Source organism: Stegodyphus dumicola, chromosome 5, assembly GCF_044657685.1.
Source record: "Stegodyphus dumicola isolate Sdum_Otavi_A_Nest chromosome 5, ASM4465768v1".
Classification (NCBI taxonomy): Eukaryota; Metazoa; Arthropoda; class Arachnida; order Araneae; family Eresidae; genus Stegodyphus; species Stegodyphus dumicola.
In genome coordinates this window covers 12,036,600-12,324,957 of record NC_140772.1, presented here as the reverse complement: position 1 = coordinate 12,324,957, position 288,358 = coordinate 12,036,600, and the positions used below count along the sequence as shown (strand labels likewise).

Below are 288,358 nucleotides of genomic sequence, written 5' to 3'. Positions count from 1 at the left end.
ACTAATTCAAAAGCTAATATAATTTTTGGTATCTGTGTTAACAATATATGGTGAAATATATGTTAATAGTAATATGAGAAAGGTATTCATGATTGTGTTCACTAATGATAATGTTTGCTAAATGAATAATGGTAGTATTCAGTAGTAGTGAAATATGTATGTTTGCCTGTAAAATTAAGTGTTATTTATGTGTTGTATGGGTAAAGCTGTAAAAAGAACTACCAGAAGTTAATATGGGTCCTAAAAGGAGAAATAGGGTGTCAGAAGAATCTGATGAAATTATTAAGAACATGCAGGCTCAAATTAAGTTAAAGGAAATGGAGCTGCAGCTAGAAAGGTGTAAGTTAGAGGCAGATGCGGCTAAAGACCGATTAAAAGAGATGGAATTTCGGGAAAGACAATTAGAGAGAGAACACGAGATAAAAATTAAAGAATTAGAAATTCAGAGTAGGAAAATAGATAAAAGAGGAAATAAATCGGGGTCAGAGGATGAAGGGGTTTCAGATGCTGAGAGCAAGGGAAATTTCTTGAAACATTTAAAAATAATGAAAGGAGTTATGATTGACCCGCCATCTAAAGCTGAGGAATGGCCGTTCTTTTTCCATCATGCGGAAATGATGTTTAATCTCTATAAAATTCCTGAAGAACATAAGGGGAAAATTATTTTGCAGAGTTTAAAAACTAAAGTTAAAAGTTTGATTTCAACTCTGGGTGAAAGGGATTTGGATAATTATATTAAGATTAAAGATACAGTATTAAAAGAATTCCAGATTACCCCCATTGCAACATAAAAAGAATTTAGAAAAATGTGTAAAAAGATATGAGGAAACGTATACTCAGCACATAGCGAGGGTTGAGGCAGCACTTGATTTCTACTTAGAATCCAGAAAAGTTAAGACTTTTGATAAATTAAGAGAATTATTGATTGTCGATCAAGTAAAAGATCAATTACCCGCAAGTGTTAAGGCGCATATACTGTTAAAAGAGGTAGAAAACTGGTTATCTCCGTCAGAGCTTGCAAATGATTTGGATAATTACGTTGCAGCAATGCCTAGAAATTACAATACGAGTGCTCAGGAAGTAAATAAAGCGGGACCAAAACAGGAACCGATAAGACAAGGGGAAAAATTAGGACGACCAAATAAGAGTAAGGGGAATTTCAGTTCTGATTACAGGGTTGATAAGGAGAAGTACAAAGGGGTAAAAACTTTAGAACCTCAAGGAATGATGCAGGCAAATAAGAAAGTTCTAAAATGTTTTCAGTGTCAGGGTGAAGGACACATAAAGCGTTTTTGTCCAGCGATAAACCTGATAGCGAAACCCAAGAGAGGAAGCGAAAAAGAGGATACGGATGAGATGGAAGCAAAGGGATTAAATAAAATATGCGTAGGATTGAAGTTAGCTAACTATGCAGAAGAAATTCCGTTAACTAGGGCAAGTGGGGAATTACCTAGGATAGAACTGCAGATAGGCAACGCTAGATTCAAAGGAGTGATTGATAGCGGAGCAGAAGTTACTGTAATCCGGAAATCGGTAGTTCCACAGAAATATTTGGAGTCTGGAGGGAAGATATGGTTACAACCCGCCGTGGGACCCCAGGTAGAAGCCCAATTAGTTACAGTACCTATCAGTATCTGGTCAGGAGAAGAGGAGGTACAGCCTTATGTAAACGTTCATGCAGCAGTAGTGCATAATTTGAACGAGGAGGCGCTGGTGACACCTCGAGATTTTAGACTTCTCAGGGAACAAGGAGATATTTATTGGGGAGAAAATAAGGAAGAAAAACCAGTATTGGGAGTTGGTCAGGTATCGAGTAACTTGGACGGAAAGGAATCGACAGAAAAAGCCAGTCACGAGGTCGAAGGTGAAACGGAAATAGCTCGTACTACACCGTTGGTAAGGAGTAAAGATGAGGGGGAAGTAGAAGTGGGAGGCAGTGAGCAAATGTCAGCTGATAACCCACCCTTATCGCAAACTCAACGTTTTAGACAGGAGCAAGCGGAATGTATTTCGCTGAAAAGCGCGTTCATGGATGCACGTAAGAACAAGAATGGGTATTGGCTGGAGTCAGGAATTTTGTACCATACGGGAAGTGTCAATGGGCAGCGATGTAGTCAGTTAGTTGTTCCTCAAAGCCGCAGGAAAGAAATTGTGAAGTTGGCTCACGAAAGCTTACAAGGGGGGCACTTTGCAGCAAAGAAGACGGCGGAAAGGATTAAAATGTCGTTTTGGTGGGAAGGATTGTCAAAGGAGGTGCGGAAGTGGTGCGAAGCTTGCAAGGAATGCCAGCTACGAAGGAAAGTTAAAGTGAAGGATAGGGCTCCAATTACAGCAGTAGGGAGGCCAGAACTTCCATTTCAAGTGGTTAATGCGGACGTTTTAGGGCCGATTGAGCCGAAATCTTCAAGAGGGCACCAGTATGTGTTATGTGTTGTTGATCAACATAGCAGATGGCCGGAGGCAATTCCACTAAAGGCGATAACAGCGAAAGCTACATGTGACGCTTTCATTGATATTTTCATGCGAACAGGAGTTCCGAGAATGATAGCCATGGATAACGGAACGAACTTTAAGTCTAAGCTAACACAAGAATTTTTAACTAGGTTAGGGGCCTCGCCAAAATTTTCTACGCCAGGGTATCCGCAGTCAAACGGGCTAGTGGAAAGGTGGATAGGAACAATGAAGTCAATGTTGCATCACGCGATAAATACTCAAGGAAGAAACTGGGATAAGCAGTTACCATATTTGTTATGGGCTTATAGGGAGATACCGAATTCAACTACTGGAGTCTCACTATTTTTGCTGATGTATGGTCGGGTGCCAGTGGGGCCACTGGCGATACTTAAATCAAGTTGGGTAGATGAGACAGTATTACCACAAGGAGTTGGGGAATCAGTTACTGAATATTTAATTTCTCTTCGAAATAGGTTACAGGAGGCAGAGAAATTCGCTAAAGAAAATTCGGAAGCTAAACAGCAGAAATATGTTCATCATCATAATTTGAGGTCTAAGGAAAATGAATTCGAGATAGGAGATGAGGTAGTAGTACTGATACCAACGTCAACAAATAAACTTTGCTCGAAATGGACAGGACCTGGAGAAATAGTTGCGAAAAAGTCTCCACATTCATATTTGGTAAAATTGCCAGATGAATCGGTTAGACATTTGCATCAAAATAAGTTACGGAAATATATACAGCCTATAAATGCAGTAGGGATAATCTATGAGGCTGACACAGAATTTGGGGAGGTGCAGCACGCGCCTATTCAAAGAAACCCTAAAGTAGACAAACTTTTAGATAAGATCTGTGTTTCAGAGGAATGGAAACATTTAGATAGGTCACAAAGGTTGAGCAGATTAATCAAATCTTTCCATGTAGTGTTTGACGGGGAGATTAAATGTGCGAAGGTAGGATCCCACAGTATCAGGTTAAAAACGGGAGTTGAAAGAAAGCAACCTCATGTTTATAAGGTACCTGAGGCGTTGAAGCCACAGGTGGAAAAGCAAATTGCTGATTTGTTAGAAAGAGGTTTAATTGAACCTTCCACAGCAGAGATTGCTTACCCTATTGTGTGTGTAGCGAAACGGGACGGAAGCGTACGTTTATGTTGTGATTATCGAGGGCTTAATGCGGAAAGTCAGATTGTCCCATTTCCTATGCAAAACGCAGAAGAGCTTCGATATAAGGCAGGGGCAGCACGTTATTTGTCTACGCTAGATATTCTTAAGGGGTATTGGGAAATCCCTATGGAGAAGGAAAGTAGACATCTGACGAGTTTTGTTTCTCCGAAGGGTCAGTATCAGTGGAAAGTGATGCCGTTCGGTTTGTCAGGTGCTGCCGCAACTTTCCAAAGAGTTATGAATCAAGCTCTTAGACCACATAGTGATTATGCTGAAAGTTTCATCGATGATATAATTGTCTATTCGTCAACGTGGGAAGAACATCTTAAATATTTAAGAGCCGTACTCAGTACTTTACAGACATTGAACTTTACGGCTAATTTAGAGAAATGCTCTTTTGGCATGTCGGAGGTAAAGTATTTAGGTCACATAGTAGGCTCAGGCAGACATGGCCCAGATCCAGAGAAATTGCAGGTCATTAAAAATTTGAAGCCACCTAGAACCAAAAAGGCATTAAGATCAGTTTTGGGGTTATATAATTACTATCGAGAGTATGTTCCGAATTATGCAAAAATAACTAGGCCGTTAACTGATCTCACGAGAAAATCTATACCTAATGATATACCTTGGGGGTCTGAAACCGAGAAGGCATTCAAAGAATTAAAGGATGCTTTGTGCACGGCATCGTCTTTATATACGCCGGATATACGAAAACCTTTTGAAATTAACACAGACGCCTCACTAATAGGTATTGGAGCGTGTTTACTTCAACGAGATGAGTATGGGAAAGCTAGACCGATAACATTTGCTAGCCAGAAATTAACTAGCGCTCAGTCTAAATGGAGCACTATAGAAAGAGAGGCGTATGCAATTATTTGGGCTCTCGACAAGTTCGAAACTTGGACATACGGAAATAAAATTTTGTTGCATACAGACCATAACCCATTAAAGTACTTAACCGAAGGGATACCCCGAAATGCTAGATTACAGAGATGGGCATTAGCTCTATCCCGCTTCCAAGTCACTGTAATGCATAAACCAGGAGCTAAAAACTCCGATGCAGACGCATTGTCGAGGATCCCTCACGAATGTATAAGTGACCAATAATCTGAACTAAATTGAAAAAAAAAACAAAGAAACTAATGTTGGTATCATATATTTTTTTTTCTGTGTGTGTGTTTGTTTATTATTGTAACACTAGAAAGGATAATGTTCAATGCTAGTATGGCAAAAAGTATATAGATATTGTAATTTTCATTTATTATTTTTTTTTTGTATTATTGTGGTTACTCTAGAAAAGATTGTGTTATTAGGATATATTAGTAAACGAATTATTCCTTACAGAAGTGTCAGTGAGTTGATATTGCAATGTTTTGTTTGAATAGCTATAGAAATTTGGACATGTGCAGTTTTTATGTTTATGTGTTTTAAGTGGTTTTTTTTTTTTTTTTTTTTTTTTTTTTTTTGTTTTGTTTTGTTTTGTTTTAGTGTTTATAACTGTAGCATGACGCTTTTTTTTTTGCTCTCTGATTTTACTGTGATTCCTGGTGCTGTGTCCCGGAAAAGAGGGACTACCTGGTAAGTGCCAAAATAATATGGGTTTCAAATTTTTCGACTCAGTCGTAAATATTTACAAACCAGAGGGTAGGTGTGAAGTTCCTTCCCCTGATGAAAGACGAAGAACGGAAGTGACTTACCCCGGAAAAACCGGTCGAGGCAGGCTGGTGGGGGGAAGAAAGACTGGACGGAGAGGGTACTTGGAGTTGGACCGGCGAGCATGCCGTGTGAGAACGTAGAAAAAAGAAATATGTTTTAATTTCTTTTGCGCGCCTTGTATATATATATTGTATGTAGTTTATGTTACAGTGTACTCGTTGTATGGTGTATCCATAGGGCAGTTTGTGTAATAAATTAGTGAAGAAAATGTCAAAGCGGACAACGGTTATTTTCCCACTATGGTAAGTTTACACAGAAGAACCACCTCGTGTTTGAACGAGCGCGAGGTATGACAACACCCAAAACAAATATTAAACTGAAAGCTTTCAGACTTTGTATTGCGCCCAAAGGGATCATTTTTTCATTTGCAGACATGAACGTTTATACAGAATTCGAGCTAATGTCCCTCTGGGTTAAAATTATTTAAAAACAGCGTATTTTATAAATTAGAAAATGAACCTTTCATATACTTTCATATATTTGAATAAATATTTATGAGGCATTATTAATAAAAATGAGAATAAAGGGAACCCTATGAATAATCCTGAAACGTTTAGTCTGAAATTTAAAATTCAACGTAACTATCGCAAATAACTGAGTGCAGGGGGTGTTCATGTACCCTTTTAAGGATTTTGCAAAGAATTATATATATAAACAAACGTTATAATTTCATTTTCTAATATATTCCGGCTGAGAGCCCTTTTGTTGAACTATCATATTACATCTTGATTTGTAAGAGAAAAGCCTTTTCCTGAAAACATCAAGGTTGATTTTATGCCACTTCTCCTTCACAATGTTCCACAGTCCGTCCAATGTTTGGGGATGCCACGTATAAAGAGCTTGTTTTAAAAGTACAAATGCACATTAATCGATAGGAGACACATCAGGAGATTTGGTGGATATGCATCTAGAGGGAATAGCTTCAATTGCGGTTTCATATATCACTTTCTGCAAAACATAAAGCAGTAGATTTAGAGGTATGGTTTGTAGCCTTATCCTGATGGAACTTAATACGGTCAAGATTGTTTGGATAAAGAGATGGAATTTCGTCTTTTAATATAGGTGTTTAAAGTTATTTTTCTGATTGTAATCCGAATTGATTTTGATATTTTTTTCTACTTTCCTTATTTTAAGTTTCCCTTATAAAAGAATCCAGTAAGAACAATAAAACCTTTAGAAAAAAAATTTTTTTTTTTTTGAACCAATATATTAAGTCTTTTGCTCCTCTTTTTCGGCAGTAAATTCTTGTTTATCTCTTGCAAGCGTTACACGTATGCCCAAGCTTCATGAGTTGTAACTACACTGAAGTTCTACTAAATTAGGGATAGATATGGCTATGCAAATTGAATAGCGCTGCGCCGCATCTGGGCTTACGAGAGGGAGTTGTGGTAAATGCACTTACAGCTAGCACTATGCTTGTCGATAATCAGTTGTTTCATATACCAGTATAGGTAAAATTTCAATATCGGGCAGATAGCAATCTCTCGTCGCTTGGACCATACAATTTCTAAAATCCTCAGCGAGATAGGATTTTAACGGTCGACAGTGTCAAGAGCATACCGAGAATACACGGATGGTGGGAAAAAGAAGTAGCAACTCTGCAAAGTGCAAAGCACATTTAACTTAGAACAATCGTGCTGTGAGACATCTCAGCTGTATTGTACATGGTCAACGAAGCCAAATATTAGCTCAAATTACGACCTAGCTAAAGCAGGCGACAGTCGTACAGTCAGTAAAAAGATCGTGTATTGCTCCCTTCACCATATGGGCTTCGGATGCCGTAGACACACTAGGGTACCTTTCCTAAATGCATGCCATCGAGTTGCCATTCTAACCTGGGCAAGAGAATATAGACAATAGACACTAGTGGACATGAAATGTGTAGGAGTGATGAGTCTCGATCCATCTAATTAATACCGATGGAAGGCTCAGAATATGGCGAGGGAATCATGAATGTATGAATCCGGTGTGACAGATTGCACCTGTACAAGGCCGTGGAGGCTTAATCATGTTCTGGGATGCTTTCTTCTGGTTGTGTTTGCGATCTTTAGTACTTGTTCTTACCTCCCTTAATATGATTCTGTACGTGGAGTTGATGAGCTATCATCTCCATCCATTTATGTCCCTGTCATTCACACGGAAAGGCAATATCTCAGAAAGATAACTGCGCCTCTCACAGGTTACGGTTGGCTACTGGTTGGTTGGATGGATGAGCATTCCTCTGACTTCTCTGTCACAAATTGGTCACTTGAAAGCCCTGACTTGAATTCTACTGAGCATCTTTCCAAATTAGTATATCTTATTATTTAGAAATGTAGAGAATTGAAGTGTTATGTTCTATTCACTCGTTTTCCATGTTCAGAATGTCTGTTATGATGGTCGTATGAAATGTCGTCGCCTGTTATGATGTCAAAATGTCGACTGTTGTGATGGTTTCGTATGTAAGCATATGATTGAACTTATTATTTATTAGCCTTCCTAGCGATAAATACATTCCCTCTAATAACATATAGGTCATAGTTCATAGGTGTTCGCTTATTTAAGAGGTACAATACCCTGAAATCGTTACCTATCGATATATGTCTTTAGTTGGTATAATATAAAAGAGAAAAATATATCCCAATGTTGGAACAAACCTTTTCACTTGAAGTTCGGAATCACATCCAATGTGGCAATATGTAACAGTGGGATAACTTGTGTAAAATAGCGATTTAAAATATCTGAAGCGTAACTTTCACATCGTAAAAGCAAATTAGCACATCTGTAGCATAAACACGTTGGCTTAACTTTATCTTCGTTAGTGCTACGGCTGTAGCGTCCTCCTTGCTCCGTGTCTTGAAGCTAACGGAATATCGTGGCCGTAGTTGTTCAGGCATGTAACATAAGTGAGCGGAGCATAGTTGCACAGACCAGTTGTTGAAATTTTTAACGCATAATACACATCAATGTGCTGCCCCAAGGTTTCGCAAAGTCCATATCGATTTATCAGCAATAATTAAGTAAATGTAATAAAGGGTAAATAATGAAAAGTAGAAAAAACACTATGTACACTCAGTACATCGATCACCAAAACTCATTTTGGTGTATCGTTCTCGCTAATTATATAACGTAAGTTCATGTTACGCTAACCAGTTGATTTTATCTTAAAGAGGTGACTATTAAAGAATTAAAAATAGTTTTATATATTTTTGTATTGTGTATATATTTAGCTTCATTTTTACCCAGTCAAAGGTAGATGAAACCCTTTCCATCAGAGTGGCAGGTAAACATGATTCTCTGTGCTTTGCACTAATAAATCCAAGACAAATTCATGTTTTGAAAGTACTTTTTGTATAAAAAGTATTTTCCCAGAGTATTCAAGTATTTTCGTTTTAATAATAATAATCTCTGGTTATATATATATATATATATATGTACATATAAGTATTACGTTTATGCTTTGTATTACAAGAAACTCCCAAAAAAGGAACTTTTATTTGAATATGTATGGCAGCGGCAGTTTAGCGTTGGTTCCTTTTTCCACTTTTCCGCTTCCACTTTTATCCCAAAAAATAGCAAAAATCAGAGATATTAATTAAAAGTTCTTAAAACGCTAAATTTCGCCCTCATTTTTCCGAATGGCAACAGTATTGATATCATCAACAATGGCGACAGGGATACGACAGCAAGAATAGTTGCGTGCCATTATTGCTGATGTAATGAGAGAGAATTACCGATTTTATCAAAAAAATGAATAAAACAAAAATTTAAAAAGTCATTCGAATTTTGGAAACCTCGTTTCGAGGTGCACTGGCACTTGTCTGTATGCACCTATGTAGCAAATTCGTAGGCCTGGGTCTATCAGCTTACACGCAGACCGAACGAAAGACCATAGAATCTTCCCTCTATTGTGAGTAGAGTTATATATCAGAATACCTTTCATTGTTACATATTCAAAGAATCCTTTTAATAACGTTCGGAACAATGAATTTACCAATAATTGTTTTTGGCTTTGTTGAATTAAAACAAAGTTAATGTATACATTTTTAACAATGCTTATAAACCATAATCATTAGAGATATCAAGTCTAGTGGTGCTAAAATCTTACGTGTGGAGCTTATTTGCTTGTTATTTTTAATGCTGAAATCGCATTCGAACCATTTTTAGAAATGGAGTTCTTTTTTTTGACAGTATTGTGTTACGTTTTTATACCAACACCCTTTACCAACAGCCTATTGGGCATACTTATTTGTTTTGCGACTGCCTTCCTTTTGTTTTCTCGAAGAGAAGAGAGAATTCGGGAAAATAATGAGGAAAACTCTATTAACCGTAATGAACACAAGTTTAATGCCGGAAACAAGGTACGTAATTTAGATTTCCTTGATTCGTATGCTGATATTAATGAATTTAATGATGATTCCTTTGATGTGGACATAGACAGTGACACCGATCTCCTCGAAGTTAATAACGAAGCTTTTGATAATAACCTTCTTAAGTTGCATATTGATAGTGATACTGACCACATCGGCCATTTTGCCAAAGATTTCGATAATAATTCTTATGATGTGCACAATATCAGCGATCAAAAGCAATTTAATTACCTCCAAAAGGAAACAGAAAAGGATTTTGATTTTTCAAAACCTGATAACTCAGGTAATCAAATAGGCACGAATAGCAGTATAACCATCTTGAACCAGGAAGAATTTAGTTTGAATGCCTCTATTGAATCGTTGGATGCTGAATGCATTGTATCGCATAACGATCTTGGAGCACAAAGAGACATCGATTCTGGTAATCTCCTTAACACAAATAATGAACCAAAAATGAATGGCAAACTGGATCAAGAAGACAGAACAGAACTGAAACGAACTGAAGATTCTGAAGAACAGCTCGTTGATCTCGTCGTTGGTACCGTCCCTGTTATCTGCTTTGATGACGAGTACACTGAACATCCTTCTTCGAATCTCAGCAAGCGTTTCAAAATTTCAAACATAAGAAAAACATTACTGAAATATTTCTGCTTTAAAAATTTAAAAAAACAAAGGACTTAAAACATATTATATAGATCTGAGATAAATTCACAAAATTTCAGTTTGTATTCGTGATAAATTTGTTTGCCATGACACCAATCTCGACTGACCAGAACTCCCCTAAAAATTGGACATTGACTGACCACTGACTGACTAAATGACAATCTCATTGACTAAAAGTAGGACGTTGTCTGACCAGTGACTGACTAAAAATTAGACATTTTCTGACCAGTCACTAACTGACGATCACATTGACTGACCAGGGCCTGCGTAAAAATTGGACATTGACTGACTATGTGACGGTCTCCTTGATTGCCCGTTGACTGACTAAAAATTGGACATTGTCTGACCAGTGACTGACTAACTGGCTATCTCTTTTACAGGCCGGAGACTGACTAAATTTGGACATTGACTGAGTGACGATCTCATTGACTGAGCACTGACAGACTAAAATTTGGACATTCACTGAACAGGAACTGAGAAAGTGAAGATCTCCTTCCCTGACCATTGAATGAATAAAAATTGGACATTGACTGACTAAGTGACGATCTCATTGACGGCCTAGTGACTGAGTGACGATCTGATTAACTGACCAGTGACAGAATAAAAATTGGACATTCACTGAAAATCGACTGAGAAAGTGAAGATCTCTTTGCCTGACCAGTGACTGAATAAAAATTGAACATTGACTGACCAATGACTGACTAAGTGACGTCCTTATTGACTAAGCATTGGATTTGGACGGAAGAAATTGCCTTTTTCGATAAGAGAGAGGAAAGAAGTTTTCAGTCCAATCGATTGCGCTACAGCTGAAATGGAAAGAGAAAATCATTTTAAAATTCTTTTCTAGAGCTACATTTCAGAACTGCAAAATTTAAATGAAATTATATGGTAACCTGAAATTAAAATATTATTTGCAGTTAAATGCTGTTGCTAAATTTGTTTTTCTTGTCCTCTTAAATTAATTTACTAATTTACACACCATATTCAGTTATGATTTACCAATATGCTCTATTTTAACTATAACTTCTCATTGAATTAAGTTAAGCTGTAGCTATTATTGAAATTTTTCTTAGGCATATTTTGCCTTGTTGTCTGTGCTCCCAATTCGAAGTGACCGTCAGCTACTTCCTTTTTGTTTTTCCTATGTGATTTGTCGGCATTTCGTACAAAAAACCTCCAGATTATCATTAAAACACGAATAAGGATGTTATTTTGTATTTTAGATTTTTTCTCTCTGTGGCCTTTATGTCAAAACTTACTAGAAATAATAAATGAGAATATATTGCTTTCTTTTGAAACGAAGTATTTTCAATATGTGTCCCATAGCAGTATGCCCTGTGTTTAAGAATGCTAAGAGTTTTACCCTGTTTGATTCTCCGCCAACGTGCTGGCTGCATGGTTCGCTTCTGCAGTTTTCCTTATCTCGATGTACATAAGAAGATTTCCCATAGAACGTTCTCCGCTAAGCCATCCCTCGCGCCAGGCAGGTAACCATCCTTTTCTTTGCCCTTTTCAAATAACCTAACTTTTACTCAAAGAAATCAGTCATGACATGAAATTTGGAAGAAATTAATTTAAATAACTTTTATAAAAATGTCTCGATTGGATATATACTGGCAGTTAAAGAATTTACACCCCACAGATACACCCAAAACAAATATTAAACTGAAAGCTTTCAGACTTTGTATTGCGCCCAAAGGGATCATTTTTTCATTTGCAGAAATAAACGTTTATACAGAATTCGAGCTAATGTCCCTCTGGGTTAAAAATATTTAAAAACAGCGTATTTTATAAATTAGAAAATGAACCTTTCATATACTTTCATATATTTGAATAAATATTTATGAGGCATTATTAATAAAAATGAGAATAAAGGAAACCCTATGAATAATCCTGAAACGTTTAGTCTGAAATTTAAAATTCAACGTAACTATCGCAAATAACTGAGTGCAGGGGGTGTTCATGTACCCTTTTAAGGATTTTGCAAAGAATTATATATATAAACAAACGTTATAATTTCATTTTCTAATATATTCCGGCTGAGAGCCCTTTTGTTGAACTATCATATTACATCTTGATTTGTAAGGGAAAAGTATTTAAGGAATAAAACTTTAGTTTATGTAAATAATGAGAATAATATAAATACGAAGAAATGAAAAAATATAAGTGCTTTACAAGTAAATGAAATTGGTATAATGCTTTTAAAAGTACTGTGGTTTTTTTCCAGTTCCGCTTTCCGAAATGTTTCATTAATTCCCCTTTGCTTCTGATCGCTCAACAAACGCACACACGACTGTCTTTCTTTATGTCTCGTGATCACAACGTCTGTTCCTGTATGATTAAATCCTGTATTGATTCCTGTATGATTAAATCTACATAATAACAGGACCGAGTAATTCTAAATTAAAATGTAATCTTAATTATCTAATTAATCTTAATTCTAAATCAAAATGTAATCTTTAAAAAAATTTATACAAAATGAAATTTAGAATTGTACACAGCCCCTTAAAGAATAAAATATCATATATTTCACATCTACGGCCTAGAAACAGCATCTACAGCTTTACTGACTGGGAATATCATTTTACGGATTATTATTAACTAGGAGTATGATATACGACTTTAAGAATTGGGAATATGATTTGGCCTTTACGACAAACTGTTAAAAAAATAATCGACGTAACCTCTACATTGATAAGCATAATGGACAATGTTCCAAAGACCTAGTTTAAATTTATATGTGATTATCCACATAACACAATCGTATGATTAATTCTATTCACTTTAAGTATCTTTTATAGAATATTTCACATTTAGTACATTTGTATAACATATTTCATTGCCTTACGTTTAGTAAGGCAATTTTCTTATGTAAAAGCTAAGTAATGTTCATTAATTTTAAAAGTTATATAAACTTGTGGTGATATTTATGATATGACACTAAATAGTTTGCTATAAGATTTGGAAAAATAAGAAAATAGCCATACATTTTCTAGAAACATTTAATTTTTTCTGGAAACATGTTTACTGGAACATTTTTTCCAGGAAAAATTTTCAGGGACATTTTTTTAACACCGTGCGTAATAACAGTACCGTGTGCAATAAATTTTCGTAATGATAATTTTTATGAAATAATACAGTTGTCCATTTATCCGCACTTCCTGTTATGTTCACTTCAAGTATACATTATTTCTAAAAAACAAAACAAAAAAAAAAAAAAAAAAAAAAAAAGCTGCATGAAGATTTTCGTGATTTTCCTAAAGTATAATGTGCATATGAACCAGTTCCTGAGAATGTACTCCCCAAAGGAATCCCACCCCCTTAAGCAGATAGCCGTAGTGTGCTTTGGTGGTGTGTGTTGGTGTATTTAATTATGGCAAAGCACACTAGGGCTATCTGCCTAAGGGAACAGATAGCCTTTGTGGAGGACTTTCTAATAGTGTGCTTTGGTATAATCTAATAAATCCAAATCCTACTGAAATATTATGCATAGCTGACTTTCTTCATAACTAACAAATCGTCATTCAAGTAACTGACTGCACACTGTGCATGGAAATTTTAATGACATTTTAAGAATAAACTGAAACAAAACAAGAAATAATTTTCGCTATAAGAGTATAGGACTACCAAAAGTGAAGAAAATAATCTCAAAATTAACATAGATTTTTTTTTTTTTTATAAATAAGGTCATGCAGTTACTTACCTTCCTTTTTCTAATCTTTTTTTAGATAATACTTTTCATAAAAAGTTACTAGTAAAAACTTTATAAAAATGATTTATTAATGACCATTGTTAGTTAGATATGTCGGTTTAAAATTCTATTAAGTGCTATAAGTTGCGTTAATTTTCTATGCTTAAGTCTCCTTCTTACTTTTTCAGCTAAAATTTATTAGTTAATAAAAAATATGAAAGAAAAAATTATCCTTCTTTCTATCTTGCGCTCATAAATCATTACGGGAATATCCATTTATAGTTATTAAAGCCTGAAAAAAGCATATCTGCGAAGTTATCGTCATGCGATGATTTGTATATACTTTATTTTTTACCACGATATTTTCGACGACGATGTTTTTAAACTGCGAATTTTTTGAACCGCTTTATTTTCGACGACGATATTTTGTACCACGATGTTTTAGGACTGCGATGTTTTCTCTTTGCGATGTTTTCTTCCACGATGTTTTGTAGCACGACGTTTTCGCCTTGCGTTGTTTTCTCCGCGACGTTTTCGTCCGCGATGTTTTTGCCGCGATGTGTTCGTCTGTAACCATATTAGATTTAAAAAATATTCAATTGCTCGATACATAAAACATACGAAACAGATTGTATAACCAGATGCTTGTGTGCTACATTATATTAATTTAAAAATATCTTAATTTAATTTAAAGACAAACATATTTCGTCAGTATAGTGGTTAGGCATTCTGATTGCCGTAACGATGCGCTCGAGTTTGAATCCCGGAGAAGGTATGATTGTAACCCTTCAAAGGACACAACAGTTCCGTCCCTTGTAGTGGCTCAAGAAATAAAGCTTTCGGCCATTAAAAAAATACTCGTGTAAAATTTAAATGTTTAGTACCGGTTGGTTTAGATTTTGAATAACCTGTACGGAATTCTAAGCCATTTAGTAATCCGCCCCATTTCTTCCGGAGCAAAATGTATTTCTAAAGGTGGAAGGAAAAATATAAAGATCTAAAATGTGAAGTATTTATTGGATCGCTAGAAATTTCAGACTCCCTATTGTTCACCCTGTTAAATGTCTGAAAGGTAAGAAATTTAAATGTATTTTTATTGCATTAAATTGTACTTTTATTTCGATTTTAATCCGACTTCCGACTTTTGTCAATCAACCTCCATCCTCCCAAGCAATAATCACATGTATGAAAGAAGTGGCTAAACATAGAAGTACTCCTTCGCTCCATAACGTAACTGATAGGACTTTTGCTTGCACAGCACGGTAAGAGCCTGTTAGCTGCATTTATAATTATCTGAGACTTTCATTTTTTGGCTACAGAAATATACGATTTTTTAAATACAGTTTTGTTCTAAGAATGATTTGGCTATCTACGTATTCCTCCTGTGTAAACGAGAATTTTATTTTACTTCTTTTTTTTTTTTTTTTTTTTTTTTTTTTGACTGCAGGTTTTGGTCTTGCCATATGAGCTGATAATTTGACCGTGCAATTTAAAGTCTTCCGTTTAACCTAAAATTCATATTTAATTTTAAGGCTAAACTTCGCTTTTCGATAAATTAACCACTTTAACACGCGGATTTATGATTCCTTTAAAGCCCGTTTCTGCGACCTTTGCAAAATACGCTCTGTGCAAAAGCAACTGCGGTCGTCTTTTCATCTCCTAGAATTAGCTTGCTTTAATTCTCTTCAAATTTAAACGTTCAGGCGATGCGTTCGTTCTGCGAAGAGATTAGTCCTTTATTGGGATAGTAAAAACTATTCAAACGATTTAGTACTTTATCTCCTTTATGATATAGCTTATGAACGTGTTATGCCGCTACTGAAGAACTGCAGACGACTTCGAGGTGAGGCACGTGGAATCCAGGTTATAACTACTTTCCCATTTCCCGTAATACGTACCATTATGAACATAAGGAACAGTTTGGACGGTAAAAATGAAACGAAAGCGACAAATAATTCGTTATCTCCACTGAACGTGTGCAGGTGCGAGAAATATTTTCTCAAATGGTAAAGGTCTCTTCGAAATGACCGCTGTTAGGCCTATTGGAGGTGCATAAAATTTAGTTGCATCAAAACTTAAGTTTCTCACGTCTTCGTCTGCCTATGAGTCGATCCTTAGTCATTGTCTTTCGGTAACAGTGATATGAACTTTCCACCAAGCTGTAAAATAATGTAATTGTTTCTCTTGTTTTGTGAATATGTTAATCAAATTCTGCTTGTAGTGCTGAAAAGTGAATTTTCACTAAAGAATCTTATATTCTTCCTTTGGTGTTAGATGTTGTAATGCGTAAATCTATCCTCAGATTTAAGGTACAAGTAATATACAGCATATCTGTTAGTATGCAAATTATAAAGTAGCCAAATAGGAGATGTGACGAAGATAGCATAAGGAGAAAACTAATTTTACTTGTTAAATTCAACGGAAGGGAAAATGAGCCTAATTATATCTACATGGTAAGGGGGGCTCGCTCCAACGCCAATGATTTCAAATTACGGAGTGCCCATGGTTTAAAACCATTTACCTCCTAATCAGAATTAAATAAAGTGAGCAGAAATAAGAAATTTGCATAAGTTAGTTTACTTGATGCAAGCTAGAGGGAGCCACATATGCTCGACAAAGGTTAGGGATAGAGATAAATATAAACAATTGATAAAATAAAATATTAGCTTTTATAATCCTTTTACAAAATTTTTAACATTTTGCGACAGACCTGGTGAGTACACACGATTATTTTTTATGCCGTTTCCTAAAAAAGCCGAACCGTTCAGGGGGTTAATCTGGTTACTGAGATAATTATAACGTGATAATTTATTCCTGCTATATTTATGCCAATCATAAGCACTGAAACGTTTTAGAACGTCATCTTGCTCTTAAATCGTAATAACATTCTTTAACCCTGCATTATCCGATATTAATTATTAAATCAAATATAAAACTGGAATTTAAAAAATATTATTAAATACCATTTCTAGCATTAAAAAAATTTGCATGAAATGGTAGCACATGTATCATCTCCGAATTATCGGAGATACAAAACAAGATTAAAAAAAGTCAACAATGATATGTACTTAGATAGAACCCTGTAGCTAATTCCTATAAATGTTTAGATGTTTACATAGATAAGTCCTTCAACTTCAAAGATCATATTTCTTACATCTTAAACAAAGCAAATTCAGCCTACATGGCAATTTATCCTATTATCGGCAAAAAATCAAAGCACAGTCTAAAAATAAAGAAAATGCTTTACATATCTCTAATTCGACCAATCATGCTATATGCAGCGCCGACCTTGGCAATCTCCAACAAAACTGAGCGCAAAAAACTGGATATACTTCAAAATAAAATTTTACGTAGCATTGTGAATGCACCTTGGTACGTGAGAAAATCTGTAATTCATAACGACCTGGATATTGCATCTGTGCATAACTTTATACTGATGACAGCTCACAACATCTTCGAGAAGATGAAAGATAGTCAGTATAACGCAATTAAACAAATGTTGGATTATGATCCAACCATTGAATACACTGTCAAACGCCCAAGGACAATTCATCACAATTCGTCATGGTTTAATTTTAAAATTTACTTGAACTCTGAATGTTTTTCGCACTGACCACAGGTCATTAACTTTGCTTAATTTTCTCCGATCGAGAAATTGGACTCTATCCCATTATTTGTGTTACATCTTATACTTATGTTAATTAAAAACTTTTTTTATTCAAGATTTTTATGTTTCATTACGGCCTATCTAGCTACTGCATACTTCTGAAGGACTTTGAACTCTTATGCCATTAACAGCTTCGAACTGTCTTCGGTTCTTTTGTTGAGTTGAGATGAGAAAGGCATGTCTTTTGAGATTATAAAAATTATGTTGTCATTCACTTCTTTCTATCAATTAGCTATAAAGTTGCACGTATTTTGCAGAAATTTAACTTTCGGGTCGTTTATTCTCCCATCAATAAAATTCCGAGTTCCATACTCAAGGACCCCATTCCGAATATGAATTCCTGGGGTATTTGCAGGATTCCTTGCCAGTGTGGCTTAATTTACATTGGCCAAACTAAGAGAGCCTTAAACTTTCGCGTTAAGGAACATGAGGCATATGTTAGAAAAAAGGAAACACAGAAGTCTTCTGTTGCACAACATTGTTGGTCCGAAAATCACACTTTCAATTTTTCTGCTGCCAAAATTATTCAAAAAACATCTTCAATTGTTGAACTGGATTTTCTAGAGGCATTTTACATTCAAAAAAATCTTTCTGTTCTAGTTAACTACCCTAATTCCAATTCATTTTTGCCTACAGCCTTTAAAGAAATTATATGTTAGTTCTGTTTTCATAAACAGATGGCGCCAGTGGCTTATCTCCTGTCCAGGCTTTCTTATCTTATCCTATCATTATATCTTATCTCGTTCATTTGCGCTTTTGCAGCTGAGAATGATGGTTCGGTAAAACCATCGAAACTAGTTCTATGAAAATTTGAAAATATAACGCTGATTTTTGTTGTTGGACTTCTAAATTTATAAATACAGCATGCTAAAATTTGTTGTCAATACGGAAGATCTATTTCTGCAAATATTATGCGAAAAGGGGTTGGATTTAGAATTTTTCAAAAGTCAAATATGAAAAAAACGCGTTTGTCCGATCGTTTTTGAATTGCCCAGATGTCACATGTGGCCATGTCTGGGCGCTTTGGCGTTAAGTCCTGTTCACCAAAATACGGCAGACGATATTGGTAGGTAGCATTATTCAGGATTAGTCAAATACTTGTAGCGTGGATGATTCCTGCCTTTGTTCTCCCTGAAAACTGGTAGTGTTGAGCCCACGCACGCTCTCGGTGGTAGTAGTGGTTATAGAGAACATTTTTAAGTCTCCTGTCTCGGATGAGCTTAAATTTACCTCTCACAGATGCTCGAGTGGTCACCTACCATCTGCCTAATATAAGGACTTCTCACCTGTGACCGCTCCGCGTAGGGCCAAATAGGCGAAGCATGTATGACAATTATTATCGCCATCATTATTATGTAATACGTTAAAACCGTTTTTGCTTCGTAACTTAAAAAGCTAACAATTTTTTGCACAACAATTTTCTTCCCTTTGCATACCCGAATCTGAATAGTCTGAATTGTAGGAGAAGTAGTGAATTGGATAATATCTTTGTTTTCAGAATGGTCAGTATTCGCGTATAGTAAGTTTAAAGAAATGAAATTGTTTTACCAATTTGGTGTAATATCATTCTGATATTATAAATGCTGTAATGAAAAGTTCGAGTGTTTCCTTTAAAATAACGTCCTCAGTATAAACACAGAGAGTTCAACACTTATTGCTACAATTTTCTGGTGAAAATGTAACTATAACGCTAAATATGTTTTTTTATTCATAAACGGTAACATCAGATATAGCTATACGTATAAATACGAACTGGTGCCAAATAACGTTTAGATACTGCGTATCTGTCAGTTACCGAGCGCTTAAAACACCTTCAAATGCTGGTAACTGGACATGATTTCAAATCCAGGCTTACTTGTTGGTTGTATAGCATTAACACGCCCTGGATGGTGTTAGAAGCCCCCTCACTCAGGGCAGATTTTCCTGCAGACTGAGAGCTCTTCTGTGCTTTTTCTTGTTAAAAGAATGTAATTTAACTTTGAAAACTATGCGTCACACGCTTTAAAATAGCAGGAGTAACGGTGCAATATATTCTGAGTGCATATTTTAACATGATAATAAACTCAGCCACTAATTTGTGATCGCGTTTCTCGTGACGTAAGAACAAGAAGTAAACAGAACTGATTCAGACATAATGCGTCTCAAAGTTTTCTTAGGCCCACCAGCGGCCGAGCGGTAAAATCGCTGAACATTGGTTGTTCGATCCGAGGTTCGAATGCCGCAAACAGACTGGCTGCATGGGCGTTTTCGTGGTTTTCTCCATGTGTAAACGTGTATACGAGCCAGTTTCGCTTAGAACGTCCTCCACGAAGGCATCCCTCCCCTTAGGCAGATAGCCTTCGAGGCTTTGCCATAATCACACACACACACAAAGTTTTTTACTTTTTCTGTATTTTATCTTAAAGTACACACCTTTATGGTGGACTAATTTGATGAGCCTTTATGTGAGAGGCCCTTCGTGGGATTCCGTGATAAGCTGTAGTAAAAGCGGAATTAATTCCAGCTGTAAACCAGAATATGCAACCAAAGCATCAGAACTGAGTTTTCTCTCTCCAACTTTCGCTGGTCGGCGCGATTATCGTGCGTTCCGCAAGACTCATTCCGGCTGTCGAATGCAGTTGCTCTACGCGGTAGTTAGACAGAATTACGAAAATTTTCTGAAAGAACAACCAAAAACATTTTCGCATTCTCACCAGCACTATTTCAACACGAGCCCAAAAATTGGCTTTACGAGAAAACTTTCCAATAGTGAACGAAAATTGTGAAAATTGAAATTGAAAATTTTAACTTAACGAATTTTATTCCTTTAGCGGTGATTGTTGATATATTACACGTGCATTTATTTTGAAAGATACATACTAAAACGTATTAAACTAGGAATGAAATTGTCTCGCAGTTAATAGTATTAATAAAAAAAGGAAAGAGCTAATTCACTACAATATGGTTTTATTAACTATTAGTTGCTTAGACAGGAAAAGTCACGTTCTCTATCAAAAATATTCTTGATTTGAACTCTAAAATCCAAGTCACTCGGAAATTTGAAACTGGTATATCACTACCAGTTTCAAATTTCAAACTAAACAATCAATTACCTTTTTTAGTTTTAGATTAGCCATCCATTACCTGCCAATTAAAATGCAGTGACTCTTAAAGCGAGCACTTCTGATAGCGACAAGCAAAAATTCAACCTTATACCTTCAATGACTGAAAGTTATTTTTTTTTATTTTTCATGTTTTATTTTTAATGCTTTTTAATTTTTAATGTTTTATTTTTAATGGTTAATGTGGTTACATTATATTTGTTTTTCATTTTAAGCACTTTTGCTGCGTCGTACTGGTAATTTTCCCTACGACAAAGAACTTCTCTAATATCAGTAGCTAAAGAGAAACAAAAGGTCTCAGTTCTGGAAATTTCGAGTTCCAGTTCCGAATCAGCTACGTCGTAAGCGCTACGATACCCATACGAGATGGATTCATTTACAAACGACGCAGCTTAAAAAAATTATTACGTATTTTAGATTAGAGAGCGAAAATTTAAAATTATTGCTAATTATAATTATGATTTTCACTTACATATTTTTATCTCATAATTTTTATTTACATATTTTTTATTCTTACACATAAAATTTCCTTACTACTGCATTAATGCTTTCGCTAAGAAGTATTTTCTATTGCCAAGTCTGTTTCATTTTGAAGGGTGGATATGTAAGAGTGAACTCTTAGTACTCAGATATCTCAGGGCTACCTTTTAAAGCTCATTCAACGTGCATGAGATGGATGCTTCGCATAGCTTTTAAGGAAACCGCTATGCTCAGTCAGTGACTGTCGATTTTAAGTTAAATACTCTTTGCATTACTTTGTGTTTAACAGTCTTAGTTTAAATACTGATTATACTCTGTGATATTGTGAAGAATTGTACAGCTATATTTTTTGGCAACTTCCAGAATACTGAGGTGTTTCTTTTGGTAAAATAACTTTTATCAATCTATCATCGTACTTGAATGTATTCAATCTATTACGAACCCGTACCCACACAATAATATATTATCAGAAGAAAACGATATGAAAAACATATCTTAATGCTTTTGAGCAATATTATGCTTTAAACAAATTATACGTGGATCGTGAGATCAATATGTTAATCAGCTGTTTATTATATTTGAATTGTGAGTTCACTATATCAATAATGTGTGAGTTATGCGTTAATTATGTTTGAAATGTGAGATTAAATACTGCTTCTTTGTTCTTGTAAAATATTGTATGAAATAACTGCGACTTCGAAATAAAAGTTAATTTTATCTTTTGGAATGTTCAAAATGTCTGCAAAAAATTTATTTAACGTTGCACGCGTTCATCTCTATTACATCAGTATCACGTCACTATTCTTTTACTATTAAAATACTTCAAAATTCCTTTCTCAGGATTTATGGGTACGTGTTGCTGCTCAAACAGAGGATATTTCTGTACATGCTAATCATTCCCCTCTCTCTACTCCTCTCTTGCTCTCTACATGTCTATATATAATATATTAATATATGACAACATATATATGTAATAAAAAAGGACTTTGCCATACTCATGGTATTGGTCGTCGAAGGTTGAACCCGTAAAAAAGAGCAAGAATTTTAATTGAGTACAGTGCTAATCTGTAATGAATAGAAAACTGGCAGCCGAGGCAAATTAAATCTTTATTTTATTTTCAGTAAATATATTACGTCCGCAAACAACTTGGAACATTTATATGTGCCTATTTAAAAATGTTTGAATTTTTGATAGATTCGCAATAAGAAGAAAGCCGCCGACAGCAAACCATCTATGTGGAAGAGTAAAAAGCGAGTGTCTTATGTTCAGGATTTTGGAATCTTAATTCAGGCTGAGTTGCACTCTTTCATTGCCACATTGCGAATGATTTTTTTTAGCTCAATCCAAAATGAATCCGCTTGAACTTTGCACAATGAAATACTTTAAATTATTTCTAAACATTTTCAACGAAGTTGCAGAAATAAAATATAAAAGCAATTTGTTGATAATTCTTTTGGAGGGAATTTATAAGAAAGGTTAGTCATTATACAGATTTTTGGAAAAGCATATAGAATCATTAAATTTACCTCCAGTCTCGAAACTCTATCATCAATTTACATCAGAGAAGTTACGAAACTGGTAAAACATTATGAGACGATTATGTTTTGTAGCTCATTTCAACGTGCATGAGATGGATGGTTCGCATAGGTTTTAAAGGAACCGCTATGTTCAATGACTGTCGATTTTAAGCGAATATTGCACTGTGTTTGAGTAAAAAGTGGTGATTCAGGTCTAATCGACGGAACTATTACACCTGTAAACAAATTAAAGGAAAACTCTTTCCAATATCTTCAAGAACAAATTTGAGATAAATTATAAGAAAAATATTAATGCATTTTCTTCTTAGAAGTGTTACACGTTTACCACACCCATTACATTTTTATAACAATGAAATTTCTTATATGAATTGATGAATTGATTTCCGTTTGTTGTTGTAATTCACTTATAAATTAAACGTGGCTAGAAAATTCAAGCGGCAGTGATGACTGATTCTCGTCTGTCTCTTTTTAATCTGATTTTCGTCTATTGATATATCATCTAAGAATAATTTTTTCAATAAAGATGTCGATTGAGTGAAATCAGAAGATTAAAGGAGCACATCTCAAGGTGAAATGCATGTAAGAAAAAAAAGGAAAGTTTAAAATTTAAATTTTATTTCGGTAGAAATTCTTGCTCTGGAACAGAACATGCAATGTTAACCTGGCTCTTAAATTTCAAGAATCCCGAATCTAATAGTCAGGTGGCCAAGTAGCCTTGTGGATGTGGAGAATCTAAGAGTATGACATAAATATCCGTCATCGGAAGGGATCATCACATGGAAAGCTCGATGCCTTGTCTAGAAGACCCTGCCCAGAAAACTGTCGATGTTTTTCGAGGATCGAAGCGAAATATGAGCTGCTTAATCCGGTTGTACGTCAAGTTACGGATTTAACATCGCGTGACCGAGACCATTGGATGGACGAAGAAGTCAAGAAAGACAAGCTGGAAGGAAGCAGCATTAAACTCCTAATCGATTTCATGGAAACTTTAAATATAATACCTACCCGCCAGCACATTTCTATCTAAAACCCCTTTCAGAAATGTGTGATTCAGAGTACCTATTTTTCATTTTTCAGTTTGTTTTTACCCTTTGAACAAATCAAAAAAACGGAAAGAAAGAAAAGAAATATGTGCAAAATAGAGGGTTTTTTTTAATGATTGTTAATGCCATATACTAATAATATATATATAATAAAAAGTATTGCGCTCTTTGGGACTCACTCCATATTCGAAATGGTGTTTTGTACCGGAAATGTGAGTTAGATGATGGGAAGGCATACCGATGCGGCTGGTGCTTCCAAGATCCTGGATCGCAGACTTGCTTAAAAAATTGCATAGCAGTCCAACAGGAGGTCACCTCGGAATAACGAAAACTTTGTACATAAAAGTTCGAAACGGTTCTACTGGAGTAATGCAAGAGCTGATGTGCAGAATTGGTGCCGATCCTGCGATGTTTGCGCAGGTCGGAGAGGACCAATGAAACTTGGCCGAGGAAAGCGGCAACGTTACAGTGTAGCAGCGCCTTTTGAATACATTGTCTCTGACATCCTGGGATCTCTGCCACGAATTGCTGATGACAACAAATGCATCATCTTTGTCATTAATTACCTCCTTAAGTGGCCTGAAGCGTATCGAATTCCTGATACAAAGGCTACCACCGTAGTTTCAAGTGACGGCTGACTGTACTCTGTGATGCTGGGGAAAGTGGTACGACTATTTTTGTGGAATGTTCCAGAAATCTGAAGTTTTTCTTTTGATGACGTAAACTTATATGTAGGACTATAAATGTATAGAGTGTAATTGTATGGACTATAAATGTCCGTTTCACTTTTCAAATTGTTGCCACCAAGTAATATTGCCATGAATTATATTTGAAGAAGTTAAATAAGGAAGGGCCTGCATGAATTTATGTATGTTCTCACACTGAAATAACAACGGTATCTAGAACCATCAAATTTTGAATAGCGTAGACTTTCCTCTAAATTTGGGCACGTGGAAGCCCGGATTTAGAAATTGTTTTATTGTCAGTTTCACATTTTGTAAAACTTTAACGAATGTTAATTCAACAATTTCAGAGTGCATAGCGTTGTAGGAAAAATAATATATTTAGCTGCTGCTCACGAGAGTGTCTATCCGAATTTCTAAAAATATGCCGTTTGCAAATATGTTTTTCCCAAAGGGACATTAGCCGAAATGCTCCCGAAACATATATGTGTGTGTAAATGAAGAAAACTTACGTTTAGCGTAATATAAAATCTGAAATCTTTCAAATTTTTTTAAAATTTAAACTTTATTTTTGTTTTAATTTGTTGATGCTCAAAATGTCAAGTGCAACAAATCATTAGGAAGTACTCATTATTTGTTTGAACTTTAATGTTTTAAGTTATATCACTTGAAGAGTCGATTTGAAGCATAAAACTATGAATAATTAATTTGCATTTTCATAGTTTTTAATTTCAAATGTTTTAAATACTTTCAGCATATTCTAAAATTTCAATTTACATTTTACTTCTTTCTAAAATTTAATTATCCTAATGCTTTATTTTCAAATTCTTTTTAAACACGTTTTCTAATATACCATATTCTTTTAGTTTCTGATTTTACGTTTTAACTTATAAGAACTGTTAATACTTAATGAGAAAAAGAAGCTTGTACTGTTTAGTGAACACAAAACTGAAAAAAATTTATTCGTTGAAATTTAAGTCGAGATATGCATTTTTAGTTGAAAAATTTGAAATCGAATTTTTGGAAACAAGCTTTGGTTCGAAGAAGTAATGAATTTAAATTCAAATATTATCCAATCTCGTACCTAATATGAATTAATTCAAAATTGATGACCACCAGTTTTTTCATCTTCTTCCATGGTATAAATTCTGAAAATTTTTAGGAAATTTCCAGAACTTGGCTCTACGGGCTCATTATTAAACGAAACCGCGTTGTCTCTTTGAGGCTAAGCGCTGGTTATTAACATACATTTAAGATCACTCTTTTCTTAGTAGTATGCGAAGGCATCCCTCCCATTAGGCAGACAGCCCTCGTGTGCTTTGCCATAATTAAACACACCACAACACCACTTCCTTAGAAGATGAGCTGCCACCGTTGTTTGCCATTTGCATTCCCGATGCGTTTCGGACCTTTGTAATGCGAGTGAATAGAATTCAGTTAAGTTTAGAACTCTTACTCAGTTTGATCGGTTTGTAGGAGATAAAGTTACTATAGTGGGCATTTTCAAATGGCATTGTTAAAAATGGAATTAAAGCCATGCACAGTTATAAAGAAGTTTTAGCACAGCACCCCGAAATAGTAGTAGTAAATGTGTCGTAGTTTAGTGACTGTTGTTGCATTTTTCTGTTTTAAAGACGAAGGTCTTTCAACGATGTTTTTAGCACAAATAAATTTAGGAACTTAATAATAAGTGGTTATTATTTTAAGGAGCTGGCTGCAGCGTATTGCCTATTACCTTTAGAGTAGTCAAGCTTTTATAAACTGTGGGATGAATATTGTAATCGTAAAAATGTGTGAATCAAATATTGCCTCTTCAGAATTTCTTTATCCAACAATAAAATTATGTTCAACCAGTCCAATCCCTGTTTGGAAATCCATCAATCCATCTACGCAATAAAGCCTTCGCAGTTATTACAATGGAAACGCATTGCAGCTATTCCTAAATTATTTCGGAATGGATATTTTCTCACATACCTATTCCCAAACAAATATTATATCCCATTGCCAAACGGGTATTTTATCTAATATCCATTTATTAAATTCAAGAACGAGTTCCGCTTCAAATTCAGAAAGAAAGTCGAAAATAATAAAATAGAGTTTTTTCGCTTTATATCTCAAGTGAAATCATTTCCATTATAGTGATGATTTCAGAGGATTTCAGCGAACTGGAATATTTTCGTATTTAAAATAAAGGGCTAAAGCGATGCACTGTAATTAAAATTTTTCCAATTAATAATCTTACTTCGTTCAGAATAAATATTTCCTAATTATGTAAAGCTACTATTAAAATCGATAACTAAGATATTTTCTGGTTATAGAAAATTATATTTATGATCACAGTTTTCAAAGAAAAGAAAATATACGTTGATCAAATATTTCAAATTTCCAATGCTTTTGAAGAGAAACATCCAGCAGAATTAAAATTTCCGTTATACTACCACAAAGAGATGCAGAATGGGATCATTTTACAAAGGTGCCAAACAAGAGAATTACTACTTAAGTAAAAAAATACTCCCTAAAGCACTAAAAGGAAATAAATTAGTACCTAATTAGGATTACTGCTTATAAGCAAATTTTAATGTTTTTAAAAATTACTTAATTATTTTTGAATTTTAAAGTGCTTTATTGCTTAAATAAACCTCTCACATGAATAAAAGTTTTGGAATTTTATTTATTTATTTTTTTGACACGAAATACACCATTCAAAATCAAGAATCCTTCAAATACAATCAAAATGATAATTTTGTATTTGAAGTTGAAAATAAATATCCGTATGAATATCGAATGCAGATAAATGTATCAACAATTTAATCGATGCATATAAGATTTTTAGATTTTTGCTTAAACGTAAAAATTAGTTCTCAGCTATCAGTTGAGAATAAAAAAAATACTTAATTGTTTTAATTTCACTCACTCTGTTACGAGTGAGGGAAAGCAGCGTTTGTGTAGGAGAGGCTTCGCAAACCGTATTCGAGTAAAACAGTATCGTGTTCAATTTATGCGCCGATAGATTCACAAAGATGTATTTACATATAGTCATGTTATCTATCGGGATCGATCGACATTTATTATGGAATTTTTAAAATTTTAAAGAAACAATTAAACATATTATTAGTACTTCGCATGAGTTGAATCTTGTTTTCACACTGTGTGCAACAAGTTAAAAAAATGACATACATTTTATTTTTTACTAGATAAGGTTATAACTGGTGTCTATTGTTTTGTTACTACATTTCGGAAAAGAAGTAAATATACACCGTATACATAAAATATATATATAACTCTTTCCTATGCCTCCAAGCGTTCCACAAATTCCACATGCACCATGATATGCATAGAAACTTCCTTGAAACGTTTTTTGGAATTCCCAATTATGCGATTCACTTATTTAGGAGTTCACGACTTGCCACTACTGATAGAAAATAGTTGTGTAGCCAAACATATCTCATCTTCATTAGTGTATGGCCCAGGGAAGGTAAAAGGTTGCACTAATTTTGATTAAAGCTTTAAAGAAAAACCAGCCTGCATGCTATAACTGCTGAACGCCTACATTCAAGCGAGTATCTGAGCGTTTCTGTTTCTTTTATTATTTGCCACGGTATATATGCAGCTTCCTGTATTATTTAAGCAGGTGAAAATTAAATGCTACTTCTTTTTTACTTATAGTGAGAGACCGATCAACAGCGGAGCGGTAAATTGCGGAACACCGGTAGTTTGCTGCAGGTCGAATCGCAGAAAGAAAAAGGACGGATATTCGGTAAGGTTAAAATTGTAAAAAATTATCTAGAAAAACTATATTGATAATTAAGACGTTAGGCTTAGAACACTAACTGCTAAACTTTCATATTTTTGAAAGTAGTTTACCAGCAATTATTTAAATACTTTAATTAGTAAAAACTTACTGTAAGGGCTTTACAAAGGAGCTCCTGAATGAAACATCAGTGAATGCGTCTCTAGGTAAGGAATTCAGAATTTCTTTATTCAGTCTATTTTATGTCAAGTGCACAGTCATCGAAGCACAAGCTTTCAATCAAATTTCCCAAATGTTTCCTAAAATATTTTGCGGTGAACAACAGCATGAAAAAAAAATAGAAGAAAACAGCAAAAACATCAGATTTTCAACGTATTTGAAACCCACCGCTCCGCCTAAAATAAGCAGAACAGTTTTATTTAATAACTCTTAACTATGCCTGTTCAACTCTATTGGTATTTGCAATTTTGAAATACATGAAGCGCAAAAGTATACGAAAAAAATAGTTAGTAACAAATTGCTTGTATTTCCTGTTCTAAATATTTCAATCTAAAACCCAATATAATTTTAATAATCCATGGCACAATCGTATCGAAGCCTGTTGTCATGTCAGACAACTGTTGTCAAAAGAAATCTGAAATGCTTTGGAATCTGATCATTACTTGGAAAAGTAAAAGTTATACAAGCAAAAAGGAAAAGTAATAATTTTTAGAAGATGTTAAAAGTTAGAGCGAAAAAGAAAGGGTCAACTGTTAAGTTTTCTGTTAACAAATTTTCGATGTTTCCAATTCCAAATTTATTAGTATCCTTACTACCCCCCAAGTTTAGACTCATAGGTGCTCTCACAATTTTGATCAACAAGTTTCAAGTTACAAAACCAATGAGACAGAACAAAGCATTTAAACTAAACAAAAAAAAGGTTTTTTTTTTTTTTGTTTTTTTTTTTTAAGAAATTCGAGAAAATCATAAATATTGTATTCAACAAAATAATGAACAAAATTTGTCACACTTCTCAAAAAGCTTCACCATCATTGTAGTAGATCATTGCTTTATTTTGTAGCTGGGTTGTCTTTTGAATTTTTTTAGTTGTCAAATGTGTGCTTCAGACAGTTGCAGGTCAGCTATCTAACGCCACACCATCCGTACGAATCCTTCTATTGTATCTTCTCGGGTTTTTACCTCCAGAGAGCTGCAGGTGCGGAGATGATCAATGTTCTGTTCTCCTGAGTTATGCAGAGGGCATGTAGGGGAGTTCACAATGCCGATTTATTGGAGATGGGTCAGAAGGACATCGTGGTCAGGCTGAAGATTTCCATAACTATATCTAGGCGCAGATTGCTGGGAAAGGATCTTTTTATTATCATTCCTCATCCTATACCACGCGTCATTCAAAGGTTCTTCTGATAGGATGTGATACACAGGAGCATCAAGAACAGCTTAAACATTTGATATCATCTTCTGCAGATGCCAATATTTCGGAACGTGTTCCCAAATCGATAGAATTATTTTATTTGGAGTTCCTATTAATGTAACTGAGGCTGCTATCGAAGATGCTTGTAAGGCGCTCTTGCCGAGAGATACTAATTTAAATTTAAATTTTGTCACAAGCTTTAAATGCACAGAGAATAGTAAAAATTTCATTCTACAAATAGACAAGCAGTCTTTGACATTACTGGGTCATAAGGGTTGCGTTTATGTCGGATTCCATTCTTGTCGTTTTCGTAAATATATTCGTATTGTAAGAGGCTATGGTTGCCAGGCTTTTGGCCACCATATTCGAAATTGTACAAATTTTTTATTTTGCTCTCATATGCATGCGTTCCGAACTGTAAAAAGGGTTCATCTTGTATTAACTGTTTAAGATCAAATTTAGAAACTTATATACAGTACAACATTTGTCCCACTTTTAATTGTTATGCTTGCTCTATTTTTAAGAAAGAGTTACGTTCTCAGTTAAAGGCTATGTCCTATGTCTTAAAATAGCAAACTAAATGTTATTGCTATATTTTTTGCTTGTTTTTCTTTTCTTAGGTTTTTGAGAATAATTGTATTTCAAATCGGAATATGTTAATTACTTGGGCATTTATTCTATAATTAAGGTAAGTTATTGCCTTTATAAGAATTGATTTAGATAGATAAGAATCATTATAAATAGATAATGTTCTTTGAATTAAATTTTACTGCTCTGTTTTTCGTATTAACTATGAATAATGAAATTTGATAACTTGTTAATCGTTTATTATTGTTTTGGATTTTAGGCTTACGAACTTATGAAAAATGAATTTAAATAGGGACCACATTTTTCATGTAATTATGATGTAATGGCCTTGACAGGGATTCAATTGTGTGGTCGTTCCCAACTAGCTAAGAACAAAATAAAATTTGGAACAAAATATGAGTTCAAGACTTCATGATTCTAAGATGTTTCTAATAACTTTCAAACTTGTATTTTTTTATAAATATGGTTGAAGGCAGCAGTTGTAACTGCTCAGCTCTCGTCTGCAAATTTTGATTATGTAATATATCATTTGTGCATATGTCGCACAAAGTGCAAAGATGTCATTGATAGATATTCTTTAATTTTTGTAACAATTTACTTTGGCTGATACAAAATAAGCGTCCCTGATCTGGCAATCCAGCTAGTTATGGTGGCTGCTGGTTGTACAAGTAGATTTGACCTCCGCTGATCAGATATTAATTCCGATTGGCTTCACCTTAGGACGGATGCTTGGTCGGAACGAACAAACGAACCACGCGTCGTCCATGGTCTTCTTGACTGTCAATGTAATTTTGTTGCATATGGTTCTCTAAGCTAGAGGGTGGGTTGGCCCTGAGGTATTGAGCATCCATCCTTGGAGATTCTACCCGCCTGTTCATTTTCTGTGATGTCGCAGTGCTCCGGGACTCATTGTACATGAATATCTGTTGTCTCGTGTAGTTTGAGGAACCTTTCGTAAATTTTTCCTCACTTCCAGATATGTTCGCAATAGGTTTCGGAGCACTGATTTGCAACGTGAGTGAAGAAAATTCAATTAATTTGAAATGGGCGAAAATCATAACCAAATTCAAAAATTTTAAACTCGACTTTTCTTTCAAAAATAATATACTTAAATCAGAACGGTTTTAGAACTGAGTTAAAATTAATTTCAGAGTTTTGGAAGCTTTTACGAAAAAGGAGATTAGGCTAGATATGGAATAGAGCTACGTTTCACTCAGGAATCTAGATGAAGCTAAACGCTAAAAGAAGTGATTTATCAAATACCTCTGTTAAATAGCAGTAGCAATTACTATTCATTTTTTTTTTCAAATATAAATTGGGATTCCTAATATAGTTTTCTGTGTTTACTTTGAAGGCTAATTTCGGTATTTCAATTAAGAACTGCCAATCATTACTGAAATGAGGAATGATAATTCTAGTAATCATCAGTAGGCTTTAAATTCTCTAGGCTAGTGATTTGCAATAAAATACATTTAAAGCTAGAAGCATACATAAGTAATTACGAAAAATTATATCTCAAGATCACTTTCAATGTCAAACGAACCTTAATCCAATGGAGATAATGTCGTACATGGAAAAAATTTTAATTTACCTTTCTGGAAGTATTTCACTTGCTGAAGAAAGCACAGCTTTACGTTTTGGAATAAATCAAACGCGTACTGACAATATTTACATAACTCTATTAATAATAGATGTGTATATAAAATGAATTAAACGAATAGGGTTCCATTTACATAATAGCGGCAAATTATATTACTAACTTGCTTTTTTAATAATGAGTTAAACATAAACATAATTGCAAAAGTAGTAGAACCAAATTTCTGTATTCTCCCGATCCCAATACTAATAAAAGTATTTCTGAGGTAACACTAATTTATTTCATCTAAGTGCTGATTTGCCTTCTTGATCATGAAAAATTAAATTCCTGAGTTTTCGGACGGTTTAAAAGTTTTTGACTTGCAAAATATTATGAACAGCAATACAACATGTTTGGAACTTTTAAAGGAAGTATTTACGAATTAAAACATACTGTTAGGACATAACTTTTTTTTTTAAATGCTTCATGGTACGGAAGTTTGCAAGATTAAGATATGTCTTCAAATGTTCAACAAAATTTAATATTTGAATTCGAATCTTCAGTACTCGTTCACGATAGAGAAATAATAATTTTTATATCGGGGTGCTAGACACTTCCTTACTGCTAAACTTTATGTAGGCAAAATATGTATTAACTTAGATTATAACTCCATGATATTGTGCGTTAGACTGATCATGGACGAAATCAGTGCCGTTCCCTTTATGATTGCATTGATAAAACGTTGATTAGTACTCCTAGACAAAATTCATCTCCTTATTTATACTCTGTGAACGAAAATTTTCCAAATAGAAAAGACAATATTTGATTCACGAATGCATTATCCGGGGCATGCACTTAACGATGGAAAGAGGGAAGAAATATACATTCACGATTTTTCCTCATATGTAAATAATTTAAGTCAAATTATATGTAAAACTGTGGTATATGTTCTATTATTTAACAAGAAATGCCTCAGGAGACGAAGCTCTGCAGAAAAATCTTAAAATAATCCCTATCATCTTAAAAAAAATTAAGATGATAGGGGCAAGTCTCTAAAACATAGAGGTTAACGCCTATCAGATCGTAATATACGTAATAACAACAACAAAATTAACGCCTATCAGATCTTCTAGCAGATTCAGTAACAGTTTCAACCGTTTGATTACAGTTTAATTTCATGCCTTTAATCGTTAATAATTATATCGAGTTCTTCTTTTAAAATTACCTGAAATGAAATAAGTACCGAATTAAATCAAAAACATTTAAATCAAAAAGCGAGATTAACAGGCTTTAAAGAAGTAAAACTGTGAAATTTAAGCGATATACATCAGAAACACTGCATCACAATTGTATGAATGTATAAATATAACCCATAATCTTAATGCAAAATTTCCTCTAATATTTCGCCAGATAAAAAATTTAAAAGGAACATAAAAGAAACTTAAAAGACTAAAACTTAAAAAGATTAAAAACTTAAAAGAAACATACTTTTAATTTCATGCTGAATAGAGCAGTCTGTTGAAATTTATTGATATTCTGAACTGCTTAATTAAAACAATTTAGAATGTTTTCACACATAAGTAAAGATTCATTTATAAAAATTCGACAATAAAAGTAAAATCTTCATATAATTTAGAATGCGTTTTAAGTCTTGTGCTTGTCATAAAATTTTATTTTTTTAATTTTGTGTTTACAAATCCTTTGTAGTGGGAGTTTTATATTAATTTGTTTTCCATTTGAACTGATATTTTCATAAATTCTTAGAAGAAATTCTGAAAATATCTTCAATTAAAAATCAAATTGACTAGAACTTTTAAACATACTTACTGTTCAATCCTCTTCGCATTTAGTCCTCCACGGAAGGCATCCCTCCTCTTAGGCAGATAGCCCTAGTGTGCTTTGCCATAATTAAATACACCAACACCAACACCAACACCTCTTCGCATTTACTCAATTAAAATTTTTAGTGTTTGATTTTATGTGTTCCCGCTACAATATTTTAATAATTTTGTCCGAAATATATGTATGAAAAATATACGTAATAACAACAACAAAATTACATTTACTGTTATTTGACCCTATTACATTTACTGTTATTTTACCCTAGATTTTGTGGCATCATGTCCGAAATCATACTAAATATCATTAGTTTTCTCATTGACTCTTTACTTGTTCATTAATTTTCGGGGCATATTTATCATTATTTATTACTATTTAAATTATATACATAGTTATCATTAATTAAAATTAATTCATTATTATTTAGAATTTATTTTTATATTTCCTTTTGACTACTCACACACGGACTTTTTGAGAAGTAAATTTTTGTGGATATGGACAAAAAAACTGTAAAAAGTATATACATTTTTAGTTGTTTATAATTTCTGAACTTTCCACAAATCGAAAATGTGAATTTAAAACTAGACTGTGAACGCAATACATTATCCGAATTTAGAAAGCTAAAGTATAATAAAAACGCGCTGTTTATAGATTCATCGCTGGACTATTGCTGAAGAAGCTTTCGCTCCGTTCCATCAAACCTCTGCTCGTGACGGCACTTACCAGTTAGCCGCTCGAGCTCAGGCCTTATTCTTCGAGACGATGTTGGCTATGCCCGTTATAAACATTTCGTCAATCGTCAGCATGCATAATCTTTTTACCATGAGGGATGGATAGAGTGATGTAGAAAGCGATGCCGTTTATTTCGTTTTGAAAATCTGATTCTTAAAACATTGATTTAGTGCATATGTCCAGGTTGAAAGCGGTTAATAAGGTTAGCGATAGAGTTAAATATTAATTCTGTTTTACAGTTTTAAATTTATGGACACGTGCGCTGTATGCCCTGAGGTGAAGGCCTTGAGAAAAGTATAAAGTGAGAAAGTGACGACCTAAGTAAAGTTTCCGTTTTGTGAATTCTAAATGTTCACACGATTTTATGTGATACTGAATTTATGCAAATATTAGCATATTCGCATATATATTTTTTTTAAGATGCTGATTTTACATATTATAATATTATTATTGCTGTATTATATCTATTATTGCTGTACCGAGCTTTCGACTGTTCCCTTTTCAAATTATGTCCGATATATAACTACAGACAATGCATATTTTAATAGTATGACTGTTGATGTTTAACACCCAATACATAATATCAAGCAAACGTGCCGCATTTGTTGGTTAAATAACAACACCACAGATTTCCGTAAATATAAAAAGAAACTGCTGGCAAGTTGTTATCTTACAGAGATAAGTAAAGGCCCTACGTTGTATCGCGCGTGTGATACAAAAAAAGGGAACGATATAAATGAGTATTTCATGATAAGCGATAAGCAACGGAGGACGTGGGAACTGTCCCTTTACCAAAAGGTTAATCGGTATAGCACCACGTCTACCTATATCTAGAGCCTAAAGAGGAATCACAATACGCCACGCACCGGGCGCCCAAACTCACAGCCAAATTCAACTCGAGGGCAGTCCAACAGACCAAATGCCCACGAAAGACAGTCCCAACAACCGCCCAGGCCCCACATTTATTAAATAAAATAACAAAAGCATGCGGGGCCGAACAAGGGCGAGTTTCGACAATAAGCAAAAATTTTACAAAGTTGTAATACACAAATATAGAATATACATAAGCTAAAGTACAGTCTGATGTTGGGCAGCCCAATAATATACAATGAGTAAAATATAGACAGTAGAATTAGACTTAATGACAATGTAATATAAAAACAGAGAACATAGTGACATAATGAATGTAAATGATTACAGCAATACACAGAGGATATACCAAAAGAAATAAAAATATAAGAATACAATAGCCATCAGTGTGTGACTGGAAGTACTGATGCATGGGAAATGCGTAAAGCATTCAGAATTCGACTGAATTCAAAAGACTAACAACTGGATCGGGATACATTGCATAGCCAAGTACATATATCTGACAAAGCAACATATTGAAAGTCAGTGTAATAAACTAGATATTCGCTATAACAAAGTCATGTTAGAATACCGCAGGTAATGATGTGATACAGAAGAAGTAGGTAGCGTACAATATAATTTGATCTCGATACGCATTCAATCCCTATAGTACAACAATAGTTAGGAAAAAGGAATATGTTATACAAAATATACTTAGCATGCAACTGTGTTTAAGATATACAAAGGTCGATACATTGGTTACTAGCAATTATGGTACAGGATTCGTACCACACTTAGTAATAGAATGCAATAGCGATACAATACAATTGATCACGTGGTATTGTGGGAAAAACATGCAATAAGGCTAATTATACGATTATGAGGATTAAAAATAACATATTTAACCTGCATAAAAGTTAACGAACATAGGATACCATACAATACTATACAATATTACAATACAATACAATACAAAAAAAATTAACATTTTTAACCTGTATTAAAAGCCAACTGATATAAGATACTATACAATACTATACAATACCACAATACAATACGATACAGTAGATAATATACCACAATACAATACGATACAGTAGATACTATACAATACTATACAAGGAAAATACAAAATACATTCAGTGTTGGTGACACAAAAATATATTTAAAATTGTCATGACACCAGTGATGAAAATACAAAATACATTCAGTGTTGGTGACACAAAAATACATTTAAAATTGTCATGACACCAGTGATCCTAATGCAGCAAATAAATTGATGCAGTTACCTGTTTAAAACTTAACTAATATAAGATACCATACAGTACTATACAATACTATAATACAATACAATACAAAAGCTAATTAAACGGTTATAATGAATAAAAATTAACATATTTAACCTGTATAAAGCCAACTGATATAAGATACTATACAATATTAAACAATACCACAATACGATACGATACAGTAGATACTATACAATACTATACCATGAAAATATAAAATACATTCAGTGTTGGAAACACAAATATACATTTAAAATTGTCATGACACCTGTGATCCTTATGCAGCAAATAAATTGATGCATACAGTTAAATTTGTTACTATACATTTGCAAAGAATGAAATATAGACTTAAGTATGCCACAAATTATGAATATATATTATACCGTGAAAAACACAAAATACATTCAATGTTGGTATAAATACAATGGATATATTTAAAACAATGGATAATGGTTGAATATGTTATACAATGAAAATCTCTAGCGACCCCAATACATTCAGTGTTATTATTACACAGAGAATTAAATGTATGATATTACATGGGCAATTGATGAAAAGAAGACAGTAACAGTATAATGTATAGCCAAATATGCACTTATATGGTATAGCGATGTTTAAAAACAACTGGCAAACAATGTATCATTAATACGCACAACTAGATATGCCAAGATATTATATACTATTATACAGTGAAAATCACAAAATACATTCAATGTAGATATTATCATAGTGCATTATGAGGGAATACAGACAGTTATATGTATGATAATACATGGGCAAAAGATAAAAATAAAGACAATAACATTTTTATTCATAGGTAAATATGCAGATTTAATATATTCAGATATTTAACAGCACCTGGTAATAAATGTACCATAAGTACACTGATAGCTGCTATGGACAGCAAAGGCATTATTAGGACGGGAGATATGCAACAGATAAATATGCGAATTCAATATATTCAGATATTTAACAGCACCTGGTAATAAATGTACCATAAGTACATTGACAGCTGCTATGGACAGCAAAGAGACTATTAGGACAATACATATGTAACACATAAATATGCAAATTCAATATATACAGATATTTAACAGCACTTGATAATAAATGTGCATATGCAAAATATAACATTATTATTCATCGGTAAATAGGCAAATGCAAGATATACAGATATTAAACAGCACCTGGTATTAAATGTACCATAGGGTATAGGGACAGCTGGTATAGACAATATTACCTGATTGCACTTAGATAATGATGCTGAGAGAGAATATACAAATATATGACTGATGCTATACACAGCGAACTGAACAGCCAGATGGATTACAATAGATTACAATGGTTACAATCACTTCAAAGCATAAAAGTAGATGCGTTACAATAGGTTATAATATATACAAGCTGTTGAAGAAGTTGAATCATATGTCGATATTACAAGGCACAAAGATCAAGTCCCAGATTCATCAGTTTGTCAATTAAACGGACTATCTTTTTGACTTGATGCCGTTGCTTAATCAAAAAACGACTAAAGGCAGTCCTATCCGTTGGTGGAAAAGGAATATGGAATTCAGTAGTAAGTGGACAATCGATTAGATAGTGTTCTGGATTGCCCAGTTGTCCACAACTACAGAGTGCTGAGAAAGAGAGTCCATGTCTCTCGAAATATAAGGGAAAAGGCCCGTGGCCCGTAATGTAGAACATCAGCTGTGGTGGCATGATTAATCGGTCTAAATCTACTTTAGTGACATCAAATCAAATGCTCGGCGACCAGTTTCCTCCGAACTTCATGCATTTTGCCACAAGGAGATGGCTGTGAGAAGTAAGTGACGCTTTAGATTAGATACTGGGCGTGAAAGCGTCAAGGTCTGTGTTATCTCGTGATTCTGTGCTGCTTCTTTAGCAAGCCTATCGACAGTTTCATTACCGTAGTTCCCCACATGAGCTTTTGTCCATTCTAAACAAATGCGTAGATTTTTATGTCGAGACAAGCTAGTTTGAATGTCCACAATAATGGGGGATGAATGCAGAGGATTTAAAATGGCATACAATGTGGAGAGACTATCGGTAAGAACATAGGAATGTGAATATCGATGATTAATGATTGTTTGTATGGCTTGTCGAATAGCAATAGCCTCACTCTGGAAGACGCTGTTAAAAGAAGACAGATGACATTTCCACTGGTGAAGAGTTGTCTGATCTTCCAGTATGGCTATATATGCACAGCCAACCTGATCTTCCAGTTTAGAGCCATCAGTACAAAAGACCAGATCAGCATGAGAAACTTGATGACTCGGTTTGAGATTAACTTTAACTCCCGTTCCATAGAGGGAGGGGTGTTGATCTTCTCTGTTTATTGCTGCTTCCTAATCATGGGAGGAGAAAGAGTGATCTCCAAACTGAACTGAACAGCCAAGTTGTCTAATCAACTGATAAGTTGCGTCCTTTTCAACCGCAATAGATAAAGGCAAGATTCCAGCTGCAACTGCAAGGGCGTTGGTGATGTGCGGAAGGCACGAGTGGTATTTAAGAGAAATGGTCTCTGTATACTATTTAAATGTCGAACTTTGCGTCCTTGCATTGGTGCTGCCCAAATTGCAGCACCATATGAAACAATCTTTTCAGTTACTGTTGCATATAAAACTTTAAAGAAGATGTGGATTTAAGCCCCAGTGGATTCCCTTCATAAGTTTAAGGCGTTGAGCAATCACAGCAGTACGCTTCTTGAGATCTAAGACATGGGGAATCCAATTGAGTTTGTCGTCGAAAATAATTCCAAGGTATTTAAGTTCACGTTTAATACGAAGACGCTTGCCATTTATGGTTATTCTCGGCTGACGAGTCATAGAACCACCCTTCTTAGAATGATCAGAATTTGCGATTTCTCTTCAGAGATTTGCAATTTAAAATCTTCACATCTAGTCTGAAACAAAGAACAGGTCTCCTGTGAGTTTGCTTGAAGTTGATCACGAGTCCTACCTCGCACTATGAACGCAGTATCATCGGCATAAGTAACCACAGTAGTATGTTCAGGCCATGGCTGCTTAAGGATAAGATTGTATGTCACATTCCAGAGAAAGGAGCCCGCACATGAACCCTGCGGGCACCCTCGAGTCTGACATCTATGTACCAGGCCTCCATTATAGGAAATGATCAAATGTCGATCGGACAGATAATGTGCAAGAGTATTATATAAATTGCGGGGCAATTGGCATCTTTTAATGCATATAGAACTGCCGGCCACCACAGCGTATCGAAGGCGCTCTTTAAATCCACGGAGATAAACGCTGTGTGGTGGCCGGAGAACTTATTGCGCAGAATGGTATCTTGAACTTCCTTTAAAGCATGCAGTGTTGATCTTTTGGTGCGAAAACCGTATTGAAAAGGACACAGATAATTTGTTGAGTGCAAATGAAATCTCAATCGTCCCATAAGAAGTTTTTCAAAAGTTTTGCCAAAAGCTGACAACAAACAAATAGGGCGATGAGAATCGGCTCGGGCTGGATCACGGTGTTTCTTTAAAAATAAGATCACCTGGCCAATTTTAAAACATTGAGGAAAAGTGCCACTATTGTAAAGCTTATTAAACAGGCTTTGGAAGAGACTGAGATTGGTGCTAATAATCAATTTGACAATACGATAGTCAACACCATCTGGACCCGGTGCGCACTTATTAGGGAGTTGGCATAAGACTTGCCGAATTTCTTGAGTAGTAAAAATAACATCGTCTGGTGTTTGAAGACTAGAAGTTTGATTTCGAATAGTCTGATGAAAGAAGGAATCAGTTGAATTATCATCTGTAGAAAAAACCGTGTCAAGGACTTCTGATAGTGTTGATTCAGTCAGGTGACTATTAGGACTAACCGTAGGTAAAAGATGGAAAGTTGCTGTCTTAAACAGCTTGTCGGTCGCAATCTTATGATGAATACCATAAACAGATGTTGTCTCAGAACCAAATTTGCGCCAGCTAGTTAATTTGGCACGTATAATCATTTGTTTGTAACATGCTCTTTCCTGTCGGTAAAGAGGCAGAGTATTGGAGCTGATATTATTTCGACGCTCTTGCTTTAGCCGACGTCGAAGAGCTCTACATTTTTGTTGTTGAGTACGAAGCTGAGCATTCCACCAATTTAATGTACATAACTTCTTAGTGGTACGAATAGGCAAAACACTATCACATACTGTTCGAATGGTAGCCATAAGATCACTAGTAAAATTTTGTAGATCTTCACGAGAATGCAGAGATTGAAGACGAGAATGATAAGAGGCCAAATTGGCCTGAATGGCTGCAGTAAACTGCCTGACCTTTCGGCCAGGTAAATTATAACGCCGTATGATGGAGGTGGCTGTAGTTCCTGCGAGTGAAAAACGTGTAGTCACATTCAACAATCCATTTAATGTATCCTTTCCGTCGCTCCCTGAGACGGAATCGCATCGTGAATGCTGTTTCTGGCAATCCCGTATTGCTTTATTGGTGAGCAGAATTGCTTTATTGCCCATGAGCAGAATTGCTTTATTGGTGCGCTTGCAACTGCTGAGCGGCTAAAACTGCTGAAAACTGGTAGTTCGGCCTTGGCGTGAACACAGGCGAAAGGATGGCCTCTTGGCTGATTTTCTCTTAAGCAGTGTGAATACCACAGACTTTTCAACCAATAGTGCACCAGGAGACCATTATTCCTCTCATTCAAATAATTTAATTTTTCTTTTAACAATATGTGAAGTAGCAATGGAAACGGGTGACAGTTTGCTTGTGCAAATAATGAAACGTAGTTTGAGATCGCCTTCTACGTGAAACGACACTTTCTCCATCACTAATAAAAAACTTCACCGGTAGTTATGAAAATTTCATACATAGATCTGATTTGAAAGCTAAGTAACAGAATGTCCATGAATGAAGCAGCACTGTTATAATATTAGAAAAAAATAATTTCAGTAAAATATGGTTTGATTCGGTTTTAGTTACTAAAGAATAGCAAAAATGTCCATTTAATTTCAAAATTAGTAAGCATGTTTTAAACTTTAATATTATGCTTTTTAAATATTTTGCCATTTGCATGTCCTTATGGTACGTAATCCCTTATTTTACAATCTTGGTTTTAAATTATTATACATTGGCAAAGATATGTTTTGTCGATGGTATCAATTTAGAACACGCATGACACGACATACCATATGCTAGCTTAAAAATTACATAGCAATGCTTTAGAAAATGAGATGGTTAAAAAGTCTTAAAATGTCTGTAATTTAAAAATATGGTTATACTGTAATTTAAAAATATGGTTATATTTGTTATTTTGTAAGCATGATTTTGAACTATGATTTAAAGAAGAAAGCCGCGCCAAGTAGATTACGATCGTTTAATAGGATCTTCTGGAAATCTTTAGAACCTATTCATTTCAACGATAGTTGGTAAAATATAATAGTCAGTTCATTTCATTTTTTCTTAAGGAAAGAAAGAAGTTAATTCTGCAGTTTGTGCATTGCAGAATTATCACTAAACTAAAGCACCAGTGTAAATCTAGTAAATCCTATGAAAATTAAAAGCCCTACATAAACGAAAAAACAGCGTGGAAATGTTATTTTAAATAAACGAGTAGCTAGACAAGTTTTTTTTTTTTTTTCTAACAAAAAGTAGTCTGAAATCGTAAAAGAGAACTCGAAGATTCTTGAAAGGCATTTTGACATCGTATTTGCTCAGATTTGTAGTTAGCGCTCGTTTTGCTTTAATCAGGAAATATTTTCCTTCTCTTGAACAAACAATTTAAAAAAGAACAATTTTTGCATAGGAAACATTGTCAATTTTTTAGATAACCGTAAAAATTCATTTTATAATTTAACTAACATAAGCTACTATTAGTTTGTTATAACTGAAATCTGCATTTTTCCACAAACGCCAGCGCTCAAAATTGTGAATGCATTACTCAAATATTTAAAGCACACTTTTATTACAAATATACGTTATTGGACAAACTCTGCAGAAAATGCAGAAATCACCAATTAATGTCTCTTTCTGTCTAACAATAATTATCTTAAAAGTGTTTGCAATGATATGACAAAAATTTGCTTCGTCATTTAGAAGCACTATTTTGTTTCCTGCAAGAATTTCTGATTAAATGAAACTGTAATCGTTTATTAGTATGCCTCAAATGCGGAAGTCTTAGTCTATAAAATGCTGCATTTCGAATATATGTTTTACAAAAATTTGTACGTAAAGCATCATTTGAAAATTATAAACAGCAGGTTAGTAATTTATTATTTTATTTTATTTGGCGTAAATCATGATACATGAACAAAGAGTAAATTATCTGTTATATGCCACAGTTGTAAATATGTTTCTTACAAAGATTTCGACACATTTGTTTTACTAAATGGAGATTAAGGAGTTGCCTTAGAGATTAGCGGGAAAGAATTTCGTCTGTGCGTTTAAATTATTCGAACGTGGAAAGATTTATTGTCGTTAGGGAAGATCTATTTGTGCAAATGTTATACAAAAAGATGCTTTGATTTAGATTTCACAAAAGCAAAATATGAAATAAAGTCTGAAAGCTAACAGATTTTATATCACGCCCAAAGGGGCATTTCTGTCATTTACTCATACAAGCAAGTTTAGAGAGTATTTGAGCTGACGCCTCTTAAGACTAAAAATATTTAAAAACATATCATATCTTTAGAATTTCGGATAGACAGACTCGCGCGCTGAAGATAAATGTATTTTATTTCGTACAGTGTGTTGCTCTATTTGCTTTTAAGTCGTTGAGTTTCTTAATAAAAAATTCGTTTCTTAATAAAATGTTTAAAAAGTATGAAATAAGCATTAAAACAAATTTGAAATTCAAGGTTTTGCCATCCGAGTGCCCATGTTCGGTTGGAGGAATATGCTATTCAAAATTAGATGGCTCTTGTTATCGTTATTTTTTCACAATTCGAGAAAAATATGTACATTCATGCAGATTCTTCATTATTTAATTTCTTTAAATATACAACAGGGCGATAATATTTGGTGGTAACAACTGGAAACGTCATAAAGCCGTTTATTGTGATTCGACGCAAAATGCCGTTTCGAGACTAATAGCCCTTGTTGGCCAACACCCGTTTGGGCCAATAACTTTTAAATTTAGCTGACTAACTATTCATCAAAGAAAACCAAACAATAATCATAATAATTGTATCATAAGCGAAGAATACTCTGACTTCTATATTTATTTTCCATCTGAAATGTATGGTTTGGTACCTGAAAGGCATTTTTCCTGATTGCACTCTGTAATTTAAGTATATTAATTATTATAATATAAATATTAAATCCTCACAATGACCTTTCTTTCAAATAATTCTAAAATGTTTACCTAGTTAAATAATTTAATTTAAACTAAAAACAAGCAAATTCTGAAAACTTTCAAAGTTTTCTGAGAAACGTTTCATGTGCGAACAAAATTTGAGATTAAAATAACGACAGCCAAGTCTCTTTCTCTTATTTGCTACAGTTTCCTTTGACGTTCGAACAAAAATAATTGTGCACATATTACTTCAGCGTTACGTTATATTTTGCACCCTTACTTCAGTGATGGCAGTTCAATTAAGGTAAAATTTGTAGCCTTGAAGAGAAATTGCTAGAAATTATTTTCATCAAGGATAGTAGATGCTCCTCTGTCAGTCGGATTATTTTCATATCAGCCTTCAACTATGGTGTTAGAAATGTCTTTACTAAATTAAATATGCTGCAGACATGAATAAGAATTATCGCTAAACTGCACGCATGAAAACTGTTCATATTTAAAGTTATAGTTATAGAGACAATAGGTTAATTAAAAGAGCTGGAGAGAGGAAAAATTAGCAATCGCCTTCGCCGAGAATCGAACCACGGAGCTCTAGAATACCGGCCCAGTGAGCAGAACCACTACACCACGAAGGCACGCTAGGAAGGCGGGAGAAATGCCTTATAGATTATTTATTTAATAAATCATAGAAAATGAGATAATTTTGTAAAAAACTATCACTCCTTTTGCCAATTAACAATACTAGATCTATAGTTGGAAAGCTCAGGAGTAGGAGCCCTGATGTGAAATAAAATAATTATATAAACTTCTGGAAGAAAGTAACAAATTACATTTAATGCTACACTCTGCATCATAATAGAAGAGAACACTATAAGACACTGAAGTAAGTGCTTCTCAAAAGTAATTCAACAAATTACATGACGATTTATAACATCACAATTAATTATCCCTACCATGTAATTGAGTCCATGTAAATTGATTCCAACTTACAAAGATTAACATGGTTAGGTTATTTAATTATGGCAAAGCCTCGAAGGCTATCTGCCTAAGGGAGAGATACTTTCGTGGAGGACTTTCTAACAGAAACTGGCTCGTATACATGTTACACATGGGGAAAACCCCGAAAACACCCATGCAGCCAGCCCGTTCGCGGGATTCGATCCTCGGACCGGACTTTACCGCTCGGCCGCTGGTGGGCTTCAAAGATTAGCATGAAAATATTAAAGCGGAATTTTTCCGCCTGCACAATAGAAAAATCTTTAAATACTTCGCTTTTCTATCTAAAGAAATATATAACATTCCGATGATTACCATTTATAACATAATCATTGATAGCTGATAGCTTTAAAATATCTAGTATCTGATAACCATGAGAAACTTTGAACAAATCAGAAGACAGCTTACAGGTCACAGTAAAAAACCGGGAACTTTTTAATTTTCAGTGTTACATCAACTTTTGCTCTTTCTTTTGGGACATAGGAATTTTGGTAACAGGCTTCGATTTGTAGAAGAATGCGTCTTAAAATAAAGTGATCCAATATGATTATTCTGAAAAAAATTTTATTGAGTTTTTATCTACCAGTTTCTTGATAAGCAAATGTATTATAAAAATATTTAAATACCCACAGTCACGGAAGAAAATCTTCACCACTTCACAACCATTTTAAAATAACTGCTTTATCTAAATCTTAGGCAAAGCGGTGGATATGTAGTATATTGTATATGATTGCTATCTGTACTTTAGATTCATAGCCGTAGTTTTGAGCGTGTTGTTCACCCCAAAAGTTTTCTGCGGTATACTCGTAGCTCGTAACAAGAATAGATAATAGTCGATAGATACGCGTGAAAATTAGATTTTCAATAAAAGTAAATTTTTCTATTATGTCTGAAATGTTAATGAATTAGTAAGTATTAGTATATCCTTCATTTACATTCTGCTACGGTTTTTATATTGAATTAGCTATTTTTAAATGGATTTAATTAATATTGTTTTGTATCCCCGTGCAATGCAGCACGAGACTTAATCGAAGAGAAAACTACGCCGAAAAATTAAAAATAGAGGAACACGCAGATTTAATAAATAGATATAACGTAATTATATGCTTTTGCTTTTCGGGAAAAATCGAGTAAATGCCAGAATATGCTCGTGAATATTTAAAAAGCTTATAAAAGCAGGATCAAAACATCTCAGTTCAGTTTCTTTAGAAAATTACTGTTGTTTACTGTAGCAAATTCGTGGTGAAATCTGATTAGCTTTCTCTGTTTTGAATTAAGGTCTACTGAACGTTTGAATAGTTTAAAACATAATTACTGTGAGAATTTGAAATATTGTACTAATATCTGAGGAAATTTCACCATTTTGTTTTGTTTGTTTTGATAATAATAAATTTTATTCACTTTTCATCGGACTTGCGCATTCAGTTTATTACGAAACCGCACGCACGCAACAACATTATTTTTAAAACAATGCAAATAATCGTTATATAGGTTATATCGTTAATTAGGTTATATCGATTCAGGAAGGTGAAAAATGTGAAAGGATCTCTCCCCGATTCAAACTCCGGACCTCCCAACTATACGTCCAGCGTGCTTCCAGTTACAGCCCAAGAGCATGCAGAAAGAACGGACAAAATATAAACGGCTTCGACTATTTCAGACATAGCCCTGTGAAGAGTGCAAAATGCTTATTGTTATGAGAAGGATTAAATGTAACTATTGGGAAATACTTCAATAAAGCAAGGCGAAAGCGTTTCATTCGAGGCTATAAAAGTAGTATTACTTCACTAGCGTAGAAAAAGCTTGACTATCCAAAATTCTCGCGAAATGGGGAATGCCAGAAAAATCAAAAATAGTTGATTATATTAAAAGTGCAACCCCGTTTATTAAGAAAATTTTCTGATTTAAAATTATAACAATTACTCTGATTTTCTATTAGCTTTAACATTAATAGCTTAAAATAAAATTTACAACGTACCGTATGAATTGACTTATTCTATTTCCCGTCGATAGCTATATATCGTAATAAAATAACACGACACACAATACACAGAAATAACACGCTCTAATTTTCAATGCATTTATTTTCCATAGCGACAATCTGGCGCTAGGTTTCACTTCACAGCGTAAAATATGAATCGCAACTTCGAATGTACCGCAAAAATCAAGTTTCTCACAGAATGTATTTCAGCACCAATTCTGGTAGCGCATGCGCTATTAGCCAAGATTCTGCTCTGTCGCCAAGTATTTCTCAGCTAATACAAAACACTCCCGACGATGAAATTAACAATTTCAAAACTTTTATTTCAATAAATGTAAATATAAAGGCACTACAATAAATTACTTCACAATAACAAATCACAATATTGAAGAATATACATTCAAATTATTACAACAAATACCAGTTTATAATAGAAATAAACCATCATTCTACAGGAAGTATACATATATCTCGAACATTTCGTTTCAGCAAATGCTGATTAGGCAGTCTTACAGTTACTACTCTTATTTTGTTATTCCTACCATGAAAAACCCCAGCTATTCTTCCCGCTAACCATTTGGTTGAAGGCAAATTTTCATCTTATATTAATACAAGAGTTCCCAACTGAACGTCTTCTTTTAAAAATTTCCACCTGTGACGTTCTTGTAAATTACTAAGATAATCACGTTTCCATAATTTCCAAATTTTTTGTTTATACTTAGTGATTCTTTGCCATTTAGAAAGTCAGTTTTCATTTATGTTGGATAAATCTGGCTCAGCTAGAGTTGTGATAGGTCTACCAACAAAAAAGTGACCTGGGGTCAAAGTTTCAAAATTATTGTAATCAGCTGAAATTGGAGTAAGAGATCTTGAGTTCAATACTCCTTCAATTTCAGTTAAAACAGTTAAAAATTCTTCTAAAATTAAACACTGATTACGAATAACTCTCTTTAAATGACTCTTAAGTGATTTAACCCCGGCCTACCAAATTCCGCGAAATTTGGCGACTTTGGACGAATAAACTTCCACTCTATACCTTCAGTGGTATAAAAACTCGCTAAATTCTCTTCTGGACACTCAACCAATTTTTGAAATTTTTTTAGTTCTACACTAGTACTTTTGAGGTTTACACACTTACCTCTTTTTAATTGATTTATTTCTTCTCCAAACTCACTTCTTTTGACCTCAAATAAAATATATACCTCAGCATCCTTTATAACTTCTAAAGTAAGTACTCCGTACCTTCTTATCTGAGGGTTCTTAAGATTATGGATAAACCTGAAAATAAAACTTACAATACGAATAAGTTTAGTATTATTAGAAGACAAATTAAGAATATCATTAAAGAGGTTTGGTTCATTACATGCAATTAAAACTAAGTTAGAATCGTTATGCAGTTCATTGTCCTTTTTAAGTTCATTTGGACAAACTTCTTCAACTACCTCAATTGATAAGTCCTAATGAGGAATCTCTGAGCATGTTAGAAAAACACAGCATGACCACCATTTGGAACAGTTCACAAGAAAGTCAATTTGAACACCACGCGTCATAACATCTGCTGGGTTCTCTTTTGTTGAACAACAGAACCACTCTGTCGACTGTGTTAACTTCCTAATCTCGTTAACACTGTTAACGATGAAAGATTTCCATTTGATACTAGTACCTTTAATCCAGCATAGCACTATTTTGGCTTCAGTCAATGCAATATTGTCTGGGATTTCTTTTGATCGAGCAATTTTTTCACTCCAGAACCTAAACGCGCTGCTAGTAATCCACCAAGTAATTCAAGACGAGGTAACGTAATTCTTTTCACGGGTGCAACACGACATTTTGATGCGACGAAACTCACAGAAATTTCTTCTTCTTTACGCAGTTTTACGTAGACAATATCAGAAGCCAAATTGAAAAGGTAAGAAGACAAAAATTTAAAGTAAACAAAATACAAGAATCAAGTATTTACACTATTCACAAGTAACTATATACACACTATACACAGAAATCATGTAGGCAAATTAATCTGTAAGAATTATGGCTACCTCTAAAAATAAGAAGCAATAGGTGGTGGTGTATTTAATTATGGCAAAGCACACTAGGGCTATCTGCCTAAGAGGAGGGATGCCTTCGTGGAGGACTTTCTAAGGGAAACTTGCTCGTATATACGTTACACATGGGGAAAACCACGAAAACACCCATGCAGCCAGCCCGTTCGCGGGATTCGAACCTCGGACCGAACTACCAGTGTTCAGCGATTTTACCGCTCGGCCGCTGGTGGGCCAAGAAGCAATAGGGATTATGGCCATAGTATGGGGTTATTTCTCATAATGAACGACATGAAGTTTGGAATTGGGGGACTTATGGATCCGTATCACGAAGTCGTTCAGTCTGTTGAGGACTGTATAGGACCCCTCCCAATGAGACTGCAATTTAGAAGAACCATCCTTAGGACAATTAGGATTACAGAGCCACACCTTGTCGTTTTCCTGGAACTGATGTTCGGTGGTCCTTGCATCGTATTTCTTCTCCATCCTATCCGTCGAGATGTTGATCCGCTCCAGGGCAAACCTGTACAGTGCAGTTTCCCTCCGGGCCTGGAGACCTTGCACGTACTTCTCAGGCGATAAATGTACATTTGGAGGGCGGCCAAAGAGCAGGCAAACCACATTAGGGCTATCTGCCTAAGAGAAAAGATATCTTCGTTGGAGGACGATTTAAGGCAAACTGATTCGAACACATGTTGCACATTGGGGAAATCTTGAAAATGCACATGCAGCAAGTACGTTCGCCTTGGAATCCAACACAACTCGGAACGACCAGTTTCCATTCAGAACCGCTCGTCCGTTGGTGGGCGCGAAACTGCTATCGATTTGAAAGTCTTCTACAGAGTGAAATAATAGCAGACAGGTTGGAGACCTTTAGATTTATCCGAGATTTTCTGCAGCAAATTTGGAGGAGAACTTTACCTTAATCGCAGGTTTAATTCGCTCTGTCTAGTACTCCTTTGACATTCATTACGGATGGATGATGGATGATATTGAGATTAATTGCATAAACTGTTTGATAGAGTTCCTTAAACTGTTTGATAGAGTTCCTTAAGGAACTCTATCAAACAGTTTATGCCTTATTTCTAATTCCCCCACAGCAGGATACACATTTCTTACAATTAATTTTTGTTTAGTTTAAAGCCTTTATTTCCAATATGTTTTTTATTCCGAAGCTTTGCATAAGCACTATTGTATAAAATTAAACGGCTCGAAAACGCAGCCGTCTCTACAAATATACAGATAATATTTCTCTCTAATCTGAGTGTTACAAGGTCTATTATATAATGCATAGTTTCAAAGGTTAACCTAATGTTGCAAACATTTTTCTTGAAAAGAATTTGTTAAAATAAATTTTTTGTTAGGAATGATTTGTTTTTTTTTTTTCCAAACGTGCTAACTATGACTACAGAATGAAGCGTTATGAAAACCCGGTAATAACTATTTAAAGTTATTTGGTGCCATCAGAAAAAATGCTGCCTGAAACTTTTTCGTAAGTACAGAATCCAATCGAAAAAAGTATAAAATACAATATTTACCGCTCCCATAAAACGCGCTTTCTCTAGGCTTCATTTGAAGGACTAGATTCTGAGATCCCAAAAATCACTAGTATATTCGCACATTATTTTACTGGGCGGATGCCGACCCATTCAGGCAATGGGCCTGCATAGAGCGGGTATCCGGCAAGGAAACGTTTTTGGTAGATTAAAAAAAAAATTCTTGTTTAATTTAGAAACGAAGTTATCATTACAGAAAAATAGACGCCATAAAAGTTACCACCACCTCAACGCAGAACTTCGGATTACTTTGCGACGTCTTTACTACGCCTGGGAAACATGCTTAACGAAGTCTCTTCTTTGCTTAAATATCCAAAGGGAGAAGAAGTTTTAAAATTCTAAAACTTTGCTGTTGTTTGAGGTAGTTAGCATTTTAGTTTAATGCCTGATATTCAGACTTAAATTCCTAAAATTGATAGTGTTTCCATGTCCATAATATTTTTCCTTGTAACTACGCTTGCATGTATTCCAGGTTGGTGCCTGCATTGTTGTCTACATATCTATCTATATGTATCTAGTTTTATTTTTACGACTTATTATCAATTTATTATTATTATTATATTTACTTTAAAAATTTTTGGTGCTCGAAAAATAAAGGAACGAATAGTGGGGCAATACACCTAGTTCGAATTTTAATGTTGTAAATTTTCGCCGAGTCGATTTGAAGCATTAAAATGAATAATTAATTTACATTTCACCTGTCTTATACTACTTATTTAGTTTCCATTAGTTTAAATTTATTCGTATTTTATTTAGTTTAAAGTATTTGTAAGAAATGTCAACATATTTGATTAACATTTCAATTTACACTTTACTTCGTTCTAAAATTTAATAGTTGCAAATGTTTTGTATTTATACTCTTTTAAAATTTTTCCTTAGGATTTTATATTTTTTTTTCTTCTAATTTAAAATTTTAGATTTTATATATATATATAAATGATGTAAGGTATATGTTTTAATTATTAATATTTAACGAAAGAGGAGCAAACTTACATTGTGTGATAAATGCAAAACTAGGCAAATTTATTCTTTGTGTTTTAGGTCAATTTATGCGCTTCCAGGCCCACCAGCGGCCGAGCAGTAAAGTCGCTGAACACTGGTAGTTCGGTCCGAGGTTCGAATCCCGCGAACGGGCTGGCTGCATGGGTGTTTTCGTGGTTTTCCCCATGTGTAACTTGTATATGAGCCAGTTTCCCTTAGAAAGTCCTCCACGAAGGCATCCCTCCCCTTAGGCAGATAGCCCTAGTGTGCGTTGCCATAATTAAATACACCACACCACACCTATGCGCTTCCAGTTTGGATGATTTCAGCCTGAAAACGAATTTGTAGATACAAGCTTTGATTGAAAGAAGTAATGAATTTTAAAATCAAAATAATCCGATCTAATACGTAATATAAATTATTGTTAAATTACTGACCACCAGTATTTTACTCCCTTCAATACGTATAAAGAGTTGGGAAATCTTTGAAATTTTGTATAAAGTCTCCAGACATTCTCTTTCTTTTAAATGAAACTGCATTGCATCTTATAGGTAAAGCGGTGGTTTTAGAACACACATTAAAGATTGTTGATACGGTTTTCAGCGTTTATTAAAACTTATGAAACATTTTATTCTTTTCCAAATGATTTTGAAAGTTTAAAAGTTCCGTTTGTTAAGCCTATGCTCTAATAACTATTTCGCCACCTGAAAAAGAATTGCACGCTAATTCTTATAGTATATATATAAGTCTTTAATGTTTTGGTTTGATGTATCTCATGTTAATTCAACAGGCAATTTAAAATCAATAATACTGAAACCATTTCGCATTTAAAAATTTATACGAACATGTTTCCGTTATTGGTTGAAATTCTCTTATGTGCAATGAATTTTGTAGTTCTTTCATTTTCTTTTCTTTTTTTTACCTTTAACGCAGTTCTACAAACAATTCTTTCCGATATGTTGAGTAAAATTTCCGACTTTCCTCTTAAGCACTTAAACATATATTTTTGATCGTGGAATTTCTTCTTAACAACTACTGAGTAATAATTTCTGTCTTTCCATTAATGTTCGAGTTCTTAAATGGACGAGGCGTAATATGGCCAACTTTTTCAAACAGTTTATTGCAGTGATCGGATTAACTTCATTTAGTCTTCTGTACATTGACTATCACACAGTTATATCAGAACATCCTCCACGAAAGCATCGCTCCTAAAGCAGATAGTGTGGCGAGCATCATTATAATAGATTAATCAATGAAATAACAGAATCTTTCAGATAAACTATCCACCACCGACGAAAAGTTATTTATTTGAGCTTGAGCAGAAATTTATATGCCATCTAATTTAAACATGCTAATAGTTTGGCTGTCAGACGCTTTTTTCCCTAACAATCTCATGATATCTCGACAATAAAAGCATAATTTTAAAATTAACAAGATTTAATGATACTTCATATTTTATCTTTAGTTTTATTACGCCACATCAATTAACTGAAGAAACTTCTATGTGTTAAATTTCGCGAATATGAATTGACTTTGACGTAATTATATAAGAATTAGCCAGAACAGTTTGTCTTAAATCATCCACAAAGCACTCAAATTTTAAACCTCCTTTTTTAGTCCCCTAAAACTGAAACATTTATTTTATTGTTTCAATATAAAAAAATAGAATTATTAAAAAGCATTTCTTCCTATCTTATATCTTTCATCCCAGTTGGCAAATAATGAACTATTTCTTTAATCCTTTAGCATCTGCTTCAGAAGTAATTTTAAATGAAACAATCCATACAGTTCCCCAGCAGCATGAGTGTGAATACAAGCCCAAAACTTCGATTCACGCGCCTCGTTTATTGGAAAATTTTATAGAAAAAAAAAGTTCAATAACTAATAATGTGGTACATTTCATTTTCAATCACCCTTGTTTATTCTTCAGATGCTATTCTAGAAGTCGTTTATGAAACTGCGAAATTCAGCAGTTATGTCGCCGTCTATGTTCAGTTAGTGGACTTTGGCAAGTTTGTGATGACTAGTATAAAGAGCTTAAGTCAAACTAATGAGAGATAGCGAAGAACAACTACTACTCGACAATACTACACTCCATGAAAGTTTAGTCTATACAATTCGTTACACAAAGTGTAATTAATTCCTTACAGTCTATAAAATTCGTTACAGAAAGTGTAATTAGTTCCTTAAAGCTACTTTCAATAACAAATTTTAATATTAGTAAACATTATATACACTACTGTGAAAGTTCATGTCTTTTGAGAATAAATTAATGCTATTAGTTTTCCTTTTTCTTTTTTTTTTTTTTTGAACTGGGTTATTAATAGCACAAAAGTCTTTTCATATTCACTGATATATTACGAAATTAAAAGTTAAAAATCCTAAGTGTTAAAAATAAATTTCTGAACTTTTGATCCAATAGCTAATTTGGCGCCTCTTCTGCTTGTTCACCTGAGGCAAGTGGCTCACCCTCATCCCGGCCTTGACATTTCAACCGTGTGGACGCCCTAAAATTTGAAAAAAATCGCAGACTTACTTTCTGGTTTGACCCAAGAATTTGAAAACACATTTTAATATTTTTGGCAAAGAAACAACATTTTTCGCATATTTTTGCGGCTCTATTTGCAGTCGATGTAGATATTACCAACAGATTTTCAAGACAATACGCAGAGTTGCTATGTGACATTCAACTCAGAGAAAAACTCCTGACGTCTCCTTGCTGGAATTTTATAAATCATGCCTAACGAGAAATAAATATGTCTCACTGAATAGTCATGCGTTGATTATTTGACAGGATATATATATATGTGAAAATATAGTTTCAATAGTGAAGCATACTAAGAGTGAAACTAGAAGCACAGCATGGAACAAATATCCTCAGAATTACAAACACTTCAATCAAACCAGATATTAATGCATTAGTTTGTCAGATTTAAGGGAAAAATTATATTAATTTTATTTCTTGGAACGACAACCCAAATTTTCAATTAAATTTCATGTTCAAAATGTCGAAATGATTCTATGTTTCTGTCATTACATTAAAAGAATCATAAATTAATAAGTCTTTTTAAATTAATTGAGTATATTATTAAGTTTTTTTTTTTCATCAGTCATCGTTAGTGTTAGGCAGGGATGGCTTTCAATATACGTCTAATAAATCTAGGATTCACTTAAATTTTCTACACATGAGCTTTTTTATACAAATCGGAAATAACGTAGTGAAACCTGTAACTTTATCTCTTTATTCTCCTTATTTGAATTTAAAAAGAATTGTTTCAGGAGTCAAACCTAAACAAATCCGAGAATTTTCAATTAAACCTATGCCAAAATGTGATTTGCAAATTTAAGGAGTCATGATTTGCCACCGATATCAGAAATTATTTGTGTAGTCCAAAATATCCCATCTTCTTTCATGTGGCCCAGGGAAGCTCAAAGTTTGGACTTCTCCTCTGAAAAGCATCAAAAGGATAATTACCCACACGGTACAAAAACATCCTTGGGATAACTTGAGGATGTTGTTCGCGGGATAAGCGCACATCCTCAGTATATCGCTGTATATCCCCGTAGCTCCTAAACACCTCCTCGTGTGCTCAATGTCACACTCCTGCATATCCTCAGGATATCCTTAGTCCCATCGACAGCGTACAAGATGTTATCAGGTTCTGAGGTCCTACTTTATACATCCCAGAATATCACATAAACCTCTTAAACACATCCCGTTATATCCTCAAAACATCCTATCTAGGTCCAACTGATAGCGTGCGGAATGTTATTAATATTTAAATTCCTATGTAGCACATCCTCAGGACATCTCGTAATATCCCAGTTTCCTCCTAAACGCATCCTGCCGAGAGCTAAATGTCACCAAGGACCAGTTCTAACCTCCTTGAATGTCACGTACCAGTATATCCTTAGGACATCCTGTCTATGTCCCATCGACTGCATATGGGATATTATCAGGATTTTAAATACTACGTACTATATCATGAAATATCCTTTTCACCTCCTAATCATATGCTGTCGACTGCTTAATGACACATCCCAGTATATCCCCGGTAAACTTCCTTACATTCCAGTGAAAGTCTCTGAAGGTGCTGTTGTAACATAAAACCTACTTATTCTCACCATATAGTCTCAGGTTCTCCTCCTATGGTTGCTATGAAAAAATAAGAAATGTTTAGAAGTTTAATATTACTTTTTTTAGTTTGAATTTCAATTTGTTTACTAATTTGTAAATATTGCCAAAAGTGTGCAAGGTATTAAAAAAGAATTATCCGAACAAAATATTTACAAGTGGAAATTTTGCTTTTATTTTTAGAATAGTAAAAATCTTTTGTTTATTTTTAGACATCTAATAGTTCAAAATTGAATTCTTCAATGTATTCGTTAAATTATTTCACAAAGTCTGTTTCAGATTTCAGTTAATTTGCATTCAAAATTCAATAATAAAATTAAGCATTTTCAGATTTCATGAGTCATTTTTCTTTAAAAGATGTAATTAATTGTTAGCCTTTTGGTGAAATTGTTGGGATATTGTTGAAAGGTAATTTTATTTTCAAAACTAAATAAATTCCTAGCCGCAGAATAAATGAATATGAGTAAGTACTTTTATTACATGAAAAAGCTTCAATCTTATTTATATATTTAATACTTAGTAGTAAAAAGTATGTTGTTGACACTGTTAATAATTCTCTGCATCATTAGACAGGTAATTCAAGAAGCTGTTTTAATTCTATATTTCTGCTGACACATTAAACAAAGAAACCTGAAAGTGCTCAGATTTTATGTCACAAAAATGGTCTCAAGTTTAAGATGATTTATCTGTAGATATTATCAATAGAAATGGTTCAGGGCAAGCAGCGAACGGTTTTATAGGATATTGGCACCGTAAAGTTGTACATCTTCTGTATGCTTAAAATCATTTCAAACAAGCTATAAAGCCATCTGAAGTAAGATCAAACACAAAATCTAAATGGATAGCTTTCGTGCTTTAAACATACAAATATGCACACGTACACTTTGTTCAGTTTTCCCTTTCGCTGATTTTTAAACTTTATGTATAATGAGTCACAAAAATCAGTCTCAACATTACTAAATGGGTAAGAACGTGTTATTCGTTCTTTGGCCAAACATCCGTTATCTGAATTAAATTTACGTCGAATATGATATTATAATGCATGTGAACCAACATGCAAATATTTTAAATGATAGTATCTCAAAATAATTAAAGTAAATGGATGCTTATCTGGTAGAACAATTGGAATTTTCTCGTATGTACTGAGGTCAGAATGTTTCAGTCTGCCCTCAACTCTTAGAAATTTGTCTTTAGCTAAAAAAAAACAATTTAAAGATTTACATCAGCGGTCAAGCGGTAATTTTGAAAAGCACTTTTAGTTCAACCTGGGTTTACTTTTAGGGGGACTGGCTAGTTTCATGGGCGTTTTCATAATATATCCTTTGTGCAAGAGGCATAGGACCTGGTTTCCCTTAAAAAGGCCCTCCACGAAGGCTTCCCATCCTTAGGCAGAAAACCATAGCCTGCTTTGTCCTGATAAAAAAACGGACATGTTATTTGATCACTATATCTGTTACGTTACATGACTGATCTTGACAGCGGGTATATATTTGTCTTAACGATTTAAGCTAAATATAATTAAGTGTACGAATAAATTTCCTGGGCTTCATCTGATTCAGACAAGCGGGGTTATTAACAACAGCAAATATTTTTACTACAAGACATTGCTTTAGATATGAGTTATATTTTCCGTTATGAACGACAAGAATGACTTAATCAACTTTTATTCGATTATAAGCAAACTTTCTTCGTGTTCACACTTAAATAGTTTTTAAGGGTACATTTTTTTCAAGAGCTGAAGATAATTTTGAATGTTAGACTTTAGGCTTACTGTTCACATAGAGTCATAGAGTTGAGCTTCAGAATAATGTCACCACAGTTCAAGCGGACATAGTTCGTATATGAGACTTCCGAGATAGTGATACAACATAGCAAAGTTCATGATTTCACAGACTCTGTTATGAATTAGCATTTCATAGAACGAAAAAACAATAATCCTGTAAACCAATGGTCTGAATCAAGAGACCATCGAAGCAATCTTTCGTGGTTTGCCAATACATTTTACTTTCATTTAGGTAGTATTATTGTCATATTAATTTTTATAGAAGGAATGTAGAGAAATTTGGGGATTTAATGGTTCTGAGCCCAGTTTTATGTTTTGATTTGATTACTCTTAAACAAACACGAGTAACGCTTCTGACAATCTACAGACTGTGATATAAATCTTATTCAAAGATTTGAGATTTGGTTATTTATCTGACTGGCATTACAATCGTTGATAGAATATTTTATATTCATAATAAGTTTTACCTTTATTGCAGTTTGTATAATAATTATTGAAGTGTCCGGAAAATTTCGGCATTAAATCAGTGCGCTCACTGATTACAAACATTTGATTAATAAAAAAGTAAATTTAAGAGGGAAAAAAATTAACAAAATGCAGATAATTTTTTTTTACAGTCAGAATCATTTTTCTGTACCTAGTTAAGTAACGTAAATTATTTTAGACTTGAAGAGATTAATATGGAAACATTAAAATTGAGACTTGTTCGTGCAGTATCTCACAAATACTTCGTTTCTGTTCTTAACAAATGCAGGTATTCTCCTTGTATGTCGTCCAATATTAGCGTTTATTTCTGATTATTTCAGAAAATCTGAGATAAGCATTTATTAACTTTTAAACAAAGGGATGCAGCTTATACAGGCTGTACTGTAAAATCCTTCGGAAATTTAGTTCTTCAAATTTCAAATTTCTTAATAAAATGCATTTGACATGGTAACAGGTAGGATTCGATGATGCCATGAATGTTTAAAATTATATGTACACTTTGAGATTATACAATGAAAAAAAGTTGTTACTTACTAGTTTTTGCGTGTATTCTTGTACTATATGTATTCTAAAATATTTATATACTATATGTATACAGTAAATATTTATATACTATAGTATATAATATATACTATATGTATTCTAAATAAAATTCTATATATGTATTCTAAAATTACAAAATGGAACGAAGTATTACTGCCGAATAAAAAGAATTTGCCTTAAATAAAATTGCGATGCCAATTTTAGTTAGAGGGGTGGCTTTAGAATAAATTGCAAATTTTTCTTGTTCCTTCCCTTCGATTTAGCGCTTTATTTATTTCTTTTTTCGTTTTCGCTTTCGAGAACGTAGTTCCGAAATTTGATTTAGAGGTGCTGTGATTCGATGATGCAACCATTGGTGTAAAACTGTAGGAACTCTAAGGAACTTACCTAGGATGTTACTTCAAACGTATTGAGTGCTTTTTTCTTCAAATTCTTTTGAACCTAGACGCTGTGCGAGCAATCGTACGCAGCCAGCGAATACTTTTTTCCGTTCAGTCAATTAAGCATTATTATGATACTAATTCTTATGGCAAGGATTTGTAACAATTTTAGGATTTTAACGGCTTTGAGTCCAAATTTAGATTATTTTCATCATCGTGAAAACCGAAAGTGATTACGCCTTTGAAAATCGGCAAACCGTGATATTAAACTGCTTCAGATATTCGAAGTTATGGATTTGATTATTTATATGACTTGGCGTTAAAATCACTGTAGAATACTTTATTTCCATAATTACGTTTTCTTTTTCCTGCTGCTTGTATACTGATGGTCTGAAGAATCAGCGAACTTTCGGAATTAAATCAATGCACACATTAACTACAGACATGTTACTGTAAAAAACTAAATTTAAGGAAAAAACATCTATTAATAAAATGCAGATCAATATTTTCAGACACAAGTTTTGGTACCCAGTTGAGACATGTAAATTATATCAGAATGTTTGAGAAGAATAATATAAAACTCTTAACATTCAAACTTGATTGTGCAGTAAATCTCATAAATACTTCGTTTCAGTTTCTAAACAAATGCATGGCATTATCGTTCAATACCATAGTTGAATATTAGGATTTATCTATGACAGATTTGTAAGTAAATCTCTGATAACCCTTTACTAACCTTTATATGAACGCATGCAGCTTGGACTATTAAATACTTAGTAAAATTAATTTTTCAGATTTCTTCAGGAAATACATGTGAAACGAAAACTTTCGATTCGATGATGCCATGGATTTTTAAAATTATATTTACAGTTTTAGATTAAAATTATTGCGAAAAATATTATAAAGAATTTGTCATTTAATAGTTTTTTCCTATAATGTTGCGGTAGGTAGATTTTTAATTTGCAAAAATATTTATTTTTGTCTCATCAGTAAATGAATATTTTTAAATTACACTGCGTTGCCGACTTTAGGCAGAGCGGTGGCTTTGGAATAAACTGTATAGTTTTTGTTTAAATTGGCCTGCTTGGTTGTGTGCTTAAATTGTTTCTTCAGTTTGCTGTTCACCGTATTTCTGCTTCTGATAGTTCTAATTCTGCTCCGGCGTATTCTTTCTTCTCCCCAATTTTTATTCTATCATGCATAAAGTGTTTTATCTAGGTTGTAATTCGATAAAATATTGACAATTCACTATATTTTTCTACATTGAGAAATGGTTCTACTACTGACGTGATATTAAATGAAAACTGTACGGCAATTTTCTTTTCAGTTTACAAGTCTTCTGAATTATCTTCACTTAAGGGCTTTAAGGGCCTTAATCACTTTAAGGGCATCAACAGTCTGGTAAAATGAGCCATGGGGTGCCTTGCAACCATTTAACAGCTTTTATTAATTTTGAAACATTTTTTTTTCCTTTCGTGAGTACATCTACTGGGTTGACCGTTTCCGTACAAAGATTGCAATTCTGAGGATCGGTTTAGTTCTTTAATAGAGTTATCCTGTTGTACACAAATGGTTTTGAAACTCTAGTCTTCCCTTTTATCCATGCAATATAATGGAAGAGCCTGATCAAAGAAAATATTGGTAACCTTGAATACATCTTCTAGGTAATCATGAATTCCGCTTGCAATCACTGCATTCATTAATTCTAATTTCTTTACAATTAATGAGTTTCTTCAGAGAAACTGGTTTTAGCCATCACAAAACTAGTGCAGATGTTGTTTCCTTCTAGAAATCTGAGATACGCTTCGTCAGCGTAAGCTTTAGACTTGGCACTGAAAATATGTATAAATGCAATGTATCTCCAATCATCTCTACATTCACCGAAAGCATTTCCTTGCAAATAAAAATTCTTTCAGGTGGTCTATTTCGGAGCAATAGCTGTTCCAGTTTTCCTTTAGGGCTTGAGGTAAATATTCATTACAATATATTACTCGTTCCAACAATTCTTGGAAAATTTCTGACAATGAAAGGAGAAAGAAACCCACTGGGTCCCATATTTTTCCCGTATTTCTTATTATTGTAAGTTTGCAGAATTTTAAACAAAGTTTAAGAATTTTTAAGTCAAATTTAAAACGCTCTTTTGAGTATCTCATAACATTCCCAATACATTTGAAGAACTATCTGTATGGCGTTATGTACCAGTTTCAAAGACAGAATAAGCCCACAGGTTTTCAGAATTTGTCCTCCGTTTTCGAAATTTCATTGCTTCTTTAGTTCTTCCGAAAGCTTCTTCTTCATTCGAAGTTCCTGACAAGAAAACGTCGAAGTACATCGATTCGTTAAACGTAAAACATAAGTATCCCGATACGTAGTGTAATAAAGGTTCAAGCGGAATTTAAATACAACAGCTGAAAGAAAAAGACTGCGAGTAATGCAAAACAGGAGTCTGGTCATTCACAGAATTTTGGATTCAGCATCAGAAACATTATCTCGTAATTCGTCTGCACCCAGAAAACGTACAACATAACGATCAGTCTGTACTATACTAATTTGAAGAGATGCATTTTGAATATCAACAGTAAATGCAATTCGATTAATTCGACATTTAAGTTTAAGAAATATGCGTTTAAGTTTTGTTCTAGAATGCACTATTCGTTTACACTTAGAGCATGCGAAGGATGCGAAGAAACATTGAAAATAATCCTTATTTTCGTTGTACCTTTTCAAATTAAACCCGATTCTGACGTGTATCATTTTGTTCAATTCCTGACTCCACGAAACGTAACTTGCAGTAGTCTATTACAGATTTATAGTCGGCATAAAAGGATGGATCATTATAAGATTTTTGAAGGAAGGGAACAAAAATTTTCTTAGCATTATAATAATTATTTTAGAAATTACCACAATAGTGTTTCCGAATAAGTTGTACTCCATAGCGGCTTTCCTTAAATGTCAAACTGATTCGAAATTTCGAAGGCTTCTTCATCAGAAGTGGATTCAGAAGAAGGAGTCCTGTTGTATACCTAGGCATGTTAATGCCCATATATCTTTTAAGTGAGACCAAGTTAACTGATTTTTATCAAAACGTTTCTTAAGAACAACGTTTAAAACTCCAATTAATGATGGTTTGAAGTTTAACGATAAATGTGTGACTCGACATTGAATTACTATCCCATCAGTGTACTTATTAACGTTTATCGACAAACCTAAGTGTTTGGTTTTACTAGAAACAATTTTCCAAAAGTAATCTGATCCAATTAGTATGTCAATATTACGATTATTACATTCATAATTTTCATAGTCAGATAAATTAATATTTAAAGTTTCTGTCTGTTTATTCAGTTCCGTGCTAGGAATTTTTGTTAAAGCATTCTGAATTTCTAGTGATTCTATGATGCTTCAAAAGACAAACATTTACTTTGATGGTAGATGTTACATAACTGGAATTTAACCCTACATCTTGTAATTTTCACTGCAGTATTGTTATCGAAAGTGTGTAAATTTATTTTTTCTTTACTATATTCAAATTTAATTTCTTCGATAAATTTATAAGAATATGTACTCTTTAACTTTCTCAATCAAGTAAACAACGAACTTTCATTTTGATTCCTGCGCCAAGAACAACGGCCAGAAATATTTGTAGAAAAATATTTGTTTACCATTTGTAACTTCTGTCTTTTCCGGCATTAGTGGTTATTTTTTATTCACTGAAATGGATTAAGAAGACTCTTAAAGGGAAATATGATATACGTATTTATGCTGACAGTCTGAAAGTTATTCAAGCTCTCTCACGACCTGATCAAGACAGCTCTATAATGGTAGATATCAGAGAAACATATAAAGACTTGAGAGAAGATCAAAATATTGTGTTTAATTGGGTGAAGGTCCACGTTGGACATTTTGGAAATGAGAGGGCGGACGCACTGGCCAAGGAGGCGATTGCCGATGTTAATTCTCGTGATATTGATGTAGGGGGATCAACAAGGAAAGATGTGACTATTATGAAGAATTATATTTATGATAAATGGAGAGAGGATTGGGAAAGGTCAGATCGAAATAAAGGTTATATGAAATTTGTTAAACTTAAAAAAAGTTTATGTTATTGAGACATTGACGTTAACCAAATCATTACAGGGCACGGCCGTTTTCCTTTCTATTTTAAAAGGTTTAAATTACAAGAGTCTGACCTCTGTGATATCTGTAAAGAAACGGGCACTGTGGAGCATTATGTGGAAACAAGTAAATATTTTACTGATATCAGGAACGAGTTTAAAAGAAAAATGATGTTTTTAATATATATGATATTTTAAATGATTTTAAAAGACTGAAAACATTTGCCAGGTGAATGAGGGAGAAGAGTAATCATGATAAGCTTGCAGTAGGGATTTTAATTTTAATTTTGTTTTTTAGTTATGTTCTTTATGTCTGTTTGTTGAAGGTGTTGTTTCTACCTTGCTCTGGCGCAGCCCGCATAAAAGCCATAGGGCCACGTAAATTCTGCCAGGAGGGTCGGGCTGCGTCCCTCATATCATATCATATTACTTATATATACTATATACGGTCTTCTAGATGGCCGATTGCATCGCCGGATTGTGACCGTATACGGAGCAGACTGTGTGTCCGACAAGTCAGTGAGAAAGTGGAGTGCCAACTCTGTTCCCACCACCATCCGGCGATGAATATCCGTCGGTTTAAAGCCTTTTACAGTGAGAAATCCGATATCTTGCTGCTCCTAAGTCGTCCAATTCTGCATTGTGAAAGCCAAGATGTCATCGCACGCACTGCCGCATTAATTGGACGGAATACTCAACTGCCTACTCCACTCCGGCGTCATGTGCGGGCGCTTGCGCATGCGCACGACCATATCAGATACTGCATTCACGTCCCTAGATGTCTTACTAATTCATGCCAATGAGCCATATTCAAATTTCTATCGGTTTGGTTGTTACGACGTTTCGTACCTTTTCATTTGAACACCCCTTATATATTTTTCACATTTGAAACATCACAAAATGCTGTGCTTTTGTTATTGCTTATAAATCCTTGCATTAGCTATGGTTGCCATTTATCAAAATTTCTGAAACTGTGTGTTATCCTTTTCATTTTCATCTATCACAAATGATTTTCCTAACCTAATCACAGCCTTTTTCTGAGTAACGTCAAAAAAGACTTTCGAGAAAGCTAAAGTATCAGAAGCATTTCATTTTCTTCGTCACCACATTTATAATTAATACACATAATTTTAATATTTGGCACATCAGAAAATAGTTTTCATTGATTTTACATGACTAGCTTGCAAAATGTGATTTGCCCGTATGAAATCGGTTCCTTGTACTCACATTTATAATTAACAAACATATTTTCCATATTTGACACATCAGAAAATACTGTCGTTAATTTTTCATTCATTTTAAGATTTAATGCAAATATGACGCTTCTAATACGACAGTTCTGTCCCACCAAATTACAAAAAGGCACTACTTTTAACTTTAATTAACCGTTTTTGAAGTTAATTACACTTTCTGAAGTACATACACATTTTGATATCGGGATAACATAGAAATAGGGGACATTTCATCTCTTCTCTCTCTAAAAATTAAGGATATCGAAATTACCAAAAAGGTTTCTCCTTCACAAGAACAACGTTTTCTCAACCTGCGGTTCAATCCTACCAGTTCCTTCACTATAAATTACACATTGAGAAAATTTGAAATAATACAGCCAAACCCGTCAATTTATCTCTTGGGGAGGTAATTAAAAACCTTTTTAAGCAGTCAAACCTAGGCAAGTCGGAGAAGTTTCAGTTAAACTTACGCAATAATGTAATTTGCTTATTTGGGCTATCATGAATTGCCACTGATATTTGAAATTAATTGTGTACTCCAAAATATCTCCTCTTCTTCCAGTGTGATATAGGGAAGCTTAAAGTTTGGACTTTTCTGCATTAAAGCACCAAACTGATAGACTCTCTGCTACACCTTCTGAATGACTGTATTCAAGCAAGTATCGAATTATGGGAAATTTCTCTTCGATTATTTGTCAGGATAAATATGAAGCTTCGTGAATTAGTGGAGCGCGTGGCAAATTAAATGTTATGTCCCTTTCGTTTATAGTGTGGGAACTACCCTCAGGCAAATGGTAAAATTGCTGAACATTGGTAGTTTGAACCAGGTCTAATAAAAAAAATGGAATACTACCCTCAGGCAAATGGTAAAATTGCTGAACATTGGTAGTTTGAACCAGGTCTAATAAAAAAAATGGAATAAAGTGGACATTCGTGAAATTAAAAAAACGTAGAAAATTTCCTGAGAAAACTTTCAGATGCTTTAACATCTGAAAGTTTAGCAGAAAGCTTGTACTGTTATTTAGAACTTCAACTGACAAACTCTTCCTGTGGGGGTTTTCAAAATCGCTTCTAAAGTAAACATAATTCAGCTTTTCAAAATCTGAGTAAATTGTTTTTGAAAAACATTAAAATCTTCAAACTGCAAATTTTGCTTCACGTGAAGAATGTGCATTCACACACTATGTTGAGATGCATCATTAGAAGATGGTTTTAGAATTTTCATTAAATTTCATTCAATTGTATATCCACAGTTCAATCATACTTCTGAATTACGTTCTTAAACGTTTGTGAACAGCAAACGGTAGAAACAACTTAAAAATAAAAACAAACAATAGAACAGATAAGTAAAATTTATTTCATAGCCACCGCTCTGCCTAAACAGTCAACGCGGTTTTATGAAAAAGAAAAAATAAAGGAACAAATGAAACCATCTGAAGTGTTTTCCAATTATAAAGTACATATAGCATACAAGTTTACGGAAAAACTTGTAAGTAAAGAATTGGTTATGGTTTCTTTCGTAATAAGTATAAATATTATTTTTAATAATATATAATGTAATTTAAACATTTCAATATAATTTTAAAAATCCATTGCGTCATGGAATCGAAACCCATTTTCATGTCTGACGCATTTAAAGAAGAAATTAAGAATTTTTTTTTAAATTTAAATTTCATTAACAACATATCTGTAGTCAATGTGCGAACTGATTTAATGCCAGAAGTTCCTCAAACTTATTTCCAGCGCGAAGAACTGTGTATCGGAAATTCTAAAGATATACTCATTTTAAAATTATTTTGTGACATTGCTCTTGAACTGAATTTTATGTTTTAAGTGCAAAGAACATGATATTTAATAAATAAAGGTAACACACAAAACGTTAGAAAAATGCTTCCTTGGATGTAATTTAAAATCTGAAAAATTTCAGATTTTTTTAAAAAAATATTTCTTTGTTCCCTTTTTTATGCTTTGATATAGCACATCCGAAAAGTTTGTAAAAAAAAATAATTTTAACTGTATTTCATAACGTTACTCATAAATGCAATAAGCTAAAAAAATCTATGAATTGAACAAAGTGCTTAAAGCGTGAGCTAACTTACTACTAATATAGAGGTTTTTAATATTGTTTCGCTAATTAACCCGAATGCTGTACGGAGTTGTGTATAATAAAATAAGGATAACCAAAACAATTTTATAAATATAAATTGATACATTACATGCCTGATAATATCTTTTTAAGGGGCTGTAACTGGTTAGCCATAAGTTAGAACTAAACAACTTTATTCTACATGTTATAAGAAACGCAATAAAGACAGAAACTAATTTCTAAATACTTAAACTGTATAATTTTGTGTATTAAGCGGAAAGCGTTAAATACAACTCTTACATGACAAAGAAAAAAAAACAGAATAAGCACGCGATAGAAATGTGAAATAAATTGCGAAATAAATACATTTGTCAAATGAAACAATAATATAACAGAAAATGTCACGAAAGTAAAAAAAAAAAATAAATAAACGTAAAAAAGCTGTTAGCTAAATAAGCAGATAAATAAAAATAAAAACTGAATTTTAATTTTAATATCATTAAACATTTTAATGTTTCTCTATAAAATAAAGAGTGCTTCTATACAATTTAAACACTAAACTGAACAACCATAGTCTAAAGTAAATGTCTAGATTTTTCATATGTAATAAAATAACGGAAAATGTCACAAAATAAGAGAACAAATTAGTGTATAAATCATGTCAGCAAAATAAAAATGTAAAGAAATAAAAATTAAAAATTGGAATGTAATAATTAAATCAAAATATGAAGATTTCGAAAGTACCGCAGACAGTTCTCAGTAACGTAAACTAATTATAAGATGTAAGTATAATTAGGGAAAAGAATTAAATCCATAAGTAAAATAAATATCATTATTGCAATGCTTGGAAGAAAAATAAAGATAAGATATAATTTCCGAAGTAGGTGCTCTACGTCAATGATTTCAAACTGGCGACCAGAGGGCGGCATTTGGACCCCAAAACAATGTTCTGCGGTTTGCGAACAGCATTTAAATCATTGCAAAAATTTCAAGATTTCATTTTTTGGAGTCCGGGTTTATATTATTTTCAGTTCCACTCAAATAAACGTGAACTCAAAACGGCATAAAAAACGCCCTAAAAATATATAAATGGAGCTAATTAACTTACAGTCTGACATAAATCTTATTCAAAGACTAGAGAATACATATTTTATTAAGGTTTGTACACATCTGCTAAAAAATAAATAAACTCAATTACGAAATTTTGCATTAAAATCATCGCTTGATTTGCAATGCATATATATGCAAACGGAAGTTTTCACTAATGAAAATCAAGCTAAACATTAACCCTCCAGAATTCGTGTCTTCAGGGAGCATATCATCAGAGTTATTGTAGAACGCACAACTAAGGAATGAAGAGATAAATGCTGCAGAATGTCTCTCAAGAATTTCAACTTCTGCTCATCTTCTGACATCTCCCAAACCAGTTTGACACAGCGTAGAATTGATACAGGAGATCATCCACCGACTCAAGAAACTCAAGATGTGTACCGATTGCTTAACACTGAAAGGTAAGAAAACATCTGAAGGATATGTAAAAGCAATGTTATGTGTGCCTTTAATAAAAAAAAGGTCCTTGGGCCTCTCCCATCATCCTGGTTCGAAAGAAAGATATGTTCGACTAGATTTTGAGTTCACTATCGCTGGTTGGACGAGGTCACGAAGAAAGACAGCTACACTTTTCTTAGATTTTAAGATATTCTTAACGCTCTTCTGGAAGCAAGTGGTTTTCGAAGCATGATTTAAAGAGTTGTTATTAGTAGGTAGCGATAATGAACGAGAAATGACAGCATTTACCACCGGATATGGACTTTCAACTTAAGGTGATGCCGTTTGCGGGGGGGGGGGATTATATAATATGGCGGCAACATTCGAAAGTCTCATGCAGATCGTCCTGACAGGATTTTCTTACGAAGCCTATCCGTTATACGTCGATTACGTGATCATCGTTGGGGAACGTTTTGAAGGGGGTTTAAAATATTAGGAAGGTGCACCAGAAATTGAAGGAAGACAATCTAAAATTAAGTCCCGCCAAATGTAAATTTTTCAGACAGGATGTGACTTACAATGGACAATGAACGTACCACCTCTATTATGCCACTAAGGGGCCTAAAAATGTGTGAAAAATCAGGGACACATCTTCGGAGTCAGGAACAATTCTGAAAAAAGTCTGAGCTACCTTTATGCATATTGGTTTAGTAATTTTCTGTATGAAAGATACTTTGTAAGAATCTGCTTCTTTACCTGCTCCTGTAAGCCGATACTTTACCTTGATGCTTTACTCTTTCGCAAACAAAATGGCATTTACTCCCGTTAGAATTCAGTTCAGTTATAGAATGTTTTTAAAACAATTTCTTAAATCTCATATATATCAATCAACAGTTTCTGAAAACATTATGATATCGTCGAGGTATGACAATGTAAAACGACTTTTAACCTTGATTTAAATTTATGAATATGTCGTAGAAAATTTGCGGTGGATTTGCAGAAACGAAATGAAAGTGACAAAAATTTGAAAGTACCAAATGAACAAACAAAAGCTGTCTTCTCTTTTTCTGCGTCATGAACTTGACGATAACCTATCCTTACTGCAGTCGCAGACATAAACTTCGTTGATTTGGGTTCAGTTAGTCAATCGCCCATTCTAAGTAGGTATCTAAATTGGCTTTGGAGTTTAACTTAATAATCTGTACACAGTCTGATGGAACCATTAGCTTTAGGGACCAACACGACAGAACTGGAATAAGGTGATTTACATTCCTCAATACATTAAGCTAGTAAAGAATCTAGCTCCTTTTATAACAAATCGTTCTTCGCAAGTGTCATTCTATATGGTTGTTCGGTAGCAGATAAAATATTTTTCATATTGATTTAATGCTCAATGTAAGGCGTGCGATCTGTTCCTGGCTGAAAGCTAGTTTCATACTCTTCTAACAGTGAGTTTAATTTATCCTATTTTTCTCAATTCAGATGTTTTCCTTCATCATCTCTCAACTTAATGGAATCACAGCAGGCTTTGGAACAAGAGTGTCAGGAGACTGTATTGTTTCTAGAGATATTGCTTTCTGACATGTTATTATGTTTGGGGTTTAGTTTCAGATAGACCTTTTGAAAGGAATACTGCTTCTCTGTGTTTCCACTAAAATACCAAACCACACTGTGAATGTTTAGCAGTATTCCCGATGGTTGTAGAAAATCAGTTCAAAGTAAGTCCTGTTAAATATTGTTTCTGGCAAAGCAATAAATTTCATACGGACCATTTTGCCTTCAACTTTAAGATTTATAGTCGTACTCAATGCCTGGAAATTTCTTTCCTTTCCATCTCTTAGTAGCATCGTAATATACTTTTAAAAATGTAAATCCTCTATCATTTAGTAATTTATAGAATTTTTCTGCTGCAATGAACTCGATGCTCCTGTATATGTAAAAACTACTCTTTCCCCACAGACAGTTAAACAATGGATCTGGGCAGTAGATCAGACGCTTCAACTGAATACACTTTTACCAGAGTTGACAACATTTATAGTTTCTTCTTTTAAATTATTACACTAAGGGCACTTTGATTGTATAAAACCAAGATATCACAACCATAGCAATGATTAGAAGTTTTCCTTTCTTATCTGGATCGAGCAGATTTATAATTGTGAAAGTTTGTACTTTTAAATCTGGTTAAAGCGTCTAGTATTAGGAGGTTTAAATTCTCTTTCTAATGTATGTCTGGGTTTCAATGGGTGATGCATTTTTATTCATGCCATATCTCACATTTTCGAAAAAGGTCAAACTTTTCGACAAGATCTAACGAATTATTCATTTCTGATAAAATGTACACAAGATGTTCTTTCACGTCGGAAGGTATTTTTAGATGTGTTAGCTGGTTAATGGTGTGTTAGCTGATCTGCAGTGATCAAGCTATGCGTATATCGCTTTAAAAGCATGTCCTTTGCTTTTGCATAAGCTTTAGAAACTTCTTCGATCTCTCGAACACTAATTGATTTATCTCAGATGCTGTTGATCTAATTAAGTATGGGATCAAATGAGTTTTGGGTATAAGTACGAACTTCATTTGACGTTCAAACATTGTCAAATGAAGTGTTATCGCGTCTTTCTTTGGGTTAAATTTTGAAAGAATGTGCTCAATTCAACTTTAGGCTGATCTACTTCTTGAGAAACAAATACCTTTCGCATACTATTGTTATCTTCGAAGTGAAGCTCTGCGTTTTCTAATTCATATTCGCGTTTATTCGTTAATCGGCTGATCTTTGGAATATGGTAACAGGTAGTTTGGCGTCATTTTGGAGGCGATAAAGATTACTACCTAGGACTTTGGGAATAATGTGAGAAGTACTGAGTTCCGATTACGCATTATATTGTGTGAGGGAAATGAGAGATAATAAGATATGTCATGTGACATTAATGGACGAATCACTGTTCTTTAATCGGAAAAGGGGGATATTTGTAAAAATATCTGCTGTACTTTTTAGCAGTAGTTTATTCTATGTTCTGTGAAACAGTGTTATTTAATATTTGGATCCCATGGCCGTATATAAAGTAAATCCGAAATTTTATTGCGTTTATGTGTAATTGAAAAGAATTGCTTAATTGCGGATAAGCATGAATGTCCAAATATGTGGGAATGAAATGAGATTGTGTGAAAGGGAGGATATTACAGATAGTTTAAATGGCGGTGCAAGAAACCTTGTGGAAATGGACGTTTTGTGATCCGCCATGCACTCAAGATTCTGTAGAAGATTAGGTAAGTTAGTATTTTTAATTATTTGAGGATATTATTTTTATGTATTCTAAATGCAAGGAGTAAATAAATTAATATGGTATTATTGGAAAATTGTTATTAGCAATGATTTAGTTTAAAGTAATTAGGATTGTATGCGAATTTTTATTAATTTAATGCATGTGCTTATTTATATTTTAAGTAGTGTTTTTAATTTAATTATATTTTAATTTAATGATCGTGATTATGAGAGTTATATGTTTGTAGTATTTTGGAATACGTTTGAGTAGAAGGAAATGTGCATGGAAAGAATTTAAGTATTTGACACTGAGTATTTGTAATCATTTTTAATGTTTTGTTATAAATTCGTTGGTGACGTTTATAATAGATAATTTAGAGGTAAAAGTTTTTGGATATTTTATTTATTTTATACGTGCAAATGCCCATCCTTGGAAAGGGTATATACGTTTTCGTGATCAGGTAATTTCATATATGTCCTTTTTACCGAATTTAAAGATTCACAAAATTTGCATGCATTTTCGTGAAATTTTTCTAATTTATGAGAAAAAAGCAGTATACATGGATATAGTGAAGAGTGTGCGCAATGCCATATTTGTGCAATTCTGGGATGTTTTTTTAAGTAAAAATAAGTCGACGTGTACATGGTTTAATTATATTTTAATTAAAAGATAGTTATTTTGTGAATTATATGTTTGTCGCAATTTGGTATACGTTTGAGTGGAAGTATACGTGCATGGAAATAATTTAAATATTTCACACTAAGTATCTGTAACCATTTTTAATGTTTTGTTATGAATTCGTTGGTGACGTTTATAATAGATAATTTAGAGATAAAGGTTTTTGGATATTTTATTTATATTATACGTGGAAATATTCATCCTTGGATAGGGTATATACTTTTTCGCGATCAGGTAATTTCATATATGTGCTTTTTACCGAGTTTAATTCACAAAATGTTCATGCATTTTCCTGAAATTTTTCTAATTTATGAGAAAAAAAGCAGTGTACATGGATATAGTGAAGAGTGTGCGCAATGCCATTTTTGTGCAATTCTGGGATGTTTTTTTTAAGTAAAAATAAGTCGACGTGTACATGGTTTAATTATATTTTAATTAAATCATAGTTATTTTGTGAATTATATGTTTTAGCAATTTGGTATACGTTTGAGTGGAAGTAAACGTACATGGAAATAATTTAAATATTTGACATTAAGTATTTGTAACCATTTTTAATGTTTTGTTATGAATTCGTTGGTGACGTTTATAATAGACAATTTAGAGGTAAAAGTTTTTGGATATTTTATTTATATTATACGTGGAAATGTTCATCCTTGGATAGGGTATATACGTTTTCGCGATTAGGTAATTTCATATATGTGCTTTTTACCGAGTTTAAAGATTCACAAAATTTTCCTGCATTTTCGTGCAAATTTTTGTAATTTATGAGAAAATAGCAGTGTAGATGGATAAAGTCAAGAGTGTGCGCAATGCCATTTTTGTGCAATTCTGGGATGTTTTTTTTAAGTAAAAATAAGTCGACGTGTACATGGTTACTGTGTATGTGCGATTTTGAAACACGTGGCAAGGATTTTGCGATTCTGCACTTTTTCCCAATTTTTCAGTTAATATTTGTCATGATTAAGCAGCTTTGTTCCATAAAATTTCTAGCATAAGTGTAATTCGGCTAGTAGATTGTTGGAAAAAGTGTTCAGTAAATAAAAAGAAAAGAAACATGTCTTTACTTCGTGAAGACAAAATGGCGGCGAAAAAAAAAAATAGAAAGTTGCTGTAGCAGAATTGGTCGCCAAATTTTCGCCATAAAATCGCCAAGTTACCATTATCCAAAGATCAACCCGTTAATCTTACTACTTCTGTGTCTTTTTTCATCTTTCTACCTTCAGCTGCTTTTTGTTCAACCAATTTGAGTTTTTCACTTCTTTTTTGGCCGCTACGCGTCCTTCGATAATGTTATTTAAGATATTTGTTGCATATTTTTCTTCACAGGTTTCTCGTTATCAGTTCTCGAAAATCTGCGACGTTATACTATAGGACGGATATGTATGACTGTAAATATTAAAAAAAATAAATAGACCTTTCAATCCATATTAAACTATCATAAATCAATTAAAGTTTACACAAAGTAAATATTTTACTTTCTGCGTATTTGCTTTACGATAAAACCAAGGACATTGGGTTAATCCTCCACATGCCAGGATGGCTATTTATTATTATCGGGGTGCCAGAAATCAAAATTTTTCATATCCCTAGGGGTGACTTTCTTTCAATAACGCAGGAAGAGCTGGAAGAAAAATTGAATTCGTATTTCGGTATTAATTTTAAATTATAGAGGTCCACGATTTTGGGAACATACTTCCTTTAGAATGTAGCATTGTTTTAGCAGCTATCTGAAAATTGTAAGTGACAGACCAAATTTAAATCTGAAAATAAGCTTTAAACATTTAACAATGCAAATTGAACTAAAACAGAATCACTACTTTAAAAGAATTACATAGCAAAATTAATAAAATCTAGCGTAAAGAAATTTACTCTTGAACCAGAGGAAAATTATGTCGACGCAGAAATCCATGGAATCTTGAACTAATGTTTGATCTGTTAATTGTTTTTTTTTTTTAAATCGTCTTCGTTAAAAACCTTTTTCTCACTGCTGCGATTTACTGTTATGTTACATAAGCATAATCTGCAGTATGAGTTAATTTTTTAAGTCAATACAATTAGGATTCAAAAAATGAATAACTTTTGATATTCTGAATGGAAAATTTTGTTTATACTACTTTTATATTTCGATCGGTCTCAGTGTGAAATAGAGGATGTTCTCAGAAATTCGGCCATGATAAGCCCTTGCGTGCTTGTGAAAATAAGTTAGTTCAACCTTGACTGCTAAGCGCCAAATAAAATATTGAAACAGGCGAGGAAAATTTCGCACGCCTTTATTCTAACACGAAAACGTTAAGCAATCAGCGTTAGGCGATTCCTTTTTCTGCGATAAGAACGGACAAATCTAAAATCAACTTTTCCGATCCGAGTTCGTTTTGCCGGATTATCGCGCGATGTTACCGGCTCGATGAAATTTACTCAGTGGGCACCTGACGTTCATAAGTCTGGACCGTAGCATTAGGAAAGTCGAAGGAGGAAGGTAGACGATGTGACCAATAAGTCACGAGACCCGAGAAGGAAGAAAAACCTGAGCGGGGGGAAACTAGGAGCAGTAAGGTACTATGTAAATGGTCAGTTTGTGCGCCGAGAAACAAAGACAAAATCCTGAAGTAATTTATACTAACATATGTAGAAATAAAGAAGGTAATCTGAAATAAAATACAACGTGAGGTAAAATTATACCCAGAACATCGGCTGAACATCTTCAGAACTCCCTGAGAGTTGTAACCTCTATAATTGATAACAGACATGAATGTATTAGTTTCGCAAATTTATGCTCGAATGCAATTACAATAAAAATGCACAATAAAATTTTATGTATAAAATGTGAAATAAAACCTTAAAGTAATTCTATGTTGCTTTCACTAGATTACAATAACATAAATTAGTAAAGTTTGTAAATTATTTACATATACTTTTAAGTTATTTTTTGTCATCAGTCACCTTTAGTGTTCAGCAGCGACGACTCACCATCTGAATCAAGTATATCACAGATTCACTTAAGATTTCTGTATATGCACTTTCTTATTTATAGTAACTTTGAGGAAATTTGAAATAACGTAGTCAAACCAAACACTTATCTCATATAGGTTAAATAAAAAAAACGTTCTTTCAGAAATCAAACCTCAGCTAATCCGAGAATTTTGAATGAAACGTACAGAATTATACGATTCGCTTATTTGGAAGCTCACGAGTTCCTACTAATGTTGGAAAATATATAAGTAGCCAAAAATATTTCGTTTTCTTGAGTGTATGGCACAAGGAAGCTAAAACGTTAGACACCTCTGGATTAAAGCTTCAACGAAAACGCAGCCTCCATGATATAACCGTTGGAAGCATACATTTAAGCGAGTATCTGAGTGTTTATGTTTCTTTGATTTTTTGCCACTGTAAATATGCACCTTCGTGTATTATTCGAGCAGGTGGAAAATTAAATATTACTCCTATTTTACTTATAGTGGAAGACCTATCAACAGCAGAGAGAAAAATTCCTGAACTCTGGTAGTTTTATCAACGTCGAATCACAAAATGAAAAAGAACGGATATTCGAGAAGGTAACAAAATGTAGAAAATTTGCTAGAACAAATATATTGATAATTAACACGTTAGGCTTAGAACACGTTTTTATATTTGAAAGTTTAGCACTGTAAATTTTACGTTAAGTGCGCAGTCGTCGAAACATACGTTTTGAAACTAATTTTCAAAATGAATCAAAAATCATTTCGCGGTGAACAGCAGCTTGTAAACAAATAAAGCAGAAAAGATACCAATACTTCAATTTATTCCAACACCACCGCTCTGCATAAAATACGCAGAACAGTTTGATTTAACAACTATCGACGATATCGAACAAGATGACGTATTTATCTTAGCAGTTTTAAAACACATAGAGCACAAGTGTATACAAGAAAACTCGTGGGTAACAAATTGGGTGCATTTGCTATCATAAATATTATAATCTGATATTCTAAACATAATTTTAAAAATTCATGGCACCATCGATTCGCACGTCAGAAGTATTTCAAAAGAAATGTTTATAAAAAATCGTTCTCTGTGTTGGTTACATCAGATGTATTCCATAGAACATAAAAACAACGGAAAATACGTTTCCGAGCAAACCAGGGGGATGGTACCATCGAATGACACGTCAGAAATATTTCTGCTTTGGAATTCGAAGAATTAGTTTTTCGAAATATTTGACAATCCAACCTGTATAAGTTGCATTCACTTTTTATAAATTTATATAAGTTGAATTCTCACCGATTTCAGTCGGATGAAGGCGTGGCTTCTTCAGCTGCTCAGCTGACACACGTGCTCAGCTGCACACACGTGCTGGGAATGAGAGTTTCGCTTTCACACATTTCGTTTCGGTTGTTATTTCGTTTGTTTTTACTGTTAATTTGATATTATAAAGTTTTCTTTTGCAACGTCGATGAAGAATATAGTTTAGTTTCTTCGGGATCAGATATCGATATCAAATATACGGAAAGTGATAGTGAATTTTTGATAAACATTTGTTGCATTTCATCATCACAGAAATAAACCCTAAAATTAAAAAGCAGAGAAATAAAAATGTCACCGATATAAGAATTTATCTTTGCCTTACATATTTTAGAGCGTTTTGTAAAGATATTTCTAAACAGTTGTAGAATTGTTTCGGTCGAAAATGAGGTGTGTTGAAACTGCATAATATTAAGACGTATAATAAGGTTTCAGATCATAAAAAATCTCTGCATTTTATGAACAGTGAAGATCTTGCTCTATTAACACGTCCTAATGCAAAATGATATTTCGCCGATTTTGTAACATCTGAAAGTTTTTTTTTTTTTTTTTTTTTTTTTTTTTTTTTACAATAAATTCCAAATTTAGATGTGATTGTAAATGAAAATGTGATGCTCTGTAAAGGTACAGTGGGGTGGGTTCAATATATGTTAAAAGAATGTCGATTTGGGATCAAGGCATTTACGTTATTGAGAGAGTAAGACTACTGGGTATTTTTTCCAGTATTATTTACACAAGAATAGACATAAAGCTTTATAGTGATTCTGGACATATTGGTATGTCTTCTCAAGCGATTATGTCTTTGATGACAACCACTGCTATGCAGAGGGTACTGTCTGATCAACGACAAACTATTATACTTCTCTACAGTTGCTCATGTACTGGTGCAAGAAATCTACTGTTACATACGGCACAGTACGTTCAGTTCGGAAGGAGTTGCCATCTGATTTCAAAAGCAAAATTAAGAAAGGTGATTTTTCACGCTTTGAACGTGTAAGAGTTAAAGAAATTAAAGCTAAAAGTAGTTCATGGCTACAAAAACCTTATGAGAGGTGTTGATAAAGTTGATGAATATGTAACAGACAAGCCGGTTGCAAGAAAACGGGGTAACAAGCGTTACCAAAAGTTATTTTTTAATCTCCTAGATCAGGCATTATGGAATTAATTCTTTGCGCATAATTCAGAAGGAAGTGCAAAAAATAATATGAACTACAGATTAGCAATTGCCAAAAAATGTAAGCCGAATGTTCAGTTCCCAGGGAGTCCTAGTGTAAGTTTGCTGCGGCTAACAGATAGACACTTTCAAACATTTCACCCACGGAAAAAAATCCGATGAAAGAGGGAAGAGGATACGATATAACACTCGAGGGTATTGCAAAGAATGCAATAAACGCTTGTCAGCAGTACCGTCTTTTGCCCTTTATCATTCTGTTAAATATTCTTGAAATTTGATTGTTCAAAAACATACTGCTAATTTATTTTTAGTTCTGCATAAGATTTTTTTTTTTATTTACTGTTAATTTAATTTATTAGCCCAAAGGGGCGGTAGCCTAGAAAGGCTTCGAAGCGGCATTTTGCGCGGTTTTATTATAAATGTCCATCTCTCCTTTCAAATTGTTGTTACCAAATGTTATTGCTCTGTATTATATGTAAAAAAATTAAATAATTAAGAATCTGCATGAATACATGTATGTTTCTCGCACTGTGACAAAAACGAAAGTATCTAGAGCCATCAAATTTTGAATAATGTAATCCTCCTCCCGGACATAGGCATCTGGACGGCCGAATTTCGAATTTGTTTTAATTTATTTCATATTTTGTAAAACTTTAACGTATTTTTGATTAACAAACTCAACGAGTTCAGAGTGAGCACTGTACGGAAAATAACAGTTTTATCTCCAGTGCGGAAATTCTAAAGATATGCTGTTTTCAAATGTATGTGGTTTACGGGCGAAGAACATGATATTCAATAAATATAGGTAACACACGAAACTTTAAAAAGGTTCCTTTTGAGGGTAATATAAAATTTGAGTGCTTCTAGATTTTATTTTATCTTCTTTTTTTCCCTTCATTACGCTCAGAAAATTACATGAATTATTAAATTAACTAATCCACTTTAATGTTAATAATTTAATGATTATATAATCAAATAAATATTTTCGTTTTTTAATGTTATTATAGTTTGGTAAATCACTGCCTGGATTAATTCATTAAATTAAAAAAAAATTATCAGATTTTGTTTAATTTTACCATATTTATTTCAAAGCATAGCGTACTATTAATCTTATTTAATTTTACTTTATTTTAACGCAAAATTAATTTCTTAAATTTTGTTCTTAGAGTTTTTACCGTTTTACCAAAGTAAAAATGTTTGTACAAGAATTACGCGTGAAAAAAATGCGCGAAATGCAGTAAAAAGTGCTTTAATGAGATATATTAAATCCTATTTGGAAAAACTGTGGCTTTCATAATCTCATCACTATACAACGTATCACATTTAATAATTAAAAAGAGTTATGTGATACAAACGCCATAGGTTTCAGTGTTAAAGTAAACCAGATCGACCCTACTCTTTCTTGCCGACATATCGGTGACGCGCACCCCGCCCACTGGGTTAGTCTATCTCTTATAAGGTCCATGCAGGAGAATCGATGGCGTAGTGTCGGCCCATGATGCATGTTCGTCGTTTTCGTGAATTTGGAATACCAGGATTGTAGGCAAAAGGGTGTTGTAGTTCAAGCGTAGATATTGTAAATTTTAAAATGAATTTAGTGCAAGTGAATACGAAGAAAACTATATGTATGTATAAGTATCAAATTAATTATACTTCTTTACAATAAGTATAATCTCAAATTGGCAGTTTTGTTTGACTCGAAAAATATGAATTTACGCAATATCCTGGAAAAGTTCCTTAGATAAGGGCTTTCAGAATTTCTTTAGAATTCCGCCAATTATACAGCAAATGTTCAATCATCATCACACACTAAATCAAACTTCGAGACAACGCTCCTAACGGTTTCCCGGTGGACATAAGGGTGGCGAAAGAATTCCAGGGCGCGGCTAAGCAGTAGCTATAAGAATTTATAATTTATTCTAGAACCACCGCTCTTCAGGTAATCTCATCAGATTAACGCGATTCGATAGGACAACTTGGGAAATGAAAATGCCCTTTTTTAATTCTAATTTTAAAACATATGGAACTCAAGGGCATACGAAAAAACTAGCAGCTAACAAATTGGTTAAAATATCTTTCATAATATTTTTAATTTCAAACTATAAATATAAAATTGAATATGCAGGGCATTGTAGAATCGAAACATGTTTCCACGTTAGGTTCTTTTAATGAAGAAATCCGAAATTCTTTGAAAAGCTAACTATCCTAAGTGTTTGAGAGTTCAACCTGTACAAACTGCATTCATTTGTTTAAACGTTAGTAAAGGGTTATCACAGATTTTATTAACAAGTTAATAGAGATAAATGTTAATATTGATCGAAAACAATGATCGAGTATATCACGCAATTGCTTACGTAAGTACAAAGTTTAATGAAAAGTGAAGCATCAGATAGGTCTATACTACAGTTAAACTCTTATGTAGATTTGGCAGTAGTACAGCCACCATCTAATATTGCCCCTCAAATGGATTTTTCAGGAACTAGCATTTAGGGAACCAGTGGCAAACAATTCACTAGCCGAGCTAAATCCCTACTTCTAACCACTGCCGCGTGGAGTTTCACTTTGTAAAACGTTTTGATGTGAGCAAAAGTTGTTGCATGAGCAAAGAAGGATAGAAAACCTCAAAATACAGGTATTAATGAAACTTATATTACATGAAGTAACTATTATTCTATACAAAATAATAATATAAACCTTATATTATATAACTGAACTGTATTATATAGTGAACCGTAGACGTACTAATTCTCAAGCCATAGGCAAAGGCTCCTGTAAAATCTAAATCATCAACAGTATTTACTAGAAAATTTTGTTCTTAGAGCTTCCTTCTCTATTCAAAGCCGTTTCAAGTAATTCTGATGTTAAATATGATCCCATATTTCTGCTTTCGTTAGTTATGCACAGTTTTAAATATGCGTTTGGTAGCTTATTAGCGAGGAATAATAAATTTAAGTGGCGTAGAATATCAGTACTGTCTATCTATGGTAAGAACAGCTCTCGCCAGTTTGTCTGCAGCTGTCTGTTGCCGTAGAAACGAGCCCTAACCCATTTTTCATAGGGGTGTCTTGAAGACTTACTTCTGAGTTTGCCACCTTGGCGCATTTAAAGATGATTTGGCGATATTCACATTTTGTTTTAGTTTCAAGTAAAATTATCATTGACCCTTTGCGTCGACCCCGACATCCAATTTCCGAAAATGAAAATTCGATGGCGTAGATAAAGCTTTTGCAGTCAAGAAACGGTCTTTGATTTTGCCGTGTGAGGTACAAGTCGCTGAATTTGCCATCCCTCTAGATGTACAATGAGTAAAAATAAACTTGTAGGGAAATAAATTTTAAAATCCGTGTTTATTTTTGAAGAAAAATTTTAATTTTGACATTTAAAAAAATCATGCTATTATTTTGCTTCTTTTTTGTTTATTTGTTTGCTTGCAAAATCATAGATGACATCTTAGAAATCTACTTGTTTGCACCATTCTCTGTAATATAGTACAGACGCACTTCATAAATATAAAATAAATTTAATTTTTATAGTTCTCCCCTCTAGCTGATCTACCGTGAACATTCAAAGCAATTTCTTCAGTCTTTAAATGACGTTCTGCTATGTTTTAATTTCAAAATTTTCTGTTAATTTATTCTTGTGCTTTAATAATGACTAAAAATTTCATCATTAAATGTATATGGAATCATCTTGAAAGTAAAATTGTTTTTTTACATACCCATGCTCTCAATAAATACTTTTTGCGAACATTTCTTTTTTTCCCATACCTTTAAACTAAACCAAAAGCTGGTTAATTTAATGGCGGAAGGAAGCGAAGGTGAATTAAAATCAAAACTGCTTTTTCCTTAATTACCAGTGGTTTGGGTTGATTTATATGATTACGGAAAGCCCCCAGGGCTAAATGCCTAAGAGGAGGGATGCCTTCATGGAGGGCTTGCTAAGGGAAACTGGCTGTGCGCCCAAAACCGTATCATGTTGCCAACATTTCTTAAAAGCTAAATTGCTGTCAATCCATGTTTCATCGATGTAAACGATGTGGCGTTCACTTGCTCTGAGTTTTCTCATTTCGCGTAAATAATTGTTCCTCCAAAATACAATGTGAGGTCTTTCGATAAGAATTTTTTTTTTTTTTCCTACGCATTCCAACGAAAATTCATTGAACACAAAACTTTGCACAAAGAGTCTTTTTGCCACGGGAAGTCTATTTTTTGCCTCAAGACAGGCAGTAATTTCCGCACAGATGGCACTTTCTTTTCTTTGATGTAAAAGTCTCGTATTGTCTGCCGTAGAACGCATTTGTCAAAATCGTCAATTTCACACTTATGATTAGCAGGGCTTTTACATTTCTTTCCAAGTGTATTCAGAAGTTTATTTTCACCCATTGTTGATACTTCGCTCTTCAAAACTTAAGGAAAAGGAACTACTAAAGAGTTCGCCGAAGCTTCAGAAGCGTAAAATTCTGCGACATTATACACGATTTGACGTGACTGAGACTTTAAAGTTTGACCTTTCTTAAACTGGAAGAGCATTTTAAAAAATTGGCGATTAACAAAGCACTACGAAAATCAAGCTAAATAGAAGCGAATTTGAGCAAATGCTAGCACAAAAGATATAACAACGAGAATAAAAATAGCTAATAGTAATAATATAAGGCTTAAGATGCGTGCAGCTGGAATGAAGCCGAGAAGACGAATGATAAACTTCCCTTAAGCCAACAGTCGTCAAAAACAAAATAACAATAAAGCAACCCTTGGTTCGTCCCTATTTGAAATATACTAGCCCTGTTGCTATAGTGACCGCCACTCGCCAGACACCGTGGCGGGGCTGTTCTTACCGTAGACAGACAGTAGGTTATGGATGGTCATTAAACCTATCAAGCCCTCGAATCTGACTAAAGAGACCTTCAAGTGCATCCTGAGTTAATCTACAGGTTAAAATATGTTTAATACCATAAGATGATTTCATATTCTGGTGTCAGCCAAGAAGAGATTTATTAGCCAGTAGTACCTAATAAGATAACCTTATCAGGTTATATTGAAGCAGCAGTCTAGTGGTCCTGGAGCTAAAATGTGATGGATGATTATTCTTCACCATCAGGATTAGGCGATTTAGTCTCTAATTTCCAAATCCCTTTAAAAGGAGGTATTTAAAATATTTTCTCCTTTCTTGCTGCATTCCTTCATGGTGTAACGGTAGCACGCTCGGCGCGTATTCGAGAGGTCGAAGTTCTAGTCTAGTCGAAGGCAGTACACATTTTTCGTATAACCTGCTTGAAATTGTTGAAGGTATTCGTGGTTCATTTCTGTTTACTGTTACAACTTCGCTAAATCGAGACGAGCAGATGAATAAAACAGAATTAAGGTTCTTACCTTAATAAAGTGTAATCCAAGCTGCAGAGGTAAGGAACACGATCATTGTATTAGCAAACACAAAATAACGTATTTATTAGGTATATGAAGGAAAAAATATGTAGAGATGATTACAAGCGTTGTTTACTGTCCATTGCATAACGCGAGAAGTGAGTCATGCAAGGAGAGAATGTTTCTCCTTGTTTTTTGGATCAAGTCCAATCACAGTTAGCGGGGGTGAGTGGGGAGTTGCACAGCCTCATCGCTGTCGTTATGAATTGCTCCACAATCTCCCACTCGATGAGCTGTTCTGTCCAAAGTAAGCCCGATTCCTTTCAATAGAAATTCCAGCTATTGTCTGGGCAAAGGTTTCGTGAACATGTCTGCATACATCATTTTACTGTTGCAGTGTATTAATTTAACAATCCCTTGATTTTGTAGATCACATACGTAGTGATATTTCACATCGATGTGTTTGGTGTAACTGCTTCCTTTCTCTTTTCGGGAAAGATTTATGCATGATATATTGTCCTCGAATACGATGTTAGCTTCCTGTTGAGCGAAACCTAAATCTCCCATCAGTTGTCTAATCCATTGTAGCTCCTGCAATGTTAAGGCTAGAGCGATGTATTCGGCTTCTGTCGAAGATAGGGCGACACAGTTTTCTTTCTTGCTTCCCCATGATACCGTACTGTTTCCTATTTGAAATATATATCCGGATGTGGATTTTCTGTCAGAGGTATCTCCTGCCCAATCAGCGTCACTGTAAGCTCTGATGACTGGTGCACCATTGGATTTTAGATGTAATTTGTAATTAATTGTAGCTCTCAAATATCGTATGATTTTAATGATACCGTTCCAGTCCGATGTTGATGGATTTTCTACTTTTCTGCTACGTATTCCAACAGAATTTGCTATGTCAGGTCTTGATACTGTTGCTAGATATAAAAGTGCTCCCACTGCTTCCCTATACTTCCGATTATCGGGAAAAATGTCGTCCTGGTTGTTTTGGTTCTTCGTAAAATTCGTAGTCATGGGTGTATAGCTTAGTTTTTTTGGTGACTCTCCGTCGAATTTTTCGATCATACTCTTAATCTTGTTCGCTTGATGAAGTTTAAAGCTTCCGTCTTTTTCTCTTTCGATTTCAGTTCCTAGATATGTAGACACTTCTCCAAGATTACGAATGTCGAAATATTCTTTGAGAATTTGTTTAACTTCTTGAATTGATTCACACTTGTCGCTCGCGACTAATATGTCATCAACGTAAACGATTATGTAAGTTCTTGCGTTTTTCTCGATTAGTGTGAAGGAACATGGATCAGCCTTTCCTTGAACGTATCCTTGTTTGCGCAGGATTTCAGCTATCTTGTGATTCCAGTTTCTGGCTGCTTGTTTTAGTCCGTAGATACTTTTATTCAGTTTACAGACTTTATTTGCTTCTGAAGCAGAGATGTAGCCTTCCGGTTGCTTCATATATATATCTTCTTTCAGATCTCCATATAGAAACGCTGTTTTTACATCGAAGTGATTTACGTGCATTTTCTTTTGAGCTGCTATTGCCAAAATAGTCCTTATTGTTGTATATTTTACGAATGGTGCGAATGTTTCGTCGTAGTCGTGCCCAAATTTTTGGCAATATCCTTTAGCTACTAAACGAGCTTTATATCTGATAACATTTCCTGAAGCGTCGGATTTTGTTTTAAATGTCCATTTGTTTCCAATTGCTTTCTTTCCTTTTGGAAGATCGACTAGTTCCCATGTTTTGTTCCTCTTCAGTGCTTCCATTTCTTCTTTCGTAGCTTTTAACCATAGTTCCTTTTCTTTGGTAGGAAAAGTTTGAAGTTCTTCCCAGTCTTTAGGAACTTTGATTTCTTCATTCTTAGCCATGTATGAGAATCTGTTTGGTGGGATTCCTTTAGTCGTTCTGTGGGATCTTCTCGGTAATGGGGGAATTTCTTCTGTTTCAATTACTTCCACTGTAGTATCATTTGGACGTGGTTCTGTCAATTTATTTTCTTTAAAAGGCCATTCTATATCCTCATGCTGATCATTTAATTGGCGAGGCATTTCTTCTTTTTTGTTTTCATCGAATATTACGCTTCTTCTGATCACGACATTGTTTGCATGTGGCATGTAAATTCTATATCCTTTAGTACGGTCACTATATCCAACAAGAATTCCTTTTTCTTCTCTTTCGTCTAGTTTGCTTCTTTTCTGCTTTGGAACTCGACAATAAGCTGTTCTGCCGAAAACTCTGATATGGCTTAGATTCGGCTTCTTATTATTCCATAGTTCACACGGTATTTTTTCAACTGATCTTAATGGTAGCGTGTTTTGTAGATAGGTGGCTGTCATTACGGCTTCTCCCCAAAATTCTCTTTTGAGTCCTGAATCGAGTAGCAGGCATCTTGTCATTTCCATCAAGTATCGATTTTTTCTTTCTGCTGTACCGTTCTGTTGCGGTGAATATGCTACGGAGGTTTGATGTTCGCTTCCCTCTTCCTTTAGATAGTCTTCAATCTCTTTGCTTGTATATTCTCCTCCATTGTCTGTTCTTAAGACTTTTGGCTTCTTTCCAAATTTTTTCTTCGTCATGGTTACAAATTGTTTTAACTTGGAGATAGCTTCATCTTTTGTAGCTAGCAGATAGATCGGTCTGTATTTCGAATGATCGTCGATGAATGTTATGAAGTATTTCTTTCCTCCTAGTGATGTTGTACAGATTGGCCCACAGATATCTGAGTGTATCAAGTCTAGAACTGATTTCGCTCTATAGTTGTTTAGCTTGGGATACGGCAATTCAGTCATTTTGCCTCTGATACAGCATTCGCATTCTTTTTCCTTTTTGGCTTCTCCGTCAATTCTTATTCCGGTTGCCAGGTCGTCGTTCTTTAGCCTGTTGATTGCTTCATAATTTCTATGTCCTAGCCTTCTATGCCAGAGATCTATACTATTTTCTCTTCTTTCTGCAGTTGCAATTTTGGCTTTTCTTCTTTGCGATTCAACTATGGTGTATAAATTTCCTTCTGCTTTAGCAATTCCTATGGTTTCATTTTTCTTCTTTATTCTGCAAATATCTTCTTCAAATTCAACTGTGAATCCTTTCTTTGTAATTTTTCTTACGGATATCAATCCTCCTTCTAGGTCAGGAACGTGCAGAACATCTACGAGTCTCACTTCTATTTCGTTATCTTCGTCGTCTGTACAGTATAAGTATCCTTCTCCTATACCTTCGGACTTCATCTGCGTGCCGTTAGCAATTGTTATCTGCTCAGTTTTGCTTCTATCCAATTTGGTGAAAAAGTTTATGTTATCGGTCATATAACAAGTAGCACCTGAGTCAACTGACCAGTTTGAGTTTTGAGATTTTCTTTCTCTGGTGACTTCGAACGTGTAATTCTCAGTCTTCTCATGATTCTTATTTTCGTTTTCATCTTCATGTGTATCCTCGTTTACAGCAATTTCGTTTTCTGTTTATTTCCATAATTTCCTTTATTTGTTTGCTTTTCATTCTTGAAAAATGAATTACTTTCGTTTTTATCTTTTTCTTTGTGGTTATTTAAGAATCTGCACTCTTTTTCTAAGTGTCCTATTTTTTTGCAATAATTGCACCTTCGTTGATTTAAATGCTTGAATTTTGTGTTAAAATTCGTTTTGAAGGCACTTGTTTCTTCTGTTCGCGTGCCTTCTTTTCTTCTCAGGCATTCGTCGATGAGATTCGTTTTTACGTATTCCAGCGTTAGTTCTTCTGGGCGTGCTTCTAAAGCTGTAATGAGATTTTCTTAGCTTTTTGGTAAGCCGCTTAGTAAGAGCGCTGCAATGTGACTGTCCTTTATTTCTTCACCGATTCCTCGCAGTTCGTCTACGATTTCGAGCATTTTGTTGACGTGTTCTTCGAGTTTGTATTCGTTTTCTGCTATACGTATACAGCTTTCTCAGAAGGTAAAGTTTGCTGGAAAGATTCTTTCTTTCATGTATTTTCTTTAATTCATTCCATATTTCTTTGGCTGTCGTTTTATTTCTTATGTTTACGATTTGGTTGTCTTCTACGAGTAAACTAATGGTAGCTTGTGCTTGTTCATCTCGTTTTCTCCATTCGACGTTTATTTCTTTTGGTGTATCATCTGCTATTAAATCCCATAAATTTTCCTTTTTCAGGATCATTTCAAGTTTGTATTTCCATACTTGATAGTTGTTATTGTTTAGTTTCATGATCGAATATTAATTTTCGCAGCTAGTAGCCATTTCTGCTTCTGTATTTCGAATGCGCAGTACGGAACTATGCAGTTTTGTTTCGCTTTTGAAGACAGGCTTGGCTTTTCCTTTTTCGGATTATCCAGCGATAATTTATGGTAAAGTATCTTTTCTGTTTTTTATTCTTAATGGCTTATCTCGATATATTTTATGCGTTTAGTTGAAGTAACATATTTTCAGTCTCATAATCTTTTGTTGAAGGTATTCGTGGTTCATTTCTGTTTACTGTTACAACTTCGCTAAATCGAGACGAGCAGATGAATAAAACAGAATTAAAGTTCTTACCTTACTAAAGTGTAATCCAAGCTGCGGAGGTAAGGAACACGATCATTGTATTAGCAAACGCAAAATAACATATTTATTTGGTATATGAAGAACAAAAATTTAGCGATGATTACAAGCGTTGTTTACTGTCCATTGCATAACGCGAGAAGTGAGTCATACAAGGAGAGAATGTTTCTCCTTGTTTTTTGGATCAAGTCCAGTCACAGTTAGCGGGGATGAGGTGGGGTGAATTAACGTCGGAGTGTACAGCTTCATCGCTGTCATTATGAATTGCTCCACAATTTTAATACTACTGATACTATACAAACAGTTATTTAAATCCACTATAGTTGAGTGAATAAGATTGCTGGATGTTGATAGTTTGTTGTTGGCAACCGAACAGTTTAGCTGCTTGTGGTCTTTATGATTTTCCCATGCATAACGTGAATTCAAACCAGTTTTATAAGAAATTACCCACGAAGGAGTTGTCTTAAAACAGATAACCCGTGACTTCTTAAAAACTGTAAAATATAATCTGTGCATATTTTCCGTTATACGATAACACGAACAAAATGATTTCCTATACAAAAACATATGATCAGCGCTGTTATTGGCCGCCGTTTAATTAAATGCATCCATCTTATTCCTTACAATTAATTTTCCGTCTTCATAGAAAGTTTTTTTTTTTTTTTTTTTTTTCAGTAAAATGTAGTATTTACAATGTGCCACTTTATTTTGCTCGTTTTTTATGCAAATATCCAAATTCAGATAGATAATGCGTAAGTTCAGAAAGCCAACTAGTCTCCAAGCGGTAAGATAGCTGAGCACCGGTAAATTCTAGCGGCTGCGTAGAAGGTTTAGTAGTTTTTCAGAAGTGCAATTGTGAATTAACAGTTTGTTTCCCTCAAAAAAATCTACCACGAAGACTTCCTTTCCCTTAGGACAAATAGGTCCTGTGTGCTTTACCATAACCCAAAATCTTAAGCGTAAAAACCTTTTATCATAGGCGATGATGACGATAAAATATTTTCTATCTGATGTGTTAAGTTAGCATAATTGTATGTTTCTAACGAAAACTGTTTGGCTCATGTTACCCTATAATGAGAAAAAGAATCAAATTGGTTTTTACCTTAAACAGTATTTTCATAATTAATTATATCACACATTTTATCAATAGTATTCTTAGTATTAATTGCAGTAATGTATCCATAAATATACACACAATAAAAGCAAAATCAAAAATTTACCACGGAGTAATATAAAAATGTAATGCAACACAAAAGAGGACAGTACTATTTCAAGTTGTGTAGTGTATATACAGAAGACATGTTTTCAGCATTCGTCACCAGAGAAAAACTTTTTATATGAAGCTAATTTTTTCAGATCTTTCACTATGCAAGTAATACAAAAGCAGTATAAGAATTTCTTTTCTTAATATCCAACCGAAGAGCAGAGGGGACATACAATGATTATCATACAATGCTTTATGTGTAGTGCCTGGAATTATTCTGCTTTACATGCAGTTTTTTTATATAGTATGTAAAACAAAATAAACTTTCACCCATTCGGGATTTTAACAAGGAAGTCAAAAATACTGACATACGCCACATACAACACATCTGCCAAGGAAATTTTCACAATTAATCCAGTCTCCTTCATTTAGATAATTTTCAGTTATATGTTCATTCCATCATCTGAAATCTATACAGTGTAATATTTTTGCATCAATAAACAAGGGAGAAAAAGCTCTTAGTCGAAATCGAGCCTTTTAAATTAATCAGCAGTTGTAGCAGTTAGTGTCCTTCGTTCTTTCATTTCGACATCGACAGAACCGTTGGTTCACTGGCATAGCTGTTCATTAGCCTATTAGATCCCCGTCAATGGAATTAATAAAAATTAGATTTTAGTGCAATGTCTTCAAGGCGAAAAAGACTTTGAGAAAAACTGTTAAAATGCTGACATTGACATTTTTTCTTAGTTGAAGAAAACGTTCTGGTTTACGCATACGTTTGTGAAACATTTCTCTAGATCAGGCTTATCGAATATCCTTATGAATTCGCACATTTTGCACTAAATGTAGAATTATCGGCACTAAAGTGTCCAATGTAAGGTCGTAAGTATGTTGCTGCAACATTTACAATTAATAAACATACAGAAAAATTTCCCAGCAGTCGCATCTTTCTTTGTAAAACCACCCCTTTACCTCTAACACTCAATGCGGTTTCCTTTAAAAATGCTAGTAGTTCTTACATGAATTTACGTTCTGTTCAAAAGTAGCTAAATTTTTATACCGTATAAGTTCAAGATAAAATTGGTATGCAATAATTTGTTTTTCTTTAAACAGTTATTTAATACTCTCGCCGTCTCAAATTAGTAGTTACATTTAGGAAAACATTTTGATGTCAGATATAGGCAAATTATACAAGATAACACATCTCTCTAAGTAAAACTTCGTCGTCAAACTCTTTTTCGCGAAACTTGGCACGTAATCGAGAAACTATATCATGAGCAAGAAACTCCTTAAATATCAATTAAAATAGTTTTATTTGCGATTAAAATTATTTTAACTTGGCATTTTCATTCTCAATTTTTTCTTTTCACACCTGTAACACCAATTTAGGACAAATCTTCCGACGCGAATTTACAGCTTTTACAGGCTGTTAAGGCACGCCCATTTCGTAAGGACTCTACCCCTAGCATCATGGACCTTATAAGACATAGACTATCCCAGTGGGCGGGGCGCGCGTCACCGACATGTCGGCAAGAAAGGGTAGGGACGATGTGGTTTATTTTAACACTGAAACCTATGGCGTTTGTATCACATAACTCTTTTTAATTATTAAACGTGATATGTTGTATAGTGATGAGATTATGAGACACAGTTTTTTCCAGATAGGATTTAATATATCTCATTAAAGCACATTTTACTGCATTTCGCGCATTTTTTTCACTCGTAATTCTTGTACAAACATCTTTACTTTGGTAAAACGATAAAAACTCTAAGCACAAAATTTATGAACTTAATTTTGCGTAAAAATAAAGTAAATTAAATAAGATTGATAGCACGCGATGCTTTGAAATAAATAAAGTAAAATTAAACAAGATCTGATTTTTTTTTTTTTTTTTTTTTTTTTTTTATGTAATGAACATTTTCAGGCAGTGATTTTCCAAACAATAATAACATAACAAAACGATCATATTTATTTGATTATATGATCATTAATTTATTAACATTAAAATGGATTAGTTATTTTAATAATTCATAAAATTTTCTGAGCGTAATGAAGGAAAAAACAAAAAGATAAAATAAAATCTAGAAGCACCCAGATTTTATATTACGCCCAAAAGGAACTTTTTTTTAAAGTTTTTATGCTACCTATATTTATTGAATATCATGTTCTTGGCCCGTAAACCACATGCATTTGAAAACAGCATATCTTTAGAATTTCCGCACTGGAGATAAAACTGTTATTTTCCATGCAGTGCTCGCTCTGAACTCTTTGAGTTTTTTAATCAAAAATTCGTTAAAGTTTCACAAAATATGAAATAGATTAAAACAAATTCGAAATTCGGCCATCCAGATGCCCATGTTCGGTTCGAGGATTACATTATACAAAATTTGATGGCTCTAGATACTGTCGTTTTTGTCACAGTGCAAGAAACATACATGTATTCATGCAGATTTCTTCATTATTTAATTTCTTTACATATAATACAGGGCGTTAATATTTGGTAACAACAATTTGCAAGGAGACACGGACATTTATAGTAAAACAGCGCAAAATGCCACTTCGAAACTAACAGCCTTTCTACGCTACCGCCCCTTCGGGCTAATAAATTAAATTAACAGTAAATAAAAAAATCTTATTGAGAACAAAAAATAAATTTTAAAAACTAATCACTATAAAATACAAGCAAAATTAATTATTACTGTTAAACACAATTTCAATATTAGAATTAAATGTATAAAAATTTTTAAGGAGTCAAAAGTGTTTATCACTATGATGTATTATTAAATATAATTGAAATAAAATTCCTTTATAGAAATTGTGCTATAATACTCATCTATAATTTTAAAAAAGCAGCACAATTTAGAATTTTAAACAAAACTTTCAAAAATTTGGTTTTAAATATTTTAGTATTTTTCACTTATTTACACCAGTAAAAAGCATAAAAATTGCATATTTCTTTTTCATGAGACGTATATTTTTTGTGTAAGTGTTGGAATCTAAGAAAGATAATGGCAGAAGTAGATAAATTAAAAAAGAAAAGAAATATCTTAAGAACTGCCATTACAAAACTATTTAAGAAAATCGAAAGTGAATTAAATAAATCTGAAGGTAGTATTAATGAGCTCGAAGAATTGTTAGAACAGCTTAATACTAAAGCCGAAACACTATCTAATGCCGATGTAGAACTTGAACCAATTCTGAGTGTAGATGAATTCGAAATTACAGAACAATATCTCGAGAAGATAACGTTATGGGAATTCGGGCTTAAGAAACGGATTAAGGAAATTAATCAGGACTTAAATGCACCGAACACTCAGCAAAATATAAAAGATACACCTAATGTTAACTCTTTCGCATCGAAGTCACCCGTAACGCCCGTTCATTCACGCAACGGCAAACCGCCCCAACGCCTTGTTTATTTTCTACCTAGTTCTTTCCCCTCCACGTTAGTGTATGGCTCATTGGTTTCGCGAGTTGTTAAAAGACATGTCAATCATTCTTTTGAAGCAAATAAAGGAGAAATACGGAAAGCTATTGACGTTCGCAGGTACAAACCGGCCCTAAGGTGAAACTGCAGACAATGGATGAAACCGCAGGGGGGGAAGGAAAACTATTTCAAGACAAATTCGTAAACACGAGCGTTTTCGATGTTTGTTGAAAACAGATTTGGTCGTCTCTCGATGCGAAAGAGTTAAATTACCAAAACTTTCGATTCCCGTATTTTATGGGAACAGTAGTCAATGGCATACTTTTTGGAATAGTTTTGAGTCCTCAATACATAATAACGAATCATTGAACAAAGTAACAAATTTAATTACCTGATAGCATATTTAGGAGGAACAGCTGTTAGTTGCGTTCAAGGACTTCCGTTATCGCCGAAACATTATGATTCAACAATTCAAATCTTACACGACCGTTTTGGAAGGAGAGACATTCTTATTAATGCGCACATGAATAATTTGCTGAATGTTGAATCATTAAAAAATGCGAATGACATAAAAACATTTCGTAACTTGTATGATAAAGTACAAACACAGATTAGATATCTCGAAGCGTTAGATGTTTATCGGAATCATACAGCGCTTTGCTGTGTCCGATGATTTTGAAGTTATTGCCTTCAGAATTAACGCTTGAATTTCATAGAACACAAAATGTTGACACCGATTATAACATAAAAGATTTAATGTCATTTTTACACGCAGAGCTTTCATCCCGCGAACGCACAGGGTCAACGGTTTCGCAACAGCAAAAAGTATCCGATCGGCGACAGTCTTCTTCCCCCCCCCCTGCAACGAAAAGCGCATACGGTCTCTCAAATAGACATAATAAACCAAAGATTCCGACCGCTACAGATTTGTTTACAAAATCCGAATATGCATTTGGATTTCTCCACTTCTCAACTATTAGGATCAAATGTAATTCTTAAATGGAATCTAAGTCAGCCTAGTGCTATGAATAGTAATGTTTTCTCTACTTCAGTTTCTCAGTCATTTTGTTACTCTGTAACCAAACATAAATTACCACCTTTTACTGAAAATATCATTAAGCTCACTGCTCGTTCTGAAAATTTTACTACCGATACTGTCTTAACTGAACCTTTAGTAGAACATGCTCAAAGTCAATTTTCCATAGCCAGGTCAGTTAATCAGACTTCTTCATCTAAGGAATTTTATGTCAAAATTGAAAATTTTTCACCGAATACACTACATCTCAATAAAGGAATGAAATTGGCCAGTGCCCAACCTGTGAATGTCATCACACATAACTCTGAACTTGTAAACAATACCACCATAGAAACAGGTGAGGATTTCGAGTCTTGGGGTGGTGAATTTGATCTTACACATTTACCTGAGCAGCAACAACAACATTTATCACACCTTCTCAATCAGTATAGTAACATCTTTGCTGCCTCAGTCACTGAGTTAACAGGGTGTGACACCATCTAGCACAACATCAACTTGCGTGATAATATTCCTGTTAGGCAAAAGCCTTACAAAGTATCTTACCATCTCAGGGATGAATTAGATAGACAGGTGGCAGAGCTGCTTGAAGCCAACATCATTCAAGAAAGTGACAGCCCTTACAGTGCTCCTGTTTTATTTGTTAAGAAAGCGGATAACACCTACCGTTTAGTCACTGACTTCCGCAAGTTGAATGAGAAAACGATAGAAGATAGTTTTCCTCTGCCTTCCATGATTGAGTTGATAGAACAGTTAGGAGATTCGAATTATTTTTCCACGCTTGATTTAACTTCAGGGTTTTTCCAGATGAAAATTCATCCTGATGACACCTTCAAAAGTGGTTTCTTGACTCCTTCTGGGCACTATGAGTGGTTACGAACACCTTTTGGCATGCGAAATGCTCCTAGTTCCTTTCAAAGGTTGATGTCTATAGTTTTGGCCAATCTTTCACCATTAAAAATAGGGATTTACATTGATGATATTGTCATTGCTTCTAAAACTTTTAATGAACATTTGGAAAAATTGAAGTTAGTTTCTGATAGACTAAAACAGCACAATTTAAAACTTAAACCTTCTAAATGTCATTTTCTGAAAGAACAAATTACGTATTTGGGATATAAAGTTACCAAGGGTATTGTACAGCCTGATGATAAAAATTTAAAGACTATTCAGAGTTTTATTGCATCTAAAAATAGGAAAGAAGTTAGGCGATTTTTAGGCCTTATTGGCTTTTACAGAAGGTTCATTCCAAATTTTGCCCAAAAGGCACTTCCTTTAACTCAGCTCACTAAAGATAAAGTTCCATTTTATTGGTCACATGAAGTTCAGCACGCCTTTGATATTCTAAAAGCTGAACTTCTGAATGAACCCATTTTGGCTTTACCTAATTTTCTTAAACCTATTTCCTTGTGTACAGATGCTTCTAATTATGCACTGGGTGCTGTCTTGTGTCAAGAAGATTCTAACGGTTTCCAACATCCAATTTGTTATGCTAGTAGAAAATTAAAAGGTCCTGAAACATATTATAGTACTGTAGAGAGGGAAATTTTGGCAGTTGTTTGGGCCACAGCACATTTTAGACAATATCTTCTTGGTAAACCATTTACAGTATATTCTGATCAAGCTTCATTATCTCATGTTTTAAAACTTAAAGATCCCACTTCTAGAATTGCACGTTGGATTATGGGTTTATCCCAGTTTGATTATAAGATTGTTCACAAACCAGGTAGATTAAATTTAACAGCAGACTATTTATCTAGAGCAGTAAATGTTACACAGTTAATTCAAACTTCCATTACTCCTGAATTGTTGGAATTATTCAAAAAAGAACAAGCTTCTGATCCTTTTTGCCAACAGATTGTAAATGATCTTAAGAATAATAAGTCTCCTACACCTAATTCTCAGATATTTTTTGTAAAGGAAGATATTTTGTATTGCAAATACAAGAAACCCAAGTCACGTTGGCAGAAACAAGATAGACTACTTGTTCCTAGAATTTTGCAGGAGCATCATGATTCTCCTACTGCTGCACACTCAGGCTATCACAGAACACTTCATAGGGTTCAAAAGTCTTTTTTCTGGAAGGGTATGCATAAACAGGTGCACGATTACATTAAGTCCTGTCACTCCTGTATCCAGAGGAGGGGTCATAGACCTGCTCATAAGGCTCCCCTTATGAGAATGCCTATGGCTACCCGTCCCATTGAGCGAATTGCGATGGATATAGTGGGTCCCCTTCCAGTTACTATGGCAGGCAACAGATATATTTTGGTCGTAACTGACTATTTTTCACGATGGCCTGAAGCTTATCCTTTGCAGGACACTACATCCATATCCATAATTGAGAAATTAGAACAATTTATTTCAACTCATGGTATACCTCAACACATTGTTACAGATAAAGGTACTAATTTTATTTCTCAAGCTATAATGGAAGTTTATAAGAAATTGGGGGTTACTAAACATAGTACTACGAGTTATCATACACAGTCTGATGGTGTAGTAGAAAGATTAAATGCCACTTTAATTAATTCACTTAGCCACTTAGTTTCTCAAACTCAGGAGGATTGGGATAGACATCTGCCTTTTACCTTATTGGCACACAGAACTGGTCATCATAGTGCACTTCAGGAATGTCCAGCTTTTATTTTATATGGCAGGGATTTGTGCTTACCAATTGATTTATTATTGCAAACCAATTTTAGAACTTATGATGACACAAACAATTATTCTAAAGATTTGGTTTTGAGATTACAAAAGGCTTTTTAAATTAGTCAATCAGAATTTAACGGAGGCTGCTGATAAGCAAGAAAATTTACGTGGAAAGATTTCTCATGATAAGGACATAAAAGTGGAAGATTTGGTGTATTTATACACTCCAGTAGTTCAGCCAGGTATGGCTAGAAATCTCTCTAAATTGAATCAGGGACCTTTCAGGGTTATTGAAAAAGTGACTAAAGTCAACTATAAAATCTCTTCAATTACAAATCCTGATCGGATTCAGACGATGCACGTGGACAGACTCACGAAGGTACCAGAGAGAATTACTTTTCCCACACTTCAAAAGGATGACTCAATTTTGACAGATAATGTAAAGAACTCGTCACACGTTTCACCTTACCATCTAAGGCCTAGAGATACACATGGTTTTGTGTCGAAAAAGTGAAATGAAATATTTTGAGAATATAGTGCGTTTTGTATACAATTTTGGTTAAATTATTATTTGTTTCTGGTAATTGTATTCTTGTAGCTAAATTTTATAATCAATTAGTATAGTTGTGTAGTCTTCTTGGCTTATCCTTGGTCGAGTGTTGCATTTGGATTTTACATGTTTTGGCATGTGAGGTTGTGATCAAGTTGTCTTGGCTTGGAACTTTCTAGTCTCAATAGCCTGGTTTTTTTTTTTTTTTTTTTTTTTTGGAGGTTTTGCTGGGCTGGTCTCCGCTTTTCTCCTCTTCTTAAGTTCAAATTTTTTTTTTTTCTCTCTCTTGAAATTCCTTAGCCATGGTAGTCGGGATTTGTTTCGGTTACAATTTTTGACTAGATAGTTCTCCAGCCAACACTTTGTGGTGATTGTCTTCTGTTCTTCTTAGTGCAACTCGCTGTAATTTTCTTATGCCAAGAATTTATTAGTAGTTTAGTTTGCGCTGTACAGTCGCGGTGTTTACTCGTATGCCCTCTCGTATTGGTGGGGTGTCAGTTCTTAGGGAAGTGAAATTCTGTGTGTTAGGGAAAATTATGATTTATACGGTACACTTTTCCTTAAGCGTACTTTTGAGTTGGTATTGTCACTTCAATTGGTGATTGCAAGAACTAGTTTGTTTACATTTTGTGTCAAGCACCGGTAGCTCTTGAATTGTTTTGTTTTGAACACTCGTATACTCAGTGGTGTTTGTTTATTTACATATATTTGTTTTTTACACACTTTTCACTTGATTTGCCTTTGGGGGGTTTCGTGATTTTACATTTTACTTTACACATTTTATTTTAGGGCGTGTCACGTGTTGTTTGACAACACTTTTATTTGTTTTGATGTATGCTTGTTGTGTGCCAGGGACACTTCTTGACCCTCTTACTCGGTTCACGAATGGATTTTTCCTAACCATACAGTTTGGTAGGATTTATATTTGCTAACCATGACTCATGGTAGGATTAATTGTAAATAGGTATAGGTATACTTCTTTGTGATTAACATGTGGTACATCATGTACTCTGATTTTTTGTCACTTCAATTCATCATCCCACATAGCACAAAAACATCCTTGGGATATCCCGAGGATGTTGCTCGCGGGATATGCGCACATCCTCAGGACATCCCGGAATATCCCGCAAACCTCCTCCCCAGTGCTTAATGTCACATCCCGGGATATCCTTAGGACATCCTAAGTCCCATCGACAGCGTGCGGGATGTTATTAGGATATGAATCAAAATACATGAGAAATCAGAGTGAGAAAAGCACTACTACCTTAATCTGTGATTATATATAACAAATGCAGTGAATTATAGTTAGCAAATAGTGAAAATATTTATATTTCTGAAATATTTCATATATAATATTTTAAGTTTCACATAGGTGGCAGTTTGAGAATTTTTTACGTATACCAATTTTTTTTTTAAATGTCTAAAAATTTTTGTATTTTTAAGGAAAGCTTATTCTTTCACCTTTAGTATATAAGTAATGATGTAACCAATCCTTTAACATAAACTGTTGGACTAACTGTGACAACAAGGCTGCCCTCTGGTGAGTAGCCAGAGAAGTACTTCAGTAAAAGCGAAGGCTCCCACTAGATAGGTTGTACCAGACTGTTGCTCTGTAATTTTTCTTAAAGTTAAATGTAATGTCCGTGTGTAACTTAAACCTGTTAATAAATATCTGTTACACTATACCGGTTTCTTCTATGACCCTATCTAAAATGACCCTTTTACAATGGTAATTTACCAGATAAAATTACTTAATAGGGAATACAGAAAAATAACCACTTACCTTTGTGACTTCATCTGCAGAGAGACTAAAAAAGTAGTTCAGCTAAATCTGTTATAATAAATATTTATAATAATGCTAAATCCTGCAATAAGTATTAATATGACAAATTTTGTAAACCTATTTATTTGGATGAAAAATAAACACTTTCAGAAATTTATGGCACTATATTGTGATTAACGGAGGAAAAACACTTTTCAAAATTCAAAATAGTTTTTATTAATCCAATTTATGACATTTTCTTTTAATTCCTGAAAAATAATCTTAGATCCATGTAAAAAAAAATATGTATTCTTATGTACGATATATATAAGAACTCTCATATATAAGAACTCTTGATAAACTGGATCTCTGCCATTGCCTTTCACAGCACCTAAAATAAAAAACACTCACAATTACTATATGTGAATATAATTTATAATTAAATTTAAACAAATGACTATTAGAATGCAAATTAAAGGAAGCATTTAGCCTGGACAAGAATAAGCAAGTGGCGCCATCTGTTGGCGAAACCAGAACTAAAACATAATTTCTCTAAAAGCCGAAGGCAAATTTGGATTGGAATTAGGATCGTTAACTAGAACAGAAAGATTTTTATGAATGTGAAATGCCTCTAGAAAATCCAGTTCTCCAATGGAAGATGTTTTTTGAATAATTTTGGCAGCAGAAAAATTGAAAGTGTGATTTTCGGACCAACAATGTTGAGCAACAGAAGACTTCTGTGTTTCCTTTTTTCTAACATATGCCTCATGTTCTTTGACGCGAAATTTTAAGGCTCTCTTAGTTTGGCCAATGTAAATTAAACCACACTGGCAAGGAATCCTATAAATACCCCAGGAATTCATATCCGGAATGGGGTCCTTGAGTATAGAAGTTGGCATTTTATTGATGGGAGAATAAACAACCCGAAAGTTAAATTTCTGCAAAATAGGTGCAACTTTATAGCTAATTGATGGAAAGAAGGGAATGACAACAGAACTTTTATAATCTCCTAAAATAAGAGTGTGGCTTTTAGTGTGTTCAGATGAGAATTTTTTAACTGCTTGATTAATAATGTTGGGTGAAAAGCCCCTGTCAATAGCTATTGCTTTTAAATAATTTAGTTCTTCATCAAGGGCTAGTTTGGAGGAGCAAACTTGAAGAGCACGGAAAACATAGGAATAAAATGAAGCTAACTTTTGTTTAGTCGGTTCAGTAAAGTTTCAGATTCACAGAAAGAAATGATTAGGCATCTTATCGCTCATAATGTGAAATTCAATAATAAACCTTTGAAACCAAATCTAACTGCGAGAGAAAGAGCTACAATGCGCGAAATTCATTCTAACCCGGATATTATCATTTCAAAGGCCGACAAAGGCGGCCAGATAGTCGTCATGGATAAGAACACTTACATCGATGGTGTCACTAAACTCTTAAACGAAGGACCATATAATCCGATCCCTAAAGATCCTTCACCTTCGGACTTATCCAAAATAAAAATTGCGATCAAATCTTCGCAAATCATTTCAAGCAACTTAAAACATTCGCTTATCCCATCTGTTGCGAATTGTGCCAGATTATATGCTCTTCCCAAAATTGATAAAAGTGGTATTCCTTTCCGCCCTATTGTATCAAATTTAGGTACTGCCTCGTATCCTTTAGCTAAATATTTGATTTCTAGATTTTCCACTCTATTAGACAATAAAATTTACACCATAAAAAATTCAATAGAGTTTGTAAAAAAGGTTAAAAACATTTCTCCTAGTAATTTACTCATGGTTTCTTTTGATGTAAAATCATTATTCACCAATGTCCCAGTGGAGGGTGCATTAAGATGTCTAGAAACCAGATTTCGCGAATTTCATTTCTCTTGCATCGAAATTGATGAGCTAATTTCTCTCACTCAACTCTGTTTGAAACAAACACATTTTGTTTTCCAAAATAAATATTACAAGCAAACTGAGGGATTAGCCATGGGAAGCCCCCTCAGTCCCATCCTGGCTGATATCTACATGCATTATTATGAATCAAAATTGTTTGAAACTTTAAACTTCCCGGCATGGTTCCGCTACGTAGACGATACTTTTACCCTGTTTGAAGGTAATAAAGATGATTTAAATAAAGTTCTTTCAACAATGAATTCTATTGATCCTGCTATTCAGTTCACTTTTGAACTTGAGACTTGCAATTCTCTTCCGTTTCTCGACATTCTGGTCACACGTAACACATCCAACTTCAGTACTACAGTTTACCGTAAACCTTCATCGGTTTGCCTTCCACCACACTTTAAATCATGTCATCCGACTAAACAAAAGTTAGCTTCATTTTATTCCTATGTTTTCCGTGCTCTTCAAGTTTGCTCCTCCAAACTAGCCCTTGATGAAGAACTAAATTATTTAAAAGCAATAGCTATTGACAGGGGCTTTTCACCCAACATTATTAATCAAGCAGTTAAAAAATTCTCATCTGAACACACTAAAAGCCACACTCTTATTTTAGGAGATTATAAAAGTTCTGTTGTCATTCCCTTCTTTCCATCAATTAGCTAAAAAGTTGCACATATTTTGCAGAAATTTAACTTTCGGGTTGTTTATTCTCCCATCAATAAAATGCCAACTTCTATACTCAAGGACCCCATTCCGGATATGAATTCCTGGGGTATTTATAGGATTCCTTGCCAGTGTGGTTTAATTTACATTGGCCAAACTAAGAGAGCCTTAAAATTTCGCGTCAAAGAACATGAGGCATATGTTAGAAAAAAGGAAACACAGAAGTCTTCTGTTGCTCAACATTGTTGGTCCGAAAATCACACTTTCAATTTTTCTGCTGCCAAAATTATTCAAAAAACATCTTCCATTGGAGAACTGGATTTTAGAGAGGCATTTCACATTCATAAAAATCTTTCTGTTCTAGTTAACGATCCTAATTCCAATCCAAATTTGCCTTCGGCTTTTAGAGAAATTATGTTTTAGTTCTGGTTTCGCCAACAGATGGCGCCACTTGCTTATTCTTGTCCAGGCTTTCTTATCTTACCTATCATTATTTCCTATCTTGTTCACTTGCGGTTTTGCAGCTGAAGATGATGGTTCGGTAAAACCATCGAAACTAGTCCTGTGAAAATTTTGTAGGTATAACGCTGATTTTTGTTGTTTGACTTCTGAATTAGTAATTATTTGATTATTCGATTATAGTAAAATAAATATTTGGATGCCTTTTAAAATTTTTTATGTCAGAAACTAAACTCAAACCACCAGCTGAACATATGAGCAGTTTTATCAATCAGCCACTGGTAGGTAACCTGGATACCGAATCAATATATAAAGTTGCCAAGATAAAGAGAGAAACAAAATTATGATAATCACATCTTACCTAATCATAAAACTATTTTAAATTTAAAGTGTAGGCAAGTCCAAAAAGAATGAGAATGAATTTATTTTGTTACACAAAGTAATCTTGCAGGAGCAAAAAAAAAAAAAAAAACTTGTCTCATGAGATTGGCAATAAAAAATAATTAACTGCATCTGGTAACATTTATCTGATAAGTGATTGTTAACTATGTCTGCACAGATTAGATTTTATTCATTTTAAACTTTTGAATTTAACTGCAGAAATCTACCAAAGAAGTATATATTTTATGTTGTAACAGTAGTAAATGAAGATGTGGCTAATCTTTGCTGTATCCCAGGCAGCACGTCTCCAAAAATATACGTATAATTTTGGTGAAATAAGGGTATGGTATTTTTTGCACGTTACTTTTACGAAATTTATACGAATGAAAAAGGCTGAAGTTACTGTTCACTCTTGATCGTTATTTTCCACACGTTATTTTTACGAAAATTATACAAATCCGAATGTACTGATAAAACTACCGCCATGATGGTATATTTTATTCGTCACTTTTACGCATATTATATGAATCCGAATGTTCTGAAAGAAACTACTGCCTTTATGGTATATTTCATTCGCCACTTTTACGGATATTATACGAAGTCTAAAAAGATTGAAAATGAAGTTTATTAATTCAAAATATTTAGTGTATTTCTGGCATTTCACTTTGTTTTCCTTGTCCACGAACATGAAAAAAGGGGCATTCATATATGAGGCTAAAATTTTTCTATAAATTTTAACATGTGAGCTAAATCTTTACGTGCATTTTTACAAAAAATTATATTTTCTTAATTCAAACATCTTCAAAATAACTTATTTATTTTCTTATATCAAATTTGTTATTTTTATTCATATCAACACTTACATTAATTTACACAATTTAATTTCTTTTATGAAAATCCTATTACCCATTTAACTGGAATAAGCTGTATATTAAATTTGTGTACTTACTGAGTTTGGTATAATACTCGCCTTATTTTATTTAGCAAATGTGGGCAATTAAATTGGAATAAGACTAGCAAATCTTTCATGTCGAGGAATAGAATAATAAATACAGCAGAAGATGCTCGAAAACGTTTAATTTCTTGAACAATAGTTTAATGTAGACCAAAGGATCATTAATTATAATCAAAGATATACTAATATTTTTATTTAATAATAATAACTCTACGAAATTGCAAGCTGAATCCTGATATTTTACATATATTTCAGTTCCTTTAATCTTTGTTATAAAAATCATATGAGGCTAATTTTTTTTTTTTTTATTTTGTTTAATGTACGGAAAAAATGATATAGCGATTTTAGTAATTTTTATATGAGGAAAAAATTAATAAATAATGTAAATAAATCATTATATTATATTTTATATTTTTCCTGAGACAGTTAAAGACATTCTTAATATGGAGATCTACAGAATAAGTACAAGGGTCCAGTTAAATGAATTCAAAATTTGCATAGTTAATTTTACGCTAACTTTTAAAAATTAACCGGATTTACGATTATACACTGAGCATGCCCATACACAGACATTTCTATTTTTCGTAGGAAAATTTAATTATTACCTTAATACAGAGATGCTGTGAATATAAATTTATATAATGCAAAAGTAGGTTTATTTCATATGCTAATTTAGAGGCTTTCTTAACATGTTTAACTATAAAGAAAAAAAAAAGCGTTTCAATTCTTGTTCACTGACCAATGGCAAAGCAGACACTTTCTACTTCCGGTTGTGGCGGGATATTTGTGAAGTCAGCACTCAGCAATGGCGGTCGAAAAGAATGGTAAAGTCGTAAAGAATACTGTTTGTTCGTGGATTGACGTTTGTGACTGAATCCATCGAAGTTACTAATTATTTAAAGAAAGTAAGTGAATATTTTATATTTTCAGTGTTTAATACTCGTACTTTCTTCACCTATATAAAATTTTATAAATAACGTCTGTGTAGGAAATGTGATTTTCCATGTGTTGTTCTTTTGTGTACGTGCCTAATGATTCATTTTCAGGATTTGGTACTGTTAAATTTTGCACTAGTCTGTTTCTTACTGTTTGTGTCACTCCTTTTTGTATGTGTCTCACCTTTTTATAGTTATATTATTTTTACTCAAACGTTTTGATATTTATCTTAAAGCATACTGTAATTAAGCAGGAAATAGCTTTTAATGGAAAAAGAAAGGCAATATTAACATGACTAATTGTTCAGAAATCTGTTATGGAAATGTTATCTACCTTATGCCAAAAAATAAAGCATGTAACTTTCATTTATTTATGAAATCCAAAATTTTTTATTTGCTTAGTGTTTTCCCTAAAAATAATTTAATTTCTTGTTTTTGAATTTAGGTTTATAAATTTGCTTTAATATATAATCTTTAACTCAAAGATATTGTGCTATTAAAAAAGGAAATTTTATGCCATAGAAACACAGGTACTTTGTTCCAAATCTGTGTTCATTTTTTTTTTATATACATACTGAATTTTTATGCACTTGTAATTACTGAAATATATCCTTTCATGAATAATAAATAAGTCCTAAGTCCTTTCATGAATGCATTTCTTTTTTGTTTGTTTGATTTTGTTGTTTTAAAAGATCTGCCATAGTTAAAGAAAGAAAATAAAGTAAGAATGCCTTACTTTCAGTTTTGAATAAGTTTATTACTATTTACTGCAGCTTCAAGTTTCTCTAAACATAATTTTCGAAGTCAAAACTTGATAGTTATGTTGATTATTAGACTTGCATGAAAAAATTAGTATTTGATCTAAAATACCTTAAATTATTTGAATTATATTTTACTAAATCAGGTATTTTGATATATCTAGATAGTTAAAAAAATTAAAATTGTAAATGTGCAGAAATGCTTATATAAAACCAAGGAATTGTTTATATTTTTGTTGCTTTTTCCCTTGTAAATTAATTATATATATATTACAGTCTGGGGAGTCAACACCCTGCTGAATTGTAATAAACGAGACGTCCAATCTACTAGACCATCAAAGATGCAGATTTGGATTTTCTATTTCATAGTTATTGAAATCATAATGGTATGTTTGTTTAAATTAGTACTGTTTATGAATGTGATAAAAATAAATTATGATAAGCTAAGAAATGATTTATTTTCTATTAATTATGAACTGTAAATAATGTAACCAATTTTCTTCATAGTATTTACTAAACATATTTTTTTAAAAAAGGGAGGTAGTCTTATTTATACAATTCTTGCAGAGATACCAAGAAATAAAACATTTCAGGAATTTTCACTCAGTATATCTTGATGTGTAAAATGGTGTTGTTCAATGCCATATTACTTTTTCACAGTAAAGTAATTTTATTGATCTAACATCTGCATAAATCTTTTTAACATCTTTTTTAAGAATGATTACAGTTTCTAAGCTAACTTAAAATTTTCAGATTTAGAAAATGTATGTTTTAATTTAGCATTAGTTTTCCGTGGAATAGAAAAGGTTTTCAAAATGTTCAGTTGTTAGAGGGAAATAATATAAATGAGATTGTCCTGATACAGTTTCAGCTGGAAATGAAACTGAATTTTCGGATAGTGAAGATTTCATTTAAGAATTCTAATAAAACTGATTAATGTAAATCCTCTGCATTTAAAAATTCTAATAAAACTGATTAATGTAAATCCTCTGCATTTAAAAATTCTAATAAAACTGATTAATGTAAATCCTCTGCATTTAAGAATTCTAATAAAACTGATTAATGTAAATCCTATGATTCATGTAGGTATTCTTCTGTTATCACGACCAGATTCAGAAATGTGTGTTTATATGCATGCATTTTTAAATGAAGGTGCTCGTGTGTGCATGTGTATATTCTTTATGTATGTATGTGTATATTTTACACATATATGCACATACATGCATATACACATGCTTACATATCTACAGTGGAACCCCAAGATACGAGTTTAATTCGTTCCAGCATTCAACTGGTATAGCGAATTTCTCGTATTTAGAAACAAGCTTCCCCATTGAAAATAATGGAAATTCAGTTAACCCGTTCCACACCCCAAAAAATATCAACATTTTAATATCAAGTCAATTTCCCTAATAAATAACACTGGTAAATAATATAACAATAGTTTAACTTTGTTACCAACATTTTAACTCCTTCTAATTAATCCACACCAACAACAGCTTCTCAACATCTAGGAGTACTTTTATGGTGCTTGGAAGAAACGATAATTCCTTTGGCTACATCAGGTTTCTTAATTTCTTCCTGCTTCTTCAGAATAGTATAGATTTTCAATGTTGAAAGGCCGCAAGTCTTCGCCAATTCCGTCACCATGCTTATGTTTATCTATGATTTCTTTCTTGATATCGACGGCCATGGCCTCCTTATTTTTCTTTGCAGCACTATCTGAGGCAACAATCTTCTTGTGAGGCATCTTGAAATAATTATTTTCACTTTAAATGTCAAAACAATTAACTTACAAGTGCACAAACACGTATATAAAAGAACACTGAGTGATCTGTCGAGGGGTAGTCATCATAATACGTACCTTATTTTTTATTATTTTTAAATTAAATTGAAAGTAATAAACTAGTTTTCAAGAATGGAGTTAAACTAGATTTGCATTCAACTCTGGTTTATTGTGTTAATGATGTTTTGCTGTAACAAATATGAATTTTTTGTTTAAGTATAATAATTTAAAATGGTTTTTCTAGAGAATGAAGTACTGCCACTAAGGTAAAGGTGCTAACTTGCAAGGTAATTTTCTATTCTACATTAACTCAACCTTTATGTCCTGTTACAGATATATTGGCAAAAATAATGAAAACCTGACATTCAAAAAGAAAAATAATAGCGTTGAATGTAGTATATTAGATGGTTAACTGCGGTTTGGCAGCTTATTAATAATCTCACACATATTGAGTACAAATAACTTTGACAATTACCGGTATTTTCAATAGTATAAAATTAGGCAAGAAAGCAGCTTTAGCTTAGCACCGATTTTAAATACAACTCTCTTACCAATATTGGTTTGACGAAGGTAAAATATAATTGAATTTAATAAGTTGGAAATACTGTCTGTCTTTCCATGAGTTAAAAAATAATTTCAAATAAAATTTCTTTTTTCAGTTTTTCATGTTATTTGTTTAATGTTATTGTAATCTGATTTATCATATTTAGTCACATATTCCATCCCTCTGCACTATAGTATATAATTCAAATGACTTATCAGTTTCAGCAATATTTTTTTTACCAGTATACATTTTTACCATAACTCTGTTTCTAAATCATATCCTGAAAAATTAAGGAGTAAAGTACACAAAGAAGGAAAATATGCAAGTAAATAATGGCATTTAGTGTTGTTTATGTGTCTAATATTTGTACTAGATTGTAAAAGTTATAAAATTTTATTAGCTTTTTTAAATTATTCTTTTTTTAAATTGAGATGCTTCTTTGCACCCAAATGGTTAAAGCCCTAGTGTGACTTTGGTACTTTGATCTAACTTCTATTCCTAATAAATAATCCAGCTGCATACAGTTTACTCAATTTCTGCCATGTGTAAGGTAAACAATATTAGCTTTTTTTAAGTATATCTTTTACAACTATTCCATCAGGTAGATTTCTTTCATATTTTGCCTTAATTGAGTCATCCTGCTAATTAAAAATTTATTAAAGTTAATATGTTAAGTTTTTGTGTGTATAATTCATTTTAAGTATGTGCAAGCAAATGCATACATTAACAGTTACGTAGAATTATGTTTTGGGTATCAAATTCAGAAATTTTGGGGCTGTTTTTAGAAGATTTATTAATGATTTATACTATATTAATATTGGTAAAAAAATTCTGTGGCTTTTATATGAGAGTATATATTTTAAAATAGCTGCAAGATATGGTAGAGGTATAAAGCTTCATGTGGATCATAAATTAATATTACGTGGGAATTTTTTATTTATTTAATAAAGAAAATATTCAAGCCACAATTAAAATTTTTTCACTGGATTATTTGCATTGCAGCAAATATTTCCTGCAACAGAAGTGACAATTTTTATTTTGCCAAGACAGGAAATTTAGTTAGTGTAAGCAGTAACTCTATTTTGAGATGTTAAACAGGAAAGCAAATTTTTGAATTTAAATTGATTTTTGAAGGAAGACTTCATTTAGTCTTGCTATCATTCTAAGTGGCTCTTAACTTTTTTATGGTATTTATAATTTTATTGTTATTCGGCTTTCTGTTTGCTTAGAATGCACATGAATGTAGACTTGAAATATTTTATATTGCAAACTGAGATGCCATTGTTATCATAATTAAAGATTTTTGCTCTGATTTTGGAGGAATTTACTGATAATACTTTTGATTGTGTATTGGTTTCTGGTTTATTGAAATGTGTAAAATAGCCTGTTAATGCATATATGTATGTTAATGACATGTATATGTTTATGAAGTATTCTGTTATATGTATATAGTGTTGTGATTAGTTTTCTGCTTACTCTTTATTTAAGAAAAAGTTATCTGTAAGAAAGCGAATATTCTTTACTATATGTAGGAGTAAAATTGAAAAGGCTAATGCAATATAATTAATACAAAATTAAGTTTTTTCTCATGTACTTAAATACTAAAGACTTTCTCAACCTTGCAGTTCTAAACAAATCTTAAGTATTTTTTACTTGAAATTATAGGCATTGTGTAAGGTATATAATGAAGCTTACTGTGTGATAGTATGAAATAAAATTTTTAATTACTGAAATGTAAATTTTTAAATATGAAATACTCAGTGCATTTTATATGCATCTTTTAATACTTCAACTATATTTAAAAACTGAAAACATCTGAAGTGTGAAATTATTACAAATTTTTCTTTTTCTTGTTTAGGAGCTGTTCTCCAAACATTGGGTGACAAAGAATTCACTTTTACAAAAATCGAGCAGGATATTAAAGACAGCGAACTATAAAACAAATATGGCGAAGCTGCATGAAGTCTATGTGGAATTTTATTATTGAAAAAAATATGCTCTTCAGATTTAATGTTAGTTTTTATTGTTTAACAGTAATTGCAGTTTTCGAATACCTGTAAAATAAACCTAATTCTTAAATTAATTTCATGTGTATTTCTTTTGCAAGTATTACAGTTCATACTTCAAACAACTTGAAATTTTATACTTGTTAATTTATGTGGGATACGTTCATAATAATTTTATAATTTAAATAACTCATTGTCATCATATGAGCATAATCTAAAATGCACAGCATTTGACAACAAATTAATAAAAAATTAGCCAACTTCTAATTGCTTTCTTTTGTCCAGTTGCCTCTTTTTAAATCATTTAATACCATAAAGCTATTTGATGAAAAAAAATAATTGGTATGTGCACATCAACATGTACATTTATAATGATGTTATAGAAAAAGTCAAATGAGATAAATATTTAAAAACTTAAATATTCCTAAACAAATTAACTTTTTAAAATTTTATCCGGTATATAAGATAAAATAAAGAACATATTTAGGTAATTTTGAATTTGCATAATTTTATGAACTTATTTATGAAATTAACAGTTACATTGTAAAAGGGAACTTTTTAAAAATACCTCAATAAAGCATTTCTTTTGTATAGGTGAACTTTTAGTACTGATCTAATATATTTATAAGATTTTAAACTGAAAAAGACAACAATAATAGATTACAATACAATGCAAGATTGACTGATAAATGTAAAATTTTTACATATCATAATTATGTGTGTAATTAAAACAGAAGTTACTCGATTAACTTGCATGCAAATTAATATTTTCTTTAACATGTTTGGGATAAACTGAATTTTAATAAATAAATATGTATAGATTTGTGTATTATCTGAAGATATGAATGAAATATTTGTGACATTAAACATTCATCTTCAAGGAAAATAACAAAGTCAACTTGGTAAACTATTGGAAAAGGTAAGTTTTCTACAATTTCCTGGTCTATATTTAACAATTTTAAAATTTAGCACACTCATTCAAATAATCTAAACGTATGATGTTTTCTTTTGTGCTACATTCGTTTACTGAATTTGTTAATTAACTATATTGTACTTTAGATAGAAATTAACGTAGATATTCCCTGTATTTTACGGTACAAAAACTTATATATTTGATAATAATTGACCTAAATCTTCCCTATGTTTTCTTTGCATATACGAATGACTTTGGTAAAAATTTAGTCCGATGTCTTCTCCTCTTTACTGTGTATAAGTGCACATTTTTGGTAAAAAATTTGCATAAATCTCCAATTACCTATTTACTGCATTTTTCGTAAAATGTGCTTATTTTAATCTCTTATTTTTTATATAAATCTATGCAAAAATGTTCTGCATATTATGATTAAAAGATAAAATTAATATCAAATTTTTACATATCCACCTTTTAGTTATGTACAGCAATATGGAATATATATAACTGGAAAATTTAAATGCAAAAAATTTAATTTCTATTCAAAAATTACATAACACAAAAGGCTGAAAATCACTTTTAATATTTCATTTCAAAGTGACTACAAAATATGCAATAAATTTTGTAAACCTGAGTTCTATGTTTTAAATCAATTAATGCTATCGTTCATTTACATGGCATAAGAAAATGTCCTTCAGAAAAGCAAATAATTTATTTAAAGTGTTATTTAGTAAACAACTGTTTGCTACAGTTTTTTACTAAATTTAAATTTATGAAATGAATTTAGTAAACAAAATGCAAATGAACGATGGCATTAATTGATTTAAAACACAGAATTGATGTTTACTAAGTTTATTGCATATTTTGTAGTCACTTTGAAATGAAATATTAAAAGTCATTTTCAGCCTTTAAGTGTTACGTAACTTTTAATAGAAATTTATTTATTTATTTTTATTTTTTTTTATTTTATTTTTTTATTTTTTTTTTTTTTTTTTTTTTTGCATTTACTAGTGCATTTAAATTTTCCAGTTATATATATTCCATATTGCTGTACATAACTAAAAGGCAGATATGTAAGAATTTGATATAAAAATTATTTTACCTTTTAATCATAGCATAAAGAAAGTTTTTGCATAGATTTATATAAAAATATGAGATTAAAATAAGTACATTTTATGAAAAATGCAGTGAAAAGGTAATTGGAGATTTATGCAAATTTTTTACCAAAAAATGTGCATTTATACACAGTAAAGTGGAGAATACATCGGATTAAATTTTTGCCAGTCATTCGCATATGCAAAGAAAACATAGGGAAGATTTAGGTCAATTACTATCAAATATATACATTTTTGTACCGTAAATTACAGGAAATATGTACGTTAATTTCTATCAAATATATACGTTTTTGTACCGTAAAATACGGGGAATATCTACCTTAATTTTTACCTAATATATACGTTTATATACAGTACAAAATCGGGGAAATTTACGTAAATTTTTACTAAATATATACGCATACGTGAAGCAAAAATTTGAGATTTACGTATATGCGATAAATATACGTAAATTTTTACTAAAAATATACGTAAATCCCTGAAATTTACGTATATTATACGTAAAAGTTGCGAATGAACAGTAGTCTCTCGCATAAATATACCTAAATTTTACGTAAAAGTTACGTATAGTATAACGTAAAAATATACGTAAATATTTAGTAATTGCCACTGGACACTTTTTATGATATTTTTACGTTCAACTTGAACGTTTTTTATACGAAAGGCCATTCGTAAATTGCACGTATTTTTCTCGTGCAATTTACGAATGCATGCTGCCCGGGATGGTACACCTTGGTTTCTGTCTGAAAAAAATCACAAACTGGTATTGGTTGTTCATGAAACCTGGAAGCCCATTGTGTCAAATAAGTTTTTTGGTAACCCTAATGTTGATAATGTTAGTGAAAGTATCTTTGGGAGGGAAATTAAGTTTTTGTAAATAAAAAAGGGTTATTTCCGCAAATATTGTCAATGTGTTGTGATAAATTTAGTTTAGGGCTCTTTTCTTGTAATAGTAACTCTTTTGTATAAACCCGGGTTTTTGGTTATTACCATTCTTTTCAATTGCAGTGTTTGGTTTCATGTAAGTGGTATGGTCTTGTATTTTGAACTTGCTATTATTTTGGTGTGGGTACCATCATTTGAGTATGTCTGAGGTGACTAAGAGACGAAAACTTTAATTGAATTGCTTATCTGGAGGATGGAAGAGATGGTGGTGGGAAGCCTAAACGTATGCATTTGAAAAAAAGGTATGTTAAAAAATGATGTTTCATTTATTTATTCGTCTCTGTGTGTTAATTTTTGTTAAAAGATTTGTTGTTTAATGTTTTTATGTTAGGAAATATGTATTTTTTGTAACTTATTCCGCTCTGTTTGTGCATTTTTGGTTGTCTCTGTGTTTCAAGACAGCGGCGAATTTTTTCTGGTTAACATGATAGTTTTAACTTTCTGATTTTCTTAAAGTGAAAATAGATCGATGTGTACATGGACAAAGTTAAGGCAGTGCACAATGCTTAGTTTGTGCAGTTCTCTGTTTTTTTTTTTTTTTTTTTTTTTTTTTAAGCTAAAATAGGTCGATCTGTACATGGACACCCAGTTTGTGTACGTCTTTGACTTCTTATTTTGGTTTTGTGTAGCGCCCATCTTGAAATTGGTGCCGATCTTCCCAGGTGACGATCTTGGTATCAAAAAAGAAACAATTCGCCAAGGGTTACCGTAGAGTAAATTTTTACCAAAGATGTTCTACCATAATCACCATTTCAGTGGTTTAAACACTAGTGGAGCAGTATGAAGATTTGAGTTTTGTTTACACAGCATGATGGTTTAGGCACTCCAGCTATTACGGTGAACAAGATTATAATAAACATAGCCACAACAACTGTCTATAATTATTGATGTATAACACTGCATGAACTAATAGATTTCTTATGTTAGTATATAGAGAATCCTTAATCAAAGTAAAAATGAGAAGACTGTGCATGCATTTCCTTTAATTGAAACATGGGTTTGACGATACAAATCTCAGTCTTACGGGACATGCCACACTATGCAGATAGACAGTAAATAGTGCTCATGCTGTGTTTGTTTCTTAGAGCTATGAAATAAATATACTTCTACATTTTAATTTTTTCTTTTCTTGTTTCACATTTGGATTACCTATCAAAAAGTAAGGAATTTTGATATTATTACAATATCTGAGTTAAAATAACATTCCAAATAACAATTACTGGACATGTTAAGGTAATGAAAATTATAAATTAGGTTAAAAAGTAACCCTTAATGTGGCATATTTTTGAATTAAACTCTATCGACTTTAAAAACAACAAAACATCCCTCTTTATTAGGGAACTTAATAAATTAATTTTAAATACAGAGCTATGTATAAATTCTTCCCTTTCAATGTTATAATAACTGAAACAAAATTACACTGATACAGTCAAAATTCCTAAATGCAAGTACATAAAATTTACTTCAGCAATTTAAAGAGATGAGACACACTGAACACATGAATAAATTTCTATCAAAGAATAATTTATTAAATTTGGCCCGTTCCATAGTAAACTTTAACCATTAGATTACATTATTACACCATGTCATCAATTTGAAAAGCAAGTCATATGCCAGATCTTGATTGTAAAAGAAATACACAGAATAATATATAGATTATTGAAAAATGATCTATACCAGTGTTTATAGATATGATTAAATGTAACAGAAAATTTACTGTCACAACCACATTTTTAAGTGAAATGTATAATTTTAACATTTTATAATATTTTAAGATATGGCATTAAATGCAAAACTATGTGCATGGACATAAGTTAGTAAATTAAAAAAAATAATAATAATTAAAGAATGAATGTCATGAAAAATTTCAAAACAAGCAGAATTTAATTTAGAAGGCTTTTAGACACTTATGATAAATAAATTTGAGACTTCTTCACTCAAAATTAAATTATAATTAACTAAAACCAGTGTGACTGACCTTCCACAAAATCCTTCAGCTGCGATTTTTTCAAGCTTGAAAACCAAATTCTTCTGGTAATAACAGCTTAACCAGTTGAAATCCCTACAGAGAGTTTGATAACACAATAATAGAATTAATAGAATAGAAAAATTAACACAAAATTATTAGAAAAATTAACACAAAATTATAGAACATCATTTAAACTTAACATTATTACAAATTTTGGTGCTTTCTGACTATCTGCAAAGCTGTGAAAATTGGCAAAATGTTTGGTTAGTTTCTGGTTCATATCTACTGCTCTGTTCACAAGTAGTAATTCAAATAAGCACTTTAATTATAGAATGCACACACACAAAAATATATACATTGGGTCAATATTCACATATTTCTCATCCAACGGAATACTATTCGGAAATAAAGATTAAATATAAAGCATGTAAATACATGTGGGTGGTATGCATATTCATAATTTGCTGTTATCGTGTACATACTCTTGCAGTTTTAGAATAAGTTGAAGCTGTGACGGCAGATGATCAGAAAGTATCAGAATTTTTCATGTATAAGAAAAAATTGCCCTGACAATAAACAATGACAATAGTATCTCAATTGTTTAGCACTGACATTTACATAGTGCATTAGAAATATATAGTAATATATGTATAATAAAAGATAATTGCATACTATTAAATCATTTTTTTAAATGACAAACTTATAACAATTCTTTCACATATAATTAAACAGAATTCTTTCACATGAACATCCAAAATCCATTCTTAACTAAAAAATGAATAATAAAAAAAAAATGTAAATTTCTTATGAAGCCCATCATTTCCAAAATGTCCATTTCTGAAAGTTCCCAGCCTTTCTCAGTATATTATTAAATTACTAAACTAAGCATCAATGATTGTCATGTTCGCTAATGTGACAATATCTTTCACACTTCTTTGTTACCACAAGTAACAAGAAAGCTTTGATAAATCTTTAACTGATACATGCTACACTTGTCTAAAATTTGTACAAATAATAAAATTAAATGAGCTTTATAATATACTCAAAGAAATAATTTTGCATGAAAATTTGTATGTTATGTAGCAGAATATTGGCCTGATTAATGATTCAGGAAATAATTCAAATTTCAGCTTGTGTTAAAATAAAAACTATAACCCAAAGATAAGCAAATTTTCTTATGAACAATGCATATTAACAATATTCAATCACTGGCGATCACACAGTACTGATTGCTTCAATAGACATTACTGTAATTGTGTTATTTAAAAGACTATTTTAATTATTTTCTTAATTAAAACATTAGTCTTTTTCTCTTCCTCTTCCTAATACCAAAAGAAAACCCAGATAAGAAATATAAAAATATCAGTAAAAATAAATTATATTACTGAATGACACTACATTAATTACACTTATGCGTATATTATTTCAAAATAAAAGAAGAGGAGGAGGAGAAATTTTATTATTGGCATTTCTAAAATAATATAAACATTAATAATTTAGTACAGTTTGTTATTTCAGGCAAAAAGAATTCCCTTTTCTGGATAGCATTTATATTTCCATCTCACCTTCAATAAAACATTAAGAAAAATGCATATAATTTAAACACTAGCTAAACTTTATTTTATTTAACAGACAGATTATGTCAACTCAAACAAACCTATCAGTAAAATTCGGTAGAAATTTATTCTGAATGTTAGACAACTTGCAATATTCAACAAAAATTATCAATACTTTTATTATAATGACAATACTACAGTAACATGGACATAAAATTAAACTGCATATAACTATAAATTAAGCCTTAAATAATAATGGTGCATTGGTTTCTAAAACAATGGGCTGGATGAAAAAATACATGTATTATGGTAGCTATTCATATTCTTCAGCTTTCCTAATATTCTCATGTTCACTTTACACAACTAAAGTATCTAAAATACAATAAAAATGCAAACAATATTTATGAGAAAATGTTAAAAGCAACAAAATCAATGTTAAGCATTTGATTGAATGACCATATTTTGTCTTCCTGCAAGTCGAATCTTAAAATGATATGCAGTTTGAAAAATGCTTAATCCCTTTATAAAATATTCAAAAAAGATTAAAAAAGGTACTGTTCTGTTATCAGGACCGGGTTCAGAAATGTATTTATGTATGCTTGTATATTTGTAAATGTATGTGTGTGTGTACACATATGCACATACTTACAAACTCAGGTTCATACATTCCCGAATCCGGTCCCGATAACAGAACAGTACCCCCCAAAAAAACTTAAAACTTCCAATTCTCCATATTTTAAAATTGAATTACAAACTAGATTAAGATAATGTTTCAACCATACATATTTTGAACAAAACAATGCAAACTCTTATTTTTATACAATCGTTCAAACTATTTAATATAAATTTATTGCTTCAAACAAATAATAATCTGATCACACATAATATTTTGAAACTGAATGCATAAACTGAACTAAAATGGGTTCAGTCATAAACATTTGGATAGCAGGACAAATCAGATATTTGAAGACAGCCATTGAGATATACACGTAATTCACGACAGAACGGTAACAATTCATAAAGCTGTGATAGCTAACACATTTAACTGTCAAAATAACATAAATCGAAAAGCAAAAAAGTAAACATACAAGTATTGCAAATGAAATTATCTTTCATGCAACAAAAAATATCCATAGAAAAAGTAAACCTCATGGCACAGCCATCTTGGATTTCGTTTCAAATCAGACGCTAGAGCTGGAGCAAACCGCATGTATTCGTTACTGAGTAACGGGTACATCGGTTGACTCGAAGTACCGATTCGGTACTCACAAATCCATTTCGTTACTCGCATCTTTTCGTTACTCGCATCTGTCGTACGATGCGGTTTATTCGAGTACGAATGATGCAGTTATCGTGCGAATACGAATGATGCGGTTGCTGTTCGAATACGAATGATACAGTTGCGTCACAATGCGCTCGTATTTTTCATTGATAATTTTGAATTCTTTTGGGCATCGGGAAAACTCTTGTTTACATTATGTGTTTTAGTTGAAATATTATTTAGTTGATATTTAAAAAGATGAGCAATTTTGATAGCGTGAAGCGTTATTTTGTATTTCTTTTTACATTAAGATTTATAGTGCATATTATGTTTGTAATTTGGAAATTTAGATGATTATTGATTTTTTTTTTTCTTGAGCGTATCATGGTGAGATTTTATTGATTTGAAATATTTATATACTGTACTGAGGTATTGTTTATATAAGAATATGTAGGTTAATATAGGTTCTTTACTTCCTCGTACGAAATAAAAAGGAAGTAAGTATTGTAATCCAGGAAACTTTTGGGTATCATATTTCAACGGAAATATCCATTTTTGACTATTACGGAATCCATGTGAATTATTTTTTTGGGCGACGTCTGTACGTACGAACACAATGAAGGACTCTTTTTTTTTTCCCCTCCAAAAACGGATTGTTAAATGTAATCCCATTTACTCTAAGTTGATACCTGAAAGGGATTTTTTCGTGATGTGTAAGTACCTATGTATGCATTTCGCATAACTCAAAAACGATTAGTTGTAGAACGTTGAAATTTTGTATATGGGACCGTTATAACATCTAAATGTGCACATTCCTTTTTACTGCAATCGGTAATACTACCAAACGTAAATATGTATATATATATATTAAATAAATTATAATTAAATGTAAAGTACATATATATATATGTCCTTATAATTAAATGTGTGGTGTATTTAAATTATGGCAAAGCACACTAGGGCTATCTGCCTAAAGGGAGGGATGCCTTCGTGGAGGACTTTCTGAGGGAAACTGGCTCGTATACACGTTACACATGGGGAAAACCACGAAAACACCCATGCAGCCAGCCCGTTCGCGGGATTCGAACCTCGGACCGAACTACCAGTGTTCAGCGACTTTACCGCTCGGCCGCTGGTGGGCTATAATTAAATGTAAAGTACATATATATATATATATATATATATATATATATATATATATAATAAAATAAAAGCCAAGTAAGGCGAAAATAAAAACCGCAATCGTTGGTTGCAGTCAGGACTTATTTTTTAAAATTAGAAGTGTTGGAGCTCTATGGAAGGCCATCAGTAAAGATGAATAAATAAATAAATAAAATAACTATTACAATAATAAAATAATTAGCAACTAGAATATTAAATTATTATTATTATAATTCAATAAAAATTTAAAGACAAATAAAAATTTAAAAACAAATAAAAATTTAAAGACAAATAAAAATTTAAAGACAAAGAAAATTTAATTAATTTTTAAATTAATGATGAATAACTAAGTAATGAAATAAAATACCAGACATCGTCTTGTTTGGGGGCTGTAGCTGAAATTGCAATTTAAGAACTAAGCCGAGCATTAGCTAAATTTAGGCTTTTGATCAGCATATAATGTACTGTTTACCACAGTATGGATAAAAATTTGGTTATGTAGCCCATTCTTCTAAAACGATGTTTCGTCGCTGCCTTCCACCACCAATTCCCTTTTGTTTTCGGTTTGGGTTTATTTGGTTACGGCAAAGCATACTAGGGCTATTGCCTACGGAGAGGGATGCCTTCGTGGAGGACTTTTTAAAGGAAACTGGCTCATATGCAAATTACACATGCGGAAAACCACGAAAACGCCCGTGCAGCCAGCCGCTAACCGAAAATTGAACCCTGGAGCGAACTATTAGTGTTCAGCGGCTTTACCGCTCGAGCGCTGCTGGGCTCTTTTTTCGTTTCATTCGCTGTTTGAAAAACATGTGTTCACTTTACGGTAAAGCAAGCACCTGTTTACTTCAATTAAAATGGGTTAGACGATATGATTCTTACTACTTTAATCTTAGCTTTTGATTTCTAATATTGATTCAATATTTTCTGTAGACAAAGTATTCTGATTAGAATAATGGATTTCAAACATGTTCAAAAGGTGTGTATTTGAATATAATTAGATTTTTAAAAGATAGGGCCCATTTTATTAGTTTCACATATTTCTAAAGCAATTGAACCATAGTATCGCTGTTTTGAAAGAAAGTAAAATTGTGACAAATGTATAATGAACATTAATATACATGCTTTATTAGAAGTAGTCAGCCTTTTTAAACGTGACCGTCTATGCTTTTAGAATGATTTGGGAGCTCTGCATTTGCTCTGCCATCTTAAAAAAGCGATGTTCAATTATCAAAGTATGTTTACGTTCTCAGGAAATACGGGTCTCTTTCGGAAAGCGACCTCTTAGAAGTCGTCAATAAATGATAGAGTATAATTATTTTCTAATAGATAATAGAATTAATTTATTTTAACGTCAATTTAAAAATGGCTGCTTGTACTAAGAATTAAGAGCAATAAGACTCTAATTTTTCTTTCGCAATTAGCTGTTATGCTAGCTGAATTGTTTTCTGTATAATCTTTATTGTGTACAATTGAAATATTTAGTTACGCATTCAACAAATAAACAACAAATGTAAGACAAATCATTTAAAAAATTAAATTTTGAAACATTAATAATAATTTTTCTGTTATACATAATATTATTAATGAATGATGAATTTATATTATATTATATATAAATCAAACTTTAAACTCCTATTCCTTTATAATAAATTGAAGAAAAGGAAGTGAATTAATTTTTAAAAACAAGACGAAAATTTAAAAAAAAAAAAAAAAAAAAAAAAAAAAAAAATTGTCGTATACCTAGAATCTAAAAATAACGAATACTGAATTTATCGGCTCATATAATAATAAATGCGTATTCATATTGTAACAGAAATTTTGTTAGAAGTCTAGCATATGTATAGTTATTTGTAATCTTTTAAAACTGTCGTAACATGATGCATATTTATCATTATCGTGAACCAAAACAGTATGCTTTACATCCTTACAAATATGCGTGATAGATTTTAATATTTATTTCTGCATATACTTAAGTTTCCCAGAGACATGAAAGCAAGTTAAGCAAATTTTTGTTGCATTAAGCAGACTTAAGTCTTAAGTTCTCTGTTAGCTAGTGTAAAATAATTTCGGATTTTATGAGCCTTCCAGAATTATTAGCAAAATAATGGAAATGTCTTTACAAAGTGTTTTGTAAGCAAACAGCAAATGTACACTGAGCAGTGATCAACTGATATATTTCTTAAATGATTTGGTTTAGTTGATTATGACAAAACACACTGGCACTATATGCCTAAAAAGGAAAAATGCCTTCGTAGAGAACTTTCTAAGGAAAGCCGGCTCGTATGGTTCGTGGTAAGCTGGCTTGTAAGCAGGTACGTGGAAAAAACCACGAAAACGCCCATGAAGCCAGCCCTTTCGCCTGAGATCGAACTCAGGTCGGAAATGCCAGTGTTCAGCGATTTTACCGCTCGAACGCTGGTGGGCCATTTCTTAAATGAATGAAGCTATACTCATAATATTATGAAATAACACCGATTGAAATATTTAGTGCTTCACTATTATCTCTAATAAAGTAACATAAAAATTTTCCTACCTTTTCTAAATTTCTTTTACGTTCTTTATTAATTCGTACTTAACCTATACATGTGCAAATGTGTTTATCGATCATATTGTTAAGTGTAAAAAGCAATTTGACATTTATCATATAGCATTCCTTGTCTCAACAAAGAGTTTTTGGAAAGGGGGTAAATCGGGGAAAATTCACATTTTCGTCATTAGCGGTTCTGATGAAAGAAATGGGGGGAAGCAGCGACCAAAACAACGAATAACGGACAAATAACAAAATCTAATCTTTAATGCAGTCTCCCAGTTTCTGTATTGTATTTGGGAAAGTTTTATGGTCATTATGAAAAGTGAATATTTGATATGGATACCACGACTTCCTTCTACGACTATTTAAATTATGCTTATTTTTGCTGCACTTCATTTAAACTTATTTCCTCGAATTATTCTAACTTAATTAAGCGATACCCGAAGGCAAGTTACAAATGGCATCAAAGATTGCAAATTTTGAAATTAAATTTCTCGGCCAATCTTTGTCCTACGGAACTCAAACTTCTTGTATTTTTATTTTTTCATAATGAGTATAAACTTTGGCAGATATAAATATAGGAACCAGAAGACAACATTAAAATTTAGATTTCATAATTTGTCCAAAATTAATTCTTTTTAAAATTTGACATTGACAAAATATGAATATTTTTGTCATTTAACATACTTCTGCATTTTTGTTGCACCGTATTTAAACTTGCTTCCTCGAGTTATTCTAATTAATTCACCAGACCCTCAAGGCAAGCTGAAAATTACATCAAAAACTGCAAATTTTTAAATAAAATATGCCGATCAATTTTTGTCGTATAGAAGTCAAACATCTTTTTTTTTTTTTTTTTTTTTTTTTTTTTTTTTTGTCATAACGAGTATAAAATTTTCCCAAATATAAGTATATGAATAGGGAGACAGCATTAAAAGATAGATTTCGTTATCTGCTCAGAATTTATTTTATTTTAATTTGACATTGCAAATCATGAATATTTTCATGAGTTAAAGCACTTCTGTAATTGGGAATGTATGACTACGACCAACGATTGCGAAAATAAAAGCCAGGTCAGGGAGGGGAGAATATATATATAGTTCATGTTATCTTTCTACTTTCATTATATATGTGTGTGTGTGTGTGTGTGTGTGCAGGGGCGTAGCTAAAGAGGGGCAAGGGGGCATCTGTCACCGGGTTCAGAATCAAAGGGGCGCCAAACTGATGTTATAGAATTAAATGTTTTCCATCCTTGCAAGCAGAAGGGGGCGCGAAATCTTCAGTTGTCCCTGGGCGCTGAAAACCCTAGCTACGACTCTGTGTGTGTGTGTGTACGTTTGGTATTATTGATTGCAATAAAAAAAGGAGGTGCACGTCTAGATGTTATAATAATCCTATATACAAAATTTCAACGTTCTACGACTAATAGTTTCTAAGTTGTGCATACATGAATACGTACGTACAGACGTCATGAAAAAAATTCTTTTTCAATTCATCTAACAACCATTTTGGAAGAAAGAATCTTTATTACGTTCGTACGTACACATGTCACACACACACACACACACCAAAAAAAAAAAATCATTTAAATGAATTCGGGAGTGGTCAAAGTGGACTTCCGTGCGGCAAAAATTGACCATGTTATTTAATTTCAAGATTTGGAGCTTTTGATGTCATTTTTAACTTGCCTTGTGAGATCAGTTATTATATTAAATTAATTCACTGAAAAACGTTTAAATGAAGTGCAGCAAAAAATGTGTGCAATTTAAAAGGCTCTACAAGGATGCCGTGTGTGGTGTTTACATCAGATCTTTGTTAGTTTAACAGATTAGATATGACAGAATAATATCTTGGGGGTTTTCGAATGAAAAGTGAAACAATGCAAAATTAATGTTTCGAGACTAACAGCATTTTTGGGCTAATATTTTTCCCCAAACTTGCAAGATATGAATCACATTAGAATCATCACTTTAGTCTCTTTCATAAGAAACTATCATCACTTATCAGTTTCCTCCTCAAAATTCAATAATGTTTGCTGTCCCAATTTAATATAATTCCAATAAAGTTTTTAAAACATAAAATAAAAGTCTAGAACTATGAAATAAACTATGAAATGTTTCTAAACATCGAAATAAAATGTCAAGTGAGCAAGGGTATTTGAGAATGAAAATAAAACATGTGGATAATGCAAAATCAACATGAAAAAATATTATTTATTAGTATTATTATCTAATGAATAGAAAGAAAGTTTCAGAAAGTATATATCATAATAGAATACTATGATCTCAATTATCCTCACCCACCCTGTTAAATTCAGAAGAGGAAAAGATCTGTTATATCACGCTTTTGGCTTCAAGGTTTATCCTCAGTGTTGTGGATTCCTCCACAAGAAAGGCCGACAAAGGAAGGGCTTGAGCTGGAGACGCCAGTAAAAATTAAACCATTAAATTGGGAATAAAAGATCCTTTTTCTCTTCTGAGTATGTTATAGAGAGTAAGTTTTCTCTTTCCTTAATGAGAAATGAACCACGGGGTTCTTCCTCAGGGGTAGGAGCGCTTTGAAAAAAAGCTTTCTATGTATGAAATTGTCGGAAAGCCTTTCGTCCTAAGAGGAGGTAAACGGATACGACGGCTTTGTTAAAGAAAAAAGAAAAAAAAGATTTAGCACTGTCTTCAGTTATTGTTTAATCGGACCTTGGACGATAGAACCTTGCTCTGTCTCGATATTACATTGCTCTAAGAGCAAACAGAAGAATAGACAAACCTATTATTGATTAGTATTACCATCTAATGAATGAAAAGAAAGTAAAAATCTCACAGACAACAAACAGTACGTATCACTAGAGTACTATGATCCTAATTATCCTCACCTACCCTGATATGTTGCGAATTTGGCTTCAAGGGTTTTTTTTCTGAGCGGGAGCGCCAGTAAGAATTAAACAATTAGATTGCGAATAAAAGAAAAATATCCCTTTTCTCTTCTGAGTATTTCAACAGAGAGTAACTTTGCTCCTCCGTTAATGAGAAGTTGACCATAGGGTTGTTCTTGGGGGCAGGAGTACTTTGAAAAAAGCTTCTTATGTGTAAAATTGTCAAATAGCCTCTCGTCGTAAGAGGAGGTAAACGGATACGGCAACCTTGTTAAAAAAAAAAAAAAAAAAAAAAAAAAAAAAACTTGATCTAACGTTGGCGTCAGTTATTGTTTAATCGGATCTTACTCTGTCTCCATATTACATTACTCTAACAGCAAACAGAAGAATAGACAAACCTATTATTTTCAAAGAGACATTTTGTCAGAACGGGAATCACTGAGAATTTCCCACGGCAAACGAAAAGAGGAAAATTTTAGCCCCTCGCTTTTAGGACACTGTGAAGATTTGCACGACGCCTAATTTTAATTTCTGCGTGGTTATAATTGGCCTAGAGTAGATTGTGATAAACTGGAATTCGCCAATTAAATTCAAGTGAGGCGTGGTGTGTCAGAAGATGACTTTTAATTAATAATTAGGTCGGGAGTTAAATAGGGAAAAATTTCGTCGAAAAGAGTTTTTAGTCTGAGTTTTTCTTTCTTTTTTTTTTTTTTTTTTCTTCCTGTATTTGGTTTGGAGACTTGAAAATGAAATGTCGCTTTACCTTGAAAAGTGAGGAAAATAGGAAGATTTTGGGAAAATGATGCCTGTCCTTTTGCTTGGGCCTTGAGTTAGAAAATTGAAAAAATCGCAAGAAATATAGTTTTTAAAGATGGTGAAATGGGCTTCTCTTCCTTTTTGCTTTACGAAATGAGTTTTGGACTGGTAAAGTTTCCTGTCCGAATGATTACAGATGGTTTGCAGATATTCAATAAATGACTTAAGGAGAGATGACTTAGATTAGACTGATTCATAGAGGCTCCTGTTTTATCATGTCATGTTTTATAGACTTTGAGATGGATTGTACTTGTTTATAGACTTTTAAGTCAAGACGGAGAGAAAAAGATTGTGAAGGAGAGTTCCAGCTGAAAATCGACTGAGCGATAAAAGTTCCTGACCGCGGTGAACCAGCCTTACAATTAAAGACTGACTGTATGAGTCGATGATTATATAGGACTTAATATAAAAATTCATCCATAGCCTGACTCTTAGTGTATTACCTTTCAGAGCTGAGAAATTTGATTTTATTGATTGTGTGGGAACAAAGTCTGAAAAGGTATGTACAATTTTTCCTCTTACTTTTAGTGATCTATATATAAACTATTATTGATATTTTAATATGTATTAAAGAGTTAAATCCGAGATTAAGGAAATGTTTCTATTCCTATATTTATTGTGATCTTAAGGTGTTAATATGTTATTTAGGACTCTATACATAAAAATGAATAATTTATAACTAGGATATGTGGCTATTTAAGAATATGTTTTCTGTCCACTACAACACAATAACGTATTGTTAATTGTATATTATTTATCAAAGTGTTGTAATGTTGCGGTTATGCTAACTTTCAATGTTCCCGTAAGGAACTGTAAATTGTAGATGTGAAAGAACCTTTTGTTAATTATTTCCAGTTGTAATTGATTATTTAATTATTCATTCGGAAAAAGTGATTTAATATGTTTCACAATTTTGTGACTGATATTTTTCACCCCAAAAATTCACCATAATATTAGTCCCTAATTACCAGACTGAATATGATTTGCAAGTTAAATGTAAATCTGAGTGGACAGATAAAATTAATTTATGGTTAGTTTAATTAATTACAAATAATTTTATGAAGATTATTGTGTTGTGTATGAATATTCGACTGAAAATTAGTTATTTATTTACTTAATTTAATGAAAGTTCGTTACCTAATTATTCAGTTCATCCATTGTTAAAACGTGTTCATTCATTGTTATGACTATTGCTATAACTTGTGTATTGTTTGCAAGTACTTATTTTTATTACGACAGCATATTGGATTGAACTTTAGAACTGACCTATTTAAATATCGAATCGAATCATCTCATTAGAAACAAGTACCTAACTTTATGGCTGTTCGCTTGTATTAATTTAGGTTGAGCATTTGTAGTGATGAAGTAGTGCGAAGAGCGCCGCCAAAATAAGCGATAAACATTAGAGTCTCATCATAATTGGAGAGAGCGTTGATTGTTTAAATATGTTATTGAAAACTAGGAATTTACTTATTCAATCCATTGCATTAGTGGTTTATAACTTATGTATATGTGTTTTAGCTATTGTTTAATGATTTTTGCTTTAGTTGTTTGGTAATGAGTTGTTCTCAAAAGCATTGCTAGAAAGTTAAGTACAAATTATATTTAGAAATATGTATTGGTGCTATGTGGGTTCAGAAACTTAAGAAATGGGAAGAGTTAGACAAAAAGATGTACTCGGGGTAACAAGCGAGGATCGTTTCAGTCGTGTTTTCGGCTTTGATCCATTAGAGTCCACAGTTTTCAGGCTCCGACTCAGATTGTTATTTTTAAAATTTTATAGATAGAGTTAACCTTATAGATTCGCATATCGGGTAATCTGACTCAGAAGCTTTGATGGCCAAAGAATAACATTAACAGGAGAAGTCTTGAGTTTCATTCGCAATAATCCCAGATTACGAAGAAAAACGGATTTAAAATTTGTGTTAGAATCTCTTAAACATAGATTTTCTACCACTCAAAATTTGCATTCGCTTTACAGAGCCTTGATCTAAGCCTTTCAGAAGCTTCGGGAATCAGTTTGACAAAATGCAGCTCGCGTCGAAGCTTTATCGTATAATTTATCGTATCTGTAATCGTATCGTATCTGTATCTTTATCGTATCTGTAATCTTGGATAGACAAAAAGATCCAATTTCAGAAGCACACCGTCTGGAGTTGTTATTGTCAGTTTTTACACAAGGACTGTTCCCCCATCTCAAGAGGCTGTTGCTTCTCCAAAATCACAAGTCTTTCTCAGTACGCCCACCAGCGGCCGAGCGGTAAACTCGCTGAACACTGGTATTTCCGATCTGGGTTCGATTTCAGGCGAATGGGCTGGCTGCATGAGCGTTTTCGTGGTTTTCCTTATGTGTAACGTGTATACAAGCCATTTTACCTTAAAAAGGCCTCCACGAAGGCATCCCCTAGGCAGACTGCCCTCAAAAGCTTTCCCATAATTAAAATAAATCCAAATAAGTAGGAGAAGATTTTGAAAGTTGGAGAAGTGATTTTGATCTATCACATTTACCCACAGCTCAGAAGGAAAAGCTGCAAGATCCATTGAGTCGTTATAGACATATCTTTAACCTTATCGGTATTGGAATTGTCGAGATGTCTAGCTATTCTTCATAACATTAAGTTACGCGACAGCGTTTCAGCGCGTCAAAGTGCCATGTCACCTGAGGGATAAATTAAATAGACAGATCTCAGACATCATTAGGGAAAGCACTTCTGCTTATAGTGCCCGAAAATACCCACCAATTAGTCACAGATTTCAGGAAGCTAACGAAAAGACGGTGGAAGATAGTTTCTCCCTTCCGAAAACATTATGGTTAATGAAAGGATTGGGGGGCTGTTTGAATTATCCTCGACTTTAGGTTTCTTTCAGATGAAGATGCACCCGTCGGGCATCTTCAAATATAGGTTTTCGCTGCCACAGGACATTAAGAATGGTCTCGAGTGGTGTTCGGTCTTAAAAACGCTTCGAGTTCCTATCCTTTCAGCGGTTAATGGACACTGTCCGGCTTGTTCCCATTACAAATAAGAATTTATATTGACAATAATATTGTAAATGGTTCAAAAGCATTGAGGATTATTTAGAAAAACTGAAAATTTTTCTTTGACTGGTTAAATATGCATAGCCTCAAACCAACAAATGCAAATTCTTATAGCTCACTGTGAAGTATATGGGATATAAATTGTCCAAAGGAATTATACAACCGGACGATAGGAATCTAAGAGTGGTTCAAAAATATAAGCTCCCTTCAAACAAAAAGGAAGTTAGAAGATTTTTGAGATTAATTGGGTGTTATCGTAAATTTATTCTAAATTTTGCTTAAAGAGACTTCTGACGAAACTGACTTAAAAAAAGGAAAAATTTAAATGGTTAGAAGATGTTCAACATGCCTTTGATATCTTTAAAGCGGAACTCTTAAAGCAACCAACTCTTTAGTTTTTTTATATATTATTTAAAACATGTAAGAGTTATTTTAACATGTAAAGGAATATTTCTTTTAATTATACTTATCAGATTTTTTTTCTACCTTTAATTTCAACAATACATATTCTAAAACTCTTTTTTTTACTACTTTCTTAAGTACGCATCTCATAGAATTTACTTTACAATACCTTTTAACAGATTGCTTTCCTGTACGATTTCCTGTACGAAAAATTCTTGCTTAAATAGTTTTATAAGCGGATTTGTCAACAGGATTTCAATTTATTTGTACATTTCAATGTTAAGGTTATTATAAATTTAGATGCATTGAATAATTAGATTTTTTCACAGTAACTTTCACAGGAGTTTGTGAATGAAAAAATCCTTAATTTCAAACACATTTATAAATAATTTGATAAATATTTACGTATTTTCTTAAAGGCAGATACATGCATTTTGCAAGCATTTGCATAAATACCCATACATATTTCATATTTTTCATTTCCGGCATGTATAAATTTTCTGTGCATTTACTATATTTTTCGAGTAAAGTAATTGACAATAATTTAGCATAAACCCGAAATTTTTACATAAGAAATATGTATAGATATAATTTGAATGAAAATTACATGCGTTATTTTTAATACCCACTCAAAGATCAGATTTTCTTCGAAACCCAAAGTGATTATTTTTCAATTATATAAAAATAAAATGATGAGTTCAAAATGAGCAACTATAAAGCCTGTTCTCTAAAAATTTTTAAAAAGTACACGTTATAATGATATGTGAATAACAAAAAAGTTTATTTTATTTAAAAAAATTTGGCGTTTGGAGCGTAAAATAAAAGCAGCGAATACTCTATCAAGGGTATCAGAAGGCGTATACAGTTTTAAAGGTAACGTAAGGTATTTTTCATTCTTTAAGCAGGCCCACCAGCGGACGAGCGGAAAAGTCGCTGAACAGTGGTAGTTCGGCCCGAGGCTCGAATCCCGCGAATGGGCTGGCTGCATGGGTGTTTTCGTGGTTTTCCCCATGCGTAACGTGTATACGAGCCAGTTTCCCTTAGAAAGTCCTCCACGAAGGCATCCCTTCCCTTAGGCAGATAGCCCTCGAGGCTTTGCCATAATCGCACACACACATTCTTTAAGAAGAACATTTTTGCTAAAATCTATATTTTTGTACTTCAACAGCTTACAATTTTATAAAACAAATTTATAATCAAAATCGCTGTTGTTAGTTATCGAAAAATAACCAAGATGTGATTTTTGCTTAAATGTCATTAAACTGTACAAATTGCTATTATCCATCACACAATGAATGTTTATTTTATGCGAAAGTGTTCCGTTTTTTGATTTGTATGGAACTTTCGTGTGTCGAAATACTATCAAAGCGCTGTCAAGGAAGCTTCTGAATGTAAACACCCCCCCCCCCCCGATCTGGAGAAAGAAGCCTCGGAGCAGTGCTTCACTTGTAGTGCAGAGTTCCTTCCTTTCTTACCTAGATGGGTTTTGCACTGCGGGGGGGGGGAACTCTCCTTATCAGTGAGTGGAATCTGAATGGGGCCTTTGTTTATTGTCCTGAACTGTGCTTAGTTAATGAAAACGTCATTATATGTTTTCTCAAGGTAACGAAAATTTTATGGTCAAGGAAAATAGAGCGGTTTTTGAACTAATGAGAAGTTTATGATGGCTGAAAGGAAAGTAAAATATAAACAAACGCTTAAGGATCAATATCGTGTGTAATCAATAAAAATTAGGGTTTATGAATTTCTGATGGCATATAAAAGTAATTTGTTACGTTATATGTTAAAGTTTTTATTGTGTTGTGTCTAGAACCAAAACTATTGTGTAAAATGAAAATTAAGATTAGTTTAGTAATATTATTGCTCTTAAAAATTACTTTAAAGATTACATGGAAGAAATTAGATGCTTATTCATATTTTCATTACTGACTCACGCAGTACCAGCCAATAAGATGTATTTCCTTAAGTGTAATACTGTTGTCATTAAATATCGGTATCAACGTAAGGAAATATTCTAGATTTTAAGATTTTAATTTAAGTTAAACAGTAATTATCATATAGACTATTTTTGAATAAAATTTTAATAGCTTCCTGAAGGGATGTTAGAAAGTATATACAATCGTAATTAAAAATATAAATAATAATACTATTCAAAAAAATTTTGCTTAAGTATAACGAAGATTAAATTAATAATCTTCCCAGACATTTCAAATCGAAGTGTTAAAAAAATAACTTACATAGACTCGTTATCAGGCCTAAATATCATCAGGCTTACCTATTTTAGCAATAATAATAGGAACATAATTTAATACAGTATCTGAAAGAGAAAATATTGAGTGATGGAGACCGTTGGCTCAAGTACAAGGTAGGTGTAAGGCCTATACAAGATACAGGTAGTCAAATTGAGGATCGATCTTACGACCTTCAGTCTCTAGCCAATATATAGCTTGGCGCACGTTCACTTCTTACGATTCTGAGTTTCATTATGCAAATATAAGTAATTTATTTTAAGACTGACTGAATGAGATTTTACTGATTTCAACTTATATAGACTGCATTTATTATTTATATTTGATACTTATTTTTCACTAACATTTTTAACGAGCTTTTATTATTTTATGTTACAGTGCAATCTATAATGGATAGGAAGAGAAGTCGGCTATGGAGGTTTTTTACACAGGCTACCGATGAGAAGGCAAAATGTGATATTTGCCACTCGCTATATTCAGTAAAAGGTGGCTCAACAACAAATTTAAAAAAACACCTCATAAAAAAACACAGGTCAACTTACGAAAACGTCATTCTATGCTCCATGTCGGATACAATAATTCAAGAAGTTCCTGTGTCATCAACATCAGCAGCAAGTACTGAACATATTAATCATTCAATAGAACTGATATCTCAAACAAATTTAAAACAAACGACGCTGAGTACTTTCCTTAAACGCCCCGTAAGTGTAGTACGGGGAAAAAAAATAAATGACTTAATTTTTAATATGATAGTCAAAGACCTACAGCCTTTTTCTGTCGTTGAAGATACTGGTTTTAAAGAGCTAATTAATTATTTAGAACCTGGTTACAAATTACATTCAAGGTACACATTTAGTAATACCTTCCTGGACGCTCAGTACCTTGAAGTCCAAAGCAGATTAAAAGAAGAATTGCAGAGTGCAAACTTTGTATCAATTACGACCGATGCTTGGACTTCGCGAGCAGCGACTTCACATCAGGCCGTTACTGCCCATTATATATTAAATTGGGAGCTGAAGTATGCACTATTGGGCTGTTTTGAATGTCATGAGCGACATACAGCCGAATATATAAAGAAGGAATTATGTAACTTGCTGTCCCATTGGAATTTACAAAATAAAATATTTGTCTGCGTAACAGACAATGCAGCAAATATGAAAGCAGCCATACGGTTGGCCAATTTTGAACATTTGCCTTGTGTCGCGCATACGCTTAATTTAATTGTGCGTGCGGGACTTCAGGGCGCTGAACTAGATTGCCTCATAAAAAAAATAAAAACCATCGAAGCATTTTCACAGAAGTCCGTTGGCAACGAAAAAATTTGCTGAGGTGCAAAAGCAGCTGAGGCCTGGCGAAAAGCCTCTTAAATTAAAAATGGACATAGTGACCAGATGGAACAGCACCCTGGATATGCTAGAAAGAATGTGTATCCTTCAGGAGCCTCTAGAAGCGGCCCTTGGACTCCTACACAATCCAGTTGCAAATCTGTCAGAAAGTGACTGGCAGGCTCTTCCAGATGTAATTAAAATTTTAAGACCATTTAAGCAGCTAACCGAAGAAATGTCGTCTGAAAATAAGGTTACTGTTTCAATGGTCTTAGCTGCGACTGAAAGTGTAATTAGCATGTTTGAAAATTTAAATTTAAATATTAATACAGAAATTGAAAAAAAATCTATCTAATAAAATAATAACAGAATTCAAATACAGGTTCAAAAATTGTTATAGAAACCCAATATTATCTAAAGCAGCACTATTAGACCCGCGGTTTAAGAAGTTGGCATTCAGACTAGCTGATGAATCAAATTATGAGTGTGCTAAAACTCTGCTGAAAACTGAACTTGAAAAATATTTTAATGTTGACAAACAGCAGACAGTGCAATCAAATAAAGTCACGCCAGCAATATTCACTGACACTAACGAGGACTCAATATGGAAAGACTTTGATGCAAGAGTGACATCAAACTCCGTCTCAAACTCAACTGTATCCAGCATCGTCACTATGAGGCAATATTTTGAGGAACGCATTCTTTCTAGGAATGAGTGCCCATTAAAATGGTGGCAGGCGCGGGCATTACTCTACCCCGAACTTTCAATTTTAGCAGAGAAATATTTATCGATCATGGCTACCTCGGGACCATCCGAAAGAACGTTTTCGAAATCGGGGCAAATACAAAGTGAAAAACGTTGTTCCATTCAACCAAAACGAATGGAAAAAGTTTTATTTTTAAACATGAACAAAAGATTACTTCGCTAAAAATAATATGAAATTGTTCTTTCTGTAATGCTTAATTTAATTATTTTTGTAAGTTTTTTAAAATGTACATAAAATTTTTCATAGTTTTTTTAATTTTTAATGTCCATATATAATTTTCCTAATGTTGTCGAATCGAATGTCATTTAAAACAATGTTAGGAATTGTTATGATCGACCTGAACAAACATAATGCTTTACATATCATATTATAATCATAATCATTGATTTATCAATAGGCCAACATAAAAAGGGATCTGAATAAGAATAACAAAACAAGAATAGTTCAAAATACAGAAATGTGTAAAATATGTATAATATGTAATATTTATATGTACAAAGTTTGCTAAAACCAACCGGTAATTGAAGAAACTGACCCAGTCAGAATAAGACACTGCCGGAGACTACTCTTGGTGAGCAGTTTTTTATATCAACAAGTTAAGGGGTTGGTTTTTATTCGTCTCTCACTCAAATGCCTCTTTATGTATCTGAGTTGATATTATCATTTTTATTTAGAAATAAATGACTTAATAATGTATAATTTTCTGTAATAATTTTCTAGATTTTATTCTCAGAAAAGATACCGAAGTGAATAAAAACTCTGTAGAATACTCATGTGAAATGGGTAATAAAATTCTGGAGATCAAAAGAAAGAAATGCATTTGTAAATAAATTAGTGTATGTTGTTTACGGTGTTGTATCTCAAAAAATAAAACAAAACAAAAATGTTCATTGCATGTTTTTTCAGGACTATCAATCCGGCTCCGCGAAAGATTTTTTAAAATAATTTTATAAAATTTAAAATAAGCAAGGTAAGATGCACATTAACTATTTTATATAACAACCAATCTATGAATACATTGCCTGTCATGTATGTTCTTTATATATTTTAAACATTATATATAATTATTTCTAAATTTACAGTGTGTAAAATAATATAGCATTCTATTAAAAAATTTGTTGCTGTACTTTTTAGGAGAATAAAGGTTTCATATGTTATCTTTACCAACTTTCATAATAGTATTCTATGTTTGTTCTTAGAAATTTTCAGCAGAGATATTATATTTTGCACACGGTGTCATATGTATAATCACAAAATACAACCTGAAGTAAGAATATTTCAAGTATTTGTTTCTTATGTACAAATAAGTAGTTTTGTATTAATTTAATATTTCACACTCAATTTATTAACAAATTAATTAAATTTTATAATGGTTCTTAGAAAGCAACCTTAAACCAAGCAAAATAGACTTTAGACCATTTAACACATTAGATATTCTGAAAACATAACATTAGTGTAACCATTTTAAAGCAGTAAATTAATGTTAATTATGTAACTAAGTGCATAGTTATTCTCAAATACGCACCTATTTGTGATAAAGTAGATAGTATAATGAATTGAATGATGATAGTTTATTAAATCTGCTTGAAAAAAAGCAATTATAAAGAATCATATTTATATAGTTATTCTACTACTATGAATAATTCTTCTAAAGGAAAGAAAATGCAACTGCCAAATCAGTTTTGAAATGAAAAAATACCAATGATGATACATCATGTAATCGTAACTTTATCCAAAGATATTGCTGCAAAGTAAAGTGGAAATCGTTCTATAAAACAGACAAACAGCTTTCAGACTCCGACAAATTGTTACCATTTTTCATAATTAGTGTTCATCAGCAGTTGAATGGATAATACTGTAGAGCACTGGTAGTTTAACTCATTGCATGCAGGTATATCTTGCCAAGCCATAAATCAACCTTTCACTTACAAGAAGAATTTAACAAAGCTCGCCTACTTGGCCTCACAAGTTCATCCGCACACAATGTGCTAATAACGCAAAATCAGAACTTAAGTAAATAACAAATAAGTCTAAATTAATTAGCTAACAAGCTAGCCCAAAATTCTAACTACTGCCGCAAATAAATTAATCTTCGGCTGTATAGACCAAAGCAAAGATATCAAGTGGACAGAAGAACGCTGGTAGAGTGGAGAGTCGCGCAATGCCGACTCTGTATTCATTTAAGTCATATAACTGCTGTGTTTATCTCACGACTTTCGAGTTATGATTTGAATTTAGTATATAATCATGTATTCATTATTATATTATTTTTTATATTACCTTAAAAAATATTTATATGTGAGCTATTAAGAGTGTTGTGATGGTGTACTAGTAGCTCACGATCGACCTCGTTCTAGATATGACTACCTGAACAGACAAAGTTTTCTTACGTTTATTTCAAGAATAAAGATATAACAGTAAATAAATTGAGAAGACGAATGCGGATCTGATTGGGAACTAGCGCAAAATAGTTTTGACTGGAGTGTCTACCTTTGAGGAAGATTGAATTTTGATTAATTGCAGGATACATGAAAACTATCAGCCTAGCAGAAGATTAGTATTCGTAGAATGCTGTTTACCGGAAAGAGAATAATCTTCCCGTTATGCATATGGAAAATCTCGAGTTGCGAGTCTTTTACTTAAGTTACTTTGCATGAAAATATGCAAATTTTTTCGATGCAAGGAATTTTAAGCTATTTCTGCTTTAAATGTAGGCAGACGAAAAGAAATTTTTAGCATACTAACTTATTATTTAGGGCTTTAATCAAAATAATATTCGTCTAGTAATTTTTTTCCCCAGTGAGTGACTAATTTTCGGTATTCAGGAAATGTTACATTGCACTAATCAAATAGTTCAATTCTCCCCCAGCTCAAAAAGTATCTAAAATAACCATTCTCGAAATATTACTCTGCAGTAATCGCGTTTGACATTGAATAGAGAGAATATGGGAATGAAAAACAAATAATGCCTCGTTATTGCATAAAAGTAAACTTTGTTTTATATGTATGTGGAAATTTTATATATGAAAAGGATGTTACTATTCTTATTTATTGTAAGAATTGTTGTGTTTCTTATCAACGCTTATGATCTAAAATCGCTTACATATGTAAATAAATCATCAAAATATGTAAATTAAGCAATAACTGATTTAAAATTAAAAGATAATAATAAAAAATACAAGAATCTAAACAAGGTATTTTAGCAATAATGAAACTCATTTAAAAAAATAGTTTACTAACTGTAGATATCAGAGTAAGTTAAAGATAAGAAAACAGAAGTAATGAAGACTTAGATAGAGTTAAAAAAAAATCCTCCATCTCTCTCTCCCCATCTAGCACATGGGCTGAGATTAGGACAATGGGGGAGAATTGGACGAAAGGACTACGTAACCAAATTTCCATCCACACACTAGTACTATTTCCAGCATTCTCTATATTCTCATTAGTGGAGCTTTGATTGTTTTCCTTTCTTCATTGGTATGCCGTAAAAATCATGGTCTTTGTTTCTATGATCCTTTGAGTCATTATATTATTTGCTCATTCAGAGCCTAAATTTAGCAAATGCTCGGCTGAGCTTTAGTTCTTGCGAAATTGTAATTTCATCCACATCCCCAATTAAGACGAAGATTTCCCGGTTTCCTCCTGTGATTAAAATCGTACCGGTTTATTCGCTGCTATCCCTCATCCCCTCTTTAGACACCCCTACTGACAATTTATTTCCCATTTCGTCCACTGCTTTTCAACACCCCCTCATCAATACCCCTACTCACGGACGGGGGACTTTCCCCAAATTCAACCCCCCTTTCAAAAAGTCGTTCTTGAGAGGCACATTTCTTGACATAGGGAACATTACATAGCAAATGTCAACTATGTACCAAACATCGATACACACATTTGCAAATATACAAATGAAGTAGGAATCAAGAAAAAAAGAAATGTTTAAAAGGTAAGAAAATATTTGTGTTACCTTTTTTTAGGGATAACAGAAAGCTCAAAATTTGACAATCAGTACTATTTCATAATGCAATAAGCACAGTTTTATTCATTTAAGAAAATTTTTAGTAATTCGCTGCTCAGTGTAAACTGTTGTTAAACTTAAAAACACTTGAAAAAAAGTCATCATATGTGCGTTCGGCGCGCACACACATACTAGTTGGTTTGGTTTGTTACACTAGAGCTGTCTTAAGAGGAGCACACTAGAGCTGTCTTAAGAGGAGCGGTGCCTTCGTGGAGGGACTTTCTAAGGGAAACTGGCTCGCATACACGTTACACATGGAAAAAACTACGAAAACGTTCATGCAGCCAGTCCGTCCACCGAGATTCGAGCCCCGCACAAAACTACCAGTGTTCAGCGACTTTATCGCTCGGGCCCTTATTGGCCCTCACACATACAAGAAAAAAGTAGATGATTTATGCTGAAAAAAATATTCTGAAAGAGGAACTGCGTTTTTTAACCGTTTACATCTGTTGTGCCGAAATAAAAATGTAATCAAAAACAATTTTTTGTATTCGAACGAACTTTATTGTGTGCACATGAATTATTATTATAACAACGTATGAAAGGATATAAGTTGAGAAAAGATTTCGAAGAAAATAATTTTCATTTTTAATTAGGAGCTTCGCTGCCAGCCTTCGTCTGGCTTTTAAATGTACCGGAAAAATGGCTGAAGGGAACACCAAATGTTAAATTTAAAAACTGCGTAGAATTTTACTCTGCAGAACAACTTCATAAAAAAAAGTTACTACGTATAACAAAATTACAAAGAAATAAACAATATCCTTTAATACAAATATTAATTATCCTAATAAATAAATTAACCAACTTCCCTTTGCAAAATCTTAAGAACTCAAATGGTATAAAGGAGGTTAAGAACTTTATTTCCTAAAAAAATCACTCAAAACTTTTCAATATCTTAAAAACTGTGAAATGAGCAATATATAACATAAAAGAATACAAAAAACAAAAAATTCTGAAAGTCAAAGTATAATTAATGATATTTTATCTTATATTTTCAAGAGAAAAAAATTACAATGAAATAAGCTATATCCCTTAATAAAAATATTAATTATCCTAATAAAAAATTATTCAACTTTTCGTTGAAGGGAAAAAATCATGCGGAACGTTTCAATATCTTACAAACAATGAAATAAACAAAAAATAACATAAAAAAAAAAAAAAAAAAAATCCGCGCGGAATTTTACTCTGCAGGGCAAAATAAAAATGTATTATATATGTATATAAATGACAATGAAATATGCCAATCTCTTAAAAACGATGAAATACCATAAAAAATACGATGAAAAATTGTTGCCAAACCCATATTTCTAAAAAAAATGAAACAATTTAAAATGATGCGATTTCATCAAAAATCTATCAACAACAATAAGACAGGAAAATTGTTGCCAAAATCACATTTTTAAAGATCTGAGAAGTGTACTCGGAAGCTTCATTTAAAAAAATTTTTAAAAATACAATATATTATTATTTTTCCAAAATTCTTTTGCAAAAGCAGTTGCAAGGATGAAAGTTTAATGTTTCCAAAAATCAAAGAAAAATAAACTGTACATTTAAAGAAAAAAAAAAAAAAACTTTTTATAAAAAATCCGGTTGAAATGGTGTTAAGCTCCCTTTGTTAAATAAATTCGTACTGAATCGATTTATTGAAAGACGAATTTATTTTAAGTTCGTAAAATAGCTAAGTGCCTACGTTTCATGACGATGTGAAAATGGAGTGTGTAGAGTAAAATCTCGCTTTTCTATAGCCCATTATGTCTCAAAATGACGCGATTTCATCAAAAATCTATCAACAACAATAAGACAGGAAAATTGTTGCCAAAATCACATTTTTAAAGATCTGAGAAGTGTACTCGGAAGCTTCATTTAAAAAAATTTTTAAAAATACAATATATTATTATTTTTCCAAAATTCTTTTGCAAAAGCAGTTGCAAGGATGAAAGTTTAATGTTTCCAAAAATCAAAGAAAAATAAACTGTACATTTAAAGAAAAAAAAAAAAAAACTTTTTATAAAAAATCCGGTTGAAATGGTGTTAAGCTCCCTTTGTTAAATAAATTCGTACTGAATCGATTTATTGAAAGACGAATTTATTTTAAGTTCGTAAAATAGCTAAGTGCCTACGTTTCATGACGATGTGAAAATGGAGTGTGTAGAGTAAAATCTCGCTTTTCTATAGCCCATTATGTCTCAAAATGACGCGATTTCGTCACAAAACATAAAATAAAATAAATTCTAATTCTAATTTCGAAAAAACTGCTTCGAGGTGCACTGGCTCTTAACTAGATGCACCTACTATGTGCCAAATTTCGTAGCCGTGGGTCTATTAGCTTATGCGCAGCGCGAACGAAAGACACACACACAGACACTTTCTTTTATTATATGTAGAGATTTTTTCAAAAAGAGATATCATATTAATTTCCAAATAATTTAAATCTGCTGTGCTGAAATAAAAATTTAATAGAGAATATTTTTTGTGTTTGTTTATTGTATATGTAGGATTTACTATTATTACGTGTGTGTGTGCCTGTCTCAAAGTAAATATTTCAGTTATGTATAATAAAAAGTATAAAAAAAGAATTAAATTCGCATAACAGCTAATTGCGAAAGAAAAATTAGAGCCATAAATCGCTCATTTTTTTTTAAATTACATTAATTCCATTATCTATTAGAAAATAATTATTGCAAATCATCTATTTAAACGACATCTCTAAGAGGTCACTTTCTAAGGAATCTGTATTTTTGAGAACATAAACAAACATTGGTAGTGAACATCACATTTTTAAGACCACCACATGTAAGATGCTCTAAAAGCATGAATGGTTGCATTTAAAGAGGACCCATTACTTTTAATAAAGAATGTAACTTTAATCTTAATTAAACATGTTTTTGGTGTGTGTGCCAAAATAGTGATACCGTGGTTCTGTTGCTTTAGAAATGTGTGAAATTAAAAATATGGATACTATATAACAAAAATGTTATTATATTCAGATTGGATTGGATTGGATTATTCAATTATGGCTAAACACACGAGGGCTATCTGCCTAAAGGGAGGGATGCCTTCGTGGAGAAATCTAAGGGAAACTGGCTCGTATACACGTTACACATGGGGAAAACCACGAAAACGCCCATGCAGCCAGCCCATTCGAGGGATCGAACCTCGAACCGAACTACCAGTGTTAGCGTCTTTACGGCTCGGCCGCTGGTGGGCCTATTATATTCAGATACACACCTTTTGAACACGTCGGAAATTCATTATTCTGCTCAGCATAATTTGTCTGCATAAAATATTAAATAGTATCAGAAATCAAAAGCTAAGTCAAAGTAGAAACAGTCATCTCTTCTAAACCATTTTAATTGAAGTAAACAGACGTTCGTCTTATCGTAAAGTAAACACTTATTTTTCAAACAGCGGATAAAACGAGAAAGAAGGAATTGGTGGGGGAAGGCAGCGAACGAAATGACACTTTTTCGAGCTCTGGATGAAATGAGAAAGGACGAAACGGTACTAAGCCAATAAGACAAGGTGGTATTTTACTTTATTATTTAACTATTCATCATAAGTTTAAGGATTATTTACATTTTTATTTGTCTTTACATTTTTATTAAATTTTACTTATAAGTATTTTATATTTCAGTTGCTAATTATTATGTTACTTTAATTATTCATTATTTTAATCACTATTTTTTATTATTTTAATTATGAAGTTTTTTAATTTATTATTTTAATTACTAATTAATGTTATTATTGTCATATTTATTCCCTTTCTTTCTTTATTTTTTCCTATTTTCCTGACGGCCTTCCGTAGGCGCTTCTGACTTTAAAAACTAAGCCCTGACAGCAATAGAAAATTTAATAATGAATCATATCCAGTGCACCAAAAAATAATAGCCAAAATAAAGTGAATTATTTCTACTCAAAAATGTGACGCAAAACTCCCTATCGCAGCACTACCCAGTTCCCGCGGGGTAGAAAAGCTCACGTGATTCAATGCGATGCGACGTTTCAAGGCCCTTTTTAGGGCCGTAGACCGATAAAATAGGCTCAGGATACGGATACCGATGGATTTTACCGAAAGTAACGAGTAACGATACGATAGTAACGAGTACTGGTTCACCGAGTAACGAATACATACGGGTACACAATTTCTCGTTACTTCTACAGCACTAGTGAGAAGAAGTCAAGCTTCGACTGCACAGCAACGCCACGGAGAAAAACTGAGTCTAAAATGTGTCTTTTTTGACAACTTTACAGGCGTAAATTCAGGTTCCCTGAAATTCATTCACGCATGCGCGTTAGAGCCAGAGAGGTTGTCAACAACATCGTAGAAGTCGTCATAGCGCGCCATATTGAACGCTAAGCACGAGGATTTCAGCAATTTTGAACATTTGGAAATGGAAAAAAATAATGAATCACGCTCTAGTGATCCTGCGTGTGAAAGGTACGTAAAAATATTTAATTCTTATACCTTTTCATTGTAGAATTATTTTTTAATTACCAGAGTTATGTTCAAATCCATTCCATAACATGGGATGGTTATCAAATATCATGTAATGAACGATTATTAATTAAGTTGGCATTAAAAAAGTTAAAAGTTTCATTGGAACATTTTATTGAAAAATTATAATTCCTACTGTTAAAGAAATCAGAAGTATTTTGAAAAATCTCTATCAAAGCTTCTTACGCAAAATTAGTATATTTGTATATAATTGCGAGGATAAAATCAAGCAATCATGGATGATTTACTATGATTGCTAATGAAAATTATTTCAGTTCTTCATATCCGATCTTTCCTGCAGTTATATGTAATGTATATTGCAACTTCTTCTATTTTCGTTTAACCAGGTATCAATTTTTTAGTTCATGATATTTTCTAATTCTATACATTGAGCATTATTTATAATCAAAGAATCTTTATAATAAACTATTCACAGATATCATTTTTTTGCTACTAAGAACTGCAATATTATCCCAATTTTTAATTATTTTTTAAATTAATTTTTTAATAATTTTTCCAGTTTTAAAAATAAAATTATTAAAGTAAATTAGCTGCATAATTCTGGTGTCATGATATTCACTGGCTCTTTTTTATTTTATTTCAACCTTGCAACTTAAATGTATTCTGTAAATTAATTATTAAATATCCATATTTTATTTTTATATTCAATTTTTATATATTCTGTACTGATGTGATTTAAATCTTTATAATAATAATTCATTTAGGTTAAATGATCCTTCACCAAAGGCTTATGTGCGTTGTGTGGTGTGTAATGCCAATTCTTGGTATTTTCCTGAAAGAAAATTCTTTCGGTTTCCTAAAAATCCAGAGAGGTAAAAATTTTATTTTTATTTTAAGTTATAAGTATTTAAAATGCATGAAAATAAGTACAGTATGACAGATGAAGAAATTTTTTTAACTTTCTGTTATTTAAAAAAATTATTCCTTTTCAAATGAAAACGTTATATTCATTAACATACTTTGTGTGATATTCAATGTTGCCTTATCTGTTTAGCCTAATTATATATACAATAGTAATAAAATATTTATGTAAATATTACAAAATCGTAGAAGCATTAGTTAAATGTTATCTACATGTCAAATTTCTGGAAAAACTAAAATATGTATTTGTTTTGCACAGTAATAAGTTACATTTTAAATGAATGCTTAAAACTAGTGTTCCCTGTGTAAAGTAGGTGTAAATTTCATGTTGTTTTAACTTTTATAGATCAGCACAATGGCTTGAAGCATGTAGAATTTACTTGATTGGACGTGACAAGGAAATATTAAAGAAGCCACCTTCTCTTTTATATCGAAGTCGTCTTTGTTCCGCACATTTTGAAGACAATGCATATTCCACAACTAAGAAGCATTTTTTGCATTCGAGTGCTAAACCAACAAAATTTGGTGAAACAGGTATGCATTAATTTCAAGTTTATATATTTCAAAAATTTTTAAAAATTTAACCTCTTATATATTGTACTGATCAACAACTTACTATGTTATCTTAGAAAGAGAGCAGTCTGCTGTCTTTAAAAAGAGTGATAAATCTTTTTCTGAAGGATAATTTAGTTTAATCTCCCACAGAAATTTCATTTGTTTACATAAATAATATAACTTATTTATTATGAAAGGACTCTTCTGCTGTTTCTTACATAGTCAATTTTGGTATGAGAGAATGTAAAGTAACCCTTTTTTAAAATCCATTAAATTTTCCTTAGTAAATCCTTTATGGATATAGCAGAATGTTCTTAGAATATGATATAGCAGAATATATTTATGCAAAGTATAATTTTAGGCTTTGAATCAGATTTACAAACTCAGGATAAATGAAATTAACGATAATTAAAAATAAAATTAAAACTTCGGCTAATCTTTGGAATATCGTAACTGGTAGTTTGGCGACATTTTGGTAAGGCGATAAAGTTTACTAGCTAGGACTTTAGCAGTGTAAATGGATAAAGTCAAGAGTGTACGCAATGCCATTTTTGTGCAATTCTGGGATGTTTTTTTAAGTCAAAATAGATCGACGTATACATGGATGATACCGTGTATGTGCAATTCTTAACGATGCAAGCAGTGGGCGATTCTGCACTTTCTCCCAATTTCGCACCTAATCTTCGTGATGATTAAGCATTTTTGTTCCATAAAAGTTCTAGCATAAGCGTAATTCGGCTAGCAAATTGTTGGGAAAAAATGTTGAGTAGTAAAAAAAAAAAAAAAAAAAAAAAAAAAAAACAACTAGCAGGGTTGGTCGCCAAAAAATCGCCAAGTTACCATAATCCGAAGATTAACCAAAACTTCTTTTCTTAAAACTAAATGTCAAACCGTGTTAAAGGTTAGTTAAATATTTATTTGTTTAGAGATGAAATATTCATAAAATAATTAATTGATAATGATTATATTATGAATTTTTATGCATTAGTCTTGTTATATATATATATAAATTTTCTTTTTCCTTCTTAGCTGATGAGCTGTCCAGAAACGACAGAGTTGTAAATGTTCATCAGCTGTCTATGAAGTTGTGCTCGAAATTGCAGCAGCATGCAATCAATATCGATGATAATTCAAGTCCTTTGGCAGAAACAGTTTCTGGCACTTCACAAACAGATTCTGGCTCTCTAGAACTTGGTTCACACCAGCATTCCATAGAACTAAATAATATCACCGAGACGCCAAAAAGATTAAAATGCAACAAAAATTTAACACCAAAATCTTTAAAAATAAGGCAGTTAAGTCATAAGCTGGCATATTTAAAACGAAAACATTCAGCAAAAAGGAAAGCAAACAAAGCTGGAGTCGAAAAGGCACTCCAGCTGATTAGCTCATTAGTTAGTTCTGTAGTTTTCACTTTTATAAAATCACAAATAAAAGCATCAAATGTGTCAAAATACGGACGAAGATGGTCACTGATGGATAAAAATTTGTGCCTTCAGATCTATCTTAGTAGTCCAAAATCATATAATACACTGAAGGCTTTTTTGCATTTGCCCAGCAAGCCTACATTATTGAAAGCTGTATCTGGTATAAAAATGGAACCTGGATTTTCAGTTGCTGTGCTCAATGCCATAAAATTAGTTGCTAGCAAACTGAAAATCCATGACAGGTATTGCATCTTATCCTTCGATGAAATCACTTTAAAGCAAAGCTTATCTTATGATAAGAAAAGTGATTACATTGTTGGATTTGAAAATTATGGTTCCTACACTGAACTAAAAATGTTTCCCGAATATGCAACTCATGGTCTTGTTTTTATGGTCCGTGAGCTGTGTAAAAAGTGGAAACAGGTCATTGGCTATTTTTTTTCTTCTCACACTACTCCAGGTTTTATGTTGTGTACTTTGGTCATGGAAGCCCTATCAAAATTATTTGATTGTAGTTTGATACCTGTGGCTGTTGTTTGTGATGGTGGTGCAAACAATGTAGTTTGTTACAAAAAATTTATGAAAGTCACAGAAGAAAGACCATATATTATATGTCAAGACAAAAAGGTATTCACACTTTTTGATGTGCCTCACCTTTTGAAGTGCTTGCGAAATAATTTTAGAAAGTATGATGTTAAATTTCAGGGTGGCAAAATTGCTAGTTGGAACCACATTGTATCTTTGTGGGAATTTGATCGTAAAATGCCTCACAGATGTGTTCCGAAATTAACAGACCACCATGTAAATGTGGATTGCCTTAGTGCTATGAGTGTAAAATTAGCAGCTCAAGTCTTCAGGCCTGTGTTACCTTAGTGCACTAAATGGCTTACCCGCATCAGCTAGTCTTACAGCAGATTTCTGTTCAAACATAAATATTTTATTTGACAGTTTGAACAGTAGAACACTTAAGCACTCTAATCCTTTTCTTGCAGGAGTTACCAAGTCATCGATTCACTTAAAAACCTGGAAGGAAAAGATGGATTTCATCAAAGGCATTGAATTTCAAACAGAAAAAAAAAATATCTTTCCCAAGTATATTTGGCTGGAAATTAACACTATCAGCAGTTCAGCAGTTAATTCCAGTTCTGTTGGAAGATGTACCATTTGTATTAATGTGTCGTTTCACTCAAGATGCCTTGGAAAATTTTTTCTCTGTTGTTAGACGCAGAGGTGGAAATAATGACCATCCAACTGCATATGATTTTCAACAGAGGATGAGAATACTAATGGCACAGAATATCATAAGCACAAGTAAGCTATCAAACTGTGAACCTGATAACGATACAGTTTTGATACCTACAGAGTTGCTGACAGTTATCGATAACACTGAGCCTGGAAATGGCAGTGATGTAAATGATATGGAAATTGACTTTGATGATCCCTTATTGGTAGCAAATGAAAATTCTGATACTAGTGCTTGTATTGCAAGTACATCATATGATGTATTTTCACAAAATTCAGCAGCTTATGTTGCTGGATATATTGCTGGAAGGGCATTGAAGCAATTTCCTTGCACTTTATGTAAGAATATTCTTCTTGTTGATAAATCTTTGGGTGAACACACTTACTTTTTGTATTTTAAAGAATTTGATGTAGTGAAAAATGGATTGTGTTACCCCTCACAACAGTTTACATTTACTGTTTGTGAGATGGGTGAAAAATTTGTAACTTTGTTTGATAAAATATGTAGCCAAAAAGATGTGAAATCCAAAATTATATCCCAACTGAAACTAATTGATCATGAATGGCTTACATGCCATTATCATGCAGTAAAAATGTGGGAATATATTGTCAGTTCATATGCTCAGCTTATGATATATTATAAGCTGAAAAGTATAAATAACAGCTTGAAAAACAGACGTAGAGGAAAGAAAAAAATTATTAAATTACACTAAAAAGTCTTATTTGTATATATTATATGTATTATTTGTAAGAAAAATATATTAATGTAAGGAGTATGTGTGAGAAGTTTTTGATTTTGTATTTTTGCTATATTACTATTTGTTGGATTTTAATGTTTTTGTAATGTAATGTAATTTGTTGAATTTTACAAAAGTTCATGTAATTTAATTCTCCCTCTCTCTGTATATATATGAAATTTCTATTTATGTACGAGGGCCATCCAGGAAGTAGATTACGTTTCCGTCTGTGTCCGCTAGGAGCGGGGCTAGCGCGGCCATCTTGGGGTCAGAGCGTTGTGCAGCTCAGTCTGCATCTAGCCGTGCTAGTGAGAGGTTCGTGCTGTGCTCCGTTCAGATACTGTGACGGTTTGAAATGTCTGCGTTAATTGAAAATCCCGCGAGGTGCGCTCAGTAATAAGGTTTCTGACTGCAAAAAACTGTAAACCGATAGAAATCTATCGGCAGCTTCGTGAAGTGTATGGGGACAACATTATCACTGAAGGTGGAGTGCGTCAGTGGGTCATAAGATTTCAAAATGGCCGAACCAATGTTCACGACAAAGATCGAAGTGGGAGACCCAGCATAGTGACCGCCGAACTTCTCGAAAAAGTCGATGCTAAAGTCCGTGAAAATCGAAATTTCACAATAACGGAACTTTCTTTGAGTTTTCCACAAATTTCGCGAAGTTTGTTGCACGAAATCATCAGCGAAAAGCTTGGTTACCACAAGTTTTGTGCAAGATGGATTCCAAAAATCTTGACAGAGGACCACAAAAATCAGCGAATGGCTGCAGCGTTGAACTTTTTGGACGCTTACCATAAGGATGGTGACTCTTTACTCGATCGCATCGTTACTGGTGACGAAACATGGGTGAAACATGTGAACTGTGAAACGAAATTGCAATCAATGCAGTGGGGGCACACAAGTTCTCCCCAAAAACCCAAGAAATGCATGCAAACAATGTCGGCAAGGAAGATGATGGCGACTGTTTTTTGGGACAGAAAAGGTGTAATTTTGGTGGACTTCCTGGAAAGAGGCACTACAATAAACTCTCAAAGGTATTGCCAAACTCTCCAAAAACTCAGAAGAGCAATTCAAAACAAGCGCAGAGGAATGTTGAGCTCTAAGATCTTGTTGATTCACGACAACGCCCGGCCCCACACGGCAAATGTCACTCGTAAAGTTCTTGAATCTTTTAAGTGGGAGTTGTTTCCTCATCCGCCGTACAGTCCGACCTGGCACCGAGCGACTTCCACCTATTCCCAGCAATGAAGAAGTGGCTGGCTATGCAGCGTTTTGATGAAGACGCACAGCTGCAAGAAGAGGTAACGAAGTGGTTGAAGGCGCAGGCGGCCGAATTTTTCGACGAAGGAATTTCCAAGCTCGTACATCGCTACGATAAATGCCTTAATTTGTATGGTGACTATGTAGAAAAGTAGTATTTGAGTGTGGCTTTCATCTGTATATAATAAAATTTGTTTCCTATACTTTGTTTATTTTTTTATTCCAAAACGTAATCTACTTTCTGGATAGCCCTCGTATATATATGAAATTTGGATTTATGTGTGTATCTTCAAATGTAACTTCAGTATCTAAATTGTCTGTAAGTGCAGTGAAACCTCAGTTAACGAATATAGTTTGTTCCTAGAGGTCATCTGAAATCTTTGTAAACCAAACCTAATTCTCCTTTAGGAACTTCTGTAAAATATATTATTGATTCATTCCTTCGCCTCAGATGATTGCAGATTTTAAACTTTTGCATTGGTAACATTTGCACCAGTTTACAATTGAAAAACCAGTGCAAATCATTCAACCATCATTGAAAAACCAGTGCAAATCTAAACTAGAAAGAAACTAGTTCAGTAGTAGAGAAATATACATGTATTAAAAAGAGTTGGTGATATAATTACAAGATAATGAGAAATGAAAAGGGAAGAAATATTGTTATTAATCTTTAAAATGAAATAGAAATAAATCTTGCTGATAGAAAAAAGGGTTACTTTTCCATTATACTCCCGCAAACTTAACAAATATCCTGAATTAATAGAAAATTACGAATTTAAAAAAAAAAGTATGTAAGAATTGCATTATATATAATTTTTTAACATTATTTTACAAGGTCAGAAAAATTTAAAAAATAAACATTTATGTAATTTTTCTGTAGCAGTGAAAATATAAGTACCTACATAATAAGGACGTTTGGCTAAATGAGTAAAAAAACTCAGTAAAATAAGGATTAAAAAAATAATCAGTGTTTTTGTTGTTAAATTTCAAAGAAAAAAAAAATTGTGACACTGTTCAAAGCATGTTTTGTCTTTTTGGTACATGCATAGACTCACATTCCATGTTTCACACATGTATCTTCTATGAGGTTTCTTCCTTGTGCTACAAAGTATACACTGCCTGGATCTAAATTTCACTGGTATATGTCCAGTGTTATTTAGTTTCTTTTCATCAGATGACGTTTGTGGTTTTTTATGTTAATGGGGAGGGCTTGGTCTTTTTGGCTTTGGTACGGATCATTCGTTTCCCATTCATACTTATTTTATTCATATTTCATCCCAAAATATTCAGAAAATATTTTTAATTTAAATAAAACTTTAAGCGATTTCAATTTTTATTATAGCAAAGTATATTTACATTAAATTTAAACCACAGGAAATAATTTATAAAATCACAATACTAGCTTGGGGAGCAAGTGTGTTGAGGTCAGAGAAAACTCTCTGGTAAAAGATCAGTAATAAATCAATTTTCATTCAAAAATTTCGGAAAGAAGAAAAAAAAAATTCCAAAATTGGTGGTTTCAGGGCACGACCACCGCGCGTCAAAGGATTTAGGCATTATATAGAAACAGAAAAATCCTTAACTGTCAACTTCTTCAAAATCTCTGGTAATAATTTCTTCTAGATTGAATTCATTGTTTCATTAGTTATGTATTACAAGGCTTTGTCCATGAAAATTGAATAATAGAGAATATTAAAACTGCTCATTTTTGTTAGAAGTGACCTCAAAACATGTAGGAAATTCATTTATTGATAGCTTGTATGTTTGTCTTTCGAGACAGTTCTTTTTTTTGGTTAGGAAATTTGTTCATCGTGAAACATATTTGTAACCTGAGGTTCCACTATGCATTGAGCTGTGTTATTTATGCTAATAAATTTTGACAATAACAATGTTTATTTTTTTTTTTTTTTAAATTTACATGTGAAAAAAATTCTGAATGCTGTATTTGCTAACATTGCATCCTGCTCTGTATTTTCTTCTCAAGTTTTTTTTTCAACGTATTTAGACATGTAATTTATAGCTATATACAAAGTATAGAGAGATAAAAAAGTGCATTATGTAACTTAAAAGAATACAGTAGACGCAGCGTATTGTGGTCATGGTTAATGTTATTAATTGGATATTGTCATCGATGTGGTGAAGTCTCACTCATTTGTATATGAAAACTTGGAAAATACTTTGTTTATCGTGATCAACAATTCAGTTAATATTGTTTATTGTGATCAACAATTTAGTTAATATGTCCAGATTCATACAGAATGGATTTTTAAAATTTAACATTGCCAAATTAGATTAAAATAGATTTTAAAAAATTGTCAGGTGACACGGAAATGTTGCGAAGTGTGAGATTAGGTTTCCAAACACCTTGATTTCAACTTTAGTCATTTATTTAAAATCAGGTTTAAAAAAACAACAGCTTTAGTTTGACGTATCCTATGAGGAACTCTATTGATTTTAAGAACAATCACACATAAGTCCTTTCTTTTTCAGAAGCCACTCCCCCCCCAAAAAAAATCCTGAAAACACTGATGGCAAATAATGGTTGCATTTTTGCTTAATTTTACACTGGCAGTCTTCAAACAAAAGATGCATTTTTAATTTTAAGATTACGTGTACAGAAGCAGTAAAATAATATCCAGGAACATTATGAGCAGTTCACAAACACATTTTTGCATTTTCTAATTAAAATGCTGTGAAAATACTTGTGTTCTTAATATTTTTTAATTAAATTAGTTAAATTCCATTTTCATTCTGAAGTGCTTTTTTAAAATTAATGTTATTATTCTGCTAATATTATGAAAATAGATATGAAAAAACATGATCACATTAAGTGGCACCTACTATGCAGTGATTTGAAAGTAATATTTGTATGTCTTTGGAAATGTAGTATTTTAATTATTGTTACACCGCTTCATGTGTTCTTTTAAAACTGCTAAATTAATCACTGAATAAATTATAAATAACCATTTGCTTATTACCTTATAAAGTTAGAATTATCTTAAGCAGTATTTCTCACAAATTCTAAAGCATGATGAACAGGAAAGTCTTTGAACTAATATAAAAATGTGCAGAGGTTTTCAGATAGTTTTTAAGTTACATTTTAGGATTGGTAAACAAAGAATAATCTTATTACATATCTTACTTCTTTTCCTTTCAATATGAAATACTTTGTGAAGTGCATAATAGGAAATTTATTGCTACAGTATCTCATTCTATACAAAAAGATTCCATTATTTGAGATTTTATAATAAAAATTTCCTTCTTTTACTAGTTATGCAAATCATTTGAAAATTATCTTAATACAAAATGCATACCAAGCCATTTTTTATGGATAATATATTAAGATATTGTTTTCCATGTAGATGCTTTTATTTGTGATTTGATGAATGGAAATGCATTATACTGCTCAGACCCCTCAGTTGATGATTTTTCTCATACTCTTACAAATGTGCAGTTTTAAGATTCCTGCATTCAGCACGTTAAAAGATATATTTATTGACATTTTTATGAAAATTTGCAGCATTGCTGTAAGCATTGAATAATGGTGCTTTAACATCATGCATTATTATCATTGGTACAGAATGATTTAGTTTGCTTTTCTTTTTGTAAAATATATTTTCTTTTCAAATTTGCCACCCCCTCCTTTTTGGGGGGAAAGCAAACAATGAATTTAATATGGAAAATAATCCCAAAATTTTCACATTCTCTCAAAACTGTTTTTAGTAGCCATAAGTGACAAATTCAGATTGTTTCCAAAACAATATTGACTGAATCTAAAATTTTCAGTCAGATATTGAATGTTTCTTAAAGAACTAACATAGATTGTTTGTTATTATATAGAAGTTATTTTTTAACTATTATCTCTTAATCTCTAATATGTGCTCCTAAACATTGGGTATTACAGAGTTTATTATTTTATGAAAATTACTAATTTACAGAAATATGACCTGTGTGAGATCTAAGTATTTAAATTTCAGAATAATTTGATTTCTAAAAGATATATTATTGTAGTTTCTGCCATTAAAGCTATGCTAAGAATGTATGTTAGTATACATTCTTAGCATAGCTTTAATGGTTTCTCTCCTTTTTTTGTCTTTGCTATTTTTTCTGTATGATAAATCTAAAATTTTATATATCTCTAAAACAAAAATTTATGAATATTTTACCAAATTTTTTGTTTAAATAGTAGAAAAAAGAATTTCTAATAAAACACATAAATTACAATAAAATTTTAAAATGTATTATTCTTAAAAAACACTAAAATAATGTCATCTAATTATTGTTATACTGTGTTAATTGATATATCTTTAAAAGTTAGCTCAGAGAAAACTTATTTGAAACAAAAGAGGGAAAAAGATTTTATCAGCGATTGTGTGAAAAATCATACATTTGCTTGTTATATATTATGTCATAGTGATTTGATAATTGTGTATCTTAGTATGAAATTTTGTGTAAATAAATTTTTTAATATCTTAATTTATATGTGTTGTCTTTATTTCTTTCAAGCTGAATAAGCAAAAATCTTTAATAAAATTGTATTGAAGAGTGCATCATTTATTTATTTTAAAATTGCTAACGGTTGATATGTATTTCAGACTATTAAATATATAGCCTTTGTGTGCTTTGCCATATCTCAGTAATTCTGTCATGTGCAATAACAAACGTTACATTTATTAAATTGCGTACATACATACTACATGGCATTTAAAATTAAATCATATTTTAAAGCCGTAATTAAACGAAGTATTAAACTAATAGTAACCATTTATGAAATATTTAAGTATTAATATGAATAATTATGAAACGAAAAAAGTGGATGTAAAATAAAAAAAATCATATACTGCAAAGCAAAATTAAAAAAAAAAAAAAAAAAAAAAATAGTAAAAGCTAATTATCAAATAAAAGATTTACGCTTTCTGCTTCACGAGCGTTTAAAGTAAGATCGATTTTCCGCCTCGACTACACCCTGCGTGTTTGCTTCACCGCATACTGACTTGGATTCGAAATTTGCCTGAGGGCGAGCCAACTGGTTTACATTGTGTCTACGAGAGCTTGCCTTCTTTTCCCCTAGAGATTCTTTGGTTACGGTGGAACAATTTTTTGTGTAAAATGGGCGGATGTGCAGCTATTAATTGTTCAAATCATTCACGGAAAGGTCATACATTGGTAAAATTTCCTAAAAATGAAGAAAGAAGAAAATATGGGTAAATAATTGCCGAAGAGACAATTGGAAACCTGGTCCAGGGGCTGAACTTTGCTTAGTAAGTATAATGTTAATTATGCCTTCATTTAGAGTTTATATCTTCTCTGATGTTTATAATGTGCAAGTAAAGTGAAATTCTTGTGTACAATAACCTGAGTATCTGCTAATTTCTGTAATAATAGCTATAATTAAATTAGTCTAGGGTTAATGTACCCGTCGCTAAACATCGCCAATGTGGATGTTTTGAATGTGGGAAAGAAATTTCTCTTCTAATATAAAGCGCAGATTTTGTTTTCCTGTGCTAATTGTGGAATTTATACTAATGTAACATGAAAATCATTAGCATATTGAAATTTATTAAAAAATAAATAATAATTTGGAAAGTCAAGATAAAATCTGAATGTTTGCTAAAGATATATGTAACACTATACTATAGTTGCAATATCGTTGGAATGATATATAATTTTTTTCTTTATTTTATAATCACTATTGTTAAAAAGTTAGATGAGTTGTTTATGCACGGTCCCCACTACTGTTTCTTGGTTAAAATAACTTCCAGAATTTTGACATTGACATCTGAAGTCAATAGAATAAATTGAATAGTGTGAGACAAAATATATATAATCTGACTTCAATAATTGCAAGGATTGTGCAAGTTTATTTATAATCACAGTATTATACAATTTGGCAACGGAGTAAAGATTTAGAAATGAATGCAGAACATTCAAATTATTATTTTCTTGTTTCTAATATATAGAAATATAGTCTATTTTCCAGTATAAAATTTCAGTTAAGTTTTACTTAAAATTATGGGAAAGCAGATTTGTTTCATGCATGATCTTTATAATACTGGTATGAAATGAATGAATTTTAATCTGTAAATAATTTTTTTGTTAATATTGAAATGCATTTCTTTGGGTACATTTTTAGGCACTTGTGGATCATGTCAGACAACATGCAATAGAAAAAAGATGTCAGTGTGCATAAATTTTCCCATTGTGTTACTTCATTTTATCTAAATTTCAAGGATAATTCTTTTCATTTTTATATGACATGTTATCAGTATAAAGGCTAGTGAAAATAAATTGGTATGTGTATCTGTTTTTGAAGTGTAATGCTTAAATAAAAAGATGGTGTGTGTTTCTTCATTTAAACAAAATTTCAAGGATAGTATTTTTCAGTGTTGTACTGTTTGTTATTTCTCAATGTAAAGGGTAACAAGGGGAAAAAAAACTAGTATGGTATATCTGTTTTTTAAGCATGATAATTTTATTTATTTCTTTAGTGATGCATATATATAGAGAGATGGTGTTTGGTCCAACTAAAGTTATAATAAATCTAATTTTACTAGATCTCTCCCTCCCCTCAGGTGTAGAAAATTTTCAAGTGCAGAAAGTTTATTTGCAGAATTAATTCATTTCTCATAAACTTATTATCATTAATTTTTTTATATAACATGTTATTAAGTTACATTTGACTACTGTGTAATAAACTTGTATTTAGGGCAAAAAAATAACTATAATTTTGCATCTGGTGACTAATATCATATACTTCTAAGAATATTATTTTAACTTTTTCCATAATTTTTGTATTTCAGGAACATGAAACTGTTATTTTGATATACTTAAATAATAAAAGCGTGTATCTGAATCAATTAATGGATACAAATATTTTACAGTTATTTTTAGAAGATATTTGCCATATCGCTTCTAATAACTCATAAAGTATGTTAAAATATAGGTGAATAATTTGGTGCAGAATTCAAATTTAGGGTTTAAATATAGTGAATCATAAGACTAAATGATTTTTATTGTCATGATTTGCCTGGGCTTAAGAATGTACTTTTCGCCCTGTGGAAATTGTCATCAAACTGTCCTGAACAGGCTTTTTGTTGATAATAACTTCCAGGCTTATCAGTACCTCCTTTTGGTGTGTGCGTATTTAATTATGGCAAAACTCACTAGGGCTATCTGCCTAAGGGGAGGGATGCCTTCGTGGAGGACTTTCTAAGGGAAACTGGCTCGTATACACGTTACACATGGGGAAAACCACGAAAACACCCATGCACCCAGCCCGTTCAGTACCTCCTTTTGAGTGGAGGGTATGCAAATATAGTACCCAATTTAAATTACATTGTGATTGTAATAATATTGTGGTATTAAATAAGTGATTATAATTACAATTTATTTAATGGCATTGTAATTATATTACATTGTATGTGTGAACTCTTAATTTCATTACTTTATGCAATTATGTTGTAAGTGCATAATCTAATTGCAATAATATAATCTATTCACAATTACAAAATAATTATAAATGCAGTTACATCTTAAATAGAGGCCATTTTAATACTTTTAAATTTTCGCAAGATAACTTCCCATTAAGGTTCATTTGGAGGAAACTATGCAAATACTAAAAAAGAAGTTATGCTAAATTTACATATTTTGTACAGTACTTTCTTGTTATAATGCTGTTCAATATATCTTCAATACTTTTGTAAATTTAACGACATTCTTTGCAATCACTGTGGTGCTTTAAAAAGAAGTTTCTTAGTTATGCTTTCTAATAAGAATGGGTTTAAAATTAAGTATTACGTATAATAACTAGCAGTTAAAAAAACATGACTGCATGAAAATGCTGTTGCTGTGTAAAATAAAAAATAAGCTTTCTTTTATGCTTTGAAATGAATTACATGTGCTTAAGTCGTCCTTTCACAATTTAAGAATGTGGTTAACACACATTCTTAAATTGGACAGGTTTTATCTAAATTATTATTATAAAATATATAAACTATGAATTATTTTGTAACATAACTCAAATTACAAAATTCATTCTATATATGTTCAAAGTTATTATCTTTTATGGAATAACTTTTTTAATTTAGGTAAAAATTGGATTTTTATAAGTATTACAAATACAGTGCAACACAAAAGTGATCTGATTGGAGAGGAAGAAGGACTTTTAATTACGGTTTCTAGTTCGTATTTATATTACATTTGGGGAAAAGCATCCAAAACACAGAATGTTGTACTTTCTTCTTCCATATATGTTATGAAATATTTCACACATTTAAAAGAAAGTGTTTCTTCAGAGTCTTCCACAATTATTTCCATATACTTCAGACTTAAATGACAACATATTCTTAAGTTATTTATTTAGTATTAATTTACAGTGTTTTTATGGAAATTTTTGTTAAAATATCATTAAGATAAATTTATTTGCACACTCTACGCTTTAACTATTTCCCTATTTGACACTATTGAAAGTTTTTATTCATATCTTATTTATTTTAGTCTGCTAACGAAACTGAAACATCTAAAGAATAAGTTATTTTGAATATGTTTACAAAATATACGCGAAATTTTTATTTAAGTGAAAACGTCTATATACTATTCGAGAATTAATAAATTATCCGAAAAGTTTATATGCGCTGAATGCCGCGCGTCTATAAAATAAATCTTTAAAAAAACAGCAGACATTCAGCCAGCGTGTGCGATAAACGCACCAAAATTGGCAGCGCGTACACTCCCTCGCCAAGAGAGAAAAGTTGGTGATTCAGCCTGGTTTATCACGTTGTTGCCGGCTGTTTGTTGCCGGAACAAAGCGTTTGCAGCTACAGTTCTGAGAAACGGCCTTTGGCGAAATAAGGTTACCGTCTTCACCGGCAAACAGGCTGAAAGCCAAACAAGAATCATTTATCGCTCAGATTGGCGAAAGTAACCTTTCCTTTCAAGTGACATTCGCTTCTTCGTGTTGTTTTGTATCACTCACACGCTTTTCGTTTTAAACTTTATTGTTAGTAATGGAAGATAATAGAAAGGTGATTGCTATCAAGTTAATCACTTTGATCTCCACTCTGGCACTTCATGTAAGAAAATAAACACACTTCTGGTTCAATTACATCAGTAATAGCCAAATTCTGTATACACCTAAGAATAGTTTAAAAACATGTGCTGGATAAGTCTATTTATCACACATCGCTTATGAGTATTTCCTGTTGTCTGCATTTCAATGAAAATTTGATGGCTCACTGGAAAATTTGTGACCTGGTGAAAGCATTTTCTGACTAACTTTATGGCTCATAATTACTTTTCTGTCCATTCAAATGACAAAAATCTATATGGCTGATATTTACCTCCTCACAACCAACAGATACTATTCAGCAAAATGAAGATCAAATAAAGCATATGAATACATGAGCAATCAAACATGTGCGAGTTGTTTACTGTCCCATAGAACACTCGGTAATATACCTAAAACACATTAATTATACCTACTCTAGAAATTAGGTGTTCACATCATGAGTTTGTTTTATGGTTTAGTTTATTGAGATTACAGCAAAGCACACTAGGGCTATCTGCCTAAGGGAAGGGATGCCTTCGTGGAGGACTTTCTAAGGGAAACTGGCTCGTGTACACGTTACACATGGGGAAAACCACGAAAGTGTCCATGCAGCCAGCCCGTTCGCAGGATTCGAACCTCGGACCGAACTACCAGTGTTCATCGACTTTACCGCTCGGCCGCTGGTGGGCTCAGTTGGCTTTATGTGATTACCGCAAAGCCTCGAGGGATAACAACAAGAGGGATCCCTTTGTAGAATATTTTTTAAAACTGGCTCGTATACCAGTTACAAATGGGGCGAACCAAGGAAACGTCATGTAGCCAGCCCGCTCGCGGCATTCTAACCTGAGGCAGAATTACCAGTGTTCAACGACGCTTCGGCCACTAGTAGGCCCGTGCACTTAATTGGAAAGTGCAATTCATTATGTAAACAGACATGAAGGTGATAATCAGTTGTGCGCTTTTTTAAGTAATCAAATGTTATAAATGCACAGCTGTTGCATTTCTTATTATTTATTAGTCATGTTTTTATTACGTATGATATAATTATGAATTAACCCAATAACAAAATGTGTACACTCTTTAGTACTCAAATACTCATCAATTATTTTTCAACTGATTATTACATACCCATAATAATTTGCAAAGAACTGATAACTATAGTTGCTGCCAATTACATAATCATTATCTGAATTAAAAGTAACTTCAAATAAACTTCTTGGCAATATTCATTTTTGTATTCATACATACACATCTAATAAGTCATATATTTACATACAGATAGAGAGATGCGATGTTTTAGAAGTTGTTAATATATATTTATTAGTATTAATGTAATGAATAAGATTTATATTAATGAATGTATATACAAATGTTTTTCATCATGCATAATAATAAATCCATAAATTTCTAATGTTTCAATATGTAGCATTTACAATAAAAGTATAGTTTCTAATGTATTTATAATTCAAAAAGTATTTCATTAATGACATGAAAATAATAGACAAATTTAATGAGTATTCTCATTATTACATAAGCTATGCTTTTCTCTTTTATGCATCTTTTATGCTGTTTAAAATGTGTCACTGATTATGCAGTAAACAATTTAAAAGATAAGTAATTAGAAGAAAAGCCGCGCATATACAAACGGATTTTAAAAAATTATTCAACTAAAATTTAAGAAATAAAATTCTATTATATAACAGTGTTATAATACACGATCAGCACGAAATACGACAAATTTGGCGAACTTTTGGCTACGAACAATTTGTAAGCAAATCCGAACTGCAAAAACGTCGTAAAATACTGTCAACTCTGAAATTTCCACGATTATATATTTAATGAATATATACACATTTAAAAAATGACTCAGGCAGTTGTATTACAACAAAACAGCAATAATTAAATCGGCCTCTATTTCCGCCGTCCATCACTTCACACTGAGAGCCATCACCATATTGAAAGTTACCCGTGATCCTTCAGAAGCTGACCTTTCGTCTGATTGATTGAATGTTCGAGGAACACGTCTCCAGCCGGAACATTTTGGGAAAAGTTTTAAAATGTTCTTCCTAGCTAGACGAAACATTTCTCGGAATTATCCTGGGTAAGCGCGCGCGTCTATAGATGCGATAACAGCATAGTTTACGTGTATGTACGATTTTGAAAAACGCGGCAAGGAGTTTGCGATTCTGCACTTTTCCCAATTTTGCAGTTAATATTTGTCATGATTAAGCAGTTTTGTTACATAAAATTTCTAGCATAAGCGTAATTCGGCTAGTAGATTGTTGGAAAAAGTGTTCAGTAAATAAAAAGAAAAGAAACATGTCTTTACTTCGTGAAGAGAAATTGGCGGCGAAAAAAAAAAAAAATAGAGGGTTGCTGTAGCAGAGTTGGTCGCCAAAAAATCGTCAAGCTACCATAACCCAAAGATTAACCATTTTTTTTTTTTTGGTTGCACGTGTACGCCAAATATAAAAATAAAATGGATACATGCAATTTTGAAGGCGATGATTGGGTAAATGACAAATCTATTTATTATTATTATTATTGTGTGTTATTTTTCAAAAATACCTGAATTTTAGTGAGTTTTAAAGAAATTTTTTTTTTAGCTTTTAACGTGTATAAAACTGGATTCATTTATTTGTGTGAATTTTCTTGTTATTTTAAATTGCAAAATATCTAGTCCAGGGTTAGAAAAAAATCAAGAATACTGTCTTTACTGTTCGCACATATAAGCAACTGGCTTAGCTTATTTAGAACTTTTTTTTTCCTGGTAGAAATTTTCTGGCTTCTGTCTAATGCTTTTTTAACATTGACTCAAAATAGTCTTCCTTCTTATTGGCTTGAGTTTACTGCCATATCAACTTGATGAGATATGAATCAAGATAATGATGGGCTTTGGCCCTCTTTTTTTTTTTTTCAACTGTGCTTTTGGCAGAGTCCCGTGTTCATTCTGTATTTTGGGTGTGATGGATGTTTCGGGATCTATAAACTTACGCTTATGTTTCATTGTATTATACAGAATTTTAGCTTTTTCTAGTTCTGATTTGATAGCCTAGCAATCAGAATACAATTTATTTCTTTTTTGATAATTTTCTCGATTAAAGTAGAGGCACTTTTGTCAGGCAAAACAGTAAAAATGTTTATTTTATCTCATAGAATATCCCTCCAAAAACACATTTTATAGGCAGTAAATGTTGAGTATTATTTTTTTTGACAAAGAAACTCTCGCAAACTTCTATCACATGTCCTTTATGATCTATTTTCTTTTCTTCACCCATTTTCTAAAACCCATATTTCTTGCATGTAACTAATTCAATCATGCATGTAATTTGTTAACCAATAGGTAATTTCATTGGATCCAAATTTTTACATATGACAATGTCCGGCAAAATGCCATATTTTTAAAGTATTTGAATGGCATCGTTTTTGTTTGTAGGTAAATCACAAATATTCATATTTAGAAAATTTTACTTAAGCTAAAATGTATTATTAAATTGAGTATAATAATGAGTGAGTATAATAGAATGCTTTCAAAAATCTCAAAGAGCATTCAGGGTAGGCCACATTGATGCCTTTCATGTATTAGCTTGAAAAATTAATTGCCAGTGACTTTGCAAATTATCTCCAAAGTGGGCAACGAGTTTATGACTTTTTTTGCAGGGTTGTGGGTAGTCAGAAAGTGCAAAAAAAATTTAGTTCTAAACATATAAACATTCTTTGAAACGCATGTGACTGTTATAAAAGTAAAATTTAAATATTTCAAGAAATTATCTTATGTTATTGGCAAGTTTTAGGGAGCTGCTTTTTTTTTTTCTCTCAAACTGATTTTACACTTTTATTAAATATTAGATTATGCTTTATAATAATACATATTGTGAACATTTCTCGGTCATTCATAGAATTGTATTATTTGGGTGAAATCAGTTGTACATGTATTTTCTGTAATTTATTCAATTATTAATTGTTGATAAACCCTTAATTTTATTGATAGTCCTCAAAGGGCAAGATTAAACTATTTTTAACTCACAATCATCAGCATGGGAATTTCAGTTAATTATAGATTGTTTACAAAATGTTATATTTTTAATGAATAATTAAAAGGCATTTAATTCTAAATAATATGGATCCGCGGTAACTGTCTTCCCAGCATTGTGTAGAAATATACATACTTAGGATTTCTAAGTAAATAATTGTAGCTGGTAGAAAAAATAATTTTATTTTCCATCCGAGACAAACATGATTAATTACAGTGTGACTTCAGTCTTCAGTAATATTATTAATTAAGAATTAATCCTTTATTAAATATGATATATTTTAAATAAATAATTAAAAGAAAGGAGAAATTAGTAGGATGGATAGTTTATTAGAATGGATAGTTTCAGTAGGCTCTTATATCAAGATTGATTTTTAAGTTTAGAAGTTTCAGAGCCCTGTGGAAGGCTACTAGGAAAGATGAGGGAAATAAATGATTAAAATAACTAATTAAAATTAAAATTCAATCTTATGTGAATAAATAAATGACAATTAACTAAATTAACAATAAATAGTTAAATAATGAAATGAAATATCAGATCTCATCATATTTAAGGCCCTAACTGGAATTGAAGCGTCACTCAAAAACCAAGACATAGAGATAAGTATATTATACTAGTAGTAATGTACTACTACAAAGATCATTCTTTTTCCTTCGCATTAATGAAAAATGGGTAAAATGGTTATAAAGCAGTACTAATGAGAACAGACAGAATGATAGAAAACGTATGTAAAAAATGTTATTGAAGAAGTTCAAGTTAAAAAAAAGGGAAGAAGAATCTAATCCTTTCTGACTGTAGTCTCTTTCTGATATAATTCTACCTGTTAAGGAAGATGTGATAGGGAAAAAATTTTCCCTATACATTTAGAGTTTACCTGAAAGCTGAGAACAAATGTAAGATTCTGTATAAAAGGACCATCCTCCATGTTTGGTTACATCATTTCAAAAGTCTGCAGGTGCTCTTTTTAGCAGGAATTCTCTAATACTGAATGTGTCTGAGCTGTTTGTCCATTGTAAATTGCAACATATTTTGGTATATATAAACAAGGGTTGGTACTTACACATTAGCATAACCACCATATAAGAAATCAGCAAATTTTCAGAATGTGCCAAGCTCTGGCTGCCAAGTCATAACAGTTCTTCAGTCTTAGTAAACAGCATTGCCATTTTCATTATTCTTTTTGCACTATCCCATGTTACAACAATTTTTGTAGCAAAATCATGAAGTTTCTTTTTTTTTTTTTTTTTTTTTTTAACTCAGTTTTAATATATATGCTGATAAGATTTGCATGCAAAATTTCTGCAGGAATTTCATTGCAAAATCATAAAAGGAAAAATTGCTTTGAATTTTGTCTTAAAGCAATCACCATATCTCATCACAATTAAAAAAAAAAAAAAAACTCGTTTGTTGGTTTACTGATCGATTTTTCCTTTAAATATAATGTAGAATATATATGCATGCAATTAATAAAATTTGCAATTATAAATCACCATTCCTTTTCGTTTAATAAAAAATCAAGAAACTTTACCAAGGTGGTTGTGTTATCCCCTTTCGTGTTTGTTCTGTTGTAAATTTTGAGTAACTGGAGATATTAATATATTTTGTAGATTCATGGCCTGGATACTTGTAATAATGTTTGCAGATCAGGCTAAATTTTAGCAGCATCTAAACACTATAGCAAGCAAAATTTTAGCCTATATACTGCAATGCACTTGCCAAAATGATTTTCATGGTTTAAAGAATATGATTTGAGAGAAATGGTGAAATCATAAAAACTTTTTTTTTTGAAATTGCCCATGGTGTTCATTAATTGCAGTTGACTTTGCTTAGTAGAAAAATATAGGGGGAATAATATTACTAATCATTTTTAGTTTTAAAAACATAATTTCTTGCAAATTTATCTATTTATTAAGCAAAATGTAACCTTGGTTTTTCTTTTTTTATTTTAAGGGAATTTATAGAAATGTTGAAGAAAGTGAAACTGTAGGGTAAGTAAACGTAATATTCTTTTCATATTGAAGTAAATTAATTCTGGATAAACATTGCTATATATATTAATATATAACTTAATTAATATACATAACCAAACTGCAGCTGTCAGTCCTCTTAACTGCAGCCTGTGAACCACATGACGCTCTTTAGCCCTTAATTGCAACATCCTTCATTCACCTCAACTGCAATATAGCAAGCAAAAATTTTATTTTTGAAGTACACTTGTATTTTGAAACAAAAATTGTGTAAGGATATGCTTTTTTTTATTAATTACAAGAATAATTTAATTTTATTAATATAGCTTAAACTATTTTACCAGTAAAAAAAAAAAAGGGAATATTTTTATGCGAGTTGCAATAGTAGTTATGTTTAGTTTTAAAGCAAATAATGATCACAGAGCCAAATGTGAAAGTCATTTAAAACATAATGCATTTTAATGCTTTCCCCTCTGGGGTATTGTTATCAAGCTATTGGTACAGTAATTAAATCAGCATGTTTCCCAACCAACAATGACACAAAGTTGAAAACTTAAAATAATCTCATAAAAACAGTTGGCTAATCTTTGGAATATGGTAACAGGTAGTTTGATGACATTTTGGTAAGGCGATAAAGGTTACTAGCTAGGACTTTAGCAGTGTACATGGATAAAGCCAAGAGTGTGTGCAATGCCATTTTTGTGCAATTCTGGGATGGCTTTTTAAGTGAAAATAGGTCGACGTGTACATGGATACCATGTATGTGCAATTCTTGAAAACGCGGCAAGCAGTGACTCTGCACTTTCTCCCAATTTCGCACCTAATCTTCGTCATGATTAAGCACTTTTGTTCCATAAAAGTTCTAGCATAAGCATAATTCGGCTAGCAGGTTGGTAAAAAAAAAATGTTGAGTTAAAAAAAAAAAAACCTTTACTTTGTGAAAACAAAATGGCGTCAAAAAAAAAAAAAAAAAAAAACTAGCAGGTTGCTGTAGCAGGGTTGCCAAAAAATCGCCAAGTTACCATAATCCGAAGATTAACCAAACAGTTTAAGTAATCTGTGTCTTTATCAGTCTAATCCTTATAGGCCGAAAAGTTCATAAAATTTGTTTTCTTTTCAGTTAGACAATTAACCACCATCAAGTAGATAAAAATTTCAATTCGGAATGGACTTTCAAAGCCAAAATCTAGTATTAATCCATTTAAGATTAATTAAATTTATAAACTACAGAGATGATCTTCCCAGAAAATTTAAAGTAAAAACTTATTTTAATTTGAAAACTGTTGTAACATACTAAGTTACTATTCAGATAAAGATACATTATAAAAAAAATTAATTAAATCAATTATTGCTGATTTCATGAAAAAAAAAAGGCTGACTTTTCAAAGTGTATTAGCTTTTTTTGATAAAATCACCAACAGTTAAGGAAATTTGAATCGTGTTTCGTCTTCCCAATCTAGTTGAGTGTAAATTCGATTTAAGGATCTAAATGAAGCTTTTAGCTCAATTTAATTCCCAAGCAGATTAGAAAAATACCTTGACACAATTCTGGAGCCTAAAAAAATACTGTAAAAATATTGGTAAAACATCTGGATTTAAAAGAATATGCAATAAATCAAAAAATAAAAAGTAACTTCAAAATATAAACCTAAATAAACGTATTTATAAAAATGTTTTACAATAAAGGGAAATATAGGAGTTTCATTTTTAGATTGTGACTAGGAAGTTTGGTTTTAAGTTTTTCCTTTAAAAATCTTAACTGTAATGTAGATTAGCTCTCTCTTTACTTTTATTTTTGTCTCATATTATGTATTTTGTCTCATTTATATATTTTGTCATCATTATATTGTATGAAGAGTCATGCACATAATAAAAGAATTATTATATAAAGATATATTTATAAATTTATACTTTGCAGTTACTTTATTTAAAACTGTTGTCTTGGATGTGACGAAAATATATTTTATCAATCGGATGTTACAAATCAAAGCAGACAATAATTATTTTTCTGTTTTCTGTAAATAGAATTGATTCAGTTTCATCAGGTAGTTCTTCTGATGTGGTACATAATGAGCCTAGCCGAACAGGTGTTAAGGATTTCAAAATTCTGTCATTTTTAGGGAAAGGAGGCTTTGGTAAAGTAAGTGTTGCTTTTTTAATTTTTATTTTTCATTTAAGAAAGTAACTAAATATTTATTTACATTTTTGCACTTAAGATATGCAATTCTATATTTTACTCATTTAACCGTAAAGTTATCTGTTCTCTTAATTGATTTTTAATAATTTGATATGCTTTAAAGTAATCAATTAAAAAGAATTTGAGAAGTTTTCTGTAATTTTATTTGTATGTATTGACAATATTTAGTTATTGCAGTTAGTTTGATTTCTGAATTGTATATCGGTTTTTTAATTTGATATTTTAAACGTATATAAATCTGATTTACAAAAGGGCATTTCTGTAGCTATGTATCTGTTTAATATTAATTCTAACTGATATAGGGAATTTCAGGTTTTTCTGGTTCGAAAAATAGCTGGTCAGAACTCCGAAAAAGTATTTGCTATGAAGATTGTGGATAAGGTATACTTGTTTCTGTTTGCTTTACTTAATTTTTTTGTGAATAAGGTATACTTGTTTCTGTTTGCTTTACTTAAATTTTTTATGAATAAGGTATACTTGTTTCTGTTTGCTTTACTTAATTTTAACATGTTCTCTTCTGTAATCTTTTGTGTAAAGTCGAAGAATATCATTTTTCTATTTATATTAATGTGATACAGTATTATGAAATTGGCAAGGAAAACATTTAAAGAATTTTTTTTATAATGTTTTATTATTATTAAATTCTTTATCTTATTCTTTATCATAATTTTAATCAAGAATATTCTGCAATTTATAATGCCCAATATAACATGTACCCAAAAAATGATGCAAAATATTAAAGTTAATATTTTTAAAATATGAAACTTATTTACATGCAAACATGAAATATTTTCTAATATCAAATTTAGTTAGTGTAAGTTTTGTTTATAAAATGGTTATCACAAACTATTGTGAGATACAATAATAATTTTGCTTCCATTGTTCTGTTTTGCATTTCTCAAACTTATTCTCAACACTTTTTATACCAGCATCCTCTGAGTACAACCACATCATTCTTCACAGATTCTGTATATACTTCTCAACAGAAAGAACACTATTGGCAGTAGTACTATTGCTCATATTTGTTGTTTAAAACCTAGTCGTAAAAAATAACTATTTGAAATAATGGTATGAAATCATCTAAGCTCAAATTACTTTCAGCAGACCATGTACCTTTCCTTATCTATTATATCTTTCCTTTCACACAATCTTATTTCATTCTTTTCCTTTCTATGTTGGCCATTCTTACTTATTTGTGATAAATTCCTTAATTTTGCATTATCCAGTAACTATTTTGCATCAGTAGATACATTCTGCAGAAATTTGGAATTAAATTTAGAATGAGCCATGGATTGCAAATTATAAACATATAGCAAAAAAATTCCCATATACCAATTAAAAAATTATGGAAAGGCTAAAGGAACATGTGAACAAACCAAATTCTTGCACAGCACAGCTCATCAACAGCTGGATGGATGAAAGCTGCAAACACTGGTAATCAAATTGGATTCACTGTGTTGGTTTCATAAGCATTTTAAGTTTTCCCTGTGTTTAACATGAATACAAGCAAGTTTGCTTTAAAATTGCTTGCTGATGATTTATTTGAATTGACCATTGAAGATTTACATATTTCTTAGAAATTCATAGATTTTTGCTTCCTAGAAGTTTTGCTCAAGCTTCTTAATTTTGCTCATCTTCTCCCTTACTGTCATTCTCAGAGTACAGCAACATTTTAGGAGAATATGGAATTCAAGTCATAGATCTCACTACAGAATTATCATAAATTTGTGCTGGGAATGATGCAGATCAGTCAATTATCCTAGAATGAAAGTTTCTAGGTGCCTAATTGATTATTTTATAAAACTTTCAAAACATGTTATCATTAAGAATGCTGTATATGTACATTGAAGAAAAGAGCTTTTTGGACTTAATTATTCACCTTATGGTCATGCTTCAACTTACTGTGACTTCATAGGTCATCTTTGAATCGAAAAATTCTTCAAGGATAGGGATAAAAGACATGGATAAGGCACTCAAAAAATCATAAAAATATTCGCCAATATTAGAACAATCTAAATTTAAGGAAAGTCGCATATGAATGCAAAGCGTTCAGTTGTGCCCAGTACCTCTAGGAATGACAGCAAATGTCTAGAGCATTTCTTTGGAGAAATGAGAAATTAAAAAAATGAAAAGATTGATAATGGTTGAATGTTGAGGCCATTTTTCTGTAGTTCTTGTAGCACAGAAGATTTGCAGACTCATAATTAATGACTTAAATTCCAATAAAATGTATAACAAAATGAAAATATGCTAATGACATCAACACAAATATCTGTGCTTTTAAAGTATCTCTAGAAAAAGAAAACCACGCATGTCAAATCTAGTGATCATAGTAACCAAATAAAAGATCCAGTCTTTCTGATCTACTATGAGCCATAAATAGCATCAAGGTAATATCTGATGTTACTGTTCAATCATGTTGGAACCACATTCATAGGTGAACAGCTGGAGGAATGTAGGAAATAATTTCCTGCAAAAATCATGTAGGAAGTGGATACTGTCATGCAGCTGTTCAGTAAACTAAGTAAAACGTACAGTTCTACTAATTAGTTATGTGCCATACCAGCCAAAACATTAATGGAGAATTTTTCCTGGTAGGCATGGGATCTGATACCATGGGATTATCATGTACCCAAGGATAAGAATTGTGGTTGTTAAACATGCTTGAACATACAAACATAACCTCATCAGCGACAGTTAAAATTTCCTGTAGGTACCATCAGGCAGAGCTGACTTCCAGAGGATAATCATCCAGTTTCAATGTCTGTATTCTCCAGACACTGGCTGGCTCACATCCAGGACATTTACAACAGCTTTTGTGCTTTTTTTTTCCCTTATTATGTGCTCCGCCCTTAGGCACTATATGAAAAGGTAGGGATGCCCCTTGGAGGTCTTTTTAAGGGAAACTGGCTCATATCCGTGTTACACATGAGGAAAACCACGAAAACACCTATGCAGCCAGCCTGTTCGCCAGGACTTAAACCTTGAACGAACAGATTTTGTGCTTGCAGCAGAATTATCCTCAAAGGTAAACTGTCCTCCCCCCGAAAAAAAAAAGAACAGTTCTATGTCTTTTATATCTCCCGTTCTACTGGGCCGATTGACAAAATTCAAATTGCGTTTTTCATGTCTTGAAAGCGCGACTTAGGATATGTATTAGATTTATATACAGCATTGTTCTAACATAGGTATTTTGACACAAAAGCGGACTTTTTCTGAAATAACATACCAATTTTTTTTTCCATATTTCGATTCTACGACTCAAATTATGGCTAGATATTAAATTTTGTAAACTTTGGTGAGGAATTTACGGAGAAATTTAAAAATTTATCTTGGTAGATTTTTTTTCATTTGCGCCAAGAATAATTCACTTGGCAAACTTCTTAACATGTGCAACCAATTTTCCTTTCCCTTCCATTATGCCGGAGCTGGAATTCACTTGGCAAACTTCTTAACATGTGCAACCAATTTTCCTTTCCCTTCCATTATGCCAGAGCTGGAAAAAAGGCACCTCGTGCCTACCTATTTACATTGTGTGTGAGCAGAAAAAAAGTCCATTTCTACTTCCAAATAATTTTGGCAAAGTGTCTAAACTGCATTTGATGTTATGCCAAATTTCAAAATGGGCCAATATATAAATTAACGTATATCTTTGGAAATTTTGGAATAAAAACTGCAATTTTTTTGCAGGTATGCTTAAAAATACGTCTACTTTAAAATGATTGTAAAATTTTTATAGATTATAATTCAAAAATTTTTTTGAAAAATTTATAAAAATTATTTAAACATAAATCATGAAAAATAGGTGAATTTTATTTGGAATGAACCTAAATTTTGAAATGTGGAAGGAGGAATCAAACAAGTTTAATAAAAAAAGAGAGATTAATAAATATATACCAAACTAAATTAACATTGAGGAGCTAAAATTTTGAGAGCTAATTTTTTAAAAACTGCTCATGTGATTTTTACCAAACTTGGTAGTTGGGCGTAATTTGAGCCATAGAATTGAAATATGGGAAAAAATTGGTATGTTATTTCAGAAAAAGTCCGATTTTGTGTTAAAATACCTATATTAGAAAGATGCTATATGTAAATCTAATACATATTCTAAGTCACGCTTTCAAGTCATGAAAAACTCTCGTGCGATTTTTACAAAACCTAGTAGTTTTAAGTCATAGGATTGAAATATGGAAAAAAAATTGGTATGTTATTTCAGAAAAAGTCTGATTTCGTGTCAAAATACCTATATTAGAATGATGCTATATGTAAATCTAGTACATATCGTAAGTCGTGCTTTCAAGACATGAAAAACGCAAGTTGAATTTCGTCAATCGGCCCAGTAGAACGGGAGATATAGAACTGTCCCATTTTTTATTTGTGCATAGTGTACATATTAAAAGTTGTTTTATTAATGTAATACATACATTTAAACATACATACTGTATGCTCTCAATATTACTGTTTCTTCCAATGTGGAAGCTCTTCCAGTGTTCATACGGTCCTTAAAAGGACTTAAAAGTCCTTAGGTTCTTTGGAAACAGTTTTTTGTCCTTAGAAGTCCTTAATTTTGGCTAAAACTGGCAAAATTTCCTTAATTTTACTCATCTGACATTTTTGTCTGTTTTTTATAACTCTCATTTTGAGTGTGAATTAACATTTTAAAGAATATTTTTTTGACAACACATTGATAAATATGCATTTGATGGGTTAACATTTGGATTCTTTCCTACTTCTTAATATAAATAATGGATACTTGAGTTTTAAAAGCATGATGCCCTGCTTGGATTGAAACATTTCAAAGTAATTCTTGTTTTGTGAATGAAATACTACATCAAAAACAACTTTTTCCTTTGGTGATAGGAGTTCTTTTATTATGTGGCACTAAATTTGGAGATTCATCAACATTTTGGCAATTTCAAAATCAGGTTTTATGCAAAATTTTTTGATTTGGAGATTTGCAAACTTTTAATGATTTTCTTTACAAACATAACATTGACAAACATCTTAATGATAATAAATTAAAATTTTATTTAGGAAACAACATTAAAATAAAACATTTTTATTTTCTCTGGTGTGTTCTAAAGTGACATGGTTGTCATTGTTACCAATCTCACTTGTCTGACAAAGGTCAGCACAAGCTCATGACATTCATCATGGCAAGGAGTCATACCCCCCCCCCAAGGGGTTGATGCAGGAAAAACTGTAAACCTACTGGCTAGGATCTGTACCTAGGTAGTCTCGGGAATGGAGTATAAAATTATGACGCAGGGTTCGAACGGTTCTTAAAAGTCCTTAGATTTTTTGGAATCGATTTTCGGTCCTTAATTTTGGCCAAAATCAGCAGAAGGTCCTTAATTTTAATCATCTGAAATTTCTGTCTTTTTTTACAATTGCCATTTGGAGTGTGAATTAGCATTTTGGTGGAATATTTTTGGCGATTCACTGGCGCATATATGATTATCTTTTGAATGGGTTTATGGGTTTTAATTTGTGTCTATTTCTAATATAATTGATGGGATACTAGAGTTTCTAAGCAAGAAGTGAGATATAAGCATTTCGAAATTCATTTTTTCTAATAAAGAGCTCTTAAACAACTTTTCGATTTTGAAGATGGGAATTCTTTTATTAAACTGTTCTAAATTTGGCGACTTATGAACATTTTGGCGATTTTAAGATCAGTTTCTATAAAAAATTTTTAATTCCGAGATCTGAGAATTTTTGGACGATTTTTTTTTCAAAACGTCCTAACATTGATAAATTTCATTTAATTAAAATATTGTTCATAAAATATTGAAATTATTTTTAAAAAATAACATTAAAATAAAACATTTTTAATTTTTGCTGTCATATAAAATTTCATTTTGGCAACTTATTATACAATATTTTGAATTATATAATAAATATAAAGAAGGTATAAATAATGCTATAAAGCACAATTTACGAAATGGCTCTTAGCAAAAGCAAAATTAGCTATGTAATTAGTTAAAAATATCTTCTTTTTAATTTTTTCATGGTAAAAGTTTTTCCCATGTGTCAGAATATTCAAAATTCTCAGAATATGTATCAGTTTTCTCTATAAAATTAATTTTACACTTTTTCCCTCCCTTTTTTTCCAAAATTCTGGCTTTTTGATTTTACTGAATTGGTAGGGATAATTTTTCTTTAGTATTTTAGACATTGCAGCTTGGAAAGTTTAGAAGGATTTGAAGGCAATATTTATAGACTCACGATTCTGGAAGATTCGAGAAATATGTGATAAAATGAAAAATGTCTCCATGGTAGCAACACGTAATGGATTTATTTTATTGAAAGTTTGCAATGAATTTCTTACTTTTTGGAGAACGTCTGGAAGAACAATGAATATTTGAATGTTTTACTCCTGATACTAGAATCATTTTCTTAACATGTTTATCTTCCCTTTATTTTCTCTACTTTTCACTAGACACAAGCATGGAAAATATCAAAAATGCTTCTAATCTTGTCACATGGGCAGGCAAATTATAGAAAGGGATTTTTTTTTATTAATAAAGAAATTGAAAACTTGCAATTTAAAAGATTCATCTAATATGTTTTAATGCATCATACACAGAGCTGGCACTAAGCATTTTCCCACTTAATGCAATCTCTGTGGAGCCTAAATTCTGCTTCCAATGCCTGCTCTAAATTCTAAAAATTTTGCCATTTCAAGATTTTGTTGTTCGGTGTGACACTAAATTCTAAAAATTCTGCCACAACAGCTCTGTAACCGGCCTTTACCATATATATTTCTTCTGAATTTTCATATTACTAAAGAAATAAAATTAGCCTTTTTATATACATTCTAAATGCATTTCATGTTTTTTAGAATAACGGAAATCTTTAATTAAATCCAAAAATTCTAAAATGAAAAGGAAATGTGTTGAAGAAAGAAAATAATAAAGACAAAAAAAAAAAAAAAATTATTCTTCAAAGAAAATGTGCAGTTATTATTATGTAAATCACCCAATTGTTTATGATTTCAGCCTTTATTATAATTTCCCATTTCTATTTTCCTCATATGATAGAGATACTGAGCCAGATTAAATTAAAATTAAATTGTATAATCTTTGACCACTAGTCCACACTTTTAGTTTGAATTTCACTGTTCTTCTTTAATTACATCACCATGAGCTGTAAATGATTTTGTTAGCATCAGAACATGCCTTTGTATTCTAAGTTCTTTTTATATAAGAGGTTTATTTAGACCTTTGTCTGATATTTTAGTTATTTTAAGACATAGCGATAGTTTGCTTCACATCAGTTGGGGGGGGGGTTTCGACTATTTAACTTTTACCAAATCAAGTAAACCCTCATAGGTACATTGTGGAGAGAGTGACAAGTTAGGACATAAAGCAGTTAGGTTGACACAGAAACTAGCTAGAGCATTATTTTGCATTTTTAGACAAATCTCTAATTGTTAGAAAAGATGCTTAAAGAGAAGGAAATCAATATAAACTAGCCAAAATGTTTGAGAAGGCTTCAAATTAAAATGACAGATAAATATTTCGTTGAGTGTTGTTGTTACAAAACATAAATGTTTTGTAGTTTTTAATGTGTAATTATCCTAATATCGTTTAAGAATCAATGTTATAAATTACATGTATTTTAAACTGTGAAATTTGATTAGATTTTGATTTTAATAGGGCTTTTTAACAAATATTGTTAAAAAATAAAATTTTATTGTGGCCATGTAAATCCATAATGACTAAGTTTGTCTAATTACCTAATTTAATTATTTATAACTAACTGCTTACCCTTAAAAATTATCTCTATGTATTAAAGCAAGTTATTGCCTTTCATTAATACTCACTGTGGTCACAAGATAAAACACAAAAACGTAAAAATTCAAGTAAAACTTATTCTTTGCATCTAGTGAGACTTAAAATAATGCAAAACAACTTATCACCTCTGGTGCTTTAATGGCTTATTGGAACCTTAAAGTATATTAACTGGGTTATAACCCCTGAAACTCTACACGAAGCTACAACACTAACTGCATCAAACAGAGCCCAACTAACTTTCAACACTTGTGAACCTACATCAGGCTATTCAGATTTGTTCTAATGAGAAGGTCTCTTTCTAGACAAGCAGCAGCAGTAACAACATTCAGTCTTTTGTTCTGAATCATGCTGATTATGATCTTACTTCTCATTTTAACCTATGCTGTTTGACATAAAATCTACCTGCTATTTACTGAACTTCTAGACTGAAAATGTACGTGACAAAGTGAGACATTTAAAAAAATCAACATAAAGCTAACTGTGAGTAAAACGTAAATGTCACTTATCTTCTTTCAAGTATGTCCATCTGTTGTAAGTGTAAAATATTTAATGCTACTTGATAAATTGCGTAAAGTTTATTTTATTCTCAAACTTATTAATAATTATGTTAATTAATTCATGTTTAGTAATAATGCAGACTACTTAGAGACCTATTTTATTTTTAGGACGGTATTACAAAAGTGAAATTCAGGCATAGATAATATTTTTAATTGAATTTATTCAGTTCCCATTTGCTCATAGGTCCTTAATTTTTTTCATTAATGGTCCTTAAAAGTACTTAATTTTCATGTGCAGAAATGTGTACGAACCCTGTATGAGCTTGTAGTTCTCCGTGACCTGTGGTTGTTCGCAGGAGTTCTGTCCTCATTTATTCGAGGGGCCCGCAGGTGGCACTAGGCATCCTGTGTAGTACGGGCAGGTAACTATTAATGGCCAATAAATTTTCCAGGCCTATAGAGCCACAGCCCAGTTCAAAACTCCAGGCCCAGATCAACCATGGGCGAGAGAGTTCAAATTAAAGTCTGTTGCCTGTAAGAATGAAACAGGTGGTAGGAGAGTGAATTACCAAATGCTCTTGTTGGAGTTGAAATTTGGCTGACTGGTCCATCTCCTGCCTAATATAGAAGTCTTAAACTGAGGTTGGGTCCAGTTATGCGGCCACCTGAGCTCACGATGCTGGCTATTAATAAAACTATTTTCATTAAAACTAGTGGCAAGGATTCATATGCACCTGTTGTTGGTAGCAGCCTGACTTTAATTCAGTTCCACCCCCAATTTTGAGATAAAGTACCTGTCGGGAAGGGGTACAAGGGTCTTTGACACCTCTTGCTCTATCATCAACCTCTCGAGAGGATTTTCTGCTTACCACATATTTAAAGGGGTACAGACAATATACCATTACAAACATTCATGCCTTCTCCGGGATTCAAACCTGAGCCCTTCAATATGGCAGTCAGAGTCACTAACCACTATTCTGGTTGGGTGGCTAAAGTGACATCATTTTGGTGACTTCGAAATATTTTGATTCTGAAAAATAAACAAGATAATAAATGCTATAAAGCACAGTTTCCAAAATATATTTCAGGAAAAAAAATGCCTCTGTAATTATTTAAAAATTGATATCATTTTTTTTTTTTTTTTTTAATATTTTACATGCTAAGAGATTTTTCTCTTGTCAGAGGCATAGCTATTTTTTTCAGTGACTTTGCCGCCCTTTCTGTGTGCCAAGAATGAAACATGTTTAATTCTAAAATTTTAAAACATCAATTTGGCACCCCTGGATTGCTGCACCCGGGGATAGATGTTCCTCCTTGCTCCACCCTAACTACGCCACTTCTCTGGTAATTGTTTCAGAATATTTAAATATGTACCAGTTTTCTCTCGAAAATTCTCTTTACTGTTATCTTTTCTGATTTCTTTTTTTTTTTTTTTTTCAAAAATCTTCTAGTTTTTTTATTTTACAGAGTTGGTAGGGATAATTTTTCTTTTGGATTTTAGACTTGCACCTCAGAAGGTCTAAAGTCAAGATTTGTAGGTTTTAATTTTGAAGGCAAGATTTATAGATGCACAATTTCCAGAAAATTGTGATGAAATGAAAAGTATCTTAATGGTATTAACATATAATGGATGTGTTTTATAGGAAATTTATGATAAATTACATATTTTTAGGAAAATTGTTGGAAGAAAAGTGAAAAGAAAATTATTTGCATTTTCTCGTTTTGATCCCAGAAGGCTTTCTCTTAATATGTTTATCTTCCCTTTATTTTCTTATCTTTACAATTGACACAAAAATCAAAGCAATTAAAGAAAGTAAAGAAATTTAAAAATGACAATTAGTTACAAGATCCATTATTCATCATGTCTCTCAGTGCCTGCCCTAAATTCTAAAAATTTTGCGACTTTGGCTTCGGTGCTAGTCTTGGCCTTATATCAGTGTATATTTGTTTTCCATATTCATATTGTAAAGAAATAAAACTAGCAGTTTTCTCGATACATTCTAAGTACAATCAGTTCTTTAGAATAATAACAATCCTTAAGTTTGAAAATTCTAAAATGAAGAGGAAATTCATTGAAAAAGAAATTGGTTTTATAAAGAAGGAGAAAATTATTTTTCAAAGGTACATTGTTGAAATATTAACAAATTAGGAGATGAAGCAAAGACTACTGGGAACATTGATTTGTTTATTGAAAGAAATAAACTTAGAAAAGATGCTAAAGAGAAGGAAATCTATGTAAATTAGCTAAAATACTGGATTATGGTCAAATTAAAAAGATGCATAAACATTTTGTAGTTTTTCTTGCTAATGTCATTTTAGAATCAGTTTCACAAATTATAACTGCTCTTAAATGCTTAGTGCTTTTCTAATGGACATTTTTTAGAAATAAAAAATATATAATTGTAACAATGTAAATTTTTTATTACTAAGAATATCTAACTACGTAATTTGATTATTTGCAACTAACTGCTCACACTTAGAAATTATATCTACATGCTAAGATGAGTTATCTCCTTTCCTTAATCCTTATTATGTATGCAAAATACAACACAAAAATGTAAAAATTAACACAAAAATTTATTCCTTGCAGCTAATGAGACCTTAAAATAATACAAAACAACCTATCGTCTCTAATACTTCAGTGGCTTATTAGAACTTTATATTAAATACTGTATATTAACTGGGTTACAATTTCAGCAAATATACACAAAGCTATGACATTTACTGGGTCAAAGGGCAACTAACTTTCAGCACATATCAATATTAGGCATTCACATCTGTTCTGATCTGCGGCTCTCTGTCTTTAAGCAAGCAAGTGTGGTGGCACCAAGAAACCTGCTGTTTTGAGTCATGCTGATTATTATTTTACTTAACACTTTAACTTATAATATTTGACATATACCTGTAGATTGAGCAAATATGTGATGACATAAGGCAAAAAAGAAATAATTGATGTTAATCTAACTATTAGAAAACATTAAACAAAGAGCCACTAATTTTCTGTAAAATATGTAGGCTTATTATAAGTGCAAAATGTTAATCTTTCAATAAATTTTTTAATTTAATTCTAATTACTTCAAAAAACATGAAAAATTAATTTTGTTATTGAATTTGTTTTACATTAAACACAATCTAAGTTAAATATTAGATTATTTTTAATAATCTAATATTTAACTTACATTATGTTTAATAATAATGCATCCTACTTACAGATTTATTTTATTCTTACAAATTGCATAAGCAAAGTTCAGGTGTAGGTTATTGCTTTAGTTTATTCAGTTCTTATTTGCTTGATAGGTCCTTGAATTTTTTTTGTTGATGGACCTTAAAATTACTTAATTTCTAGGTGTTCCTACGTTCCGCATATCTATGAACTCCATCTGCATTATTTTCCCCTGCACACATGGAATAGCTCACATTCTTGTAGAGCACTCAAATGCACTTATTCACTCAAATGTTTTCTAATTTAGCTGCTGTCAACTCATGACTAGGTTTGTGTCATTGTTTGATTAGCTGTTCTGTTTCCATTTGCAAGCCTATAGATATAGAACTTGTTTTGCAAACTCTGCAATCATGTAGTCAAGCATTCTGCTTGAAATCTGCACTGAGAAGGATGATTTGTGCTGTGACGATTATGTGCATAGAGATGGTAGAGGCATGTTGAGAATCTTCTCAACATCCCATCTTCTATCTTTATGTGCCATTTTGGCAACAATGTGAGTTTCCAATCAGCATATTTGCATTGAAACAAATATGCATAAGTAAAGATTATTAGACATTAAGCAAGCTAAGTAAAGTCATTAGCTAAAGATAGTGACTTTACTTAGAAGAGCCTGATTTCATGTTAAAATGTAAAAATTGTCTAATTAGCTTTAGGCATTCTCCCTGGTTAAGAGTTTTAGAGCATTCTGTGATCATGGTCTGTTTGGTATATTTTTGCAGATGAATTAGTTACGCTTCTTTAGTTTTCTTGTAGTTAAGCCCTTTGATTCCTTATGGCTGGAGATAAAATCAGAAATATTAAGGAATTGTTGGTTGATATTACACCTTCCCTGAACTGGAGCTCTTTTGTGAAAGACACATTTGTAATTTACAGAGATCTTCTGTAGCTGGTAATGGAAGTTGCTATTTTTGTAATATCTGGTAATGTTATTGGGTAAATTATTACCTTTATTGGAGAAGTCAAACATGAATGCTGATTCTTGTCATTTGACTTCTCCAATAATCATTATTCGGCATGTTTTTACAAGCTGAGTTATTACCTGCTAATAAGTTCACTTTCTTTGGCATTGAGATTGTTATTTGTGTAGGAAATGCATATGAAAATTCTTATATTTTAATGCATTGCTGTTAAATTAAACTAATGCAACAGACTGAGTATAAATAACATGTTGTGTTTGAGATTTATAAGATTATGGGTGACACTTAACACTGTGTGTTGTAATGTTTACATTCCATATGCTTATAATATAAACAATATTATACATAAAACAATGGCTGATATTTTGTATATTTTGTTTGAATGTCTACTTTCATATATTGTTTCACGAAAATATAGTAAATTTAAATAATTTTCTTGTGCCATTGCTGCAAGGAATGATATTTGAATTTAACAAATATTCTCTATTCGTATAAAACTAATATAAATTAAGAAATTTTAATTGCAAAAATAAAAAATTAATTATTGCTGCGAACTAATTTACAATACCATTTAAATTCTAAGAGCATGTGTAAATTAAGTGCACATATTTAAAACCATGAAAAAATATATAATTCCAAATATTAATCTCAAAATTTTTTTTACAGAATTTTTAAGACCAAATTAATTTGCATAAGTGAATAATTGTTCATTTAAAAATTAGGAAGTAAAATGACTAGGAATTAAATTATTAATTAAATGTCAATATAATTAAGAGTAGAAAACCAAATTTTTTAGAAAACCAAAGTAATTTAGAAACTCTTGCCTACTGAAAACTTCTCCTACATGAATATTTTAATTAAATAATTAAATTTAATTAAAATATTAATTAAATATTTAATTATTAATTTAAATTAAAATAATAATTAAATGTCTATAATTAAGAGTAGAAAACCAAATTCCAGTAGAAACCAAAAATAGTTAAGAGTAGAAAACGAAAATTTTAATTAAATAATTAAATTTAATTGACATTTAATTAAAATATTAATTAAATGTCAATATAATTAAGAGTAGAAAACCAAAGTAATTTAGAAACTTGCCTATTGAAAACTTTCTCTACAGGAATATTTTAATTTCTAGTTATTTTACTTGCTAAATTTCTCAAAATTCCTACTAATTTAAATTTGTTTTTTAATAATTGACAACATTTTTTTTTTTTTTTTTTTTTTTTAAATTTTACTGTACCCTAGCCTATATGGATGACAAAACACAAATTGAGTAATTGAAGAGTTAGGTTTGGAGCCAACTATCCCTAAGTCTGTCTCCTGCCTGCTCAACAATTATTCACTTATGCAAATTAATTTGGTCTTAAAAATTCCTTAAAAAATATTTGAGATTAATTTTTTGGAATTATCTATTTTTTCATGGTTTTAGATACATGCACTTAATTTACATATGCTCTTAGAATTTAAATGATACTGTAAATTAGTTTGCAGTAATAATACATTTTTTTATTTTTGAAATTAATTTATATTAGCTTTATAGAAATAGAGAATATTTGTTAAATTACTTTCATATATTTATGCATTTTTCACTGCCTGTTTTCTGTTATATGTAGTTGCTAATGTTTAATGTTCTTTATGAATATATTGAATTTTTCACATGAAAAATCATTGAAACTAAAAACCAGTGTAAATTTTTTAACATTTTATTCTTTGATTATTTAGGCTAAAATTATGAGAAAGAAAACTGATATTGCCCACTCGAGAACTGAGTGCAGTATATTGCGGAGAGTCCATGTAAATACAAAAATTTATAGTTTTCTTTGTATTAAATAGATGTATATGTATATTTTTCTCTTTTAAATTTTTTTACCGAGTTAATTCCTTTGTTTTCATGTTAAAGATTTAATTTTTTACTAATTTAGTTTTCTTTCTTGCTGTGCTATTTTACTTTGTATACATTACCTGACAGAGAAAATGCAATACCAAGTCTGGTTGTACAATTTGCAAACTGCAAAGAATATGCAAATGAATGATTAATGGAAATGTTCTGAAATGCAATTTTATCACATGATAAATTAAGTCAGACTCTTTCATCTTCTTTTCATTTTCAAACGAATAGCCAGTTTTAAAAACAGAAAAAATATAAAGTTGTTCTTTTTGGAAGAAAGAGAGAGAAGACAACTTTGCCTTCATTCAGCTTAAATGTAATTTATTTAATTTTTCCTATCTCATTTTAGCTTGAACAAAAGTCTTTCAACATAGCTAAAATTAAAAGTTAAAATACTGTCTATGATGAATGCATAGTTACTGCCAACTGCAGACACTGCATTGCCTGATATGGTGAGCTTGAATGGAAAATTGAAAACAGTTTTATTCATTTTCATAATAGTAATGAAACTGTGTTTTGTTTAGAACTGGGAAAAAAAAATAATATTTACGTCAGAGCTAATGTCTGTGCCAAAGATGAGATGTTTATTGAAGCAAAAACCTTTTTTCGAATACTTTTTGATTCTTTACTTCTTTAAACTGTTTCATCAGTTTTTATAAAACAGCAGGAATGCTAGAAATGAAAAATTTTTAAGGTTCAAGGTTCCAATTTTTTTAAATTGGAAAATTTTTATAAAGGGCTTAAATTTTTACTATAAAATTAATTCTCAGGTAAAGATGGATTCTCAGGTAAAGATATGGTAAAGATGCATAAGCAGACTTAGGAAAAAAGCTCTCTCATCACTTATTTATTTAAATATTGAAAAAAAAATATTGTAACACTTTTTTACTTAATGCTACATGTTTCAAATCCATATTTTTTAAATTATTTCAACATATTTGATAAAACATTTTACAGCTCAAAGCATTTCAAAATTTAAAAAAAAAATAATCATCTTCTTTTGTTTCAATCATGTTTCTTAAACTGTTTGAGTCCAATAGTCAGTAAAATTCTTGTCAAGAAATGCCAAGTAGTCATTTACTTTAATACTGAAATACAGTGAAGTTGCATGATACTATTTGCTTTAATTAAAATACTACCTAATTTTAATATATTGAGTGACCCATAAGTCTGTTAACATTTGAAAATTCAATAGTTCACTGAATAATGCAGTAAAGGAAGTAAAAATAGACACATATGCATGAAATGTCATGGGGTTTTATTGAAAGAAAAAAAGATGCTTAAAATGACCAACAGATGGGCACTTCTTATGATAACAAAAGCAATAATTAGCATAACAATTGATTTTTTAGCAAAGATTATTGTCTTAATAACAAATTTTCAACATGTTGGCCATCATTCACCAACAATACTTATATAGTCGAGGGAAAGTGTTATGAACAGCACTGTACAGCATATTTGTAGGTATGGTGAGAAATTGCCATCAGTTGTTGTCTTGTAGTATCCCTAATGAGGTCAAACGATCACAGTAGACATGTAATTTCAGGTAACCTCACGATGTGGGCAAGGAATCGTTCACATGCGTAGCAATGTGGGGTGAAGTGCCATCCTGCACAAAAGTCATACCCTCTAACAGGTCTTTATTAGCCAGGCTAGAGATAATGCGATTCTGCAACATATCAGTGTACCTCTCATCCATCGCACTGCCAGTTTGAGTAGCAGAACAATGCATTTTCTTGAAGAAAAAGTGGTCCAATAATAATTGATATGATAAATCTGCAACACACCATGACCAACACCCGTACGCAAGAATAGAAAAGTGACAAAATCATAAAGGGAATGATACTCTCTTTTACTACAACTCATTTTATACACAATTCTCAATGCGGTGTCACTGTCATTTTGCTGCCCAGTGTCGTATGCTAGCTTTTTTTTTTTTTTTTTTTTTTTTTGTATTTTTTCTTTCAGTAAAACTCAATGCCAATTCAAGCATGTGTGTCAGTTTTTATGTCTTTACCTTCATTATTTCATAAATTATTGAATTTTCAAATGTTAATAGACCTATTGGCCATCCAATGCATATAAATACATAAAGAAACTTAATAAGAGGCAAAAATAAAAAACAAATTTTTTATACCCGTCCTGCATTATAGCTGCAGGATTGAAGTAAAATAAACTTCTAAGCATCTAAAGTAAAATTTTGCATTTTTTGTTTTTGAATTTGTGTACTACATTGATTCTTTTTTAAATTTTGAATTGTTTAGATTTTGTGTTAAACCTCTTATACAAGGATGCAATGATTAATATTGCTAAAGAATTGCCTTGCTTTGACTCCAGTTTACTTTTACATTAGATGCTTTATAATATATATATACACATATGTATATATATATTATATACACATATGTATATATAGAGAGAGAGAACACATGTTTGGGAAATGACGATAAAAGTAACTAGAACAAATTATATTACTTATATACAGTCTGTAAAATTATGAAAAAAGGAATGAGGAAAAGAATAGGTATCAATAAAATTTAGCTCATAGACTTTGGCACATTCCAAACACACATTCAGTTGTGCTTTGTGATCAAATGTAATGCCGTATTTTAATATAAAATCTGTAATATAATACAGTACAAAGTCCATAATCGGGACTCACGGTGATTCCAGGTTAGGGGTTACTCTAGATTATAGATCATCAATTTAAATCTGGTAAGATGGAATGCAGAAATTATACAATTAAAAATATGAAACCGTAATTTATGAAATAACGAGCAATTATGATCTAAAGGGTATCAAAATTTGCAACAAAAAAAAAACTTACTATTTATTTGTTTACTTTAGTAAACATTTCTATCATTTAGTAAACATTTGTAAGTTGTTTATGTTGCTTCGTTTTTTTGTGCTGGTACTTTCCTCTTCAATTCTATGAATAGATATAATTTCTTGTTCAGTTACAAAGTTCCACTGTTCAAGTCCTGTAAAGGCCCATCCACACTCGAAACGTAGCTGACGAACGCGCTTTTACATTAACAGTCAAGTCGTCATTCTAGTACTTGGTATTTACTGCTAAGAGTATTAACCAATAATTATCCGGCCTCAGATTAGCAGCATTTAATTTTAATTCAGATATTAGCATTTAATTCAGATATTAGCATTTAATTTTTTGAATAGAGCTGCGTAAGCACCGTGCCCTCGGGCAAAAGAAACATAGGTGGCAAAGCAGGGTAAATTAAGGTGAGATAACTATTAAAGTATAAATAATAATTTGCATACAGAGTAGGTGCATGGAGCTTGATTCGGTGCAGTAGAGAGCAGAGCTGGAGCAAATCGCATGTATTCGTTACCGAGTAACGGGTACATCGGTTGACTCGAAGTACCTATTCGGTACTCACAAATTCATTTCGTTACTCGCATCTGTTCGTTACTCGCATCTGTCGTACGATGCGGTTTGTTCGAGTACAAATGATGCGGTTTCTATGCGAATACGAATGATGCGGTTGCTGTTCTAATACGAATGATACGGTTGCGTATGCGCTCATATTATATTTATTATATTGCGTATTATATTGCGTATGCGCTCACAATGCGCTCATATTTTTCATAGATAATTTTGAATTTTTTTGGGCATCGGGCAAATTCTTGTTTACATTATGTGTTTTAGTTGAAATACTATTTAGTTGTTGATATTTAAGAAAATGAGCACTTTTGATAGCGTGAAGCGTTATTTTGTATTTGCTTTTTACTATTGCTATTTATGTTTGTAATTTGAAAATTTAGATTCTTCTTCTTTTTTTTTTTTTTTTTTTTTTTTTCCTTGAGCGTGCCATAGTCAGATTTTATTGATTTGAAATATTTATATACTGCACTTAGGTATTGTTTATATAAGAATATGTAGGTTAATATAGGTTCTTTACTTCCTTGTATCAAATAAAATGGTAGTAATTATTGTAATTGAGAAAACTTTTGGGTATCATATTTAACGGAAATATCCGTTTTTGACGATTACGGAAACCATGTGAATTATTTTTTGGGCTGACGCCTGTATGTACGAACACAATGGAGGACTCTCTCTCTCTCTCTCTCTTTTTTTTCCAAAAAAACTTATTGTTAAATGTAATCCCATTTACTCTAAGCTGATACTTATGACTAATGATTATGACTCTAAGTTGATACTTGAAAGGGATTTTTTTTTTCGTGATGTGTAAGTACGTATGTATGCATTTTACATAACTCAAAAACGGTTAGTTATAGAACGTTGAAATTTTGTATATGGGTCCGTTATAACATCTAGATGTGCACCTCCCTTTTTATTGCAATCGGTAATACTACCAAACGTAAAATGTATATATATATCAAATAAATTATAATTAAATGTAAAATACACACACACACACACACACATATATATACATATATATATATAATAAATGCCAAGTAAGGCGAAAAAAAAGCTTTGGCTTTTATTTTATTTAATTATCACTAAATAAGTTACTTGACTTTTATTTTCGCAATCATCGGCTGTAGTCAGGAATTTAAATAATTTTTAAAATTAGAAGTGCTGGAGCTCTATGGAAGGCCATCAGGAAAGATGATTAAATAAATAAATAAAAACAAAAAATAAATAAAATAACTATTACAATAATAAAATAATTAACTACTAGAATATTAAATGATTATTATTATAATTCAATAAAAATTTAATTAATTCTTAAATTAATGCTGAATAACTAAGTAATGAGATAAAATACCAGACATCGTCTTGTTTGGGGGCTATGGCTAAAATTGCAATTTAAGAACTAAGCCGAGCATTAGCTAAATTTAGGCTTTTGAAGAGCAAATAATGTACTGTTTACCAGAGTATAGATAGAAATTTGGTTATGTAGCCCATTCTTCTAAAACGACGTTTCGTATCTGCCTTCCACCACCAATTCCTTTTTTTTTTTTTTTTTTTAATTTTTTTTTAGTTTCGGTTTATTCGGTTACAGCAAAGCACACTAGGGCTACTGCCTACGGGGAGGGAGGCCTTCGTGTAGGATTTTTTAAAGGGAACTGACTCATACGCAAGTTACACACGGGAATAACAATGAAAACGCCCATGCAGCTAGCCGTTAGCCTGGAATTGAACCCCGGACCGAACTATCAGTGCTCAGCGACTTTACCGCTCCAGCTCTGGTGGGCTCTTTTTTTTCTTTTCATTCGCTGTTTGAAAAACGGGTGCTCACTTTACGATAAAGTAAGCACCTGTTTACTTCAATTAAATCGGTTAGACGATATGACTCTTCCTACTTTAATCTCACTTAGCTTTTGATTTCTAATATTGATTCAGTGTTTTTTTGTAAACAAAGTATTCTGATTAGAATAATAGATTTCAAACATGTTCAAAAGGTGTGTATCTGAATATAATTAGGTTTTTATAACATAGGGCACATTTTATTAGTTTCCCATAGTTCTAAAGCAATTGAACCACAGCATCGCTGTTTTGAAAGAAAGTAAAAATGTGAGAAATGTATAATGAACATTAATATACAGGCTTTATTAAAAGTAGTCAGCCTTTTAAAACGTGACCGTCTATGCTTTTAGAGGATTTTTGGAGCTCTGTGCATTTGCTCTGGCATCTTAAAAAAGTGATGTTCAATATCAACGTATGTTTATGTTCTCAAAAATACAGGTCTCTTTTAGAAAGCGATCTCTTAGAAGTCGTCAATAAATGATTCAGTATAGTTATTTTCTAATAGACCATAGAATAAATTTATTTTAACGTCAATTTAAAAATGGCTGCTTGTACTAAGAGTTAAGAGAAATAAGACTCTAATTTTTCTTTCGCAATTAGCTATCATGCCAGCTGAATTGTTTTCTGCATAACCTTTTTGTGTATAATTGAAATATTTAGCTATCCATTCAACAAATATACAACAAATGTAAGACAAATCACTAAAAAAATTTAAATTTGGAACATTAATGATAATTTTTTGCTATACATAAAATATTATTAATGAATGATGAATTTATATCATATTATATATAAATCAAAATTTAAACTCCTATTCCTTTACAATAAATTGAAGAAAAGCTATAAAGTGAATTAATTTTTAAAACCAAAACGAAAATAAAAAAAAAAATTTTTCATATACCTAGAATCTAAAAATGACGAATGCTGAATTTTACGACTCATGTGTGTATGGGTGTATTTAATTATGGCAAGGATCACTATGGCTATCTGCCTAAGGGGGGATGGCTTCGTGGAGGACTTTCTAAGGGAAACTGGCTCGTATACACGTTACAAATGAGGAAAACCACGAAAACACCCATGTAGCCGGACCGTTCGCGGGATTCGGACCTCGGACCGAACTATCAGTGTTCAGCGACTTTACCGCTCGGCCGCTGGTGGGCCGTTTTACGACTCATATAATAATAAATGCATATTCATATTGTAATAGAAATTTTGTTAGAAGTCTAGCATATGTATAGTTATTTGTGATCTTTTAAAACTGTCGTAACATGATGCATATTTATCATTATCGTGAACCAAAACAGTATGCTTTACATCCTTACAAATATACGTGATAGATTTTAATATTTATTTCTGCATATACTTACGTTTCCCAAAGACACGAAAGCAAGTCAAACAGATTTTTGTTGTATTAAGCAGACTTAAGTTCTCTGTTAGCTAGTGTAACATAATTTCGGATGTTAGTGTAACATAATTTCGGATTCTATGAGCCTTCCAGAATTATTAGCAAAATAGTGGAAACGTCTTTACAAAGTGTTTTTATAGGCAAGCAGCAGATGTACACTGAGCAGTGATCAACTGATATATTTCTTAAATGATTTGGTTTAGTTGATTATGACAAAACACACTGGGGCTATGTGCCTAAAAGGAAAAATGCCTTCGTAGAGCACTTTCTTAGGAACGCTGGCTCGTATGGTACGTGGTAAGCTGGCTTGTAAGCTAGTACGGGAAAAAAACCACGAAACGCTTATGAAACCAACCCGTTTGCCTGAGATCGAACTCAAGTCGGAACTACCAGTGTTCAGAGATTTTACAGCTCGACCGCTAGTGGGCCATTTCTTAAATGAATAAAGGTATACTCATAGCATTATGAAATAACACTGATTGAAATATTTAGTGCTTCACTATTATCTCTAATAAAGTAACATAAAACTTTCCTTACCTTTTATAGATTTCTAAATTTCTTTTAAGTTCGTATTCGTACTTAACCTATACATTTGCGAATGTTTTTATCGATTTTATTGTTAAGTGTAAAAAGCAAGTTGACATTTATAATATAGCATTCCTTGTCTCAACAAATAACAGTCTCAACAAGGAGTTTTTGGAGAGAGGATGAATCGGGGAAATTTCACCCTTTCGTCATTAGCGGTTCTGATGAAGGGAATGGGGGAAGCAGCAAACGAATTAACGAATAACGGACAAATAACGAAAGCTAATCTTTAATGCGGTCTCCCAGTTTCTGTATTTGCATTTGGGAAAGTTTTATGGTCATTATGAAAAAGTGAAAATTTGATATGGATTCCGCATGACTTCCTTCTACGACTAATTAAATTATGCTTATTTTTACTGCACTTCATTTAAACTTATTTCCTCGAATTATTCTAACTCAATTAAGCGATACCCGAAGGCAAGTTACACATGGTATCAAACATTGCAAATCTTGAAACTAAATTTCCCGGTCAATCTTTGTCCTACGGGACTCAAACTTCTTGTATTTTTATTTTTTCATAACAAGTATAAAACTTTGCCAGATATAAATATAGAAACCAGAAGACGACATTAAAAGTTAGATTTCATAATTTGTCCAAAAATTTTTTTTTAATTTGACATATTTTCGTCATTTAAAATACTTCTGTATTTTTGTTGCACCGTATTTAAACTTGCTTCCTCGAGTTATTGACATTAAATTACATTAATTCCATTATCTATCGGAAAATAATTATAGCAAGTCATCTACTTACGACATCTCTAAGAGGTCACCTTTTATGACATCTCTATTTTTGGGAACATAAACAAACATTGGTAATGAACATCATCTTTGTAAGACCACCACATGTAAAATCCTCTAAAAGCATGAATGGTTGCATTTAATGAGGACCCATTACTTTTAATAAGGAATGTAACATTAATCTTAATTATACATGTTTTTGATGTGTGTGCCAAAATAGTGATAACGTACTTCTGTTGCTTTAGAAATGTGTGATATTAAAAAAATGCATACTATACAACAAAAATGTTATTATATTCAGATACGCACCTTTTGAACACGTCTGAAATTCATTATTCTGCTCAACATAATTTGTCTGCATAAAATATTAAATAATATTAAAAAATCAAAAGCTAAGTCGAAGTAGAAACAGTCATCTTTTCTAAACCATTTTAATTGAAGTAAACAGACGTTCGCCTTATCGTAAAGTAAACACATATTTTTCAAACATCGGATGAAACGGGAAAGAGAGAATTGGTGGGGGAAGGCAGCGAACGAAATAACACTTTTTCGAGCTGGGGATGAAATGAGAAAGGACGAAACGATACTAAGCCAATAAGACAAGATCTGGTATTTTACTTTATTATTTAATTAGTCATCATAAATTTAAAAATTATTTTAATTTTTATTTGTTTTTACATTTTTATTAAATTGTACTTATAAGTATTTTATATTTCAGTTGCTAATTATTATGTTACTTTAATTATTCATTATTTTAATCACTATTTTTTATTATTTTAATTATTAAGTTTTTTAATAAGTAATTTTTTTATTATTTTAATTACTAATTCATGTTATTATTGTAATATTTATTTCCTTTCTTTCTTTATTTTTTATTTTATATTTTCCTGTTTTCCTGACTGCCTACCGTACACCCTTCTGACTTTAGAAACTAAGCCCTGACAGCAATAGAAAATTTAATAATGAATCATATCCAGTGCACCAAAAAATAATAGCCAAAATAAAGTGAATTATTTCTACCCAAAAATGCGACGCAAAACTCCCTATCGCAGCACTACCCAGTTCCAGTGGGGTAGAATAGCTCAGGTGATTCAATGCAATACGACGTTTCAAGGCCCTTTTTAGGGCCGTAGACCGATAAAAAAGAGTCAGGATACGGATACCGATCGATTTTACCGAAAGTAACGAGTAACGATACGATAGTAATGAGTACTGGTTCACCGAGTAACGAATACATACGGGTACACAATTTCTCGTTACTTCTTTTTCATTCATTCATTACAAATTAAGCCGAAATATTGCATTTGATGCAACGTGTCCGGCTCATGACAAGTACGCCCAAAGGGCACATGACATAAAAGTGTCTGGACCGAGTGATAGGAGGCAATAGGAATTGAAATAAAGAGGGAGTGACCACATGTCGCCACAAGCAGAGAATCGAACTTAAAGCCCAAGAACAGGAGAGGCTGCAATGTGTGGAGTGTCAGAGTTAAAGTTGTTCATGATAGGTATGCTACGAAAAAACATGATATATTAGCAAAATACAATTTTATTACATAAGATAAATACAATAAGAGCATATACAATACAAAATACAAAAGAATACGAGTTATAATACGAAAATTTATGTACAATATATACAAAAAAGATGAAGTTGCATGAAAGACTGTTTAAGTAGGAAAATTAGTGTCCCTGGTAAGGAAGGCCGCTAATGGTCTGACTTTGATATCTTCAGGAAACACGGTGTAGTCGAAAACTTTAAAGTAATTCATGTACGAGCAATTTCTCGCCTTATCAAAAAAATTTCCGATTTGCATTATGGAGGAAATTCTAGATATTCTCTATTTTTAAATCTCTGTGTAGAGTTTCATTGGAAACATAAAAATGAGCATTCGCGATTTGCCTTAAAAATTTGCTTTGAGTGATCTGTAATTTCTTGATTTCATTTTTCGAATAAGTCGCCCAGGCTGGAGACGCGTAAGAAAAGATAGGCCGAATAATGGCAGTATAAATATGTCTTTTTCTTCGTTGGTCAAGTTTTGAATTTTTTCCGATTAATGGAATAAGATCTCTGATAGCCGCAACTGTTTTGCCTCTTACTTTTTGGATGTGGTCTTTCCATGTGAGTTTATTGTTTAATACAACACCAAGGTATGTAGCTTTGTTTACAAATGGACTTCTAGAGTGCCTTTTTCCTATAATTATAAGCTGGGATTTTTGTGCATTGATGGCTATGCGCCATTTTGTGCACCATTGCTCAATTTCTGGAATTTTATCCTGCAATTTATAAATGGCAAGTTCTTGATTGTGAGACTTGTATGCAAGCGCCGTGTCATCGGCGTAACATCCTAAATAAAAATTAGGGTGTGTGCATATTTTAGGGAAATCAGCAACATAAAATATAAAAAGAATTGGTCCCAAAATTGATCCTTGAGCTACACCAGCATTGAGTCTTCTGGGATCAGAGTTGTCGTTACCAATATTGACAAAGAATTTTCTGTGTTTAATAAAAGAATAAATGAGTAATATCAGATCTCTGTCAAAATCCAAGGATATAAGCTTGAGAATAAGCCCCTCATGCCAGACGCAGTCGAAAGCTTTCGCCACATCCAGCATGAGTAAGGCGACACTCTGATGTTTGAAAAGTGCAGAACCGATGTATTCACATAGTCGGACAAGCTGCTTGGTCGTAGACAATTTCTTACGGAAGCAAAACTGTTCAGGAGGTATCTTATCCATGTAAGGCTCGATTCTCTTACAGATAACAAGTTCGTAGATTTTGCCCAGACCGGGTAGTAAGCTAATTGGTCTGTAACCCTCCGGGGAGGTAGCATTTTTACCAGGCTTGGGTAATAAAATTACTTTAGCAGTTTTCCATTTATCGGGGAAATAATTATTTTCAAGACAGGCATTGAAAATGCTGACATATTTCGTGATAACATTAATAGGCATGTTTTTGATAGCGACGTTGGTGATGTTATCAAAACCGGGAGCTTTTCTATTCTTCATTCTTTTGATAATCTCCTTAACTTCATTAGGTGAAGTATAATTAGTCTTGTTTTTGGGTCCCGGGCCATTAATCCAGTCTTGAATAAAATATCTAGTGTCATATGAAAATAAAGGGTCGCTTGGATCTTGGTTAGGAACAAATTGTTTTTCTAAAAAGTCAGCCATTACATTGGCTTTGTCTTTGTTAGTGACGGCTATAATATTATCACCGTAAATTGGTTTATTGTTCGGCTTTTTGCCTCGAAGATTCCTTGCAAAAGACCAGAATGCATTATTCGGTTCATTGAATGTTTCAATTTTTGCGTTCCAACACTCATCTCTGTGTTTATAAATACTTTTCTTTATTTCTCAGTTCAGTTTATTTAACTCTTTTTTGATTCTAGGATCCCAGGCAATATGCCATCTTTTGCGCAGTTTGTTTCTTTGTGAAATCAGGTTTCTAATGTTACTAGGCAATCTAGCACTGTACTTATCAGCAGGAATTTTCTTAGTAGCCCTGTTATATGCACTAAGTATGCTATTATTGAGAACATCAATTGCATAGTCAATATCAAATTTTGTTTTAAGTTGCTTAATAGCCGGAGGGTTTTCAATGAGAAAATTATAATATTTATTCCAGTCCGTAGTGATTTTAAATCTTTCGTCAGTGTTTTTATTTGTACCAAGCGTAGCTAAAACCGGCACATGATCTGAAGTTAATTCAACTTTCACATCAAGATAAATCGGGATTGAAGTGGTGGTAAGAAGAACATCCAGGATGTCTCCTTTTCGAGGGTCATCAGGAAGATAGAAATATTCAGTAGGAGCATAAAAATAAATAGGATAATTATTAATAAATTCTAGTAAAAGTTCTCCATTTCTGTTGGTGCGTCTGCAACCCCACTCTACATTCTTCGCGTTGAGATCGCCAGCCAAGATGATATGTTCTGAATTAGGCAGCAATTGAGCGAGTTTATGCTCATCAATAGGAATGTGTGGAGGGTTATACAATGCAATGAAATAAATTATGCCATAATTTGGTAATAAAACAGAAGCTGTAACAGCTTCGTAGCCGTTTCCTCTATCTTCGCTAATCAGGCATGATTGCAAGGAGTGCTTAACGTACGTTACTTCTACAGCACTAGCAGAGATACATGGGAGTAGTTAAAGTTACGTGATCAGAAGTCTTGATTCTGATTTGTGGGATGTGAATTGCAAAAGCATTCGATAAAGCATTTTTTAAAGATTGTTCAGGAGTCTATGAGGCTAATAAACAGGTACTTCAGATAAAATACATTCATCTTCATAGAAAATTAAATGCAAAGTAAGAAAACACACTGTAGAATAACAGGCGAATTTCATTCTTCATAGAGGGGCGTGTCCTCACGTGACACTAAGCTGTAGGATTGAAATGACACACGAACATCGAAAGAGTAGTTTTTAGTGTAAAAAGCACATAATTCAGAATGAAAAATATTATTTAGCAAAGTCCAACGGCTAAGTAAATCAAAGTCCTGGCTTTGAAGAAAGTCCGTCTTTGAAGTAAAAAAACAGAACGCGGCGTGCTTGGGTGGTCACCCTCCCAAGTACTGACCGTCGATGCTGCTGCTTCGAAACAATCATATGATGCAATGCAAAAAATCTTGATTAAAATGAAGAAGAGAAAATTAAAATTTATATACAATATGTACAATCTCCATTTAGAATTATGGTGGATCGTTCGCGGTCTTTTCACCGTATTTTCTTACGTAGGGTCGTAATTTACAAGTGATTTTATGTTTTCATGTTGTGAATTTGCTATACTTTCGAAGAAGTTATGTGCAGATCTCAGGATAGCATCCTGAAATTCTGGTATGTTGAGATCTTCGTAGAGTTGATTATTTCGAATGAACCATGGGGCGTTTGTCATGGCCCGAAGGATTTTGTTTTGGAGAACGCTGAGTTTTTTCCTAGTTGTTTTGTTTGCCGTAGCCCAAGCAGAAGAATCGGTCTAATTAAAGTAAGGAAAAGAGTCCTTTTCGTGTTGAGATTAAGTTTTGATTTCCTTCCAATAATCGGATAGATAGCCATAAAGGCGGCATTGGCTTTATTGCAGATATAGTCTATGTGATCTTTGAAATTTAATTTGCTGTCTATATAGACGCCCAGATACTTGTAGCTATTTGCTTGAGGAATCGGGTTATGAAGGTTCACCGTTTGATATTGTGCCTGCTTCCGATCTGTCTCTGGAGTACGTCCGTTCAACGTGGTTTGCCTGTGCGAACACGTGCATTGCTTATCTGACTGCATCAGCATTTTTTAATGCTATTTATGGTTTGTATGATTTGTGAAATGCTGATACGCTTTCACTAATTTATTATTTTCGATTATTTTTGGCCTTTTGAGTTTTAATTATGAAATTTAATACCGCGTGTCTTGCCAAATAGCCTAATTGCTGGTTACTTGTTTTTTGCCATATTACGATAAATTTCGCTTTACTGCGCGATTTAAATTAATCAGATAAATTTTCTCTGTTCTGCGCAAATTTTTTGGATTTTATAACGCACGTAGTTACCTCCAAGATTTCACTTCAGGTGACTGTCAGGGGCCTCGTGTGTTTTCCGCCTACACATCCGGCTGTCGAGCCAGGGCTCCATTCCGGGGTGTAGGACTACTGCCTTATGGGCGCTGGATTTCTGGATTTCTCTGCGTTTTGCTTTGGCTTAGCGCGACCATGGAGAGGCTCGTAGAAAGTTACAAATTACAAATACATGAGTTGGAACAACTCAAATTGGATAAAGGTGAACTCACAGAAATTGAAACAAAATTCTTAAATTTTTTGTTAAGCTCACTTGAAATTGTCAATGCACTACTTACTCAAAGTAAAACTGACTCAGTTTTAAGTCAAGATAAGACACAACCTCAAATTCCAACCACAAGTAAAAATTAGGAAGAAAATGAGAGGGCACGTAGCCCAATTAGTATTCATGATAACACAATTGTTACTGATGATGAAAAAACATTAGATAAAGATTCTAGCTCTGACGAAGACTATCCACAACGTTTTGGAGACAAAACAGTCCGAACAAGAAATCCCAGACAGGGTTTTAAAAAGATTAAATTAGATAATTTCACGCAAATCATTTCACCAGTTATTACTCAGAAAGATAACAATGGTACGATCGTACCGCAGGAAAATTCAAAGAATACTAGTCAAGAATCAGTCATTCCTGAACAACACACTATCTCTGATAACATTGAAATGGATACTTCTAATGCTGATGATCAGCAAAATTCCACAAATGATAACAACACACAGGTCAAAACACCTAAAAAGAAAAAACTCCCTCCGATAATTCTCAAAGAAACCAAATTCAAATATAAAGCGTTAACAGGATTATTCCATCAACACAAATATAAATTCATCGGACAGAATATTAAGGATGGTGTTAAAATTATTACTTCTGATCCTGACAGTTATAAGGGAATTGTTAGGATCTTAAAAGAGATGAAAGTGGAGCATCATTCGTACATTTTGCCAGAGGATAAAAATTTCAAGGTAGTAATTAATGGACTACTTCTCACGACTGAAATTGAGGAAATTAAGGAAAGTTTAACTGAATTAAATTATCAAATAATTGAAATAAAGCAAATGTCACGACGTAGAGGCAGTGAAGTTCAGAAACTTCCACTTTTCCTTGTTACCCTACCTAAAAATGAAAACTCTAAACAAATATATCATGAATGCTATTTATGCGACCTCAGAGTCAAAATTGTTGAATACAGAGGCCGACAGGGACCATTGCAATGTTTTCGATGCCAGGGTTTTGGCCACACTCAGGCGGGTTGGAACTATGAACCGAAATGTGTCAGGTGTAGTAAAAATCATTATGTAAAAGACTGTCCGGACAAAAATAAGAAAGATGTTCCTTTAGTTTGTGTAAATTGCGGTGGCAACCACACATCTAGTTTCAAAGGATGTGAAAAATTTCCAAAAAATAAAACTGAAAAGCCTAAAACTTTTTCTAACAGAATAGTTGAAGGTAAATCTTTCGCAGCTGCTCTTTCGACTGGTATCTACACAGATACAATTACTGAGGCCAAAAAAGTTTTCACTGATCTCGCTGAACTGGTTTCAGCAATAAAATCCGCTGGTTTTTTCCAGCTCACACAACAAGTTAAGGACTTGAACAGAAATCATCATGAAAGCAATCAACCCAACAATACTGATAATGGGCCCGCGCAGAATTAATAGAGCTCCTATCCAAATCATGATTTGGAATGCTCATAGCATCTTAAATAGAATCCAGGAATTTCATAATTTCTTACTAACCTACGATATTGATGTTGCTCTTGTCACCGAAACGTTTGCGACACCTTGTGTGAATATTAAGATCGCAAATTACAACTCTTACAGGTGTGATAGACTGAGTCACCGTGGTGGAGGGGCCGCTATTTACGTTAAGCACTCCTTACAATCATGCCTGATTAGCGAAGATAGAGGAAACGGCTACGAAGCTGTTACAGCTTCTGTTTTATTACCAAATCATGGCCTAATTTATTTCATTGCATTGTATAACCCTCCACACATTCCTATTGATGAGCATAAACTCGCTCAATTGCTGCCTAATTCAGAACATATCATCTTAGCTGGCGATCTCAACGCGAAGAATGTAGAGTGGGGTTGCAGACGCACCAACAGAAATGGAGAACTTTTACTAGAATTTATTAATAATTATCCTATTTATTTTAATGCTCCTACTGAATATTCCTATCTTCCTGATGACCCTCGAAAAGGAGACATCCTGGATGTTCTTCTTACCACCACTTCAATCCCGATTTATCTTGATGTGAAAGTTGAATTAACTTCAGATCATGTGCCGGTTTTAGCTACGCTTGGTACAAATAAAAACACTGACGAAAGATTTAAAATCACTACGGACTGGAATAAATATTATAATTTTCTCATTGAAAACCCTCCGGCTATTAAGCAACTTAAAACAAAATTTGATATTGACTATGCAATTGATGTTCTCAATAATAGAATACTTAGTGCATATAACGGGGCTACTAAGAAAATTCCTGCTGATAAGTACAGTGCTAGATTGCCTAGTAACATTAGAAACCTGATTTCACAAAGAAACAAACTGCGCAAAAGATGGCATATTGCCTGGAATCCTAGGATCAAAAAAGAGTTAAATAAACTGAACAGAGAAATAAAGAAAAGTATTTATAAACACAGAGATGAGTCTTGGAATGCAAAAATTGAAACATTCAATGAGCCAAATAATGCATTCTGGTCTTTTGCAAGGAATCTTCGAGGCAAAAAAACGAACAATAAACCAATTTACGGTGATAATATTATAGCTGTCACTAATAAAGACAAAGCCAATGTAATGGCTGACATTTTAGAAAAACAATTTGTTCCTAACCAAGATCCAAGCGACCCTTTATTTTCATATGACACTAGATATTTTATTCAAGACTGGATTAATGGCCCGGGACCCAAAAACAAGACTAATTATACTTCACCTAATGAAGTTAAGGAGATTGTCAAAAGAATGAAAAATAGAAAAGCTCCCGGTTTTGATAACATCACCAACGTCGCCATCAAAAACTTGCCTATTAATGTTATCACGAAATATGTCAGCATTTTAAATGCCTGTCTTGAAAATAATTATTTCCCAGATAAATGGAAACCTGCTAAAGTAATTTTATTACCCAAGCCTGGTAAAAATGCTACCTCCCCGGATGGTTACAGACCAATTAGCTTACTGCCCGGTCTGGGCAAAATCTACGAACTTGTTATCTATAAGAGAATCGAGCCTTACATGGATAAGATACCTCCTGAACAGTTTGGCTTCCGTAAGAAATTGTCTACGACCAAGCAGCTTGTCCGACTATGTGAATACATCGGTTCTGCACTTTTCAAACATCAGAGTGTCGCCTTACTCATGCTAGACGTGGCGAAAGCTTTCGACCGCGTCTGGCATGAGGGGCTTATTCTCAAGCTTATATCCTTGGATTTTGACAGAGATCTGATATTACTCATTTATTCTTTTATTAAACACAGAAAATTCTTCGTCAATATCGGTAACGACAACTCTGATCCCAGAAGACTCAATGTTGGTGTAGCTCAAGGATCAATTTTGGGACCAATTCTTTTTATATTCTATGTTGCTGATTTCCCTAAAATTTGCACAGACTCTAATTTTTATTTAGGATGTTACGCCGATGATACGGCGCTTGCATACAAGTCTCACAATCAAGAATTTGCCATTTCTAAATTGCAGGATAAAATTCCAGAAATTGAGCAATGGTGCACGAAATGGCGCATAGCCATCAATGCACAAAAATCCCAGCTTATAATTATTGGAAAAAGGCACTCTAGAAGTCCATTTATAAACAAAATTAAAATCTTTGATGTTGAAGTTCCGCTTGTGAACAAAGCTACTTATCTTGGAGTTATTTTAAACAATAAATTCACATGGAAAGACCACATCCAAAAAGTAAGAGGCAAAACAGTTGCGGCTATCAGAGATCTTATTCCATTAATCGGAAAAAATTCAAAACTTGACCTACGAAGAAAAAGACATATTTATACTGCCATTATTCGGCCTATCTTTTCTTACGCGTCTCCAGCCTGGGCGACTTATTCGAAAAATGAAATCAAGAAGTTACAGATCACTCAAAACAAATTTTTAAGGCAAATCACGAATGCTCATTTTTATGTTTCCAATGAAACTCTGCACAGAGACTTAAAAATAGAGAATATCGAGAATTTTCTCCATAATGCAAATCGGAAATTTTTTGATAAGGCGAGAAATTGCTCGTACATGAATCATTTTAAGGTTTTCGACTACAGCGTGTTTCCAGAAGATATTAAAATCAGACCATTAGCGGCCTTCCTTACCAGGGACACTAATTTTCCTACTTAAACTATCTTTCATGCAACTTCATCTTTTGTATATATTGTACATAAATTGTCGTATTGTAACTCGTATTCTATTGTATTTTGTATTGTATTTGCTCACTTATTGTATTTATCGTATGTAATAAAAAATTGTTTTTTGCTAATTTATCATGATTTATCGTAACATACCTATCAGGAAGAACTTTAACCCTGACACTCCACACATTGCTGCCTCTCCTGGTCTTGGGCTTTAAGTTCGATTCTCTGCTTGTGGCGTCATGTAGTCACCCCCTCTTTTTTCATTTCCTATTGCCTTCTATCACTCGGTCCAGACACTTTTTATGTCATGTGCCCTATGGGCGTACTTGTCATGAGCCGGACACGTTGCATCACATGCAATATTTCGGTATAATTTGTAATGAATGAATGAATGAATGAATCGGGTTATTGTCCATTTTTATATTCAGATTGATGGGATAGTTTTTCTTATAACGGCGGTATAAGACAATGCAGCATTTGGATGGATTAAGGTTAATCTTCCAGAATTTGCACCAGTTGGAGATACATTGAACATGGGAATCAAGTTTGTCTATGGCATATTGTGGGTTTATGGAATTAGAAAGAATGACTGTATCGTCGGCGTATTTGAGAATCTTGGCTGAAATGGGATTAGGCATATCATATGCATAAATATTAAAGTTAGTTGGTGAGAGAACAGATCCTTGTGGAAGTCCCCTGTAGATATTTTTGATATTAGAGAGAGCATCTCCACATCTTACTTGAAACGTTCTGTCATCTAAGTAGGAGATAATGATTTTAATGAGATTTATAGGAACTTGCAGTTTGGAAAGCTTATAGATAAGGCCAGCATGCCACACTCGATCGGAAGCTTTCTCGAAATCAAGGTAGCATGCTGCCACAGTATTTTTCTTTTGAAATTCGACGGCAACATATTCAATTAAGTTGAGAATCTGATGCGAAGTAGAATGACCTTTTTTGAAACCGAATTGTTGGTTGTCTATTTGATTTAAATTATTTGTGTGATCATTAAGTCTTCTCAGGATAATCCTTTCGAAGATTTTGCTTATGGCAGGGAGTAGACTAATTGGCCTATAACTTGTTACTTCTTTTGGATTTTCCCCAGGTTTTAGTAGCATAATTACAAGAGAGTGTTTCCAAATTTTTGGAAAATAGGAGAGTCGAATACAGGCGTTGAAAATATTACAAAGCAAAGTGATGCAGTTAAAAGGAAGAGCTTGAATTGCTTCATTATTAATATTGTCGAAGCCCCGCGCTTTTTTCTTTTTAAGTTTTTTGATGATTCCTATGATTTCATCAATGGAGGTGAAATTAATAAAGATCCTGGTACGTTGAAGTTTAATTTCTTCAGCTTTATTATTAATGGTGTAGTCTTGAGGAGTATCTTCCGTATGTTGTTCAAAGATTTTACTAAGGTTATCTGCCATAACTTCGGCTATTTCTGCTTCCGAATATGCCATATTTCCTTGGTAATTAATGGGATATCTATAATTAGAATTTTTATTACGGAGAGAGTTTGCGATTTTCCAAACTGTATTAGGTTGGATGTCAATATTTTCAAGAAGTGAATCCCATTTTTCAGATCTGTGGTTTTTGATTTCTTGGGAAATCCTGCGGGTAAGATAATTGACTTCTCTTTTATCGCGAGGGTCTCTAGAGAGATGCCAAAATTTCCTTTTTCTATTTCTTAGCTTGATAAGGTATATTATATTTTGTGGAAGGTTGAAATAGCTATTATTTCTTTGAATATAGGCAGCAGAGTTCATTGCATGCTGGATATTGTCAGTCAGGTCTTCGATGCAGTTATCAATTTCTTCTGAGGTATTCATAATATTGCTATTTGAGATATTTATGAGCTTGTTTTTAAAAATATTCGAATTAATATTAAATCTAGGCTTTATGAGAGGTGGGTAAAATCCATAGAAGTCGAAATTAATAGGCAGATGGTCCGAAGAGAGCTCCTCAGTCACTTCAAGATAAGGAGTAGATTGAATATTTTTGAGGATGAGGATATCAAGGATATCCGCACGACCATCAAAGTGATATCTCGTAGGTAAATCAGGAGCTATAATCCGGATGTCATGGTTGAGAGCATAATTTTTAAGCGTAGAACCATTGCGATTATTTACATTACAGTTCCAGCTGCGATCTTTGGAGTTCAGGTCACCCGCTATGAGAGTGGGGTACCTAAAATTTGTCAGTCGGTCCAGATCTGCAGGGAGGAGGTTGTTGCTTAGTGAATTATAAGCCGAGATGAATAGGTATGGTTCGTTAAAGCCAGAATAAACAAGTGCAGCTGTATTTTCAATATTTTGCATACTGATTTTAAGAGGAGTGAATTTAATATGGTTTTTTATGATGATGGCAGTGCCTCCTAAGATGTTATTAGGGCGATCAGTCCTGATGGTTTTATAGCCTTCCAAATTGAAGCGAGTTTTATTATTTAGGTGCGTTTCATTTATTAGCATGATATCAATTTTATGACTATTAAGGTAAGAGTGGATTTCATCTTTTTGTCTGTTGACACCGTTGGCGTTGAAAATAGCAACTTTTAGAAAACTATTTGTAGTTGATATAAGGTTATGGTTAAACTGATTGGACTTAAAAGTCATAATCTAGGTTCATGAAGTAATCCATAGCGGCCATGCCGACTTCTAATTTTTCTATTAGTGATTTTGCTGCTTTGAATTTAGTGAAATAATTTTTTGCTTGTTGCATTTGAATTTTTATCCAAGAAAAGAAACTTGGAGCTTCCTGATTTTCATTGTTGGAGCTATTGTTATTGCTATTGCTTGAACTATTGTTATTATTATTAGGAATGGGTGAGATTTGTGGTTTCTCCGGTAATTTGGGGAATTCATTCTCATTTAGTTGGAATGTATGCAGATTATTCCTTTTTTCTTTTTCGGCCTTTTCGGCAGCTATCTTTTTCTTTATATTGTCTGGATTTTTAACACAACCACGGTAGGAAGAGACATGTTCTTGTCCGCAAAGGACGCAGGTAGGCTTTTCTGTTTCTTTATTTTGTTTGCAGAGGTATGTCTCATGCATTTGTGCGCATTTTAAGCATCTAGGTGTGTAATGACACAGATCCCGTGTGTGCCCGTAGCGTTGGCATTTGTGACATTGCACGGGACCTGGCCGTGCTTTGTATCTCGCCATTTAGATGTTGAGTCCTCTAAGTTTCTGTATATCAAAGATTTTCTTGCCTTCTTCGCATCTTTTCACATCTACGAGGAAAACCGGGAGTTTGACTAACTCTCCGTTTCTAACAGACGTGATTTGTCTTATTTTTTCAATGGGGATATTCATATCAAGAATTTCTTTCTTTAAAATTTCAATATCTGTGTTTGCCGGTAGTCGTTTTATGACTGCTTTTATTGGTCGTTTTGAATTGAGTTTGAAAGTATGAAAAGGAATTGCTTTTTCCTTTAGATATTCAGTTATTATTCTATAATGATCTGGGGTGAAGACACGAATGGTGAGCCTTCCTCCTTTTAGGTCTCCTGTGTAGTTTTTGATAAGAATTCATATTTTATTCTATCCCAATTTCCAGTGAAATCTGCTAGGACAATTGGTGGGATATGTCCTGCCGTCTTTTTTGGCGCATCATTTGTGTTGTCTTCTTCCATGTTAGTTTCTAGATTGAGAATTTCAAATTTGTTTTCCTGAGGGGGGTAAACAACTTCAGGTTTATTTAGCTTTTGGGTTTTTCTCGGTGACGTGAAACCTTCACTGTCAATTTCCATTTTCTTTTTACGATTTTTTCCGCTAAGGGTGCGTTTATGTCTGTTCACGTCGTCGTCCTTCTTGGATTTTGACGGGGTTTTAAGAAAGTTTGCTTGATTAGATGTTTCGTTTGGTTGTTTAGCAGAGCCGTTCTCTGATTTAGTATTTTTTAACTCATCCATGGGTGTTTCATTTATGTAGGTAAGATATTCTATTTGTTCGTGGAGCTGGTTAATTCGGGGGTCAGCTTTAGGAATATTCGCATTAGTTAAACTTTCAGCCTCTAGAACTAAAGAATTGATTCTTAATGTGAGATTGTCATAATCTATTTCACCGCAGTTACTCCCACGTATCTGCTCTAAGTATCTGTGCAGTTTGTTCTCCTCAATATTGCTCATCTCGGGCAGCTATTAACCTAACCAATGGCTCGGTAATGCATGCTCTAGATCAACAAGAGAGAAAAGAAAACTTACCAAACATTCAGCGTGAGCAGGTAATCCAAAAGTAATCCAAAATTGGTAATCCGATACAAGAGCGATCCCGAAAGAAAGCAGAGCGCAGAGAAATCCGACGACTGAATGACTGACATTACCAGCGGAAAAGCGTCCAAACGAGTATGCTTGCGAAGAGTACGTTTAACCAATAGAATTATTTTGTGCAAAAATCACATGGCGCTGTAATATAGCGTCAACGGAGCTGTATCTTGTTACTTCGCTGTGCTTCTATATGTTTGCAGCAAGTTGCCCAAATCAGATGGTTTTTTGATAGCTGAAACTTTACTTCATTAAGCAGAGGCAAAACCACAAAAAAAAAAAAAAAAAAAAAAAAAAAAAAAAAAAAAAATAACGAGAATGGTTCCGAAAGATTTATTTAGAGTGACCTGTTCAAAGAGATTTTTTTTTCTTTACTGTCTCGTTTGCGAAATGAATATCCAGAATTATTAAATTTCTACTATTAGCTCACACTCTCGGTATATCTTGTTCAAATTTTCAGTCGTTAATAAAATACTTTTTTTCCATCCACTCAAGTTCAAATACAATTTTTTAAACTTGTAGTGGATGACACTTGATGTTATACAGCTTTTTCACATATTAAATTTTTTTAAATTTTTAATTAAAAAAATTCTGTTTGCATTTTTATTTTATTTATTTATTTGTATTTTTTAAATTTTTCTTTGTCGACCAAAGTAGGAATTGACTTTTTTTTTTTTTTTTTTTTGTTGTTGTTTTTTTGTTGTCAAAAGTCGTTAATCCGTACTCGTTGGGACTTCGGCGATTCCTTATTATCGATTTTTCCGATTTATATTTCATCAGTTTAAATCTGGTAAGATTGCATGCAGAAATTATAAAATTAAAAATATGAAACCGTAATTTATGAAATAAAGAACAATTATGATCTAAAGGGTACCAAAATTTACAAAAAAAAAGCTTAATATTTATTTGTTTAATTTATTAAACATTTCTTTCAATGTAAGTTGTTTAAGTTGCTTCGTTTTTTATGTGATAATACATTCTCTTTAATTCTAAAAACAGACATAATTTCTTGTTCAGTTACAAAGTTCTGCTGTTCAAGTCCTATAATTGCTGTGTCTACCGACTAATTTGTCAATCGAAATTTTTTTGTTTTCAATAACCTCTGTCACTTTCTTCGCTATCGGAAGTGAATTATAATGATGACGAGTTTGATTTAAATCATATCAAAGACGGAGTACATCGAGATGAAGTACTACATTTAGCAAGGAATTTTTAATTCCTTACTAAATGAAATAAAAATAAGCCAAATAAAATAAAAACATCTTCCCTGAAGATAAAGATAGTGCTGACAGATCAACTTCCAATTCATTGCGTGTCACGGCGTTAAAGATAAACAAATGTTAAAGTTTAGATAAACAAAGGATATGCCTTTATCCATTTTTTGTAGCAATTCCACTTTTTGTTTAATGAACTTCGAAACATACTTTCGCTTTGTAGATCCTTTACATATTAATAAATATATATCAGAAATTCTATTTGACATAATCGAAAGTTCAAGCTTACTTTTATAAAATTGCTCTAACAGTCTGCAAAAAATAATAAGCCGGATCCAATTCGAAGATTAAGGAACAACACAATCTTCAACATTAACTGAAATAGATAATTAGATAATTTTAACTTAGCTTATACCGTCCGTTATACATTAAACGCGCACTCGTAAACGTATTTTGCGCACGCGCACAAGCATATTCGCAGCCGTAAAGGTCTTACGCGCATGCATCAACGCGACGCATGCGCAAAAAGTTTGTAGCTTTAAGGTCCGGATTATAGATCATTCTGGATTATGGGTGTCCGAATTAACAACTTTTGACTGTACTTGTTTTTTAAGTACTTCAGGATGATTATCGACCAGTTTGACAGACTTACAGATTTTATATTATATGAAAAATTGAATTAAACTACTTAATTCTCTTTATATACACCATCCACCATATAATAAAACCATCTTCATATTTTTTAAACTCCGCCTCCCTTGGTATTTTGTTTTTCTTTTTATTTATTTTTAAATTTAGAATGAGGTTCAAACTTTGGACAGTTTATGAGAAATTATGTGCATGATAAAATATGCAATAAAGTAAATATAAAGAGATAATTTATAGATGATATATGATAAAGAGATGCAGATATATTATTACATAAGGGTTTCTATTTGTAATGCACATTTTAAAACTAAATTAAAAACAATAATAATAATGAATAAAATAAGAAATGAAAACAATAATAATAATAAGTGAAATAAGAATATAATGATTCATTATTAAATATAAGAAACACGTTTCCAAATAAGAAAAGCTAACTGATTTACATCCTGTCTACGGGTGAGGTTCGAACTCGCCACCTTTCCATTTGCCAAGCAGCACGCTGACCACTCAGCTATCTGTGATAGCAGTGTTTGTGAAAAATAATGTAACAAGTAGAAGTCACTGCAAGGTAATTTAATTAATCTTCAATAAATGATTGCTGTATGACACAAGTTGTAACTTTCCTCCAAAATTTTGTAATTGTATTTTATTGAATACTCTTTCACAGTCAACTGCTTTATTTTAGAAGTTGTTATATTGCTGAAGTTAGTTTTTGGTGTATTTAATATTGGGATATTTATAGAGCTTATTATTACACATGATATGGCCAATATTTATAATAATTAAGGAGAATTTTGTAAGGCAAAAATTTTGATTTTGTAGAAACTGTAATTTATTTAGGTTCCTATTACTTACGGTGTTATAAACAGGTGAAGCATATGTGTATACTGGTTGGATCATTGCTTTATCAGTATGCAGTTTTTCCCTTTAACGAGAATTTGAAATTTATACCAATATGTATGGTTTGAGAAATCTGAAGATGGTGTGAACAATGCTGGTTATTTTATTGCTGTATACAATTATGATATTTCTAAGCAAAAACACATCTCTGTGTGGTTCTGATGCCATATTCCATCCATCCATCCATGTTGCTATGGCCGGTGTGCAGCTAGTGGATGCCGCTTTACCGGCTCCTGATGAGTGGTGGCACCTGAAATCAGTCGTTCTTACAGTTAGGTGGTGGTAACTAAAGGTCAAGAGAAAAGGGGGTGACCCTGCGTCACAGAATGAGAACCAGACTTATTGGAGAACGCGGTGGTGGGGAAGCATTATCTATTCCTGATAATTTCCTACAAATGTGCAAGATTAAGGAGAAATACATAATATAAAACATTTGAATAAATCAATAAAGTAGTGAATAAACATAAATACTTGCGTAAAGTAATTCTGGGATATATAAGGATAAAACATGCATAATGTATAGGGTTCCTGAAAATAAAGAAAATTAAATATAATACATATGTACAACACAATTAAAGTAATACATGGCAAACAATAAACTATAAAAAGCTGGAGTAAATGCAAAATCTGGATTAATATAAAAGGATACGATAGCAAAATAAATATATACAGAAATGTACAGTAATGTCAAGTTGGGAAATTTTGGTTGTACTGATGGGCCGCCCAGGGCCTCAGGTCTCTATCTTCAGGTAAAGGAGCATAGTTAAAAACTTGAAAGTGATTCATAAATGGGCAGTTGAGAGCTTTATTGAAAAATTTATCATTCGTCTTCAAGATGAAATCTTTAATGTAGTCAATCTTTAAGTCCTTATGCAGGGTAGCATTTGAAACATAGAAATGTGCATTCGTGATAAGTCTTAAAAACTTGTTTTGTATTATTTGAATTTGTTTAATATCCTTTTCTTTGATAGCAGCCCAGACAGGCGACGCATAACAAAGGGTGGGCCTGATGATTGCTGTATAAATATGCTTTTTACTTTTGAGATTAAGCTCGGAGAACTTTCCCAGCAGAGGCATGAGGTTTTTCATGTTGCCGTAGGCCTTGCCTTTAATTATATTGATGTGGTCAGTCCAGGTAAGTCGACGATTAATAGTGATTCCAAGGTATTTGGCTTTATAGACAATGGGTATATTTTTATCAAAGAGTTTAAGATTGTTAGTGATGATTTGATGCGTCTTTCTATTTCTGCTGATAATGAGTAGTTGAGATTTCTCAGCATTAATTACGATACGCCATTGTTTGCACCATTGCTCGATGGAGGGCATGATATTTTGGAGTTTTAAAATTGCAGCATTGGGGCTAAGGGATTTTACTGCAAGAGCAGTATCATCCGCATAGCAGCCAAGGAATCTATTGATTTCGTAGTCAGGATTTGGAAAGTCGGAGACATAAAAAAGATAAAGGATGGGTCCTAAAATAGAGCCTTGGGCCACAGAGGCACGGATGTATTTGAAGCTTGAATTATCTTGTCCGAAGGAGACGTAGAATTTTCTATTTTTGATAAAGGAATAAATTAACTTGGTCATTTCCGGTGAGAAATTGAGCTTGATTAGTTTGAAAATAAGCCCCTTATGCCAGACGCGGTCAAAAGCTTTGGCCACGTCGAGCATGAGTAGTGCAACTTTCTGATGGTTGTGTAGAGCACTGCCGATAAATTCAACTAATCGAACAAGCTGTTTGGTGGTGGATAATGTTTTTCTAAATCCAAACTGTTCAGGAGGAAGTCTGCTAATATATTGTTGCATTCTATTGAGAATGATTCTTTCTAGGATCTTTCCAAGTCCGGGCAGTAGGCTGATAGGTCGGTAGCCGTCGGGAGAAGTGGTGTCTTTGCCTGGTTTAGGGATGAGTATAATTTTTGCTATTTTCCATTTCATGGGAAAGTAGGACTTGTCCAATGAAGTATTATAAATACTGATGAGCTTAGAGATAGTGCTGAGTGGTAGATTCTTAATTGCGATGTTATTAATTTCATCATATCCTGGAGCTTTTCTATTTTTGAGACGTTTAATGATATCGATGACCTCTTTCGGATTAATAAAATCAGTATTGAGTCTTGCGATGGGGCTATTGATATAATCCTGAACAAAGTACCTTACATCATATGTGAAGGTAGGGTCTGAAGGAGACTCATTCGGGATAAATTGATTTTCAAAGTGCTCCGCCATAAGAGTAGCTTTGTCTTTGTTAGTAATTGCAATCTTGTCATCTTTTTTGATGGGCTTATTACAGGTGGGACTAATTCTGAGGCGCTTGGCAAAGCGCCAGAATTCATTTCCGGGTTCATTGAATTTTTGGATTTTATTTTGCCATAGCTCAGTCTTGTAGTTAGTAATATTTTTCTTGATTAATCGGCTAATTTTATTAAGTTCGGATTTAATTTGAGGGTCCCAGGACCGGTTCCAGCGTTTCCTGAGCTTATTTCTTTCTTTAATTAGTGTTCTAATACTATGGGGGAGAATCTCCTGGAATTTGTTGGCTGGAATCTTCTGTGTGGCAGAGTTGTAGGCTTCCTTGATACTGTTAGTGAGCATATCAATGGCAACTTCGATGTCATAAGTAGTTTTGAGGCTATTGAGTTTAGGTGGATTATTTTCAAGAATTTCATAGAATTGTTTCCAGTCAGTTTTATTGATGGATTTTTCATTAGCAATTTTGTTGGTGCCAAGGGTAGCAATAACAGGAATATGATCAGAGGTGAGGTCTATAGTAGAATCAATAAAGATAGGTATGGAAATATGGGTGAGGAGAATGTCGAGAATATCTCCTTCTCTCACATTCTCAGGGAGGTCTGGAGTGTATAAATAAACAGGATAGTTAGTAATGAAATTTTTGAGCGTATTGCTATTGCTGTTGGTCCGCCGGCAGGCCCATTCAGTATTTTTCGCATTGAGGTCTCCAGCCAGAATATTATTATCATTAGTACAAAGGATGTTCTTCAGAATTTCTTCGTCGAGAGGGTTATGGGGTGGATTATAAAGAGAACTGAAGTAGATGATGCCGTATGAAGGCAGTAAAACAGAAACCGTAACTAATTCGTGATTATTAGATCTATCTTTCTTTATGAGGCAGGATTGTATAGAGCTTTTGACAAAAATGGCAGCCCCTCCACCTTTGTGGCTAAGCCTGTCACACCGGTAGTTTGGAATATTTATTCTTTTGCTGGGATTTGCATGCGTTTCAGTAATTAATGCAATATCAATATCTTTAGTTAGAAGAAAATTTTGAAGTTCCGGAATTTTATTGAGGATGTTATTAGCATTCCAGATCTTAACTTGTATGGGTGCTTTAATAATAGAGTTAAGACCCATTATTTAGATTGGTATTAGTTTTCTTCTCCTCATTGGTAGTATTTATCTGCTTGATTTGTTGTGTGATTTGCAGGAATCCTGCGCTTTTGATGATGGCAACTAATTCAGCAAGGTCAGAGAAAATCTTTTTTGCTTCGCTGATAGTTTCGTTGTAAGTACCAGAAGCTAGTGTTTGCGCATAAGACTTACCTTCGATGATTCGGCTTTGGTATGTTTTCTGCTTTTCCTGTTTAGGTTTGGGGAACTTTACACACCCTTTGAAACTAGAAGTATGGTTCTGGCCGCAGTTAGCACAGAGCAGGGGTTGTTTTTGTCAGGGCAGTCTCTAGATTCGTGCGAGCCTGCACATCTGACGCAACGGGGTTGGTAGTTACATCCAATCTGTGTATGGTTAAAGCCCTGACATTTAAAACATTGTAAGGGACCTTGTCTGCCTCTGTACTCCTCAACGTTAATTCTGAGTCCGCATAAGTATTTAGTTTGGTAAATCTCCTTGGAGGCTTCGTCTTTAGGTAGAGTTATTAAAAATAAGGGAAGTTTAGTAACTTCACCATTCCTTCTTTTAGTTAGCTGCTTGATTTCTTCAGGTTTGAAATTTAGTTCCTCGAGTTCTTCCTTGATCTCTTCAGTCTCCGTACTCCTAAGGAGTCCTTTGATTACAACTTTAAGTTTTCTATCCTGGGGGAGAATGTAGGAGTGGTGTTCCACCCCCAGGTCTTTAAGAATTTTAACCATAGCCCTATAGGTGTCAGGGTCTGTGGTAGTAATTTTAATTCCAGCAGGAATACTATTACCTATAAATTTGAAGTGCTTTTGATTAAAAATATTCCTAATTTTACTATATGAGAATTTGTTTTCTCGAAGTATGATTGGAGGGAGTTTATTTGATTTGGCTTCCTGATTTTTGTTGTTAGAATTGGTCGAAGTATTATCAAGATTGATAGTAGCATCTTCCTGATTGGAAGTGTCCATGATCGGATTATCCGCTTGTTCTCTGATGGTTTCAGTAATAGATTGTTTGGCATTGCCGTTAGTATTTTTTGTTCCTTGGTTTTTATTATCAATTTGCTGTGAAGAATTTGTATGCTTCATGCTAAGTTTTAGTTTCTTTGCAGCAAGGTGCGAATTACGAATTCTAACAGTTTGGTCGCCTCTGCGCTTACATGTTATATCTTCGTCCGAAGATATATCTTTGTCTAAAGTTATTTCATCATTGGTGTTATTTGACGAATTATCGTGTAGCTTGATAGGGCTACGGCCTCTATCGTTATCTGAAAGAGAATTATTATCAATATGTGCATCAAGATTATGATGTGTGTTAATGTGCTCTTGGCATTTTTTAAGATTCTCCTCATTGAGAATCTTAATCATGCCCAGTGAGCTAATTAGAAAGGAATGAAATTTCTCCTCAAAATCGGTAAAAGATCCATTGAGTTGCTTAGATTTTTCTAATTCTCTGATTTGTATGTTGTAAAACTCTATAAGTTTTTCAATTGTCTGGTTCGCATCCATTTCGACGCCTTGAATCCATAAAATCCTGCGCCCCAGCAAGAAAAAGAGCCTGCGCCCCGGAACCGGACCCGCACGACGGCGTTCCGGCAGACGGATGAGCAGGTGGAAATCTATCAGGCCCCTGACTCACTCCTAACTAAGTGAGCTTGGGGGAAACTAGATAGATTAACAACCAAATCAAATAAAAAACGCGCCGCAGATACGCTGTCAAGGATAAGCAGTGGCATAAAAAGTCACAACAATTATAGGCATAATCCGGCAAGACGCGGTGGCTACTGAGCATTCAGGATGCCATATTGAAATGGGTAAACAAGAAGGTTTTCTGATTATGACACGTGATAAGAACTCAATCGGCTATTGGCTGTTTGTTCACGTTACGGACGTAAAAGCTGAACAGGAGCGAACTCAGTTTTACGTCTTCTCCGTCACGTGAATTTACAGCAGCGTCAAAAAAGTTGCATCAACTACGCCGCGAGCGTACTCGTGTGGATGGGCCTTAATTGCTCTGTCGTGAATGCCGACTAACTTGTCAATCGAAATTTTTCCGTTTTCAATAACATTCTCTGTTACTTTCTTCGCTATCGGAAGCGCGCATGGGTGAACGCTTTACTGGCTTTACATGCATGCGTAGCGGAAGTGTGCATCAAACGCGCATGCATAAGTTTGTGGCTTTGAGGTCCGGATTATAGATCATTCAGGATAATGGACGTCCGCATTAGAGACTTTGTACTGTATAAAAATAATATAAAATAATGATGTATATAAAAATAATGATTGCGTTGCATGTAACAACTGGTTAAAATATTCAGTTTGTATGTTTGCATATGTAATTCATGGACTTCCCCCTTCTCATTACAGCATCCATTTATAGTGGAACTTCATTATGCTTTTCAAACACAGCAGAAATTATATTTGATCTTAGAATTTTTAAATGGTGGAGAACTGTTCTCTCTTCTTGAAAAGGAAAACATTCTTCTTGAGAATCATGCTTGGTAAGCTTAAATGTTATGCTAGTAAATGCTATTTTAGAAGGAAAATGAAGATCTTAAATTTTAAATATTTCTATTTTATTTATAGTTCATCTGCTTGAAATTGGAATTACCATTTATTGGGTTGCTTTGAATGTATCTGAATAGAGGTTTTTAATAAATCACCAATTACATTATGTATATTCTGTGAATTATATTTTTTGAATTCAGAAATATGAATACATGACAGGGACTTAGGCTTGGATAATCAGGAGTTCAATGAAAGTGGCATTTGGATATGTTATATATCTGAAAGACTGATTAATTCCTTACTGTATGCCTATATTTTTTGCTGCTTAATGAAAGCTATGTAAAGCCAAATTTGGTTATATATGTGCTAATTTTTTTTTAGAAATTTTTAATTTTCAGAAATAAAATATATGATAATAATAATAAAAAAAAACTCTTAATGTATTTTTAAAATTTTTGTGTTACAGTAAATATATGCAACAATTATACAGGATAAAAATGTTTAATTTTTCATATAATCATAACATGTTTATATTATATGTTAAATGTTTGGTACTTTTCCATTATGCACCGGCCACGCTTTTTGGCACCTGTGACAGAGGAAGCCGAACGCGCTATTGAGACCCAGTGATAGCACCATCCGAGGACCAAACCATTTATATAAATGCTTAATTTAACACATTTAATTGTGTACAGTACAAAGTCCAATATCCGGACTCGGGACTTCGGTGATTCAGGATTTGGGATTTTTTCGGATATTAGATTATCAATTTAAATCTAGTAATTAACTAGTAACTAACCTGGCATGCAGAAATTATTCAGTTAAAAATACGAAATCATGATTTATAAAATAAAGAGTGTTTATGATCCTGAGCAGGTGTTCTCAACTGCTGGTGGTATGCAAGAGAAAAATAGGTGCTACACAAAGAAGCAAAGTATTTTTAACTATTAAATTCAAAAATTAAAACCCCAACATCCTGATTGAGTTGTTTTCTAACACTTCTAAATTTATGCGATCTGAACTTTATACAAGAGTGGTGGCAGTAGTAGTATTTTGTAGTAGTGGTACTAAAGGTTTTCAGTTTTTGTTTAGATGGTATGCATTACTTAAAATATTGAGAACCGCTGATCTAGAGTGTATCCAAATTTAGAAAAAAAAAAAAAAAAAGGCTTAATATTTATTTGTTTACTTTATTAAACATTTCTTTCAATATAAGTTGTTTAAATTGCTTCGTTTTTTATGCTAATTCTTTTTCTTTAATTCTGTAAACAGACATAATTTCTTGCTGAGTTACAAAGTTCCACTGTTCAAGTCCTGTAATTACTGTGCCAGAATTCCAACTAACTGGTCAATCGATATTTTTTCATTTTCAATAACCTCTCTGTCACTTTCTTCACTATCGATAGAGGTATTTTCTGGATCTAGAACCATACTACAGATTTAATTACATGCAGTCCATTAATTAATTGATGATTGGGGCTTTGTCATCAAACTTCTATTGGCATCAAACTCCTGTTATATCATCTTCATCTATTATCACTTCTCCACATTTCTCTACAAAATCCGTTAATTGGAAAACTTCCTCTTTGGTTTGCGATATCCAAAAACCTTCGAATTCACGACTATCATATTCATCATCTTCACCATGATATATGGTAGCTGGCCATAAATCATGCCACGCATTTTTTAAAAGTATCTGGAGACACATCCTTCCACAATCTTGCGATGCTCCACATAGCAGATTTTATGCTAAAATGTTTCAAAAATTCTTGAATAGTCTTGCCATTGTTCAAGAAATTTAACATGGATTTACAAAATGCTACTTTATATTTGCATTTCAATGCAAGCACTATTCAGATATCCATAGACTGAATGACAGACCTACAGTTTGAAGGAAAGAATAATACAGATACATTATCTTTCACTAAAACTTTTAGTGAAGTGCGAGCCGAACAGTTGTCTACAATCAGGAAAATTTTTGCGTCATCAAGTAAATCAATCAAATTCAAATGTTTCCGAACTTCGGGTATAAAATCATTTTCAAGCCAATCATTCATTAATGCTTGTGTCATGCATGCTGTTTTATTTGCACGATTTATAAAGGGGAAAGTCGTTGCTCCTTCAAATGCTCGAGGTCACGTATTCTTTTCTGATTACGAAAAGTTTGCACTTGTGCTTTCCTGCAGTATTCTGGAGATAATTTTTCACTAGTAAGGAGTTCAGTGAATTCATCTGCAAGTAGCTCAGCAGCTTCAGTATCAGCTGAAGCTTTTTCACCTGAAATTTTTAATTGTCTTATACCACGTTGATTTTTAAATTTGGTTAACCAACCTGTTGAATAAGTGCACTCAGTTTTAAGTTCATTTCTTCATGGAGAATTTGGCTTGAGCCATTAGCATTGGATCCGTCAATGGCAGGCCTTTGCTGTGACGCTGTCTGACCCATTCAATTGTCATGTTGTCATGATCGTAACTTTTAGCATAATGAACAATTTTTCTGTTATTCATTGCGAGTGAGGTGTCGGAATCCACAAAAAATTCAAAAAGTTCTTTCTTCTTAGGTCTTATACAGTTGATTTTCCAGTGCCATACTCCTCGCATAATTTTGAGACGGATATGCCTTTATCCACATTTTGCAGCAATTTCACTTTTTGTTTAATGGACATCGAAACATGCGTTTGCTTTGTAGAACCTTTTGAAGCTCCAGAATTAGAAACTCTTTTTGACATAATCAAAAGTTCGAGCTTTAATTTTCATAAAATTGCTGTAACAATAACAGTCTTCAAAAAATAATAAACTGGATCAAATTAGAAAATTAAGTAGTAGTGCAGTCTGCTACATTAACTGAAATTCTTTAGAATCAGTAAAGATAATTTTAGCCTAGCTTAATAGCATTCGCTGTACGTTATTGGCCATGTATAAGATTGGCAATAAAAGACAAGTTGTTATGCTAAACTTTATCTTGCATCTATAGAGTACTGAATTAAGCCTGAAGAGTATTAGTTTAGTTATTTATTATACCTATGGCTGTTTCTTGCACATGCTTAAGGCTAATCCGAGTCCTGAATAAATAAACTCCCACATATACTTAAGGCTTATGTAGGGCCGCCACTAGATACCAGCGGATGCAGTCTCTGCGGGTCCTAAATTCTGCTACAAATTGCCTCCCTAAGTTCTAAATTTTTACCACCCCTAAACTTTGGATCCCAGTCCTTTGCCTAAATTATAGAAAAATTTTCATCCCTTAATTTTGCCACTCTGTGCTTCTCCAAATCCCCAAAATTTTGTCTTGCCTAAATTCTGCCACTCAGTGTGGCCATATGAGCTCTGATGCTGGCTCTGGGTTTGTGTGAATAACATATCAGTTATTCTTAATTCAAATAGCACTAAATGTAATGTTTTGGCCTATGAGTTTCATTAACAAAATCTATTTTTAGCATATGAAAATAAATTTTTCTTGAATTTTTCATCAACATTTCTCAGCACATTTAATTGTAATCTTCGTCAAGGGTAATGTCAGCATAAATGGTTGCTATACTCTTATTATTCAATTATTAATATATATATATAAATAAAGTTTAGACATCACTGCATGAGTCATTATTCAAATTATCATGTATTGATAAACATGCGTTGATGAAAGTAAAGTATAATAAATAATGATTCTAAAATACTAATAGGTATAAAAACAAAAATCTATGTAGAATGCTTTTTGGTTTGAGATGTATATCAAGTAAATACACAGCTACATAGCCAAATTATTGATCTCACAAATTTATGCTTAAAGTTGTTCCGCTAATAATGGGGAATTTATTGCCCCATTCAATAATGGGGAAGTTTTTTAGTGCCTAAGTGAAATTAAGAATCAGAACTCTCCATGTTTTATTATAAGAGAAAAAATCAAATGCGCATGGGTAAAGCATAAGGGGAAAAAAATGTGACTTTGAGCTCTGGATTTTGGATCATTTCAGATAGTGGTTGCCCGGATCTCGGACTTTGTGTTGTATTTACAATTTTAAAAAAACGTCAAAATGTTTGCCTGGTGCATAACAGCAAAGTACCAAATATTGAGTAAATTTTTTTCAGATATAGAAATTCATATTTTAAATTTATGTATGAGTTCTGAATGATGCCAAGAAACCTCATATGTGATAATGGCACGAAATATGTTAGATGAAGATTAAAAATTATATTTAAATTACACTAAATGGTGTGCAGGATTTGTGTATAAGCTACACAAGCTATATCTTAGAACCCCTGCTTTCTTGCCCCCCTCAAAAAAATTTATAGGTATTCGAAAATCATTTTTTACACTGACATATAATATCTGAATTCATAAAGAGCCTCATATCTCAACTAGGTTAGGGCCTTATCAAGTCTAAATCTGGAATTGCTAAAGGTACATTGCTGAAAGAGAAATCAAGCGATCTTGAAATGATCACTGCCTGTATACTTTTTCCCCCCTTCAAAGAAATAACACAGAAAGAATGGGATATGATTTCTGTAAAATAGCTATTCTGATTCTAAGTGCACTTATTATTGCAAAATTAAAGGAAATATGGGAACTCCATAAAATATTATATGTATGTGGGAAGGATAGTATTGTCATGAATTAAAAAATTCTTAAATTTCTAGCTAGGAATGATTATTTACTTTTTAATTTCTTTTGCTTTTTAACTGTTTTTTATGTGTGTGTGAAATAATGCAATGAAAAATTATACGTTTTTTTTTTGTTTTGAAATTAACATAGATTTCTTCTATATATCTTATAAATTATACTAGAAATGTTATAGCCTGTTAATTACTTAAATGCATTTGACATGTGAATAACAATAAATCATCTTTTTGTGTAATGAAACTTAAAATATATATTTGCAGTTTTTATTTGAGTGAAATATTACTAGCTCTGGGATATTTACATAAGGAAGGTATTATCTATCGTGATTTAAAACCAGAAAATGTGCTGTTAGATGCTAAGGGTAAATATCTTTTCATTCCTGTTAACAAATTTTAAAAGTAACATCAGATACCTTATAATGCATGGAATTATTTTTGTTTGTTAAATAAGTCATTTTTGATTTGCATTAATTTTGCTTTTAATTAATTAATTATTAGTATTATTTTTTTACTACATTAATTTTACTTGAATTTTCTGAACTGATAATGTGAAAAAAAATTGCTTCATAATTTATTTTATATCTCAAAGGTCATGTAAAATTGACTGACTTTAACTTAGCCAAAGAATTTATGGATGCTGGTTCAGTAACTAAGACTTTTTGTGGAACGGTTGATTTTATGTAAGTACTTGGTTCTGGATATATTTTTTTAAATTCCTATTTTATTGAATGCCTTTTCAGTGTTTCAAAAAAAGTTTTGAAATTGGGAGTTGCTTTGTTAAATAAATGATAAATTAGTTCAGAAGAAGGTTTTTAAATGTTTTAATAAATTTAAAGTTCATCAATATGATAAGTAAATTATCAGACTCATAATGAAAAACTATCATTTTGCTTTACCTGAATAGACTGCCCTTCAATTAAATTAAAATTCATTCTCATAATTTTAACAGAATAAAGCTTTAATATTTAATTAAATCTGGAAATGGTTTTGCCTCATTTTTATTAAAAATCAAAATAACTTATTAAAAAGTTTTGGAGCAGCAAAGTTCTGTTTATGCTTACTGGAAGTACGAGTACATTATTCTTTACTTCAGCTGTGGTGCTGTTTTTTGTTAATTGTAAAAAAAAAGCCACATTTACATTTTCCTTTTGACTGACTTGTATTTTCTTCATCCCAGGGCTCCTGAAATATTAACTCGAAGTGGCCATGGATTAGCAGCTGATTGGTGGAGTTTTGGTGCAGTCATGTATAATATGTTGACTGGTTCAGTAAGTTTGAGTCTGAGATATATTGGTTTTAGTGTAATATTAATTTCTGATGCAATAAAACATCATTTATATGAAAAATTTTCATCCAATTATATTTATAAAATTATAGGATAATCTAGAAAGGGCCATTAAGTTATTAGGAAATTTATATCTCAGATTATTTAGTGGGTATTAATGCTGTCATGATAGAAAGCGCAGTTCCTTTTACTATATAATGCAAATTCACTGAAATAAAATTTTTTGAAAGGTTATTGATTTTTGGATTATCCTGTTGTGTACAAGTTTTTATTTTAGCAGTTGTGCTTTTTTTATTGTAACTGATTGACATTCCTTCATTATGTAATTTACATATAACTGATAAATTCCTTAGCAAAACTATTAAGATAATACAGAGTGATTTTAAGTGATTCACTGGGTTTTAAAAATCTGTTTTTTAAAAATATCTTACCATGAAACAATGAATGATAAATGCAAATAAGCATTAAGGATCCACAATTTTTTTTTTCATATCTTCACAAATTTTCAGTAATTTTCAATGTAACCTTCTCTGGTCACATGACACAGATCTATGTGGCATTTAAGTTTGGTCCATGCCTAAACTACTAATATCCATAAATGTATTGGTCATACAGTGATCAGTGAAGTTTCCAGCGGGGGGTATATAAACAGATCTTTAACATACCTCCCAAAGGAAGAAATCACACAGAGTGGGGGTTTATAGAGACCATGGGCAACAGCATTAAATAATCTTCTGCACATTGCCCAGTCCAGCAATGTGGGAGTTCTTCATTGAGGTAGTATGCAGATTGTAAAATTTAGATGTAAATTTGTCTATTTAATGTTTATTTTTGTGTATTATTCACTACTCTATGCGCAAATTTCTTGAAATACAATGTTTTAAAACCTGAGGAATTATTCATTATCACCCTGTAATAATAAATAACATTAGACTGTATGAAAAACTGTGAATTCATTAATGGTATTTTTGATTGCAAATTTTGGTAAAGTCTATGCACAGGATAAATATTGATCACAGTTACAGAATGATTCACGTTTGAGTGACAGAAATCAGTAGGTCTTGAGAAAGAACGCATGGGGGCTGAGTATCAATTCTTCTTTGATTTTAGGGGACTTATATTTTCTTCCATTTTGGTTGATATGCCACAACGAATACTGTTTGCTGCAAGTAGTCAAACATTGAGAAGAATTGATATAAAATGCTATCTCAAGGCATTGTTTCTTGCAGGAAAATGCAAAGCTTATACCTTAATTAAAGTCCTTTAATTTAGCCTATCCGTTTTAAGCTGCATTCAACTAGTCCGTTGGGGCGAAAAGTGGCAATACGGGAAGAAACGCTTTCTGCGTATGTCAGTTCACACCAGCGCAGCAACTTTCGCTTTAAAAGTTGCCATATGCTTGTACTAGATAGCGCTTCATATTGAAAACTTGGGGGAAAAGGGGGGAATTTTTGTGTGGTATTTTGACTTTTTACGATTACATTTTAAAATTAAAATGGATTTAATTTCAGCTCAATTAAAATTTATTTTACTTAACTTATTACTTACCTTACATTGTGTAAGAGAAGCAGAATGCAGTGTTTATATTAATATGTAAGAGACGACTGCAGCAAGGAGATGCAAATAATTTAATTGAAGAAATGCGCTTGAATGAAACAAAATTTCTGTTAGTTACTTTCGCATGACACCTCACTGATTTGATGAATTTCTAGCCCTCACTGAACTATTTATCCAAAAGCAGAACACTAATTTTTGTCAAAATATCACAGAAAAGAATCATTTGGAAGATAGGAATAGGATATCCCAGAAAAGGATCGTTGTATATATCAAACGCTGAATATATCTAATTTAATTAATTTATTAATTTTGTTGAATGATAGTTTAAAAAATCTAATTGCATGATTCTATTTTGGAGAGTAAATTTTTCATGGGTAGAATACCATAAATGTTTTTGCATGATGTATGAACTTCCCTGAAATGTTTCCTTAAACTTCCCTCAATTGGTTTAAATAATGCAATAAAAAAAGTATATTTTGTTTAAATATATGTAGGATTTACAGCATTACTAAATTAAATATCACACTTAAAAAAAGTGGTTATTTTTAACACCTTGTACAATTTTAAGATCATTTTTGTTATATAATGTTTATTGAATTTTTATGCTGCTTATTTCATTCCTTGTATTTAAATTCTTTTTTTTTTTTTTTTTTTTTTTTTAATAGCATCCACATTTGAAAACATGTTGATTCTTTTCTGTTAATGGGACACCACTTAGCATCAAACATAAATCTTGATGTGAAATATAAGTAATGTAACTAATAATAGCAACCCTAAAAGTACAAAAAACTTTATGAAATGTATAGTTATTTTATTCAATACAAAATCTGAGATCTGGACTCATTGCGACTCTGGCAGTTCCAGATTTTAGATCATCAATTTAAATCTAGTAAGATGATATGTAGATATTTTAAAATTAAAAGTACAAAATGATAAAATATTTAAGAGATTAAAAAAATCAAAATTTGCCCCCCCCAAAAAAGGGCTCTATAATTATTGATTTGCTTTGTTAAACATTTTTTTCAATGTAAGTTGTTTAAGCATCTTCATTTTTTTCTGATACTTTCTCTTTAATTTTATAAATAGACATAAATTCTTGTTCAATTACAACGCTCTATTGATCAAGGTAATCGATAATTCCCACTAAATTGTTAGTTTAAATGTTTCAGAAACCTCTGTCACATTCTTCATTATTGGTAGCAATGTTTCCTAAATTTAGAACCCTATTATGAATTTCGCTGTTCTTTAGTTGATCAATTATTAGAGCATTGTTATCGCAATAGAATATTTTTTTTGTATCATTTTCATTTGTTGCAAATTTTACACATTTCTTCACATTAAATTGAAAACTTTGCTTTTTGTTTGCGATGTCTTAAAATCGTCAAATTCACAGTTACCATCATAAGGCTCAGCTAGCACTCGCTGTACACTATTGGGAATGTATCACGAGATTGGGGACTAAAGACATGTTGCTCGGCTAAATTTTGTATTGTGTATATCACACGCTGAGCAAGTTAAACCAGAATTATATTAGTTTAGTTATTTATTATACTTATATTTATATTCTGCACATACTTTTAAGGCCAAGTCCTGAATAAATAAATTTCCAGATATATTTAAAGCTTATTGGAACAAAAAAATCAGTTATCATTAATTCAAATAACACTAACTGTAATCTTTTGGTTTTATATAAATATCTTTTAAAAGATCTATTTTTTGCATATGGAGAAAATTTCTGTTGAATTTCTTCTTGTCAGTGTATTCAATGCTTCATAGCACAATTGTCTGAAATGTATAATTATTGCCAAGCATGTCAACATAAATGACTACCATTCTGTTTGGTATTCAATTATTAGTATTTGAGGGGAAAAAATTATTTTAGACTTTGTTGCATGAATCATTTCTCAGGCTGCCATGAGTTTATAGTCATGATGATGAATGCAAAAAATAATTTTAAAAAATTCTCCAGGTTTGTGCCAGGCTTATAAGTTATTCAGTATGTGTAAAATCAGTGATGAGTTTTGGTAGAATGTCTTGATTTGAGATGCATGCCAAGCAAAAGGGCTGCTACAGAGCCAAATTATTGATCTTACAGATTTGCGTTAATAAATGATATTATTTTTTCAACAAGGAGGAGTTTTGTTTAGTGCTAAAGGGAAATTTAGGATTAGAACTCTCCACATGCTTTTTTATGAAAAAAAAAAAAAAAAAAGTGTTATGCATGCATCAAGCATTAAGCATATGCTAAAATGAGATTATCTCTCAGAACTTAATTCTCACTTTTCCCAACAACAAACAAACAAACAAAAATTGCTTAATGTCTGGAGGTTTGGATATTAGACCCTTCCGGAAATTGTGCATCCAGATTTTGGACTTTGCATTGTGTGTAATGAATATAGTTTAATGGGTGCTGTACCATGGCTGTGCATAATTCTTTGACTTTTCTTTTGAGTGAAAACAGATCACTGTATACACAAGGTGAATAAAACTGTTGCTTAAAAAAATATCAGAGAATTGCAGAAATTTGGTGAAGAACGGCTATCTGCATTTTAATACAAAAGCAGCTGAAAATCTAGCATGGAAAAATTACTGGATTGATGTTCATTCTTTCCTCTTGTTTTCAATGACTTTATTGCTAATGTGATGTAAATAGGCTACCAACATTTGGAACATTGACACATATTTGACAACTGGCTTCCCATTAACAGAAAAGCACAGAAATGTTACATTAGCAATAATTGTGCTGATTTTTTTCTAGCCACCCTACACAGCTAAGAATCAGAAGGCAAAAGTTGAAAAGGTAAGATTTTAATTTTAAAATATTTGTTCTGTAAAATATTTGCCATGTTCCAGGAATCTCTATGTTTAAATTTCTGAGGGAGAAGAAAAGCATTGTTAGGAGTAGTGAAAAATATAATTTAGGTTTATAAATATGTTTTATGTAATATTGCCTATATTATTACTTTAGAAAGGTCAGTAGAAATCACAAAAATGTAGTACTTTATTTCATATAGAATGTCCATTTCTTTATCTAATGCAAAGTCAGTTTCTTTGCATCTAATTAGCATTTTAATCTTTCTTTGGAAATAATTTCAAAAATTCTTGTCAGATTAATTATTTCTTTTGTTATATAAATGCTTTACAAAAAACAACAATAACAAAAAAATTGTTTTTGAACATGTATGTACTATTAAAACAACAAAACTTTTAATGCTTATTTTTCAAAAGGGTTTTTAAAAATGTTATTAAATCTAAGATAAATATGGCTAAATTAAATAAAATAGCGGTTTTTAAACTTGGTTTTAATTACACATGAACTAGAAGAATGATAACAAATATGTGTATGATATTTATGTTTCAGTTCTTCATTGTGTAAATGCGTTCATATGTTTCCTAAATATTTTTTAATGAAATACTTTTAAATTTTTGCAGATTTTAAATAAAAAATTGAGGTTTCCACGTTATGTTACAGAAGTTGCTAAAGATTTGATGAGAAAGGTAAAAAGTTTTTGAAATTTTTATAATTTACTTATTATAATGAAAGGTTTCTTTCTTTAACTGTAAGTTTTCTCGTTTTAAGAAGAGATTTGGAGGAAAGCTGTTATCACTTTCATTAGTAAGATACATACACTGACCAGCTGAAACATTATCACTGCCTTAACATTAAAACTGAGTGCACTGTGAGCACACATTTGCCCGAGTAATGTAGTTGACATGTGAAAAAGTGGGAATGTTATTTAATGGATGCTGGAGATATTGATGCATTATTCTGTTAACTACATGCAATGAAAAAGATGCTGATTTAAGTGAATTTGATAAATAGCCCAATTGTGATCACCCAAAAGCTAGAAAAGGTTATCTCTAAAATAGCACTGCTCTTTGATGTTTGCTTGCTGCAATTAATGTCGATGAAAAGTGGAAGGAGTCTGATGAAACATTCGTAAATTTTGATGCTATGGATGTTCATGCCAGATCAGTAAATACAGATGCCAGAGACTGCTATTTTATGATGTGAAATAAATTATTACTGGACTGAATATAATGCAGATCCAAGTACAAGTATATCTGAGCACACAGTTCATTGAACTCTGTTGGATATGGACTTGCACAGTTAATACTGTTCTCCTGTGTCTTTGTTAACCCAATATTACCAACATTTATGATAACAACCAGCCTGTGAACATCATGATTGGACCATTTGACAGTGGAAAAGAGTTGGCTCTCAGATGAATCATGATATTTTTACACCACTTAAATGGTTGTGTCAGGGTATGCAATCTTCCAGGTGAATAGTTGATCAACATGTGTATCACAGGGCATAAACAAGTTGGTGATAGGGATATTATACTTTAGGAGATATTTTGAAGGGTATTCCTAGGCTTGATAGATGTGTAAAACATGCCATGATAACTGTATACTACATGGAGAGATATGCCTCTCATGGCAGCTCTTCTTTTCCCCTAGAAATAAACTTTTTATACCAAAAAATATTTTTTTTTTTGTCACAGGGCTGGAACTGGAGTAATTTAAGGAACATGCTGATGAATTTCAGTTGATGTCCTGACCTCCTAACTTGCCAACTATTAATCTTGTTGAGCACATCCTGCTAGCTGAAAGCTCTCCAACCATCATCTCATAATATACGAGATTTGTGGGAAAAATCAGATTTGCATTTGCAGCTCTTATACAGATTGTTGAACTGTCCTTGGTTACTTCCTTCCAAAAACTTGCTAAGAAATCCATGGCACAATGGGTTGCAGCTGTTTTAAATGTCAAAAATGAAGCAAAACTGTCTTAGCAGGGAGATAATAATGTTTTGGCTGATTAGAATATACTACTACTAGAACATTTTGAATAAAATATCTTATTTTTATCATCATGTTTATGGAACTGTGTTGATGGTAAAAACAAATAGATTCAATTCTAACAATAGTTCTCTTTATTATTATTTATTTGTGTATTATCCCCCTGTTCATCTAAAATTTAAACCTCGTAGAGTTCTTTGTTGAGCAAAATTTTAAGAAGTTGAATCTGACTGACGAATGAGCCACATGCAACTCTTCAGCCTTTTAAATGTGGCTCATGTTGTAACAAGTTCTGGTTTTATTCTTTAAGTATCTTTCCAACTGTATATTCAGTTATATGTATAGTATAATTTTAAATCATTTCAAACTGTATGCCACTTTTGCTACTCACTATCACTATAACAGGGGGGGGGAAATCGCAGTCAACCATCTCAAAAACAAGCACCTATTGTTTCAAATGATTTTGGTCTTTTTTTTTAAGGTGATTATCTTAGTAAGGTGATGTTCAAGTGCTAATGTTTGTCTCTGTTTAAAAAAAAAAAAATAATGGTTACTTTTGAAGGTGGTTACTATAAAAGAGCTTCCATTAATATAGCAATAAAAGCAATATGCTATATGCATAAAAGAGTACATCATTAATATAGCAATATGCTATATTACTGATGTACCTCAGTGTTCACTGAATGGAAGAATGAATATATTTAGTTGTAGCATTTGTTATAAGCAAATGTCTTTCATGATTCCTTTTACATTTAGTGAATTAACTAAATGATTCAGGTTAGCTTTTATCTCTTTATGTTGGTTCTCATTTTTGTTATATATATGTAATATTAAAAGCACAAAGGAAAAACGGAACACTGTCGATGCGTGATTAGACCCATATTGAAGAAGAATTTTGATTACGTAGTATTTAGAGAACTTGGCAGTCGAGGCAGTTTTAATTCCGTTTTTATTTCCAATTGATATTTGTGGACACAATCACTTGGCACTCTAGTCGTGCCTTTCCACAGAAGATTTACATTTTTGATATTGTTGGGATAGAAAGCAAGCCAGCAAAATCACATCTTAGCACAGTAGCGAGCAAAAGCTGAAGTGCGTAGTTATGAAAGATGGAAGCACGCGAAGAGAAAAGTTTTGGTTTACAACGACAGTTTCAGTTCTTAATTATAGAGTGATCTAGAAATGACACAATGCAGAGAAGTTATTACGATTTTAGAATAGAGAGGAAGAATTAATGTTTATAGTTATATTATAATTCTGATTCATATATTTTTATCTTACATATTCCCCCCTTCAAAAAGAAAAAGGCGTAGCGACAGAGAAGCCTTTTTAAAGAGAAAGAGTTAAAGCACTAGCAAATGTTTAAAAAAAAAAAAAACACATAAGTCATCAAATTTTTGTTCTGTAAAGTATAATTTATCTGTAAAGTATAATTTTTTTTAAATAAATTTTTAACTTTTAGAGTCCTATTGAATTTTTCAGCATTTCAGTCCAAAAGTCTTTTTGTTTGAGAATTCACATAATCATAATTCTTCAGGGAAGGTTCTTGTTATAACAGAATATCACAAAATAAACTTTTACATAATCATTACTTATAATTAAATGTAATGCACATAAATATTCATGATATTAATTTTCATATTGATAAATTACATTTTAATACCATATAATAATAGGAGTAAGCTTCAGAAATTATGGCTTCACCGTTATCATCTTTCATTTACAATTCCCGATTTTACCAAACTGGAAGCCTCGCAATACTTCTAAACAAACATATCCATCAATAGGGCTGTCCTCTTGAGCTAACCAGTGTGTTCTATGCACTGGTGGCCCAGGGTGCCTAGACAGTTACTTGAAAAGGCCTCCGTTCCTTGCATTAAGGTAACTGGCCTTTGAGAACTGCATTAATACATTCCATAATAAAAAATATAATAATAATAATAATATAAAAAATTTACATGCATTCATAAAATGAGACCCTCCAACATTATCTTGCATGAAGAGGGTAAAAGGAACAACTGTACAGAGATAATTACAGGCCTCTGTTGAAGGAACCAGTACACCCTCATCATACTATACTTAACACACAATAACCCATAAATTTTAACATGCATTTACCATAATTTCATATTACTTATCTGTATTAATTTCACTTATTTTTAACATCTTTATTTTTAGAATTATTATAAAATTCGTATTCAAAATTCTCAACAAATTTTCAAAAACATAAAAACTTATCTTAATATCCTTCCCTATGAATAATTTAAATAGCTTAAAATTAGTTACTTAATTTGCTCACACATAATTATGAAAAATTAGAAAAATTAATGAACAAGAATTTTAGATTTTCTCAAAACAAATTGCAGAAATTTTAACCAATGTTGAAATGAAAACTATAGAATTTGCAGCACATTAAATAATTTAGTTCCTGAGCTAGGCTCACACGAATGTAATAATTTTTGAGCTGTTGAAAAAGCAGAAGTGCAAATAATTTTCTGTCGCACATACTTGCAAACACTAACTCAGATCGACCTTGAACCCGCTGTAATGCTGAATTCCTAAACTGTAACTCACTGATGATTTAAAGCACTTTTTTTCTAAATATTGTAGAGATCGGCGAAGCAAATTAAATATTCCTTTTTACTAGGCATTCGAACTTCTCAATTTATCGAGAGATCACTTTCAATCTGTAAACACTACGCGTGATTATTTTTTTTTTGAAGCACTTGCACCACAGCAGAAGAATGATCTGTTATTTTTTAAACACTGAAAAAACAAATTCAATGATTCACTTCTTTCACATTATCTTGGATTTATCACAAAACGATGATTTGAAGAGCTGAATTAAATTTTCCATTGAGGTTTCAGGCTGCAGGAAACTAACCTTACCGGCTTAATTGTCATATTAAAAGCACAAGGAAAGGAAATGACAGAACACTGTAGATGCGTGATTAGACCCATATTGAAGAAGAATTTTGATTGCGTAGTATTTAGAGAACTTGGCAGTCAAGGCAGTTTTAATTCCAATTGATATTTGTGGCCACAATCACTCGGCACTCTAGTCGTGCCTTTCCACAGAAGATTTACATTTTTGATATTGTTGGGATAGAAAGCAAGCCAGCGAAATCACATCTTAGCACAGTAGCAAGCAAAAGCTGAAGTGCGTAGTTATGAAAGATGGAAGCACGCGAAGAGAAAAGTTTTGGTTTACAATGACAGTTTCAGTTCTTAATTATAGAGTGATCTAGAAATGACGCAATGCAGAGAAGTTATTATGATTTTAGAATAGAGAGGAAGAATTAATGTTTATAGTTATATTATAATTCTGATTCATATACTTTTATCTTACATATATATATATATATATACACTGAAGTGACAAAAGTCATGGGATAGCAATATGCAAATATACAGATGGCAGTAGTATCGCATAGAAAATGTATAAATGTGAAGTGCTTTGGCAGGGCTTTCATTTGTGTTCAAGTTATTCATGTGAAGAGGCTTTGACGTGATTATGGGCGCATGACGAGAATTAACAGACTTTGAACGTGGAATGGTAGTTGGAGCTAGATGCATGGGTCATTCCATTTCGGATATCGTTAGAGAATTCAACATTCCGAGATCCACAGTGTCAAGAGTGTGCCGAGAGTATCTAATTTCAGGCATAACATCCCACCATGGACAGCACAGTGTCCGACCACCTGCACTTAACGACCGAGACCAGCAACATCTGCGTAGAGTTGTTAATGTTAACAGACAAGCAGCACTGCGTCAAATAACCGCAGAAATCAATGTGGGACGTACGAGGGACGTGTCCGATAGGATACTGCGGCGAAATTTGTCTTCCTTGGGCTATGCCCAAGTGCCTTTACTCGAGTGCCTTTACTACTGACAGCACGACATCGCCTGTAGCGACTCTCGTGGGCTTGTGAGCATATCGGTTGGTCCCTAAACGAATGGAAAACTGTGGCTTGATCAGATGAGTCATGATTTCAGTTGGTAAGAGCTGATGGTAGGGTTCAAGTGTGGCGCAGACTCCACGAAGCCATGGACCCAAGTTGTCAACAAGGCACTGTTCAAGCTGGTGGTAGTTGCATAATGGTCTGGGCTGTTTTTACATGGCATGGACTCGGTCCTCTGGTGCAACTGAACCAATCATTGACTGGAAATGGATACCTTCAGCTACTTGGAGATCACTTACAACCATTCATGGACTTCACGTACTCAAACAACGATGGGATTTTTATGGATGACAGTTCGCCATGTCACCGGGCTACAATTGTTCGCGATTGGTTAGAAGAACATTCTGGTCAATTCCAGCGAATGATCTGGCCACCTAGATCGCCCGACATCAATCCCATCGAACATTTGTGGGACATTATCGAGAGGTCAGTTTGTGCCCAAAACCCTGCACCGTCAACACTTTCACAATTATGGGCATCTATATAGGCAGCATGGCTCAATATTCCTGCAGGGGACTTCCAAGGACTTGTTGAGTCCATGCCACATCAAGTTGCTGCACTTCGCTGGGCAAAAGGAGGACCCACAAAATATTAGGAGGTATCCCATGACTTTTGTCACTTCAGTGTATATATATAATGTTGTATGATCTTAAATTCACTTAGTGCGAAATCAAGTTATTCTACTACTTGTGCAATAGCTGCAAAGTAAGTTAATAATAATTTATTTACTAAAGAAATATTGATTATATTATCTCCTAAGATTAATTTTAGTAGAATTATCTAAAAAGAGTGAATCCATAGTTAGTAAGTTTAATTTCAAAAATTGTTTTAAAGTAACTTGAATGTAAATTGTTAAAATCATGTTCATGGTTAGACTACTAGTTAATGTTTCATGTTCATGGTTCAACTTTTGCAGTCTGGAATTTACACTAATATTATGGTCGAGGATTTACGTTAATATATTGAGTTTGGACTTTTTCTTTATTCTGCTATTGCCAGCTTCCTTCCTTTTGCTCTGTGGGCCTTCCTGAAATCAAAAGAATTAGCAAATGTTGAGGTCAACAAAGTATCTGTATTTTCAGATGAAATTATCAGCCAGCTTTGGAAAGTGATTAAGTGTTTGCTCAGAGGCATGCTTTTGATAGTTATGTCCACTTGGAGATGATTGAATTTGTCTTTCTGAATGTATTAATTGCCACTCAAATTGCAAATTGCTTAGTGATGCAGATTGCTATATCGACGAGCCTGGGTTCAAATCCTGTGCAAGGCGTGGATATTTGTCAGCGCATATTATATGTGTGGCAATGGAACACTCAAAATACACTACAAGCTCAAAGCCCTCATGAAAGACTGATTTTAGGGAAACAGGGAATGAAGATCCTCGAACTACCCTTAGGTAATTCTCCCTCAAAATTTGGAGACCTGTACCTGTCTCACTTCTACCTGTACCTGGTTGTACTAATCATTTGACAATGTCTGTCGTTATTTCAGGGTTGCTACACTACCTGGAAAAAGTCAGGGAATTCGAAAATTGGCCAAAAATGTCAGGGAAAAAATCAGGAACTTTAAATATTTTAGTCAAAATCTGGAAATGTCGGGGAATTTCATACTGCGATCCCCAAAAAAGTGATTTTCGTGTCAATCACTTTTTTGGGGACACATCAGGACACGATATCTTTCTTGGCATACCATGTATCACATGTGCGTCATTCGGACAGCTGGCGTGTAGCCAATTTTCATAGAGCCAATCAGATTGTCTTTAAGAAAGACAAAGCGAGTTTCCAGTATCTTTGATTTCCAGTAACTTCGAAAATCCAGAGATTCCCATGTGCAGTGCATGTTGAATGTAAAAGTAAATTCACTTCCCCCCAATTCTCGTATATAAAACAAAATCCTTATTTGTCATTTTGCAGAAAAATAAAATAAAAAAATCATCGGTCATCTAGGCTAACCGTTTACTATATACATGTGTGATATTTTGGTACTCATGAAGCTTGGCATCAGAGTTCAGACATGGCTTTTTAAAGAGTGGTAATGGATATCCAAAGACGACTCAAATTGATTTAGCTTTTAATTATCCATTTTTATTTAATCCAATTAGCAAATCATTTTCCTTTTATATGAAACTCTCTAAATTCCATATCTATAGTGATTTTAACTAAGTATGATTGAATTTAAACTTTATGCATCATCACTAATTCTAACAAAGGAAGGAAAGATGGATAGGGCAGTGCAGAGTCTTGTAGCAGCAATATTAGGAAGCAGTCTGTCATACTCAGTATTTATAGTAGTGATTATGTAATAGGCTAGCAAATTCTAGAAGGTACTGGTCTAAAGAAAAGATGCTGAATTGCAGAAAGTTAATTAAAGGTTGCTGGTTCCCAAAGAGCAAAGCCATCATATTTTTTATATTTTACACACATATATATATATTCACTGAAATACCATCGATTTTTGTAATTCAGTTTTTAATCTTTAAGTAATTAACTTTATAATAATGCCCTTTGTACCATTTAATGTGACTTCTTCCCTCTAAATTTATTTATTATTAGTTAGTAATACTTTTAAATTTCGGGCAATTTTCTCTTGCATACTTGTGAAACTAATTTCACCAGTAATATGACATGCCATCACGAAATTTAGTTCACATTTTTACTTCCTTGTACGAAGTAAAAAGGAAGTATTGTAATCGCGAAAAGTTTCAGGCAGCATATTTCAACGAAAATATCCATTTTGACCGCTATCGAATGCAATTTAACGATGTTTTTGCGTCATATCTGTACGTAAGGACAGAATAAAATACTCTTTTCCTTCAAAAAAAATTATAAAACTCCTTTAAAATTAATTCTGAAGAGAATTTTTCGTGGCGTCTGTACGAACGTATCTCGCATAACTCAAAAACGAGTAGCCTCAGAACGTTGAAATTTTGTATATAGTACTGCTATAACATGTAGATATGCACCTCGTATTTTGGTTGCAATCAGCAGCACCAAACGTATATAAATATATTTTTATATATATCCACTCTATTACCCGGCTCGGTAATCTCAGTTTCTTTACTCTTATATGTTTGTAAATTGTACATTTTTTGCTTTAAAAATGATTGAATTATGTTGTTCTTATCTTCCGGTTAAGGTTTTTATGCCTTTCGTAATTCTTTAAGCAATATTTGTACAATTATCAACAATTTTAAAGCTGTTTAAGAGCGGTTAAGTTTTAAACAACACGGTGGACATATTTGTTTACATTTGAAACAGCAGAATTGTAGATTTGTTGCCAATCTAGAAAGACTAAGCTTCGCAACAACAAAAATAACGCCTTCATTTATTATTGCGAATTAAATCATGCTTAATCTTTTCTGGAATTTTTTCGAGGAAATAAGTGTTTAAGATTTACTTCGTAATTTTTAATACAGATATTTTGAGTTTTTATGTATTTTTCCCTTGTCGCGAAGTGAGAACTAAATTAATTGAATGAGAAATACTAAATCGTCTGTGAAAAACTGTTTTTTTTTTTTTTTCTCTGTTTTGTTTGCTTAATTTCTTTCATACATTGTTCTAGCTTTATTATAGTATTTGAATAGAACACGTGGCAACAATAAGATAATTCTTCAAATGATATAAATTTTGTGCATTCAGAGTGTCGTTATAGTAAACAAATATAGTGAATTTTAAAGAGTGTATTTATTCTATTGTGGTTTATGCGCTGTCGACGAAGTAGATTTAATTCAATCCAATCAATTTAAATGAAATTGAAGAAAAAAATGCGTATAATTTAATATTCCGTACAAAGAAGTCATGTGGTGTACACATCAGATTTTTTTTACTTAAGATGCTGGTAAATAAATATAAAATACTTGAATGTATTTAAAAATAACATTAAATAGATTTTTTTTCCTTTAGCTGCAAAATGTCTGCAGTAAAGACATTTTTAAATCCCGATGGGCAGATTATAATCTCAATCTTCTGAGGATTAGACAACTCCTATTTAGGGATTATGTATATAAGTCTAAAAGTATATATATTAAGTAACTGGCAAATGTTTGCGTTTTCAAGTGGTACCATAAATAATTTGCCCTCAGCACAGCCAATGCATATTACGTGGATAGCCTGGAAAAGTCAAGAAATTTCATTCTTTTGTTTCAGTGGCAACCCTGTTATTTGTATTTGATCAAACAATGTAATTCAGATGCGGATTAATAAAAGAATATTGTACAGTGTGATAAGTTTAGATTTATTAGGAGCCATTTCATTGAAGTCTGAAACTGAAATCATGAGTTAATATTTTTATTGATGATTGAATATTCATGAAGTTTGTTTTGAAAATAAGCAGCTAATGCCACAAAGAACATCATATTTAGAATATATTTTCATTTTATAATCTGCTTTTTTATTAATCATTACTGCCTCAATAAAATTGGTCCTTGTTCAGTCAACATTTATTAATTAATTTGTTTTGCATGACAAATTTTAAAAGGTTCAACTTATATAATAAAACAAGTGTATTATACATGCTGTAATGACTAAATTTTGCTGTTAATTTTACATATGTTGATTAATTATAGTGTCAGATGTATTTACCCAGAAAAAAATATTACAGAATGTTAAAAATATTCCCTTTCATCATAATGATAAAAGTTATTTTAAACTTTTGTATTTCTGTATTATATTTTTAGCTGCTTAAGCATCCATATATGAAGAGACTTGGGAGTGGTCCTGAAGATACTGAAGAGATCAAACGCCATCAGTTCTTCAGCCATGTAAATTGGGATGATGTTCTTGCCAAAAGAGTGCAACCTCCCTTTGAACGACCAGTGGTAAGCTTTGCTTAAATCTATAAGACCTGCATATTCTAAAATATACAGGCTCTTTTCTAATTAGCCGGACACATATTGGGGTGGGAGAATGACAATGGTGAGAATAAATTTTCACTAGTGTTGCAGTCCTATGAAAATGGTGCAGTAGTGTAAACAAACACCAAATAAAATTAGGTTTTCATGATGGCCATTGCTATCTAAAACAACATATGCAAATGGCCATAATCATATCATCATAATAATAATCAGTCATAAATAATACCACATTACAAAATAACACTGAGAAACGATAAGTCATCAATTGGCCGAATTTCTGTAAAGATGCAATTCCCCCGCTCCCGCCAAAATTCTGGAAAACATAAAAATTGTTTATCTTTTTAAATACAGATTATTTGTTGGTGTTTTGTGCTGGTAAATTATGTTATCAAGGGTCATTTATTACAAAAGTAACAGTTACAAAAAGATCTAAAGGATTTATAAATCTGAGTTTGCCAAATTATATGCCAAACTAACCATACCTGGCATTTTATTGTTTGTGACCAGCTAGCAAGAAAATACATATACACAGTGTTACTTTTTGATAATACATCATTACAGTAAAAGCTCGACTATCTGGAAAGCATGGAAAATGCCGAAATTTGGATATGGGAAAATTCCGAATAATTTAGCACACGAAAATTACTATTCGAAGTAGAAAAGCCAAATAAACGGGGGAGAAAAAAGAAGGATTCCTATAAAATTATAAAGAGTCATTTTATTTGTTATCAACTTAAATATCAAATTTCTACATTTAGATTATGTGAGATTTTGAAAGAAAGGGATTTCAGACATAAACATCAAAGTAAAAACATCATATTCAATTACAATACTCCATCAACTGTGAAATTTAGCAGAGATCTCACCAAACTAGTCATTCCAGCAGAACCAGCAGAAGTTTGAAGGAACAGATAACTCTTTATTTAGTTAATCAACATATGCAAGTTATAGACATAACATATAAAAAGCTTAAATTGCTTGCCATAATTTTTCACCACATTACACAGCCAGTGCTTATCCATTTAAGTCACATTTTTCTTGATGCCAGGATCCCATAAACTTGAAAATACTCAACTACATACTATTCTGTTGAAGAAAAGTCTCAAGTGTTAGTTATTTTTTTCAAAATGCACTTGAAAAACTCATAAATAGCAGTTAGCTTATATCATTTTATACAAAAATTAAACTGACTTATCAAGAATTACTCAGGCTTATGATACAGACAATGCGTTACATCAAATAACATTAACGGTGCTAAATGGCTCTGTTCGGCAACAGTTTTCATTTGATTCAAATCGTTGTCCTATGTGCACTTTATAACAAAGTTACAAGTATCTTTTTTTCTTTGTGCCTAATTTTATGTAGGCATCCAGAAAGTAAGTTTCCCTATTTAAAAAAAATAGAACTCTCACTTTCAGGAACATATTTATTGGCAACAAGTACAGCAATGTTTCAGCTATTTTCAACAAAGTCACCACCAGAATTTAGACAGTTGTCTTATCATAGGATCAACTTTTGTATCCCTCTGTCGCAGAACTCTGTAGTCTGTGAATGGAACCAGTGTGTGACAGATGTCTTCAGCTCTTCGTTGTTGCCAAAATGCTGACCATAGGACAGGAATTTCTTGAGGTGCAAGAAAATGTGAAAATTGCTGGGAGCAAGATCAGGGCTGTATGGTGGATGATTAAACAACTCCCAGCAAAATTCCATAAAAACAGCTGCTGTGCGTCGAGCTCTGTATGTGGACGAGCAATGTAATGGAGGAGCACAACACCTGCAGTAAGCATTCCACGCCTCTTGTTTTGAATGGCACGTCGCAATTTGCGCAGTGTTTCATAGTAACGGTCAGCATTTACTGTTTCACCATGTGGAAGGAACTCAATGAGCAGAATATCCTACCTGTCCCAGAACACTGTGCACATCACTTTCTGTTCCGACAGCATCTGTTTGAATTTCCTCCTGACTGGAGATCCACTGTGCCGCCAGTGCATTGACTGCTGCTTGGTTTCCGGGGTGAAATGCGAAATTCAAGTCTCATCGCCCGTGACGATCTTGTTGAAATGTCTAGGAACTTGTCGCCGTCATCATGATACCGTTGCAGAAATGTCAGTGCTTCTCCTAAGTGTTCAATTTTGTGTTCAAGTGTCAGGTTTTTTGGCACCCACCTGGCACATAATTGTTTGAACAGCAGGTGCTTAGCTACAATCTCGTGCAACAAGGATCATGATATCTGTGGAAAATGGCTGCTCAGCTCCGTAACCGGGAAGTGACAATTCTCCATCACGCACTGCCGCTCAAGCTCAACAAGATCATCATTGATGAGGGACGGTCGCCCACTGCGTTCTTCATCATAGGCACTTCGACGATTTTCCAAAAACTGCCTACACCAGTTACACACCATCTGCTTACTCATAATGTTCGGCCCATAGACCTCACAGAGCTGGCGATGAATTGTAATTGGTGTAATGCTTTGTGCATTCAAGAACTTTATCACCAACTGAGCCTCTCAGGTGGTGGGAGAAGGAATAAGAGCTTCCATTTCGGACCACTGCTACCATGCTACGGGCATGAGGTGGGACCTATCCGACCGACTGGCATTTGATTGATACCTCATAGATCTGTTACGCATGCACAGTTAACACAGCTAATTACATTTACTTTAAAGGGGAAAACATCAGGAAACTTACTTTCTGGATGTGCCTCATATATTGAAAAGATGTTTATAAAATTCGAAATACAGTACAAAGTCCGTAATCCGGACTCATCAGGACTTCAGCGATTCCGGATTAGGGGTTTTTCCGGATTATAGATCATCAATTTAAATCTGGTAAGGTGGCATGCAGAAATTATACAATTAAAAATATGAAACCGTAATTTATGAAATAAAGAGCAATTATGATCTAAAGGGTATCAAAATTTACAAAAAAAAAAAAAAAAAAAAAAAAAAAAAAAAGCTTAATATTTATTTGTTTACTTCATTTCTTTCAATGTAAGTTGTTTAAGTTGCTTCATTTTTTTGTGCTAGTACTTTCTCTTTAGTTCTATAAACAGACATAATTTCTTGTTCAGTTACAAAATTCCACTGTTTCAAGTCCTGTAATTGCTGTGTCGAGAATTCTGACTAACTTGTCAATCGAAATTTTTTCATTTTCAGTAACCTCTCTGTCACTTTCTTCACTATCGGAAGCACGCATGCGTAGTGGATGTGCGCATTAAACACGCGTGCGTAAATGCATTACGTAAGTTTGTGGCTTTGAGATCTGGATTATAGATCATTCCGGATAATGGACGTCTGAATTACGGACTTTATACTGTACAGAGTGCATAATTTTGATATCAGTGTACATTTTCAGTTTCCCAAATTCCTTTATTTATACTTCATTGCAGATTTTCATACATATTGCTGTGTAGAATCATTATATAGGACCTCTTTAGTAGCTGCATTATTAGTCAATGGCGAGAATTAATTATATAGAGTAGACCATTTATTATCTTAAGTCTAGCTACGAAGTTTTCTTATAATGAATATGGAAGTTATATTGTTTCTTTTGTTCAAATTTATTTCTAGAATCAAGAGTAAATATATATTTTCCTTACATGCATTTTGTTATGTAAGTGATAGTGTCTGATCTTTTTTAATTTAAGGCTGTTGATCGCAAAAAATGACATTACCTCTCATTTTAGTGTAAAAAGAAAAATAATTTACATTACCTCTCATTTTAGTGTAACTGAAGAGAAGGTGGGTGTTTATTACAATCTGAGTGTACAAGAAAATACTGTTGAGCATCTGGTAATATCACAGTAATGTGACAACATTTGAGAAAATAAGGCCAAAGTAATCACTTGATCACTACTCTCAAAGAAAGTTTAAAAGCTTTAAATTTTAACGTCAAAGATTTATTAGTGTTTTGACATCATTTACTGCATTTTCATGCACCCCTACAAAAAATATTTAATAAGAAAACTAGATTTTAAATTTTATTAAAACTTAAATAAAAATACTTGAAGCGTATTTGTGTTTAGGAGGCAAAATTAAATTTAAAAAAGGCTTATTTCACTTCTTTATTCAGTTATGGCAAATTCTTGAAATTCGAGAAAAACATTGATTATGAATGTTATAATTTATCATGAATTTTGCTGTAACTTCTAAACAAGAGCCAAGCTTAGAAATAAAATGCATATTCATACTCAGGCGAGATTTTGTACAAAGAATTTATTTCATCTCTGTAGCAGGAAAGAAGGGGATTTGTAGATCAGTGATATTAATCTTTATTTTATTTCATTTTTATTTCTTTAAATGATCTGTTTATTGTGTACTGGTTTATAATCCCATTTAGCTATGCAACATTAATAATTATTTTAGGAAAAAATTTGAGTGATTTCACTCAACTATTTTGTCATCTTATTCTTAGTGCGTAATGAATAGAACAGTAAAACACACCTACAGTCCAAGTCTACAGTTTAACATTCAGTTTGATTAGATTAACATGCCATATTTTGTCTGTTATGTATTTCTTCTTCTTCTGTGATTGACAAGCTCTATAAATTTCATTTTGTGCAATATGAAATAAATGTTCATAATATAAAAGCACGTTTTAAAATTTTTCTAAATTTTTAAAAATTTTTTTAAGTGTTTTGTATTTAAGTGTAACACTTTTTTAAAGTTTTATGCTACTTATTTCATTACTATCTACTTTCTTCAGGCAATTCTTTCTCTGAAAAAATTTTTTTTGGCAATTTTTTCTATATTTTCCCTATATGGGATTTATCATTTAAAGGTGGTTGCCATGATAAAAGTTTGATGAATTTTTTGAATTGCAGATTTATATTCTTTGCTATAGGTGATTTAATTGAAAATAAAATACTAAGTAATAAAATTAGTGTTGACAGTAATCTGCATAATTGATTTGTTTCTATTTTTTACAAAAGTCTTTGGTCATCTAAAAGTATAGCTTTATAAAATGGTTTTGGGTTAATAAAGATGGAATGTTTATCGTATTGAGGTAAATGAATCTTATAATCTTATTGAGAATGACTTTCTTTGAATGTATTTATTATTATTATCATAATTCAGATTTTAATTTTTTCCAGTTAGCTGAGTGATGATGATGTGTCACAATTTGATAAATTTACAAACATGGCTGCAGATGTCCCAGACATAGCTACAGATGACTGTTCTCTAACTGACAGTCAAAAACATGTATTTTCTGTAAGTAATTGTTTTACGATTTGCACATAATATTTGTAGGCAATCAAGATTTTTGTAAATTAATTTCAGATTTTTGTATTTTCAGGGTTTTTCCTTTTCACGGCACTCATTTTCAGATGACAGGCAAAATGAACCTAATTTTTCATCATTAGTTTTAGAGAACAAGTACAGTATACTTGATTTATCAGTGGCATCTTCATCTAAGAGAAAACACGAGTCATCTTCAAGGCACTGCAAACTGCCACGATATTGTTCAGTTCAGTGCTTTTAATATTATGTAGCTGTAAATCTCTTATTATCAGAGACTTTTACTGTGTTTACTGTTTTTAAAACTCTAATTAATTCTCTTATCTGTAAATCAACATCAATATATCTGCCTGCCTTAAACTTGTTATCCATGCCATTTTCAACTCTATATTAATTTTTGCAAGGTAAAACAAAAAGGAATTGTGTGAATGAACCAATAATAATAATATATTTGCTAAACCGTTAATATATTAATAACACTTTATATTAGTAACTTTTAATTATTTATTCATAAATACAGTATTGCATAGCTGTCAATTCTCGCAATATTTCAACTCATCTCCCGGTCTCCCAGTACATCACAGAATCTCCTGGTTTTTAACTTTTAGTTTTAGCAATGAAAATATTTTTCAACAACACAATTAAATGGTGCTAATGAAATTAATTTGTGCAAGTAAAATATGCACAGTTTTAAGTTTAATTTTGAAATGATTCGAAATTTTCATAATTTTAGTTTCATTCTCCAGCCTTGGTGATCTACAACAAAATTTTTGCATTAAATTTGATTTGATCCAAATTGTCTTAATTTATTGTAAACATGTGTAGAATCTTATATGAAGATTCAATCAAATGTTTAATCAGTAACTATTTCTGTTTAATTTTGTTTAACATAAATATAAATTATATTAATAAAAATATCTATACAATAGCTTCAACCGAAAAAAAGCTTTAAATATGACCAATTACAGCCAGACTGGTTACAACAGAGTCTGCTGTATGATAAAGGCAGAGTGTAATGTTCCAAGATGTTTTATATTTTTGTACTATGTAAACAACTCAGGAATTTTTTATACATTTCTGTGATCAATAATATTGCTTATTTCTGTGATAATCCATTTTTGTCCTGTGATAATCTATTTTTGTATATTTCTGTGATCACCTGTCCCTTGAAATATAACAATGTGCTTTTATATTAATAAACTTTTCTTTTCTTTAAAATGTTTCTATTTTTTAAGATTTTAATAAATAAATGTTTTTAATATAAAGCCATATGTGGTTAAATGAGTTTTAATAATGTAAATTTTGATCTTCAGTGTAAAGGAACAACATGCTGTGAAACACATCTTTCCCATATCTCATTAATAATCATTGATGGATAAAGTAGATATCAGTGGTTTATAGTCTTAAACACTTGCAGTGAGGGAGCAAGCAAACATCATTAAATTTCAACCTACAACAGTCATCGGATTTTTTACCCCTCTATATGTATTCTGTAGTTTTAAAATAAGCATCTGAAGATCACATTTACCATCCTCACATTCACACATAACATGCTGTCATCATCCATCTGCTGAAATACATTTCCCACTGCATAAAAGAGAATAGTTCAAATTATCCTTTATCCAAAACCTCTCTGAACTGAAATAAAATGTAAAGAGTAAATTAAGAGACTTGAATTCTTTCAGTGCCAAATATTACCTACATTAAGATAAGAGCTAACTAGGTGAAAATATTACCTAATTTTAATGTAACGAAGTGTAATACACTGGTATCCAAAATTAAAATTACAAACACATTTTGGCAATAGTTCAAAATAGGTAGAACTAATAGTTTTAAACGGATATGATATATAATTTGAAGAGCATTAAATGTAATACAAGTACATAGTGATTGTTAAAAGGTTAAAAAGTTTTTTAAGAAGTGAAAGTAATCAATTTTTAAGTTTATGAAATTTGTTTACAGAATTGTGTTTGGAAATTAAAATCACAATTTTTAAGATTATGTATTAAGATGAAGAATCACTGGCAGGCTTGATGTTGGTCTGTCTCAATTGAAGGATGCTTGATAGTTATATGTGTCTCAAATTGTTGGCCAACTCTCAAATAGAGGTCACTCAATAGTTATAAGTGTCTTGAATAGTTGGCCAGTCTCAGGCTTCTTGATAGTTAAGAGTGTCTTTACTGATGGTATTCAGGTTATGGTATCAGTTCTAAACTATTCTTACTATCACTAGAGGGCATGTTAAAGAGCCACAACTCCTACAGAGAATTGAATTATAAAGATATAATGGTCACAGAGTTTTCTTAGAAACTTGCGGCTGTGTCTCAAATAATAGTATCCAGAGAGACTGTATTCAAATACCTAGCAGAGCGGTACCTTTAAACATAGTGTCCAGCAGTATGTCTTCCCCTTAAGCGATTGTATAAAACAGCCCATCTTTTCTCATACCATTCTTAGCCACAGCTAGATTGTCCTCTACTGTGAAGGGTCAAGGTTTGATACACAGAGTGATTCTCAATTAATCTTTGTCTAGTGAGAGCTGGGACCTGCTATCAACAAATGAATGTATCCTTTCATTTGGAAACTAGACTCTCCCTTTCTGGACTAAGAGAAGATATATTATGTGTTTAAATTTGTGATGTAAAAATATTCATTCATGTATTAAGAAAAGCAAAAATAATTTTATTTCTTACATATGTAAGTTTCTTTTGCTTTTGTTTTCTGCACATTTTAAAAGAACCTGAAATTCACTAAGTGGGGATAGAGAGATTAAAAAAAAACTTTTTTCTTTTTAGTGTTTCTGTTTTGGGCAATTAAATGTTAAAAACAAGTATAGCATTGGAAACAAAAACGTAAAATGTTATACATTTGTGTACCTCTCCAGCTGAAGTTAGTTTTTGGAATAAAACGAACATTTTTGGGAATACCTTTTCAGCAATATTGTTGTATTGATAATTTTGGGAAAAAGATATTGCATATTTATTTATTATTATACTTTAAGCTAGTGAGCCAGTGACCAATTAGTGGAGTTGGGAGAAAATATATGATGAAAGCTAAAAGTACTGTCATTTAACTGTATGAATATTTACTACCATATCCACCAAAAAAATTCTATGCTCTAAAAATTTTAGATTGCCTTAAAAAAGATTTTTCATTTAAAATTTTTTTTAAATTACAGTGTTTGTCTTCATAATCAGATTTCAATTTAAAAACTTGAATTCATTTTAAACCAAGTATTACAAGACCTAATAACTTCAGAATTAAATTTCCAAAAATTCAAGGTGCAAAATAAAATCATTTATTGAAAGCATGCTATTGAAAATTGTTATGACAAATAGTACAAATAAGGTACAATATTACTCTGTCATGGAGACGTGCATTTATTTAATAAAAAAAATTACAGCATAATCATTTAATTGTAGCTGTGCTATTTTTTTTCTTATTGGATTGCTTGTGTATGATATTTGTAATAAATATTCCTTCCATATGGATGTAGTATAACAATTTCTATATTCCCATTATTCTAGTGAATGTATTGTATGCTTAAGTGATGCAACTAAAAATTAAAAATAAATAAATATTCCCATTATTTGAAATTTATATAGTAAGAATACCTTCAATAATGTCTTTAGATGTTAATTAGCTGTGCAATTTTTCTTTTCTTTCTTTCTTTCTTTCTTTTTTTTTTTCTTCTTCTTCTTCTTTTTTTTTTTTTTTAACTAGATTAGCTAGTTTACAAGCCTACAATAAATACTTCCCACAAGTGAGGTGATAATATTTTCTGTTTTGCCAGACATGAAATTTGCATAGAGAAAACAATAACATTTTCTTTTGAATCTTGAAAGAGTAGAATATGTTTAGCAACTAATAAAAGCATGAAATAAGTTTCAATAATAACAGTTTTGTAGATTCTGATTTGGAACTCTTGTCAATGTGAGTGTTTAGTTTCAGAAAAATTTTGCTATATAATAGCAAAAATTTATTTGGAATATACTGAAGAATTATTTATAACTTGTTGAAATCTTTGATGTTTTAAATTTTGGTAGCTTAGGAACTTCCAGATAATTCTTTTACTCTAATGCAAATTTTAATTAATGCTAATCCATCAGTAAATATAGATATTTGAAAGCTAAGATTCAGTTTTTGTCGGAAGTTTAATTGTGCAGTTCATACAATCGTTAAAATGGGGAAGATAAAATTTGTACTAAAATTATTCATTACAGTTACGACTATTTATTGTCCAAATACGTAAAATTTTGGAACTTAGATATTTGAATGGTGAGCAATTTAAAACTGCGTTGCCGACCCTTGCTAGAGGTATGCCACAAAAGTAAAAATCTTTTAAATTGCCGTATTTGTGTTACAGTCTAGATCTCTAAATGTAGAATTTCATCTTTGTTCCTCTGAAAATTTTACTGAAAGGATGATAGTTTCAATGCAATAGTGATATACAGTGAGCTGTATCAGTTTCTTTTCTTTCCTTCTTTTTTGAATGCAATAGACCGCAGAGAGAGAATTTACGAGAGATGAGTAGTGATAGTGGTGTGAAGTGTGGGACTTGGTAGTTATTATGACATGGGCTCTTAATAGTGCAAGAAAATAAGATAAACTTGGGTAATTACTTTTAGAAAGAATGCATATTTGCTTAAAATTTAAAAGCTATAATTTTAACAACCAAAAACATAAATAAAAATTATCGACCAAAAGACTTATAACTGAGTATATTTCACTACAGAAGTGAATTATGTACACGCACTTTTTTTTTAAATAATTAGCATGTGAACTTTGCGTATAAGAACTGATAGAGTCAAACGCCTTAATATATTATTAAAAAAAAACAAGGCAAAAAGTGAAGTTTATAAGAAAACCAACTGTCTTCCTCCGGCCCTCCTCCTCCTCTCTATGGTACTAATTACTACTAAGATACTTAATTAATTTCATTAGTAAAATAACTCCCTTAGCATCGATGGCAGTTTCTGTGTAGGAGATTATTAGATTTTCCAGCTTTCGAAAGAAGCTTTTTGGGTACTTACGTATTAACGCCACCGCAGCTGCAGATTTGGCGGTTATTAAGTGCCTCCAATCTACATCTAAAATTTTTGCGACACATCATAAATTAAAACACTTTATTTTAAATCAAAACACTTTCAAAGATAAAAACGCTTTATTTAAAATCAAAGTAGTCAATCGGAATTTGGTGGAAAATGGGCCGATATAGAGTTTAACATAGGTTCAAAACAGTCTCTATTTTCTTTGACCTGATGCTATCGCCATATAAACTCTGATAAATAAGATTCTAAATGATGGCTCGCTGTCCCCCTATGTCTTATATTCCTCCATTTAGCACTGCCTCACATTATCTCAACTGTTTGTGTATGAACTCCTGTATCAGGCAGTGGCGTACATGGAGGTAGGAAAGGAAGGAGGGGCTAGTCCGCACTAGAAGTGAAGCACTACTTTGAAGCTTGGGTCACCAGATGGGGTGTTCTTTGTTTACATTCAGAAGCTCGCTTGACACGGTTCTGATAGTATTTCGACACACGACAGTTCCATACAAATCGAAAAAGGGACACTTTCGCATGAAAGAAACATTCATAGTGTGATGGATAATAGCAATTTGTATAGTTTAGTGACATTTACGCAAAAATCACATCTTGGTTATTTTTCGATAACTAACAACAGGGCGATTTTGATTATGAATTTGTTTTATAAAATTCTAAGCTGTTGAACTACAAAAATATAGATTTTAAGAAAAATGTTATGCTTAAAGAATGAAAAATACCTTACAGTACATTTAAAATTGTATACGTCTTTCGATACCCTTGATAGAGTATTCGCTACTTTTATTTTATTTTCCAAACGCCAAAATGTTTTAAATAAAACAAATTTTTTTTCACATCCATATATTATTGCAAAAAGCATGTATCTGCCTTTGACAAAATTCATAAATATTCATTAAATTATTTATAAATGTATTTGAAATGAAGAATTTATTCACTTATAAACAACTGTGAAAGTACTGTGAAGAAATCTAATTATTAAATGTATCTAATTTATAATGATTATAAATGTTATCTAAATATATAATAACCTTAATATTGAATTGTAAACATATATTGAAATCCTGTTGACAAATACGTTATAAAACTATTTAAGCAAGAACTGTTCGTATTGGAAAGCAATCTGTTAAAAGGTATTGTAAAGCAAATGCTATGAGATGCACACTTAAGAAAGTAATAAAGAGTTTTGGAATATGTATTGTTGAAATGAAGGGTAAAAAAAAAATCTGTTAAGTATAATTAAAAGAATTATTCCCCTTACATTTTATAATAACTCAGTTACAAGTTTTAAGTAATACTTAAAAAAAAAAAAAAAAAAAAAAAAAACTTATTTTATTCCCTTTCAGAAATGTTCAGAGAAAGTCAAGTACTATTTAAAGTATTTCGCTAATTCCTAATAATTTTCTAATTTAAAATGAACTGAATAGAGCATTAATTATAAATTGACTTACATTTTTCGATTTAAAAGATGCCTCAGAAGCCAAAAAATCATGTTATATTTAAGAAAGTATTTTAGGAAGAAGCTCTATAAATAGAAAAGAAATAATGCATAATTTTAATATTAATAATACAATAAACTTTGATCTTAATTTTTGTACCTTAACCGAATCAAATCGAATTAATTTTTTTTTCTAATGTAATTAACGAAAACTTGTGAAAATATTTCATTCAAATTAAACCATTCTAAGAAAACTGTCCTGTGAAAAGTATAGCATTTAATTCCGTTCAGAATGAAATGTTGTTTAAAAATATGTTGTTTTCATATACTTAGGACTCTGAAGTGTTGTAGAAAAAGAAAATATATACATTTTATGTATATTTACGACGTAATTACAAAATATTTACATCCGAACGAGTCATATCCCATTGAACTCAATGGTAAATGACCCAATGTTTTGGTCACCACGTAGGGATCGCCGGTGCTTCAGAGCAGGGTACGGGAGAAACTTGTTTAGGGCAACTCCATCTTACTTCCTACCTCCATGGTGGCGTAGCGGGGGGGGAAGGCAAGGGGGTGCATGATGCCCCGGGCGCCGCTCGTAGACGGGCGTCAAATGGTCTCCAAACAAATTTTCCGGAAAATTTCATTTTTTACTTTAATGGATTATTGGAAAATATATTTAAAATTAATAACTGTTGTAATATAATTAATTATTTATTTTCTTGATTTGTCTGATAAAATATTTGCAGTACATCAACCAAAACGTTCTTTCTGACCACTTTATTTTTCCAAAGTAGAGATATGTTTTTATTTTTTAAACGAAATACACGTATATCTCTCGCTTTTTATTTTAAAATGATAACACGACCTTGTCCGGAATTTCTCAAACATATGCAGTTTTCAAAATTCGATTCCATAATCTGGAAATGACATTTTGGGAAAATCCTAACGTTTTCGCTACAATGGATTGTATTTGATTATCCTGTAAAACTCCTGTAAACTTCCTGGCTACCGATTCAACTAAGTCATCTTCCTGAGACATCATATAGTCACTGCTACGAAGCATTCAACGCATGCCAGTTGTTTTTAATCTATTATTACAAAAAGAATACTGCAGGTCGCTCCTCACTCCTTATATAAAACGCATAGTTTTCGACGTCACAGACTAAATTTGCATATTCCCAACTTTGTAAACGTTATAATTTTGCTTTATAATCTCTTCAATTTCCTTTTGTTCAAAAACGTTATCGATTATATGGTTATTTCATACCGAACCCACAATATCCCCTAATTGTTTTGAGCAGTGAATATAACTGCATGACGTTACTCCGCAGTAGAAAAGAAACGGAACCTAAACCTCCACTACATATCTATAGAGAAAATGTTTTTCCAAACCTAGGAGTCGCACTTCAAATACTATTTCATTATCAAATGCTGCTCAGCAAATTAAAATAAATTTTCACATATTTACAATCAACGATAGGACAAGATCCCCTACCTCTTCTAGCATTTTTAAGTGTGGAAAGAGAAAAATTTGAAAGGATCGACTTCGATGAAGTAAATGATAAATTTGCTTCATCCAAGGTAAGAAAAATGTATACATAGTAATTAATTTATTGATGTATTATATTTTTATTAATAAATATAAGTGCCCGACCAAGTCGAGGTGCACGTGATTGAAGCGAGATGAGGGCAAATTAAAAATTTTTGTTTAAAAATTGGAAGGTCTCTGCAAACAACAATGAACAGATTTTAGAGAACTCCAATTCATACACTTTTTTCTTTGTCACAAAAATATTGACATCAAGTGATTCCTCTTAAAAAAATCAGAAAATATAGCTCTGAACAGAAGTACATTTTCAGTATTGATCTTTTCTAGAAAACCATTGTGATTAGGAAAGGTATTATCTATCATTTTCTTCTAAATAACGATCAAGGCTGCAGTATGCCATCCTCCCCCAAAAGTTTGCGTAGGTGGTTCGTTAGTGCAAAATTCTGGCGATTTGTTTTATTGCAGCTAAACACTCAAGGGCTATCTGACTAAAGGGAGGGATGCCTTCTTGGAGGACTCTTTAAAGGAAACTGGCTCGCATATACGTTACACATGGAGAAAATCAAGAAAACACCCATGCAGCTAGCCCCCTCTCCGAGATTCGAACCACGGGCCGAACTATCAGTGTTCAGTGATTTTACCGCTTGGCTGCTGATGGGCAAATATAGTAAAAAGCATATTTTAATATATAACGGAACATTATTTAAATTCTGGCTTTTCCAAGTTTTGTTTTTTGGATTTCTCTATGCCAAACATTAAATGCCCTGCTACAACCTCTATTACAAAGAGTAAGAAGGGAAACTAATAAAAGACTCAGTCAACGAATGCTTCAGCATGGAATTGCTAATGTTATGAGACTAAAGTTTGTCTTATATGTCTTAACTAAAGTTCTCTTCATAGGGTTCAGTTATGATTTTAGATATGTATCTAGGAAGTCTGTCTGATGACGTAGGAATACAGATTTGTGGTTTCTGAACGTCTGAGATCAGTAACGGCCTTCACAGTATCATCTATTTTTACACACCTTACTTTTTCATTCGTAAGAAAAGCTAGAGATGGAAACAAGGTCAAGTCTCTCACTCTTAAAGAAACCTTGGAATTCTAAATATGTCCGACACTCGTATTCGTTTAAAAGACGCAAATATTGGGAAATATTCAGTATTAAATGGATCACTCTAGATTCTAAATGTATAAAATGATAGATGTAATGGCATACAGATAACAAAATCAGTGTTGTGAAGTAGCCTTTTAAATTGGTAGATATGGGTTTGCTATCGATCGTTATGGAGGCATACGCAGTCACATACTTAGTAGCTCTGTTTACATATTTAAGTTCTTATCCTTACTTCCTCAAAGAGGATTGTCGTCATTAAAATCATCGGTTAGAACAAATGATGCAGATAAGTGCTATCTTAAGCGTTTTCGGTTGATATGAGTTCATTAGAAGGCAGGTAAAATCGATACCAGATATATAATATCAGTCTGTACAGGTTGAAGACAGTAGTGAGCCAAACACATAGATGTTCCAGAAGGAAAGCATTTTTTCGTCGGACATCGAAATGCACAATGTACTGGCAGTCAGCCTGTCCAGTTCTGTAGGAATTGATAGGTAGTGTATCTGTGGAGCCTGCCTTAGCAACCATACAGAATATAGTAAATTAAAAAAAATCGGGAATTTACAATGAATAAAATCCATTTATTTTTCAAATAATTCTTATACCTGAGTAGTACCGTCTTCGCGAGATGTCAGAAGACAGAGAGGGACGGTGAGGATGTCGAAAGGATTTGGAGTAGACATCTCATTTCGGAAACTGCACCACTATGAAATGGAAAGCAAAGGCGATGAACATAAGTCAATGAGAAAAAGGGAGTAGGCAAAGAGGTAATTAGGATGCGTGTAAAACTGTACAAAATTCTTAGACTGATCCGTACTACCTTTTGAAAAGGGACTTGCTGTGTCACACAATCACATGTGATGCTGATGCAGTTCAACTACCTGAGCAGTTTAGGGTAGATAAATACAGATTTCGGAAGCTTTTTGTAGGTCTTATGAGATAGTCCATGAGAATCACATGCAAAACCACATTAAAACCTCTATCTTGGATAATTGGCCAGAAATGACTTCTAGCTTCTAAAACTTAAATTATGACTGATTCTAAATTGTTATGGACTAATTTGTCTCTTTATGAAAACAAGAGGCATAAAGTAATAATATCAGACGAAACATGTTACTAAGAATTTCACTAAAACAGAGGGCTGGAAATTCGGATGAGGCGACAAAGGTGCTCAGTTCTTTCCACCTGCACATTGGAGGTTTTATGAGACTTTCACAGGCTGAATGATTAAGACTACTGAATACTAGTAGTATCACCCAAGTTCGAACCCATGTGAACGATGGTTGCATGATAGGTTTTCACAGTATTTACATCTGCAACATGAATTTGATCCAGTTTTCTTTAGAAAGTCCTCATTTCCCCTCAGCAGATAGGACTAGTATGCTTTCCCGTATTCAAATAAGCTATCCTATTCGTCAGGAGGTCTGTCATCTCTTTTACATTATATAGATGGATCAGTGAATGCTCATGAATATTTCTGAATACACACAAGTATTTTTCTGTAAGTACATGACCGGACTGACATGTTTATAAGATTACATTTCTGTGGTAAGTAAATAAATATTAATTGTTGCAAATTTCTATAAATATTTAAATTCATTTTATTCTTATATAGATATATTTCTTACATGCAATTGTAGATATTTCAATTCTGAGTTCAAAAATATTTAAACTGTAAAAATAGCTTAAACAGAACCTCCTTGAAAGATATGCTTGAAAGATTCCTATGCGGCCATGTGGTCGTAATTCCTCCCCAAAGCATTAAACCGTGGAAAGGTATATTTCACGGACAAGAGAATGGAAGTTGTGTGTTCCTTTCTCTTTCCAGATCAATACACTTATTAAGTATGAACAAGTACGCTTCTAACGCGTCTTGCTGCTGACTTGCTTGCTTTTGAAGCCCTATGACCAATTTTGTTACAGAACTCGTGCTGCACCATATACACTGGTCATCAAAATTAAAGGATAATGAGGAAACAATATGCTCACGAAGTTAATGTTGCAACTAGTGCCCGATGCTATAATTATTTACGTTAATTAACAGTGGCGTAGCTAAGGTGGGGCAAGGGGGCATCCAGGGGGCGGCAAATTGATGATATACATTTCAGAAAGAAATATTTTCCATTCTTGGAATACAGAAAGGGGCGCAGAATCTTTAGGTGTCCCCGGAAGCTGAAAACCTTAGCTACGCCTCTATTAATTAAATACAATTGAACACAAAATTGCACTTCCGCGCATACGTTAGCGCCAGAAATATGCAAATTCGGTGACTGAGAATGTGGTGCGCAATGGATGCATGTTGGAATTCCGGTCTGTTGTACTGTTTAAATTGAATATGGTTCCTGAGAGTAATCAGTATTCAATAGTTATGGCTCAAAGCATCATTTAAGTGAAGGTCAAAAGTGGCGAAAAATTGCTATAATCGAGAGAAGTCAAATACAAATGGAAGTCGCAAAAGATTTGAATCTGAAGCTGCTTTTTTAAGCAATGAATCGGTTGACAGACAGCCTTGGTCAACGGCGACCAAGAGCAACAAGTGCATCAGAAGAGCGTTTTATATCCTTGTTGGCGCGAAGAAACTGCAAGGGATTTGGTTTTAGAGCTTCATGCTGCCATAGGAACTCGAATTAGCCGTTCTGCTGCTGCACGAAGGCTTAACGAGGTTGGACTGTATGCAAGAAAACCAATGGTTTGTGTCCCATTCACTCCATCTTCCAGATGGGCCCGTTTAAACTGGTACCGTCGTCATGTTTAGTGGAGCCAAAACGACTGATCCCAAGTATTGTTTACTGAGAAGTCCACACATAGTCTAAACAGTGATTCTAGACGTGTGTTGATCTGGAAAGAGAAAGGAACACACAACTTCCCTTCTCTTGTCCGTGAAATATACCGTTTCCACGGTTTAATGCTTTGGTGAGGAATTACGACCATTGGCCGTATAGGAATTTTTCAAGCATATCTTTCAAGGATGTTCTGTAACCGCTCGGAGATATGTTGACGAGCTATTGAAACCCCAAGTTAGACTGTTTAGGAGTGCTATTGGCCCAGAAGTTTTGCTAATGGATGAACATTTTTGGCCTCGTCGAGTATATGTGGTGTAAGAATACTTGTAAACAGAAGATATCACTCAAATGTATTGACCACTTTACTCACCCGACTTGAGCATGTGGGATGCCTTAGCACGCCGAATTCGTCCGCGGACCTTCCAAGAGCTGACAAATCCACTTTTAGATCACTGGCGTGCAATTCTACAAGACTAAAGTGTATGAAATCAAGATGTCAGATATGCCCTAGGTGACCATATACCATATTAAAAAAAATATTTTCTGCAAGAGGGGCTTAATTTTCCCATCAATTTGGTTTGAATTTAAATATTTTGCGAATAATCAACTGCCAAATATTGTAATTTATGTTAACTAATGCTTTTGTACAAATTTCTATTAATAATTTTTCATTAAGTATCAGCTACTTTTATTTCTGTCATTATCCTTAAATTTTGATGACAATGTAAATACGGCTCTGAAAGACGGGACGAATTAGTTGTTAATCAGCTGTAAGACTTTGAGGTTTAAAATAATGTTAGCGTTTTATAGTTGATTCATGAGTGATTTGGGAATATGTAATATTTCTTATGCACTAAGGGGGATAGCTTAATGTCCACATTCTCCTTCAGCTATTTAATTTCTTGCTGCTCATCTGAAGTTACTGTTTAAAGAGACAACCATATGTATTCATATGTATATGACAAATGAGATTCTCATATGTATTATGGCATATGAGACAGATGAGTATTGCCATATGTATATGACAAAGATCAGTTTCTTAGAGAGTTTTACAGACTAGAAGACTGGCCTGACAAGTAGTTAAAGCCACAAACACTTGTAATTTTTCCTGAAGTTTATTCTGGTAGCTGGAAAAAACTGCTTGCATGCATTTCTGTAGATTTTATCTTGTGTAATGATGTATCAGCTAGTTTTTCTTAGAAAAATCTTCATAAAGCCATTCTGCTTGATAAACAAATAACAGTATTAAGACAATCAACTGCAATCAAGATTATAAAAATTCTGTTGTCATTCCCTTCTTTCCATCAATTAGCTATAAAGTTGCACATATTTTGCAGAAGTTTAACTTTCGGGTTGTTTATTCTCCCATCAATAAAAATTCCAACTTCTATACTCAAGGACCCCATTCCGGATATGAATTCCTGGGGTATTTATAGGATTCCTTGCCAGTGTGGTTTAATTTACATTGGCCAAACTAGGAGAGCCTTAAAATTTCGCGTCAAAGAACATGAGGCATATGTTAGAAAAAAGGAAACACAGAAGTCTTCTGTTGCTCAACATTGTTGGTCCGAAAATCACACTTTCAATTTTTCTGCTGCCAAAATTATTCAAAAAACATCTTCCATTGGAGAACTGGATTTTCTAGAGGCATTTCACATTCATAAAAATCTTTCTGTTCTAGTTAACGATCCCAATTCCAATCCAAATTTGCCTTCGGCTTTTAGAGAAATTATGTTTTAGTTCTGGTTTCGCCAACAGATGGCGCCACTTGCTTATTCTTGTCCAGGCTTTCTTATCTTATCTAATCATTATTTCCTATCTTGTTCATTTGCGGTTTTGCAGCTGAAGATGATGGTTCGGTAAAACCATCGAAACTAGTCCTGTGAAAATTTTGTAGGTATAACGCTGATTTTTGTTGTTTGACTTCTGAATTAGTAAATAACAGTATATTTTGTCATACTAAAAAAAAAAAAAAAAAAAAAATACTATAGACTAATCAGTTTTTTCCTTTCGGACCCAGAAGTAAAAGCTGGGATCATAGTGTTTCCTACATACAACATGAATATGAGACAGTTTCTTTTAGAAATTCCTCCACGAAGGCATCCCTTCATTTAAGCAGATAGCTGTAATGTAATTTGCTATATTCGAACAAATAAAACAAATAATTTAATGACTTCTGTTTCTACAGCATCTAGTCCCTCCCAATAATTAGAATTTGCTGAATATTTTTTCATGATGCATTCAACAGTGTCTCTAGTTTCCTTACACAGGTCATTTCAAAAATAAACATGGCGCATAGTGCCTTTCAGCAATTCGCAGAAAACCATTAAGTTTTTTTTTTTTTTTTTTTTCATATTAATGATGAATTTTGAGATTTTTAGCACATTTTATGCATTAGTCTGAATGAAGCAGGTGGATAGATAATTTATCGTGACAAATTATATAAAAGTTATGCCTTTATGAGAAATTTTTTAAAGACAGTTAGCTTAAATTTCTATAGGAATAAATGCAGCTTTTTTGAAGTTAAGTAATTTGTATTTTTATGGGAAAGCCATGAAAACCATGTGTTTCCAATCCATTTATCTACTGGTTATTGAATCTGGAACAAACTAATAGCATTCCATGGCTTCAGACAACATTCGACCCATGATGAGCCTTTTTTTTTAATGTAGTAAAACATGGGTAATTTTTATCAATGGGTAATGATAAATGATGACCTTTCAGTAAATTTATGAAAATTAATACATGTATGTGTACAGTTGGTTGAATACAAAATGAAGAGCAAAATATTAATGTAATTTATTGTATATCAGACATATACAAAATGTTACAGCTATTTCACAATAAAAAGGAATGGAAAAATTTATTTGAATAAACATTTTAATTTTAAAAATGCATAAGCCAGGCTATTTTCCATATAAACGTTTATACTATGGTACTGAGCAACTAATTGAACTGGGAAACAAGAGTTCATATCTACTTTGTAACATACTTCTGTCACCAGTCTATTGATTGAACAATAAGTAAGTGACAATCAAAATCATCCATTATCAGTCAATGATGTGTGCTAATTTAATTTTGTATTTATATGAAGCGACACCTGCTTGATTTTTACTCACTAGAAATATTCTTTCATGTGAAATTAAATATCAAATTACGGAAGTTTATGAAGTTGACCTGTTAAAAAATCAAAAATGAGATAGTGACATGGAAAGTTCTTGGGTGAAAGAGATGACATGCATGATTAAGAATGTCCTGGAAAGACATCTATTATTTTGAATGAATTATAACATAGAATAGATAAAGTTGAACTTTGTGACTAGCACTACACCATTCATGAATTCCATACACTATTCTCATATGTGTTATATGACAATAGTGATATGAACATTATGTGTTATATGAGAATCATGAATTCCATACACGATTCTCATATATCCATTATGCATGATATCATTGCCTGTCATCTGCTTTAGAGAAAAAGTGTGTGCTAAGTAATAACAATATATGCTTACCAAAGAATATACCAAATATAAAGTGTATGGGGGGGGGAACCTTTCATTTAGAGCTGCACTGATATTGGCACAATAAGCAAATAAAGATGCTTATTTACTTTCTTATATCATGACTGAGAAAAAAAATCGAGTTGTCTGTTACACCCAAATGCAAACAATGATGTGTATCACGTTAGATTAAACAATAACTTATGGCATGGCATCATGCACACTATTAATCAAGCCAAAGTGCAGCTAAGCAGATGACCACTGCATTGTGGTACAATAATTGCTCCACTTCTGCTCGTGAAACATTGAATACACTGAGCAGATTCTTTTGAAATTACAAGAAATGCTTCTTGGCTGACAGCATGAACTTAAGGCTAAATTCATAACAGCTACTTCAGAAATTGTGATTACAAGTTTGGGAGCAATTGGTCAACAACCTCAATCTCATCCTAAATATTTACTGTTTTTTCAACAGTTAAACAAATTTTTTGGGCAAAAATTATTTTACAACTACAAAGTATTCCAGAAAAGAGTATCTTCATTTCTAAATGAACTGCTAACAAATGTGTATGATTAGCGTTAACAGAATCTTGTATCCTTGTAAAATAAATATCTCAGTGCCACACATACCTATATGGAATGATGGCCAAATTTACTTTAATATAAGGTGGTGTGGTGTGGTGTATTTAATTATGGCAAAGCACACTAGGGCTATCTGCCCAAGGGGAGGGATGCCTTCGTGGAGGACGTTCTAAGGGAAACTCACTCGTATACACGTTACACATGGGGAAAACCACAAAAACACCCCTGCAGCCAGCCCCTTCGCCTTTAATATAAGGTTTGGTACTTTTAATATAAAAACATTTTATTAAACTAACAGTCCTTATGTTTTTCTTTTAAATATTTAAATTCCTAAATGGATACTGCTTTTTGGATTTTTTCATGTATTCATGAATAAATATTTTTATGCTTCAGTTTTACATGCTTGGATACTGAGCTGTCATTTTTTGAAGTTAATTAACTAAACCATAATTTTTCATCTTTAGGTATCTGATATACCAGGTGATCAAAAAGTCAGTACAAATTTGAAAACTTAATAAATCACTGAATAATGTAGATAGAGAGTTAAAAATTGACACACATACTTAGAATGACATGGGGTTTTATTAGAAAAGCAATAATCTGATCAGAAAAGCAATAATTAGCATAACAAATTAAGACAAAGCAAAGATGATGTTCTTTACAGGAAACGCTCAATATGTTCACCATCATTCCGCAACAATGTAGTCGAGGAATAATGTTGTGAACAGCACTGTAAAGCATGTCCGGAGTTATGGTGAGGCATTGGCGTCGGATGTTGTCTTTCAGCATCCCTAGAGATGTCGGTCGATCACAATACACTTGCGACTTCAGGTAACCCCAAAGCCAATAATCGCACGGACTGAGGTCTGGGGACCTGGGAGGCCAAGCATGACGAAAGTGGCGGCTGAGCACACGATCATCACCAAACGACGCGCGCAAGAGATCTTTCACGCGTCTAGCAATATGGGGTGGAGCGCCATCCTGCATAAAAATCGTACGTTCCAGCAGATGTTTATCAGCCAGGCTGGGGAGGATGCGATTCTGTAACATATCGGCATATCTCTCACCCGTCACGGTAGCAGTTACAAAACCAGAATCACGCATTTTTGAACTTTTTTTTTTTTGGTTCTAATAAAACCCCATGTTATTCTAAGTATGTGTGTCAATTTTTCCCTCTCTATCTACATTATTCCGTGATTTATTAAGTTTTCAAATTTATACTGACTTTTTGATCACCCGGTATAAAATTTTAGTAAATTAAAAAAAAAAAAAAAAAAAAAAAAAAAAAAAAAAAAAAAACACTAATATTATCATAGATTTGTTTAATGCATAAAGTCATGAACAGGTTTAAGAAATAATTATGTCTATACTTCTCATAGTATATAAAAAAGATAAAAATCTATTAATCAGACCTTAATATAGAAAATGCATAATTTTTGTAAACTCACCAAAGGTTCTTCACTAGTTGTTAAAGAAATAAAATCTGTTCATAATTTTAATTCAAAATGCAGAAAGAAAATGAAATTTTGTGTGGTTTCTGCATATATGTGATTCATGCATATTAATGATTCTAACTAAAATTTAACAAAATCCTCCATTAAGAATAATAATGAGGAACTTTATCTCTTACAAGAATCTCAAAGATATATTTTACTATTTTATTACATAAGTGTTACTTTATAACAGCTGCACATTTAAATAACCCCCATGTTCTCAACAATTTTAGTACAGAAATTATCTTTAAAGTAAAAACCCCGAAATTAATCTCTAAGAATTCGTAATTCAATCCAGGTTAGACTATTGGCGCACAATTTGTCTTCATAATTTTTCCTATGTGCACAGTGAATATGAATGTTACATAATCTTTCACGAAGGAAAGATTCCTCTTAAGCAGATAGCCTTCATGCGCTTTACCATAAATTGACTAACGTGCTGGCTGCATGAGCGTTTTCGTGGTTTTCCCCATGTGTAACGTATATACGAACCAGTTTCCCTTAGAAAGTCTTCCACGAAGGCATCCGTCCCCTTAGGCAGATAGCCCTCGAGGCTTTGCCATAATCACACACTCACCCCTCAAACCCTAAATAAGTTATTCTTGAAAAATTTTTAAATCTACAAATTGTTTTTATTTCAAGTGCTTCGAGTGAAACAAATTTTGTTTCAATTGAAGAATGTGCATCCACGCACTATGTTGAGAATGCATTCCTAGAAAAATGTTTTAGAATTTTCCTTAAATTGCCCTTAATTTGGCATCTACAGTTGACAGAAAATATTTTAAAACAAAACCAAACAATAGAACAAAAAAGTGCAATTTATTTCATAGCCACCGGTCTGCCAAATCAGGGCACGCGGTTTTCAAATTGCTTTTCAATTGTAAAGTACATATAGAATACAAGTTTACGAAAACACTGGTAAGTAAAGAATTGGTTATAGTTCCTTTCATATTTAAATGCAAACAGAGTTTTTAAACATTATTATAACTAATATAATGTAATCTAAACCTGTAAACATAATTTTAAGATTTTCCAAAATCAATGTTAATACTTTTACACCTCTGGTAATATTCATTCCTGGAGAAATAGAATTTGCTCACTGCGTTTGTACTGCACTAAATTATTATTGAACAATGCCAGCACTAAGAAAAATTTACAATGCATGAGCCAAGAATTTTTTTTATTTATTTCTTTTTCATGTGGCATTGAAAACTACGGTCCCAGAGTTGATCTGCCTTTACTTCAGGGATATAAGATGTTTAATTTATTTAATCGCTTCATAGTTTTTGGTTCAAGAAAGAAATGCAGATGCAAACCCTGGAGATTTAGAAAATAAAATCTTTGTTGACTCTTAATGTATTCAAAAATTTAGTTTTATCACTTAGCTATATAAGATACTACTTTTACCTTAGAATAGAAAGGGAACAGTTGTTTGATGATTTATATTGCTACTCCATTTTATCTTTGAATGCAAAATTGCATATACAGGAAGGCATTGAAATTTCTAAATGTAAACATCTTTGTCGAATGGCGAAATACTTCTTCAGTTTTTTATGATCTACATTTTCAGAATTCTAAAATCGCCTTTGAGGTATCAATCTGTTATGCGAAATTTTCAGATCTCAAGCTATTTACTGTTGCTTTCTATGGAAGTTATGAAGCTGGGAATGAAGATTCGTACTGAGTTAATGAATATTAATGAAGTTTCGCACTGAGGATTAAATTCAGGGAACTAAAAAATAGTACACATCTGAATTCCTGTATACATGCTTAGTATTCCAATATCTTGTTTGATTCCCTCCAAAACACGATTCTCACGTAAAATTAATTACTTTCTGAACACTACAAGTTATTAATAGGTTAAGGCCGTTGAATGCTGGTAGTTAGACATAGGTTCGACGTCAGACGATCGAGCTGGACGCATGGTTGGTTTTCGTTGTTTCTCCCATGTAAAACGTGAATACGAGCCAATGTCTCCTAAAAATCTCCACGAAGGCATGCTTTCCTTTAGGTAGGCAGCCTTCGTGTGCTTTCCCATATTCAATTAACCTAAACTAACGTATCTAATTTCTGAACAAATTGATACAGACATGACATTATAGACGCAAATGATATAACAAAGGATAAATTAATAACTTTTGAAACTTGTATAAATTTTGAATTAGAAAATGTTCCATAATAACTGCTTTAATAAAAATTCGTATTTCATTCGTCGCACAATTAAAATTAATTTTGTCATTAAAATGATTCATAAAAGGAAGGATTTCTAAACATAGTTATGAAACGCTACTAAGTTTAGCTTTCTTATTTCGAATATATTTTTATTTTTATTTTTCGAATTAAATAAAGTTATATTTACCTAAGCAAAAGGGGCTTCCGTGGAGGGCACTCAAAGGAAATTGGCTGATATACCCTAATTATATGTTAGAGAACAAGAAAAGTTCATGCAGTCAATCCGTTCATCGGAATTTGAATCCAGGTTAAATTATCAGAGTTAAAGAAATATTATTCGTTCGACAGCTAGTTATCATTTAGAACATAACAAACCAAAATTTCACTCAAGTAAGCGGTAGTCGTGGAATGCATGTCATTTAGAAATAACACTAAAATTAATTTTCATTACCTGAAACATTTATATTACTACACTGCCTTATACTGAAAATTGGAATAATGTAATAAAAACACTTATGAAAAGAATGAAACGAAGGCAGTTTCAAATTCGAATTGAAACCAAATTTAAAAATATTTAATTAGAAATACCTGAAAAAAATCATGCAATTTTAAATACATTCAAGGTTTTAAAATAATTTCTGAAGAATTTTAGCAGCCGAGCTTCGGAAAATAAAATTTCTTTGATATTTGACCTCCAAGCCGTATTTGTACAGCAAAAAAACCTGAAAACGCAAACGCGTGAGAATCGAAGTAACAAACCGTTCTTTTTATTTTCTCCTCTCAACAAAATATTTCCTGGAAGATACCGAATTTGCAAACAAGCCATGTGGGTTTAAAACACGGGCAATTTTCTCCAATCCATTAGCGGAAAACCACAAAAGAACGCACTTTCCCGGGTGTCATAAAATAGTCATCAAGCCTCAAGCGCTAAAATTCCTACCCCTGCCATGAACGGCAAACTGTCCCGAGCCCCCAGTTGCTGTATCCTTAGTAATATTTACTGCATTAATTACTGACACAAAATAGCACTTGCATTCACTAACTTAACATTAACTTCACTTGGTTTAATTCCCGCAGGTACATTTTATATAGTAGATGATTTAAGTCATTATCACTTAAAAGTTTCTGATTATCAATATGCAGAATAATTTGTAAACCACACTTTACATGCATCTTCCAGCCATCAGTAACTTCTATCTGACTAGACCTAATTTTGTATTGGAACAGTAGAATAATCCGAACAAACATTAAATCGGTTATATACAAATATATACGCATATATATACACTTTTATTCCGAAAAACTAAATGTACATTCAAAAAACGCACTTCGTAACTCTGAACAGTAGAATGTAAACAAACGTCAGAAATATGACGTCACTCATGTGGGCGGAGTTAATGAAACCCTCATCTGGACTGTCATTGGCCAAATTCAAGCCGTTGTCCTAGCAGTGTACATTTTGCTTATATGCGTACGGGACACATATGTCCCAGCCCCCGGGGAAAGGTTAAATGAAGAATCCTGAAACACTCCTTATCTGCTGCGCCTCTGCGTGCGGGCTTGTTCCGCCTGCGAGCTTGCACCGCGCACCGCCTTCTGGCGGTGAACCGGTACATTCTTACTACTGGTAATTACCAAATTATGTAATCCATCGTACTAAAAAAATGGCGAAATATGCCCAGAAAAAATTACGAGTGATGATATTTCAAACGAGAACTAGAAATCTCGAGCCACGATATTTGGCGTGTTGTAGCACTGCTTTCTCCTGATTTTTTCTTCATTTTTAAATGACGCCGCTCTAGCGGAATAGTACCCAAAAACGTATATAGGATAAAATTTCCTGAAAATAGCAAAAGAAAAAAAATTATAACAAAACTAGTTTAATGCGTAACAGAAGCCTTTACTACTGTTTAAATACTTTACAAACTTCCTTTAGACATGTCCTGAATGAAATATTATTCAACGCTTAAAGCCTAAGTCAGTATTTTTCAAAAATTTTAAAATCTTCAAGCTATTATTTGTTTTTTCTTGAAGAATGTGCATTTTTGTACATATGTGTATTGTATATGTATTTTATTCATATATAAGGATTTTAGAATTTCTTTTAAATGCTGTCAGTTTTTCATTAAGCGTTGAATCATCGCCACACACGCTGTAATCCAAACTTCCGAAGAACGTTCTCAAAAGTTCTTGCAGTGAACAACAGAAGATAACTAGAATTTTTTCCATAGCCACTGCTCTGCCAACAAACGGCAACGCAGTTTATTTTAAAATAACGACCAATCTTCAAATAAGTACTGCGAAACTTTCTAATCTAAATTGTACATAGCAAAAGACAATACGAAAAAAGTAGTGATTAATATTTTTTTTATTTAATAAACATAAACAGTAAACGTTATTTTAAATGTCTATAGCATCGTCGAATTAAAAGTTGTTTCCATGTCAGATGTATTTCACGAAGAAATCTCAAACTTTTAGAAATTTGAATAACTAAATTCCCGAAGAATTTTATAGTCCGATATGTATAAGCTGCATTCGTTTCTTTACGTGCTAGCAAACGGTTATCCCAGATTTTTCTCACAGAGTTAACAAAGGTAAAATGCAGTTCGAGAATATCATGCGTTTGTTTAGAAACCGAAACGAAGGATTTGTGAGATTTCCTGCTCTACCAATTCTCAAATTTAATGTTCTTGTATTAATCTCCATAAGTTTGACATAACTTATGGGACTCAACTACGTACGGAAAATCGATTTGATTGTGAAAAAAAATTATCTGCATTTAGTCAGATTTCGTTTTAGTTTATTGTTTTTAATAAACATGTCTGTAATCAATGTGTGTACTGATTTTTTCATGCCAAACGTTGCCTGAGATTTCAGCCTTCATTATACAAGTTGCATAGAAAGTAAAACATAATCATTAAAATAAAATATTTTAACAACGATTGTAATGTCACGTGATATATGTATTCAAATATCGATCTTCAAATCTTTGAATAAGATATATATCACAGTTCGCGGATTTTCTCAGGCGTCACTCATGTTCCTTAAATGATAATCAATGTAATATAAAAACTGAGCTCGAAACTATTGAATACCTAAAATTTCTCCAAATTCTTGCTATAAAAATTAATGTCATAATAATGCTAATTAACTGAAAAGCAGAGTAAGATTGCTTCCACGTCGTCTTATTTCAGACAGGATTATTTTTTTCGTACTATAGATTTAAAATGGTAGAATCGGGAACATGGTTTCTACTGCCAGACATACTTACGATGGTGTGCCACAGGGCTCCGGTCTTTCTCCTCGTTTGTGCGATATATATATTTAGACCTATGATATTCCAAATGATTGACAGACGATGATTGCTCTTTATGACCAAGCATCTATAATTACAATAATCCTGCTTCTAGGACAGCATTACCTGAATCTTATGGGAAACTGGTTCACGCTCTGGAGGATCGCAGTCAGTATTAAAAAATCCAAAGCAATTATTTTTCGAAAAGGTCACTTGAACTTAACTCCACTATTTTACAAAGAAACAAACTGAGTTGAAGAAATTAAAAGTCTAGGAGTTATCCTAGATAAAATTAAAAGTTTCGCAAAGACCTAAGGGAAACTGTTCAAAAATTAACATCACACTTGCAACAATCTGACTGTTTGTGGATATGCAAATTGTATTTCTGTCGTTCAACTGAAGAGCGGGGCAGACGCAAATTTGTTAAGGTTTTAAAGCCCGTGTTTGGAGCTTCAAGGAATTAATGGAGCTCCAACGATGCAGAGTATCTTAGTTGCGTTTCTGAAGCTAGAGTTTTGCCATATTCTGCGCTGATCCGCAGCCAACTTGATGAATGAAGGCCAATAGAGAGATTCGGTCAACATTATGAGTCTGAAGTTAGTGGAGTGTTACATTGAGGTAAACGCCAGTCATCTCACAGTCCACTAAACATGAAGAACGAGATGTGCAATGATCATTACTTAAAAGAATGCATCCCATGGCAATTCCTAAAAACAGATCTTGTATAAATTTGTTCTTAGTCCTGCTTCTATGTTATGCTAGGCTAGTCTGGGGTCATTCTCCCAAAACCCACATTCGACAACTCCAAGTTTTGCAAAACAAAGCTCTTAGAGGAATTTTCAAAACTCGCTAGTTCCTCCCGAAATGGTATATCCACAGAGACCATAAAAGAGACGCTATTCGGCTAAGTATAATTAAGTATATATTTGTTTACTGGTATAATACACAGCTGATCAAACGTTCACACTGAATGCAAATTCTGAAGTAAAAACGTGTGCTTGAATTTCATTCTTCGAAACTCAACTGCCGTTCCAGATTGAAATATCATACGATATGATCAACTCAACTGCATTATTGTCCACAAAAACTGAGCAATAGAATTCCGGGCAAAGATAAAGATTAGTCGCATATTGGTTACATCTTGAAATTTCACACCACTAATGAGTACGTCCCTGGTACGTGCAAAATAGGATAAAAATATTGTTTTAAAGCTAAAAGTTGGAAACAGAAAGAAAGTGTATATAGCGTTTTAACAGATTAAGAAACTCCTATTTTGATAAAATAACGTGAGACTAATTAAGAGGACAAATTGGCATCACCTTATGGGGTCATATCAATGCTAATGAGGAAAGAAGTGCTCAATTTCAAAAGTGTAGCCAGCGCTCGTATCACACATACGGTTTTCCTTTGCGGTCATGCAAGACCTTTTAAAGATCGATGATAGTTGCCGATTAGAAAGATTATTCCACAGAAATATAAATGAAAAATTGATAAACATTTCATTCCAGAAATATCAGCGACAATTACTATATACAGGCGCGCCACTAGGCTATGTGACTATTGGACAAGCGATAGGCATTTTGTTATGAGCCTCTCCTGTTGCGGGTTTCTGTGAGTCGCTTCCAAATCGCTTAATTTCTTCTTATGGGTAACTTCAAAGATTAAATAGTATGCTGTTTAAGACCTATTTTGGATTTGTTAATAATAGATTTTTGTGAATGGATTTGTGGTATAAATAAAATACTTGATGTTTTCTAGCGTTACTTTATTTGTAGCTTGTAATATGTTGCGTATCTAGATAATGCATGAATTTAAAACGCTTACAACGCAAGTTTAGTCATAAACTTTTTAATACAATTTTATGACAAAAAATGTTAGGAAAGGGAGTACTAATGAATTTCATTTCTGTTTTTGCCTTGTTTCGTTAGGAAGCTATTTTGTCAAACATTATCCAAAGTTGTTTATATTTCACATAATTCATTTGGGGTTAATTTATTTAGCTATCTTTGCAGTGCTGCCTAATCTATAATTTAATGTTCGACAAAAATCAATGATATCTGATTTCCTCCAATAGACACCTTTAATATACAGGGTGTTTATAAAGTCCCGCTCCCAATTTGATGTTTAATAACTCATAAAATAATAAAGATAGATTAAAATTAATAACATAAATGATTAGATAGACTCAAAAAGTTTTATGACGCTTTCCAGTGAACTGCTACGTGTGCCCCCTTCGTCGCACGGAGAATATCAAGTCGATATTCAATTTCACGCCGGGTACCGGCAAGCATGTCGGTATCCACAGAGGCTATTGTGGTTGTAATTCTGGCTTTTAGGTCATCAATGTTCAACACTCTCCTCCTGTAAATGTTGTACTTTACAAATCCTCAAAGGAAAAAGTGTGCACTTTGGTGTAAAATATAATTTTCCATATCAGAGTAACTTCAGTGCTTAATCTACAAGCACATAAAACACTAAGGTAATTTATATTTACAGCATTAAATTATGTATGTGTAATAACAAAATCAGTTTAAAATGCAGCGGCATCTTTGTAAAATAAATACAATCGTATCAGTTTATCCTCAATTTCTAAACTCATAAACTAGGGTATTTTATGTCTATATATTGCCAAAGAGTATACCAGAGTATTTCGTACGTATATTACAGTATAATCAAGCTAAGGTTATCTAAGCTGAACTATTAGTGTAGAATATTTATGTAAAATCTAGTGTAAAATAGAAAAATTTGTCTATTCTCAATAGCTGACCTATCCGCGCCTAATGCGCACCAGCGGTAAAGCGCCTAATGCGCACCAGCGGCACAGAGCGGTAAAGTCGCTGAACACTGGTAGTTCGGTCCGAGGTTCGAATCCCGCGAACGGGCTGGCTGCATGGGTGTTTTCGTGGTTTTTCCCATGTGTAACGTGTATACGAGCCAGTTTCCTTTAGAAAGTCCTCCACGAAGGCATCCCTCCCCTTAGGCAGATAGCCCTCGAGGCTTTGCCGTAATTAAATAACCTAACCTAATACGCACCAGGTTTTAAATGCGCATCAGAGGGGAATTTATATGTTTCAGGGTAAAATCCAAAAGAAATGTCTAAATGACAGTGTAAAATGTTTAAATGTATGTGTAAATGTATCAGTGCAAAATTAGCGACTATCGGGTACGTCAATATAATAGAATTATTAATGTACAATATCAATGTAACAGCATCTTTTATCTCATATGAAACTATTGTCTTATACCTTGCCCTGATGTAGCCGTTTACAATAAAAAAATCCTATTAAACCACCGACGCCGAGCTCCTGGGCCTTGTACAGTTGCCAATTTCGGAAGATACACGAAAAGTACTCGTAAGACGCCCGTGTGTCCGGACTCGCTCTTCCCTGTCTTCTGTATAGTAATATTGTAAATACATTATATAAATACTGTGTTGTACTGCTTTAATTTGCTGCGGGCATGCGGGCATTAGTTTGTCTACGCCTGCTTTAGGGGAGGGTTAATACTGAGAGGAAGAAAATCTCACATAATATTAATTTAGAGAAAAAAATTGACTTCAACTATTTTGCAAAACATATTTCTTGAATTTTTCCAGAAACTAAGTTTGCTCCTGAGAATAGGCTAGGGCATCAAACTCTAGCTAAATCCTATTTTATTTCTAAACCCCGCCTATTAGGATGGATTTTAAATTGGAATAGGTTTTAAATGAAATATAATCCAATACGATGAATTATTATTACATGCCTAGCCACCGGTTTTTCCGCACCTTGTCGTGGTAAATTATCTTGCAAATTTCTCTTTGCAATTCCTGATTCTCTGTCCATTATTTTTAATAATACTGCGTTGTCTCTTTAAGGCGAAGCGGTGGTTTTGGTACTCATTCTAGATAAATATATGCTTTGCAGCTAGGTAGCCGGTAAATGATGTTCGTTGTCCAATGTGTTTGTGTTATATATGGTTGTAACGAAAGTTTTACGCTGAATAGAGGTCTTAATAAAGTTAGAAAGCAAAACGAGGAAGGACTATCTTTAGTGCGGGTACAAATCACCATCCAAATCTAAGATTTTCTGCCAATATTTAAGTACTTTTTCAAAGATTTCGACTCAGAAACTGGTGGACGTGAGTTCAAGAACAGATCCACCACATTTCGCAGGTCCTCTGCAGAATGGAAGAGAGCATCAGCAAGATGTAGCCGCAGGTGGGAAAAAAGTTAAAATTCCGAAGGAGCGATCTCGCGACTGCATGGTGGGTGCAGCAAAAGTTCCCACTCGAGAACGTACGTAGTCCAGCCAGTGATTAATGGAAGAAGATCCGGATCTTCTTCCATTAATTTAAAAGAAGTTGCTTCCTGTTACAATGATATAATTCAACCCACTCGTTCAATTATTTTGTTACCGAAACTTCTCTATGCTATTACAATTTGTGCCCGTCAGCCTGTTTGTTTGTGGCATTTTCTCTTCCGGAACTGTGGAGAGTTGAATTTTATGAGAGGTATCCAGAATTCCAAAAACTCGTGGAAAGCCCTTTTAAAAATTCTCCTCCCCGTATGTCCTCATTTGTACAAGTGGCATTCCAGCGCTCGCTTTCAAATCGTACAGTTTGTTAGTAAAAAAATTTCTACATTATATGAAATTAAAATAGCATTGCCAAATTTTAAATATATTATTCCCGATTCCAATTCGTGGGAAGCTATTTCCATTTGTTCAATCTTTGTACGACTTCAATCAGCCGACATATAAAGTAAAATCTATTTTCGCATTCATTTTTTTCCGAGTGGCAATAATTCGCGCTTTGGAGATAAAAATGCTTTATTTCCAAATGCAATAAATATGAAAAATACGTACAATAATATAGTTTGCTTAAAATATGCTAATAATATAATTTTACGTTATGACTTAATCTAATATTGCATTGACTAAAAGTTACTTAAACGTTTTCTAAAATTTGCACTATGAAATGGTTTATGCCCATTATAAATTTATTTACCTAAAATATTTCAATGCAAGCTTTGCAATTATTCTTTAATGTTCACTGCAATATTAGAGCATCTGCATAATATAGGCTGTGTATAATTCTACGTTTTGTTTCGGACTTAAAAAAATTGAAATGAAAATCGCAAATCTCATTCTTTTTATGCGATAACTTTAAAAACCACTGCATTAAACACAGTTCTTACCTTATCCAGATCGAATCCAGACTGGGTTTTGGGTGTTGGACATGTGCCAAAGCCGGCCCAACACACGGTAGCCGTTAGGCAAAGGACAGCCAACTTGACCAGCATGATTTCAGAATTACTACTAATTGAATTTCTCAGAAGAATGAAGTTATTTATATACAAGTAATAAAAGATAATAAGAAATCTTCCAATTTTCTGAACAACGTCTTATCTGATGTTTAAGTCACAGGTGCAAATAATCGCATGCATGAAAATTCTGGGAAGTGAATCATCTGTTATTTGTGGGCAAACTACGTAAGATGAAAAGCTGTGGTGCTTCTCGAGTGTCATGAAAGTTCTCAATACTCCTTGAAAAATTTCTTACCAGGAAGCTGGTATCTGATATACGTTGAACTTTGGTCAGAAAACTGAAAGGAAAAAAACGTAAACAACAGTAAAAAGTGATGACAATATAAATTTTCAGTTACAAAATGTTAAAAAGAGTTAGATTTACAAATTTTTTTTGAACAATTGATAAAAAAAGCCTAAACTGTTAACAGTTTATGTATGAATCTAATATAAAATATCATTTAAAAAATCGGTATCATCGGTATTGGCGTGACATTTTTAAAAATAATGTGTGATGATAAACATGTAAAATGGAATTGTGTAAAGAAAGATAAAGACTATTGCGGACTTTGCAGATGTTGCTACTGCTCGCTTTCAAATCGTAGCGTTTGTTAATAAAAAATTTTTGAGATTTATAAAACATGGAATAAAAGTAACATTGTCAAACTTTAAACATATTACTATTATGTAAGATCCTATTCTGGCATTGAAGAGAGCACGCGATTGCACGCGACGTCTCTCTGTGTCGAAAATTGTTCGTTAATGTCAACATTTTAAATAAATAACTGCTGTCGGCAACATTTGTTTAAAGTTAATATAACTGACACGATATATTAGTGCCACGTTCATTCTTTTATCAATATTGAGAAATTTTTTATATTACATTAAATTTAAATCATGACGCCATAAATATTAACCTGAAGTGTCAAAAGTTTTTGTTTCCAGTTGGGCAATAAAAAAGAATATTTACTAATTGGTTGATGCTTGGAAAGAATGAAGTAACTTCTTTCATACTAAATAGACTCATACAGCTGTTTTTCCGATGTGCATAAAACTTGAAAATTTTGCTTTAGCTGCAGCCCGCTCATCCGATGAGCTTGCCCACTAGTATGTTTATAAAAACCTGTTAACTTAAACCTTTTTGTAAACCTTTTACTAACCTGTCTCAACTGGAGAAGCTTCATTTTTGGACTCTTATACATGTCAGAACCCTAAATTCATTCGGGAATCTGAGGCCGCCGAGCGGTAAAGTCGCTGAACGCTGGTAGTTTGGTCCGAGGTTCGAATCCCGCGAACGGGCTGGCTGCATGGGCGTTTTCGTGGTTTTTCCCATGTGTAACGTGTGTACGAGCCAGTTTCCATTAGAAAGTCCTCCACGAAGGCATCCCTCCCCTTAGGCAGATAGTCCTTGAGGCTTTGCCATAATCACACACACACAAGGCTTCAAGGCAAATGAATAGGAATCGCGATCATAACGCGCATTTCGAGTGTGCAATTCTCAAAGTATAAAACATGCAACAGAGGCTAAAAATTATCTTTTTGTTGTTGCTGCCATTGTAATTCCGTAAAGAAGAAACTAAAGATGCCATTATGACGATATCGAAGACCTTACAGACAACTAAACGACGTCGAATGTGGTAGCAATGTAGGTTTGTGTGAAGGTGGGTCGTTATACCGAGCAACAGGCCACCACCTGCAGCGTACAGACACTGCTGTGCAAAAAATGTTGGCAGCAATGGTTGCTACAAGTAAATTGCCGCAGACAAAATGAAAGTTCTGGAAGGTCAAGGAGCACAAATGTGAGGCAAGATAAGATGATTGTTCGTTAGGCCCAAACCTCCCCAACGGTTTGTTATCATTGTCGACTATTTAACGCACTACAGCCACGTCTTTACCTCCCGTGGTACCGTCCACCATCTCACGGCGCTTGTCTGAGGCGGGGTTACGCTCACAAAGGCCTTTAACTCACATTTGCCTTTGACCCCACATTGTCTGCGGAGTCGTCTGAAATGGTGTCGCAGCCTATCATGATGGCTGCCATCAGACTGGCATCGTATAGTGTTCAGCGATGAATCCCGCTTCACTCTTGAAGGAGATGACCACCGTGTTTGTGTCTGGAGAGGACCAGCTGGGCCAGCTGTTCCAATCAGCCTTTGTTTTACAAAGGTATACATCTATATTTCCTGATGTGATGGTGTGGGGCACTATTTCTTACGATAGCAAGTCATCTTTAGTCATTCTCCGTACATCTGCAACACCTCAACGATATGCTGATACCATCCTGCGGCCGGTTGCATTACCCTTCATGGCACGTCATCTTGGGGCCATTTTCCAACAAGAGAACGCCAGACCACATACCGCTCTCATATCTCTGGACTGTCTCCGTGCTGTTGATACTCCTCCTTAGCTAGCAAGGTCAACAGACCATTCACCAATCGAGCATGTCTGGGGCATGATAGTCCGGCAGATCAAAATATCGCAGATCTGGAGCGACAACTAATGAATGCCTGGTAGAATGTGTCGCCGCAAACATTAAGAACCTTTACCACTCCTTGCCTCAACGAATTCAAGCATGCCTTGCCGCTCGGCGCGGTTCGACAACTACTAATTTGAACACTCGATGAGTGACTGTAAGCCGTGAACATGTACTATGACATTGATTTTTTAATTGTTTTATTATCTGTGTATGAGCTATATGAACATGACCAGACGTTCATACTTGCAGCTATACTCAGTACTTTAAAGTAGAACTTTTTGTAAATAGAGACTACCACTGTGCGTGGCAGAATGAGTCTTGCAGATTTCGTAATTATAAATGTTTTGAGAAACTGCATGATGACCTTTAATTAGTGATTTAATACAATGAAAATGTAATAAATAGCTCAAAATTTTGAATATCTATACGAGTCAATGCTTACTTTATATTATATTCAAAAGACCTCTATTTAGTATGTCATTGTTGTTAGATATTATACGAAACAGAGACAACAACAACGAAAAAAAAAAAAAAAAAAAAAAAGAAACGAAAATCTGAAACCTTTCAGATTTTACATTACGCCCAAAGACGCGCTTTTTTAATATTTTGTGTGTTACTTTTATGTATTACTTAAAACATAAAATTCAATATCAAACATAAAATAAATATAAACATAAAATTCAAAAAAAATATTTCTTTGAATATAAACATCAATACTAAAGTTCTGTTAAGATGACAAAAATAGATTGAAACAATGTGGAGCCTTATTAATCGTTTCAGAGAGAATTCACAGTAATAATGTAATAATAGTGTTACGAATTTTGTACATATGTAAATAATTTTACTGGAATTGCCTGTGAAATAGTAGTTTAGTTTTAATGTAATATGGAATGCTTGAAAGGGATGATGCTCTTCCGGAAAATTAAGAATACAGTGCCAACTTTATTTACCATTGAGTAAATGCCTCTCTCGCTAAGTAGGCGAGATATCGCCAAGCTAGTGTTTGTTTTGGTGACTACATTTTTTTCACAAACCTTGACAATCGTTTAGCGACATTTTTTGGTCGGGTACCTGCATAGCTGAAATTGGTATTGTGATTGAATAACTGTATGCTTTTTTGTAGCTATGACCGTATGGTTATCACATGCCTTAGATTAATTTCGAAAAGCAGAAATTACTAGATATATCTCGGCGGGCAGGGGAAAACTACATAAAACCGGAGAGTGCATCAGTTTCACATCTATTTCTCTTCGGAAGATCTCTCGTTTTTGGAACTTTTCATGCAATTTTAAACATGAGGCCCAGGGTGGATGATACCGCAGGTTACAGGGAAGTACTGCAGCTGCAGTAGAAGCTCTCGAAAATCTTATCTGTATCCAAGTATTTCTCAGTTGTTTGTTTAGAGCGACTTCGAAGTATTGAGATATCCAGAACACCTTGGCCGTTTTAAATTCGCTTTTGCAATGAGTTGTGTTTAAAGTTCTAAAAAGTTTGAAGTATAATTACTGACTATGTGATACTCAGTAGACCTGTACATGAATTTTTTTGAAAAGTTCCAGAAATGTAAGGTGTTCCTCTTTTGCAAAATAAATTGTTTCAAGCTGTAGTCATTTCTGAGGGCCTTCAATCTATTACGAACACGTATGTACGCACAGATACTATATATCAGTGCTCTCAAATTGTCGGTCAATTTAATGCAGCCCGCAAAGACATTTCAGTTGTGTGATGTTGGAGGGGGCTCCGCAGCACGACCCACCTTGGAGACAATTTAAATTACGTATTTGTCGCAAATACGGCGTTGCAAAGATTTCACTATCTTATTTACTTGAAGTTCGAGTTTTTATAATTTTTATTACCATTAAAAATGAACATGACTAGCCTTCCAGAAAATTTATAAAGACCTAATTAATTTACAATGTAAAATAAATCTTATTCGGAGATTTAAAGAGTTAACGAATTTTTAAACTAATAACCATCGCTTTGCTTGAGAATAAATACATTTTTAAGCGAATAATTTAAAGCTGATAAGAAAATAATCCGACTGACGGAGGAGCATCTAGAGTCCTTGATGAAGATAATTTCTAGCAGTTTCTCTCCAAGGCTAGAAACTTCCTGATAATATGCTTCCTGTTTTGTGGAACTTATTTCATTCATATTTATTTTTATCCGAATGAAGAATAAGAAAAAGGTAATTTTACAATTTTCATGATTAAAATTTTTAACTTTAAAGTAAAATATTTCTTTGAAATGATTAAAACGGGCGAGATTAAAATCTTTTAACCATAAACTTCTTATCGACAGATCAAAATCTTAAAACAAAAACAAAAACATCACAGATGTGTCAATAAAAGTAATAAAAATTCATAAAGACACAAAACATAAAAAATGCAATAAAAACGAACTTACTTTGATATATTTAGTAACCTGAAAGCGATCTTTCCTTCGTAGACCTAATATGTAAGGTTCAGTTCAGGCTCAGACAAAAAGTAAAACAGAGTAACCTTTGGGCCATTTTTATAGTTCCAACGACACGTGGCTACAGTTCATATATGAGGCATCCTATAAAACTACGAAATCAAGAGTGAATATAAAAACTCACGTTTGTCACGCGTTCCACGCTCGTCGCGGACATACGGGGCTTTGAGCTTACTGGAAGCAGCGAGCAAGCTTACTTACAGCTTTGGGAGCGAGTAACACAAGCGCCTAGCCCCTCAGATGTTAGTTTCCTCCTGATTCCTCCCTGATCATTTGCTCAAATTCACGCGTAGCCTGTTTGTGTCAGGGAGCTCTCGCCATGCAGAAAGCCGATTTCACAGTTACAGGCAGTTGAAAGATAATGCTTTCCATGATACAAATGGACAAAAAGAATGATTAATAGGTACTAATGACTATTGTTAAAATATATATTTTTCACTCGATGTGTTAAAATTCTTTAGTGGAATTATGGGTAAATGTTTTGTGATCCAAAATAATTTTTAGAATTGTATTATTGTTATCATTCTGTGAAATTACTGTAGATGTTTTGGTCAGTTCCCTTTTCTTATTTGTATTTTCCATTTACCGCTGGTCATAACAGAATATTTAGCGTAAATTATAGAACATCTAGCGTAAAATTATATTTAATGATAACATTTGATCTAACCTATAATTCTTCTATTTTTAACAAATGTTAATGTAAACTTAATGAAGACTTTCATGGTTTTGGCTCACCAGTGTCCGAGCCGTAAATTAGGGAAATCTGGTAGTTCAACCTAGGTTAAAATCGCATCGAACGGGCCGACTGCATCGGTGTTTTCGTGGTTTTTCCCATTTGTAATATGAATATGAACAGTGTTCCTTAAAATGTGCTCCACGAAGGCATCCTTCTCAGAGATCCTTAGTCAGAGGGCCCCTTGCGTGCTTTTCCGTAAAGTAATAAACCAAACGCCACAAAATTTAGTTTATCTGATGACGGCAAAGCACTTAAAAATTTCTTCATGGAAGATTTTTTAAGGGATGCCGAGTGCATGCACGTTACACGTAGACTATTTTAATATGGCAAGGTACACAAAGAATAACACTAGTTCGTATTCAAGCTACACATGGAAAAAATCACGAAAAATGTACATACAGCAAACAAGTTATTTTTCCACTTATATATAATTTCGCATTTATCTTTAATGCATTTAGTTCAGAGATTCCGTAAATGTCGGCCTGCAGCAGAGAAAAGCATACAGTGAGAGGCTTCGAATCTCCTCCCCGTTTTAAAGGTACATCAGCGGCCGACCGGTAAAGGTCGCTGAGAACTGGTGGCTTGATGCGAGGTTCAAATCCCGAGAGCCATAACCACATAAACCAAAACAAACGTTTATGTTTTAGCAAGAATAATGCAATTTGGCCAGCCGACCGACAGCAAAATCAGTGAAAATTACTGGTTAGGTCTTGAAACGAAACTCGGAAAACCGGTCGCGTTTTTTCTGGTTTTCCTCCACGTCTTAACATTAATACCAGCCGTCTTCCTTAGAAAGTCTTTCACGAAGGTATACCTCCTTTTATATTAATGAACCTCGCATACTAATAATATAATCAAATAGTTCGTGACCTGGGAAAATACTGCTTCATACTGATAACACCAAAACACATTAGGGGGGATCTGGGAATAGGTTGATTAAGAATCTTCGAAGTCCGTATTATAGAATGACAATAATTCGGAAAATCGTAACGTTGCGCGCGAAAACTTAATCATGCGAAATAAACACTTTCATTCAGCGATCCTAAAAGTGCAAATTAGTCGGAATTCTAATTTTCAAATAAGAAAATTTGTAAAAGCGTTTGCTATAAAGCCTTATAAAGCTCGTATTTAAAAAATACAGTTACAGTTATAGAACATCTAGCGTAAAATTATATTTAATGATAACATTTGATCTAACCTATAATTCTTCTATTTTTTCGTAACTACTTCTTTAATTTGCATTTCTTACAAACCTTTTCTGTAGTTAGGTTGCAGACAATGTTTTTTTCCCAACCATGTACAAAGAATTACTTCGACCTAAAACATGTTAATTTTTGTTTGTGTAAGATTGCACTTTTAAATTAGTATTTCTCAATTATGGTGTAATCTGTGAAAATATCACAGCTTTTTGTTCCATAGATTTTTCAGAAATTGAAATTTAAAGTCATACGCCTCGAATAGTCTAAAGCACCGGTTCTCAAATTGTGGCACATGTAACACTGTTGGGGTACATTACAATATTTTTAGTGGTGCAACTTTTACACAAAAAAACTAATCAATCTTAACGTGAATGTAAAATTGTCCCCTTTTAACACTTTGTTTTAAGCTTTTTTATTCAGAAACTCATATCTTTTGCGAGTTTTTGACTTTTACGGCTCTAGGTTTAATGTGGGCCGATTGACGAAATTCAACTTGCGTATTTCATGTCCCGAAAGCGCGACTTAGGATATGTATTAGATTTACACATAGCATTGTTCTAATATAGGTATTTTGACATATAATCGGACACTTTCTGAAATGACATGCCAATGTTTTTCTAAATTTCGATTCTACTACTCAAATTATGCCAGAGTGGCAAGTTTTGTAAAAAATCGCATATGCAAACTTTAAAAAGTTAGCTCTCAAAATTTAGCTCCTCAAAGTTAATTAAATTTGACATATATTTATAATGATCTCAATTTTTATAAGACTTACTTGATTGCTCGCTTTGAAATGATTCAGTTTGTTAATCAACAATTCGTTAGTGTTATAAAATATAAAATCAATAAAAAAATTAATTTGAAATTCCAAGTTTGGGTATCCAGATGACCATATTTGCCAGAAGATTACGTTATTCAAAACTGGATGATTCTAGGTACCCAATGCTGGAAAAATGCGCATATTTATGGAGATTTCACTATTTAATTTCTTTAACCATATCACAGGGTGATAATATTTGGTGGCAACAATGTGAAAATTAAACCAACATTCATAGTGAACCAACGCAAAATGCCAAAACGAAATAGTCCTTCAAAGTAAATTGCCCATTTTGGACTAAAAACGTCGTCTGCAACTTTGTAGGTTGGGCTGTCAAATACTTCGAAAATTAAGTTCTTAAAATTTAAAAGAAATTCAAATTCCTTAATGAAATTCGTCCGACACAGAAATTGGTTTCCGTCCGATAATGCCACCGATATTTAAAATTACATTTACAGTTTGAGATTTAATTATTATGATTACAATTATATTACGAAATTGTTACTCACTAGTTTTCTCATATACTCAGGAGCTTTATGTGTTTTATAATTACAGGCAACGACCGAAAATTCTTCAGTTGTTATTCTTTTTTTTTTTAATCAAACTGCTTTGCTTATTTCAGGCAGAGCGGTGGGTTTGGAGCGAAATATGTTTATATTCTGTATAGTGCTTTGTTTTCTGATTAAATTGCTTGTTCAGTTTACTTTTAATCGCAAAAGCATTCAGGAAGGTGATTCAGAAATCTGATTTCGAACGTGTGTGAAGATGATTGATTAATTTTGATTAGACGGTTTTTACCAGAAAGTAAAATATTCTGCAACAAGTGTCAATAATTAAATATTAAAGCAATAGGGATATTTACTTAGAAATTGTTGGTATACAAGTAAATAAAATACTCGCACAAATGAATAATATAATCCTCATAGTTACCATTTCGATGTTTCATATACAGAAATTTTGGCTGTGACCTAATTATACTTTAGAGCTGCTCTATCAGTGTAATGTTTGTAACTCTTATAAACTTTGTTTTCCACACAAATGTTTCCACAAATTGTTACATTTAAGCATTTGTTCCCCTTACTCATATTCACTTTCACTCGGCTCGAGAACTCACTAAGGGACTTCTGACTACAATGCCGACAGTTGGATAATCTAAGTTTACTGGCAAGTAATACCTAAACAGCAGAAACTCTGTATAATCACATATGTGTCAAAGTATCAGTTATCTCTCACTTCATCTGAGCTGTTAAAGCGCAAGAGACCAACAAGAAAGTGTAAATTCACATTGAATTTTCCCAAATTACATTTTTAGCTCTTGTCTATTTTCTCCTTTCTGTCCACGTTTTGAATATCTGATGTGGAATGAAACGAACTTTAAGATAGTAGGTGCTTCGAAATTTATAATCGTTGGTCCTTTGGTATTTATTTAGGAAAATTCTCAACGACCCAGAGTAGAAGTATTTCAGGTTACTGGGAGGTACTGCTATGTGCAGTAGAATTACATCTGCATCAAGGTATAAAACCGGCTCTTTAATCGCTCTGTAAAAGTTTTCATGGGAACGTGGATTGCAGTTGAAATTCAACTAGTTGCAAAATAAGAAAACTTCCAGATTTATTTTGCGACGGTGTGAAAACAGTAATGATGTGTTGTGAAGTTACGTGGAAGGATGAGCGGTTGAGCAAAAGGTTCCTGAATACTGGTACTTCGACCTAAGCTCGATTCTAGGCAAAAGGACTGACTGCATGGGCGTTTTAATTATATGTCCTCTGTTTAAGGAATATGCGAACTAGTTTCCCTTAAACCTCCCCCCAACAAGGCATACCTCTTAGGCAAACAGCCCACGCGGTCTTTACCATAATCAAATAAGACACCTATTATGTTACATAAATGACATTGCCAGTGGGTATATTGAATAAATAGGTAAAAGATAAAGGTAACAGAATAAATAAAAACTTTATATGCAGCGCTAGTATATAAATGTAATCTAGTAATATAACTTGGTACAACCTAGTAATTCAAATGTTCTCGTCGAAAGACTTAAAAGCTAAATGCAGTTAAAAATATATTTGTTTACCGGTGTAATACATTGCTGCTCGAAAGTGCACACTGAATGCAAAATCCGAACTAAAGGTCCTTGAATTTTATTCGTCGAAGCTCAACGGTGATTGTAGAAACATTTGGGTTCGTCAGAAATGCACAGAAAAAAATTAAAATAACTGTTAGTTGAATAGGTGATACTTGCGGAAGAAAGATGATTTGACAGGAACATAGATAGACGTAAATTCTGAATAATTTTATAAATAGCTGAACAGAATTCTTGATTTGTTGTTATCGTTTACCCCATAAAGGTTGCCATATTTTCTATATATACAGATGCGTCACTTGCGTATATGTGTATTCAACATACCATTATTTTTGTTATGAAATTTCCGAACTAATTTTGTTCATATGTTGAATGAATGTTTCCTGTACCACGTTTCTGTGGATTACCTACAAAGCGCTTAATTACTTCTTATGGCTAAATCCAAAGATTAAATATTAGGCTGCCTATAACCATTTTTCGATTAATTTATAATGAATTTGTGTGCAAATGGATTTGTACTATAAAAAGTATTTCATGTTTCTGCCATCGTTCTGTTTTTTACCTTGATAGCGTGTTAAACATTTTGCAACATTTACATATATTATTATTATTACTCTGGTAAGTGTTTTGTGGTTTGACTGTCTTATGGGTCGCACAGCGTAATTAATGCAAGTACAAAGTTAATTGCTGTGCTAAACGTTACTGTTATGTATGTAACCGTATCTATTATTGTTATTAATCATAACTGTGATGTAGAATAGTAGAGTAGCTATGTAGAATAAAGGATGTTTGAGTACATCTCGTGATCATCATTGACCACGTATCTAACTTATAAAAATGATACATTTAGAATGAGCGGACTATTGCACAGGGCAACTTTGTTCGTTCCTTGAACTAAAATCTTGAGGCACGTGACACAGTAGAATTACAGGCGTGAGGATCTCGAGAGGAAAAATTGGAGGCAAGGAGGATAGAAGAAAAGAGAGTCACAACCACGCTGGGTGGAGAAAAGCAAGAGATCATGAAGACAATCTCTGCAATGTCGTGACATCTGTCGAGCTGCTGCGCTCATATCGCATAGCGTAATTATTCATGCATCACATGATATATTCCCGAGATGGGAGACCGCAAGCACCGCCCACTCAGATAAAATCTATATTATTTTATTTTCAACATAGGGCACTTCTATAAATGTATAAATAAGTACTTATATATTAATAAACTGATATGCATTATTAAAATGTATTAATAAAATACTTATTAAGTACTCTTAATCTGCAGCTGTGCATTGAATAACTGAAGAAGAGGTAAGTCCATCTTAAGAGTTAGGTAGTATGTCATGTGCCCCTTGGGCCTACTAGTCATGAGCCGGACACGTTGCATTTAAATGCAATATCTCGGCACAATTAATACTGAATGAAAAAAAGAGTTAGGTACTCAAAGCGAAACGAGTTGCGAGTTATCTCTTCTTATATCTTTCTACCCATTCCTCATCGTAAAGGGATTTGTATACTGAGATCGTCAGCATTCATGGACCTTATAAGAGATAGACTAACCCAGTGGGCAGGGCGAGCATCACCGACATGTCCGCAAGAAAGAGTAGGGGCGATCTAGTTTACTTTAACACTGAAACCTACGGCGTTTGTATAACATAACTCATTTTAATTATTAAATGTGATACGTTACATAGTGATGAGATTATGAAAGCCACAGTTTTTTCCAAATAGGATTTAATATATCTCATTAAAGCACTTTTTACTGCATTTCGCGCATTTATTTCACGCGTAATTCTTGTACATACGTCTATACTTTGATAAAACCGTAAAAACTCTAAGCACAAAATTTATGAACTTAATTTTGCGTACAAATAAATTAAAATTAAGATTGACGGTACGCGATGCTTTGAAATAAATAAGGTAAAATTAAACAAGATCTGATATTTTTTTTTTTTTTTAATTAAATGAACATTTTCAGTCAGTGATTTTCCAAACTATAATAACATTACAAAACGATAACATTTATTTGATTATATGACCATTAAATTATTAACATTATAAAGTGGATTATTTATTTTAATAATTAATAAAATTCATAACATTTTCTGAGCGTAATGAAGGAAAAAAAAAAGATAAAATAAAATCCAGAAGCACTCAGATTTTATATTACGCGCAAAAGGAACCTTTTTTTAAAGTTTTGTGTGTTACCCATATTCATTGAATATCATGTTCTTCGCCCGTAAACCACATACATTTGAAAACAGCATATTTTTAGAATTTCCGCACTGGAGATAAAACTGTTATTTTCCGTACAGTACTCGCTCTGAACTCGTTGAGTTTGTTAATCAAAAATTCCTTAAAGTTTTACAAAATATGAAAAAGATCAAAAGAAATTCGAAATTCGGCCGTCCAGATGCCCATGTTCGGGTGGAGGATTACATTATTCAAAATTTGATGGCTCTAGATACCGTCGTTTTTGTTACAGTGCGAGAAACATACATGTATTAATGCAGATTCTTCATTATTTAATTTTTTTTACATATAATACCGGGCGATAATATTTGGTAGCAACAATTTGCAAGGAGACACGGACATTTATAGTAAAACAGCGCAAAATGCCGCTTCGAAACTAACAGCCTTTCTAGGCTACCGCCCCTTTGGGCTAATAAATTAAATTAACAGTAAATAAATAAAAAAAATCTTACGCTGAACTAAAAATAATATTAAAAAAATAATAACTATAAATGCAAGCAAAATTAATTATTACGGTTAAATACAATTTTAATATTAGAATTAAATGTATAAAAATTTTTAAGGAGTCAAAAGTGTTTATCACTATGATGTATTATGAAATATAATTCAAATAAAATTCCTGTATAGAAATTGTGCTATAATACTCAACTATAATTTTAAAAAAGCAGCACAATTGAGAATTTTAAAGAAACCTTTCAAAAATTCGTTTTAAAATATTTTAGTATTTTTTACTTATTTACACCAATAAAAAGCATAAAAATTGCAAGAGAAATTTGCTTGTTTGAAATTTTCTATTAGTTCAGATTAAAAATATTATTTTCTAAAAGAAGTAGTTATAAATTTCCTTACAGCATAGGAAAAGCTAAAAATATAACCAGTCCTGAAAGCATGCAATTGCTTTATAATTATTTGGAACGTTAATTATGCTTGATAAATATGCTAAATTTTTAAAAATCAATCTCAATTTCAAAATTAAAAATATGTTGAAATTCTAATTTGTGAAATGAGGCGCTACAGACAGCTTTTTCTTGACGATTATACACGCTGCAATAGGCAACCAATGTTAAATTTCTGCATGTCGTCCCTAGTCCTCCGGATGTGATCAAGGTGACAGCCGGGAACGCCTCAGACGAGGGAGAAAACCCGTTTGGGTTAGTCTATTTCTTATAAGATCCATGCACTGAAACCTATGACGTTTGTACCACATAACTGTTTTTAATTATTAAATGTGACGTTGTCATGGACCTTGTAAGAGATAGACTAACCCAGTAGGCGGGGCGCGCGTCATCGACATGTCATGGACGATCTGGTTTACTTTAATACTGAAACTTATGGCGTTTGTATCACATAACTCTTTTCAATTATTAAATGTCATACGTTGTATAGTGATGAGATTATGAAAGCCACAGTTTTTTCCAAATAGGATTTAATATATCTCATTAAAGCAGTTTTTACTGCCATTCGCGCATTTTTTTCACGCATAATTCTTGTACAAACATCTTTACTTTGGTAAAAACTCTAAGCCTAAAATTCATGAATTTAATTTGGCGTAAAAATAAAATTAAATAAAATTGATAGTACGCGATTCTTTGAAATAAATAAGGTAAAATTAAACAAGATCTGATAATTTTGCTTTAATTTAATGAACATTTTCAGGCAGAGATTTTCCAAACTATAATAACATTACAAAACGATCATATTTATTTGATTACATGATCATTAAATTATTAACATTAAAGTGGATTAGTTATTTTAATAATTCATAAAATTCGGAGCATAAAATTTTCTGAGCGTAATGAAGGGGGAAAAAAAGATAAAATAAAATCTAGGAGCTCTCATTTTATATAACGCCCAAAAGAAACCTTTTTTTTAAAGTTTTGTGTGTTACCTATATTCATTGAATGTCATGTACTTCGCCCGTAAACCACATACATTTGAAAACAGCATATCTTTAGAATTTCCGCACTGGAGATAAAACTGTGATTTTACGTACAGTGCTCGCTCTGAACTCGCTGAGTTTGTTAATCAAAAATTCATTAAAATTTTAGAAAATGTGAAATAGATTAAAACAAATTCGAAATTCGGCCATCCAGATGCCCATGTTCGGGTGGAGGATTACATTATTCAAAATTTGATGGCTCTAGATTCCGTCGTTTTTATCACAGTGCGAGAAACATGCACGTATTCAAGCAGATTCTTCATTATTTAATTTCTTTAAATAAAATACAGGGTGATAATATTTGGTAACAACAATTTGCAAGGAGACACGGACATTTAAAGTGAAGCAGCGCAAAATGCCGCTTTGAAACTAACAGCCTTTATAGGCTACCGCCACTTTGGGCTAATAAATTAGATTAACAGTACATTAAAAAAAATCTTACGCATAACTAGAAATAAATTAAAAAATAATCACTATAAAATACAACCAAATTAATTATTACCGTTAAATACAATTTTAATATAATTGTATTACAAATAAATGTATAAAAATTTGTAAGGAGTCAAAATTGTTTATTACTATGATATATTATGAAATATAATTTAAATGTGCTATAATACTCATCTATAATTTTAAAAAAGCAGCACAATTTAGAATTTTAAACAAACTGTCAAAAATTCATTTAAAAATATTTTAGTATTTTTTATTTATTTATACCAATAAAAAGCATAAAAATTGCAAGAGAAAACTGCTTATTTGAAATTTTCTATTAGTTCAGATTTAAAATATTATTTTTTAAATGAAGTAGTTACAAATTTCCGTATAGCATAAGAAAAGCTAAAAAAATATCCAGCCCTAAAAGCATGCAATAGCTTTATAATTATTTGGAACGTTAAATTAAAGTCCATGTTAGCATTCAGGTGACGCAATATTTACAATAGACAAAGCGAACTCCTAACTATTTCCTCCGCAATGCGAATGATTGAAAGAATTTCGTTCTTCATCATACTACCGCGCAAAACTACAGGGCGAAAATATTTCGTAGTTTTTCAAAATTTAAAATAAATTCTTGCTACTTTTTAGAACCTTAGAGGCACGCTTTCTGTTTCGAGGTTGGCATTGCACAACGCATTTAATTTAAAAATCTATTAGTATCCCTTCTAAGCTCCATTCCCCCCCCCCGGGGGTCGACGTAGACCTAGGCAGTCTCGGCCACGGGGGTATAAAATTTTTGAACTTGGCGGTTCTCGATGGTCCATGGGGTAAGTCTATACTTGCTCTTCATGGGCCGGGAGGTGTAAGTCCTTTTCACCAGGGTATTGGTAGCCAAATAGCAAACTGGACCATTGAAAGTCTGGTCACTGCTGTCCTTGGAATTCCATGTAAAGCCTAAGGAGAGGGGCATCGCGTGTAGTACTGGCAGGTAGGCCAAATCAACGGCCAGTCATCGACCCTAAGTTGTCATCGCCCACCCCACCGTGGTCTCGGTCCAGCCGGGACGGTGGTCTTGACTGGTCCGTGTTTAGCGGTGGGCTAGTTGATCGTTGAGCGATCACCAGAGGGTTCCATAAGATTGTTGGTGTCTCGGGGGTGTGGAACCCTGGGCCCAGCAGGAGTGTTCAATGTCATCGTTGGGTGACGCTTTCTGGTTTTTACAAGTTCCCAGAATGTGATTGAGTTCACGAACTGTGGTATAAACCTTAGTTAGTTACTTCCAAGCTCCATGTGATAATGTATTATTCTGCAAAACTAAGGAAATTTAATTTTTAGAAATCTGAAGCAACAAACGCAAATAAAGAAATTAGCTGGTTAGTGGTTATCATATCAAAGAAAGGAATTTCTCTCGGTGTCCTTTTTATTCTTCAGTAGTGACAGAACAAGTGCTAGGAGTAAAGATGAAATAAGCAAACTCACCGCGTTAGCAAAAAAAAAAAAAAAAAAAAAAAAAAAAAAAAAAAAAAAAATGAACACACGCTAATTACTGCACACGAAAGTTTTCCTAGAAGACTTTGGTCTCTAGAAGTTTTTTTTTGGTTTCCTAGAAGGCTGTACAATATTGCTTGGGTAGCATCAGCATCGGAATATTTCACCACGGGCTACATTACGTGCACACTCCTATCATAAAAGTTATGGTGGAAATATAAATTTGTTATTAATATTAATTTTAAATTAAGCAAAGCACATACTTTGCCTCAAATGTTGAGTGTTGTCCCTAAAGAAAAGGATCCCTTGTCTTTACTACCCTCGAAATTCACTGCGCATTATGCACGGCTATTTTCTCCTTCAAAATGCTGTTCTGTCTATACATTTTTAACAAAGTCGAGGCTAAAACGCCCTGGATAACTCATTAATATCTGATTGTGTTTACATTTTAGTTCATTACAGATGGGTAATATTGATGATAAATGTATAAACTGACCGACAGAGTGCCTTATTAGGTTTTTTTCCTAATTCACACACTACAAGATATAAATTTTCTTACGAGTTACCTTTTGTTTAGTTTAAAGCATTTATTTCCAAGATATTTTTATTTCGAAGCTTTGCATATACACTATTGCATAAGTTTAAACGGCTCGAAAACGTAGCTATCTTTACAAATATACATTGAATATTTCCGTCTAATCTGAGAGTTACAAGGTGTATTATATAATACATACTTTCGAAGGTTAACCTAATGTTGCAAACATTTTACTTGTAAAATATTGGTTACAAAGAATGTTTTTGTTAGTAATTATTTGTTTTCTTCCAAGCATCTGCTAATTACGACTACGGAATAAGGGTAACGAAAACCGGTAATATCTGTTTAAAGTTATTTGATGTTACCACAAGAAATGCTTTCGAATCTGTTTCGTAACTACAGAATCCAAACGAAAAACATATGAATTCCAATATTTACGTCTCCCATAAAAAGCGTTTTTTCTAGTTCTTGATTTGAAAAACTAGCTTCTTTAGATACCAAAAATCGCCGGTATGTTCACACATTATTTTACTGGGCGGACGCCGGCCCATTCCGGGAAGCGTAATGGCAGACCGCACATTGGGTTGAACAGTGTTAAGCGAATTTCGCTTACTGCGCATGCTTGATGGTGTACCTTTGGCGCGGGGAAAAATATTGGCGACTAAGCAACCCTATGCTAGCTTATTCGTGATCTCCATGGCTGTCGAGTGTGTTCGAGTGATCGAATGTGTGAATGAGTGTCTACTATAAATTAAGTATAAATCTTACTCTGAAATACTTAGTATGCTTATGCACTAATTTTTGCATTTTCTTAATTCATATATTTAATTATCATTATTACAAAATTATATAATGTCTGTAATAATTGTAATTGAAACAATTGTATTTGAAATTTCACCTCTTTCATAATAACCACAATTGCCTAGTACATATTCATTAGCAAAGCATACATTTGAGTGCTTCACAGTATTATTAACTGTAACTCAGACATTTACTTACATCTTAACATTCCACTTCCGGAAACAACGGTCAAAATTTTTCAGCTGCCATTCACTGTGCTAATGCCTAAAATTAATATAATTTTATAAAAATCTTTAAAATGATGATTCAAGTATTGAAAAATCTTAGATCATAACTTGGCCATACACACAAAATATTTATTATTTTTATACCAATGAAATGATATGTTGTTCAGTGCTGACTGAATTATTTAACAACACGAGAGTGTCAATGGTTGTGAAATCACATCATAATAATAAGAAAATTTATAAAAAATGAAATAAGGGGTTATTGTATTTAAATTTTACTAAGAATGATTATCTACTAACTATAATTCATATATTCATCTCTGGTACACACTTTCACAAATTATCTTTGGCTACTATAGTCTGTATAGTCAGCTTGACAGATACAAGCAAATGATAATTGACAGTCATAACTGTTATCTTGCCTTCCTGCTACATGTGCAGTACATGCACATGTTTTCCTATAACTTTCATGATGGCATACAGACTCTTCACTGTAAAAATATACAATTTTACGAAGAAATAATTTGCAATAATATATAGGGCGCATGAAAACAATCCAAGCATACTTTGTAATATTTAAGTGCAATGTTATGTAATCATTGACGAAAAATTACATACATCAAAATATACTTTATTGTTGAGTTTAATATTACTTTAGGATTATTAAAAATTATCATCAACTCCTACATGCTGTACAATAATCTGCCTTTTAAGAATAGAACTTGTTACATTTAATATTTCATGAGGTTTTTCTATTGAATAGCTATTTGATAATATAACGAGTTAAGTAAATTTAAACCAATTATATTTTATTTTTACCAATTATTTACAGTTATACCACAATTCATTACATTTCGAGTTTATTACATTATTTTATATCATATTAACTTCAACAAAACATTTCAGCATATTTTGAGATAAAAGGCCCAGTTTTAGCTGTGATAAAATTACGCTGTAAATACTAATAGTTTTCTTTTTGAAGTTTCTTGAAAATGATGTTTCTTTTCGAAAGAATTAGAATAGCAAGGAAACAAATCATTCCTTAAAACGTTTTTCTTAATGTTAAATTATATAGAAATTTAGGAAATGTTAAAAAAAAGTTAATGAACTGTATGTATGTTAAGAAAGATAATACTGTGACATAATACATAAACATACTTATAAATAACATATCAAATTTACTGAAATGGGAAAATATATACATACCTGAAAGCAATCTTGCAATAGCATTTTGTTTTAAGCTCTTGCGCTATTCACTGGGGCATTTGTATTTACGCTGACTTCCTTTACCCATTTTTTGCACTCTTCAATCGAATTTATACTTGATCGTATCACTCAGGTTTCCAGTTTTTGGAGCAGTACAGCAAAAAAATTGTATTTTACGCAGTAAAACATTATACATTTAGATTACACTCTAGAATGACAGATTTGTTTACAATCAGATGACGGTACATCGGCCATATACCGTATTTATCTTCTTTTCAAATCGCGCCAACATAGTAATTACGCCAAATTTTTTTCTGGGCATACGCAGTATGCCACATTCGTTTAACACTCTTCAACTCAATGTGCGGTCTGCCATTACGCTTCCGGGAATGGGCGTGCATGGAGCGGTCGTAATTGTGGGCACAGCCCCAGCTCACCTAGCCGACGGAGTCGGCCCTATGGCTCCAGTGGGACAGACCCCTCCAACACAAAAACGATGGGGCAAGCAAGCTGGCCGTGCCCCCTTCCTTTACTATTAATATATTATCTTCATTTGAGAAGATATGCCAGCGTTTATTAATTTTATCTAACGCAGCCCGAGAATCCAGGCCCGAGTTCCGAGTAACTAAAAGATTAGTAAAACGAAACAAAACAATCTCAAAAATACATTTACAAAATGGTTGCCAGCTTTAAATCTTCTTTATAAAACTCTCATTCAGACCATAATTAACATAATAAAATTATAATGATAACTGGTTAATTAAACATAAAAGAAACGCCACATAATCATACATACATCTAAAACACATAACTAACTCTTGTGCTCTATTATTACAATTAGTTTATAATTCCAATTTTATCTCTATTATTATTTACAATATTCATGATATCTTTTGCGAATTTTTCCAAAATCTCATATTTAACATCTTTTATGTTTGTTATTTTATATTTATCCCTCACACTCTGAGTTAATTTACAGCTCTCGACGAAGTGCTCTGCATTGCCGAGGATGTTACAATGGAGGCAATTTTGATTGCCCTGGAGGATTTGGATTTGGATTATTCAGTTATGGCAAAGCGCAAGAGGGCTATCTGCCTAAAGGGAGGGATGCCTTTCGTGGAGGACGTTCTAAGGGAAACTGGCTCGTATACACGTTACACATGGCGAAAACCACTAAAACGCCCATGCAGCTAGCCCGTTCGCGGGATTCGAACCTCGGACCGAACTACCAGTGTTCAGCATCTTTACCGCTCGGCCGCTGGTGGACTCGCCCTGGAGCTGAAAACGACTTAAGTACTCGGAAAATTATAATAACGCGCATTTGAAATACGAAGGCAAACAAGAAAGCTGGTTGCAACGTTTTATATTTTTTCCTGACAATCAAAAATTGTAATCATTTTTCAATACAAAAATAAAATATTTGATTCTATAATATATAGGCATAAAGGCGTCCTTCGTTACAATTCTTATTTTTTCTTGTTTCTACTAAAATTCGGCAATGTACTATAACAACGTCGGATCCTGTTTGACTTTCATTTGTCTAAAGTACCACAAAGCGAACAGTTGTAAAACGATTTATCTTCTTTCGCAAACTTTTAGTCGGCACACAGATAATACATACCTGCTGTTTGACAAAGATACTTCTTTCTAAGGACTTTTTCCTAAAGTGCTCTTTTCAAAGAGACTTCACACCCTATTAAGACCTTTGTGTCAACTGACAGCCGCCTGCAGAAAGGTAGGGTAAGGAAGACCAGATCGCGTCGTCTAAACACGTCTTAAGCAATCTTCGCGAAATTCGGGCTTCGTGTATACACGTCTTAAGCATTTTTCGTGCGATTTGAAATTCGTGTAAAGACGTCTTAAGCATTTTTAAAGAAATTCCAAAAACGTTTAAACACGTCTTAAGCAGGTAAAGGGTTAAAATGAAACTTCTTAGCGAATTTTAGGCAAGGCGGTGGTTTTTGAATAAATTGCAGTTTTAATATTTACTCTGAATTTATACTTAAATTCTTTTGCCCATTTCCTGATCACGACAGGCGCTTTTGAGACCGTAATTCAGAAATTTAGCGTGACGATGATTCAACGCTTGATGTGAATTATACAGAAATTTAAAGAAATTCTAAAATCCTTATAGAGAGTTGCATTCTCAAGAATGTGCGTAAAAGCACAATCCTCAAGAGAAACAAGTGTACAAGTATGAAGGTTTTAAACGTTTTCGACAAAAAATAGATTTAGGCTATAGAAAGCTGAATTATGTTTCATTGATGAGTGCTTTACTAAAGTCTCACGGGTAGGGTTTACCATTTAAATTATTTAAATAATAGTAAAGACTTTCGCCTAAAATTTCAAATTTTAAAACCTATTTTAAGGCTAACGTGTTGAGTATTAATATAATTTTGTCAGGAAATCGTTTAGAGCTATTTAACTTCTTAGTCTTACTTCATTTTGTGATTTGACGTGGCTCAAACTACTAGCGTTCAGCAATTTTACCCCTCAACTGCTCAAATTTAATTACAAAAGAAAACAACTCATCGTTTTTACACTGTTTTTAGTGCAACAAGTTATCATTTTACTAGATAAATAACATTTTCGGTAATAAACCACAAGAATGGCTTAAAAATGTTTTTCTTGGATATTCACCAAACTTGCTTTGCGATTACATTTAAACAGTGGTTAAGAGAACTACTTCCTCAACTTGTTCAGATAATTTCGCAGTTTAGATGCTAAGAGTGGTCACACATACTTCAGCTTTGTAAAAATGTTTATACAACTTAAGCGAACACATTTTGCAAATTATTTTCCCGCGCGGTTTGCGCTATTCCAGGTTAATAAAATCAATGTGATTACCAAGCTGAATATACAGCATAGTAGAGTCCAGAATCTATTAGACTGAAACTCTGTTAAGAATTAGCGTTTCATAATACGAAAGAAAACACTAAGCCAGTGATCTGCAACTAGAGGCAGTCGAAGAAAACTTACGCTGCCGTCGAATATTTCCCATTCAATAAATTAGCATTAATCTGATATTAATTAATTTAGCAAGGATTTGTCATTAATCGTTTTAAATACAATTTTACATCATTTTGATTACCATTAAAAAATGACATGAGCAACGTATCCGGAAATCTATAAACTGCGATAGAAATCTTATTGAAAGATTTGAGGATACCGATGCGATGAATCAAATGATTTGGGATTATAATCGTTGTTAAAATATTTTATTTTCATAATTATGTTTTATATTTATTACAGCTTGTATAATGATGAGTGATGTCTAATGAAACTTCGGGCATTCAAATTTGTGCCAACGTTAAATAATACACATGTTAATTAAAATAAACTAAATTTTAAAAAAAGTGTTGTAACAAAATGTAGGTTAACTGTTTCACTGTGAGAATGAATATCTCGTACCCAGATGAGTAGTGTAAATTAGGTGAGTCTCGTAGATATTAATATAAAAATATTAAAATTAAAATTTGGTCGCGCAGTAAACCTCACAAATACTTCGTTTCTGTTTCTAAATAAATGCATGATATTTTCGTCCATTGCTATCGATCAAAATTAGCATTTATCTCTGATAACGTTTTATGAAAATACGTCATAACGCATTCCTAAATTTTAAACAAATGAATGCAGCTTATGCAGATTGGGCTGTCAAACACTTAGGAAATTTAATTCTTCAAATTAAAAAAAAATTCAGATTTCGTCATGAAATAGCTCTGGCATTGAAACATGTTTCAATTCCATGATTCAGTGGGTTTTATGAATTATATTTACAGTTTGTGATTATACTTATTGAGAAGACACTTTAACCAATATGTTACTTTCTAGTTTTTTCGTACACTTTTGCGCTGTATACATTTAAAAATCTCTAAGCGTAACAGTAATTGAAATATTTATTCTTTTTTAAATAAAACTGTGTTGCCTGTTTAGGTCAGAGTGGTTGATTTGTATAAATTATAATTCTCTTAATTATGTTTTTTTTTTTTTTTTTTTTTTTTTGTATTTAAATTGTTTCTTCTATTTGTTTTTCGCTTCAAAAGATTTCAGGAACTGAATTCAAATAATTTGATTTAGTAAATGTGTGACAATAATTTAACTTTTGATATAAAATTGACGAAATTTTATCGAAATTCCAAAACCCTTATCTAGGAATGCCGTTCACAAGAAAATGCTTAAATAAGCATTTCTCTAATGAAAGAAAATGAGCAGTTTGAAAATTTCAAATTTTTGAAATAAAAGTTTATTTTGGCTTCCAAAATCTGAATTCTGTTTCATCAGGAGCGCTTTTTTAGAGCGGCACAGGATTTTTTTTAAATTTCAAGTATTTAATTAACACCAAAGGCTTTCTCCTAAACTTTCGAATTTTAAAACATATATAAAGCTAATGCGTTAAGTATTAATATAGTTTTGTCAGCAAATTTACTACATTTTTTAGCTTCACGAAAATCCTTTTTTTTTTTTTTTTTTTTTTTGTGATTCGACCTGGATTAAAATACTAGAACTTTCATACTTCTCTTGGGATATAATCGAAGAAATGGAAAATTGTCATACTCGGATATTCGCCTGAATGTAGGCATTCAGCAGTTATACCATAGAGGTTAATTTTTTATACTTTAAATTAGTGAAAAAATAATAATGCCAATTTTTTCAGACGAGAACAGCCTTTTTTCTTTTCTGGGCTGTACTTTAAAGAAGATGATTATTTTTGGCTACAAAAATATTTTAAGATTAATCCACCAGAATTCGGTATAATAGGTAAGTACATATATTCGGTTTTTTTTTTTTCATTTTATTCAAGGTTCACTTACTTGTGATTTATGTATTTCCTCACAAAGCAGGATTACAGACTTTGTTTCTCCCTGGGAAAAGCAGGGCAGGACTTTAATTTTTGAACTTTCGAAAATTATTAAAAAAATGAAATTGTCTATCTTAGGGATTTATTACCTGGTAAAGCATGTTATGGATTACCTTGCAAGAATGGTATTGATTTACTTGGCAAAGAAGGTTTAGTAATGAAATCGTATGCTGGATTATAGTCTCAGAGCGCAAGGCGGTTTTTACTACGTTTTATTTGATGTCGTTTCTGGATAGAGACATAATCTATGTGCTTTTCGGGGCTGGTGAGTAGGCAATCTAATTTAGAGCCGTCCATGAATCTGCGAGGTTTTGGTGGAGCCGTCCATGAATCTGCGAGGTGCACCACGCACGTTATAAGAGGGATTTATTTGTTTCTTTTTTAAAATATCTATTTAATATAGTAAAATTTTCCTCAAATATAGATAAAACAATAAATATAAATAGTTTATCGATGGGATGCTGAGCTGCGTGCAAATCACGCATTTTTTCAGATAATGTCCAAAAAATATTTATTATTCAATAGCATTGAAACAGACTTTCCAAGTCTTTAAGAAATTTTAAAATGTCCGTGCAGGCATTGAATCCTACGTCATCAGTCCTTTTATCATTAACATGATTGTCCAGTCTAGAATTATTACTCTTATCTATATTGTTAATAACATTTTCCGTTCTGCCTCCGGCAGAAACAAAACCTGGAACCATAGTTGATTTTTTGTTAATACTATTACAGTAGAGTAGAATTAGAAACATTGGTATTATCATTACAATTTTTGACTTATCATTACAATTTTTGACAGATTTTTATAAACTTTCGGGAACTTAGGACACCCACGATGATTCGCAGTATGTCCACATTCCATTGCAACACATAACGTTTTCTAACTTTTCAGAAGAACAATTTTTCCTTTTGTGAGATCCCACGCATTTCACGTAACAGGGATAGAATTTACACATATCGGCAGAATGGCGATTCCCTAGCAGTTGAGACATTGCAGAACACTTCCACTAGACTTGTAAGCAGTAACATTTACATAGAAACTTATTAAATTAGTCAATCATAAATTCTGCTCACACCTGGCACATTTTCTAGTTGTAACTGGAACAGGGGCATGGGGGCGCGGTATTTGATCTGGTGCATCTGAGAGACTTTTCTGATCTTATAACCTAATTTTCCCAATTTTTCCTGGATTTCGTACGTAGGGTAGTCAATAGGAGACCCGTAATGACCATTTTTATAGGACGTTCGAAATTATTGGTGAATATATAATAGTTAATTTGGCTTTCGTCTTAATATCGGGTTATTTGTCTATTATCTGCTTCCGAATTAGGGAAGATTTTCAAAAATTCACCATTAATTTTGGCGGCAATATCTAGTTTGATTTAATTTTTTAACATTTTAACAGAAAATTTGGCAATCGGTATAACCATGACTGGTTTAATTTTAGGTGGCCGAACTTCTATATCTTCCGACTCACCCTGCATTTCAGTTTCATTTACATTATCGTTAGTATTAGGCTATCAAATTTTTTGTTCACTGGGATATCCACATTGCATTTAACAAGTTTTGATGGCTCTGCCACGTTACGTGGATAATCAAAACCGTCTGGGTCCTGTAACTCTTTCACCATTTTTTGAGGGCGTCTTGGGGTTAGATTTTAACTTTTAGCAATGAGAGTATCCTTAATTTTACATACATTATTTTTAACATTATTAACATTAGTTTTAATATACTTAGCATCATATTTATCATTCATATCACTATCATTTCTTGCATTAATGACATTAGTATTAGAATTATTAGCATTTTCAGAATTCATACTTTTAATCCTATTTGTAATAATTTCAGTAGCAATTGAATGAGAAGGCATACCAACATAGGAGGGAGTTTGTTCACCAAAAGAGTTGAAATTACCTTTGAAGAGCTGTACTAATCAGTCAGCGATTCCTTTTTTCTGGTTTAATACAGATACATACGATTGTTTAGCTTTCTCAGTTTTAGCGAGGTTGACAAACGTCTTTCGCAGTCATTTCCATAGTTTTAACTGTAGCTTGAGTTTTGCTAACTTGATTGAAGACAGTGATATAATCACCAAGAATCCGAGTCTCAGTATCCAATAATTCAGTCCAGTTGCCATACAAAAGTCATTCAGCAAACTTACTCATAACGTCCTTTAACCCTGCCACGTAATTCGGAACAATCGAAGTAAACGTCCTATCTAGAGTACTGTTAAATATTTGCATAAGTCGCCTGTAGTAACGGCAACCGACGGCAATAAAAGGAGGTGCTTTCCTTAGTGGCACCGCAGTTCCTTTTAGTTCGAGCCAGAAGAGACCTGCCCGGGGAGAAGCCAGGGGATGAGAGATTCCGGTTTCCGCCCTGTTCCGGTTCCCGTCTTG

General features: G+C 32.7%; 1 protein-coding gene and 2 long non-coding RNA genes across 6 annotated transcripts; 1 reads left to right on the top strand and 2 right to left on the bottom strand.

Annotated features, from left to right (window-relative positions):
* Nucleotides 1–97,791: 97,791 nt before the first annotated feature.
* LOC146997049 (uncharacterized) lies at nt 97,792–180,515 on the bottom strand. Of its 2 annotated transcripts, none has more exons than XR_015041081.1 (4): nt 179,879–180,515; nt 112,892–112,975; nt 105,070–105,357; nt 97,792–97,964 (listed from the first exon to the last, which is right to left on the bottom strand). It is a non-coding gene; the product is annotated as an uncharacterized LOC146997049 (long non-coding RNA). The 2 variants fall into 2 exon arrangements; XR_015041082.1 differs by lacking the exon at nt 179,879–180,515 and adding an exon at nt 115,527–116,511.
* LOC118182676 (ribosomal protein S6 kinase beta-2-like) lies at nt 154,436–235,372 on the top strand. Of its 3 annotated transcripts, none has more exons than XR_015041080.1 (14): nt 154,436–154,551; nt 160,511–160,548; nt 162,553–162,667; nt 163,037–163,105; nt 176,886–176,957; nt 207,701–207,834; nt 212,719–212,819; nt 213,047–213,137; nt 213,635–213,725; nt 218,058–218,099; nt 218,732–218,797; nt 228,742–228,882; nt 234,010–234,127; nt 234,213–234,262. XR_015041080.1 is itself a non-coding variant. In XM_085816451.1 (14 exons), the coding sequence occupies exons 1-14, from the start codon at nt 154,486–154,488 to the stop codon at nt 234,396–234,398; spliced, it is 1,326 nt and encodes a 441-aa protein (XP_085672577.1). In that variant the 5' UTR covers nt 154,463–154,485; the 3' UTR covers nt 234,399–235,372. The 3 variants fall into 3 exon arrangements, 2 of the variants coding, with proteins under 2 accessions (XP_085672577.1, XP_085672578.1); XM_085816451.1 differs by having other exon boundaries at nt 154,463–154,551; nt 234,014–234,127; nt 234,213–235,372; XM_085816452.1 differs by lacking the exon at nt 218,058–218,099 and having other exon boundaries at nt 154,464–154,551; nt 234,014–234,127; nt 234,213–235,372.
* On the bottom strand, nt 234,213–262,711 carry LOC118201654 (uncharacterized). The gene is made up of 2 exons (XR_015041083.1): nt 262,327–262,711; nt 234,213–235,792 (listed from the first exon to the last, which is right to left on the bottom strand). It is a non-coding gene; the product is annotated as an uncharacterized LOC118201654 (long non-coding RNA).
* Between the last annotated feature and the right edge of the window lie 25,647 nt (nt 262,712–288,358).

What these genes read in the sequence shown, in the direction of transcription:
- LOC118182676 (XM_085816451.1), top strand. Translation starts at nt 154,486, where the DNA reads ATGGAAGATAATAGAAAGGTGATTGCTATCAAGTTAATCACTTTGATC. An exon ending in GGAAAGGAGGCTTTGGTAAA is followed by an intron (nt 162,668 to 163,036) that starts GTAAGTGTTGCT and finishes AGGGAATTTCAG; the next exon opens with GTTTTTCTGGTTCGAAAAAT. An exon ending in TGTGGAACGGTTGATTTTAT is followed by an intron (nt 213,138 to 213,634) that starts GTAAGTACTTGG and finishes TCTTCATCCCAG; the next exon opens with GGCTCCTGAAATATTAACTC.